Here is a 260814-nt window from a genome sequence, read left to right as displayed (position 1 = left end):
CTGTCCTTGGGGGAATTTCTTCCCATTTAAGTAGTCTTGTTGCTGGAAAAATTGACAAGTATTTCTTTTATCAGGATTATTTCATGGCCTGGCAGAGTCCCTTTAAATGCTAGCAGTATTTCTTCATTGCCCTTGCTTTCTGCCATCTCCAAAATACTCATCAGCAAGTGCAGCCACCTATCAGCTGTTAAACAGCCATCTGTGCAGCCTTTGATTATGTGGTGGTTTTTTTGTTTTTTTGTTTTTTTTTTTTTTCCTTTTTTTTTTCCTTCCAGATTGCTACCATCCTTCTGGAAAGAGAGAAAGAGACAAAATGTTACAGTGATGCTACACAACAGGGTGATACATTGTGAGTAGATACAGAATACATGAGGTAGTTTAGGGTAATGGCTGCTGACACCTCAGGCAGTCCACAGCTCCCAAGTCTGCAAAATTAGAGTGATAACAATTATTGTGGTATGTGACAAATAAATGCTTAAATCCATGGAGAACTGCTCTTTCTGAATGAGAATTCTGATTTCTGTGGTACTTCATTCAGTTTTGAAGGGGCTGAAGCTCAGAATCTGAGACTATTTTGCTTCCATCTTGGTGATTTCAGTATCATCTTGAATTTACCTTGAAGCCTGGAAATGTGTAATAAAAATTCAGATTGGAATGAATTTTATGGATCACACTGATCTGTAATTTCTCTCTCTTTTTCTATTTAAAAACAGAAAGAAAACATTACTTGTATTGTTGGGTAAAACTCATTTCAAACACCCTGATTACTTCTCTCTATCTTTCTGTTAGAAGCTTATCTCATCAATAAAAAGGATGAAGAGGCATAAAAAGCTCTGGGAATCAAAATTCAAGAGCAGTCACTCGGATTACTGATGAATTAAAGCAGAAGAAATAGGGGAATTTTGTAGAAAATAGATGCAGAGTTTCAGTGAGACAAAGATGCAACCCTGATCAAGGTTTGCAGTGTCAGCTAAAAATAACATAACATTTTTGTTGTCAAATGCATGTTTAGCTAATTAGATCATTTGATTCACAGAATATTAGTTTGAATAAATAAAGGGCTCCAGAGCTCTCTGGAGCTCATCCCCTTTTGTCCTCAGGGAAGTACCCACATGGTACCACATGGTGAAATCCTAGTGAAGACAGCAGCTTTGCCTGGGACCCTGGAGCATGGTGCTCATCCCTCAGCACACGAGTGCATGAAGCCCCTTACTGGCTGCCATCCTGAGAATCTGCTAATTCAATTTCTAAGCAACTTCCAGCATTCCCTCTGATCTGTAAGTCCTGAGAGTTCAGGGAGTTAATGTGTTCTCTGCAAGAGGTGATTATTGTATTAATTAGTCACGCTCCAGAGCTTTATATGGATAAGACTGAAGCATTTAAAAGTCAAAAGTTACAACGCCACCTCCTAGAATTATGTCAAAGTGACCCAACAAATCAAACCTTCACTGGGATTGCTGAGGAAAAGCAATTCTCCCTCTGGCCACAGGGAGCCACACGGCCACCGCTGTGAGCCCAGAGAATAAAGCAAGGGAGAAGGAAAATCTGTCGAGTCTGTAAAGTCCCTGCCAGAGGAGTTTGCAGCAGGGGTTGTTCTCTCCTTGAGATTGCCCCCCCGCCAGTTACACCTGCTTTCTCACCAGCACCTGCTGGGACCTTGCACTGTTGTTAGCCTGGCACACAGAATGCATGGGTAGCAAAATACTTGTACACAAACAGAGTAATTAGTGCAGACTGTATTTGTAATTTCTAAGTTTCTTTTTGACTGCAATTTTAAGGTCACTTTGCAAGATGGAGAATGACCACTAATCTGTGAAGCCCTAAGCAACAACAGCAGTTGCTTGGCCCTAGAGAATAATACAGATTTTGTGTGATTTAAGTATACGACTCTTAAACATTTAATTCTCCCTGTACCAGTAGCATTCTCATCAGTAACATCACAGATCAGAAGGCCTGGTCAGTATTTCACACTCCACATATCTAGGACAGTTCTGGAATTAAGGTACAGGTCTGGTAGCACTCAGCTTCATTGTGTTTCCTAGACAAGAGGGTCACATTCAGCTCCCTCAGCACCCTCAGCTTCTTTCTCAAGATCTCTGGCTCACAGAGACAGACTTGCACTGCACCTTCCCAGTGTCTTCCTCAATGTGTTTCCACAAAATTTCAATTTGGTAAGCCTGGAGATTCAAAAAAAGCTCCTGTAGATCTTTTCTTTTGAAGGAAGGAATGAGGCATCAGTTTCCCTTGTTTTCAGCCTGTCCTTATCTTTTCCTTTCTCTAGACACAGTACATGCACTACAAAGGTAGAAACAAACTTCTTTGGGGATTTAAATTCTAACTAGGCATCTAAATAGATAATTTTTAATTTATTCAGGTCCTTAACACTCATTGCCATGCAATCTCAGTTACCAGAGTGTGCAAACATATGGAGATATTGCCAAAGAGTTCAAATATTGAGATAGTTGGATTAGACTGGAAGGTTTGCTGCACTGATTCTCACTGTGCCAGGTTAGAGGAGGAGTACTGATAATGGACCTGCAGAGTGTCACATGCCAAGTTAATTGTTGATCCAGAAACTGAGCCTGCTAATGCTGACCATCTCTCTGGTTTTACATCTACTGTTCTTTGCTGCTCTCAAGTCAGAGGTTTAGCTGCTTGGAGGTGCAGATTTGACCTGTAAAATCAAATTACATTGTCTCAGTCCAAATGTAGCCTCAACTCCAAACATCCCCAGCTTTGTCTGAAAGCTGATACTTCCTAAGTAAAGAGCTCCCTCTGTTTGATACATCTAGTGGAGATAAAGTGTATAGAACAAGAACTCTTCCTTGGAGGACTTTAAAAATGCTCTCTGACCAAATGATGTTTGACATTTCCTTTGCCACTTTGCAAGGTTCCTCGGAGGGCTGAGCTACTCTTATTTCTGCCATGGAGGCAAAGCCACCATTTCACTGCCTTCAAGCTAAACAGTGTATGATGGGCAACAATTCAGAATTAATTTGACAGTAATGGAGTTGACAACTATTACTGTGAGGTATTTCTGCTATGAACATTGTCATCCTGTCCTCATTTCACACAATACCCCACATCCCCCCTCCCCCAAGTTTTGGAAACTCTGAGCAGCAGACAGACCTAATGTATACACATATACCCTGCTGTCCAGGAACAGCAGCAACTTTGGACTTGGCTTCTTTGGATACAGCAGCTGTAGCTTGGAGGTATAAAAAGCCCCATCAGCAAGGAGCTTTAAAGTACATAACTCACACAGGTCCATGGGAAGGGGCAATTCCTTCTAAACGGGACTCAGGCCTAGAATCATAAACTAATTTTGGTTGGAATGAATTTTTGGAGCTTGTGTGGTCCAACACCTTGCTGAAATCATAGAATATCTTAGGCAAAATGCTTATTATTTTCTTTCTGGTTCTCTTTCTAATTAAAATGCCCAAAAGAAACTGGTGGTGGAAGAATGCATGCTGGATACATGACTAGAAAAAACAGTGCAGGTTTAATTTACAATATGTGCAGATTCTTTCTTTCTAACACAGGTATCAGTGCAGAATGAATAGCACTGAGGCCAATATAATTATAAAACCAGACACAACTGGCTGCAATCACCACACAATATCAGAGTGGTTCCTCTCCCTGTCTGCAATGATTTGATGTATTAACACCCACATTGTAATTTGGATCTTGCAACTCTGAGAATGAGAGCAAAATCCTGAAATAATGAATGGCATAGCATGAAAAAAACTGAGCAGCAGTCTCTTTATACTGCACTCAAAACCACTTCACTTCCCTAGGACTTCTCTTTCCATTTCTCAAATGAAATGTGATTCCAACCTGCCTTGTGGGAGCTTGGCTCCTGCCATGGCTGATATCCCTGCTCAGCAGAGGGCTGCATTGCCCCCAGGCTGCAGCACTTACCCACAGGAAGCATGGCACAGGGCTGCTCCAGGCTCACTGCCACTGACTCGGACATGGCCTCTCCTTGATCCCAACCTGCTAGACATAACGAGTTTGTGCCCTGCTTGTGGAGAGCCAGGCTAAAGACAGATGCTGGAGCTGGTCACTGAAGAAACCCAAACATGGCAAAAATGCCAAGATGTGTGAGGATAGGCATTGAAAGCAAGGACAGGTTCCTATCCAGCTGATGAAAGAAATTTCCTTAACTTTTAATGTCTCAGCAGCTAAATTTGTAAAATCAGTACTTAATGTTCTACTAAGATATTAACACAAAGTCTCAGCTCCATTCAAGTCAATAGGAGCCTCATCTCTGACTTTGAATAGCTGGTGTAGGCTCATTTCAGTAACTAGCCCTGTACCACAGCAACTATCATAAGAAGATATCATGTATAACAATCAGTTTTGTGATTTTTACCAGTATGATACTTAGAAAACTTCAGGAAATAAGATGATTCCAGGAGAGTTCTGTAAATGTAATTTCTACAAGAATAACAACACTGCCTACTTGGTCTAATCTCATAATGTTTGCCAGTTCCAGGTAGCAAATATCTCAGTAGACTCAAACAGAACACAGTCAAGTAAGTTCTTCCTTTGCTTTAAACACAGACAACAGGAACATTAGTTATACCCCATGCTGCTGATAAGAATGGGGTGGTTTGTTTTTAATGAAACCCTCCCTGCTGGTTTCCTGTGTGGCCATGGGCAAGGCCGGCACAGGGGCTCTGTGTCACTTCTGTTTCTCTGCAATGAAATGAGCTCTGCTACCAACTTCTCAGGAGACAGGTAATGATCAAGATTTTGATCTTTTGATAAGCTGCAGCATAGAAGAGCAAGATGCTTTCTTTATTAATATTCTCATACATTTATCCTGTAGTAACTTGTTGCACAAGCCAAGAATTATTCCTCAAAGAAGTGTAGAAGATAAATCCTCTCAAGCTGTTCTATGAGTGACAGAACCAGGGAATGCTGGATTCCTGCAGATTTGAGTTCTTTGTCTCCTGAACTCTGCTTCCTTCTCCCTTAATAGCAGCTCTGCTGTATGTTCCCTGCAACACCCACTGGGTATGGAGAGCACACACTGCAGTCACCACAGCCATTACAGACTGGCCAGCTGACCAGGTTAAATAAAATGCCTGTATTCTGCCCACTTTTTTCCTCACATGGGGGTTGTTAAGCTGGGGAGTCTGCCCTCTGTGTAGCTATTATTTTATTTAAGTAAAAAACCCTCTTAGGATCAAACTTGCAGGATTTAAAAGAAGCTGAGGATGGCCAGTATGCCTGAAATCTGTGAAGCAGAGTAACAACAGATTAATCAACCAGGAAAATCTTCTCCTTTTAGGAAACTGGGGATGTTTCTCCCACCCTTCATGTGTGGGATGGAAATGACTCCCAGACAACCCTCTGTTTTATGGCAATAAAGTGCAATCCAATCAGCTTAGGGCATTTTCATGTTTTAAAGATAATTTCCATATGTTGCCACAATTGGGTTAAATCCTTTTTCATGTTCTAGATAAGCATTTAACAATCTTGAATCTTGATATAGTCATTGTGATTTTCAAATCTCTTGGTTTGAGGATAATTCTTATAGCATATTTTTTTAAAAAACTGCTAGTATGATGGAATGATTAGAGACTGTAATTTTGTCTAAAATTTCATAAGGGAAAATGTCACATATGGATAGTTTATTATAGACATTTCTAATGCCTTGAAAATATAAAGTATTGAGCCTAATCCTAAAGCTGTCCTTTTTACAATGGAATTCAGCTTTTTGGCCTTAAGATCAGTATTCCATTAAGTCACAGGCTGAAGAAAGATGTGTAGGTAATAGGAGAAGCAGCAGCCTGTTCTTTGGCCTGGCTAACTTCAGACAGTCCAAATAGTTATTTTAATACATCTTACTCTGTTAGGAGTATTAAAGTATCATGCATTTGTGCTTACAGCACTAGCACTAGCAAGGTCATTGGTAAGCTCAGTTTTTTATTTGAGTGTGGTTTTACCTAAGCTAGCAGGGGCACCCAGGAAAGCTCACAGCTGTAAGGACACCAACTATATTGCAACTACATGGATATGACTCAATCAAGATTGCATGAGGAAATTTTTCTTTTTCAGTCCAGAAAATACAGTTCTTTTCCCAAAAGACCTTCCCTAATGTCTTTAATGGAAAAACATACTGCAGAATTATGTGACTCCTAAGTACCAAGAGCTGGCTCTGATTTCTTGTTTCAGATATTCTGGCCTGCACAGTTCTAAACGGGTAGCTTTAACTCAGTATCTTCAGTAAGGGTGTGACCATGTGCTCTGTGCTTCTCAGTGGTTCAGATCACTGACTTTGCACAGTCCCTGTGATACACATCAATCCTGTCTCCTGGTGGCTTACACAGACAGCTCAGTCCGCTCCATGAAAGGTTTCATTTTTTAAATGAAAAATTCAGATGAACATTGCTGCTGTCTGTGATTCAACTGCCTGTGAAAAATAGCAATGTCCTCTAATATTCATTGTTTGAATAGTGCTGGTGTACTGGAGTGATAATCAAAGTAAAATCAATTGTCATTTTGGCTGCAAATAAGGTCTTTGTAATTAGATGATCTGAGGACACGGTTTGTGGTTGCCTGGGACATCCAGAAGAAAGGAGGAAGCTTAGAAGACATACCACAAGGTGCAGGACCCCAATTTAAACTTCATTTGAAATGGAGCTGTTAGTCCTGTGTTTCTGAAGTGAAAGTCACATTGGTTATATCCAGTGGGAAATGCTGACCCATTACCTAACCTCTGTAGTTTCACTTTAGACAGAATCACAGAATCTGGTGTCTCTTTGATCCCACCACAAGCTAATTTAGCATATTGTGCTGACAGAAAATAGCTAGCTTTGGTTTGGGTGGGCCTAAAGTTTGTGTCAGTGCTATTCAGTGCAGAACACAAAAGCACAGGGAGGCAAAGTGACTTGGTAGGCCAGAGGGGAACGCCTTCCAATGCTTTTCCAAGGCCAGTCCAGTAGAGAGACCACAAGGCTTCATGTGTTGCTTAAAATAATGAAATGGTCTCCAACATTTCAGAGTCAAAATCAATAGCATTCTGATGAATTGGAACATTCATTTTCTTCCCTCTCCCCCCTTCCCATATTTTTAATCTCTTTCTCTCTGCTGGTACACTAAATTTGTTTTGAGGTTTCAGACAAATTTGGAACATTTTAGCTTTTAATTTTAATTAGTAGACACAAGAGGACCTGACCCTTTTTATAATAACTGGAAGGGTTGAATAATCAAAGCTTGAGTAGTCAAGGTCAAAATATGTTTCTTAATGTACATCTTAGAGTTCTCTAGTACCAACTCTATACACCACAGATGTTAATCTACAAAATCTTCAGAACCCAAATATTTGGGCTCTTTCTATGAACAAATTAAACAAGACACAGGTTTTAAAATGAAAATGATTAATGTCACAGTTGCCTAACATTGCATGTAGTAGCAGTGCATCTGTCTGTGTTTAGGTCTGTTCCCATCAGCAATAATACTTAGGATAAAGCTGCTTCTGCCTTTAATACAGGATCTGTAATGTCACGGGAGGTTCAATGGCTGCACCACAAGCACAATTACATAATGATGCATCACCCACAGCAACTGTTGGTGAGCATTTGTCAACAAGGACAAGAGGCATATGCTTAGAGGGATCAATGTTCCTGTTAACACACTGCATCAGAGGGATGAGCTGACACCCCCATGGAAATGGATCCCAGGAGCAGGTAGCCTGGGTTTCTTAAGACATTGTTCTCATTCTTCCTGAAAGCAAGAATGAAATCATCTCTGCTTGGTTATGCTAATCTGTTTTCAAAGCTTGACACAATTTGTCAGAACAGGCTATTTCACCATTATAAAAATTCTGAACTCAGGGTGCTACTCCTGCAGCAATGGATTTAGGAGGGAAAAGGGGTAAATTTGCCTACACAGCAGCTCCAGTTCATGGCAGTGCTTACACTACAACTGGTGCATTTGGAGACCTAGGAGGAAGCTAAATAAATGTGCTTGCACATGCCTGAGCCAATTAACTAAACCATGGAAAGCCTGTATGTAAGTACACAAGACCTTTTCCAGCCTTAATGGTTCTATGATAATTACTTCTACAAAGCTGCTTCCTATGTCTAACATTCAAAATAATTGCTTCAGCCAAGTAATTCTTCAGCTTTCTGGAAAGAACAACCTGGAAGTAAGGTTCTTATACCAGAAAAGAATAAATGGCAGGAAGAGATTGTAATTGTAATAAAAATACTGAGTCCCCTAACAAGGAACGGTTCAAAAGAGGGCAGGGTGGGGCATTTAATTGCTGCTAAATTTACCACCAACCCCCATCAGGGTGAATGCTGAGTACTTGTCCCATAAGTTCATCTTCAGTGGTGAGCTCACCAGACCCTCATCCTAAAGTCTGTTTCTTTCACTGAACTTTCCTCCCCCTCCTCTAGCTCTGTCTGGAAACCTCCCCGAGCAGTGCTGTGAGATCTAATGAGCACTGTTAGTCAGCTGCCTCTGCTGCCTTGGTTCTTGGCCTGGTGTGTTCACACAGACTGAAATCAAAGCCTGTCCAAACCAATCAGCCACACTCTGGATGGAAGATCTGGAGGCAGAACAGCCACCTACAATTTTTAATGTAGTGGTCACCACTAGCAGAGAAACTGAGAGGTGTAGGAGGCAAGCTCTGCATCTGCCACAAATAAATCAGGAAATGACCATGAATTATGACCCCCAGTGGGGTTATCCTTTGGGAAGCCTGGGAGAGCCAGTACTGCAGATCAGAGTGACACTGCAATGAGGAGGTAGCTCCAGAGGCTGCTTGTCATGGACTGCATGCAGCACTGGGAACTGACTGCAGGTTGTGTTTTGAACAGTAACCAGCAGTGTTGATGTGTGGGTTTGAGAAATGATGCTTGAGCAGTTCTCTTCCACAGGGTATCTCACCTCAGTGAGGCAATCATCTGGTCCAGCTGCAGCCTCAGGCATTTACTTTGTAATTCACTCCCCCCAATAAAAAGATTAGAATTCATGTTTTATAAAGCTGGAAGAAAAGACTTTCTAGTACAGTGCAAAAATGTAGTGCATCCCTCTCATCTTGTCTACTTATCATTATAAATGCCACTTCTCTTTTTGATTTTGACACATATGCACTTACTGCCTTTTATTTCCACTTTTGTCTAAATGTTAAAGCAAATTTCAATTTTTAAATATCTTTCTAAGTCTTTCTTGTAGGTCTGTGACTCAGCTGAATAGAACCACCTTCCAGCCTCTTTATTTTCTGTGTCTAAGCGTGCAGTCCTGAGAGATAAGTGACCTTTCTCATCATTTGAGGCTTAAGTGTGAGCCATTACTAGCTAAAAATCCAGATGGAATGTTGTCAGTAGAGTTCTTACCCAGCTCTGGGACAACAGGTGAGTGGGAAGAAAGTAAGGCTGAGAAGAGAGCAGCATCTCACTGCTATTTAGCTGAAGCATTTATTGTAAAATATCTCAGTCACTGCTTGAGCAGAAGCTTGTGCTTCCACAGATCTTGGCCTGAGAAATTCCTATTTGGGCCAGCACAGCCCAGCAAGTGGTACCAATCCTAAACCAATGCCACAGAAGCCAAGGCCTTCCTATTTAATCTCTTTGATAGTCAGTTTATCAAACACCTGATACCTACCTGGGATCAGGGGGATGCAACATGATTAGTAACCTGCTGCACCACCAGAGAAAACTGAGGACAGCAACCAGTTTGACAGATTTTATATAACAAACAAGTGGGGTCCAAAAATCTCAGCACAGATGTAATAGTCCTCTTATTTATATATCTCCTTTTGGAGGGGATGTCTCTTAACATTTCAGTTCTGGAAACTTTCACTGGTGATGCAAGTTGGAAGAAAGATAGTGTCCTGAAGGACTGAAGTAGCTGAGCCTCTGCAGAACCACAGCAGGACAGGTAACCTGTCAGGCTGCACTCCCAGACAAAAAGGCACTGAGCAATCCAGGTGCAGCTGGTGCCTTTGAGAAATGTTCTCCAGCCTTCAAGCAGAAGTTAGATAGCAACAGCATGTTTCTCTCTAGCTGAGACAGATAATTTCTGGAAGGATTTTGCATTTGAGATGTGTTCAGCAGATATTTATTATCTTAAGGAAACTGGGCTTTGCCCAAGGTCAAGACAGGATGGCCTATGCAATTGTTTGTGGCAAATCCTTAAACTGCAAAGAACAAAAAAAGTGAGCAGCCCAAAGCCTTGTACATTTTATCCTTTACATTAAACTTCAGTTTCTCCAGGTGTTCTTAAACCTGCTTTCAACCTAAAACAGGATCCTGGGCATGAAATAGCAATCCAAAAGTTAAATCACCTAGTGATTTATAGTACCATGGGAATTTACTCGACTAAGAGCAGCACAGTTTAAATCAGACACCCAAGTTAAGTTTTTCTGACATTAATGCTAAATTCTGATACAGGAAAAATCTTGTTCTATGTCCTATTTGAAAAATTCTAAATTATCAACTGTTTATACAAATTCCAACAGGATACCATGGCTCACCCTTCCTCCCCAATTAAGATGAAGAACATATTTTTTCCACAGCAATGTTTGTATTTCAAATGGTTCAAACAGCTCGTGTAGGATAGTTGGGCACACTTCATTATCTTTTCAGCTCTCTGGAAAATGAGCTGGAATACAGAGACCTACCAGAGTGTGCCAGTTTGTTGAATTACATATCCAAGGAGATGGTACACTCATGAGATCTGGTCATCATAAAAATACATGTGGTTTTGATCAGGTGGAGATAAATGCAGTGGTGAAAAGAGTGAAGAGTTTTACTATGGTTTGGAAGGACACACTTTACATTTCTGAACCCAATCCTGGACATTTTCAAGGGCAGGTGCAAAGCTGACAAAGTGCAAATGCACTTAAGTGCCTACCCACTTAACCTGAGTGGGTTGCAGGTTCCAGGCTAGGCTGCATTTAGAGAGAGCCCAGTGGGAGAAACAAGCTGGCTTTTTATCCCCATCATTTTCTGATTTAATGATCCTTTAAATGTCCTGTGTCCCCTTTCCCATTTCCCAAGATGTAGAAAGTTGTTTTGACTTTTCCCACTGATTTGGTTTTGTTTGCCTCCAGCTTTGCAGCAATGCAGATGTCTTCCTGGTAAGAAGGAGATCCCACCTTTGATGTTTAACTACCAGCAGCCAGGGCACAAGGCAGGGAAGAGTAAGCAAATCCCAGGGCAGAGACTTTGCATACAGAGAACATATATTTTACATATGCATGTAAGTCAACTCCTACTCCTTATAGAAACCCCATCCCAAGAGCTCCTTTTTGCTGTTTTTTTCTTTTCCTTTTTGACAGTTTTAGCCTTCTTAGGTTTCAATAGCAGATGATGCAGCACTTAGAAGAAATAAGTATGATTGACCACTAGCAAAATGTATTTTCTCTTCCTCCTGACTTGCAAACACCAAGGTGTTAAAAAAACAACCAACAACTTTTGTAATACTAAATTCTGAGGTGGGTGCCATGCACTTCACCTTGTCACTGTAACACATACTTTTGGTACCAAGTAAGGATTATTACCCTAACCTAGAGACTTCCAAGCAGTGTTCTGAGGAAGGAATTTTTGTTCCTGCAGTTTTGATAACTTAGCTGCAGCTCTGGCCTGTCTTACTATGCAGCTTATTCCTGATTCATCTTCTGAGCTTACAAAATACCAGATAAAAATAGATTATTGTTCTATCTAAATTCCCATAATCCTTGTGCTCATTAAAAATAAAGTCATGTAACTGTTCTTAGTCGGGATTGCACTAATTAGTACAACTGGCACTTCTGACCTTGTGATTTCTACCCTTAATACACCCAGGTTGGCTGTGCTGCCTGCATTAACATACCCAGGATATATAACACCTCCTTACACAACAAAGTGCTGCAGAGAGTAATGCAAACCAGAAAATAAAGGTCAGGAGCCTGTATGGAGTTTCTCCACATCCTTATCCTTTGGCTTCATTGAATATTTTTGAATTTATTTTCATATAACAAATTAGAAATTCACAAATAAAAATCAGGGCCCAACTTTTCATAGATCCTTTAGGAGACAGGGCAGCTCCCCAAAGTGCTCTTGATCAGTGGCTCTGGTTCAGGTTAGCAGTTTGTTGGTTTCTGTAACTCCTGGCATCTCAAAAATTTTGGGGAGGTAGCAGAACAGGCTTATTCAACTTGACCTCATTTGACTGGGTTTTTTTTATTTTTAAAAGAAAGACAGATTAATATGAAGGAAGCAACTTCCCTCTTCTCACTTCACCTTAGGGAACAGCTTTATCTTTTTAGTCTTTACTATGCAATAAAATTAAATGTGGGTATTTTTGTGTAGGGAATTAAAAACTGTTGGCAGCAAATTTTTGTTCTGTAGCTGCTGACTTACGTATTGTTTGATTTATATGTGTCACTGGAGTCAGGAAATTACTAATCCATTAATCAATCTAATCCTCTCACCATCAGGCTGTATGGATAAGTTTTTAAATAAATTATACCGATAGGACAATCAATTCTCTGAATGTTGTAATAAAAAGCAGAAGGAACTTAACTATGCAGGTGATGGATCTACCACAATGAGAACAGAAATTTAAATAGTTCAGAGAAATAGCTGTGATAGACTGACAGAGGATATAAAAGCAGGAAAGGTAGAGGGAAAAAAACTACATCAGGGTTTGGTTTTTTCTTTTAAATCTCTCATAACAAGAGGAAAGAAAGAACCAATGCAAACCAAGAAGATTTGTAAAGAATGAAACTTTTCTGAAAAAAGTGCACTTCTGACTGAGTTTCCAAGTGGCCTGCAGGACTCATTAACCTTCCCAAGCTCAAAAATCATCAGGTCAACAAAATAAAACCAAAAACTAAACCAACAAACCCTGACAGGTAGGTGGTAAACTGAAAGGAAAAAAAAAGAGGGATATGAACTTCAGTGGGCCAGGACATAAACCAACTTTAAGTGGAAGGATTAGGAAGAAAATTCCTATATATAGCAAGGTTATTTGGTGCTTGTCCACTCCAGGGATCCTTACAATTTTCTCTGAGGCACTTGTCCTGACTATTCTGGGTGTGAGGATAATGGCTCAGACATATCTGGGGCCTGATTCTCTATGCATCTGTGCTTATATAAGAAAGGAAGATATTTTAATAGTCACTCCAGAGATGCAAATGATTAATCTGAAAAATTAGCATTGTATTTATTACTACTTCTTGCAGAATTGGGATTTGTAAGCCTGGTGCAGAAAACAGAAATGTTGCATTGAGAAGGTAAAAGCATAAAAAAGAATTTGCCATCTAGCTGCTAATAAAATTCTAAGCTTCACAGACGTTTGGGCCAAAGCCCATGAATTATTTAGCCTTGTTACCTGCATAATGTAGGTCACAACCTCCCTCTGTAATTAGGCTAAACAGTACCTACTTCTATTTCAGCTCTGTAATAAAACATTTAAGGCAACAGTTCTGATTTCAGGACTTGAAGGATGGAGAACTGAAAACATGCCCAAGCTGGGGCTTTCCCTCCCTTCCTCATTCTCGCTCAGCTCATTATATTCTGCATGGAACTCCTGCGTCCTCAGCCTTTTTTTTTTTTCCAGCCTGGAGTCCATGACTGACAGCACCTGCTTTGTACATAGCAAAGTGGTATTTTACTTAACCCTTGGATAAGCTAAGCAGACAAGACTTCCTTCTTTAAGATTTTGCAGATTAACTTTGTAGCTTTAATTGTCTCTGCCTGGGGTCTTTTAGGGGTTGTGTTGGTACAGTTTCACTTCATGTGTGTGAGGCTTATTCAATGATTAATGCTAAAAATCAATCTTGACCTAGATCCTTCTCTCAGCAAAAAGTGAGACTTGGGTAAGGGCCTCACAGGAGCAGGTGCTAAGAGGCAACCTTTGGTGACTGTTCTCACCTGCAGGTGCTTCTGCCCACTTAGCAAATCCTTGGCTGCCTGTTCTGAACTTTAGGGATCAGCTGTGGTACAAACATGGAACATCAAACTGCATGAGTATTTCCCATGGGGAATGGCTGGAGTAAGAAAACCCATCAGTTGCTGCCTTAAGTGGCAGTGGAATCAACACTTAATATTGGAATAAACAGAAGTGGGAGAGAATTTTTCTGGCAGAAATTAATCCAGTGCTACCTAAGCACCATTGCTTCAGCAAATATTACTGTGGGCACATGGGCAATTAACAGAGCTTAGTTTAAAGACTCTACTAAATGTTAAATATTATTCACATCTGTTTTTGTCATCAGCTTTGGGTAAGGAATCTCCTGAAAAAGCAACCCCACCCACCTTACAGGATACAAGGTTCAGCTCTGAAGGCTCTTAAAATTGCTTGTCGGGAAGGTCCTCTAAATTATTTGGCCATGGCGTAACAGAGCAGAGCATTGCACATAAAATGTTCCACTGGTTTTGCCAGCTGCAAGAGAGTATTTAGTCAGAGCAGTGGCAAAAACCCAAAGCAAAGCAAACCAAACCCAAAACCAAAAAGCAAAGCAAAGCAATGCAAACCCAGAACCAAAAAGCAAACCAGTTCTGTTCTAACAGATTCTAAGTTTGGCATTTTCATTGCAGGAAAATTACTGTCTCATCCAGCTAAGGGAGCTTTTTCTCATCTCTTTTTGTCAGGCATCTTTCTGACATCTTGTGCACTTCAGCTATCTAATAGCTCTGGGTTTCTCCCCTTCAAACCCTTGCTGATGAGGAAGACCCAGAGTGTCTGCCTAAGAGAAATGCAGAGAGAAGGGAACACAAGAACAGTATCACAAACATTTTCAGTGTTGCAAAAAGATAGGAGTAGAAAACCCAACAGCTTCACTTTGGGGGAAAACACTGACAGGCTCTTCCTTTCTGTCTTCCCTTGGCACTTTGTATGAATATTCAATATATGGTCTCACTAATGTTGCAGAGGGAAATCCTACTACCCTCTGCTCCTACTTGGTCTATCTGCTCAAAGGTCAAATCTTCCCTTTTATTTACTTCTATGTATTTACAGCAGAAATGCAGATGCAGCCCTCAGTTACCAGAATTTCTCAACTCTTGTGTTTCCTGGGGTAATTTCCTGGAAGACATCTGTTCCTAGTGGCTACATGACCTTCCTTTTGCTCAGCATAAAACATACACTGCACTAAGTGACTCGGACCATTCAGCAACTTGTCCTCATTAATAACAAATCAGAACTAAAAAGTGGTTTATTTAATATAATTTATGAAAATATTGTACACAGTTGAACAGATCTGCAGAATTATACTAGCTACCTTCAAATGAAAAAATCTCCTCTCCAAAAGTAATTCAGTATAAATTGATCTTTTAATTTTTATCCTTCAGGTTCTCAAGTTAGATTATAAAACACCAACTCTATTGTGGCATATAATAATGAGCCACATTTGCCATCTGATTTAATCTTGTAGTTCTGTTGAGCAAGACCAATGTTGTTTTTTCCCAAAGCCACAAAGAGCTCTACTGAGGTTATCTTATTATTTACTCTTTGTATAGATCCAGAGTTTCATCTCATTGATCCCTTTCACAACATCCACTTCTTTGGAACTTCCAGTTTCCCAAGGTAAACTTAAAAATGTGCATGCCACCATCCCATGAGCTCCCTGCCACCTTTAATCCAGTACCTATCTGTTCTTAAACAGCCTTTAATACTTACACAACAATGCCATTTACAACAAACTTGATTACTCATTTTTAAGCAAAAATATTGGCAGCCTTTTTTTCTGCTGCACCAGACCCCAGCACTAGCTGCTCTGAAATTCCTGAATCACCACTTCTCCAAGCCCATGGAGAAGTCTTAGTCAAACATGGTACAAAACCAGATTGACATTAGAAAGGACAACCGACCCACAAGACTTCTTCCTTATTGCACACAGAGCCCAAGGACATGGGAAGTTTAAGTTAACAGATTCTAGCTATAGAAAGGTACTGACCAGAAAACTTCTTTTTTCTCCCTCAGGAGATTCCTTTTCTTTGCCTTTGATATCAAGTAACTGCAGCATGTAACACCTGACCACCTCAGGTGCCTGGTTTTTTACCTGTAGCCCTTAATTATTTTTCACAGGATGATTTGTTATTGTTAAATCAAGACAAAAAGGGTTTTTTTGTAAACCACAGTAGGCACTCATGACATTCACACACCTTTTTTATTTGCTGTTTCTGCTGAAATCAGTGGTCTTTAAAAATGAAGAGCATCTTTTCAGAAAAGCAGTTATGAGAACAGCAAAAATGACAATAGAGTCCTGAGAGATAAAAATTTATTATCTGATCAGCATGTCATGATATGGTCACAACTCATACAGCTGACATTCTTATAGTCAAGAGGGATGGTTTTTCTTTTTAAAAATACATTTTTCTTTCCAGCAGGAAGGATTTTTTTAAAAACAAACATTTCATACTAGGCAGGAATTAAAAACAATGGCTTTTTCAATATGACAACACAGCTGGTAAGCACTGGATACCCCACCAGTGTCTGAATATTCAGATTTCAAGTTTTCCCTCCCACTCCCCAATTCCACCCACCCCACACAGAAAAACACCACACAGAAAAACAAGACAAAACCCAGATGGGAAACAAAGAGGTAGACATCACTACAACTATGGTGCTGTTTTGGAAATTGTGCGAGATGTCTCACGATGCTCCAAGGAGTTCCTTTTCCCTTCAATAGACTTTGCAGAACTGGGCCCCAGCAGTCAACTCCAGAGGTGAGAGGAGCCAAGAGCCATTACCACCAAGAGGTGCCAGGGCTGCAGAACAGGTTGGGCTGTGACACCTGGCATTGCTCTGCCCAGCTGCAGTTACTTAAAAACAGATCCCTCCTTAAAACTATGGATCTCACAATGCCAACAGCCTTTCTCCCAACAAGGCTGCAGTCACGTCCTTCTAGGAGGCAAACCAGGCTCAAGGGGGCTCAGGTTCTGCTCTTGGCACGCCCTCAGCTCTCAGAGACTTTAAGAAGATTCATTGCTACAGTGACTTGCAGAGGAACTCTGCAGCTAAGCACGGGCACAGCTTCTGGTGGGGGCTGCAGCAAGTGAGGGCTGCAGAAGCTGCTGTCCCCTTTCTCCCCTACTTCTCCACTCCTCCTCCTCTTGCCACTTCTGGCACTGAAACATTTGTCTCTGTGTTCTTCCAAACAAACAATGTTATCTATCACAAATTAACACTGCAGTTGTACAGTGAACCAAAGAGTTATTTTACTATTTGTTGTGTTTGTGGTAAGCACAGTAAAAGTTGTGTATCCATTAGTTATAAGCACAATAAATACAACCGTCAAAGAAAATCTTCTCATCCATGAAGGATCAGAAGCATATGAAAGTCTTGAAAAAAAGAAAATCAACTCTATTTTTGCCACTGCAAAAAAAACAAAAAACAAAACAAAACAAAAAAACCCCAAAAAAACCCCACCAACAAAAAAAACCAACAACAAAAAAAAAAAAAAACCCCAGCAAAACAAAAAACCAAATCTAACAAACAAAACCAAAAAAAACAACCCAAACCAAAAAAAAAAAACCCAAAAAAAACCCCAGCCCAGGAAAAAGAAGGAGAAATGCTGCTTCTAGTATCTATCCATATTTCTGAAAGACATCTTGGCTGCTGGAAGATTTTATTAAAAAAATACCCAATGAAATAAATTCAGCAAAATAATTCCAAAAAAAACCAGCCGTTCACAAAACCACTGACAGTCACTCCAGGCTTCCACATCCATTTTATCACACGAAACAAAAATGCAGGTAACAGAGAAGGGAAGGAGAAAACTGGAGGTGAAGATAACTGCTATAAAAAAACCCTGTTCATCATACAATATGAACATCACGGTGGAGTAATTTTAAGTAACTAACTCATTTTAATAGGACAGTTGTTCAGTGAATAATTACTTCATTACCTCATGATAAAATAAAAGGTCTAACTTTAAAATGCATAGAATCCTTCCAATAATGACTTCTATCACAGCCAGGCAGTCTACAGCCCTTACAGAAAAAGCAGAGCTGCTCAGAAGCATTTCTAAAGGATGCAGACATTTTAAACCAGAGTACGGTTTCCATTTCGCTCTTCCCATTGTTGCTTTGTATTTTTTAAAAGAAGTTAAAAACTATCAAATATGCAATTTTGCAAAATAACCCTTTATTTCATATGGCTCCATTATTTCCAAAAAATACAGAACCCCAGATGTATAATTATTTTGTGTGATTGTATCAGATCACCACAAAATCTTCAGCTGACTGTCAAGAGAATGCATCCAACCCTGGGCTCATGGTTTGGAAATCCCAGTTTTAGGTACCTTTGGTCCCAAAATTTATGTCAAGGCAAAGCGGAGCAGTTGAATCCTGTCACACACAGTGATCGGTATCTGTTACTGTCGTGCACAAACAGGTGAGAAAAGTTAACAGCACTTTATGGCAGTGTCACACAAAGGAAAGTTCCATCATCTGCAAACCAAGTGAACAAGGAACAGTACCACAGTGATCGCTTTATTTGTACTGCAAGAAGATGCACCTTATTCATGACGCTGGGGGAGGAGGGAGAGGGAAGCTTTTAATCTTCCAGGAAATCAAGGTAAACTGAAATTTCACTTCTCAACATCTGGTGACAGCAACTTTACAAAAAAAAAAAAGAAAAAAAAGAAAAAAAAAAAGAAAAAGAGACACCACTGTTGCAAGATTCAACAGAACCACACATGGAACCCAAGTGAGACTGAAATGACGGCACACTCACCCCAGGGCACTGAAGAAACTGCTTGGCGTGGATGGACAGGTGCTCTTCACATCATGGGATTCACAGAGCAGCAAAGCTAAACCGTGAGGACTGACACAACTTCAACCCTAACAACTTCTTTATGAACAATTAAACGTAAAAATGTGGAGATTTTTGTGGGCAACCTTGGCAGAGAACCATCTTTATTATTTGCCATGCACTCAAATTGCTCTCATTTTTGCGTGCAACAGCTTTCATTTGGAATTTTTTCTGTGAATTTTTCATTTTTGATAATTTTACACATTTTTCCATTATTTCTCCCTTAATATAAATTCAATGTGATATTGATTTGTGATCAACGGTATGGTTCATTCACGTTTCTATCAAAACACATTTTGAACTCTCCAGAGGAGGCAACCCATGGATGGTGCAGCAAAACACCCATTACATCCAGAACTGCAGCCAACTGCCAGAAGGTAGAACCGAACTGCAGCAGACAGAAATTTGTGTTTTACAGACTCACCTGCTAAGCTCCAGACAGTCTGAACCAGCATGGTATTTTTAGCACTGAATTTCCTACATATGTATCCATTTTACATTCTTCCCTTCATAGCAAAACTTATTTTATCCTATTTATTATCTTTCATGAAGCAGGATCGAGGATCATGCTGGGAGGCTCCTTTGGAGGTGCTTTCCAACAGTTTCATTCTGGTGTCACCCACAGCAACTCGGCCGTAGGGAGCTGTGATGTCAGGTGCTCTTCACATTTCCTAGTGCAGGCAGGAGAGAAGCCTGGGAGTGACACTGTTTCCACACCCTACTGAAACAACAACCAGTGCTTGGAAACAAACTTCTTGTAAGAGTAAGAACTACAGAGGAACAAAGTGAAAATGAACAGGACCAGATCAATCCAACGCTTGCCTGAAACATTACTGCGCAGTGCTAATTTCTTGAGGCAGCATGTGAACACTTGCTATGGACTGCAACCCACTGGGAAAATAAAAATACTGCATTTGACAAAACAAGATGCTCTTACATGGAGTTCACAGGGTCTATAAGAAACAATCTCCTGATGTGAGTAACTGCTGTGCATTCTGCTTACATGAACTTCCCTTTTTGCATCAGTCCAGTCTGTCCTAGCTCAAAATAAAATGAGCTGTACTCTGGGCATCTCTGTGGGTCTAACCAAACTACATGGGGGAGGACAGCAAGTGAGTAGCTTGCCACCTGCCTTTTGGAGTTGAAAGAGTCAGTCCCACGGGCAGCAGAAATAACACTTACACAAAACAGTGCTGGGCTGCCCCAACACCGCCCTCTCAAATGGCAGATTAAATACATTCATTCCATCAGCTGAACTTTAGCAAGAACAACATGAAACAACAAATACTCGATGGACTCCATCCCTATCATGGCACACCTACCTCTTTTTAATGGTTACACCAGAATTCAGGTGCAGAGATGGTATTTATAAACAGCATCTTGCTTCAAACATGAAGCTATTAGCAACCACTGTACTTTGCCTCCAGCCTCCTGTGGAGTCACGGAGGGAACACACATTCAGGGGACCTTACTGTGGTGTCACTTTGCATCCATCCCCACTGAGCAACCACTGCTGCATGGGGAGAGGCAGGGATGGCATATTTGACAAAGTATTTTTCCACAAAGCCAGGGAAATTGGCACTGCCTTGTGTTTTGGTATGTTCTTTCCAACCCTGCCCCCCCACAGAAAGGGAACACTGGCAAGGTTTTGTATTCTGCACACCACCTCCTGTGATTCATGTAGCAGCAGAGGGAGACAGAAGGGGAATCAATATTGCTAGCTCAGAGCCAAAACTACTGAGGGCTTACTTTGTTCTCAACAAAATTACTCTGTAGAAGGCAGTATGCCAGCATCTGAAGTTCTGGCTACCCTGCCTGTATTTAGAGAGATTAGTTTTATTTTAGGAACCGTTCTCGCAAATCTGCGCATAATCACATAAACACAATGCCAACCAGACCTGCCAGAAGTAAGGCTGTACATCACTGACATCCTTTCAAAAGGATCCTGCACTACACATCTGAAAGTGTCTTCTGTTCCCAGCTGCCCTTCAGTTCAACCCATCCTTATTCCAGTAAGATTTTAGCAGTAAGATTTTAGTGGTGAGCTAATTAATACTGCCCTCCATGTAGTTATTCAGAATATTGACCAGACTTATTTTTTCAGTAGTATCTTCCTACAGATTTATGATAGCAATTATACCTATTTTTCTTTTTATGAAACTAGTTTTTCTTCTATTACTCCTTAGCAAAACATTAAGATGGTTGGCATTTACTTATTCAAACTCTCCCACAAGTATATTTAGCACTGTTGCAACTAGCAGGGAGAAAAAGGCCTCTATAAACCACTTCAAGGTCACCATGGTTGGACTGCAGTATACAAAATACAAAGGTGGCTAAAAATCACCAGCAGCACCAGCAGACCTTCAGAAACAGCTAGAATTGCTCTGCCTTCCAACGTGTGACAAACAAAGCTTCCCTCTGTTCCCTAAGTTTTACGTCCTTCCTTCACTGACTTTTCACCTTTGAAAGTGCATTTTCAAAACTGATGGTGAGGGTTTTGGCTGCATTCTGACCTAAAAAAGGGAATTTAACCAAGTGACTTTGTATTTTCCAAGTTGCCCTATAACACGAGACACTGGTAGCACATGGAACTTGGAGAGCTGATGGCAAGACCACAGCAGGGATAGGCTGATTCATCCCACGTGGACAGCTTTGAATCACACCGTGATGCTGCAATGCTTGTTTGAGGGCCAGTGCCTCAGAGGACAGACCTGACACCAGATCTTATTTGGGTGTTGGGTTCAGATCAACGTGTCTGCTACAACAACTGCTGACTGCGTAGCCACAAAGACACCTCCACCAGCTCTGCTGAGGATCTCTGACTCCAGCACAATGAGCTGCAATAAAGTACACGTTGTGCAAATGAGGAATCTCTACCACACCAATGCTGTACACACTACTGAAGAGACAAGTTGCTGAATTTTCTGAGCTCTAACTACAATGCCAAGAAATACCTGTGGTGACAAAGCTTTCTTGTCACAGACATTCTTCTACGGTGGTTGAACAATTGCACCTTTTGTCCAAATAATGAATTTGCTTAAGTGTGGGTGAGAGTATACATTTTTAAAAATACAGACAATTCTTAAAATAATACATCATCAGGTCACTATGTTACTGATCTTCACTTTTAGTGGAGTTTAAAATTCCCCCAAAGAGAGGTAAAAGTCCATCCAGTATTTTCCTTTACTCTTGAATATTCACATTTGCACATACAACATGATACTCATTTGCAAGAGCCTGGATTCCCACTGTGTCCTCAGGTCCCATTCCACTTTTAAAATAGGCAATGGTACAAATACTGAAAGAAGCAGTACCACATCCCTCCTGACAAAAATGCAAATGATTGTATGGCAACCAGCCACAGGTTACTGAGGGTCATCTCCCGAGAAATGGCTTTTGTCTGACCCTGGGGTGGTGGAAAAGCTCCTGCAAGAGAAAAGAAAACACATTTAATGCTTTGCACAGGGATGACAGCCTTAATGCACCACTTTATTGCTTCTTTACTGCTTGTCCCAGCAATGGTGCCCACACACAATTAACTCAGTACTGCTCTATGTCAAATTTATGAAAGATTCTCCAGAGGCCTTCAAGAAAATAAAAAAAAACCCAAACCAAAACACAACCCCTAAATTAATAAGAGCAATTTTCATTTCCTTATAAACTTTAAGCATAAACCTGAAAGCATTCCTTAGAAGCTGCTATCACTGTTCTCAACCTTTGCAGAGAGATCCAACTGTCAAATAAAACTTTTTGAAGTTTTATTAGTACCTCCATGATGAAATTGAATGGACACCATACTAAACTCTACAGCTGATTGGTGGTGATACTGTATACTGTGAAGGAGCAACACACATGTTCTTGAGGTTCCTCTTGGAAATGTAAATGCACACACAACACCCCTTCTTTAAAGAACAGTTTCCACATATTGTTTGAACACTCAGTCATACTGACTAAGGAAACATTATCACTTGCCACGGAGTTTTCCAGAAATTCTTTACTAAAATCTTTGCTTAGATGGGAAAGACTGGAAGAGATTAATCTGACAATAAAATTTGGTTTTTCCATACTTTGACTTTTTCTGACTTGCAACACTTAAATGTGCCTGAATACATCAGAGCTTTATGGCTGTAAGCAAACTATTTGCATATATTTACATCAGCATATTAAATCATCTGGGTTACATTGTATTGAGATGCACAAAGACTTGATGACACAAAGCACTTTTATTGCTGTTAATCCTGAACAGGGGATACAAAACTCTGAATACACCAGAGAAGATGATGCTGCAGCATTACGGAGTCTCAGCTTCTCTCAGAAGAAAATGAAATTAATGATTCTAAGAGTAAAGATGCAGCAATGTCAATTTTTAATCTTGAGAACCACATAATTTGGGCAATTAGATACCATCAGCAGCTTATCTCTGTGCTTCACATTTGCAATCACTGGAGGAACTGCAATCAAGCATCTGAGACAAAGCTTTTCTTCCTGCATGAATGCTCTTAATTAAAATAAAAAAAGTAAACAAGGAAAAAGCCTAAAAACATCCTTGATGAGCCCCATCCACCTCTCCCTGACAGGTATTTCACACTTGGGCAGATTTGCCACCTCCTAATTCCCCAGTAACTCACAGCTAAGCTTTTATCTGTCCACTGTAGGCTAGATTTGTTCTTCCACGGCCCATTTGTTTTTCTGTACCAACACTGACCCCTGCTTTAAATACCTTCTCTTTTACCCTGGTAGGTACAGAGAGCTGTCTCCTCCCCCTCTCCCTCCCAAGCCAGCTCTGACCCTTCCCTTTCCCAGCTGAGACAAGCCAAGCACTTTTAGTTGTCCTTCACAGAAATTACTCCACCTTCCCTTAATCTCAGCTCTAATTATCTGTCCCTCTTCCCAGTTCAATCTGTATTCCCTGACAAGGAGAATGGACTGCAAGCAGGATTTCCAGATGAGGTTTCCAATCTGGCACAACAAAGGGTGTTTCCACAGCATTAGGGAAGCCATTCTTTCTTTTTTCATCACCTCACATTCCTTGGCTTCTGAGCACAGGGAATGAGGAGCACAGTGACTTCAGGACACCATCACTCTTTTCCAGCTGCTCCTAGCTTATGGTTGGGGCTTTTTCCTTAACTGGTCCCCAGGTGGTTTTGTCCTGCTAAATGCAATCTCACTTGTGTTACTGAGGGCTTCACGGTTATCTTGCTGAGGAGTTCAGAGAAATCAAGAACTTGCCAATACAAGTTTTCCACTAACTGCCTAAAACAGGAGTCTGTTACCTAGAGCTCTTAACTTGAAATGGTTCTAATTTTATGAATGAAGTGTGTAAAATGCACCTGGAAAAATTATGGGATTAGCTTCATGTCAAGTTTTAAGCATACTTTTCTTTTGGTTTGTATTTCCAGAGGTCTAATATTACAGGTTTTCCCCAGATTAAGTTCTTGACACATAAGAATACAGCAAAATGGAGAAAGGTGCTCTGGGCTTTGTTTCTTTCTCTTCCCAAATAAAAATAAGCCAAGAAATATATTCCTGGCTTAGTCAATGCAACCTTTTAAAGTTTCATGGAGCATTAAATGTTACTCCAGCTTTTTGAAGTAAGCTTTTTTAAGGGAGAGAAGCTCCTAAGCAGTGTGTATTGTAAAATAATATAATAATAACAATAATTAATTATAACAGAAACAGCCCTAAGTCCTAAAACCACACCCTCTTGTGACCATGTGCCAGGTGAGTACAAAGCTGGCTCTTGAGCAGCCTCAGGGACTCCCCTCAGAGTCAAACTCAGGACCTTTCCAAGGGGTTTCCAAAAACTGCAGCAGCACTTTTTCAGTAGGCCAACTAAAGCAATGCAAGCAAGTTCTCAAAAAGTATAAATGGCAGTAACTTTAAATTATACTAATTTATGCCTAATAAGGTCCTATGTCACAGCATTTACATTTAAAACATGTCTTTATTAATTCATACTGATTGCACTGGCAAATTATTACCAATTATGCTATTTTGGAAGTGTATTTTAATGAATAAATCTGATTATATTAATTATACTCTCAGAAATTCTGGACTAGTTAGATTTTCTGGGTATGACTTATTTCAATAGCATAAAAAAATGTCACAAACCCAAGAATTCTTTACAACCTATTTGCTACACTTGTATTTTAAAAGATACTCACAAAGTTATTTGTCTAATAAAGTCCAATATATGCATTTGGATGTGATTTATATAGCAGAGTCTGAACTCTGCCATCAATGGTGGCTGAGTGACAGCAACATTTCATAAAATGAAATACAACTCTGGGTTGTTAAAGAATTCTATTAATCTCTTTAAGCACTTGGATTGATAAATTAAGTACTCAAAACTAAATTAAAGCAGGCTTTGCAATAAATCATCTCACAGAAGAAGCATCTTCATTTAACACAGTCACCCAGGAATACTAAACTCAGCTGATTTGAGATACTGAACACTTCCCAGCAACAACTGTGATGCACAGGGCTGCAGATCACAGCTCCAGAGAATGTGTGCCATGTAATTCTCACAGGTCCTTCCAATCATACCTCAGTCATGGATCTTTGCCATGCAATCCCACAGCAGCACGTTTCACAGCTGAACTGTGGTTACTTTTTTGACAGCTCCCAAATGCTACCCTACTTCTAGTGTTGGCCAGGTAATTTACCTATCCTAGATAATTCTTTAATCATACTTTTTGCCACATAAAAAGCAGTAATAATAGCAATAATTGTATCTCCTGTACGCATGTGAAGGATGCTTACAGATTCCTAAACCATTTTGAGATCCTTGTTCTCTTTGTTAGGGATCATCCTACCTGTTTCATAGAAATGTGTCAAGAGGTCTTCCTTTTCAATGAATCGTTGATACAGCCAGTTTGTGAGAGCTTCAGGCTCTGCAGGGACATCTTTCACTGGAAAAATCCTATCAAAGAAACAAACACAAATTAAACCTAGCAAATGTATTCTGCTACATGTGGAGAACAAAACTTTTCTGCCCCAGCCCACCAGAAAGCAGAGAGAGCAAGACTTATGTATAAATCTAATTGCATGATCTGCACTCTCTCCAAGTCACAGATCACAGAGGCATTAAGGATACAAGAGTGGGAAACTCCAGGCTGCCATCCAGAACCACACAGAAGACACTGGCATCAGTCTCCACCAAATGCTGTACTACAGCTTCTGATCAAAACTACCAAAGCACTGGTTTGTTCTTTTTTTTAATAGAATATCACCACACTATATTACTATTCCCTAAGAAGAATACAAACAAAGTGGAATGAAAGAAGTAAAAAAATGAGAAATTCACAGCTTTGAAGAAACAATTCAGCAGGCAGAAGGCACCTAATGACATCACTAAGCACCAACAGATCTTCCACATCCCAGAAAACAAGCCCTCTGTGCTTTTCAAAGGATGCTGGCAGCTTTCTCTGAAATTTACAAGGCACATTTTACAATGCAAACTGACCCCGTACTCAAATATTGCTGCTCTCTTTTAAAAACACCAGTGGGAAAATTGCTAGCATTTTGGTACTTCCATACTGAATATGAGGTGGCTTAGAAAAACAGACACCCAGAGCAGAATTCACTGTGGTACACACACCCTGAAACTCCCAAATAACCCACCATACCTCACTGGATTATTTCAAAATAGAATTTCCAATCTTACAGTAACTGTGAAACCCCCTCAGCAGACCCTCAGTGCCTTTTGATATATATAAGAACTTCCACATCCACTGTGCTGTCCTGGCAGGCCAGTACAGCAGGAGAGATTTGTGTATCAGGCTAACCTGAAAAATTCACACTCTGAAATGCAAGGCCTTTACTGGAGGTTTCTCTTTCCAGGTGAGCTCCCACTTGGCTTCTCATTTACACCACACTTCTATTTTAATTCGTGAATTTTCATTTCATTTTCAACAGTCTTTCTCAACTGATCATACTGCAAAGAACTGGAGGTACCACAATCATCTGGGAACATCAGAGTAAGAAAATGAGGCACTTCTGAAGGATGCTTTTGTTGCTGTTACAGTTTTCAATATCTCTGTCAGCTTTGTTCATTGGTCCTTTCTCCTTTCAGTCTGATGCATGGAAAAATAAGCTGGAAGTGGGGGAGTCAAGCAGCAAGCACTGCTGTAAGGAATGAATTACGAATCACAGTGCTTTGGCATACAGAGACAACTTCAATATGAGGAGATGAATGACTTTATTTACACCCTATGGTATCAACATGAACTCATCTATCTCTGGAGCCATTGGAATAACTCTACCTACACCCTCCTGGCATTGTGGAGTTCTCTATGCTCCAGTAAAGCCAGTCTTGGTAACCAGAAATTAGCAACTGTTATCTCAGATGAAACAGAGTTTGAAGAAAAGTCTTTGCCCAAAGACAAATGTTATGAAATGATGCTTCAGTAATCAGCTCAAGTTTTCAGTCTGCATATTAGGAACAAACACAAACAATAAAGAACTATTTTATCTCGAAGCCCAGATGCTGTACAGCAGGTTAAAATTAAACCACCTAGCAGCAAGTAAAAACACACCCACAGAGCAAGGACCATTTTGTTGAGGGCAGAACACTAAAAAAGACTTACTCTGTGTCCCCAAGCACAACTGGGCTGCCAAACACTATTTTTACTCTCTTCTGCCCATCTGCTGTGAAGAGATAAAAGGCTCAGCAACTGAATATTGTGTTTCACAGAGTATTTCTGAAGAACAGATGCTTGCTTACACAGGTTTTAAAGAGGACTCACAACTAAGAGAATGTGTGTTGCCTCAGGACAGAAGTGTAGGGTAACCTGGTTTCACATGCAGTCTCCATTGAAGACTGTAAGGTATTCCTCACCTCTGCCTTCACTTCTCCCTGACCTAATGGGTAACAACTCTGCTTTGTCAATAACATTCCTCCTAATCTGGAAACATCACAGGATCTTGCAAGATTCCTGTTAAGAACAATTTCTGAGCTGGCACGTGAATGGAGCAGAGAAGTAGCACAGGTGATAGCAGCACTGTGAGAGACTGATGGAACCACTGCACACCACTTCCCTGCTTGAATCCATCCAGGTTCTTGTGCAGATCAATAATGCTGCCAGAATGCTTGACTCTCTGGAGATAAACTCTGCTGCTTTGAAGTCTGAGAAGCAGCCACTGCTACACCCAGACTGAATAAATATTAACAGACTGAAAAACAACTGGTTTTCCAGTAATGCTACACTGACTGCCACAACTCAGCAAAGGTAAGTGCTGGTATATTTAGAAGCATTTTCAAATGTATTTTTAGATTATCCAGAGTTATTTTTACCAGCAGAACATTCTTACTAATGACTGATCTAAATTAGAGATTAAATATTAAAAAAAAAAATCCTCAAACTCTGGAAAGAAGCCTTTCCTGTACTCGATAAGGCAATGCTAACCCCCCCCTATATTTAACTAAACATACTGCTAATGCCAGAGTTCTCTGCCCATCAGATGGCCCAGCTGACATCTGTGTTTTACAAGAACACTCTCTTGAAGGAGACTGGGTTCAGGAAATTGAGTGAGCAAGTCTACTGTTACAAACTCCCCATACAGGCAATCCAAAACAACAGCAGAGAGCCACTGCTCTGGCAGGAGCAGGGTTATCCCCAACCACTGGATGCTGGCATCTGCCAGGTCCAGTGTTAAAAGATGCAGAAAAAAGTTCCTTATTTTCAGTGAGATAAGTAAACAGGTGTCCATGTGGTCAGACATGAGCATCACCTTGGCTCTATCCCACCTTTGGGTATGCAGGATCAGGAATGATATTAGAAGGAAGCTTATCTCCTCAGGGGAATAAAATATCATTGCACAGAACTGCCAAGGCAAGGAATAAGGTCAACATGTAACACCTGAAGCTCCTGGAGTCTCTGGGGCACTTGGATCTTTCTAGCTTTTGGGCAAAACTACCTTCACATTCATTAAAATAAGAGCATCTTTATTCCTGGTGTGGCAAACAAGGAATTTAATAGGACTGGATAAGAACTTGACCAGAAAATTCAAGAAGAATGGAAATACCTTTTTTTGCTTCCCATCACAGGAACAGCTGATTTTCTGTCCCCAGGAAAAGTGGGGAAGGGGCTAAAAGCAGTGGCTGCACCCTGGGAAGTGAAAAGTGGTGGTGGAAATAAAGACACATTTCAATGGGAATCTGCAAAGAATCCTTTCCAGTAATGAAGCATTACCCTGCAGCTGGAGGTGCCTACTGGCAGCTGTGAGGTGGCAGCAGCTGCAGGGACAGTCTGGGTACCTGACCGAGGGATGGCCACTTCTTAAACTGTTACACAAATTTGTGTCTATGTCCCAAAACAGATTATATTAGAATAAATGACAGTCCAAGGAAAAAAAAAAGGATTTTAAAAACCAGGAGATCTAACTGCCAAAGACATGCTGGTACATGTGAGAATTGTGGAGAATTAGCTACTGATAGACTATTTCTCAGAAGACACCAAAAGATTTTCAGAAACATTGCATATTTAGAAACAGTTACCTCTTTTAAGCTGTCCTTACTGGAGAAACAACCACTGATTCTGTATTTAAACTCTGAAATTCATGGCTACCACTTCAAGCACTAACTGCCTTTTATCACCTGTTCTACCCTGAACTGAAGCCCTGTATTACTTGCTACTCCATATAAGTCACAATATTATTTGCTGCTTCAATGGCTCTAAATAAATCCAGGACAGTGGAGGCTGTTGGTAGATGTCAGGCACGACCAAAAATAAGTTACTTGTGTAAAAAAGTGCATTAAAATACACTGCCAAACGGGATGCCCTTCTGCAGCATTCATTCAGCAAGCACAATGCATTTCATCTTATTTATAGCTCGGAGCTTGGCTCATTTCAATAAATCTGTATCAATGCAGACACAAAAATAGAACTTCCTCAGCAGCTGAAAGCTTGTTTCAGCAGTGGCACAGCACAGAAGCTGGTATGGGGAAGAAAGGGAACAGAGCTGGAGCCGCCTGGGTGACACTGCCATGCACGGCCAGCCCTGCGTCAGAGCTGACTCAGGCTGGCTCTGACGTCAGGGCTGCTGCGCACAGCCACTGTCACACTGCCCAAAAGAGGGATGTGAGCATCCAAGGGCATCACCCTGCAAGGAAACCAAGGCAATTACCCAGCCTCACATCATCCCTGACTGAGGAGACGCTAAGCACTGAGCCAGCTTCACAGTCAGGGTGTTTTATATTTGCAGGTCTCAGGTTCTGCCAACAGAACTGCAGCACACAAAAAATTACTGCTGGAGAAACTTGGTGTTCAGCTAAGGAACACCAAGCCAATCAAACTAAACAAGTGCCTGGTGTGAAAAGAAAAGAAATAAACCCCAAACTCGACTCATGGCACAGAAATGGTGGGAGCTGAGAACGGCAGCCAGTCTGTGGCCTTGCTACATGGACACCAAACCACTCAGCTCATTTCTGCTGAGTGGAATTGGAGCGAGTCTGGGTTTACAGGCAACACACACCGCACAGTGAGCCAAGCATAAACCTAAACTATCTGAGAAGAGCAAACAAACCTTTCCAACAGACTCATTACAAGGCAGGTCTTACAGTGATGTCTCTAGTTTGACCTGCTTTGGCACCAGATGGATTGACATCTCCCACAAAAATCCCAGTGCCATTTAGCCTGGAGGAAGTTCATTCATTAGGTATTTTCCTTGAGTATTATATTTTAGATAGCAAACTGAGTTTTGCAGCACTTTCCAGTAAGTTATGAGAAAAGTCAGGCAGGGTCAAAAAGCTATTGGGTCAACAGATGGATAAAGTTCTCACACCTTTTGTTTTTAGATCCAAATGTGGTAATTGTTCTTTTTTCTAGGGAGGTTTCTTTTGACATTCTGAGGAAAATCAGGCCACAGCTTAACCTAATTATGAACTTCTGAAAATTGTGTCATTTGTACTGAAAATTGAAGTCTGAAAAGCAAGGTTCAACTCATTATCAAAATGAAGCTTTCAAAAAACAAAAAGATTACTGGATTAAACCAAGCCTTCTCTGCCATTTCCACCAGGTAGAAAAGCACCTAAAAATTCTAACATAAGGCTCCTTACTGTGTTCTCTTCTGTTGCTCCCTGAGCAGGATGAAAAAGAAATAATCCTGCAGCAAAGGCCCAGGCTATGAGAAAAGGCAACCACCAGATTTTAACGTCTGTAAGGCAGAAAGAGACAGGTGGTGATCCAGGGGCACAGCAGAGGGGACTGACTGAGCCACCAGAACAAAAGCAGCTCTGCAGTCTCTTCTGCTCTACTTTGAGTGGCACAGAAAATGTTCCTTTTTCCCCCACTGCTGTCATACATCAATACCTCTCTCTGCACTACTCTAAAAGGGCATAAGCATGTGTAAATCCTGATTCTTCTTTCATACAACACAGATGGCATTTGGACAAAACTATTCTTCACTTTTTCCAAAGGGGTGCTTTTTTCCCTCCTATAACTCAGTTAAAAGAAACTACATGAGAAACTACTGGGCTCTCTTTCCAGTTATTTCAAAATTACCCTTAAAATTTATTTCAAATGTTATCTCCCAAGACATTCCAAATTACAAAAAATGAGCAAGATTTTATTGCACTAAATGCAGCAAAGTAATGCAGACAGACTTGACGTACATTTAAAGAAAATTTCAGAGGACATCCATGTGCCCACCTGCACCCACCTCAGAGTGCAAGAGCCATGTGCCTCAAGAGCTACCAGAACTACAGAACGAGATCCAGGCAAACCCAAGACACTCTGGGCTCATTTCAGAGCCATCACACCCTGTGCTTGGCCAGGGAGAGACAATGCATGTCTTTCCATTTGGGACACACTTCAACTGTTTTTACAAGGTCAGCCATGACAAACAGAGGTTATTTAACTCCCCCCCCCCAGTATATATTTTTCTTAGAATTTCAGTACTACAAGAACTAGAACATTCAAGTTCAATGCAAAAATGGTTGTATCATATTTATGCTTGTGATCAAAAATAGGTCTCAATATCCATTTAAAAGCAGGAAATGAATTCAACTTATGTAAACTTACTGTTGTTTTCAAAGAATGTATTTTTGAAAATACTTTTCAGAAGAATTCCAAATACATTCAACTTGCAATTATCCCAGAGATCTGAGAGAGTACTAAGGTGACCTGAATAAAGGACAATAGATATAATGCTATCTTATATAAATTAGGGTTGTATATGAACATACTATAAATTAGTATGTTCACCTTCAGGGAAACTTGGAAGGCAGCTTTCTATAAAAAGTAAGGACAGATTTAAACAAGGCTCCTTGGAAAGGAGTTCCTGTACTCTGCATCACACAACACTGACACAGCAGCGATGATGGAGAAGGTCATTGCCACTTAAACTGCCACCCAGGGGATCCACACAAGAATACTTGAAAGGTTTCTGTAAAAAAAGCACTCCAAATCATCCAGAAGGAGTAAGACAAAATATTGTGATTTTGGGATAAAATGCAACAACTTACTTAGTATAGGAAAAGTGTTAACATACTCTTGGAGTGACTTGCAATTCATTGTAAACTAAAAGAAAAATTCAACTTCTCTCCATCAGTTTAGGTCTTCTTGAGACAAAGAACTGCTGAGGAGAAAAGTTTTAATAGCCTCCCATCCCAGCTGTCAATGAGAGTTGCAACTTTTTCAAGCTGCTTTTTCCAGTTGCTTTGCTCAACTACTTAAAGTATTCTTTGAGTGAGAAAGCTGGCATTTCTTTGTCAGAAAGTTAAACAGAATATTTTATTAGGAAATCTGCTTACTTAACAACATTGATTTTTAACTGTTTTTAGTTGTCATTACTAAAAAACAAAATTTAAAAAATTCAAGTTGGGTTTACCAACGCCTTAACACTGAAATGAAAAAGATGACCTAGCCTTCAGATATATTCCTCAAAACTCTATTCAACCACAGGACACTAGTCTAAAACTTAAATGTCTGTCCTAAGATACAGAATAGTCACTAAACTTTAAAAAAAAAGATATATTGTGTTTAAATAATATGAGTTGCCCACCTGTGTGAGACACAAAAACCCACTCCCACTGCTCCTGATTTCCCCTCTCCTGAAATGCCACCAGTGATTTGTGAACACTTGAGCTCAGTGTAGGAGGAGCAGCTCCATTTCCTACCTGTAATGTACGTGTGTCACTGCTGGTTGTCGGTAGCCAAGAATCCAGGTTTGGATGTCTATAGGTTCAGCTTTGGGATATGCAATGGTTGTATCTATCACCCATTGGAGGCCTTTGGATCTGCTCCCTAGAACAAAAAGATAATTCCATATCACTTATTTGAGAGTTATGCAATTTTTATATCCCTTCATGATGTATGAGGCACAAATAAGACCATCCAAAATCCCATCCAGATTTCATTACAGGCACAGAAACACCTTTAGAAACTTCAGCTGGACCTAGATTTTATTTCATGTTTTTTTCTGCTCTTCTTAGATACCGTGGTACACAGAACAAGTTCACTCAGCAGGTCTGAGTACAGTCACAGGACATCTTGGCCCCAAGGTCAGATGCTTCCCCTATTCACCAAAAGGAAAAATCCCAAAATAAACATCCAAGCTTCTTGGTCTGCACTTCAAGCACATGTGCACCTGTGCCTTTCTAAAAGACCACTGATGGAGCAGCAGCCATTCAGATCCCTCAAAGGTTCTTAAAGATGTGAGTTGTGGGATGAAGAGGAAAAGCATAACTTTCAGGGTGTCCTCAAGGTAGGAAAGAAAGGAACAGAAGCTGCTCAGTTTTCACAGTGGGGAAAATACTGCACCCACAAGGTTCCAGGAGAGGCTGACACCAGTACATGCTCATATGCTGCTCAGCTCACTTAGAAACTGAAAAAAGCATCAAAGGAGGTGAAAATATTTGCTATTAAGATGAGTAAAGAGAATCAAATCTGTGGGTCCCTTCCAACTAAGAATATTCCATGACTCTGTTAAAATCTGAATATAAGTCACAACCAGCAACAGTCCAGGTCATAGATCAATGACTCCTCTCTGGCATGTCTTCAGTTCACCGGTTTGCTGAGAGGGAGAGCAGCAGATCTGCAGAGCAAACCAAGAAGGAAGGCCACACTGCCAAGATGGCACTTTGAGCTTAGCCTGTGAATTTCCTCTCTGTTCTGGAGCTGTCTTGTGTTTGAGGTCACAGGCCAGCAGAGTAATGCTCACTTACTGCTTGACACACCAGTACAACATGCTCACACCACATCAGGCAGTGTCACTAAGGATTTAAACAGCTGACTACCAGAAACAGCCACCCATGGGTAAGAGCATGTAAGAAGTGTTAGCTCTTAGTACAAAGTACAATACTCTCCAAGCCTGCAGCTGAGAAAGCTACACAAGAAATGTAACAGAGGTTGACAAGAACACTGTCAGCACCAACAACACGTATAGGGTTTGACTGTTCACCATCCTTCCCAATACAAGAACAGACACTCAAAATTCAGCCAAGAGGAAAAGTTTTCATAGCAAACAGAAAAATGATTCTCTGTGCAGAGAGGGGAAAAAATATTTTAGGAATTTCTTGCTAAAGGGTGTAAGGATGCCAGGAGCTGGGATCAAGAGGAAACTGAATAACCATGGAGGGTTAACTAACCAGGCAGAAATCTCCACCTGGCTTGAGAAACCCACCACTCAGGAAACTGTTAGAAGCTTGGAGAATATGTGGGAGAAGTATGATGCTTGTCTGCTGTGTTCTCACTCTGAAATCCACCTGGAGTCACAGACAAGATGCTGGGCTAGACGTGTGGCCTTGCCCAGAGCAGTCACTGCAATTTTACAGACCTACCACACACCTGAAGAAATCTGCAGCACTGAGTCTGAGCAGCACCCTGAAAGCCACAGTTACTGACTCCAGCTGGAATGTGCATGCAAGGACTGGCTTGCAAGTTTCTACCTGCATTTCATTTCATTTGCATTTAATTTAATTAAGTGTGAAAATTACAGCAATGCTATCACATGTATCTATCAATTATTTTAACAAGCAGACAGTGTTTTCTTGGTGTCTGCTCATCAGTGGAGTTGTACTGCTTCATTATAAATGCACTACTCCAACAGAGCTAGACAGCATTTCCTACAATTTAGATTATGAGTTCTTAGCAGCATGCAACATACTATTCCAAAACTTGACCCTGGGCAAACTGCATAGGTCATGCTGAAACATTCAGGGTTACCTCCTGGAAATACAGTATTTCAGAGCCCTGACTGACACATGAAATGAGAACTGGAGGCTGCAGGCTTGCCAGCATCATGACAGAGTGCTTGTCAAGTCTCTCTTAAGAAAAGCACTAACTACAGAGTGCTTCATTTTAAAAGTAGCAATGAATCAGAGAAGAGCCAATATGAAATTAATATTAAATCAACAGAAGTATTAATTTAGAAATAGATTTTGAAACAAAGTCATTCAAGTTATTATTTTCTCAGATGTAAAGCAAGAATGGATAAAGACAAGTAAATTGCCAAAGTTAAATTGCCTAAGTGAGTAAGCAACAAAGATCATTAATTGCAGTGAAAAAGTGCCAGATGAATATGGGCACATTTTCTAATTATTTACTGTAAAGTGTTTCAAAATAATTTATTCAATATTTAGCTATATTTAAAGCTGTTCTTTCAGTGGATAATGGTTTGCACTTCATTAGGGAAGACTCCTGCAGTTCTCCGCTGCACTGATTTCCTACCTTCTGCTTTTGTGGAGAGAGCTGCTGCAGCACTGGATTCTTCAGTCCAGCTCCAAACTCACCTCCAACCCTTTTCAGGGCAGGATGAGGGGGAAAAAACAGACAGCCCACCAGAAACCCCAGGCCAGGAAAAAACGTTCTGACAGCAACATCAGCCTCTACAGACCACCTTTTAGGGCAAGCAGGTGTTAGTGCAGCTACCTCCACGTGCTCTCAAATCACAGTATTTGTGCATGCTCTGGTTTAAAATAAGCCTTACATAATCATCCAAGATATATGACTGCCAAAAAACCCTACATCACCAAGGATTTAGGAAAATTAATTTTGAAATACATCTTGTAATTTGGGGGGGGGTGAGGGGTGTATACTGTGTTGCAACCTGCTCATAAGCAAATTTATTCTAAAGGCCAGGAGCTCTGACAGATCCTGAAACTGAAGAAGAAACTGACAACTGCACAAAACACAAAGGAGTGGTACCTAAATATCTCCAAGGATGCTGCTTGCTGTGAGCAGACCTCTGACCAAGAATAAACCCTATTATTTCTTAAATGGAGGACATTATCAGGAGCTCAAACCAAAGCCTGCTGCATTAGTTATAACATGGTGTGCATCTCAGGTCTGGCATCTGTACCTGAGAAATGAGGGAGCTGCCTATACCTGTGCTAAAGAACTCCTCTCACCCAGCTTGGCTTGGCCAACTCAGCCACACCTTTCTGACAGCCAAACTCTTCCAACTTTCTGCCTACCATTAAAGGAGACTCATCTTTCATTTCTAGTATTTGCTGAAAGACTGAGCAGCCTCCCTGTCAGAGGCTCCAGCAGAAGCTGCTGCAGAGACCATACTTAGGCTGATCTCTCCAAACACTGGTTTTTCTGCTGTGGTGTCAGTCTGCTTTGCCACTTCCAGCACAAAATACAGATTTTTCAAACTGCTTGAAAATGTTAACAGTCTGATTCTTCTGAAATTGCACATAAACCTTCTGAACATGCCCACAGGCACCTGCCCTCCACAACAGCACCCAAACCATGCAGCAGTGAGGCACCTTAGTGTGAATGGTACAGACTTGCCTTATGAGTGCTAAGGCAAAACTGAACAATCACATGGAACAGCAGCTTTCTGGCCTAGACAAAAAAAAAAAAACAAAAAAAAAAACCAAAAGTAAAATTTAAACAGCTTCGTAACTTGTTTGTTGTTTGGGGTTTTGGGCTTTTTTCCAAATCATTAGCAGAGGCAAATCTTCACAACTATTTTCTTCACTCTGGATTCAAGGGTTTTATGCTGCTCCCTATCTACTTAGAAGCAATTCATCATCAGAGTCCTCATGGCACTCAAGCTCTCATTCTCTGAAGGCCTTTCACAACTTGACTGTCTACAATCACAAATTTATGGGGGTTCAGAGGTTCTCTTCATTCCCCCTCTTTGTCCTCCCTGGGGTTGCTATTTCCTGGGGTCAACTCATGCTGAACAAACAATCAGATGATGTACAGAGCCCCTCAAACCCACCAGCAGATGGGACAGATGGGCCAGCACTGCTGCCAGCACTCACACTCCAGAAGATGGTTTTAGTGCCACTGAGAAAAAGAATAAATCACAGACAGACTTCAGGAGGAAATCTGAGCTTGCCTCCAGCTGAGCTCTGGATGGTGTCACACTGCCAGACTGGATTCAGAGTGGAAAGAATGCAGCAGCCAGGTGTGGACCTGAAGACTGCAGCTTGCACTTGGAAAGAAAGTATTTGTTAGCATTCACCAGTATGCAGGTGTGGTTTCCCTAACACCTGCACTACTGTGAATGCAGCCATAGAGGCTGTTGGCTCTCCACGCACAGCAATCCATTCTTGTAACTTGTCCCTTATTCTCTACTTGTCCTTGTGTGATCAACTGGATCACTGACCCCAGAATCAACTTTTTTCACCAAAACTGAACTCTCAGACTGAACATATTACTCATCATTCCATGATTTTGATGCAACAAACCACCTGGAACAAAACAAGAAACCTTTTTTCCAGGGGAAAGAAAAAACAACAATCAAATGCTTTCTCACATCTTATTCAAGTCACATTCCTCAGGCAACAGTGAATGAAAAAGTGTGACTTTTAAAAAAATCAATTATGAAGTTCAATTTACAACCCTGCAGAAGTGAAAATTTAATTTCTCCAAGAGAAACAGCATCAGAACAGAATGGACTCTGCTGCATTTGAAAGCAGTAAGGAAAGACTTCAGTATGGCTCTAACTAAGCTCATAGCAACCTTTTATCAGAAAAAAAATTGCTGCATGATAAAATAAAACAGACTTTAAAAAACACACTAGAGCAAGTTTGATCAAAAATAAGCTCTGGAATGTTCATCTTTGAAGAACAATAGCTCCAAACTCCTTTGAATTGTCAGCTTTTGGCATTTAGAACATTCTGATAGTTCTGAAACTCACAAAATCAATTCTTATCAACTGAAGAAACAGTAAGTGTTGTGCTAAAAAAAATTCAAAACATTGTAAAATACCCCTGTGAACACACACCTGGGTCACTGCTGGGTTAGGGTGATGATGGCTGCTCATCAAGTGTTTTTATAATACTGCCCATTTTTTATTCTGCACTAAAACCTTCTTCTGGAGTGCAGGTGCTGGCAGCAGTGCTGGCCCATCTGTCCCATCTGGAGGCTTTCATCAGACATTAGAAGTACCTTAAACTCTCTTTTAGGGACAGACATCACTTACCTACATTCTTTGCATTATTCAGCTTCAACAGTGGTCATGCTATCAAATGACTGCACTACCTTTCCTATGTTTTTCCATCCTTCTATTAATTTAGGAACACAGTTACATAATTTTGTTACACTACACAACAGTTTCAAAAGGCAGCAAAAGCAATAAGCATTTCAGTAACTTAATTTAGTATTTATCAGCAATAAGTTAACATTCACTCTGATGAAGGTTGGTACTTGGGTTTTTAAATATGAAAGAAAAGTGTTAAGAAGAAAATTTAAGACAACAGAGGCTTCTTGTCCTGAAAAAGCCCCTGATAAAGAACTGATCACTCTAAGTACAAGAATTATCAAACAGTATGAATTATCTAGCTCAGGAATATTTGCTCTTCCTGTCACTTTACAGAGAAAGAATCAGCTCCTAAACTGTGTGAAGTTCATTACTAGCATAAAAATAAACTGAAAAGGGGATTGGATATTAAGATCATAATTAAGACTAATGAATTTTTGGGGAGGTTACTGAACCTTGCACTTCTCAACATAAACCCACCTCTACCAAAGGGATGCCATAAATCAGATTAGAGACCTTAGAGCAGGACAGATGATGTAGCATTGAGCTACAATTAGCCCATTTCTTGAACTACAACTTGAAGGCCACAGCTTTGGTGACATGTGACATACAAAAGCCAGCTGGGCTGAGGAGCTGGGCTGTGGCACAATGAAACAACTGTATCTGACTTGGTTTGTGCCAAACTGTGATAGCAGTACATTAAGGACAAACCACCTTTTATTACAGTTTCCTTTGTCATATTTTCTTTTACCCAGTTTTACACATCTCTCCAGCTGAGAAAGTAGAATGGTATTAAATTTACAACAGTATAAAAGCTGCAAAGATCATTTAAAATGAATTAATACTAATAAAATGACAGCAGTCAAGAACAGAATTGTTAATATTAAAATAGCTACCAAGGAAACTCAACAGCAAGGGGACATAATTTTTGATGAGGAAAACTCTTAATCTACAAACCAACTGAACTAAAATCATGTGGGAGAGGAAGGTGAATTACCATGAGTATCAATAAAGCTTGGTGGAAACAAAAGGACAGGGAGAATGATAAATGATGGAGTAGAAAGCTTATTGTAATAGGCTGAATAACTTGGCAACCCAGGACTCCAGGAACATTGTTAAGATAGTATAGAGCACAAGAAGTGCTGCAGATGAAAAATGTGTCCAGCCAACCATGAAGTTCAAGTGTGATGCTTCTGATAAAGAAACCACTTCCCAAGCAAAGGAGAAGAGTTAAAATGTACAAAAGGTTTGCAGGCAGTCTCTATGCCAGCCACTGGCAAAACCTTGACTCTATGCACTGCACCTGGCTCTAGCACCCACAGCTCAGCAATGGCCACCTGAACAGGAGGGAAGCTTGATTTCACTGACATAGGTTTTTCACATGATAAAAAAAAGGGAAAAGACAGAAAAGATTAAAAATAAAGATATCCACTAACTTTGTCAGACTTCTAACTTTATAATATAACCATAGCAATTTATAGAACTGAATAGAACTCATTCAATTGAGCAAACATTTTCTGACACAGCAAGAGACCAATAAATGCATTCAGAAAGCAACAGATGAGAGGAAGAATCTTTTATACAAGATACAATCAAGAACTAGTATTTTATACATCTCTGAAAGGGAAGTTTTACAATGCTGGAAATATTTTTGTGAGCTTAAAAGAAGAGAGGACATAAAACATCTCAGTGTCACTATGTATCAAATACTACTTTTTCCTAGCATATAAAATTTACTTTCACTTTTCTTTTTCATCCCTTTTAGTATGTTATCAAGTCTGTTACTATGAAAGAGTGACAGCTAAACCCACGCATTTCATTCCTATTTCTGTCCAATTATCTTTTCTTGAGTAGGATGGACGATATAGTTCCATTTTATTTCTGAGAGAATTCCTTGATTTTAGTACCCAGTTAGGTCCACTACTATCAAATGCTCATTTCTCTAGAGTCTGAATGATGCCACTCAAAGAGGGGAAAAAAAGGAAGCCAAGTTTGATGTTCAGCTAAGTTGATAGCAACCTAAGAATAGGACAATATAAAATTGGTATTTGACAAGCACTTCTGGCCTCCTGCCAGAACCAGACAACTTATAATTAATTTGGGCAACTTCTTACTCTCCATACCTTTTTAAGACATCAAGAAACAGAACAGGAACAAGCCAAACTTTTCTCCTCAGAAAAACCCCAACTTTTTAACAAGGACCAGGGTATTCAGTTTCTCTCTTTTAAACCTAAGAAATTTTATGACAAGAGCTTTCTTCAGCCTTTCTTTTCTGAATGTAACCTGACAGGAAACACTCTAGTGCATTCCACAGCTTGAGTTTTCAGCTCATTTTAAATCCTACCTTCACCTCTCCAAGAACATAATCTCAATTTATTTCCTATGTTGACAAGAATAACTTCAAAACTGACAATGTGGAAGCAATTTCTGTACAAGGGTTCTTGCTAACCTCAAGAGTTGAACTTCAGACAGAAAATAATCCAAAGTCTTTTGCCTATGTGGCTTCATTTGTAACGATCTTTGTTTCAAATTGCTAAATGATTATCAAAATTTGGCTGTGAAACACCAGCCCCACCCATCAATAAGAAACTACCACAACCCCCCAACCATTGTTTCTATAATAAGTAACAGAAATCCACAAGGGAGTTAAGAAAGATCTAACCCTGCTCTTGAACATGCCAAGAAGTTAATTTTAAAAGCCAAGAGACTAAAGCACCACATCCCATAACTACAGGCATTATTTAGATTCCAGCTATACCCTTCCCTATAGCCCAGGCACCCAGAACAATAATGCTGCAGGAATATTCTTATTCCCTCATAACTCTTCTGACATGACAGCCAAAACAATCCTTCCCATCTAGTGACCAGTGACAGTTAATTCCAGCAACAGTGGGGACAGGCAACACAAAGATCTGTACACAACAGAAGAACCTGAACTCCAGGGAAAATAGTTCAAGAAGAAGAATAAAGTAAACAGCAGTGGATGCAGAGAAACTTCCAAAGCCTGGAATAAAAATATAAACACAGCTAGCATATTCCAGAAATACTTTTACTGTAGCTCCATGCTGTCACAAACCATCAATCTTACCCAAAGGAGTAGATCACCTTCTTGCTCACTCTGGGTGCCTATTCCAGTATCTGCTTCACCCATGATGTGAGCCAAGCCAAGCACTCATGCAGCCATACCACAAACTAAATCAAATTAAAACTAAGGTGGTTCTTTTTTTTGTCTCAACATCAAAAATAAAGTTAGCAGAACTAAAACTCATTATGAAAACATTTATACAAAGTATTTGATATTTGAAGACACCAATTCTACACAACGTCTTTTTTAACTCAAGTCTTTGACATTTAATTTGCTTTATACCCAGACAGTGACCTTTACCTTTTCTCACAGCATCTCCACCTGGTGGAGTTCCATTTTCTTGTGGTGCTACAAGCGTCTTCAGAATTACTTGTGTTGCCCCAACTCTTGGCAGAGTGACATGCTTAAGAAATGGCAAATTGTTTTTCTTGGCAAATGCCTGGCTTGTTTCTCTTCTTTTCCTAAGAAAGCCACCCTCTGGAAATAAAACAATCCATTTCCTATTGCGGCTCCTGTAATATTTTTCTAGATGATCTTTGAGTAACACAAGCTGCTGGTCACGGTGTGCTCTCCCCTGTAAGGATAAAACATTATCTAATAAAATGATTGCTTGAAAGAGACCAACATCAGACATAATTATTAAACTTCTAAGGTTTCTCTCTTTTCAGAGATAGAAATAAGCCCCTGAGACCATAAAAAGCCATGTTCTCCTTGGAGTAGCTGCTGGAGGCCTATAGACCCTGCCTCAGCTGGGTTAGCACAGCAGAACCACAGACCTCACTCAGATCTGCACTGCTCCAATGACCCACTCATTTCTCCTTCTTGGTGCATTAGGACATCTTCATTTAAGAACAGTAAGATACAGCTTTAATTACTGCACAAATATCTTCAGGAACAATCTTTCCTCTTCCCACTCTGCATGCACCAAGCTATCCAAATTTTCAGAGGAATCTCTTTACATTAATTAGCATTTTTGAGTGTTTCTAAGTGACCTTGTCAAATCACTCAAAAGACACAGGAGGGCAAAATTAAAGCTCTCCTCAGCAGAGGTGATTTAAATTCTCTGAAACGTCAACAAAGCTGCCACAAACATTCCACTGCTTGGTGGTTAGTTGGGTTTTTTTGGTCAGAGGAAGGAAGAGGGAATGTGTGGGGTTGAATGAAAGTATTTTACTAAAAAAAAAGTGAGTTTTGTTAAAGTGCTTCTCCTACATTTAAGTCTGCCCATTGCAATTACTTCCAACTTAGCTTGAGAGGGAAGGAAAAGGCTCTACCTGCTCATATTAATGCAATTATAAAGCAATATAAAAGTCCTCAGTTAAGCCAGCCCTTCCTTATCAGACCACAGGACACCAGGACAGCACAGTAGTTAAGAAAAGAGCAGTGAACAACAACCATCCAAATATTACTAGAGTTAGGCAAAGGACCATTACTCACTCAGATGAAGTATTTTGCCACACCCAAAGGCTAACAGCCTAGAAACATTAATTGGCTTATCTTTAGACCCACAACGACATCATTGTATCCGTGATGTTGTCTGTGTCAGCCACTTTACAAAAATGAGGAAAAGCCTTAGGTTTTGCAGCTCAGTGATGGTTTGGTTTTGGGACTGGAATTGCAACCCCACACTCAGAAATTGTAACTAACAAGGTGACAGCCTTGCATACCTCCAAATGTGCATATTGTAAATTCTACCTATTGGAACAGTTCTATATTTTACAAAGCATCCAACCCTGTTCCTTCCATCCATCCTCTCACAATACACAGCTGTGTGCCTCCAGAGACCTTTGTTTTCTAGCTATGCCTCCAGTGTCAGTGAATCTCACTTCAGCAGTGTACTGCTGTGATTAGGCATTTCTTTACTTCATTCTGAGTAAATTAACTTCTTCTCTGCAATGTGAAAATTCATTAATTCTCTCTGGCTCTCTACACATTTTATGTCCAGACAAAGGAATAAGGAGAGGATGATGGATATGGCAGCTCATGTAACTGGAAACAGGTTCATGCTTTTCATTGGCCTCCTGAGTTTCTACCTGGAGAGTGCAGTTTGATCAACAGCCACCAAAAAACAAAAAACCTTGCCCAAGCTGTATGAAATAATCTGAAGGTCTCATTCATTAGTATTTCAGATGTTGAGCTCAACAGACATTCTTTCCTAATTCTTGAATAATAATTAACCTTCAAGAACCAATTAATTAGTATTTACACAGGTCCATTACCACTTTAAATTGATCCACTACTATGTCACCATCAAAAGGGACAATCCTGCCTTTCCTAATTTGAAGCTTCTGACTGCAAAGAGTGACCTAACCAGACAGACTCTCTGCATGGCTTCAAGGTCACTAAGGAAAGATGAGAGGTTTGCTCAGAAACAGAGATAAAAAGGACTGCCCATGTATTTTGCTTGTACACCTTTCTCATAATAGGTTCCCTTCACAACTGAAGGGATTCCATTATCATTTGTGTCTATGGAAATAATAAAAATAGCCTGGAAAATAAAGTAGCTTCAGAATCAAAGACCTCCTCAAACACACACTTTACAGCAAAGCTATTTCATCGTGCAAACCAACCACGAGGTAAACCACTTGTTATGGCAAGTCCCATAACACCATGATGTTCCAAATCTAAGGATAAATCAAAGCAGTATTATGTGTTTCCATTTACCTGTCTTATAAAGAAGTCTCCGTGGATTAGAGACACAATGCCAAAGTTTGTATACTTAAAAATATGGTCCATCAGCCACATCATCTGACGGACAACCTGAAAAGTAAAAATAAATTTTAAAAATGAGTGAATTATCAAGTGCAGAGAATGATGAGTTATGTATATACTGGTCACATTCTTGTCACTCTTACAACAGCAATAAAACTAGCAAGTAAATAGAATAAGGTCCTTTATGCCCAAAATATAAAGCAGCACAGGTGCTATGCTTCTCCCTTGAGAGTAGGAATAAATAGCTGCCTTTTTGTTATGTAACATACAGCTCTACAGTATTAGCCACGGCAGAGCAGCCACTTGTATCCCTGAGAATTTAATCAAAGCCTGCTGCTTGTCCCAGTCAAGCAGCACAGTGGGAAGGCAAAACCAGCAAGGTAGAGCAGATCGATTCACTTGACCATCGCTTCTTACAGGACAGTGAAGGCAGCTACTTTACCTGTTCAGTCCTTTGAGACTTAAAACAGGAGAATTACTCCCAACAAAGTAAACAACAGAAGGGAAAAGCTTCTTTTCTCACAAGGTCTTTTTCCTCTGTCTCTCCTGCACATAGTTTTTCAGAGGGGTAGGAAGTGGTCCCCCCAAAACTGGAAAACCCCTTAAATGTTCCCAGTCATAGGCTAGGCTGCCCTTTCTCTTCCCTGGGTTACGAGGCCACATCATGAGTGACACAAGTTCAGTGAACCTGAAGTCACGTAACACTGTACTCTTCCATTAACCACTATCAATAAAGAACATGAAGGACTGTGACATTTCTCTGGTGGTCAGATGATCATGCAAGCACCTTCTGCTTTGCATCTTTCTCATGCACTTTGAGGCAAACACAGCAGAAAGCAGCCTAAGAAATAAAGGTAACATTCTACTATCCCTTCCTGTCTGCCAGTAGTATTCCTTACTAGATGCTACACATCCAAAGGACCAAAGGCACACTATGTATTTGTGAGTGAGAAAAATTAGCTCCTAGATTCAATGTATTACTTGAGACTAATATTGGTGAAATTGTTTATCCTACTGTGATCTCCAGGCCTGTGTTAAATTAAAAAATGAGGATCTCAAAGCCAGGATCTTCTCTGCAGACATTAACATTCTTTCCATTTCAGTAAAGCAATAATCTTTATGCAAAAAAAACAAGAAAGAAGGGTGTGCCCTAAGGACAAGAGTCAAAAAAGCATCACTCAGAGGGGTGTTACTGCTCATCGAGGCACTACAATAAGCTCCTGCCCATGCATCACCCAAAGGGGACAGGCTGGTGTAGGGAACCACATCCTTTGATGAAAACACCACCAAAATTTCACTAATGATGATTTAGCCTGCAGCAGAACTCAGGCCTGCCAGTGTTCATCTACTACTTTGGCATTCTGACAACTACCTTCTATTGTATCAAGCAGAAGTTAAACCAACATAATCTATTTTACTGGAGGAGATAAGCAAGCTTAATCCTCTGCTTTGCTGGAAAGAAAAAGTGTCTTTTGGAGGAGTCAACACTGGTCCCAGATGTTCCATGGCAACCCTGGATGAGGAACTCTAGCCCAGCAGAGCTACTGCTTCTCCCCCTACCATACCACTTGATGCTGTCTTTTTCTTTAGATAATGGCAGATTTATCCTGCAAGTTGATCACTGCTCTTCAAAGTCTGAAGTCCATCTCACTTTGTTTTAGGTGCCACAGAGCTTCTAACTAGCATCCCTGAGCTTCCCCTGTCTTTCAGAGGAGTGATGAGATTTGTCAAAGATAAGTGTGACACGCAAATGACAACTGAGACACACACAGTCTGCAGTGTGAGGGCTACAAAGAGACAAACCAGAGCCCAGTGATCATAACCTGCCTGTAAGCCTAGGCAATGGTGAGAAGTACAAAGAGAAAGTAATTTTATGCATGAAATAATATATACACATACTAACATACCAAATTAAAAAGCAGTTCAAAGAACAGGACACAGCTCTCTTGTCTGCAGTCAAAAGGCAAATGAGATTAATAGATATTCATTTTATTCTGCTAGCCAGGGCAGAATAGAGGATACTGCAAAATTTTGTTGGTAACTCTTCTATGTAGTGACTCCTCTACTTAGTATCCTCAGGAATAAAGCAACACTTATGAGATGAGCCTCTTATCACCTGCATTTCAAGGAGGTTTAAACAAAGACATTTAGAAGTATTCTGAAGACAAATTAATAGTTATTGATGGCTTTAGAGAACTTTTGGATACCACTTCAGGTCCTTTTTCCTTCATGCTTCCTGGTTAAGTAAGTTCAGAAGCTAGAAAAAGCTTTTTCCAGCTATATAAAAAAAAAATAATCTAGGTGCCTTCTATTCACAGGCCCACTTCAGTCTACACAGATTTCGTAACAAAGCAACCTGGACAGAATGACTTTCATCTTTCAAGCATCTGTAACTTAACAATGAAACCTGAGAAAGCACAATTTGAAATCTGCATGCAAACCACTGCAAGCTGCGCTTCTGTCCCCACTACATCCTTCCTGGCCCTGCTTTCTGTTCCAAAACAGAAAAACCCACATTTATCAGTCAGAAAGCAGTAACAGAGCATTTTAACCTACTTTTTTGTGTTAAACACATAACCTTCAGTATTTATGAGATCACAACTTACTGAATTTTGTTAACTCTTACTTTCACAAAGAAATTGGAACAATTTCTCAAACTTTTATTAAAGTGTAATTAGGTCACTTCTGTTTCACCTGAAATTTTGCTGTTTGGCTTATATTATGGTATAATGTATTAATCAAACATTAAATCAAATCAAATGTATTAATCCCAATCCAGTCCTTCCACTAAAATTCTAATTTTTAGCTAAAGATCTACTTCTTTAATGAGAGATCATATTTTTCTTATTCATGTAAGTGAATCTAAAAAACCAGAAATATCTCAGCACATGTATTTTATCTTACTGCTTTGTGAAATTAAATTTACTTAAAACAGATAGGCTACACTGTCATTGATATATAAGGATTTATAAAATACTGGAAAAAATTACCATCATGGATCCTGACACCACCCTTGGGAAACACTGTCAAGTTACAAGACTGTCTCATGAGTTTGCCTCACCACATAGAAAAATCCAGAACTTTAAATTAAACACTTCTGATGTCTTGCATGCATGAACATTTTTTTAAAAGCAGCATTAAACTCTCAGTGCTTGCAGATTACATCTGGTTTTGGTCTGTACTGGCTGGCAAAAGTAAGCAAAAGAAGTTCTGGACTAGCACAAGCTTAACACTCCTAAACAAAAAAAAAAAAGTTGAAAATTACAATCTTGCTGATAGATTAGTATCAAGCTTGAGAAGGACTTCATGTTATGTTTAAACTGGCTTTAAGGAAAGCTGACTAATTTAAGCATTTGCACACTGTACAATGATTATTTCTGGACAGGTAGGTTTATTTTTTTCCCTCCAGTTCTTTCACAGTCACACTAAGTAAAGACAATTCTCTTTAGAAATATGAAGCATGCTATTGAAAAGCACCTGATCCAGCAAGTTCTAGCAAACATAAACTATCCCGATCTTTCTCATTATTTTCAGCCACTTGTATTACTCATGCTGTATTTTAAGCATGTATTGAAGCTCATATTGGTTTTTTTATTAGCTAAAAACATCAAAGCCATACTAAGCTGTGGACATGCACATTCCAAGAGCAATGACTGCAACTACTTAGGGGAAAGAAGAGTGATTTTAGGGATTTTCTCCTTTTCTGAAAACACAAACCTAAAATTTCCATGGTGAAGATTATTTGTGATCTCAATGCCTTCCTTTAGCATCTCCTACATTCACTGAAACTTACTCTGTCTTGACTGAAATGTTTAAGCCATGGGATCAAATGGGACAAGCATGACTTAGATTTAGATCTATAAACCAGTGCTTAAGATCATATGCCATACATTGTCCACAGGACTACACCCTCACAGTCCTATCTTTACCATAAGATTGTCCTATGTACAGTTTTGGTGAGGGAAATGAAAGAGCTTATTCTGTCATTCTACTCAGAATAGCACAGAATACCATATTTACCAAATTTTCTCAATTCCAAAAGAACTGAAAGCGATCAAAAGTACTTTTACAACAGCTCTAGACTAGAGTAGAAAGAAAGAAAGGTCTCTGCTCCATCTTGACTACCATTGTCATACTTTGTGAGATTGGGTTGTTTAAAAGGTTTTTAATTGTTTTGTTTGTGGTTTTTTAATCAGCTTTGCTGTCATAAGCAAGATCTGAAAAACTTTAAAAAATGGTAAATCATTGATAAAGATAAGTGTACCCTTAACTATACTAATTTGCACTAAGAAAAACAGTGCCAGGTACAAATTGTGCAGATGCAACAAAACCAGTTCTTGTTTCCTTGTTTCTTCAGGGTATGATGAAGGAAGCAACACTAAGACACTTCAAGAAAGAAGACAACACTAAGACAGATATAGCTGATGCATTTTTTCAGCTTGACAGGTATGCCTCCTACCCTCTGTAGCCTAATCACACACACATGCTCTTCTTCCTGATCTGTACATAAATCTGAACGCCTGTTTAGATCCTATACTCTGGTTTCCACTCCTTAGACATGAATTTTCTGAACAGCAATGCATGGAACAATTAACATCAGTTAAACTTCTCACCAATTCCTTAAGGGCTTGTAAGAGCTCAAGCAATTCTGACCTGAGCTAGGTAGCTTAACTTTGGCATGCCCTCATCCTACCACAATCCCATACATGGCTTGCTCTAGCTTTGAGAAAAATTCCATGCTGGAATAAAGACAGAACCAAGAAGCTAGACCTGGGCTGGTCTGAGCAAATTTGGCTTGAGTTGCACAAAGGCACGAGGTGAGAGGAAAAAGTCAACTACATGATTGCTTGTGATGAGATCTGCTTCCCTCTGCGTTAACCTTGCCTGGATGCACAGTGACTCAGCTCACAGCTCACCTTCTCCAAAGACAATCTTCAGGGTCTAAACTCCAAGCTACTGGCTGTCACACTGGACCAAATCCAAACAAAAAGCTCCCTGCTGAGATGAGCTGGTGGGTTAACAGCCCAAAGGGAGCCATCAGGGCTGCAGAGGGATGTGAGCAGGGCACCCAGCACACCCAGCAGCCCCCCTGCCCCGGCTGTAGCCTACCGTGCCTTTATCCTGAAGGCACATCATCAGAGTGCAGACGTCACCCGTCGCTTGGTGGTTCACCAGCACCATGGCTTCATCTTCTGACACTGCTTTAACATCATCACCCCATTCCACTACTATTAAAGAAAAAAAAAAAAAAAAGGTAAATTTAACAATGAGAACATGGAAATTTTTCTATCAACAAAACGACCCCCACACCCAGACTACAATCATAAAGAAACCTACATGCTACATGTCAATTTATACTGGCACATAGCATAGGGCAGGGATATCAGCAAGAGTGTTTATCCAAGCAGGGGGTATCCAGCTTAGTTTGAAACTGCATGCGCAGAAAAAGAACAATATAAAAATACTCTACCAGAACATGTGCACAGAGATTGATCTTTTTGTGTCATTACACCATTCTATTTTTAGGGTCTGAAAATTATATAAGCTTTTTGACCCAGCTTTCGTACTCATCTATCTCACCTCATTAGATTAAAAAGAAAATTATATTGTCAGCTGTGGGTTGTGCTGGCTAGGGTTTGGTTTTTTTTAAACTTAGCAAGTTTTTTTCCTTTCTACACTCACTATTATTATTCTACTCCAGTAAAAGCAAAACAAAAAAATGTGTATTTGGATCATTAGGTTTAAAATGCCACGTTAAACAAACTCACTCATTCAAATCTAAGCAAGTTAGCTAAAGGCAAGGAAGTGGGTTCAGAAATGCTGCTCAGATGACAGAATCTATTAATTAATACTTCATAGACCAAATGCTCCAGTGGCAAGAACGATGTCAGAAGGAAGATCCAGTTGATTATCACCCAACACTTACACTGACTATCAAAACCATGCTGAGATAAGGAAGAGGGGGTTAAAACTGATTGTTCCATCATCATGAAGTAAGTAAGTGGAGAAAGAGAACACTGCCTCCCAAAGAACACAGGGTGGCAAACTAGGAAACATGTGCTGTAAACTCAAGACCAGAATAATGCTGCTATTGGGGCAAAGAGATAAGTGAGTAGTCTGTCTTTCTTCAGTGAGAGGGATGAGCACTGCAGTGCAGGGGTAAGGGAAAGGATGGAGACAGGCAGAGGAGCTCTATGAAGTTCCAAAAGAAAAATAAGATGCATTGCCCATGCACGTAGGACATAACTTTTTCTGTGTTTGTTCCGTACCTTCAGTGGTTCCTACTGGCTATTATTTTCAGTTCTGACAACAAACAGAATATTTCACCTGCACTACTAACTCTTTTGAACTGTTAAAAATTCTTCAGGCAGTGAAAAACTCTCAGCACAGTCTAATTACTTGACTGTCTTTTAATAGATGGTTTAACTGATGCAAAGCTAACAGGCAATGCACTGAAGACAAGAAGAAATAATCCACAATAACTTCCCTGTCCTTGAAGAAATCAATTAGTATCACACTTTCGAAAATTGCCACTTTACTGCTTTCTAACAGCTCTAAAATTAGTACTGAATTGAGACTTGAACACCAAATAAAAAAAATAAAATGCTGTATTTGGTCACAAGTAGATAAAATCAGGCTAGAGACGTGAGGGTGAAGAGGACTATTCATTCCATCATGTTCAATCTCCTTTCCTTTCCCTGGGAAAGCTAAGCACAGATCTTTCCTTATTTTTCTCACCATGAACTCGAAGAGCCCCTTTATCCCTCCTCCCCACTATGTGCACATTCCCTGTGATGTCCTCTCTCACTCCATGAACGCTGGAAAATGCTTGGCCACGGCAGCCGTAGCTGACGTGCACCTTCCTTATCAATGTTCCACATATCTCACCATGGCAGTATCCCACAGAGCAAGAAATCAAGATGAAATGGGAATTGTTTTAAAGGGAAATGAATCAACAACATACCGACTTTCAAATTATTTCTTCAGTGTTTCTATTAAGCAGCCAATATACAACAGTCTTACTGAACTGTGGCTTTCTACAAGTAATAAAAACTAAGTACTAAATATATCAAGTATCTACAAAATCACATTTCTCACAAGTAGCTAATTGTTTCCAAATAAAACTATTTCATTTCTAGATCACTCAGAGAAAATAAATGCATTTCTTTACTATAAATATTTCCCTGGAACATAGCAACCTAATACTAATAATTTAAATTGTAGACCAGTTTAAAATGATTCAGAAATCTAACTTCACAATGGATTAATATGAAGGTCATGACTGAAAAATACAAGCCATGAGAAGCAGCATACAGTTGAAAACAACTTAAGAGGAGAACTTATGAAGCTCAATTTGCTATGAAAAGGTACACTTTTAACACAGTAGGTGAAGACAAATGTCTGACTTTGGAACATTCAGACAGGCACAGTCAAAGAAATACAGGGGAAAAAAAACCTCTCATTACCTATTTTACCTACTGTTGTTAAATACAAGAGGGTATAAAACAAACAAGCAGCTCACAAGGCACTAAGGGGTTTCAGCTATGAAGTAAGAAAAAGGTGAGCTCTGTGATCCCACTCCAAACACAAGGTGAAGAAAAATGAAGTTTGATTTAGTTGTTCAAACTGATTTACTCCACTCGTTACACCTATCAAGCAGCCAAGCCAAGAGCTCAGCTGACAGGTAGTGGGTTATTAAATCCCAGGGTACCAGCTGGCCTTCCTCTAGCTTCTTCCCCCTCTGTCACTCCTCCTCAGGCAACCAGGCTGTCTCTTGAGCTTAATAACGCTTTATGGTCAATTGATTGACCTGATTATCAAGGAGAACAGAATCATTTTGTCCAAGGCTTTTAGAGAGAGTTTCTGGATTGAAAAGAGAGCAGCAAACCACAGGAGTGTGCAGAAAAACCACTGCCACTGCTACAGCTTTATAAAGAAGAAAAAACCAAACCCTTAAATCTCTAGAATTTTAAGTTCACTGTGTCCCCTTAAATTCAGTGGGGGGAATAAATGCTTGTCTTCATTTTTCTCCCCACACAAAGGAGAACCTTTTGCTTTAAGAAATACTTGCACTATGACATTCCTCCACTGCAGTTGGAAACACTGAAATCAAAACCTCAGCTGCATGGCAGCAGAATCAACAACACTGCTTTGCTCCACTGTAAGAAGGCAAAAAACATCTCAAAGACAAATATTTGTTACTTGGGTTCCAGAGATCCAGCAAACTTTCCCTCACAGCTTCTTTCTATTGCCAGAGCACATTTTTTAATGACAGCAGTTCTGTGTCTTAAGCCTGACAAGAGCTAGATTTCTGCAAATGCAGTTTAACGTAGCAAAAAAACATGAAGGGAGTAAAGAGCAGGAAATCATTTTAATGTGGCAAGACAGAAGTGATTTAGCTTAAAGAGAGACTTCACTTATGACTTCAGATTGTGAGCAAAAGGCTTCACTAGAAAAGTATGAAGACAAATCTACTTGCAATTACATGAGCCCCAGGACAGAAATATTTATCCTTCTCTCATAAAAAGAAGTGCAAGATGTAAAACATCAAAAAAATATTTCATTTAATGAGCTGCAGACTTAGCTTTTTATGAGCTAATCCTTATAGAGCTCCAAGAAGAGAACAAAAGTAATACGGTTTTTTTCCATATTTTTACTGAACTATTACTAGTTATTGCAAGTTCTCAGAACACTTGGCTACTTTGTAATCATGTCCTTAATGTAACTGCCTGCATTCAAGTGATGCTATGAATAAATATTCAAGCACTTCATTTACAGTATGTCACAAGGCTGAGCAAAGGACTACTAACCTAACTAACCATTTACTAGATTTATTTTATAGTTTTGAAGAACTATATATAGTTCTATACCTGGAAGAACTATATAGAACTATACCTGGAAGAATGGCACTCTACTGATTTGTGCAACTGCCCAGACATTAATATGAACAACTTCATTCTGCATACTGTATTTTAAAACATTAAAAATGCTCTGAAACTTTCAGCATCTCTTCTTTGTTATAGTCAGTAGTTTCACTGACTTAGTGTCCCCTAAGAACTGGCATAGATCTCCTTGGCCTCATAACAACTTAAGTCCTAATTTATTATTTCAAAAAGCACTGAGTTTTAAAGACTGACATTTTATGGCAAGGTCAGGGAAGTCACCTTAAGCATTCTAATCACAACTACTGAAACACAAATCACCTAGAAGTTCCAATATATGCACACATGTAATTGACTTGGATATCCACTTTATCTGCTATTTAGACTTTAGTCCACACAATATTCACAACTTTCTCTAGAAACTGGGAGAAGAACTTCCACTCAAGAACTTTCCACAGTGTCACAGAACAGGTAAGGCTGGAAGGAACCACAGTGACTCATGAAGCCCAACCTCCCTGCTCAAGCAGGTGACCCCAGAGCACATGGCACAGGATTGCATCCACACAGTTCTTGAATATCTCCAGTGTGGGAGATTCTCCACAACCTCTCTGGACAACCTGTCCCAGTGCTTGGTCACCGCACAGTAAGGAAGACCTTCCTCATATTCAAGTGGAAATTCCTATGCATCAGTTTCTGCACATTGTCCTCGTCCTATCGCCCGGCACCACTGAGCAGAGCCTGGTCCATCCTGACATCTCCCTTTAGACACCTAAGAATCTGATTGATGAGGTCCCTCCTCAGTCACCTCTCTCATCTTTTCCTCCTAAGAGAGATGCTCCAGTCCCTGCATCATCTTTGTAGACCTCCACTGGACCAGCTCCAGCAGCTCCATGTCTCTCTTGTACTGAGGAGCCCAGAACTGTACACAGCACTCCAGATGTGGCCCCACTAGAGCAGAACTGAGGGGCAGGATCCCCTCCCTCAGCCTGCTGGCGATGCTCTCCCCAGTGCACCCCAGGACACCGCTGCCCTTCTTGGCACAAGGTGCTGCAGGCTCACAGAAAGCTTGCTGTCCACCAGGACTGCCAGGTCATCCTCACAGAGCTGCTTTCCAGCAGGTCAGCTCCCAGACTGTGCTGCTGGTGCACAGGGTGATTCCTCCCCAGGTACTGGACTCTGCCTTTTTAGACCCACCCATAGTATATTTCCCCTTCTGATTGCTTGCACCCAATGTCACAAGACTTCATGCAAACTTGTGCCAAGAAGCTGCACACTGGCAACTGTCAGAACTGAACAGAACCACCTTTAGTGGATCGCTTGGAAACCTTCAGCAAGAAATAAACAGCATCACTGAGCAACCGTCTTCCTCAAAAGCCACCCTGCTACCTAGCAGAAAGAATTAGGTATTGAGCAGTGACTAATACCTGACAACCAGGTTTCTATGTTTGAAACATTTCCCCTCTTAGTCAAGCATTTATGTCCGGCAAGTTGCAATCCTGCTTTACTGCTACTCACAAACAACTCCTCAAAGCATGTTTCAACTGCAGGAACCATGTACAGTTGTTCAACTCATTTGTCTCTCCTTAACAGATGGGATTCTTTGATAGCTGGCATTACGAAATCTCAGAAATGATGCCAAAGGTTAAATACTACTTAGATGTTTTTTACCCTTCACAAAAAGGTTATTTATCTCTGAGAACTGGTTGTCTACAGTGAAAAAAAGGCAAACAAAAAATGGACTAAGCTAATTATCGTACAGTTAGTCTTTTACACTTATTAAGCACATATTTTAGGGTCAGAATATATTTAAAAACACCTATATAAAATCAGACATATACTACCTGAAGGAGAAAAATAGCTTTTCTTACCCCACCTACTCCTTCCAAAATTCCTACTGCCAAGGAATACTTCACATCTTGTTTTTAATAACACACAAGAGGTACAGGTGATGAATAAAAATACAGCACAGAAAAGGAAGAAAAGAACATACATACAATATCCTGCCTCATTAAACATGGCTTCAAATACTGTCCTTCTTCTATTAAAGAATGTACCCTTCCTAACAGAAGTTTTGTTGATTTCAAGGCTACCATATCCATATCTTTAGGTTGTAAACACGCAATCTCAAACCAGGTTTTGCTAATAAAAAGAGTATCCTTTACAGATAACTTGATTCAGATTTTTATGATGATCAACTGACTGCACTGACAAATTTTCCCTTTATTTCAATGAAGAAAAACACTTGAAATAGAAAACTCAGAGTAGAAACAGGAGCTGGAGAAGAGAAGGCTGCAAATAAAGGGAGGCTATTCCCAAAATATATGTTAATAAGCCAAGGGCCAAGGCTGGTTTTAAAATGTCCTAGTCACCATCTTTGGTTTTTTTGTGACCAACCATTTTGCACACCTCTACGTTTCATTGTATGAAACAACACAAATTTCTTTTTGCTCTCAGTTCTTCTTAGCTTCCATTTCCCCCTCCTGCAGTTCAAAGTCAGATGTGCTTTGTGGACAAGAACACTTCAGTAGTCACAGTATTTATCCCTTAAGTCAACCCACCCTCTTACTTCAATTAACCAACAGTCAGAAGTGTTAAAAACAGGAGGCAATTACAAAAGAGATGTCCTGGCTCGGTCACCTTTCTAACCAACCCAAGAACCAGGTTTTTCCTAAAGCACAGCAGTTCCTTTTGGAAATAAGCTCTAGCAATGACTGCTTTTGAAGACTGACTTAATTTTCCTGGAGTGCACGTTCAAGACCTCAAGGGTACAGTTTACTTGAGTTCTATAATTCACTGGCACAAGAGATGACGCTTGTGGCTGAAGAGAGGGCTCCTTTTACCCATATGTGAATGAGAATCAATAATCAGCAAAACCTTAGCTCACCTTCAAGGAAGCAAACTTCTTCCACTGACTTTAAGTACTGGCAATACCATTTCAAGAGCTTCAGCATTTCGCAGCTGTATTAGGCAAGCAGTTTATATGATGAGAAAACTTTTAAAATTAAAAGATCCTGTCAGAATACACAAGCTATGACCACAGCAGATATTTAAGGAAGAGTTCCAATATATCTTAGGTATTACAAGAACATGTCTTGCACTGGACATACCCTCCACATTTTCTGGAGGTCTCAGTTATTTCGTGCTGCTCCCACAACACTGCCTAACACGTAGAGGCACGCAAGTCCCACATCTCATAGTTTTGATCATCCAAACTGGAAGCCCAGCTGTAGATGGTGGTGCCTGCTTCCAAGGAGCAGTACAAGTCACAGTGTTTGTAGCCCCACAGGTAAACAGGAACTGTGAGATGTGAAGATTGATGTCAGCTTTCATGACTACAGGAGTAATGAACTGTAGCAGCTGAGAAGGAACTCCGCTGTCTGTTTTGCTGCTTCTATTCTTAGAAAAGCAACTGCAAGACTGAAGAAGGAGATGGAGTGCTGAAATCCTTTTGAAGCACCTCGCGCTCATGAGTCACAGCACTCGCAGAAGCAGCGAGCTGAACAGCACATTCCTCCCCAGTGACAGATAAAATACATTAACCACCCAGAAGAACATCAATGCATTCATGAACTAATATCCTAAAGCTTTAATACCTTACATACTGCAGATGGCATAATGGCCAGGAGAAAAAAAATTGTTTGTTTGAAGTCTAGAAGAAGAGGCGAAACAGTGGGGTAGTCTGGCAAGTTTCCTCACCATTAAAGAATGCTTCAAAATAAAAAAACCAGCACTAGTAAAGGTTATTAAGGGATACTGCAATAAAATGATCAGGCCTAGAAGTTAAATAATAATTAATTAAAATTATCCTGACAAGTTTTAAAGTACGCACACAAAAAATTACCTAGTTAGAAGCACACTGTCACCAAGGCCCTAAAAAAGCAGATGAACCTGAGCCAAGAGTAAACACAGTTCAGATTAACTGCCACCACTTCAGCTTGTGTGCAAAGCTGACATCCTGTACCATTTTTGTCATTCCCAGTTACAGTGTGGAAAGAAATAAAGCCAACCTATGTTCAGAAAAGTCTATTTCCAACACAAAATAGACTAAATTTACAGGACTGTCTTTAAGATTACCATAAACAAAAAAAAAAAAAAAAAAGGATGTAAGCTAAAGATGAACTTTTGCCTTTTCCTGGTCAAAAGGCTCTAAACACTGGGGATGACCAAAAAGTTGCAATGCCATAAGTGATGGAAGCAAAGAATCATATTTTCGTAAAACAAATATCAAAGAGTGCAATGACATAGTGCAAAGACAAAATCTGCAGCTTACTAAGACTGCACAATGGAAGTAAACTCATTTGACAATCACTGAACACAAGACCTACGGTATGAAAAAAAAGTCCCATGGAATTTTGGTCCAGAGATGTTTTAGTCCTCCTTAAACAGAGAGTATGGATTTGAAAATTTTAAGAGACAGCCAAGACATACAATTTTTTTTTACCACCACACTTTGTGATTCAGTCCAAGGTCAGAGAAGATGATGGAAACACCACAGACTACCTCCCATCACAGAGGTAGCACTTACTTAGCTAGACCTGTTGTCAGACAAGGCTGTGGGTCCTGTATTTTGGTCTCTTTATCCACAGGAATAATTTTTACAAGTGAAAAAGGATTCTCACCAATTAAGCACATGACTTTAAATACTGAATCCACATAATACTTTTCCATTGTTTTAAAATTCAAGAGTCAAAATTTCAGGGTTTCACCTGTAACACTGATGTCTGCTTTTAACAAGAGGCAAATTTGATGTTGGACTACCCTAAGCTGACATCTTAGAAGTCCTTTTCAGTATACTGTATATTGAAATGACAGTAATTTAACTATGGTTACAATGCAAACCATATCCTAATCACAAAGAAATCTCTATCTATAAGGCTGCTCTAGGAAAAACAGCCTGGCTTTTCTAGAATTAAAAAGAAAAGTTACTTTGAAAGCAGCAATTCTGGAATACAACACCACTACAACATTCCCAGCATGCCTTTTTGCAAAAGGTTAAGTACTACAGAGGGGCAAGAGAGAAGGGAAGAGTGTTGGTTTTCTCTGGTAAAAAAACATACCAGTGCTGCTGGGTAAGGAAAATATGCCACAAATACAGTTTCCTATTATTGTTACCCTTATCACCCTTTCAAGCAAATAGCAGTTGGCTGAGGCTCTGTATTTTTAATAACTTGAACCCAGCAGGTTGCTATAGTACTTTACCCAATCTCATCTGCCCCATCACCACTGCTGTGCCACTAAGCAAGCAGGAACAGAAGTGTCAAACAGGGTCTGACTCAGCAAACACTGACAGGAATATAAATGCTATGGCACTTTTCTCTTTATTTTCCCTTTAAAAACTACTGTTATCTTATAAAAATTACCCATCTGCTGCATGAGTGGAGAACTTGTTCCCTCCTGGGTTCAGGTCAGAAAATACCATATGACTTCATGCTCAGTATATGAAGTGGGGGGAAGAGGGAAGAAGCAGGATGTTTGGAGTGATGGTGCTTGTCTTCCCCAGCAAACACTTGTGTGATGGAGCCCTGCTTGCCCAGGGATGGCTGAACACCTGCCTGCCATGGGGAACTGCAGAAAGACTTCCTTGCTTTGCTCTGCTTGTGTGCCCAGTTTTTGCTTTCCCCATTAAACTGCCTTTGCTTCAACCCATGGGTTTTCTCACTTTGACTTTCAATTCTCTGCAGATCCTGCTAGTGGGGGAGTGACCCAGCAGCTGTGTGGGGCTTGGGGGTGGCCAGGGCTAAACCACAACAAAGAGCCACTGAGATGAAGGGACCAGAGCATCTTTCATAGGAGGAGAGGCTGAGGGAGCTGGGACTGTTCAGCCTGAAGAACAAAAGGCTTCAGAGGGAAAATCCCACCCATGAGTCAGTACCTGATAGAGGCCCAGAGAGAAGTATAAAGATGACTTCTCCAGACTCTTCCCTGCAGTGTTCAGTGACAGGTTGAGAGGTAATACGGACAAATAAAAAAATATAGGATACCCCACTTGAACACAAGGCAAAAAAAAAAACAAACCCAAACCCACAACAACCACACCACCAAAGCATCTTTACTATAGCATGTTTCCAGGTTGCACAATGAGATTGTGAAATGTCCATCCTTGGAGCTGTTCAAACCCTGACAAGACAAACTTGTGCAAGCTGTGCAACTAATCTGGCTTTGAGCTATATGATCCTTAGAAGTCCTTTCCAACCCAAACACTTCTAACAGCCTGATACCAGGAAGAAAAACACAGTGTTAACAGAACTCTCTCCTAGTAGATATGTGCAGCTACAACAAAACCTACAACTTCATCCTGCAGCATGAGAAGGAACAGCCTCTACAATCACAAAGCACATACTGCAAATAAAAACTGGCAACGTTTTTCTGTCTTACTGCTGCAGAACTGCAGCAAAGACATAAATCTGAAAGACAGTTCAAATCTTAATATGAAAGAAGCAGAGTATGATTCATCTAGGATCATCAAACTCAGGAAAAAAAGTGGGACCAACCCCAGCAGCTTGAGGCAACAATGCATTTTAGCCATTCAGAATAAGCCATTGTGTTCACTGCTAGGAAGTCTTGATATCTTCATCTGAAGATCTTCGTTTAGATATTTTTCTCTTTAGCTATATTATGGAAAAGTGAACTCCTCTATGGAGACTGTTTTGTCTGCATGACAAACATGAAAGCAGTGAGACTGAAACTGAACTACCTTAAGTTACTCAAACACCAAGATATTCAAATTACTAGTTAATATTCAGATACAGCTACTGACACCTACTCAAACACAAAATTTAAGAGTAAACAAAAAACCACAACAACAAAGTGGGAAGTAAACACAAACACAAAACAAGTAAAAAAAAAAGCCCAACATGTAAAGTGGGAAGGCCCCAATTATTTCCTGCATTATCTTTATCCAAGATATTTATCTAAAATAGCTACCTAAGTTGCTCTTATACTTGAGAAGCAGAAGCGAGTCACAGCAACATCATTTGCACAATCTGTGCTGGTGGAAAAAAAAACAAAACTAGAAGGGGCAAGCCAGCACAATCAGGACTATCAGAAGATGGTATGATGGGGCAGCAAGCACCAGTTGAACCAGGATGAATCCTTACAGAACTGTGGTTTGCCAGGCTGAAGACCTGCTGGGCAAGTCTGGTTGGCCCAACAAGAAAAGCACAATCAGGAAGAGTCACCCAGGTTAACTTCAAAATTGCTGTGAATTTTTTTCTGAAACAAACTTGTTAGGCATGTTGTGGTCTCTAAAGCATAACAAGTGTAGAGTTTTGTTCTTTTAAAGAACATGTTTGAAACATGCTAAAAACCTGCATCCTCCCCACTCTTTTTTGTAGGCTGACGTACAAAATAAAGTTAAACATCCTTGGTACAAAATTTTTGTAGCCACGTGTCACAGAGATATAGAGCCACTACTTAGGCAGGGACAGCTGCTTAATTTTTAGTGGGCTTTGGATTTGTTTGGGGAAAGCAAATCAAAGAAAAAATTTTCTCCCCAAGAGAGCAGTCTGAAAGCACACCCTCTGTCACAGTTCAAGTACTGCATCTCAGCAATAACCTGAGCTGTCTCTGCAGAAGAAGCTGACTAGACAGCAGAAACCACCCAGAGGCAGTACCAAAAACTACAGTACCATTACTTGGGTTTCCTTTTGAGTCACTAGCAATGGTATGCATTGCTAATGTGATCCTGCTGCTTGTCTTTCCAGATGTGAAACTCCCCTGATGCCAAAGACTCATTCATAAAGTACTGCACTTGCCTCAACTGCTAAGGTGGCTCAGAAAGTACAGCTAACACATCAGACAGCCTTAAAAAGCTAATAGATACAGGGCTAAAGCAGTCTGACAAAACCCAGTCAGGGTCTGGGGGAGACTATGCCCAGAAAAGAGAGCCAAGCTTTTTGGCCCTAGAGCAAAGGGATACATCTCAGATTGGGTCATCAACACTAAAAAACAGTATATCCAACCCAAATGTGTGAAAAATCCCATGAGGATAATGGTCTATGCAGAACAAACAACTTGTGAAATTGCAGGCCTGTCTCCTCCAGACAGAGAACTCTCTCTTTCAAAGTGGGGGAAAGGCTGAAACCTTCTTGGCAACCTCAGCTGTTCACTCTGAAAATCCTGATGTAAACTGGCCTGCCCAGAACAAGCTGGCCAAAACTAAAAATTGACAAGTCACTGCACAGCACTCCCACAGCTCCCATTCAACTATTTCAGCTGCTTCTGCAGAGGTGCACACTGTTTAGGATCAAATCTTCTTCTTTATATGACAGAAACAGGGTCTGCACTGTGTAGTCCAGAATAATGTAAATAATAGGGAAACTGGATGAAGACTCACTGAAAAAAAATGCTCTTGAAAGGCAAAAACAAGGCTTTAAATAAATAACTGGAGAAAAAATCTGTAATGCTGTTCCAAGAAAACAGAAAACATGAGCAGAATCTGATGGCTATAAAGAAATAAAGATAAGAATCATCTATTATCATAGATAGGTAAAAAGGTGGATGCAATCCACACTAGATTTTTCTCCTTTTGAAGTGGACAGATTCAAGTCCTGGTTGCTTCTGAGAGCAATACATAAGACTTGAAAGAATTTACTACAGAAACTTTAAGTATATTCACTGATAACTGCTGAGGTGCTCAAAATCAAATCCCGATAAAGACTGCACAAAATTTTCATTGTTGCTTAAGAAGGAGCAAGCTCTACCACTACAAAGTTCTGCAAAATTGCTGTTTTACTCTTTATGGGAAGGGAAAAAAAAAGTGTTGAGGAATTTCAAAAGCCATAGTTCCAGCCATACAGAAAATTCTGGTCTCACTTAGTCCAGATCCTCCAGTAAGCCCAGTTAAAAGTAGGGCTTTAAAGAGCAAGTAACTGGTGGCAGATAGCAATGAACCTGCCCAGGAAGAGAGGGTCAGTTCCACTCCTTTTAAGATTTGCAGATTGCAAACTTCCAATATAATAACAAGGAAACCAGGGCATCTTTTCAGCTGTTTTTCAGCTTTTCAGATGTTTTTCCCAAAAAACACAGCTGCAGAAATGACATGACATATGCAGCAATTTTCCAACAATATCCCAAAGCCATGCCATACCAAGTCTTTCTGGGGACAGCAGAAGAACTCAGCCAAATTTAGTTATTATATCCTGCATGGAGGACTGCAGAGGGTGGCCAGCAATGAAAAGACACTTGTTGTAAGCCTCATTCACATTTTTCACTGGAAGTTTTGAGTTACTGTATGATTTGGGACTACAAACTTTTCAGAGCACTACCCAAGAGGCTCTCTGAGGTAAAAGGAGTGCAGAATGCAGGAAACTGTCACTGCTTTCTCCTTTCTTGCAACCCAATTTCCCATAGGAAACCAATAAAACACAGCTATTCTAGAGCACTTACATAATGGCTAGAGAGGGAACTCATCGAGGGTTTTCTGGTGCCCATGAAAATCTCTGAAGTGCCCTGAGGTTTATGAAACACAGGAACCAGAAAACTGCAATCAGACTGGAAATGAGCAAACACTGCTTTTTCTTTATACAAGATGTGGAACTTGCCTGAACCCCAAGTGAGAGTTTGCATTCATCTCTCCCTACACAAAACCCCTAATTAATAGCATGGTGAAAAGACCTGATCAGCCCCAAGCATTCACCTGCTTAGCTCTGAACTGCACCACTGGGACCAGGTGCAGGCAAGGGTTACAGCAAGAGGGTACACAGCAAGAAAAGCTGCCAGAGTGAAAACAGCTAAGGACTAAGCCCATGCTTTTCAAAATATAAGCTACATTAAAAGAAAATCTAATTACACTACTAAGAAAGGAAACCATTTTCTCAGTGTTCAATTCAACTGGGGTCAGAAAAACATGGTATTTCATATATCCATCAAATAAGTCGTATTGATTAAATACAAACAAACAAAACCTGGTCTTAATCTGCTTTTCCTCCTCAGGGAAACAAACTGCATGACTTTAATCACTGGCTTAAAGTTCAAGTCAAGAAAACAATACTATTAGGGGAAGTCAAGATTCTACCTCTGGTAAGACCACCCCTATATCCCAGCTCTGATCATTACCTTCTGTTTACCTAAACCAAGCTGGCACCTTGCAGTCACCTCTTCACATTCTTCAGTTCTTGCCTATGTTACCCCAAGAAGACATGATGATGTCTTGCTATACAGCCAATGTTTTTCAGCCCAGCTCACTGTCCAGTACAAATAACCACCACACAAAAGCAGTGCCAGGAAAACCCTTTACTTTTACATTACCTTGGTTAAACAGCCTACATGGGAAAGGCAAAAGGCCTTCTCTGCATTTATTTGTTGTTTCCTTACAGACTTCAGAAGTGAGGAGCTTGTCTCCACTTGAAGGACACTGACCATTTAAATCTTTTCAACTTAGTCAAGTCTGGACAGTAAAAATGGCTACTGAGCACCTGAATGACCACAAGAACACTGAGAATGCAGATGCAGCATAATCTGAAAATCAATATCCTGAAGCCATAAAGCTGGCTGCTAATCAACAGCTGCAGCATTACTCTCCTCTCCACCCACACACCTCTGTGCCATCCTCCAGCTCCAGCAGCATAGTGTGGCCATACACCACAGAACACACCCAGCACTGGACATGCTCAACCTGAAGCGTGGAGGGGCACACTTCAAAATGAAAGGCCTTCAAAGAATCAGAAAATAACTAGATTCAAATGCAAGAAAAAAATTATAAACCTTTTAAGAGAGGTGTTAAATGTTTCCATCATTATGTTTCAAGGACTTAAAAAAACTTCTCATCTAAAAATAACAGTCTCTACAACAAGGAGGTTGTAACATGAACTGTCCCTTGGACTTGTTAGATACCAGGGTAATTTTTTTCAGATAATGGATTTTATAAAGGCTGGGGGAAATGATGTTCAGTTACCAAAAATTTAATGAAATAATTTAATCACAAACTAATTAGAAGCTAATGATGCAAATAAATACAATAGCAAATTCCTATATTTAGTTTTATGTTTCTGTCTACGCAAATTTCATTATTAAAACAAGAGGCCACAGTAAGTTTGAAAAGTATGCTGCAATGTGTATGATACCAATTCTAGCTGGAAACTTAAGTATTACTTTTGTTGATATGACACAACAAATGATTTAAGAGAACAAAACCTCTCATTAAATTTGCCCCAGGTTATCCTATACCAGTTCAGCAACTTTTAAGAATGAAGTGTGTGGCCAGGTTTCAGGTTGACAGTAAGGAGAAGTCCATCATAATATCAGAAGTAATACCCTTGAAGGCATAGTCAGGCTATCACAAATTAAGCAATGAGCAGGAAAAAACAGCCTCTCTCGTTATGTTATTCTAGCTGATGTACCTCAAAGCAGCAGCAGAAAGTTTACTGTTCATAATTTTACAAAAAGTTTAGCTCTCTGGCATATGTTACTATTACAAAACAAATAATCCTCTTACACCTGCTGACAACTGCAAGAAGTACCTTGGATTTGTGGCCAACAGACACTACTTGGAAGTACTTCAGCAGTACTTTTTACTAACATAAAATGGTCGATCCCTAGGAACCAATTTCTTCACACATTCTGAGTGGATGACTCCAACACCTATCCTTCATGCTCAGGGCACAGACCAGGACTGAATGCACTTCTCAATGAAATACTCAGGCTCAATTTGTGAAATGTGCTACTACAGTAACGGTAATTGGGGCTTCTCTTTCTCTTTTCACTCCTTACATTAAAGAAGAACTCCACAGCTCAAATTAAAAAAAAAGTTACAATAGATTTAGAACAAATGGTGCAAATGACAGCAGAAAAGTGATGGGGAACAAAAAAAAAAAAAAACAAAAAAACCAGACTTTAGAGTAGTTCATTTAAAAACTACTTTAGTGCAGAGCAGTTTCTCTGGAGAGAACCCATAAAGGGGTTGAACAACAGAGCTGTGAAAGAGACTGTGGAAATAAGCTTTTCCATTTCAAATATAGAAGGGTGCCACAAATGAAAGAAAATATGACGATTCTCAAACTTCTGCTTTACAATTAAATGATTAATGTGAATATTTTTAAGTCTGTGGGTAGGAATGGACACTGAAAGCATTTTAAATGCACCTTCTTATGACATGTGGCTACTAGTGCCTTGGCTTATTCTACTCCTGAAACTCTTGCCAGAAGTCTTACAAACGACTTTTTCTTCAAACAAAAAGAAAACTAGGCAAAAAAAGATTTAAAAAAAAATTAGGCTACAGAAGTCTAGCACTCCTACAGAGTAAGAACTTTGGTCAGTACCATTCAAACATAGAATTCTACCTACCCAACCAAATCCTCCATACTTTGCTCAAAGAAAATGCCTCAGCTCAAACCCAGTGTGTGACCAGACAGCCAGATTTATCACAGTTCTTGCAAAGTATCAGGAAAGGGTGGTAATGGGACTGGAAAAGAAGGGAGGAGGCTGCCTGCTAGGGTTCCTTCCCACAGCAGCCACCCAGAATAACCCTTTGCCTTCCAACAGTGACACCACTTGTGGTTACATGAACTCAGCTCTGCATTTTAGCTCTTCAAGTTCAGTAGGAGGTTAAAACAAATCAGAGAAGGCGAGCAACAAAGGGGAAAAAAAGGTATGTTTCAGTATTTTTGAAAGACAGGAGGAACAGAAGTGCTCCTGCAGCCTGCAGAAATCTCATCAAGAGATTCAAGAGAAGCCCAAGACAGGCATCAAATGATCTTGAGTGTTTTGAGATGTGTTCACCAAGACAACAGAATTACCTGGGCAAAGACCGGGCTGTTGTCCCACTCCATTCCTCTGTTACTCCATTAGAAGACCAAAGTATTAGGTTTGATAATACAAACAGAAGAGTTCCAAACACAAAAAATATTCATCTGTTCATTTTCACGTCATCCACTCCATGCAAGAGGTTTAACAGACATTTATATTAACCACGCCTGCATCTGGAAACATTTTTATAAATGTAAACTGAACCTCACAGGTCCTTCATTTTCTATTAATGTATACACAGGCTATGGTTCTATTTATTTCCAAGTAATGCTGTTGACAGGAGCAACAACAACTGAATTTCATGCCAGAGACAACCACAGGAAATAAAAATGGGTGAGAAAGAAGAATGCATTTGGAAAGCAAACTGGCAGCTATTGGAGTTGGAGATTTGCCAGGCCATCTCTCTATATATATGCATATCCAAATAGGACAGGTTCAGGTACAAAACTCAAGAGGCCACACTTCAAATGTGATGCCTTCAAAAGTGGTTCAACAGTGGTACAGAGCCCTTCCTGACAGACTCTCATGCTGCTTACAAACCACACCACTGCTTTCTTCCTAGTTTCCCCAAATATATTCAAATATGCCTTGACCTTCACGTTTCTACATGTCCCTGGGTCAGATTCACAACTGACTTTTTCTTTGACTCTGACCTGCCTACAGGAATCTGAGCATCACTGCTCTTTTTTGTGATCTTGATGTGGTTTTAAGAGGAAAATTAACACTGTTCTAGCCAAAATCAGGATGGAGTTTCAGTCGGGTTGATGTCCTCTTTTTAGGAGGCTACATGAACTTCTGTTTAATACAGAGTAGAAGGTATTAAAAGCTCAATATATTAAGTTCTTTTACCAGTTAGCCTTTTTCCTAATATTGAGAGTAAGGAGTTTTCTGCATTTGCCTTTTGGATCTAAAATACTATGATAGGCAAGGTGTACTAAACCTACTAAACCCCACAGGAAAGGATGCTGCTTCCAGCACCATCTGCCACTGCCAGGTTAATGTGCTGATTTCCCAAAAATCCACTGTTTAACCTCCTTCTCCCCAACGGGATGGACAAGATATGCTGGCACTATGGCAAACCCTGACTCATTGATGCACTGTTTGAACAAGCAGCAGATGTCAAACAAGACATGCAATGGCTGAGTCTGCCTGCAACACCCTCAGCTGAGGCACCAACTTGGGTCTCTCTCCTCTGTTCAGCTGTCAATTTCCACAAAACTCATGAGAATACAATTATGCCTGAAATCCAAACCATCTGGTCAACTGCAGACAGATCTGCAAGGAAGCAAATCAGAAGTGTGGGAGAGCTGAGAGAAAGAATAGCTGTTAAACAAGTAGCTTAATCTCATCAGGAAACTATACTTACACATGGTCATGTTTATCTACATTGGTAATAAATACCGAAGTCATAAAACTACATTAAAATGGTGTTCGATGGCCCACCTAAAACACCACACTCAAACATAACTGACGCTTAAATTAACCAAAAGTATGTGTTCTTAATATTGATGGGGCTTTTTTCCCCATTTCTGGCAAGCAAACACAGACACTATGGACTTTCACAGAAACTCCACACGCTTCTAACTACAGGATGCTAGAAAACAAATTAAATTTTAAGAGAAGTTATAAAAAGTCCTCCCTTTTGCCACCAAAAAAGCCCCAATTCCACAAGCACTAATGCCACTGTCCTAAAGAGTCAACTTTCCTGATCCCACGTCCTCCCAAACAGCAGCAGCTCTGCTCTTTGCTCTTAGAACACCACTTCTATTTTTAGTTCCACACAAGTGAGAAGCAGTAATAAAGCTATTAATCTTTCCTCTCCTCCTTTACTTAAATTACAAAACTGAGGTGAGTCTCTAAGCTATGAACTATTAAACTCCTTAAAAAAGGACAATTCCTTACCCTTTAGAAGTGTAACATTTAAACAAGAAGTTTTATGGCTATGTTGTATGAATCAAAAGAAGTAACACCACTGGCATTATCTGGCAAAGCATTTGTGAAAAGGTATAATGGAAGTATTTAAGGAAAAAATTAAACATAACCTCCAGCTACTACTGTCTTATTAAATCTCACAGACTTTAATGGGGACACTAAAAATTACCTTCTCCTTTACACAGAGTCAAGGAGATTGAATCTTTTCCATTCTGCCCAGGAAGCAAAATCACTGAGTTGTCCAATTTGGTTCTGCTTTGAGTTCAGTTGTGAGTGAAATAGTTCTGGTTTGATTTCAGCCTGCACTAACGAGGCTGGTGACCCTCTTAGAGAGGTCTTAATTCTTCAATTGCTTTAGAACAACTGAGATGAAACTACTGAACTGTGAAGGTGAACCACTGATATTTTTTCAGTATTATTCTCCATTCTATTCTTTACAAAATTTTTAACAGAAGGTATAGTTGTTCACTGGGACAAAACTTTCCCTAAGCTCTCCACCATGACACTCATCTATTTCCTAAACTGCTACTTTACTTAAATGTTTATTACTTTATATTGTTCAACACCAAACAACTTCTGCATTGTGTTGGCTATTCATGCAGCTTAAGTACTTTTGAAGTTTTCTACAACTGTCTCTGTAGCTGACAAATTCAAATAGTACACATATAAAACTTGAGAGAAACCCCATTGCTGAGCTTGCACCAGAACCACTACCAGAACTTATTTCTTTATGAACTAGTTTTCAGTTTATCCTAGCCCTTTGCTCTCACCCTAGGCTTAGTTTTCTTCTCTAAAAGAATTTGGCAGAAGGCACTGTTCCCGTCTAAACATCAACCAGTTAAGAAAATAGTAAGAAAAGATGAAGAAATCTACTTCAATGACATTCACATACTAAAGCCCTATCCTGCATGGAACTGCTCTCTTGAATTGAGGCCATAAGCAGTAGTTTAAAAAATACACTAAAGCTGGTGCTGCCACCAAAAGATGCATTTTCCTTCCTCTTTCTCTCTGCTGTTTGTACCTACCTTCTCTCAAAGACACCCACAAAAGGAACTGGGTTAGGGACTCTGTCTTCTGTGTCACCCAGCAAAAAAAGGGGTGGATGGGCAGTTTTAGCACAGGCCAGAGCTGGCTGTGATCCAGACCACCACAAATCATTAAATATTTGGCCAATAAAGCTGAAGCAGTGGTAGGATGAGTCTGAAAGGCTTGGACTCACTTTCTTCTCTGGCGCTGCCTGCTCTAAATGCTTCGTGGGGGGAGAGGAAAAACCCAGCACAGCCTCATACACAGAATCCCTCCCAGGTGTCATGGACCATTTTGGGGAATGCAAACATACTAGCCTTGTTTATTCCAGTAAGTGCACAGACAAGGGGCTGAACTATAATGTGAGTGGTGTGGCTGCAGGAGCAGGGCAATTCCGTGCCTACGCCGTCACACACCCCACGTGTCATCCCAGCAGCAGGGCTGACATCCCACTCCAACACACACCAGCTGATTACATATCTTGGAGCTGTACTTTGGCTCAGTTCACCCTGCAGAGTTACAGCACTACGATTATATCCCATAAAGGATTTACTAACTACCCTGTCTAATTAGAGTTGCACAACTCTTCCATTTTTCAGCACCTTCAAACCTTGCCAAACTAACCTTTGGCAAGACTTTTCTGTCCCTCTCACACACACGACAGGAAAAGGGAAAGTGATGTATTCTGTTCATCTGTTTGAGTCTCGTTCTAAAAAAGTAATTTCCCAGAACAAAACTTCAGAGAAAAAGACTTTTCTTCTCCACATTAAAAATTCAATTTTTTTTCCTCCAGCTTTCTTGAAAATCTCCAAAACTTCCATGCTTTAGTTACGTTAAATGAGAGTGAGAAATTGCATCTTTGACATAAAGGCATCATTTCTCACATGTTTCATTACACACTATGACACTGTTCACATGCAAAAAAAATTCACTGCAAAGAATTTGTGAACAAAGTATTTAACTCTCTAAGATTATGCTTGTCCAAATCAGAGCTGGACAAAAGCTTTGCTGTAATTATTTCACACGGTTCCTAAAAGCCTACCATCAAGAAAAAGAAGAGGAAAAGGTAAAGAGAACAGAGACACATCTCTCAGATATTCTTAGTCATATCCCTTCAGTAATGAAGGGAGAAGTAAGAAGACTAATGTGAATAGATATGCTAAAAACAAAGGCCCAGATGAACTAGGGGGGATAAAAACACATGCTAAAAATATCAAATTCAGCTATAAGGAGGAATGGAACCCAGAACTGCTAAAACTTCACTTTCCTTTGGCTGTGAGCATATGAGCTAATTTAGAAGCATTCCACAGCCATTGCTGGACTTCAAATTATAGAATCCCACCTTTCTGTGTATGTATTCATCAATAATTTCATCTTTAGTATGCTTGCAATAGTTCTTGTATTATCCAGAGTAGGTGAAACAGGAACAGAGACTAACCTGCTGTAAAAAAAGGGTGGGGAAAAAGGAAAAAAAACCCAAACAAACAAGAAATTTAAAAAAGGACTTAAATAGCAACAAACAACAAAAACAATAGTGTGAGCTTTTACTCTAACCTTTGTGCCAGGAGGCAGCAGCTTTCCGAAAAAAAAAAAAAAAATCAACTCAAGAGAATATTTCATTATCTAATCTTTTGGAATGACCCTTTACAGTGAAATGATACAATTGAAAAATGAATTACAAGCTTTACTGCTTCTGACACATTAGATTACATTTGCTGGCATTAGATGAACTACAAAGAAGTATGGTAACTGTAACCTATGTCCCCAAAAGGAGATATGGGGATTTTCTGACCTGATTTCTCATGCCATTAGAAAAGGACAAGGGTCTCTGTACAGACACATCACATTCACAAGGAAGATGACACCAAGTTCACTGCACACCTTCCCTCCTCTTACGCAAAGCTGCCTTCGAGATGGGCCTTTGCTCTGAGGCCACAGTGGAAACAGCTCCAATGTCCCCAACTCATCCAACTCTGACCTTCTCTTATTTAGACAGCTCCAAAGGTAAACACAAACTTCCTCTTACAAACAGCAAAATGAATTCAAAAATTCCTACCTGAGCTCAGCATAACCTACACAAGGAAAGCTTAAATTAAGTCAGAGATTGCCTAAAACTCCACGCATGCCCCCAGCATAAGTCAGAAGTTTATGTGCAGTACACTGCTACCCAAATCCACTGAGTCAAATCAGGCACTTCTGCACATTTTAAAAAAACATTATCAAGAACCATTTTCCTTCTCCATTTCACACACTGCCTGACCTCAAAAAGAGAAGTTGTTTCCCTGTGCCTCTCCCTGCCCAGTCCTCAGAGTAGTGATCAGATCCAAAAGCAAAATACTGCCAGTGAAAAATCACACCGTAGGAACTGAGGAGAGCAGAACCAATGGCAGGGTTAGAGGCACAGACAGGTCTCCTGAAATAACACTGCCTGCCTTGTATGGGACAAAAAATTTACTTGATCTCATCTGCTGTCCTTCAGCTTCTGCTGCACTTCCTGCCTGACGAGAGGGGTCAACCTGTCACGAGAAGCAGCACAGACAGCACATGTTGTCTGCACCAAGGAAGTGTTGTCACAGCAACTCCACCTGTATCTTTTACAGCTCTGAGGGAAGACAAAAGTATTTGTATTCTTAGATGATTAGAGGAATTGAGGCTGTTGACTGATAAAATGGAAACAAGATTTTGCATTAGAAAGAAAAAAAGGTATGACTGCTGAAAAAATTATAGAGTGGGCTCATTCTAATCCCATGTATAAATCAGCCAATAAAAGCTAAATCACTTGGGAGGAGAAGAGCTGGGGACAACTAAAAATCAAAATCTCAATCTCAGCTGTTCTTTACTTGGCTGAAGAGAGAAGAGAAGAGAAATTCTCCTCACTTGACAAAACCTGACAATTCTTACAGACACTCTTTAAAATTAGTCACCATCCTGGCTGACACAGAACAGTAACACCATAGGATTGGTCCACTTTTAATTAAGCACTGCATCATTATACCAGCAAGCACAGTCACAGCACTAATAGTTTTTAGTGTGTGGCAGCAGGTGTATTACTCCCTTCCACCTGCCCCCAGCCCACTGACCTATCCAATACTGCTCTGTGTGTCACTGAGAGGCTGAAACGCAAGGTTTTGTCAAGGTGTGGAAGGTTTTGTCTTTGCTGCTGGAGTATGAAATACTCCAGGCACAGCTCTGAAGAAACCTCCTCCCCAGGTGCACACAAGCCTGCAGAGCCCCTGGCTTCTCTCCCCTGGTGCTGAGAGAAGAGCTGAGTGCTGCAGCCAGAGGACACTCACCTGCCAGCCCCTCCCCAGCCGCAGCCAGAGGTGCAGGCTGGCAGCGGCACCGCTCCCCACGGCAGGATGAGCTGCATGGAGCACCATGGAGCAGAACTCCAGCATCCCCAGTGTCAGGGCTGCACTGCCAGCTGATTGCTCTGAGCCCCAGAGACTCCTCATTGCAATTCTGCAACAACACCATCACAGGCTCCTACCAACTCCTGCATTCTGACTGCAGGAGAGGCAACAAAACAGCTCATCTGTGTGTCATTAATTAAGCAAGCTTCTCTAGCAGTCCTATTTTTGGTGATTTATTACATGGATATTACACTGAGTCTGCAATACTTGACCAAAGAAGATGAAATCTCTTAGATGACTGCTTTAAAACTAGTTTTGTAAGTGAGCAAAAGACGGTCAGAAACTCAGCACCTCAGATATGCTCCATCTCCCTCCCATCTACCACACTATTTAGTGCTATCTGGTGTACTCATATATTAAATGACAAATTATAGTACAGGGGAAAAAGGTACTTGACAACAAAGGATCAAGCACTCTTGAGTTTGCTTTTTTTAGAATGCATCTTCCAACAAATGCAGGAAAATATTTAGAAGTATTATTCAAAGGTGCCTTTCAAATCACACTAATATGCAGACTCCAAGTGCCCTGGCTGAATAGCTCCTACAAGAGCAATGCTTGTATTTAAAAATGCCTTTAAAAAAGCAGATTTAGAAGAGTTATAAGAAGGCCTTTCTGAAATCATATAAAAATCAAATAACTGCTAGACTGTCTGTACTCTCTTCATAAAAAGATATCCAGCTTTCATTTTTGTAAGAAACCCTATGGAGCCCAAGAGAACAACAGAGATATTTATCATACTCTGCCCTTTAAAAATCAAAGTAAACCAATTATGCACAAGTTCTCTCTCATACTTGCATCTTAAGAAGAAAAAGATTAGGGAGAGGACAGTGACCTTTACAATTTCTTTTCCAGTCCCTTCTCTAATTTGCTTGTCCAGTCATATGCTATTTCTTTACATAAAATCAAGTGCATCTGCAAACAGAAACGCATACATTTATCAAAAAGCACAGATTAGAGCTACTGATACAGACACAGATCAGGTAATTTCTGTGATCACAAATCCTCTATGTCCTTAACAAAAACCCCCAGGTTTAGACAGGGGTGAGGAAGAGAAGGGCAGACATAATTCGGGAGTTCTTCCTCAGCTCTTCCAGCTATATCCAATAAAATATACCAACAATTATGCAACAGCAGCAAAGCCCAGAAGGATAAGCTGGCACTCACCAGATTCTCTTCATTTGGTGTCGAGCTTTCTCCTACACATTACACACAAATTACGGGAGCAAAAAAAGTCCGCCCTGAATCTATTTTGCAGGCTGAGTTTAAGTCATTAATTACAAATTATTTATGTCGCTTCTTACCCAATAACCCAAGCTTGGAAAGGGAAAAAATAAATAAACTAAAGAATTAAAATATACTTGCAACATAACTGAAGCAGACCATTCCCTCCAATTAAAAGACAAGTACACTTATTTATCTGGTGACCCTCTTAAAGACAAACAAACCAACAAAAAAACCTTCACCAACTACTCTGCTACTCAAAAGACAAAAACTTAAATCTTTTCAACCAACCCATGCATATCCACTGTCTTGTATTTACTTTTGCAAAGATAGGACATACTGAAGCCTACCTTTGACTTAGTTTTTTAGAATTTAGAACAGAAGAATTCTGGAGCACTGTCTCTTTCAGATGTATGACTGCAACTCTAATAAAGCAGTATTTCAGTTCTTAGTTAGTTATGTCGTACTGTACAAATAACAGGGAACCTAGTGTCAAGTTTATATAAATCTATTAATCTGAAAAAAGACACACAGATTACCCTGTCTGCATATGTTGAAGCCATAATAATACACTTTCCAGGTTTGTTCTGCAAGTGGAAGAGAGCACTAATGAGGTTAAAGAAAGGACAAAGAAATAAGCTGTTCTTGCTAATTCATATAATTTCAGTATAAAACAGATTAACGCCTTTGTATCAAATAAAATGCATTTAAACTAAACTTTCATACAAGCATTTGCCCAAAATCCTCCCCAAAAGCCATGCTTTATAGTGAAAAGCAAAAAGAAGGGCCTCCTTACCCATACACCATTCTATAAAACACTACTGCATAGCAGTCTGTAAATACTTCGAACAAATACACTAAGACATTTCAAGACTGTAAAACAAGTGATTTCAAATTGTCAAGATACATTAGCAATACCAACCAACAGATGCTTCAGGAAGATTCTAGGATATGCAGGTCATGCTAAGACCACCTTCCAAGCAATAGGCAAAAGAAACCACACAGTTCTGCAGTCAGCAGTAAAACTACCCTGAGGAAACGGCTTTCAAAAATTGTCATGGGACAATGAATTTTAACCAGCACATTCAGTACACACAGTGAATCCTCGGGGTCACGAGCTGTATGACTTTAACATCACCATTATGGCTATAAACTTTCCCATTTCCAATTAAGAATACAGAAGACACCTTGAAAGTCAGTCCTTCCTTCTGGAAGGCCTGTTTGCTTTACAACATAAAGCAGACTTTTACGAGTGCACCTGCCACTGCAAACACTATGTGGACTTCTTTTAATGAGCAAACATATAAAAAGGTCTTTACACAGCATCTCTGGATAAGCTTGAGCTGCACCAGGCAAGGCAGTTTTGAAGCAGTGCAACGCTGCGACAGTTCTAGCCCGACAGATCAGAGTCTAGCTTGCTGCTGCTGCTGCTGCCACCGTGTCCTTAGAAAGAAGGGGAAGCTCACCTAGAGTATCCACAGAACCTTTGTGCATCCTGGAAAGGCACAGGACAGGGCACCAAAAGCCACACTGGCACTGAGGCGTCAGCTCTCGTTGCCTAACAAGACTCCGTCTGGGCCAACACTGACTTTCTGACTAATCAGGAGTCTGACCAGACTCCAGAGCTGTCTGCTGCCATTCCTTGTTTTTCTTGTTTACACAAGACCTGCAGATGCAGCCTGGGCAGAAGAGAAGGAAAGAATTTTAGGAGGGCTGCTCATACTTTACACTCAATAGCTTCATTCCTTTCCTTTCCAAAGCTCATACAAAGAACTAATGGCCCTTTTTTTGCATGAAGCACAGTAGCCAGGATGAAAATCAGTGCATTCGAGGACAAGACCAGAGCCTTCCTTAATATTTCAGTTCAGTCCATCACCTTGATGAGCTTATGAATACTAAACAAGCAAAAACAAGTTCAGTAATAACCACAAAGCAAGCATGCAGAGGGAAATACCCTACAGATACTGTAATTAGCTCTGCTAACAGTAAATGAAGAGTCATAGGGTTGAGAAATATTCCGTATCACCACTTGAATGAAAGAGGTTCCCTCTGCTTCCCTCCCTTCTGAGACAGCAGAAAAGACAGTCGCTGTTGCAAGGAACAGAAGACCTACTCTTCTGACACGAGCTTCGTGTCAAACTTCTTAGCCTTGTCTCCTGATGTTTCTAAGGGGAGATGATTTAGAGAGGCACACACTTAATACAAGAAAAGTTTAGTTCTACTAGCTACATGCACACTACGAATCAACTCTCTTCTGAGGAGACATATCTTCTTTGTGATAAAAATAATGTGATCGAGATGCTAAGGAAGAAGTCATACTTCCCATTTCACTAGCACAAAATACTGACTGAAAGCTCTTAAAACATAGAAAGTTTCTAGCTATAACTTAAAAAATGTTTCAGTACACAGCATCTCAACCCAAAAACACATCTGTGTAAGACAACTGAAAGAAGCACATCCTGTGTATCTACTAGATTTAGATATTCCCCTATACATCCCCTTAAGAAAACAGTCTTTTAACACATTATTATGTTTTAAATTAATAAGATATTCTTACCTGTGTATCCTGCCCACCAGCCCCAGGAAGCCACCATAGCTAAAAGCCATTTAAATAACACTCCTTCGATATACCAGAAGCTTTTGCTGTCCAATATTCGGAGAGGCTGCAGCACAATTAAATACAAGACGTAGGACGGAATAGCAACCAGGTTATTGGCGACCATAAAAGCGAACCTGAGGAGTGCTTTCAGGCAGGTGCAGCCCACCTTCTGGGCCTGCTCTAGAGTCACGGCCATGCTCTTCACAGCGGAGGGCGCGGGACCGTCCTGCGGGCAGAGGGAGAACAAGGTGGCACAGGGAGCGCTCCCCGAGGGGGGACAGCAAAAACAAGGCGGCACAGGGAGCGCTCCCCGAGGGGGCGAGAATGTCCGCCGGCCCCGGCCCCGGGCAGGCAGCGACCCCCACCTCGGGGGCACGAAGGCTCCGGCGCGACCCTCCGGCCGGCGCCGCCTCCGTCCCGGGGCTCCGGGGGACGACAGCCCGCACTCCCGGCGGGGCACACACGCGGTCTCCCGGCCGCCCTCCAGCTCCCCCTCCCCGGAAAGGCGGCGGGCGCTACGGCGGCTGCCGGCGGCCTCTCCCCCGCCCCGGCGCGGCTGACAGGAGCCCGGGCCCGCGGGGCTCGGAGGCAGCGGGCGGCGGCGGCCCGGCCGCGGGACTCACCTCCGGCGGGGCGGCGGAGCGGCGGCGGAAGCGGCGGGGCTGGGGGAGCTGGGCCCGGCGGCGACGGCGGTCTGGGCTGGCGGCGGCGGCTGGCGGCGGCTCATGGACCCGGAGGTGGCTGGCCCGGTCACGGCAGCGCTGCTCGCCCTGCGGCTCCCTGCGGAGGGAGAGAGGGGGGCGGGCGGCGTGAGCGCGGGGGAGGCGGGAGCGCCGGGCCGGGCGGGCAGGCGCAGACCGCGGGTTCACCTCGGTTCTCCCGCGCCCGTGGCCGGGCCTGGCACGCTTGGCTTTGCTTTGCGTTCCCCTCTCCTCCCCTCGCTTACCCTTCCCCTCCCTGCCGGCTCGGCTCAGCGCTCCGCGGGCGGCACCGCGCCGAGCCCCGGCCCCGCAAGGGCAGGCGGTGCCGCGGGCGGGGGGAGGACCCTGCACCTGCCGGGGGCGGGGGTTCGTACCTCGGCACCGCCGCCGCCTCCGAGCCCCCGCCGCGGGTTCATGCCGGGCGCAGGGGCCGCGCTCCCCGCCCCCGCCGCGTCCGCCGTGACCGCCCGGGAGCGGGGCTGGCGCTGCAGCGAGCGCCGCCCCCGCCGGGCAGCGCACAGCCCCCGCACCCTCCCGCTCTCACTCGCACACACAGACAGACAGACAGACAGACACACAGACAGACACCGGGACGGATGCCGCAGCGCATCCCGGGCCGGCCCGCGGACACCCGCGCTCCGCGGAGGGGGCAGCGGCAGGGGCAGCCCCCTGCGCCCGTCCCGGAGCCGGGCGGGCCGACACCGGGACGAGCCGGGGAATGGCCTGAAGTTGTGTCAGGGGAGCTTTTAGATGGGTATCAGGACAAGGTTCTCCACCCAGAGGGTGTTTGGGCACTGGAGCCGGCTCCCCGGGGAAGTGGTCACAGCACCAAGCCTGGCAGAGCTCAAGAAGAGTTTGGACAATACTGTCAGGCACATGGTGTGACTCCTGGGAGTGTCCTGTGCAGGGCAGGGAGCTGGGTTTGGATAACCAGTCCTGTGCATTCCATATATCCAGGGAGCAGCATGGCTCGGCCCCACGACTCCCCCTTGGCTTTTGGTAAAGTTGGGCGATGGGGGAAGGTAGCAGAGGATGCTCCACAGGTTCCCTCAGCACCACCAGAAAGACCCTTTGGGCCCAGACAGCAACAGTGCACTTTGTCTTGTCCTTGTAGTCCTCAGTCCCTTGTGTGTGCTTTTTATAGATCAACTTCTCCAGTCTTCTTCCTTCTCTCTCATCCCTCCCCAGCAGCCACAAACATCATCTACCTCCAAAGCAACTCTGTGATGGTCTCCAACCTACAGAGACACCTGATGCCAGCACAGGGCAGAGACTTGGCAGCCCCATCCAGAGAACCTGCACCTTAACAAAACCATTCCAGGATGAGGATATTTTGCCTTCTGTGTAACTGCATCTTCCCTTGTGGTGATACAGGACTGTTGCCTCTTGTCTGTTCGCTGTGCCTGTGAGACACAGGTCTGCCCCTGTCCTCTCTGTAACCCCTGAAGAGGCCATGCAAGAGCGCTGCCAGACTTCCATCAACTCCCTCTGGCCTGACCAGGCTGTTCCCTCTGCTTACTTGAACTGTTAAAACACTTACAATGAGCTGAATGGCTTTGCAAGTGATTTTAACTCTGCTTGTGTTCTTAAGGAAGAGCAGCAGCTGAAACCACCTTAACAAGGAGATCTGCTAGAAAGTCTTTTGTGCTGAAAAATGAAAAAAAAAAAAATGTTCCAATTGTAATATGTGGACTGAAAAACATATCGGTTTCACATCCTAACCATGCCATGTGTAAAACCAGTCTACTGTTTCCTAGACAATGAGGCTTCAGAGATGACTGTACCATCAACAAAATTAAATCCCAACCTCTATTCCAGGAAGCAAACAAAGTTGTTATTGCAGATAAATTTAATTTGAGAACTTAAAAATGCAAACAACCAAATAATGCCATCATATTCTATTTGAGCCAAACAAAACAACACTAAACTTCTGACCTTTTTGACAAAAAGGACACATCTTGCATAAGTGTTTGCAAGTTTGGGCGGTTTTTTTCCTGTTATTTTTATTCCTAGGTTAAACCTGACAGTTGTGCTCAGTAATCATTATGCAGTCAGCTTGAGCTGTTCTGAAGTGCTACCAGCATCAGTAGAACTTGAGTTTTATGTTGCTTTGGGGTTTTTTTTCCATATATCTCATACAAACAACTCTGGGCATACACTTCAGGTTAGTCTCAGCAAAATTTTGCTCCAAAAATCTTAGGTAGAAAAAGGACAATTTTTAGGCCATTATTAAGGATACATTTTAGGGCTTTTATACCAAACAGCAAAATGAGGCTTAGTTTATGTATCATTCCGAGATTAAAAATATTTCTTATAACAAATTTTTAGAAAGTTTAAAGTATCTTAATTTTATTCCCACTGCACAGTTTGGAACACTGTTCTGAAGCCTGGTGCATCCAATGAGGGACTGCAGAAATGATGTTAGACAAGTAATGAATTAGGCAATTTATCCTGCAGAAAGGAATTGCACATGGGGAAGCAGCTGTACAAAGCATTCATTCTTTGTCAGTGACTGCCTTAGAGCTTAGGAAGCTGTGGTTTAGCATTCTGCTGAATGAGCTCCTAGCAAAGACCCACCCCTATTTCTCATTTCCCGGCCTTCCCATGGACAACTCACTCCTAGGAAGTGTGCACAATGAAATAACCTCACGGCTCTGGAGAAGCCAGCTGTGCCACCCAGTCTGAGCCTCTAAGAATTCTTTCTAGTACCAAGTTACATGTGTGCCATTACTGCAAACAAAAAGAAGAAGACAACTAAAAGCAGCAATTTTTTATTAGGTCAAGAACTCTGAAGCCCAGAAGAATCACAAGTAATTTTTGGTTTCGATTTTAAGAAAATAAATTCCATTTTCTGGAAGCTATTCCTCAATCTCTGAGCTTCATGAGCTTTCATTATATATAGTTTGTCTTTTTCATTATATATAGTTTGTCTTTTTAGTACTATAAATGCAAAAAAGGGGCAAAGTATTAATATAAGCAGCTCTCATTTTATGGCCTTTTTAGTAATTTCTCTAAAGTTTACATGTTTTTTGACTTAATACCCCCCCATAACTCTGTCTTTTCAGCCTCACAGAAATACTGACAGGGTGTCACTATTGATCATTGTAAAAATACATTTTAATGTGGTTATTAACTGGTAGCTACGGATATGAACATTGGTTAAATTAGGTCATTAACCAATGTCAATGATTGCTGCAGCAGATAAATAAATATTGGAGTTGTCTCCCACTTACCTTCATAAAAACCCACAGGCCAAAAACACAGAAGAAGGCTGGGCTTGTTTCTGTCAGTAAGAAGGGAGCACATATGAGAGGTGTGAATGTGACATAGTAATAAACAAACATCTGTTCTATTACACAGTAATAAACAAACATCTGGTGTATTTGGCTGCCTTAACAATTGTCCTGAGGAGTACCCAGCTTACTGCACAGGCTGGACCTGAGCTCTGGCTCTGGCTGCACGATTCCAGTCAGGTGCCAGCCACAGACTCCTCAAAAGCCTTTTGAAGAAGGTACCGTGTCCCATGTCTGGGTGCACTTCCAGAAGGGATTGAGCTGCTGTCATTGTCACACTCTGCCCTTCAGTGGCACATCTTTGCATCCCAGCTTGGCTGTGAGCGGAGCTGGAGTTGGAAATGGCAGCACAGCCATCCAAGCAGTCCAGGAGTCACAGCCATGATGGAATCCAGGCTTGGAGCTGCAAACACCAGCCAGCTGAAGGATTGGTTTCTGGAGTCAGGAAACAGCAAGTTTTGGAATGCTTTTGAACCTCAGTCTGGGTCAAAGATTGGCAAATCAAAAGCTGCTCATTTGTCACAACCAGATTCAATCAGCTCTCCCTGCTTGCTTTCCTTGCAGCAAACTGAAATCTTTTCCATGCAGATGCCATATGGTTGGAGCAGAAGGGGTTAGGAGGATGCACTCCTGTGCTGACAACAGTAAAAACAAAATGGCCTTTTACAAATCATGATCTCTGTCATACAGAGAGCAAGGACAAAAAAAAAAAAAAAAAAAAAAAAAAAAAAAAAAAAAAAAAAAAAAAATTGAGAAATCTTGGAAATTCTACAGAGCAGAAAACAGCTACTGCTTCCAGCCTCTCAGAAAAAAAAAAAAAAAAAACTGGCTACCTGGGGAATTATCTAAAATTTTATTTTAAAAAGAGAGCATGATAGAAAACATGGAAGAAGACTAAACTGCCAAGAGGAACTACAGAGAGGGGAACATGCAGAGCACAGGGTGCTGAAGATGCATATTATGAAATAGGGAATATACTCAGGGGAACAAAAATACAGAAAGCATCTCAAGTGAATTAAGTAGTTAGCATTAGATTTGGAAAAGTCACAGTTTAAAGAAGCATCAATTACCTATGTTTTCTATAATCTGCAATGAACAAAGGGAAAAAAAAGATAAACCCACACCAAAACACAAAAGGGAGGAATTTTTAGGATATGGAAAAAAATAAATTACTATTAACCTTCAATTCTGAACTGCTTTGCAGTGTTAAATATCCCAACGTGAAGGATTTTTGCATAACTGTCTTCAGAACATTTAACATTTTCATTACAACAGTTAAACCTTCCAAAATACTCTGTAACAGTAGTCCCTACTGCAACCTCTGTAAGAAAGGCAAAATCACTTCCATTCTCCAAGTAGATTCTTAAATTTAAAGGGCAGTATCAGTTACTCCATCTCCACCAAGCTGCACCTCAGGAGGAACTGTGCTTGTCCAAGTCCCTTGAACTTCAGTGGCAAGCTGATCCCATGTTCTTTCCTGTAGTCATCCAACATCAGCCCTGCTTTTTTAAAGATCTATTTTCAGTCATCTTTCAGACACATGAGTTCCTTTTGAAGGCTCACCTTCATTTATCACACACAAAACATAAAACCCAGGCCACTTGCCTTTTGTCATTTCTCTCCAGGAAGTAAATGTTATCAGCCTATTTGACCTTTTAGTCAAAGATGCTTTTGTTTGCACTTTAATTATTTTAAGGACACTTCAGGGTAACATGAAGCAGCAGTTAAAAAGGAAGTAAATTGTGGCATTGACTTTACCACTTGTCACATTCCTGAATTTATGTAAAAAGGCTTTAAGTGAATCTCAGCCCCCTGACAAGTTTCCTTCCCTTGCTTGCACCTCCAGATCCCTTCACCAAGATGAGCCAGCTACAGCTTTGCCAGTTCCCTTGGCTCTAGCATACAGAGTTGTCCTTTTTGCTCGTTTTCTCTAATATTTAAACTCTTGGATAAAAGTTTAAGATTTTTCACGTTAAAAAAATTATAGGCCTCAGAGGAAATGTCACAAGCATGACCAAAACTTTCAGGCTCGTGATAAATGCACACTTTTCTTCTCCCTTCTACTAGCTTGAGTTGACATCAGATCTTACAGTGCTCATTTAACAAGACTGCAGGATGCCAAGTTAAGGTCTTGAGTTGTTTTAGAGCCAATTTTTTATCACTAGTGTAAGACAGATTAACAAAATGTATTTTTTCCTGAGTGAATAAAAAGTAGCATTGAAATAGCAGCATTTGACCTGAAGTAGGTTTTGGTTGTTGTTTGTTTGGCTGTTTGCCTTTTTTTAACCAGGAATCATTAAATATGATGCAAGCTGGATTGTTACACAGCTCTTTAAGTTAATATTTCATTCCAAAATTTTTCTAAGCCTAAATGAGACCAAGTAAACATTTTATAACCAGGCATTAGTGCATTTGTAATTTTGCCCAAGGGAATTTTATACAGTTAGACACAGACAGAAGAAGAAACTCTGGCTCCAGTGAAGCAACTCCAGTGCAATACTTGAAGTTCTGTCCCACATAAAGTAAAAAATAAAGTTTGACACGCAGCTTCTGTGGTGTTCTCAGAGCAAACCAAGCCAAGGAGGCCATGCCACATGGAAGACACAGCTACACAGAATCAGGATACAAAAATACCAGTGCACAAAAATACTGGGGAAGAGAGGAGACTGCTTATGTCTAATGCTGGGGCTGGCTGTGGTCCCATCACTCCATCTACTGAGTCCTGCATCAGACTGGGTCTTTCTATAGTGAGATTGTCAAGAACATGTACTGCGTCCTCCCTGCTCTGCATTTCAGATGGAGCTCATCTGGTGAATTGCTGCTGCTCAATTTAATTGGCCAACATAGTTGGGCTTTCTCTGTGGGAAGGTATTTTTGTCCCATTTAATACCTAACTTTTATTTATCAGCTGCTTTCCAATTGTTTGCTGAGTCCGAGGCAGTGTCAAAATAGATTTACTGGGTATGGACACATAAAAAGTGATAGTTCATAAACTTTTTCAGGTGGTGATTATGTTCTAATATTTAGAAGTACTCTGTTATTTAGGATTTGTCAAGGGTTTGTTTTTAACTGGTTTTGGATGTGTTTATTTCCTTTGTGTGTGATAACCAGCATCTGTACTACTTCCCCCACAGGGAATCTAAAGAGACTCTCAGGATGAGCTACAGAGGGGGACAAAGCCAGATGATGCTTCAGTGCAGGCTATCTTGATCTCCCAAAAGAATTTGGGTACATTAATATCTGATTGTACTTATTCTTTCTACAGCATAAGTGACATTGCTTTCTACAGGAGCAAATCAAGGAATTTTGGAGCTGGCTAAGAGCAGTGCAGTCATCTCGTTTGTGACCTTCACCATTTGTGAGACAGGCAAAACCCAGCATATATCCCATTTGAGCAACGTGCCAGCTAGTCAGACATGGCCATAGCTCCCTTTCTTCTACCAGCTCTATGCAAATGTCATCATGTTCCACTTAGGCAGAGCTTGTTAACCTTCACACAATGCCACTCTTGGATTTGCCATTGCAATCTGTTTGACGTAAGACGTACACATCATATTTATAACTTTTGGGTTACTCTTGGTCCAGCATATGATTATATAAGGCCTCTTATTGCAGCTACATATTCTGTAACCCCTATGCAGACCTGTAAGGTTACTCAATGTATTTCACAGCTGGCCAAATCAATATAATCTTAAAACCCAGAGAGGTTGTTCCTGCTATTGCAGTGCCCTTTCATACTGTAATAAAGTCTCTCTGTAATTGTGAGCTGAATAATTCAGGTGTTTTGAGGTGTCTGATTTCACATTAAAGCAAAACTGAGACTTTGACAGAGGCATCTTATTAAAGATGGGTAACAGACACAGCACAATGCAACCAGGTGGTCAGTGAGCAGCACTTCCCTTTGGAAGTGCTTCTGCCTTACACTGTGTGTCAGTCAATGGGCAGCTTTGACAACAAAGCTGGGTCCTCATCTCAGTTCCATGGGTGTTTCCTTCACCCCATGGACACTACTGTCACCAAGGTAAGTCTGAGCTGAGGGTTTGCTTTTGATTTTTGTGGCATCTTGTTTTGTGTTGGTTTGTTGGCATTTTTGAAAGAACAGAGCTCTAGAGTTACTCCAGCTAATTAATCTTTAACCTCTTTGTTTGCTTGGTGATGCAATCTTTTATCCATAACATTGATTTAATTCAATCCCATCTAAAGAATCTTACTACTTCAGGCAAAGATAACATGCTGATTATATATAAGCTTGCACTTTACAAGATCTTTTTGTAAGCCCATTAAGTTTGCATAAGGAAGCCTGGTACAAACACAGAGATGAAACCAACCCGTATTTAGGCAGATGGGACTCCTAACATTTTCTAGTTATCACACTGTTTTGTGATTAGCCATTTTTAAAAAATATATATAGAAAAACCAGGAATTTGACAGCTCTGAATTAATCTCTAATATTTTTCTCCATCTGTACTGGCAAACGAAGCACTCTGCTGTATGGTCCTGATCATAAAGTTCATATGTTGCATAAAGATCAAATGAAGCTCTTATTTTCACTCAAGTTCACTTCAAGTCACCATTTACCAGACTGACCTACTTGGGTTTTGGTAAACTCTTAATATCAAGTCAGTGTTTGTAGATCAAACCATAAATACAAGAGAACTAAATAAATATTATCACTCTTCTTGAATGTGATTTTCACTCTTAAATCCCCAGTGAACAGCTTGTTACAAAATATAAGAGTTACTCACACTACTTTATCTTTCTTATGTTTGTTGAATTCTATATTGGTACAATCTAAAATTAATATTGATGTTTCAGGAAAGTGGTGATTTTTGAGTTGAAAAAGAAAGTAGAGAGTCCAATGTAACAACAACACCTGCCTTTGTGGGGAAGTCTGTTTGTCCATGTGCTGAATTCCAGTGATTTCAAACAGCACTGGTCAAAGTGCAAAGATCCATCCTATCTGAGCTGACTGAAGACCTGGGGACAAACTAATCAGGGCTGATCCAAGGTCCACTGTACATTTCCAGGAAGCCAGTATTGTAAAATAAATACCATGACTGAAACCTGATTAGGACAGAGATCTATTGAAATACTCCTCATCTTCCCTCCCCCAGTTTAGCACAGCATGCAGCCTCCTTGTCTTATGATGCCATATGCAGCTTTGCAGCCGTTCTGCTGAGCTTCCTCGAGACTATGTTTAACTTGGTTACCCAGAGAAGGTCATGAACACATCCATGGTGCAAGCTGCTTATACAGTTTTTGCATGAGCTCAAGGAAATCCAAAAAGAGAAGTCCCACCATGATTTGCATTCAAGCTACCCACATCCTCTGCAGCCTTGCTACCTGCCTGAAAAACATGGTTGTGGTCTCTCTGCTGAATGCAGAATACTGATGTCCACTGCTAACAGCAATTAATCATTTCTCTTGGAAAATTTCAGTTAAAGATACTCTTGGCACTGGTTAATGAGTAATCATTAATTAAGGTAGACAACACTATCAGTTAGGCATTAAAAGGTATCCTGTTTTGGGGATTTTTTTTTCCTACAGGGAAGGATCATAGAATCACAGAATGGCTTTGGTTGGAAGGGACCTTAGAGACCATTTAGTCCAACCCCTCTGCTCTGTGCAGACAGCTTCCACCAGACCACGTTGCTCAAAGCCCCCTCCAACCTGGCCTTGAACACTTCCAGGGATGGGGCATCCCCAGCTTCTCTGGGCAGCTGTGCCAGTGCCTCAGCACCCTCACAGTCAAGAATTTTCTCCTAATATCCAATCTAAACCTACTCTCTTTAGTTTGAATCCATTCTTTCTTGTTCTGTCAACACATGCCCTTGTAAAAAGTTCCTCTCCATCTTTCTCATGGGCTCCCTTCAGGTACTGCAAGGCCACAATTAGGTCCTAACTGAAGCCTTCTTTTTTCCATGGATGCAGGAGAAGGTTGAATTCCAGAAAACCCTTATACATCTTAGCTGTAGTTTCATATTAAGTTTATCATCCTAGGCCAGGGGCAGGCCCAATATGCTCAGAAGGAGAGGAAGGGAGGAGGCACCACGCCCTGTCCTATGATTGGCATCAACAATAAAGCCCATTCCTGTCCTCCCTACAGCCAATCCAAACCACTTTATCCTGATTTACACCAGCCAACAGCAGACTTGGGCAACAGTCATCAGCCAAAGAGGAGTTTTCATCCAGATGACAGTAATGCTGTTATGTATTTTTTACCACAGACATCCAAGACCAGTTTCCTTAAGTCTGTGCCACAGCACTAACATGTTTGTAAGGGACAATTGCTTCCTATTTTCATGCCACACAGTCACGTGCTGCCCAAAAGCTCCATAGGTTGGCATGTGCAGTAAGAGCTGGAAATTGTTCTTCCTGAAATACCACAATTGTTTATCATTAGTGCTATTGATGCATTTCAACTTAATAAAATGTTGTAAAGCCCATTACACCCTTGTTAACTGTGGCTAAGAAAAGCAATCCTAATGGCATGGATGAATCCACGAGGGATTACATGGCTTGATTTGTTCAGCCTGAGTCAACAAAAAGGAACAAAGAAACGAAAGTAAGGTTTCAAAATCATCCAGTTTCCTAATGATAGATATAGCTGTAAAAGTATTTTTGTAATAGTATGTATTTAGAAAAAAAATATTGAGGAAAGTCAAACAGAAGTGATGCAAGTGGAAGATAAAACCCCTTTTAACCATCTGCTCAACTCTTACCCTTTTTTTCTCCACATAGAAATATCAGTAGTCCCAGTTTCACTGAGCTCCTCTGGAGCCCTACACCCCCTTGTCAATCCCATGTGAACCAGGCTGAGGCTGACCAACCTACCAGTGTTTTGTGCCTCATCTCACACTGTCTCAAATGTAAGTTTCTCTAAGGTCCCAGCTGTCACCTCCCTGCTCGACAGCCCCAAGGTTTCCAGTGGAAGCTGGAGGCTCTGAGCAGGACACTCACCACGTTGTTCAGGTGGGGATCCATCCCCAGCTTTGGGGGTTGAAAAATGGCATTAAATGCAGTTGTGAGATTGATAAATGAAGTCTCATTATTGGTAGAACTCAGATCTTTCCACTTGCTTTCACTTTAAGTTGTCAAGACTGAGACATCAGTGGAAGCCACTACAAGTTTTGGAAGGGGGGAGGAAGGAGAAGACAGAACAGGCTGATGTGCTGAGGCTCTGAAAAATTATCAAACAAGATGTGCCTTGTGTTAGTGCTGAATGATACATCACAGCAAATTCAGTATCATAGAACCATAACTGCTTATCACACTCAGCTCTGAGAATGGTGAACTGAGTTAATTGAGGTCAAGAATTAATTGCATGTCTTTCAGATAACACTTCTAAATGGCAGCATCTGTCTAAAGAGAAGACATTAATTCAAACCTTTTAGGCCAAACATTTACAGAGAGGCAGAAAGTCCCAGTCGGAGCAAGAATGTGAAAAAGTAAGTGAAATGTTATCTTGTCATAAAATGTCTCTTGATTGGCAAACTGTAAGGATGGATCAAAGCAGTAAAATGCTGGAGAAAGAGCTCAATACAGCAGAGTGTAGGCTTGAGTATTTAACCTACTATTTCATGTTCTCTTCTCTGTACTTGTGCATTCCAAGGAATTTGCCTCCCAAACCCAGCCTTGCATCCTCTTTTCCACTGTTAATACTCAGTGATGATTGAGTTAGATTCTTTCTTTCAAGGCAAAGCTACCAAAGATGAACACAAAAATAAACAACAGTTGAAGAACAAATTATGTTGCATTTGTGACAGCTTGTTAGTAAGGGTTCTGAGGCTCGACTGGTTAAGAAACAGGACGTACCATGGGGTGGTACTTGACTTCCAGACTGTCTTGGTGCCTGAGATTACCAGCTGCCAACCTAGCAGGGAGCAGCCCTGGCCAGGGCAATGTCTCAGACATATCCATCAGTATCTACCATGCCCAGTGATAAGCTCTTTCTTTTCCTGAAGGCAGGGAGGAATGGAAGCAGAGGCTTGACACCTTCTTGTTCCACACCAGCTATTGCTGTCTCAGGTTGGGGTGGAGGCCAGTAATTTGGACTATGTAAATTATATTGCACATTCCACTCCCTACAACACACACTCTTATTGTGGTAACTTCTGTCTCCAAGTGGAGGTAATATAGGAGTTGTTACATTCCTTAAATATTGATCATCTCTCCCCTAAGGATGTGGTACACATTAAAAAACAAACAAACAACACCCCCAGCCAACCAACCCAGACCTAGACCAACATCAGTCGTTAGATGAGTGCACAAAAACATTCCCTGGGCTCCCTCTTCTAGATGGCAGCAGCAGCATCTAGGGCTGTGAGCAAACATTAATTACATGTGTCCAATCTACAGCAGAAAGCTCACATCCCAGGTGAGGAATCTCTGCCATTCATTATGCTACCTTCACACTGCTCCTGGCCACGAAGTTTTCCATGTGAAAGGTGAGGATGGAAGGGAGCAGCTCTGACAGGTGGTCAGGCAGAGGCTGCCACTGACTGTAAAGAAGCCAGGGTGATCTGTGCTGTACACATGAACAGCACTGCCCAGCTCATTCTGCTCCTCCTCCTCTGACAGAAACACAAAGCATCAAAATTCTGCAAGGGTAACTTCAGGGAGTTACAGAAAGAATCCAAGGGTGCATTTGGAAGGATTTGGTGCAAGCACTGCTGTGCAGGATGACCTATTAGAAGCTGTGGATTATGTCTTGAGGAGATGGATGAAAAAGTGCAAGCTAGCAGCTGAGTGAAGATACAACTGAGTAGAATCCACTTGTGAATTTGCAGAACCAAGGCAATAGATTGCAGGGAAAAAAGTTGATCAAGCTTGCTCAAATACACTGTGTGATACACTCTGCAGAAGTCTTAATCATTGCAGAACCTCAGGAAGATTTGCAAACCACTGCTATAACCAACACACCCAGGAGCAGTCATTCCTCAGCAGTATTTGCCAGAGGCCTTAGAAAACACTACTTGACTTGATGTTCAAAACAAAAGGATAAAAACATTGACTTGCAATTTTAGTCTTGCAATGCTGCAGCTCAGAGATCAGCAGCTGCCAAAACCCTACAGTCTCTGGTCACCATCTTTAAAAACAGATGAAAAATGAAATATCCTTACAAAAGAAATGGATTAACATTCTGTTCCAGGAGAAAAGCAATGGGTATCACAGAGAAAACTCTCTGTACCCTTGTTCACAGAAGCTCTTCACCCTGTGAGCTGTGTTGCTGCTGAGATCCTACCCAGCCTGGAACAGCTGATTGAATTCACACTGAATTTTAGCTGAACTGTTATAAAAATCCTGCAGGGTTTCCACAAAAGGTCATCACAATGTATGCAAATGCAGGATGCAAGGATATAAAAGAACATACAAGATAAACAATTGAATTCCTGATTAAAAATAGTTCAGCCGAACCTAGGTATTATATAAACACCAAAGATGACTTTTTATAATCTGATATAGTCAGTGACTTCATTATGCAGGGAAACATGAGCTGGAATACTCAGATTTTTCAGTGCATTCTACAGTTTCACATATAGAGCCATTTGCATGCATTCATTTCCAGGCAAAGTCCACTGCTAAGTACATCTGTTGTCTGTACACAGAGCTCAACAGGGCTGCCTACATAAACACAAAAAAAAAAAAAGAATTTTGAACCTGTGATACAATGGATGTGAAATCCAGCTCTTGCTACCATCTAGACTAAAAGGAAAGCTCATGGACCAGGTTCTCATTTTAGCAGTTTGGAAGCACTAATTCTGTTACATTAGACCTAATCATCAAGAACATTTACATTTGTCTTTCATCAGGAGAGCTTCATTACTTAACATGTGCTATTTGAGTGCATTTATTAAATGCACTGTTAGTATTTCCCCCTCCTCAACACTCAATGCCTCAAGATCTTTTTCAGATTCTCTTTTAGAATTCATCTTTAATCTTTGCTCAGAAGTTTAAGTTTGTCCAGTTTCTTTTAACTTCCACCCTCCTTCAGACTAACACTTGCTTACACATGCACAAATACTTTAAAGGCTTATATTCCTGAAGATGCAAAGCTTTTGTGCATCTCCAAAATACTTTAGTAAGTGAAATGTCCATGCAACTGCAGCTCTTTCTACTCCTAGGCAGCCAAAATGATCAAAGAAAATAATTAAATAATTAATCACCAGTAGCATTCTTTGTAATGACTGGATTCTTTTGCCATTACCTGGGTAACACAAATAAATATTTTACTGTATCAGGTTGTATGTCTTGCCAGGCTTGTAATTGAAGTGGCCTGGAAGTTTAATATTTTAGAGAGGCACAAATGAGTCATGGTCTCAACTGCCTGTGCTGAGCATGAATTATGCACTTCATTTTAACAGCAGCCCAACACAGAGCTATGGCAGAGATTCTGTGCCCTGTGTCAACCCCACTACAGCATTACAGGGATTTGTCCTACGTAAAGGAAACTTTTGTCTACGTTATGTTTAGAAATTCAAGCCTTGTGAATGGCTTGTGAATCCATGTAGACTGTTGAGTAATCAAATCACTGGTGAACAAATGATATCTCAGGCAGCCCAGCTGCAGATTGCTGCTGCCTTGCTGGACAAAGTCCTTTCCACCTCTGCCCTTCAGCTGTCAGCTTTTCATTATCAGCACCACAGCTGGAACGAAGAAAGGGCACAAATAAATCACTGCTCCAAGAGCTGAACTGCTGGGACTGAGCCAGGCTCCACAGCTTCTTTACAACTTACAGGTCAAAGTCTTCCTGAAGGAAAGGTGAAGGACAAAACGAGTTATGTTCTTGCTCACATGTGATCTCACTATTTCCATACTCCAGTGTACTAAGTAAATAATGTTATTACTTGGAATCGTTTCTGTGAGCACAACAAGAATGCTGGGGGTTTTTATCTCTTCTAAAGGGAGGAGATGAGGAAATAAAACAGGTGATAATTGCAGTGATAAATCTTTAAATTGGTAATTTGCCATCAACTTTTGTCAACTGCAAGTCACACAAGCGCTGCCCAAGTCCCACCCACAGGATGGAGTGGCAGGCACTTGGCTTGTAAAACGACTGCTAAATTCCTGTGCTGATAATCCTTTACTCCTTGAATGGCAAAATGTCAGGCACAGCCCAGCAAGACTGGGCATTTGAAGGTCAAACCAAAACTAATTGAATTGCCTAACAATACTGTTGGAAGGATAGATTTATATATATATATATATATAAATTTTTTTTCAGAAGGACAGATTTTACTGAGCATTTGGCTCTTTTTAAAATGATTTTTTTAAGCCACTTCCTGGAGTCATATACTAAAAATAAAAATGAGGAATGAGATTAGGCTAAACATGATTTATGGCTATCATGATTGCAGAGAAGCAGCTGAAAGTAAAAGCTCAAGAGATTAAAAGTGGCATTTTTCAAATTTATTCAGATTGCATAGCAAAGTATTTGAGGTGGTCAATGCCAGCTTCTCCCTGGGCTGCTTTGGAGCTGCTGGAAGTGGTCAGAGATTTACAGCAGGAAGAGGATGTCAAGCTCCCAGCAGTTTTCCATAGCAGAGAACATTTTCATCTCTGCCAGGAGGAAATAAGTGGCCCCACACAAGTGAAAACTCCCAAGTCAGACAAACCACATCACAGGTGAGCAGGGGCTGACTTGGCAGTGGATGTCTGAAACCAGCACAGCCTGTAGGTGCTGCTTTAGCCATGACTGCAAGGGCAGAGAGCACAGAGAGCACAAAGAGCAGCAGAAAGGCACCTCTCAGGTGATCACACAGGCATCACAGAGGGCTCTCCCATCTGTCTTCTCACAGCAAGAGCTCACTGTACTACAGAGCAGGCTTCACTGAAAACAAATTTTAAAGTTCCATATCCCTCTGGGTAAGCTGTTTTCTGGTGAGGTAGTGTTGACACATAAATATATTGAGTGAATCATCAACATTCCCATCTGCCACTGAGTACACTCACATCACTAAAGGGCAGACCTGAACATGAGTACCTGATCTGCAACACTGGGTTTTGTTGAAAAAAGGCTCAATTACAACAACATAAAAAATCATCAGCATGGCATTTAAAAATATTTTTTCTCAGAAGTATTAATTACCTTTTAAATTCTGCACTGGTTTTGTTATCTTGCCAAATTTAACTACTGGAGGCATTGTAACAGTTAAGAGTCATGGGGGGGTGTGTCCTCTTTTTTCCTATACAAAAATAAAAAAATATCCCTACACAAAACAGAACAATATTTTCTATGACCTTAGTCAATTCCTAAAACTCTGAACAGCAAAACAAAGCTGGGGCTTTGAGGGCTGTTATTATTGTCATTATATGGGGGGTTTTCGTTTTTAAAAAGGAAAACCAACACAATTGGGTGCTTTTTTTAGGGTCAGGCTGAAATACAACTAAACATACAGCCTTCAAGCTATTCTTCTGGTTCATCTTTATTGCCCCACTCCCCCAAAAATGAAAATCAGTGTATATTTTTGTTCTTGACCTAATTTACACACACTAACAGAAATGCACATCTCTCCAGTGGATCTATGATGTGGCTGGTACTACCCAGATGCAGTCAGGATTAATACTCTCAGAAATTCCTACCCAACTCACAAAGACTTGGTCCACGCTAAAACTTAAATCTTTATAACAAGGAGAATCAAGGAAATCTCCTGCATCTCTCTCACATGGCACAGACTGCTGTCAGGAGAACCTTTTCCTCTGCCAGCGTGAAAATGCACATCAATTCACTACAGGTGACAGAGAGATAAAGGAAATAAACTACTGGAGTTTGTACTTTGGAGGGAGGATCAGCTCACTGCTTACATATATCAGCTTCACTGATGAGTAGCAATAATTAGCCAAATCAGTTACAATTGCTTTTGCTCCTCCCTTGTGGAATGAGTGAGAGACCTTCTGAAGAGGTCAGACATTTGTCAGTGATCACAACTCCTGAAATTTCCCCTGTGCCTGCAGTGGGTGAGCAGCTCTGAGAGGTCTGCATCCACTTCACTCCACGATCTGGTTTGGACACTGTCACTTGCACAGACCAATTTCTGCAAACATGTACCCATGGAACTAGTACCAGTGCATTTCAGGCTAAGGGATAAAAGCCCAGCTTTAGCCAGAATTTGTAAGTGCTCCTGTAGGAATATCACTGGTATAAACTGCAGTCAGACCTCTGCACACCTTGGGACTCTGTGAAACAAGGAGAGTCAGAAGCTCATGGCTCACCACTGTGAGCTGCTGCCCACATGCACTGCTGGGAAATCAGGACACACTCCAGCATGCCTCACCTGCTGCAGAGCAGAGACTGACACTAAGAGAGCTTGGCCCCAGTCACTGCTCCAAAGGGCATTCCTTCCTTCCTGTCCCTGTGTCACCTCCCTCTCTCTGGGCGGTGACTCAGAGCAGCAGCAAGGCCGGGCAGCTGGCTGGGAACTCTGCAGTGCTCCCTGCCCTCTCCAGCTGCCCATGCACAAAAGCCACAGTGCAGGTGACATGAATTCACAGCCCCCTCCAGACTCCTGCTAAGCACAGAAACACACAGCAGGTGCAGAGTCAGCCAGTCCAGCAGTTCACCAGCACTTCCAGGATACACCACTCTCTTCCCCAGCACCTGACTGCACTGACCAAGCCACTCTACAGTCAGACAAGACAAACCAGCAGAAAAAACCACTCAAGCCAACTGGAACTGTTTTAAGGGGATAAACTCATGATCTGATCCAAAGAGCAAAGCTGAAGTCAGGAATGAGCACAAGAGAGAGTCCCTTTTCAGCACTGCACACACCTAGGAGGTGTCAAGTGAAGCATGAAACTGTACCCTGAAGATTCACCCACCATGTTTGGCAGAGTCCATCCACCCACATCACACTCAGTTTATATTTATCCCAGTCTCTTCCAGCTCAACTGCTCCTCCTTGGGTTTTCTCCATAGTTAGCTGTGTGTTAAGCATGGACAGCTCTTAATTTCACATTAACTGCATTCCTAAATTTAGAGCTTCTGGGAAGCAAGGACAGGCTCTATAAAATGGATTGCCAGCAAGCCACATACTTAAAATGCTGAGCAAAGGTATTTTAAATCAGCCAACCTACACAAGTCCCTTATTTTATCCTACCCTCCTTGGAGCTTTGTAGTCACCAATGATACCCCTAAAAAAAAACCTTATAAACAATTGCTTTTAGTAATCAAAGTTTTAAAAGACTTCTGGAAAACTCCACAATCATAATCTGAGGGAATGTGAATATAAAACTCCTTATCAATAGGGAAAAAGAGCAAGAATGATTTTTAAGACTGTGAAGTAGCTATGGCTTAAGTTTTTTATCATCTATAAAATAAAACAGTTTCAGTATCTCCTTGACTGCTCTACTGGGTCACTGGTAAAACAAAAAATCAACTTTTTACTACAGTTAGGTGTCCAGTGACTAGAAAGTGTTCAAGGCATTGTTATAGGCTCTTTCATACCTCAGAAAGACTTTCCTCTCAAAATTCACTGAACGCTGCTCTTACCTTATCTAAGATCCTTGGGTCAGGAGGCTGAGGCTAAGTGCAAACTTCATTAACATACAACCAAGCTGTCCTTAATTTTGACAGCATCACTTGGAGGTGCACAAGCAAGTGATAAATACCATATCCTGAAAGCAAACAAGAACACCAAAGAAATGCTTCCTATTTCTCAGCTAACAATCAGCAGAGCAGAGCAACTTTCTGAAGCACAGACCTGGGATGACTGCTCACTGAAATGCAGCAATCTGTGACTTCAGGAGTGAGTTTGAGCAGCTGCCCTTTGGCAGAGAGATGTTCCTTGGAGTACAAACAACTCAGGAACTCTCAGGGGTCACTAAGAGACTTGGGCTTGTTTCCTGGTGACACAAAACAGCACCTGGCTTAAGATTCACAGGGGGAGGAGAGGGTAACTGCAACACTGCATAACATGCCTTGCTAGAAAAGCATGCAACTCTGGGTTTTCCTTTGATTCCAGGAAGTGTTTTTGTCTCAGTCACTCTCTCTGCTCTGGAGGTGAAAATGGCAAGGTTCTGGGTAAGTAAGTCTGCTTTTGCTTAGCATCTCAGGTTGTGTCCTTGGAGGCACCTATGTGTGCTAGGCAAGAGCAGCTCCCATAGTGCTGGACACAGAACTGCAGCAGTCAAGCAGAGACAAATACCAGTTCTTGGGCTTTACTCAGCTCAGAACTGCTTTGAGAGCTGGCAGGGCTCCCATGTTCCCATCCCCACCCTCTATTTTTCCCCCCTGCTGTCTTGGTTTGCAGACACCTGAGTACACCTGCATTGCTACAAAAGAACAGATTATTCAGAGAAGATGCTGTCAGGAACTAAAAGGACACATGTGTGTAAATATGCTGATCAAGGACACAGCAAAGACAACAAACAAAAAGACAACAAACCAGAAAAGAAATGAAGCTAATCTGGAGGCAAGATGCCTCCATACTGTGTTGTATGAAATCTCTCTTTCTCTATATGCATACACACACACTGAATATCACTCAAAAGATATTTTAGGATTACAAGATATGGCCTTCAAATCCTATGAATTCTTTCAGTAGGTTAGTGGGATTTTTAACTTAAGTTGTTATATCAATAATAAAATAATTCTTAAAAGTGTATGCATATGTTTAAAGAACCATTGAACTTGCTTCCAGACCTGTGCAATTCCCATACAGTTTCATAGGATTTAAGTCAAAATATATCCCCTATCAAATAGAAAAACTTCAGCTATATTAAGGCATATCAGTCCTTGGGTAATATGAGGGCATATCCAAGGAAACAAAAACAGGAAAGGAAGTCTGAGATTCCATGAATACCCACGATGAGTGCAACTTCTGAAATACACTTGAATGACCTTAGCAGGAGATTACACTCCAAATTCCAGGGGAAGGTAGAATCTGACATAGGACATTCCTCCCCTGCCCTGCATTCAGTTCCACATTGCCTGGAGTGAGGGATCAGCCAGGAATCCAGAAATGACACTTCTGGACACATGCCTGAGCACATGTTCACAGGAATGAGAGTGGCAAGAACTTCCCAGAGTAACTGGCGACACCATTCGCAGAGAAGTCAGGTCAAATTATAGAGCTAAGCCCCAAAAACTATTGTCTAAATGCTGCACTGCACATACTGTCAGCACCTCCAGGCATCTTCGTTCCATCATCTCCTCCTGCTCAGCCCAACAATTTATCCAAGCTAGATGAAGGCATATCTCAGTGATTAGGAACAGATCATGACGTAGCTGTCTGCACAAGCCCTTCTGTTGTTTGAATTCTTAGCAGCTGTCTCAGGACCAATGTCTAGCCACTGAGTATTTTCTTTCTTCTGCCAGTAAGTGAAACAGATCTGAATTGTCTTCCATTATCAGTGTGCAGCTATGCATAGTAATCAAGTTACTGCTTTGTTTACTGAGAAACACTGAGGAGATTTAAGTTGGGTCCATATCTCAGAAGTGCCTTCCAAATTCTTTGTTGCACATCTTCAAGTACAGGCACCAGAAACAATGCAGGACTCAAACAAGAATAACCTCCCTGCTTCCACTAATAGTCAAGGATCACATTCACTGCTGAGAGCTCCAACAGCAGCTTTCTGTATATTGCTGTAACTTTAACACTCTTCCTCACTTCTCTTTAGGTATTTTGAGACATTGTGTGCCATAAAATCCATGGTTTCTGTTTGACAGGTTTGTTAGGAATAAAAAATACACCATGTTAGAAAACAAAACAAAACAAAAAAAAAAAAAAAAAAAAAAAAACAAAAAAAAACAACACACAAAAAATAACCTCACTACAAATCCAACAAAACATAAAACACTGTGCTTACATAGAAGGAGAATTTACTAATAGGTCCAGGGCCTTTCCTGATCAGCACACACATATAACTAACCTGCAAATGAATCAGCATGAGAAACTCTTCAGAGTTTGTTAGAAACACAGGTATTTGAACAGCAAGCCACCCTCCTATACAAGGTCATTTCCAATAAAGCAGCAATTGCACTTTTCCTCCCTCTGCAGTCTCCTATTCGACATCCAGATTCTCAGGCTTCAAGTATTATTTGCTGGGCTTTAAAACTGGTACAAGTTCTTGGAGTTCTAGAGGCCTCTCAGATCAGGTGAGCAGACATGTTTATAGAAGGAACACTTTTTTCAGCTGTAGTAGGGTTAATCTCACCAGCTCACAGACAGCTAAGCCTCAGACCAGAGCAGGGCTTTCCCACTCTCAACATCACATGACTTACAAGAAAAGTTTGTTCCCCAGCATGGAAATGTCTTGTAATTTCTGAGTTGTTTTGGAAAGGCACCATCAAAGGTTTCCACCAACAGATTGGTCAATAAGAGCAAGAAACACATTCATTATGTGGGGTAAAAAACCTCTTTGACCTCTAAGTCTTTTTTTTTTTTTTTTTTTTTAACATTAAAATACAGAGGTTTTTGTGGTAAAGAACTGATCCATGGTTTAATGAAAAAACCCAACTGACCACAAAGAGTTCAGCTCTTCAATCTGACAGAAACCACACAGAGCAGCAGGCCAGTCCCCTCTTTCTGGACCATTCAGCTAGCTGTAGCTATAGGTCCATACATGCATGTGTGCACACACAGCTGAATATACACACACACACACTCCCCAAACTATGGGCATGGAACCACAAGAGTGGGACAGAAACCAGCACTTTCCTCAGTCAGCTTGAAAGGCAGTGGCACTTTGTGTCTCCTGCTCAAAGGGAAAATCATTTACAGAGGATGCTGCTCAACTTTTCACCAATTTTGTGTCTTCTGTTTCAACCTTGCCTCCCAGTTACCATTTCTAGTTAGGATTACAGCCTGACCAAGGTATGATATCTAGCAATGTCACGTCCAGTTTGTTTGGGGTTTTTTGGATAGTCTCCAGCCAAGAGGAACTACTATGGGAAAACGCAGCAAAAAATTCTTCATCCTGCCATGCAAAAGAAGCCTCAGTTTACAGCAATTCATTATCATATTCTCTGCACTTGAAGCAAGCAAAACCTGTAAACTCCAGTCAGCTTTAGAAAGAAATCAGATTGAGGAAATAACAGTATAATGGGACTTTGCTGAGAAAATAACAATAAAAATTTCTGCTCCAAGAGAGGGATTAACAAGCTGTAAGAAGTATGTAAGAAGTGCCAACCCTCCTCCTCACTCAAGTGGGTCCTGCTTTGTTACAGAGTGATAAGCAGAGACTATTTATGAAGATCAGGTGAAGGTCATGCTATGTGATCTACTGCCAGTGAGTCTGGATACATTTCAGCCTTGCATATCACAAAGGAAGTGTGAAAATGATGTATGAAGCAGTGTATTTCCAAAATTATTCTGGATCAATATCTGGAATTGGCAAAATTCTATTTCAGGTTCTTGTAAAATTAACAATTAAGCTTTGCAAGTTGGTCAAAGAACACGTAAGATTACAAAGTTTTGGTATAAAAGACTCCTTTTAAAAAACAGAGCTGTTTACTTGCAAGCTGTCATTCATTTTAATTTCTCTCTTAAAAGAGCAAATTAAAAAAACTCTACAAAAGAAAAGGTTTCAGAAATACAAATGCATGAAAATTTAAAAACAACATGGTAATATCTTCAATATCATCTGAGAGACAGTGATTATTCCCACCTGTAAAATTCTGCCTCTTGCAAGACTCCTTAGACAGCAACCCCTCAAGCAGTCTCCTCCCTCTGCAGTGACTGGGTATCACAAGTGAACTGCAATTGTTTTTCTTCCAGCTGCACGCATTAAATAGTGCTGAAGAATTTTAATAACATACATACACCAGCCAAATACTGGAACTTGCTATTAAAATGTCAGAAAAAGAATCTCTGGATATTCCTGCCACTTGCTTCACATTAAAAGAGACACACTTGATATTACACTAATTTCTGTATAATCAGCCAAAGTGAAGTGTTTCCCAATGTCCTGTAAGCCTGACATTAGAACCTATGTGCTTCAAAAAACATCATAGCAAGTACCAGTCAACAAGCTTAGTGTCCCCTGCTGCTGCAGTTTGTGGAGCCTGCTGGAGCAGGTTTGTAAACAGAAGTTAGAGATCAGGTAGCAGTTCTTATAGTCAGAGCACAACTCCAAATGTGAACAGCTGCCTCTGCTGAATCAAGTTCGAATTTGCTCCAGATAATTTAAGAAGCAACAAACTGGCATCTGAGACTTTCTAGGAGAAGGCTGTAATAAAAAAAATCTTCAAGAAAACCCTTTAAAACAGAAGTGTCCAGAGGAGCAGGCGGGGCTGACGGTGGCGCTCAGAAGCGCGAGTACGCGCTTCTCTGCTGCTGCTGCTGCGCTGGCGCCTGGCCCTGCTGCTGCTGCAGGCGAACCTGCTGTGAGTATGGATCCTCAAGAGACTTCACAAAAATGGTTGTTTTAGGCCCAGTTTTCCAGACAATACCATTCGAGTCTATCACAGAGGACTCCACGGTGATGTTGTGGGTGCCAAGGATGACAAAGTTGAGCAGGAACTGAGTGCTGAAGTAGTCGTTGTGCGGTTCCACCCTCTGCTCCATTTCATTGGTCATGTTGTCAAGAGGAATCTGAGAACAAAGAGGGAAGGTTAAAGCACCCTAAACCTGCCAAAAATAAGTTTTCAGGTCTCCCCTTGAAGGAGAGAGGAGAAAAAAGGAAAAATCTGTTCGCAATTCTCCTAAACCAATACATGTGCAAACTTGAGAGAGCTTGACACGCTAACAAGTCATCTTACACCTGAGGTTCTACTTTTCCACAAAGTAATGGGAGTCAAACATCACACACTTCCTAGTTCTTTTACAAGCCATTGACTTTCTCCCATCCTCCCTCAAAAAACCCCAAACAACAAAACAAACAAAAACCTGACCCCAAAACCCACCAAAACGGGCCTGTCACTAAGTATCACATGCTAGCAGAACCTAAACCTCAGCCATGCAGCCTTTGATAAAACTGTTGACTTCAGTTTAATATGCATCTCCTCAGATGCTATTTGATTTGGAAAGTCTGTCCTCAGATTTCCACAAACAAAATAAAAGAACCATAAATTTACTATAAAAAATTCTAGAGACTATGTGGTAGAGAATAATCTACTCCTGGTTTGGTTCTTTCCCCTGTGGAATTTTATATGACATATAACAAGGCTGAGTTTTCCTCATCTCAGGCAGATTCCTAATGACTTGTTCCAAACATCACAAAGCCTCTTTGTTTGGAAGAAGAGCTGTTACAAAAAGGTATTGACATCTTGCAGACTTAAAAATCCCAGATCCCCTCTACAAGTTATGCTTGGCTCTGGCCAGTGCTTGAATGTCAACTGGCAGGAGTGAAAGAATTACAGAACCACCCCCATTCATCTCATCCTGGGAATTCTGCTACCCAGAGACAAACAAAAGAACAGCCAAACAGCAAAAAAGCTCAAGGCTCCTCCTGGCTCTGTTCTAGCCACACCTTATAGTCCTGTCCAGATTTGCTCTGCAGCACTGAAGAGACATTGAGACAGACAGACTGGATTTTACGGAAAAGGCCTGGTTTGGATCCGTGCTGAACCACTCCTTCCACCTTGAGAGCCAACTGCTGGTTGTTCTGCACTGCTATAGGCTCTGCTGGGTTCCTTGGAGATGGGGATAGAGCAAGCTGGAACACAAGTAAACAGAGCAAAATGTAATTATAAGCCTCCAGAAAAGCAAGCAAAATTCAAGGATGAAACAGGACACCTTCTTATAGAAACATTTCCCAGGAGAGGCTGGGTAGGAAAATCAGCAAATGGAAACACAGCCATTATCAGAGACTTATTACTATATTATTTAATAAACATCAGCAATACCAGATATTATCTTTGTATCAGTTTTATTGACTTCCCTTCTTCAAAAGATGTGGGAAAAAATCTTCCACAGAACATAGGTATATGAAGCTGAACAAAGAAGCAAAATGCAGTAAGAATAAATATTAAAAACTTAAGCTTTCACTTTTCCCAGAAAAAAGGAACACTTGAGTAAAACAAAAAAAAACCCAGGACCTTAGTCATATATAGTCATTCTTAGTCAGTGAGCTGATATATAGGACAATTTTCTTCCAAGATAGTGAATACTGCTTCTTAAAGGGAAAGGGAAAAAACCAAACACAAATCTATAAAAGCTGCCCTCTCAGGACTAGAATTATTTGGCTTTGGAGACTCAGAATCAACAAAAATTCCAGGTACATTTTACCTTTAAGGCTTTGCAATCAAAGAACTGAATCCTACTCGTCTAAGTGACTGTCTAGTGGTTCTGAACAACCATGAACAACCACACATACATGTTATTCAAGTTACTCCTAACACATTAACCCAAATGCCATTTGCAGTTTTGTATCTTCACTAAAACTCCTTAAGCTCTGTGCCTTCAGTAGGGCTTTTGTCATGAAGACTTTCTAAAGAAACTTGAGGTCATGTTTGAGCAGTACTTACCTTAATACTTGTAGACTGCAGCTTTTGGAAAAAGTACCTTTGAAATGAAAGGGGCACCTTCAACAAGGCAATGACAGCATTGCACAGACAAGCTGTATGCTGCAAGAAACAAGAGCCAAAACAACTGAGAAAAAGTATCATTCATGACACAGGAAAAACATGTACCTGAACTACTGAAACAGCAGGAATTTCCATTTTAAGTCCAAAAATATATTAACACAGTCACAGAATTATAACCACTAAGATTACAATGACTATATTCAGCCTCTCTGTTTATGTTCTGCCCCTTATTGAAGGAGGTATTCTGCTCTGGAAAAAAAACAAGGAGGTCAAGCAAAAGAAAAATACAAATCTTTCCAGTCCTAGTGTTAGAGTTGACAGAGCAGGATCTGCTTGAAACACTCCTGCACACAAACTCTCAAAAAATAACTCCCCTCCAAGCAAAAAGCCTGACATCTATCACAACTTAATGCAATAATTAAGTTTTAAGCCTCTTGTCTACTCTTTCTTTCCCTGCTGCATCATGCCTCTGGCTCAGATGAACACAAGCACTGCCCCTGGAGTCACCAAGCTGCCTTGGTGTGCAGCCAGCTACAACCAAGTGGACAGGGTTTACCTTTGCTGTGGATTTCATGGTTTACTCCTCTATTCTACTTGAAATCGGTAAGGACTGTTGGATTAAGAAACCAGGCAAAGAGATGCCAAACCACCCTGCTCCCACCAACAAGCACTTCAGCTTCAGGATGCTCCTGAGCAGCAAGAGCCAAAGGCACCAGCCCTGTAAAGGAGTGTGTTATCAGCTCACTGTTGGCACCAGCACACTGTGCTCCTGATGCCCTGCACTGACAAGAGAAATGCTTCACTCACAAAGCACCAGAGCCCAGGGACCAAAGCTAGGCTGCTCTGTGGGAGGGGGAGAATTCCTTCACAGCAAGAACATGAACAAAGAGAATGTGCTCCAGTGTTGCAGTGTGAGTGTGGTGAGGTGTCTGACAGCTCTTGCAGTGACCTTATCAGCATCTGCTGAGCTCTCAGGATGGGAATTTTAAAAGTATTAATTTTCATCAGACCAGTAAGGCTACAGATGTTTTAGCAAAATGGTTCTTGAAGTATTTTTAAACAAGTGTGTCTCTGTAGAGACCATTTGAGTCAGAAATGTTAATTAACAGAATGCTTCCCAGTTTCTTGCCTGCCACAGATATATGGAGTTCTGGGGTTTTGGCCCCTTTCTCTAGACAATATACATTTAAAACTGTTACTTACCAAGTAAGACACAGGAGCATACTTCCTGTTGAGGGACTCCACTTCCTCTAGAACATGATTAAATACAGACATCATTCTTCTTTCATATTCACTTTCAACATGAGCTGTTCCATTTGAGCTATATTCCTGGAAACTAAAAAAAAAAAAAAAAAAAAAAAAGGAACTTTTCATTATGTCTAACTTACTTTCCTCATCATAACCTGGAAGGCAGACTACCAAACAGACTGGACAAGAAAGACATTACAAAAGACATTACAACATGAAATCCATTAAGAAATGTCTTTCAAACTGTTTACTCTGTTCTTTAGATTATTTCTCTACTATAACACTTGCCCTTTACATTTAAAACTTTCTTACCTACCATTTATTCACCATTTCTTGCTCCCACCCTCTCAGTTGAAGCAGTGACAGGTCTAAGAGACTCAGCATACTTACTTCCCCTGGCTTTTTTAACCCTGCAGTGTTTGTACAGTCATGAAAATTTCACAACACAAATCAAGAATGCCAGTCAGAATTAAAACTAAATCTCCAAGTTTATAATCTCCTCCTTTGAATAGAATTCCATCTCATTGACTAATACACCTTCTAAGCAATGCTTAATTCATAATGAGCACTACAGTCACTTAGGATGTTCACTTTTATTACCAGCTATAAAATCACTGAGAGATTTAGAGATTTTATCCACAGTATTTTCCATTTAATCTCAGCCTGGAAGTTTTAAACAGTGATTAAATTCATCAGCACTTCAACGGTGTTTTCTAGTGGATTTAAGTTCACTGTTAGAAAAAGAGCCAGAGGTGATGGCTTTACATTAAAAATTTGAACTAATTTAGCGCATGTGTTTTCACAACTTTGAAGGAAGCTAAGGTGCACTTACAAGTGCAAGCAAGGGGTATGGGATCTAACACACAACAACACAAACTAAAATAAGTGGCTAAAGGAGAGATTAGAAATTCAAGTCTATATTTAAGATAACTCCAGTATAGTGCTGTCAAGAGCAAAATCATTATGAAATGCAGAACCCAGAAGAGAGTCCCCAGTCTGCCAGGTTCAGCACAGCAGCAACAGATCCTCAAGCCTGCTCAGATTACAATTAGAAATGTCTACTGAGAAACTTTCTGAACATTCCTTGAATTCCTAGGCTTAAAGCTCCAAGGATTTATTAATAAGCAGAAAAGGAGTATGCAGTTAAGTATCAAACCTACCTTGCAGATTCTGGATCCAAAATCAGAGCTTCTATTGCATGTGAAATCAACAGGCAGCTCTGCTGTTGTCTGATATTAATACTAAGGAGCTAAAAGACTTTCAAAGCTGGCACCTAAAACAAGAAATGCAGTGCATTTGGTGGCACTTTTCCTTGCTTCTGTGAAGTAAACCTACAGTCATTACCCATTTAGTGAACAGAGAGCAGGAACTGTGAAAATACCAAGTTATAAGCTGCTCCAATTTTTGTGCCATAACTTGTTTACCAAGTAATTCCAAACAGTAATATGGCAATGTTTATTTTCAAATAGGTTTTAAGCAATTGGCAGCTAATTTTTATGTTATTAACTTTCAAAATTACTTCTTGGCAGTCTTCAAAGAAAAGAGGATTCTTGTGCTTCATGCTGTGCACATGAGAAGGAAAGTGGACAAACCCTAGGATTTTTAAAGGATACAGTTCTACATTCCTTAGAGTTGCTGAGTCTGCATCAAAAGATGACTGATAGAGATCTCCATACCGTGTAGCCAAGTTCCTGAATTCCTCCATTGAGTGTTTCATCTGCAGAGACAATGTTACTAGGTAAAACCACAAAACATACAAAACAAAACCCCACACATCCAGAAAACCACTACACTGTAACACACAACACTAAGGGAATAAGGTGGCACTTTAGAGAAAAATGTATAAAGTTCTTGCTTCTTCACTCAGATAATGATTTCCAAAGTGACAGGCTGTTATCCACGCATTAAACAGGTGTATTTCCTGCACCAGTAAAATCTCCTTGGGTTAAAAACAAAGCAAAAGAAAAAAACTCCATCAATAACCTCCTCCATCCCTTACTGGTAAATCAAACTGCTCTGTCTTTCAGTGACCACCTACTGGTTGGATTTAGAAGCAAACCTCCTTGGTGTTCCAAGGTGGTACCAAGGCAGTTGCCAACTCTCAGCAAAAGGAGCTGCAGAAGCATCCTCAGGTATATTTATTCTTCCTCAGTGTACTCAGAGTGTCTTGAGATGTTTCAAAGCAAGGTGTGAAAAGCCTTGCTGCAAGCTTGAGTGTACCAAGTGACTTGCTAGGTGCATATCCTTGGAAGCTGTGTGTGTGACTGGAGGAGAACACACACGTGAACATTCAGCTTCAAAACACGGCCTGCTACAGGCAGGTGTCTTTAGAGCTACAGGTGAAAACCAAAAAACTTCACAGCTACTTTTAATTTCTTTGGTCAAATATGTTTGCTGAGAAGCAGAATTCATACCAGAGTCACAAACACAACTGCATAAGAGTGGAACGGGAGCACGTGCCTGATTGGAGATGCGGCCACACCTCTGGAGATCATTTCCCGATGTCATAGCGATGGTTGTGGCAATAGCTGGGGGTGGACTTGTTTTTAGGCTGTTGCAGGTACAAATAAGTTGAGAAAAAGCTTGCAGAAGGTCAATCCTGAGTTTCACAAATCCACACTGAAAGCTCAGAGGATTAAGTGGCGTACTAGCAGCCTGAAACACAGTAATAGGAATGTTAGCAAACTAGGCCAAAAGCAAAAATGATAAAATTACACTGCAGTGTCACTGAACAGTCTCAGAAATCTGAATCCTCAAGTTCAATTCTAAAAGCTCTTTTTTAAAAAATTACATTTAACAGGCTGCTCAATTTCAATCATACTAAATATAAACGACTAAATAGAAGTTACATAATTACTAAGTCATATCCCAAGCATGTCACCCTTGTAACAAATGTGACTTAAGCAGTGAAAAATACTCTTAGGGCACCTATTTCCTCTTTTCCAAGGCCAAGCCATTAAGCTTCAAATGACATTAGGCCAGATAGTCTTTACCATAAGAAAAAGTACACTGAATTGGATGGCAAACAAGAAGAACAAGGACTGAAAAAGTGATTCTCTGAATCAGCCAGAAGAGAAGGAATTGGCTCAAGTTACCCACAGCATGAGGAAGAGGTGAATTTTTTTGCAACTGTGAAATGGATGGGAACATTATGAAGGCACTGAACCTTGCATTTGATGAAGGCAAGAGACACAGTCTACTGGTAACTAAGAACAGTAAATAACAGAATTCCAGGAGGGCAGACAAGCTGCTGTTGTTCAGAAAATACAGTTCTATGAAACTTTGCTCCCAAAAAGCTTATCTGACTTGTAGAAGCATCTGTGACAACTCAGGACACCCAGCAGGGGGTAAACTGCAGTACTGGAGGTGTGATACTAGTTAAGCCAAAAATTCACTACTTATTTTTCTTAAACTGATGAATTTTGAGAAGAACAAGCCCTCCCCAAAAACAAAGCACTGGGACTTCCTCTTGGACTCATGCCTGTCTTTGCCAGTGCTTCTTATTCCTCACCAGGTCACTTCTGAAAGCAAAAAGTTGTAATCTACCCCAAAACTTTACTAAGAATCATTTCTTTGCTGGCAGAAAACCAGCTAACTGGTTTCTCATGAAGCATGACATCATCTGAGAACTGGCCCACTACTGACTAAAGTGAGAAAACATCAGCCCACTGCAACCACTTTAAACTACTGAACTAGATTTCAACTGAAAAAAATAAGACTATTTCATATTTAAACCATTAAGCCTCTCTTATCTATCACTTTGCTTTTCCTTCTCCAAGGGCAGTTCCCTTTTGAACTGGAATTGTTCAGTTTATTTTGCAAGGATGGTTTCAGAAAACTCTCTGTGGAAGAGGGCTACACTGCACTGTAATAGCTCTACAGAGACTACATGCTTTTAAAGAGTAAAGTACTCATATCAGAAAAGCCAGACATTTTTAGTAGCACAAATTGGACTTGAATCTTGTAAATGGAAATATAAGCTTGTCTCATTAATACTGCAATTCACCTTATCTACCATGGGCAATAAGTGAGTTACAATTCTTTCTGAAAGTGACAGAAGTATTTCTTTGGTTCAGCTAAGTTCTTCAAACACCACCACTCCACATATTTGGAATTGGTGCTATTTAACCAATGGCTGTATAAGTGCTTTGTTCAAGTTTTGTATCTTCTGTAGATTACCAGCAGTGGAAAAATAAACCCAATGCTTCCAAATGAGACACAGATCTGTGCCAGAAAGAGCAGGACCCATTCAAAGCCTTTGCTAACTCTCCAACCAAGCACACATCAAGACAGATGTGGACTGTGGTCAATGTGCTCCCTGACAAGTCCCTGTTCTCCCAAAGGGAAAACCTCTTATCCATAAAGCAGAGGGACTTCTTTCCCTCAACTGCACTAACTCCAATGAAAGACCACTTTGCAGTGCAAGCCGAGTTTTATGTTTATCAAGGAGGAATTGAGAAATTTCCCAACAAGGCGCTGTCTGAACATTTCATCGTTGCTAAACTGGGCTGGCTGAACATCTACAAGAGATTTACTGACACTGTGTTCTCCAGCTACAGAGTGGAGCAGCTACACGAGGCTCATCATATGCACCACTGGTCTGTGGTACCAGCAGAGCTGAGTCATGCTCTGCACTGAAACAGCAGCAACAGCAGAGCTCAAGTCAGAGGAAAGAGAGCAAAAGCCTTCAGCAGCAAGGCTGTCACGTGCATTTTGTGGCACTTTGCTCCCCTTGGAGAGGCTGAGTTATATAGACAAGCAGTGAGTGCCTCCTTTTACAGCTGATACACTCAAGCACAGCTGGGAAATTGTCCAGAGTGATGCAACAAGTCAGCAACAACCATCAGTAAAACCCAGTTTCCTCCCCTCTGACCTGCAAATCCTATGCTCACTCCTCTGGACCACAACCATCCACAAGGAGGGCACTGGGCCCAGAAAAGCACTATGTGCAACAGGAACTGAAGTCAGCAGAAGAGATGAAGACAGGAATCCTTCAACAGAAAAAAAGCCCCAAACTCCAGGGAAGGGGTAATTAAATTACTGGATCACAGTATGACCTATTTAAGTGTGTTATTTTCCTGCCTGTATTAAATATTAACATCTAATTAGATGAGATCCTCCTCTCAATGTCTTCTTGATGTTAGAGAAATCTTGAAGTGTTGAATTAAAAGCCTGCTTCATTCAGCCAACACTTAAAGACAAACACTTCAGGAATGATGGATCTTTCAGAGGACAAAAGTAGAAATTTATGTCATTGCAGCTTATTCAGGGACATTTCATTAATAAATAGCAATATCTGAACTTTATTAAACAGTAAAGTCTGAATTGTCATGACCCTAACTGTCCAGTAACTAAAAGAACACAGCAGCTTCACTGAAAAGGCATACAGAAACTGTATGTAAAGATTTCGTCATGGAAACTAAAATATGGAAAAGTACTGTGTGAAGCTGGATCATCTTTGCCAAAGAAGCACCTTTACAGTAGGAACTGAAGGTGCCTAATCATTAATGCTTTTTTTTGTTTATGTTCACAGACATCATACAGCTTTTGGTATTTTTACCACTTCAGAGAAGCAGAAAGTATTTGCAAAGTATAAAAGCAGGTAGCAGTTGGATTTGATGAGACTGAATTGTCTTTCCTCTTATTAGATTGCTATTAGGATTCCATGAGATCACATTGTCAAATAGAAGGCAACATGAACTCAGCAGGAGGGAGGAAGACAATTGAATCCTTCTATTTCAAGAAGACAGCAGCCAGTTTAGGCCAATTCCCAGGCTTGACTATTACAATAGCTTTTATTCACCCAAAGCAAGGAGTGGAAAGTTGTAAGTATTGTAACTTTAATTAAGCAAGATCTGTCCCATTTCATTTGATCTGATCAAGACAGGAAATGAGGGGTGGAGGGAGAAGAAAAAGCAAAAAGAAATCTAGCTAATCACACTTGGCTGAGTGACAAGATCTTTTCTCTCAAGATGCAGTGTGTTACTACCGAGATGCCTGCAGAGGAGAACCAGAGTTTGGCAGATGCCAGAGATATTGAAGAACTTTTCAGAGAGTGAAGCACAGAACCCCAAGAGCCACGCTGCAGCACCAGAAACATCAGCAGCAGAGGTGTGTGCTGACCGTCAGCGAGGCGATTCCTTTGTGGTAGGACTTGAGGGCTTCGGCGATGCAGGAGAGCGCGGAGCTGTAGCTGTCCTCCTGCAGGCCTGTCAGGCACTGCTCAGCGTGGGAGAACTCCTTCAGGCTGTTCAGCCAGAAGTAGAAGTGCTCTGAAGCCACTTGGGTCAGCAGGCTCTGGTACAGCTCTCTGGCCATGTCGTGGTTGCCCTGTAATGACAAGAATGCTTCTGAAAGGGGACGTGAAAGAAGGCTGGGGATTTCTACAAAACTTAGGCAAATAAGAAAACAGGAACATCTCCAGAACTACTCCCAGCTTTGAAACAGAAATACTGAAACCAATAATTTCGCAATTATTTGATTGTGGCAATGCTAATAATAAATAAAAGCACAAGTGCTTACTTTATAGAAATAGCAGCCTGTAAAAAAGCACAGTATTTATTTACACAAGATAATTCAATAACATGAGAAAAAACCATGGAAATTTACCTCAGCATCTCATACTAGGGCTTCTGTGTAATTCTAACCCCAACTGTGAGTTTACTTAAGGGAAAAGGGAAACAGTATATTTTTCTTCCTTTCTTCACACTGAAGAAAGAGAACCATACATCAGGATGACCTTCACATTCTGAAGAGCAGTCAGACAATACAGATTAGGTATGAGCTCAAGAAAGTGCCAGGACATCACTTACTTTCTTCTCAAATACTTCAAAAGAATAAGTGAAAAAACCATTTTGATGGGATGAATTCCCAATTTATATATATATATATATCTGAATCTGCATTCCAGAGAATTAGTAGGGAAAGTGATTTTTATTTTTTTTCCCCCCATTCACTTCCTCCTCCCAAGTCCTATGATTTTCCTTATTCCCTTATCCAATTCAAAGAACTCCTTGGCATTCCTTCAATCACAGCAAGCCATTTTTCTCCAGGTATTTTCACTTACCATCCTGGAAGCCTGCCTGGCTATCCTGTAGGCTGTCCATCCATTGGAGGCATTCTCAAGCTGCTGTTTTATCACAGTTTTGATTTCTGTGGACAAAGCTTTCTGACTGGAAACAAATATCACTGTGGCAAGAGAAACCTAGTAGAGAGTGGAGGAGTGAGAAGGAAAGTTATATTTCAGTAACTAAAGAAAAGTAGAAAAAAAGCCATTTCTGTTTTATTTTGGGCTCAAAACAACACAGAAGATTACATATATATTTTTTAACTGCAAAACTTCTCAGTCATATATATTTTAAATAGTTACAGCAATCCAAGTATTTCTTGTAGATAAAAGTAACTTTCATTTAAAGAATCTCAACTCTGCCTTTTAGCTGAAATATTTCAAATGCTCCAAGTAAATTAACAGAAAGCTTGTAATTTCTTTTTTTAAATCCAAATTCCTTTCCAAGTATATGTGATGAAAGCATTTTTATCTCTGGCAATATATTAAGTAATTTGCCTCAGAGCACCCTATGTATATGGAGCTAGCTGCCATTTGGCCTTTAAACACTACTGTAGAGATACTCCAATAATTTCAATAGCCAGGTTTGCCTAAGCAGTGCCATCTGCTGGAAAATCTAATGGAATACACTGCATAGGACAGCTCCATCTAGGAGATATTTCTATACTGAACACTGACATAAAGAGTCAGAAGTTAAAAGAAAATTGAAACCAGTGGCTACAGACTGGCACATCAACCTGGACACATAACAAATGCCTTAGCTGCCTTTTAAAATACAGTCCCCACCCAATTGTTTATACAGACTTTATCCATCAAGGGAGGTCTTACCAAGAGTTCCTGCTTTTTATCTGTGGCAGATTGTCCAATTAATTTATAGAGGTCCATTAGGTCTCCTAGCATCCCATCTGCCAAGACAGGCAGCTGCATGGCAATGGCTGCCAGGCAGTGGCACATGAGGATCCTGGCATTGTCCTGGGCACTGTGCAGCTGTGCCAGCAGGGATTCCACCACGGACTGGCTCAGGTGGGGGCGGCACTTCACCAGCTTCACCATGCAGGTCAGCGTGATCTGCAACTCACACAGCCCACAGCTACCATCAACACAAGGGCCTCAGAACCAACAAAGCCAGGCACACTTACTTAGCTGCAAGCAGGACTGCACAAACACAGATCTGGTATTTTCACAACTATGTACTCTACAAAAGATGAGATTTTTCCAAGAGCCCAAGTCTTTGTTCCTGAGCAAACAGCACTAAAACATCACAAATTCAAGAAACATTAGTAGTCTCTTATAACACCAACCTTTAAGGCAAATAACTAGAAAAATTACTGATAGTTTCTGAAGCGGGAAAATAAGAATAATCATTCATAAAAATGTGACAATGTACATTGCATCTCCATCTCCAAAAAGCAAGTTGTCTCCAAGATTCTCTTTGTCCTCTGGGGACATCTCCAGCCAACCTTCATGTTTTATTACAGCTTTCCTCTGAGAGGAATGCCCCCTACCACCTGCAACAATCCTCTTATCCTAGAGCTGAGAGGAGCTGTTCTATGGCTATGCTCAGTTTCTCTACTGCTCTGAACTCTGATTATGGACAAACCAGAAAAATAATCTTTTCCCTCTGGTCTGTTATGCTTCCACCAGAAAGGATCTGGTGCACACCAGATCTCTGTTACACAAGCTGTTATTATAACTAACAGCTGTGAAGGGGAAGACAACAGTAATGTCACCTTTAGGGTTGCCTGAGCTCCTGGGCTGTCGTCTTGGCTACAGAGAACAAGAAGAGCTTCTAAGCCAAAAACTGCATCTTGCTCCAAAGGTAGGAGATCTACAAAAAGAAAAAAAGTTAGTTTGTTCTCTGTTCTGTTCTCTGACCATAGTTGGTGTAATGCTTGCACTGCTGCTGCAGTCATGACAATTAAGAATCTTCCTAACACTTCTGCTTTGCCTTACTTTGATGGGAAACAATTCTGCCATTCCATGTCTTGGGTAACTATTCAGCAGCCCCACTGACACTTGCAAAGCATTCATAAATCTTGGGACTAGGATTTCTCAATGCCCTGCTATTATTTTGCAATAGGCTCTGTGCAAAGGGCTTTCAAAAGTTGACCAACAATTTACTAATCTTACAGCAAAGGTAAAACAAGCATTCATTTAGCATGAGTTCTGCTGTGGGCAGTAATTTTCTCTAATTGAGACAAAGATGGAACCTTCCCAACCATTCATAAGGCCATACAGAGTATTCCCTACTAGATTAGAGTCCCCATTCTCCCTAACCAGCATGAGGGATCAGACAGATTTACAGCCAGGCTCACAGACAGGACGAGTTAATCCATGCTAAGTGCATAAGCCTGGCTGCACACAGAGCCACTGCACAGCTCCTGCTTTCCCTTACCTTTTTCCTGGCAAGAAGCTGAAATATTGGTCAGAATTCTCACTCCATGAGCTGCAATGCCACGGTTATTATGGTAACAGCACTCCTGTGCTAGTTTTACCAAATCAAATGACCTGGCAGTTGTAGCTGCTGCTCCTAAATAAAAGCAAGGCAAATGGAACATGAAACTGCACAGTCCATAAATATACCACAGATCTTTAAGCACATTTCTGCAAAACCATTATATTGATTTAGGGTTTTTTCCTATGTTTAAACAATAGGATGAAAATATTTTTCTCTCTTCAAACCCAGAGACTCTCTCATTCTTGAACACTCCACAAGTTAGACACATGAGACAGAACATTTGGAGCTTAAGGGTGATGTTTCAGGACTCAGAGAAATATTGCCTTAAGAAATATTATGTCTGATTAAAAAAAGCTGGTGGGCCTATTAATTATTAAGCCATGCCAGAATGACTGAAGAGGATGTACCATTTTTTTTTCCATTTCTGCAGCCCAGATTTGAGCTCATAACACTCATTTGGGCAGTCTGGCTTTCAAGAAGAAAAAAGAGTGTGATCATAATTTTGAGAACAAGATACCTTGAATCACTTTTAAATGTCTACTTTTTCTACAATTTCTCCAGAATATTGTCACAATAATTTGGTGACACCTGGTACTGCTGTAGGTCAAGCCCACAAAGGTGGAACAGTAACATGCCAGTCTACTCTTACACCATGAAGCCTCCCTACTACTCAAAAATTATGCAAATCCCTGATTTCAAAGCATCTTAAACAGAATGCAGGTCAGCCACCTGAGAGGCAATATGCTCCTTCACAAAATGAAGAAAACTTGAGGACCCAAAGGCAAAAACCCTTTTAACATACCACAGTACCCACAAAACACAACAAAACCATCATTATTCCTGACTATACAGTGTCCCATTTTAAGTTTACATATGATGAACACAGTCTGACTTTCAGGGCTGTGAATTTCAAAAATAGTTTTAGAAGATGCTACAAAGTGTTTAGATGAAACAGCAGAAAACCAAGCTATTAGAATGCCAAAGGTAATCATCTAACCCAGTTTTCTTACCTGGAGCACTGCTGAAATACTGTTTAATGGCAATGGTCCCTGATAATGTGGAAAGAACAGATAACATGCCCATTTTCAAGCTGTCATAAGGAGTGTTAAGAGCAGATTCACAGAGTGCCTAAAAATCAGCAGGAAAAAAAAATACAGAGGTAAGAAGTAGAATGAGCTATCTGTATGAAACATTTAGTTGCACTTCTCCGGGAAGTTTTAGGAATCAACATTTTTCCCACAGAAAATACAGTTCTAAAATCAAAAGCCAAGTCCTGAAGTATTTGGTTTAGAGGACTGAGGATGTGGCTTGCAGAAAACTGACAGTGGGTCCTATATGCTAAGAAACAACAATTATAAGTCATTAATTAATTAAAAATCAGTGGCAAAAATATTATCTGGTCTCATTGATCCAATATTATAAATGATTTTAAGACAGTTTCAGGTGTGCTGATTATCTTGCATTGTAACAATCTGCAAGATTCTACATAAATATGTCTCTGAAGAGCAAGGTTTCAAGCATTGGTGTCCAACAGGAGTTTAAGGTTCTTGATAAATAAATTAAGGTGCATTTTATGTTTTAACTCATTTGCAGTAGAACTCATGTCTTACTTTTGTACCTTTTGCCAGATTTTATCCCAGGTCTTATCACATTTAGGTTTGAATAACTCTGCAAATGCACATTGTTCTCAATTCCTTATGCAAACATTGCTCACAATTTAGTCATTCACTGGTTTTGGATGTTTTTTTAGTCAACAGAAGGGACAGTAATATGAGACACAGATAGAAAATATAAGTATGTTCTGCTTTAGAGTGTGCCAAAACTGAATGCCAAAGAGCCAGTAATGGAATAAAGAAAAACAACAAAATTAGTTCCATTCAGCCTAAAAAAACCCCTCAGTGTTCTTATCAGGTGTATGTATTGTGTAAGGGTTAAATTTTAAACACAGCTGTGATTTGTACCAATTAGTATTTTGCTAATCCACTGAATAGAATGGCATCAACAGACAGAGGAACATCTAATGATTGGGGTCGAAAATGGGTCTTGATGTCTCCCAAGACACTGATGCTTTACTCTAGTGCTATCAGATCAGCTCTCAGGGCATTTCTGAAACAGTGACTGTGAAGACTGCCAGGAGCACAGAGGAGTTAGCACCATGGACTGCTCCAGGCAGCAACAGCCTCTGAGGCTGATGTCTAAAAATCAGTGAAGCCTCCACAGTGCAAAGACCAAACTTCCCAACTGACCTACACAGGTAAGACTTAAAATGCTGAAGAAACTAACCAATGTTTGTTGGTAAAAAGGTACAAGAGGCAGGCCTTGCCATGAGAAAAGGAGGGTCTGTTCCCATCCTTGCTGTATAAGCATAGTATTTTTTTTATATTATCTCCACTTGCTGGGAGAACAACTTCCCAACTCAAAATGTCAACTTATTATTTCAGAAGTCAGAAAAACTCTATTTCTGCCATTCAGCAAGCACTAGCAAGCTTCAGACAATTAGTTTTGTTTTCACACAGTCACTGGTTTGGTTCTGACATCAGTGGAACTTCTCCCTATGCATTTCAGCCATCAGGACACCCACTTTACTTCAAAACACTACATGACAATGAAAACCACGTCATCAATGCTTCTCTCTTGTACTGACATGATTACAATTGAAATATGGGATAGAGTAGCATTTTCTTCACAAAAAATCCATAATTCCTTAAAATTCCTAAAAGGAAATAAATTTCTGGAGTTAACCCATTATGAAGAATAAAGCAGTTCACTAAAGCAAAAAGCTTTGCACACTCCAAAGAACTGGGGACAAAGGAGAACCTGCTTTATTTCTCACATGATTGTTAACAAAAACCTGCATAGTTTTTCCTTCCAGCTGCCTAATGCTCCAACAGGACAGGATCCAAGTAGCTTCCAAGAGTAACAAAAGCAAAAAAAACATGACCCAGGAAAAACTAGAGCTGTAACCCTCTGCCATTAAGTTCTTGAAATATTTACTTTCCCATTAATATAAACTGAAGTTATTTTCCATAGTTGTTTCTACCAGAAAAGGGGGAAGGAGAAAAAATTCATATGCAATTGTGATTGAAAGAAGGCAGCAGTAATATCTACAACACAACACAAGTTTCCCCAAATAGCACAGGTGCACTGTCAACACTTTCTCACTGATCCAACAGGAGTCACAAGGCTACTATTGCAAAAACCCCATTAATTCTAAGAAATGAAATCAAAATTCCATTTGTCCTTTCAAGCACCCCTCTCTGGATGACATGTTTTGACAAATCCCAGAGGCTGTTTTGCACCACTGGTGTGTACTCATTGTGGTAAGATCAGTGTAAACCTTCAGCTCTCACATCTGTTACCTGAAATGGGTTTGTCAGATGGAAAAGCCACTTCCTTATGGTACAAAGGCCTCCTACATGGCACATGCCTTCCCTTGGTAATAATGCTTCAATCCTTCAAGTGTCAACTTCAAGGATCTTTAATCCTTGAGTCAACTTATCCAACTGAAGACATTCTATGAGCTGCTCATTAATGCTTGGCTAGTCTGCTTGGCAGAGTAACCTAACCTAAGGGTATGGAGATGCATGTTACTCCTACCTTTACCTCCCAAATCATTCCTCTGAGAAGAATTCTACAACTCCTTGGGAAGTTTCATAATAAACTTTAGCTTAAAAAATGTACAGACCTGTATGTTTTCTCTGCTCCATGTATGTGGTGTTTTGTTGGCCAACAACCTCAAATCCTGGATTGCAAGCCTCTTCACAGCCTTCCTGGGGTCATTTTTCAAGTACTGCAACAAAAGTTGAATCTGCAAGAAAATAAATTCATTGTTTAAGAGTGATGCTGCTAGAAGTATTTTCTAAAGTATTTTCTAAGGAAGTATTTTCAAAAGCACTCAGGAAGAAATGTTGAGTACACAGAGCCAAAACTAACTTCAGAAAGTATGAACACGCCAGCCATGGTTTTTAGTCTCCATCCCCACCCTGGCTACATCAGTTTTATGCAGTATTGGCTGTTGTGCTGCAGAAATACAACCTAAATCTCCATGTTTACTGCCATTAAAAAAAAATAAAAGCAGCACATTAAGTGTTCTCATGTTGTTTCAGTAGACTTAGGTTCAGCAGCATCAGAAGCATCATCTGAAATACAGAAGTGAGCCACAGCAGAGAGTTTCAGACAGATCAATGCCATTATCTAACAGACACCAGCCTTGCATGGCTGTACAGGGCTGAAAGAAAGCAAATAGATTTTTGTGACTCCTTCACAAAGATTAGCTGGATTAGTCTCAAGTGACACTGTGTTCAGACCTGCTCTAGAAATCACATCCACAAAGCTCATTATCAGAACATAAAAAGCATTGTATTTTTCCATCACTGCTTTCCCACTACTTGGTTTAGAGTCCTGAATTTAAGGAACTGATTGAAATTCCTCAAAATTCTCCAAGAAATACACTTTAAATGCATTAAATATTCATGTGCTTGCATGAAAGAAAGGCAAAAGGCACACCCACAACCCAAGACAATATACAGAAGTGCAAAGTGAAGCCTGGCTTTCATAGGCAAGTTGAAGTCTTTTCAGAAAAAGTCAGGGTGTTTATTTTCCTGTATGCTAATCTATCCTTGCTGATTTGAATCCCTGATTTAGAAAAAGACATGTTAAGAACTGTAAAAAAGGAATAATGTGTTTGATACAGTCACCTGGAAATGGAACCAGAAAAGGCAAAAAATATGAAAGCAGCAGCAATTTTCAGGGTATTCTTCCTTGACAGCACAGGAGCAACCAACCCAGCACAGGCATCACCTTTTGTTTTGATCAGCAGGCAGAACCTGAGTGCTTTTAAAATGCACTTTGTACTTCAACAGAAGGCATGCCTTAGGAAGAGTTACCTGCTTGGGAATGTCAACCAAAGAAGAAGCAGCAAGCAGAGTAAAGGTGTGCAGGGTGACAATGACCATCTTGGTGGAGGGGTAGGAAGTCACCAGCTGCTGCAGCAGCTGCCGGGAGCTGGAGGCCAGGCTGGCATCATGGTGCATGTGCTGCAGAATAGGGATCAACTTCAGCTTCAAGTCCACAGGTGTGGCCAAACCTGCAATAAGGAAAGAAACAGCCAGAGTTAGTCCTTGGGCTGGCTTCTTTTGGCAGTTCTGAGGGCACAGAGTATGTCTGGATTGCTACAAGTGCTGAAAGGAGATTGTGCAACCACCTGCAGTGGCTTTAAACAACTCATGTTCTAGCTAGGTGTGAAATGACAGCACTATCAAGCACTTTCATGGCTGTTTGAGAAAGCTGCTCCTTGCTTCTCTGCAGGTAACACACAAATCAACTGATCTGAAGCAAACTATGAGAGTTTATGCAAGTTTATTCATCATACTATAGATGGGCTTTTATTCTGTACCAAACAGGTGCTTCAAAAACTTAAATTTCAGGAGGATTTAAGATAACCAGACAGATTATTGGTCAGCTAATTTAAAAACTGGAATCATCTTAGGGCAACAGCATTCTGATATCTGATATGTAAATATGAATCAAAGAATTTTCAGAGAAATTAAAGCTTTTCCTCTTTATCATTCAACATACACATGTACCTTGAATCATCTCACTGATTTTGTTACATATTCCGACAGCAAAATCCCTGTGGAGAAAAGAAAGTACCAGGTGAAATGAAAAATAAAAAGTTATGTCATTAAAAATCAAAAAAAAAAAAATTTGACTGAACTACCAAACACTGGGTTTTAACAATTAAAAGTTACACAAAAGAGTGCCTGCCAAAACCTGAGTCTTTTCAGAAGCCCTGCACACAGGGCATGACCAAATGAGAAAATGAAAGCTTTCAAAAACTGACAAGCAGCACTAGAGTTTGCTAATATAATTTCTGTAAAACAATTCATGATAAATCTGCTATTCCAGTTCTCAATCTCTTAGCTATGAGCTTTCCATTTTAGAAAAAAAAAAAATCTGCTGAACTTGTATTTAGATTTCCTTACATCATTATTGCACATGATTGTTTTGCTATAAAGGACAGCACAACAGAAAACAGTAAGGTTTGTGAATGTCAGTGTTAATGGAGTTTCCATTCTTTGTAATATGAAAAAGTGAAAAAAATAATTCTTACTTAGATTGTGCAGAAAAGTTGGCAGCAGCAAATATGGCAGCTTCAACTTCCACATTATCGTGGGAATCCAAACTCTGGCGAATACTGTGATGCGCATTCTTCCTTTCTGGAATGATAGATGCCATGCTGCCCAACATCCTGCAGAAATAAATCACAGCAAAATCAGGACAAACTGTGATCATGAAGAAATGATGAAACCAAAAAAAAAAAATGTAAAAAGACTGGTTAAAAGGCTATGCTTATATAAATATGTGCTCTTTCATGACTATTACAGATACAAGCAAATGCTAAAAGTAAACGTGTAATTAAATGTAACAGATTTTGTTGTGTGGGTTGCATCAGTGGTTTGATAAAAATTCCATTCCATTTTGATAACTTTTAGCTTGAAATTGGCACAGTGAGAAACTTACCAAAAATTCTTTAAAAATTAAGAGTTTGCTATGGCATGATTTATTTCCAACATCTTCACAGCGTAATTCCAAAATTCTTTAAAATAGAGTCGCTTCACAGATTTCTCTTCATCTTCAGATCTAGATAGGTTATTAGTGAAAACAGTAGCAACACTTCTTGTGTAACTGCTAAAAAAGTAGCCTATACTTTACCAAAAATACCTCAAAGATACCTTCCAGGCATATTTAGCATAATCCAGTTAAAAGAAGAATAAATGTTGGATTTATACTGATGGTAATTTTAGCTACAGTTCTGTGCAAATATTTACAGTTATCTAGCAATAAAATTCCACAGACAGTTTTGTTTAAGCAACTCTCTTTCAACATGTTCTTCTTTATTGACATTATTCAAGAAGAGCAAAAAAAATTAACAGAAGATTTTAAACTGAAACTGTTGAACCAACAGCTATTTTAACATTTTATTTGATGTATCCTGTGGATTTAGTAATTAAAGTACTTATGCAAACTGAGAGGATTCCTGGGACTTATAGCAGCCTGTGAAGATAACCTTCAATGCCAGTCAACAACTGCAATCTTATATTAGAGCACTGAACAGGAACTAGAAAAACCATGCAGACATATTGTATTTACAGATTTCTGAGACACCAGGGCATGGAAACAATCTCAAACAAAACGTTGAAAGGAAAAAGAAATGGACATATGACCTAATCAAAGCCCTATTAATGCCTCCCATCTCCCAGTAGTGAAATGAATAACAGTTCCAGATGGGGGTACAAAAAGAATATAAAAAGAGAAAGACAAGTGCTCTCTTCACATTTGAATTCACCTGCACAGGGGCTGGAAGATGCAGTTAAGAGGATCATGTTGGATAACATTAGACACAGACACCAAACCAGCAGTAACATGGAAGACATTGATTTGTTTTCCCACTTGATTTCCAGAAGTTCAAAGCAATCAGTAATATAACAGCATTTCCTCAGAATTTATTGATCAGAGATCAACTTACAGTTCCAGCTAGGACAAGGCTAACTGAAAAGCATAGTGCAAGCCTAACAAGGTTCATGTAAGTTGCAAGTTAACAAAAACTATTTTGACACAAAAGGAAGCACTCTCACTTAGTCTAAAAGTATCCTAGCCAAGATGTGATAAATTGCATATAGCTACTGTCTGGGTTATGCATACAACAGATTCAGTTTTCTTCTCTGGTGTACACAAAATTTCAACACTGCAAATTCTGTTTTGCCTGGGACTATTCACAAAATTCTTGCCATCATATGTGGTTAATAACCTTGTTCTTCTTATCCACAAAATTCTCACCATCATAAGTGCTTAGTTACCTTGTTCTTGCTATCACCAATCCTTATCATTCATGCCTTTCAAAGACAGATGTCTCTGCTTTTAACTCTACAAGCAATGTATAAAAAGCCTCCTTTATTTCACTCACAGAATGGCCTGGGTTGGAAGGGACTTTAAAGATCATCCAGTTCCAAACCTCTGGCCATGGGCAGGTAGGTACCCCTTCTGCTTCACCAGGTTGCTCAAAGCCCCATCCAACCTGGCCTTGAACACTTTCATGGATGAGGCATCCATAACTTCTCTGGGCAACCTGTCCCAGTGCTTCACCACACTCATAATAAGTATTTTTCCCCACTATCTTATCTAAGCCTACATTCTTTCAGTTTGAATCCATTCCCCCTTGTCTTGTCACTACAAACTCTTTTAAAAAGTCCCTCACCATCATTCTTGTAGTCTCCCTTCAGGTACTGGAAGGCCACAATTAGAGCACCCTGAAGCCTTCTGTTCTCCAGGCTGAACAATCCCAATTCTCTCAGCATTTCCTCATAGGAGAGGTGCTATATCCCTCTAACCATCTCAGCTGCCTCCTCTAGACTCCCTCCAACAGGTCCATGTCCTTCCTGTGCTGGGGACTCCAAAGCTGGACACAGCACTGCAGGAGGGCTCTCACCAGAGGGGAGCAGAGAGGCAGAATCCCCTTCCTTGGCCTGCTGCCCAAGCTCCTTTTGATGTAGCCCAAAACACATTTGGCTTTCTGGGCTGCCAGTGAACATTGCTGGGTCATGTCCAGCTTTTCATCCACCAGCACCCCCAAGTCTCTCACTGCAGAGCTGCTCTTGGTCTGTCCATCCCCAGCCTGGAGTGATAGCAGGGGTTGCCCTGGGCCAGATGCAATGCCTTGCACTTGGTCTTGTTATTCCAGACAAGCACATTGATAGTGACTTACAGGTTTGAAGTGAATCAGAAGCATTCACCAGATTTGCAGTAAATGAGGATCCCTCCTGCCATACCTACCGGAGTGTAATAGCCCGAGCCACTGGATCATTGCTGTGGATCACCGAGAAAACTCTCTTGACAAATTCATCCACATTCAGGATCTTCTCTAAGTGCTTCTCACTCTGCTGAGTAACTTTCAGCACACACAGCCTCAGGAAGTTGTTCCTGTTAGAAATTACAAGCATTTCTTTGTCAGGCTATTTTGTAACAAAAATTCAAGCACTTTAAATACTAAATTACTTAACTACAACTTTCTGAAGCAAATTAAAGCAAGGAGATAACTACAATTTAGAAACATCTGAGTAGACTGATATAGTAAAATAGAGACTATTAACACACTATTGCTTTATTTTCCAGCTCAGATAGTGTCAAACTAAAGCCCAATTCCAGGGAAATGAACCTCTGACACCAGTGAGGAGGGGTGTAAGAAAATGCCTGTTTTATGCACACACAGGGGTCCAAATCTGCTGGAAAAACACATTCAAGACTAAGACAGTGAAGTCTTAATTACCACTGTCAAGTGCTGAGCAAATTTATTTTCCTTCCTGAAGACAAGAGTGAAGATCCCACAACATCAGCATACACCTTTGTCAGCTGCAGCTTTGATTCCATTTATACATCACTTAGACAGCAGGCACTCTGAAAAGGTGCACTTCGAGCTTTGTTAGAGATTAGGTTTGCACGTGTGATTATCCATCCATTTATGAGTTATGGTTTGAGTGTGCTTATAGAGCAAAACATACACCAGTGAACTTAAACCAGTCAAAGAGAGAAACCTCAAACCAGGACAGATGCAAAGGAACTGTGTCGTTACCACTCACAGCCACTCAAGCCCCTTAAAGAAGTGGAAAACAAGTTCCAATCAAGCACAACCACTACAGACTGGGTACTACAAGGGTGCTGACAGGCGAGCACGACACGCCAGACTCCACTGCAGGACACTCCAAGGCACGGCGCGTTCCCATGGATCAGACGGGAATGGACAGGAGCAGACGGGCAGTACTCACCCCACTCTGAAAACATCGGCCAGCTTTAGGAACGCCGAGTTAATGAGAATGGGGAACGGGTATTTCTGGAAGAGCCTGGGAAAACGAACGACGGCTTCGCACTGCTCCCCGAGCTTGCCAGACCTGAGGCCTAACGGAGACAGCAGGAATTACCGCAGGAACCTCCAGCCCGGGTCCTTCCTCCGCCCCCCGCCCTGGGTAAACCGGTACCGAGCGAAGCCCCCACCCCGGCCCCGCTGCCCAGGTCGGCAGCAGCGCCGATCCCGCGCGGGCTCACCTTTGTCCAGCTCCATGAGGGCGGAGTTGGCGTCCAGCTCCTGCTCGCCATAGCCCGCGTCGGCCAGGAAGGACTTGCCGCTGGCCGCCATTGCTGCCGCTCGCCGCCGGCTCCGCGCACGCGCGCCCGTCAGCCTGACCCCGCCCTCCCGGCGCGGCCGCGGGAACCGGCGGCGGGTGCGGCCTGGAGGCCCCGCCCCCGCAAGCCGCCCAATCAGAGGAGGCGGGCGCGGCTCCGCACGCTCGCCGCTGGCCAATGAGGGCGCGCGGCGCGCTTGGCGGGCCGGTGGTTTGGCGGGAGCTGGCGCGGTGCGCGCGGGCCGTCCCGTTGCCATGCTGTGCCGCGCGCTGCTCCGCCGCGCCGCCGCCGCGCCCGCCCGTGAGTACCGCGCCTGCCGCCGCCACCACCGCGCCTTTCCGCACGCCCTCCCGTCCCCATCCAACCCCGGCCGCCTGCACAGCCGCGGCGGCCGCCTGGCGGCTGGTGGCGCCCGAGCCTGTGGTGTCTGAGGCGCTTACAGTCCCTCTGTCCCGTTGTAGGTCGGTCTTCAGCGCTTCCCCTGCAGCATCTCTTGGAGAGCTACCAGTGCAGCCGAGAAGATGACCACCTGTCTTACGGGGAAACGGGAATGCCGGTCCCTCCTTTCGGCTGCACCTTTTCTACAGGTAAAGTAACCTCCTGAAAGAACTTTTGTGGGGCCAGGGTATGGGCTCTATTGTCAGCAGTTTGTTGTTTTAAAGTGAGCTTACTTCTACAGTCTCCTTGCTCCAACACATGATGAACTTTGGATCGTGGTGCAGCTAGATACTGATGGGAAGTATTCCCTCAAAGGAGCAACTGTAAAGCATTTATTTTAGTGTCTCTTTGTTTCATCTCTGTGTGTTTCAAGGTATGTCCTCTTGGTGACAGTGTGAGGCTACATAGATGGAAAACTGGGCTTTGTTCAAAATACATGAAAGCTATAATAAGGTGGAGAACATTAGGTAGAAATCAGATGTCGATGAATGTCGCCAGGCAGTTACACGCGGCATTTCCCCATAATGGGGGAAAGGAGTAAGCAGTGAAGCTCCTGGATCTTAAGGGCAAAACATCTTCATTCGTTGTGCTCTAGTTTTGGCATGAGAATTTACCTTTCTCTAAGGTGGCTTCCTACTTTTCCAAGTCAGATCATAGAAAATGCTGGAGGCTGTAGATGATAGGTATTCTAGATACAGAAAAGTGTAACTGGAAAACTATTATAGCTGGTGAAAGAGATATTACCTCCAAGGTTGCTTCTGAAGCCATTTGATTGCCCATGTATAGTCATTCCTGAAGAGAGCATCTAGAAAAAATGCTTGCCGGTGTTTCTGTATTTTAACACTTAGGTTGCCATGTAAATGCTGTTTATTTCACAGCCTTATGTTTGCTGCATTCCCTATGTGAAGCAACTATGGCTTTCACAAAGAGCATGGGCATGATTTTGTATTAGCTACATCATATAATATGTTTCAATTTCTTTTCAGCCCCAAATTTGGAGCACATCCTGGCAGTTGCAAATGAAGAAGGGTTTGTTAGATTGTATGATACTGAAGCACAGACCACCAGCAAGCTCATCTTTAAAGGTAGGTGTTGTACAGAAGGTGATCTTCATTTGATGTGACTAGTGTGGGATTTGCTGGAATCAAAGAGAGTTTTTTGCAAGTCCTTAAAACATAAATTGTAGGCAGTACTTTATTCCTTCCACATAGTTGGCTGAGTCTTTACAAAGCAGCAGCATGAATGTGCTCTTAAGTCAGCAGTAGTAGATGAATTGTTCTGTGTTGTCTTTCATGCCTAAGGCAAACTGTTGACAAGATTTCTGATTTCAGTGTCTGATGTCATTTAGTCTTCTGCAAAATACCATGCTACAATGCACTGAACTAATCTTGGCTTTTGTTCTCTTGTTAGAATGGCGGGCTCACTCAAATGCTGTATTTGACCTTGCCTGGGTGCCAGGGGAGCACAGGATTGTAAGCAATCTTTTGCCATCTGACTTTTTTTTCAATGCTTTGGCAACTGTGTACAGAAAATGACTTAAGCTTTTTATTTTTCCCTCTGAAGGTCACTGCTTCAGGAGATCAGACAGCCAAGGTGTGGGATGTGAGAGCTGGAGAGCTTCTTGGCATATGCAAAGGTCACCAGTGTAGCCTCAAGTCAGTTGCTTTTTCTAGATTTGAGAAAGGTAAATGTTGATATTGCCTGTTGTCTGTTTTTCCCTTCTTTACCTCTGGCAAAGTACTTTAAGAGCTTAAAAAGGGCTTTGGAAACTGACAGGTACCAATAGCACAGGCCTGAGCAGTGACCCAGCCAGGAAAGTAAAACTGTCTAGTTGGAGCTTGCTGGTGTCCTGATGCTAAAATCTGCACATTTCTGATCTCAGCAAAGATGAGCTAGGATATCTGCTTCCATACCCAAGTGTGTGAATATGCTTTGCATAGGCTGGTTTCTGTAGTGGGAGTAAGAAAAGGGTAGCAAAAGTGAGGGAACAAGTCAAAAAGCATGGGAAAACATTGGCCTGAGTTTTATATTTCCAGGACTGGCATCCCAAGTGTCGGGATAGGAGAGCCAGAGGTACAGAGATGGCATTGTACTGCATTCAGTTAATTAAATAAATGCTTTTTGGAAGCTAATAAGACTTTTTTTCTCTCAGCTGTTTTCTGTACTGGAGGGAGAGATGGAAACATCATGGTTTGGGATACCAGGTGCAACAAGAAAGGTAAATAAACTTTCAGATATGTATCAGAAAAGCTTGGTATCTCATGTAAAAGGACTGCTCAGATGGGCTTGTTGGACTGATACTTTTGATTACAATGTAGGCAGCAAAGGATTCTCAGACAACCGTACTGCTTTAGGTACTGTTAGGGGATGGAATAGGTATCTCTGCTATCTATGTGTAATACATTTCTCCACTTTGCAGCAGTCCCAGATGTGCAGCATCAAGCCACAGGCTGGTTTGATAATTCCCTTTGTGTAGGTAAGGAGGTGAGACTGTACAGAATGCACCCCTGCTAGAGCAGTGCAAGAGCAGGTGAGATAAGAGAGATTGCTTAGGTCAGAGCCATCCAGAGGGGTGAGGAAAAGCTGGAAAGGCTCCTGCCAGAGTAGGAAGGAAGGCAGAAAGTGTAGAAACAAAGAGCTTGTGAGTGCTGGTGGCAACTGAATATATTGTGGGAACACCTACTATGAATATGATGTGAGCTCATTCTGCTCCTTTGTCTGTTTCCTGAAGTTTTTCCTTCTGCAGCCCCTTCCCCTGATGCTATTTCCCAGTTCCCTGCTCTGCCACAGCAGTTTCTTTACCTGAACATGTCTTGCTCTTCCATCTGTCTCAGGTCCCCTGGCTTTTCAAACATGCAAGTGAAGGAAAAGTTCACCGACTCCACATGATTGAAGTGGAAGGTGTGGGGGGAAAAAAAAGTAGGAAAGTTGCCTTACTCTAGTGAGGCGGTACATTTCATAAGGTAACAACAGAAGGCTGAACATGAAATTATAAAATAGAGTGGAAAAGCACTGGACATCTTCCAGTGAGGCGTTTCTGCTTGGAATGAGGTGGGTTGAACACTCCAGACCAGGATGCATGTGAAAAAAAGACCAAGGGGTAGCAATTTCCAAAGGCAGCCTGCCTAGATCAGTTTTAGTTTCATTGTCCATGCTACACTGACCTCTAGTTTTTTGCAGTATGTTCTTCTCACTGGTTTTGTATGTAATTAGTTTTTGTTTTCAGAATACAGTAATGATTTTAAAGGTTAACCTAAGCCACCTTTTAGGTCTAATCCCAAGCTGATGCCTGTTTTATTAAAGTGATAACAAAATTGCATGTAAACTACTAACTGAGATGTCTTTGATTTCTTTCAGATGGCTTTTACAGGCAGGTAAATCAAATCAGTGGAGCACACAATGTGGCTGACAAGCAGACTCCTTCCAAACCAAAGAAGAAGAGGCAGAACCTGAGAGGACTTGCTCCCTTGGTGGTGGGTGTCTGGGCAACAAACAAAATGTGTCTTCTGGGGACAGTGTTATTCACAGAATTCTTCCTAAGTAAATATAGTGAGAAATATGTGGCTTGTATGTGGTAAATGCTTCCATTTATCTTTGCAGAGATAGGGTTTTTTGTTGTCATTTTCAGTGGCTAATTTTAGACATTGTTTAGTTGCCTAACAACCCACGTGCCATGAAAGCCAACTTTGGGCAAATGCTATGTGAAAATACATGCTTTTTTTTTTTTTTTTCCTCCATCCCCATGGAGGAAAGGAGTGGCCAGCAGTCCGTTTTTGAGGGGAGAGATAGGGAGAGTTGTAAATTTTTTTTCTTTTTTTTTTACTCACTTAATTTGACCAGGCAAATTACTGCCTTACTGGAGTAAGACCTGATCATTTTTAATCTATTAAACTTTGGGATGAAGACAGCCCTCTTATCTGTGAGCTGAAAGATGTAATCTCAAACTGCTGCCCAAATACTTCTCTCAGTGGCAATTTCACTGGTGGGAGTGTTCAAAGCGTTGCTGTGTCCTAAATGACATCTGCTGTTTCTATGTTCTGCTGCCTGGCTAGGAGGAGGTTTTCCCTGCATTCACATGGCCTTGAACTAAGCAGCAAGATCTTGCTGACCTTAAAAGAAAATAAAGTTCTTTTTTCTTCTCTTTTTAAGGATTTCCAGCAGAGTGTAACAGTGGTGCTGCTTCAGGACGAGCATACTCTTATCTCTACAGGAGCTGTTGATGGGTAAGGAGGGAGGATGCCTGCTTTCCTATCTATTCTGTGTGCTCAATGGCATAAAATGTTTGGGAGATTTTTCTCTCTAAGATCACTCAGTGGCCAACAAGACCTAGAGTTACTGCTAGGTGGAATCAACAGCTACGCAGCCAGCTTGCATTGGCTTTACTTCCTTACTGGAGATTGCAGTACTGGACCAACTGTGATATGTGGTAAATGCTCATTTTAGTCTTAGCTGTGGGGCAGAATGAGAGCAATTCTTCCCTCTCTCTATTCTCACAGACCTATGATACCACACATAGACAGACTATTGTTAGACAGCCTTTATGGATGTGAGTGGGTGGTCAGGGCCTGGATATGTGTAGGCATGCTTGAGAAAATGTTGCTTTGAGTTACAAAAGATGCATTCTCTTAGGTGCCAGATCCCTTGCAGCATCTTGGAGCTTGAGCAAACTGTCTTATTGATCAGCATGGAAATGATCCTCTTGGACTTGATTCTTTAGCAGGTTCCATGTGGTCAGAGCCTTTCTGAGGCAAATAGGATTGACTGTCCTGCCTATGGTTCACGACAGAGACTTGCTCCCAAAGAGCAAGTAAAAAAATTGGAAGACTTAATTTTTAAAACGACAAACTAAAACTACTTGTTGGAAGTATAAATGCATCCATGTATTTCCTTTTACTAGTTGAAGGAAGTTGGCTTCTAGGCTCTTGTTCAGTCTTGTGTTAGTTACAGAAGGCAGTGCTGCCTCCTCACCTATGGCCAGCAGAGCGATGTCTGGCTTTCAGCACGGCTCTGCTCTGCTCCTGCTCAGCTGTAGTCCCCTTAGCACTGGATACTCCTCAGTCATGAGCAGCCTGATTTCTGTGCTCTTGAAAGGCTTTATCAGCATGGAAGGGGAAATGAGGGAAGCTGAAGACCCTGGTGCTTTTCTATTGCAGCGTGATCAAGGTGTGGGACTTGCGCAGGAACTACGCCGCCTTCCGCCAGGACCCGCTGCCCGTCCGCTCCTTCTGCTACCCTGGGACCAGCACTCGCAGGCTTGGTGAGCACTGCACATGGGTTTGGTACAGTGTAGAGAGAATTTAAGAAGTACTGTCTGTGACATTTCTTATCTCTATAGCCAATTGTTGATCAGACTGGCAAACTCTGCAGGGTATCTTGATTGCCAATATCAAATTTTCAAGCTGAAGAGTGAACATGCCTGACTTTATATGATAAAAACATGCAGAAGCTTCAGCGGTGCATTTTCATAAACAGTGAGAGGAACAGTAGAGATCTTGATGAGGAATTTAGCTAGTCATTTTGATACATGAGTAAAATTCAGATTGAACTTTCTTTGCATTGTCTCTTGCAAAGACAATAGACAGGACTGGGTTTTTATATTATCACCTCTTGACACTTATCAAAAACTATAGCACACTTGTTCATGTTTCTCTCTCTTCTTTTTATCTTTAATGCCTTACAATGCTGTGATGCAGCACAGTAATTCCTGATGATTTGTCTGATCAATGTGGTAATGGTCAGTGTCACTCCCAAGGAGGTAGTTGTGAAATAATTTGCCTGCAGGGAAAGATTTTTCTTGAACCTGAATCACTAGCAAATCAGAGAATGGCTTGTACTATCAAAGCATGAGCATCTTTATTTTTGGTCTTTGTTTCTACAATTGGTTGTTCCTGTTATCTGTTTGAAACTACCAAATAAATCACTTTCCTGTTCTGAAGGGGCAATTCCTTTCTAAATCCTTTCTCTGAATCCTCATGGGAAAATGTAGATGTTATTCTAGAAACATTTCTTCTTCAGCAAATGCTCTGTCAAACATAAAAACTTTACCATGACAATCTCATACATGTTCCAGATCCTTTCCAAATTTCTTTCTCTGGGCATTTCTTTGAGAATATCTCTTTTCCAAATTTTTTTCTTCTGAAGAACTTCTCTCTTTCTCTGTAGGATATTCTAGCCTGGTTTTGGATTCCACTGGTGCTAATCTGTTTGCTAACTGCACTGATGACAGTATCTACATGTTCAATATGACAAGTTTAAGGACCACTCCAGGTAAGCTTGATATCTGTGGAAATAGCTGCCAAAATGATAGATGTTACAGAGCCTAGAGAGGCAAGTGTGTCCCTCTGACAGAGAGACAGGGACCAATTTCAAAGCTTAAAGGAAACCTATTCCATGCTCTTATCTCTAAAGCTATGCAGAACAGATCCACATTTTATGCTAAGTCATCCACATGAAATTAATAGCAGATACAGGTTCACCCAGACAGAGACTGATGGTAGTTTGCATGTTAGCTCCAGTTATCCAGTGAGGAATGGCTGCTATCCAGCCTAAAGCAAGTTTGAATCCTCTGCTTACTGGAAGTCACTGGTTTGTCAGACTTATAGATATGAATCCACTGAAAGTGATCACCTGAGAACTTCAGTTATTTCAAGGTGTCTTTTCAGTTTAACTTATCCCACCGTTTCTGGAAGAAAGGATCCCCAGCATATTGAGGTGCTTCATCCTTTTGGATTCCTTCAGCTCTGCAGCCATGACCTTTACATGCACAAGACGGCCCTGAGCCTTTGGTGCACGAAGCTGCTTTGCCATAGGCCGGTGGCAAAACTTGTTAGATGCATTCCAGCCAGACACATAATTTATTTTCCATCGCCTTTTCTCAGTCTCTCAGTTAACTGAAATGAAATGAACCATGTGTCCTTCTGTCTGCTCTTCAGGAAGGCAGTCTGGTGGCTGGGAATGCTTCCAGAGTGGATAAGTGCTGCTAGGCGTAAATATTAATAGCTTGGTTGTTGAGGTTAACCCCGGGTGCCGCCGCTGGCCGCTCTGTGGGGATGGGCTGTCTGTCCTGTCCCTCAGGGGAGCAGGCTCTGGCCAGTGCAGCCCTCGGCCTCCTCATGGAGCTCTTGCCTTGTGTGTGCAGCCATGTGCAGCTGGATGGAGCTCCTGTGCAGCCAAGGCGAGCAGCCCTGTGCTGCAGCTGGATGGAGCTCCCGTGCTGCCCCGTGCTGCAGCTGGATGGAGCTCCCGTGCTGCTTGCTCCTCGGAGCAGCTCCCACAGAGGGCAGCGCCCTCCCGCCCTCGGGCCGCCCTCAGCTGAGGGCAGCGCCCGCCCACCCTTGGGGCTGCAGCTGCTGCCGTGCAGCACTAAGGCAGCTCCAGTTCACCAGGAAATCCTCCTGTAACAGCACTTGCTGCCTGCTTCAGGAAGGGATTCGCTGTCTGATGGCCACTGCACTGCGAGAGCTGCGGGCAAAAAAAATCAAAGGGGTCTTGCAACTCTTCAAAGGCCACTGAAGGCGGCCTCGTGTCCTCTTGGTCTGTGGGTTGTTTCCTCTGTGAGAGCCACTGCTGAAACAGGGCTGGAGGAGAGGGAGCCAGCCCAGCCTGGGCTACCCAGGGAAAGCTGTGCTTTGTGCCCCATGAGAGGACAGGACGTGGTGCAGCCAAGCGCTCCAGATCACGCTTGACTCTCCTGCCAGTGGAGGCCATTGCGGTAGGGCCCTGTCAGCCATTTGGGGTGATGGTCTCAGGCCTTTAGCAAACACTACTGAGGCTTTAAATACAGGAGAGTATGACTGATGAAATATGGGTTTTATAGATGAAATAAAGCTGCTGGCAGCAGGAGGAAGGAGCATCCAGTGCTTTTGTTGCCACCTGTGTGGAAGAAGGCTCCTGCTGCGAGACTGCTCATGTTGGTGGAGCGGCACTGGTGATGGCGGCTGAGGGAGGAGGAGACGGGGAGCCTGAACCAGAGGAGTGGGGCAGCCCAGGTGAGGGCTGAGCCTGCTTGTCATACAGGTCAAGGTAGAGCTTTAATGAAACTGCCATTGGTTTGTTTGGGAAGCCTGAAGGGCTCCAGTTGAATAATAAAAACTTCCTGCTGCCAGAGCCCCAGAGCAAGGGAGCAGTGCAACCACTTTCTCCAAAGGATATGTGGCTAGGCAGGAAAAGCCTGTAAGATCAGCCTTCCTTGCACAACTGACTCCAGGGCTGTGCATTGAGTAGGACTTTTACTGATTATTGTATTTTATTTTCTCTTCACAGTGGCAGTTTTCAGTGGACACCAGAATTCAACCTTTTACATCAAATCCAGCACCAGCCCAGATGACCAGTTCCTGGTCAGTGGCTCGAGTGACTGCAATGCCTACATCTGGAAGGTGAGGCAATGAGGACAGCTGCTTTTGCTTTTCATGTTCACATAGAATGCTCCTGCTTCCCAGTCCTACCCAAAGCAGCATGGGGCTAGCTCCTGGCATGTTGTGCCTGGAGTGTGTATGTTGCTGTCAAGGCTTTGTGTAATTGTTTAATGTAAAACAGAGCTAACTTCCTGCCATCAGTACATCTCTCATCACTGCTGCTTATTGCAAATTGCTGTTCTTAATCTGGTTTTAATGGGCATTAAAATCCTCTTTCAGTCCTGTTGATTCAGGCAGCTATGACAAGTAGACAGACAGTTCTCGGTTCATAGTTAGCAGTGGAGCACATTAGCAGAAACCTAAAAGTTTAATTGTTTTAAAGCGCACACTTTCCCTCCACCTCTCCCTTTTCCAGCTCCTGCTTCAGACATAGCTTTTTCTCATGCTTAATTTACAGTAGTTAAAGCCTTTGTGTTACAGCAAGGGCTCACCAGAGCCTTCAGCAAAATTCCAAAGCACTGTCTGACAGCTGAGGGCCTTCATCACCTAACATCTTGCAGTGACGTGTAGGAAATGCAAATGTCACCAAGATAGTAGCAGGCACCTCAGAATAAGGCATGCTTCAAGTTCTGTTCTTCATGTTCCTCATATGGGAGCAGAGTGGACTTACTGAAGTAGAATAGACAGAAACCACAGGTGACTGCCTATTACAGTTTTGGGATCGTTTTTAGGGAGTGTTGACTTGTGCACCCATTTCACAACAAGTCTGAAAGTAAAATACAAGCCTCTCAGAGGAGAGGGTCAGCCTGCTGAGCTTGTGGTTTGAGCACGTCACCTCTTTATTTTGGAGAACACTTGGAAGCAGCTGGGTTGCTCACTCAGTGGAGGCAGGAGTGTGGTAGCAGGATTACTGTGCCAAGTGGTGTAATTTTAACCTTCCTCGTGTTCTGTGCAAATTCAGCAAAAATGCCTGTGTGAACTTGAGTTGCACATTCTGCATTCATGTGTTTTGATACTCTCTTGGGACACAGGCTGGGACTCAGTTGAGAGTATTCAAGAATGTCATTATATCTCAAAATGTAAGCATTTGCGCACGTTTAAAATGCATTCATGTATGGAAGGCTTCAGTTGCTATCACATATGAGTGACAGATCATATTGCATATTTATAAAATAAATCATCAGATGATTACTTTTTATTTTAATACCACAGTCATATTAGAAAGTGGGACTTCAGTGCATTTGTCTCTTTCAAGATCTGTTGTATTCAGAGGCTTCTTCATTTAAATGTTGACAGATCTGACTCTGAAACATGTATCTTTTCATGGCATGAGGACTTACTATGCTGTGAAGTAGTTGATGCATGAGTAGTTAACAGGTAATGTTATAAGGACCTTAATGAAGAGCTCTTTCTGTATCTAGAGAGGAATGAAATGCAGAGGAAGACCTTTTCCACTTAGATGATTTCTTTGAGAAACTTTTGACACAGTGCTCAGTTTGTGTTTGAATGAGAAGCACTGTGGATAGAAGTTATTGCTGACAAGGATGAGGTTTCAGTCTATTTTCATATACAAGTCACTTCCAGGCAATAAACACTTCATTTGTTGTGTTTGGTTGGGTTTTTTTTAAACTAGAAGTTCATCAATTGATGAACTCTCACTCCTGAACGACCATAAGATTATACAGGCTGAAGAGTAGTGAGGTTTTTCTTCACAAAGATGTTACCTATCTGAGGTACCTTCCTGGTAATAAAACAGTACCATTTGTAGATTTGTGCTTCCATTGTTCTCTCAATCCTTTGATGTGTATCACTCCCAGGAAACCATATCAGGTTACACTTTGGTGTGTCCCAGCCCTGGAATGGAGATGCTTCTGTATCATGGTGCACAAAGCCATAGACACCATTGTAGGCTGCATCTTGGAAATGGATCTAACAGCTGTTTCCAGTGAGGAGAGTAACTAAAAAAAGTCTCATTTCCTAGGTTTCTCTTTTTAACCTTACCACAATAGGCCTCACTTCCCCAACAATATCCTGTCAATTCAGGCACAAAAAGCAGTCTGTGCTGGGGCTAATTCTGACTTAACATGCAGACTGCCTGACAGTCTTCTGCCAAACACATGGACACAGCCATAACTCTGCACTCTTCTTCACTTCACAGGAATAGTATAGTTCCTTTAATTTACTCTGCTGTAGTGTAAAACCACCAGGTCCTAGAAAGAGTAATTCCCTTCCTCTGCTTTCCTTCCAGCCATCAGTGGCTACTGGACCACTGTTTTGGCTGCTATGAATGTAAAATAGCAAGACTGTTATTAACTGTAAGTGAAGGTGTTCTCTCCACCAAGATCTCCTGTTTATTCCCTAAAACAGGGATTTTATTTCCATTGCATGTTTTGGCAATGAAGGGAATGCTCTGACCAAGGCATTTAGTGGATATTTAGTCAAGTGATTGCCTCTGTCATGCCAGGGAAAAAGGGGTCCTGTTAATATGAACCCGTTTGTATCAAAACAACTTAAGTTCTGAAGCTGCAGTTTTGCAGGCTGTTGTAGATGATCTGCAAGAGAAAAATGTTGGTAAATCAAAAGCCTCCCCCAAAGTCTTGCATCTTCCTTTGAAACCTATATGTAACATCCACTCCTTTTCCCAGACAGTGCAGGATCTGTTCATTCCCTTAGTCATTTATGCAAATCCCCTTGATAAATCTCCCTTATAATGTCACATCAATGATGGTGACTCACAGCTCCAGAAAGGATTGCCTGCTGAAAGCAAGGGAGCTGGAGTCAAAGATAAGTAGCAGTACTGTAGACCAGGAGAAAGATTTTTATGAAGAGTGTGAGAGAAATGGAGGTCAGTTGAATGGATGTGAGTGATTGAGAGAGCTTTCCTATGAACTCTTAAGAGGGTCTCTGGTCCAGCTGAAGGAGAAGGAACAGGCACTTGGCAGTTGCACAAATGCCAGTTCTGAAGCCAGTGGAGGTTCATCTATGGGATTTTGTTGGTAGTGGTTTCACTTTTTTAGTAAACCATTGACCTGTGACTGGGACATTGGTAAAATAGCAGCAAAATACATTTGCCTAACCTGATTTAAAATATGAGCCTCCCAACATCTTACCTGGAACAAGTAGAGATATTTAAAATGCTTGTGTCATGTTTTGGGCTGTCAACACTGGAGGACAGAATTCCTGTGTGTAGCAGGAATTGAACAAGTGTTTCCATGAATTGCTGCTTAGGAGTTCCTCAGCTGCTGCCTCATGATGACAGGCTGAGAGCATTTCGTACGGGACAGATGGGAAGTATCCATATGCTTCACAGGTGGGATATGAGATTTTTCTTGGAGATGTATATTAGGCTGTGTGCCTTCTGACTGTTTGCCTGTTTTTCTGTGGAATTTTTAAGGTTTCTGAGCCCAGCCTTCCTCCACGGGTACTCCTTGGTCACTCTCAGGAAGTTACCTCCATTGCTTGGTGTCCTTCAGACTTCACTAAGGTTTGTCTTCTGCAAAATGGTTTTTACTGGGAAACAATAGATGTGATGTGACAACATTTGCTTTTCAAAATGACAGCAGCATTTGTTGTTTTGGAGGAAGTTTCCAGTCAATCGGTTCTAAAATGTTCATTTAGGAGACAGTAATCCAACCTTGTCATATTAGCACAATGTATCAGAACCTTTTTATTATTTTCAGATAATTTAGGCTAATTGAGAAATCCTAAGAAATTGCAGATCAGTAAAGACCTGTCCTGATGAGAGCTTGATACTACCTATAAGAGACAAGACAGTGAAATAATTTAATCAGGGCTTTAATAAGACAAAGGCTTGTTTTCTTCCTTTCTCTCTGACCATTAATACATCTGCTAGTCTTGTATAGAGTGGCAAGAAGTTTTGAATGCCCTTTAAAAACATATGGACTCTTTTCACTGTGACCTCTTTTCAAAATCTGAGCTGATCTCTTTTTATGACAAAAAGAGCCTCCAGTGAAATTGGGTCAGTAGTTATGCACCAGGTGTCACTAAAAGAAAAACAACTGCAGTAGGAAGTTGGTTCAAATGTTTGGCCTAGCTCAAAACTAGAAATAACCCTGAAAAATCTTGAGCAGTGTCCTAACAATAGCCAGTGTTTTCTTCCGCCCCGCAATGTTAAAGAAGTCAGCTTCTTTCCCTAGCTTCCATTGCAGCACCAGGGCTTCACAAAAGCATTACAGTGTAGGAGGGTGGGAGTCTTGCAGGGAAACATCAAGAGTTGTTCTCGTTGTGCAAGATGCACAATATGACAAGTGACATTTCAGATTAAATCTGTGATCTAGAGGTAGCCCAGCATCCTGATCATGATGTGTTGGAAATGCAGACCAGTTCAGCCTTGCTATTTCTTCCCTGTGTTACTGACACAGGGAAGAAATAGCAGCCATTGTTCAGATGCCAAAGCATGAGGAAAAGTGGAAAATACGGAGCTAAGACAGGTCAGGAAGCTGCTTGATGTGATTTGAGAAGCAAGGTTGCTTTTGGTAGGGACAACATTGGTGTGACAAAAGTCAGAATAGAGACACTTGCCCCATTCTGATTGCTATGAACTTTCACCACAGCATTTCATTTTTCTTTCTACTGATTGACTCCCTGCTTAGTCACCAGCTAATCTGCCTAAGATAGCCATAAAGTGGGGGTTAGATGGGTGCTGCTCCTTTGGTCAGGATTCCAGAGATCTTTTTGGAGCACGTGGTGCTGCAGCAGGGCTCTAGAGCTGTGTTCCTGGCAGAGTTGGGTTCTCTGCCAGGTACTGCTGACATCTGACTCTGAAGAGATAGCACAGCTCATGCAGCAGCCATCCAATGTCACCTTCTCAATGTGCTGCAAATGTTTGTCCCCAAGCAGAAGATGTCCTCAGCAAAAGAGGCAGATTAAGATGCAGGTGCACAAAGGATTGTGGCTGCTTTTGTCTACTGAGGGTTTGAAATCCCAAAGTGTGCCATGCCCTGAGCAGAGCAGTGTCTCTCACATAGCCATGTGAAGCAAATGATTGGTGGTGACTGAGATTTCTAGAGCAGAAAGACATGGATGCAGCAGCCTTGCCTGCTGTAAAACAAATACTGCTGCCTGGTGCCGTAATGAAACAGAGTTGGGTTATTTTCACTCTTTAATGGTCAATCTTGTGCCCCTTCAGCCAAGCTTCTCCATCATTCATACTGGTGTGGTGTGTTGGATGAAACTGTTCCAGTTCACTCAGCCAGTGATCCATAGGATGTGCCCTGGTCACTCTAACACACCAATTTATACTTAGATTGCCACATGCTCTGATGACAACACTGTGAGGATTTGGCGATTACAACGTTGTCCTGAGGAAGAGAAATCAGTATCCAGGAAAGCCAGCCTGGTGGGCTGGGTGACTCAGAAGAAACCAGAAGAACAACAGGGAGCAGGTAAGGCCCCTGAGCTGACATATCTTGCTCTGCAACACAGCTGCTGAATTTTGTCTCTTCTCTCTACCAACAAAAGCCTTTGGCTTGTTGGTACAGAGGTTTTTCTCATATTAGGCAGTTACTCATATAGCCAGACAAGCACTTCTACTTGTAAATACTTCTGCCATCAACAGGACAAGCTGGCTGAAGTACTTTACAAGTATGGCAAAGTCTGTATGGCCAGACTGCAAAGCAGATATTTATTGACACAGCTTGTTGGGTCAGATCTTGTCTTATTGACACAGATCTTCAGTGGGTTTTGGCACTGTTTGATAATTGAACAGCCTAAGGAGTTGTCACTGTAGCAAGAACTCACCTTTTTTTTTTTTCATTTTCCTATCAAATACTAACCAAGAGCTGTAGAATCATATGCTTTTTCTAGTTTGGTAGTTTACCCAGCAAAGGGCTGATAGCACATGTAGAGCCTTGGAACTCCGACCTGTTTGCTTCTGCCCATAGTTGAACTGTGCACAGAGTTATTTCTCAGGTGCAGTTATCAGTATTGTCTCTCTTTCTTCATCTTCAGTCAGTGGTACTGACCATATACAGCCAAATGAAATGCTGTGTAGTGAAAGTACTTCAAAAAACCATGTAGACAATTGTGATGATTGTAATGTCCCAGAATTAATCATCTATTCATGTGTTAAGTCTAGCAAACAAATGCAGTACCTTTCTACAAAGCCTGGGCACTCAGACAAGTTGTGCAGCATGCTCTGAGCTAGCAAGCAGATCTGGGCTCTGTAGAGAAGGGAGTCACTAAGCAGGTGGGAGCCTAGAGCAGAAAAAAGGAACCCTGATCATAATTTTAACTTTGATTTGTCTGTAACCTGCATTTTGTTGCAGTAAAGTAGGTGAAAGGAGAAGTGCCTTCCCCCCAGAGTAAAGTAAGATGAGCTTCTCTGTAGAGTAGCTCTGAAACTAAGAATACAATAGCTTCCCAGCAGCTGCTGCTGTGACTTCCTGCATTCCACCTATCTTTTTGAGCCACCCTCCAAATGAATTTCATCTTGGCTAGCACAAATAAAGGCTGAAGGTCTCCAAATCCCACTAATGGGATAACATTACCTCTAACCTTTTGCCAGCGAGTAACAAGTCTAGCAGGAAGTTTGCAGGACAATAGGAGGGAGAGTGCCAGGATCACTACATAGCTGATAATTGTTTTGTGTGTGCAAAATTGTTTTGTGTGTGCAAATTGTTTTGTTTTTTGAGCCTCCTCAGAGAGGGCTCAAAAATATCTTCGTGTCCTAGTGCCAGAGAAACAGAAGTAAGCATAGGTTTCGACCAAAAACATGAGATCTAAAGTATCTTGTACACTAAGACTTTACAAGTCAGGTTTGGCAATAATACCAGAAAAAATTACTTATTTCTCCCTGCTCTTGCTGCATTAAAGTAACACAGGAGGGAAAAGGAAGTACACAGACACTGCAAACACAAGAGCAGGCTTCCTGCTGACCTTGGCTCTTGAACACAAAACATGTGCTGGTAGAATATAGGAGTTATCTGCAGAGACTAATTCAGGGCTGGCAAGCAGAGGACTATTTCAGACCTGCTGGGATGAATCTAGGTAGCTCCCCACCCATTTCTGACAAACAAACTAGGAGATTGAGGTTGTGTATTGATTGTTGACCTATTTCATCAAGTGCAGCAACCAGAGTTTCCTCTTTGGCAATTACTTTTGTGGTTTCTTTAAGTTGTACTACTTTCTGTGTGGTTTTGTGTAGCCAAATTTCTGGAGCAGGCCTGTGCATGGACAATTTGTGAGTCTTAAATCTGGAGATTGATAATATCAATCTAGAAGATTTGTGGCAGAGAAGCTAGGAAACATCCAAAATAACTTGCTTTAGTGTGATGCAGGTTGACTGCAGGTATTTGCAGTATTTGTACCATGTGCAGTGGCAGCATAAATGGAAACAGCTTCAAACTGGCTTGGTAGAAACCTGAATAATGTGTGGAGTCTTAGTAAAAAAAAAGCCTGATCTTCATATTCTTTATCTCAAATTTTGTTTGCTTCTTGCCATGACACTCATCCTACTCCCAGGATAACTCTTTTTCCATTATTCAGTGTGTCCACAGCATAACTTTCAGGCCAGTTTGGGATTCAAAGTGCTCATACCCAACTAGTCTATTTCTGCTGAATGAATTTGTAGGAATCATTATGGATCAAGAGTTGCTGAGCTTGCTGTTTTCTTCCCCTCTAGGAGCTTAGATTTTTGAGTGCAACTAATTTCCCAGCTGAGTTATTATTGTCTTGTAAGTGCTCATTAAACCAAAGATTAGGAGAAGAAATCTTGGCAGTTATTTGCATAGCCCAGATTGAAGCAAGTTGTTATGAAGTAGCATTCTTTATCAGGAAAGGAGCCTTTAACTCTGTTCTTTGTGTTGAAGTTATTTGTAGTGGGATTCTTTAATATGGGATCTTATTCAATTTTGCTCTGATGCAGCAGTACTTGTATTTTGGATACTAGTTAGATAATACAGTGAAAGGATAAGAAGAGTTTTAGTATGATATATAACCAAGCCTGTAGGTGCTCACTCAACATATTGTTTGTGAGAGAGCCCAGCACTGTAAAGAAACTGGCAGGTTGTTCACACTAGACTTCTCATTGTTCTAATGAAGTGCTTTATAGGGCAGTGCTAGTGCTCAGAGTGGAGAGTTTGGATTAAACCCCTGGTATGCACAAAAATTTTAGTGCTTTTGTGCCCAGCAGTGGAAGTGCACAGAGGACCTTAAGGCACTACCCCATTTAATTGCATCACCACGAGTTAGGTGAATAAGAAAGTCTTGGATTTGCTGGGAATGTCCCAATGAAGGCAGGAATGATGAATCTGACTCCATGTTCTCAGAAGGCTAATTTATTACTTTATAAGACTATATTATATTAAAGAATACTATACTTAACTGTACTAAAGAATACAGAAAGGATATTTACTAAATGCTAAAAGGATAATAATGAAAACTTATGACTCTCTCCAGAGTCCCGACAAGCTTGGCCCTGATTGGCCAAAGAATCAAAACAACTCACGCCGGAACCCACTGAAACAAATCACCTGTGGGTAAACAATCTCCAAACACATTCCACATGAGCAAAACAGAGGAGAAGCAAATGAGAAAATAATTGTTTTCCTTTTCTCTGAGGCTTCTCAGCTTCCCAGGAGAAAAATCCTGGAGGAAGGAATTTTTTCAGAGAATGTGAATGGCATAAGAAAGCAGGCATCTTACAAACCTACTAATGTGCTCCCTGTGGGAGGGGGCTGGAGATAAAAACATTTGAAAAAATAACAATAACACTCTCTAATATTGCTGCAGACTGAGATCCTTGCTGTGTATGATTCCCACTGTTAGTTAGTGAGGTCCTTATGTCCCTGCCTATGACTGATGTTTTCTGAGTGTTCAAAATTTCTCATTTTCAAGCAGGGGCATTTATATCTTGGCTAGTGAGCTCAGAAGCCAGTGTGAAATACCTGATTGGGAATCATTTGTTGAGAGATTTTATTTCCTTTAGAATTAAGTCCTTGTTCAGCAGGTGAAGAATTTCTCAAGCTTCCCTGGGTGTGGTAAATAACTACTGTCTCCATTCTGATACAACATTGCAGAAAGTCTGCCAGCAAAAAGACAAGAGAATGAAAGCATGTTCTTCACTAAACAAAATCTTTAAAATGTGCAGCCAGTAACACCTGACCAGGAGCAATATTCACATGCTAGGGCACCACAGTGTAAGGCTTCCTTGGTACTGTAATTAGCCGTGGGACCTGCTTGCAGTACCTTTGTCCATCAGCTCCGCTATGGAGCTGTTAAAGAGGCAGGGCAGGTGGGGACCAGCCTTTTTGCCAGGCAGTTGTCTGGAAATGCAAAATCCAAAGCTCCAGCAAGGCTAGATACACTTTGAAGATCCAAGATTTGTTTTTGTCTGGTTTTTTTGGCTGTAGCTCATGTAAGAGCACTCACTACCAAAGGGATAGATGTCAGACATTACACAAATGTACTGCATTATGCTTATCAGAGGGTTTTATACAACTTCTTAGTTCAAAAGGGTATATCTGACCCACAGGGTCAGCACTGATTCATCTGGTTGGAAGGAAGGAGTTTTTTTTAAAAAGACTGTCCTTGATTTGTTGTTCTGTGTTCCTCATCAGACTACTTATTTCTCCCCTCCCAGGGCCAGCAGCCAGCCCACAAAGCACTCCTGCCAAGGCCCTGAGAGCAGGCAGTGTGTGCATTTCCTCACCACGGCCTGCTGCCTGTGCTCCCACCCACTGTGGAGACCTCCCGCTGCCCAGCAGCACTCCCACCGCTGCTCTCAAAACCCCGACTGCCACAGCCTCCACCCCAGCCAAGCCACCTGCAGCCAGCCCCTGTGTGTCCCCCAAACTCATCCCTTCCTCCAGAATGTCCATCAAACACTGGGTTACAAGGACTCCCTGCTCTTCTCCTCCAGAAGTGGAGAAAAAGGCTCCTTCTCCTAGAAAAGCCCTGGCAGAAGTCACCCAAGTCACCCAGGGCCTCCTGGAATCTGCTTGTCCTCCTCAAGTCCCACACTCCCAGTTTGAAAAGCGTGCCAAGAGAAGGCTTGACTGCAGCGAGGAGGCTGATGTGGGGCAGAAGTGTCTGCAGGGCTGTAGCTGTGTGACTGAGCTGGACCATGCAGCTAAGAAATCCAAGCTGAATTTATGTCACTTGGTTCCAGACCAAAAAGCTTCTGATGAAGATTCTCTCAGCCTGGTTGACTTGTGTAGCGACCATGAAGGCTCCAGCCACAGCCCAAAAGAGCCTTCCCTTTCTGGAAGCCATATTAATCCATCAGGCATTCAAACTTCCCCCCATCTTTTCAGATCTCCACGTGGGAAAGACACAGAGGTAGTAGATAAAGAGAACAGTTCTCCTGAAAGAAAAAATTGGTTGTCTGCTCTGGGAGAGAAGTTACGGACTGGCAGAGCTGGCAGCCAGAGCACATCAAACAGTCCCCTGTCATCCTGCAGCCCTGGTGCCAAGAGACAGGAGTCTGTGGCAGTGGCCACTTCACCAAAAACTGTAAGTAGGGCAGCCAACAACATCCTCATGAAATAAATTCTCCCTAGCTGCCATTCTCCCTTTGTTTGTTCCCTCCTGCTCAGGCACAAAGAATTATCTGATCCCTTTGACTATGGACAAAAGGGTGATTTCTGGCCTAATAAGCTGGATACATTAATGCTGTTATCTGCTAATCCTCCCATGCAGGATCAGAATTTTTATGATGGGCCTTTCATTTTCAAGGGACTTAAGGCACACAGGAGCTCAGAGATCCTTGCAGCTCCCAGGTGGATGTTAGAAGGATGTAGCCATCTTAAATGCAGCTCTACTCTGAGAGGCACAATAATGCCAACAGCTTTCCTGGCAGATCTCCTGTTTATGTGTTCACCATCATATCTGCCTGTTTATGTTACTGGAAAGCCACTTAAACATTGGAAGAAAGGGCTAAATTCTCTTCCAGCTCAGGTAGCAAAAGAATTTGTTACCCATGTTAAAACTGTGGGTCATTAAATAATGCCTTAAGTTCCTTCACTGGAAAACTAGAAGAAAACAAGAAGTGTGCAAGAGTGAGACGGCAGGATTTGACCTACATCATCCTACTTTTGGTGTACAGGAGAGCTGGGACAGAGCTCATCCTACAATCTGAAATTAAAGTTAAGCTTATAAAGCAGCTAAAAATGTTGGCATGAGGGCTTAACTAGGAAATTACAATTACATTTTTTAAAACAAACCAAACTTGACTTGTCCCTGAAATTGGATTCCCAAGTCCTCCAGTGTCTTTGAGTCTCATTTCGGTAAGTGTTAGGTAAATTTCCAGTCATCAAATTTTAGTTGTACTCTTGAATATCTGATGCTAAAAGTTGTTGCCATCATTGAGGCTTATCTCATTTCTTACCTGATTTCATCCCTTCCAACACTTCTATCAGATATGACCTGGCAAACCACCATTCCTGAAGTTATTCATAGCAGCTGGACTCTTCATGTTGTGGTGGTACCAAGAAACCTTGGTTATAGGAAACCTACAACTACTTGTGACTACTTGTGCTTTATGCTGTACATGTTTAAACACAAGACAGAGAGATTTGCCCTGGAGAGAGATTACTATAGAACAATTACCTTTCCTGCCCAGTATGCCCTGATTCAGATTTTGGGATGCTCCTGTGTTCTCATAGCCTTAGGAGATGCCAGGAATAGCCAAGAGCATTCAGTGAATTTGCTGTATCTTGGAAATCTGCAGTCTCTTACCTGCTGTAGGGAAGCTGAAACTGCAGCTGGAGTGCATCTCTCATGGCAGTGGGACAACCCTAGGTTTTAGACAGTATTTCCTGTAGATAGGAAGCCTCTTACCTTTGAGACAGATTGCAGTAAGGAACCTTTCATTTACTCTCTTAGTTGAGGAGCTGAGCAAACTGGAGCAATGATGGAGGGGAGACTTAGGAGATTCCTGCAGCATATGAGCTGTTCACCTAAAAGTGTTTCATGCTAATTTTGGTTTTATTTCTTGCTAGGTTGCAGCGACTTCAGTTTCCATGAGGAAGATCTGCACATACTTCCACAGAAAGCCACAGAACGACTGAAACAGCGTGTGGCACTTGCACCTGAGGGATGTTGACACCAGGGTATCAAGACCAGATTTAACAATGCCAACAACAATGCACCAGGATTACACAATTTGTTGTCAGACCTTCAGAGACTTGAGGTTTTAGTCTTCCCATTTTTAAAGTTGTTATCAGTTGAAGTGAGCTGAGTGTGTAAAATCTACACAATACTCACTCATGGTCTCTTTCTGACTTAGGGTATGTATTTTTTTATAGACAAAGTATTTTTTACGTGGCAACTGTTCTAGTCCAAAGACAGACACAGCTCTGCTGTGGATTGTTGACAGGCACATATACCTTGTCAGTTTATGTTACTAATCTGCTGTTCAAACTGCTACTGCTTAAGAGTAGTGTGTAAATCATTACACTTTCCTGAAAAGTAAGTGTTGGAATGTATGTACAGAAATTTACTGAGCCTCTTCATGCTGACTGGCATTTCTACAGTATTCCTCTAGTACTGCAATGACTTCCTGCTTCCAGCAGGGAAGTTAGCAATGTGTTAAATCTAAAAACCTTTTAAGTAGCCCACATCCATCTGATGGTGGCTATGGTGTAAGAAGAGACAAAGTTTTAATCAAGTACATAATGCCTGTACTCCCCTTGCTATCCCCCTTCTTCTCCCACCATGAAAACTGCTGTATTTACCTACTTAGCTGCCTCTTGAACCAGCAGCACTACAGCTCTTAAGACCAAAAATTTATCTCTTTACTGAAATAAAATACTGGCAAGGTGTGTTCAAAGAATTAGTTTGATCTATCCTAAACAGACATCCCTTAACAGCCCATTGCCAGTCAGCTCTTACAGGTTCAGCTTGTAGCAAAGCATAAGTAACTGCTTATAACATAACCTTCATAACAGTTTTATAATACAGTAGTTACAAAATAATACCTTGTAAATTGTGGAAGAGGCAACTGACATTTTAGAAAGCACTTGAGAGCATTTAAATATTAATATTAGAGGCTTTGCCATTGTAAGTTGTCCCCATTGGTGATAGAACAAGGTCACTGAAGTGAGATCACTGGCTAATGACACTAATTCCTCAGTCATGCTTTCCCCAGAATCTTTTAGTAGAAGACCCCTATCTTATGTTGGAGCATTTACTCTGTTTTCTAGTGTAACCATTCCCATGAATTTCAAAACCAATCAAGTCCTTTGAATCCTTATTATGTTTTTCCACTGCAGAAGAATTGAGGTATATGAAGGGGATATGATCCCACTAACTTATGTTTTCTATCTTAAATTTTTACCTCTACTTTACAGTAACATTGGAAAGCATGGTAGCTGAAAGGGATTAGAAGGAAACAAGCTGGTTTGTATTTTATGTGGTAGATTGTATTTTGCAAGGAAATAAATTACTTGAGAGAAAATTGCTTTTGTAAAAGGTCTGTTACAGCTACGAAGCAAAAGGAAATGTGTAATGTGCTTTTTTTAAAAAAAGAAAAGTAGTTACTATCATGTTGCATCTTTTAGCATGAGCTCTTGGCCAGGACCAGGCCAGGACAGATTTCTCTTGTTTCCTGAATTACAGGCCATCATCCTATGAATGCTTCAGGCATTTTTTTTTTAATAGTCCTTCTTTTAAAAAATGGATTTTTAAAAAGTGACTACCTGAATAGATCTAGTATCTTAGGCAAAACAGGAATATAAAAAAGTCTGCTAGTTTAATTTTAACCTACTTCTGGATATTGAAGTAGATGGAAGTAGTAGAAACATAACCTAAAATAAGTAGGTTTGGGATTTAATTCTGTCTTAATTTTAATTATTATAGCAACTTTGTGGAGTACAACCTGCCTTGCTTCAACTAGATTTTCAAGCAGGATTCCTCCATGCAGTTTGTAAAAAACATTGCAGAGTAAAGAGATCTGAACCCTATTGAAGTACATGAGAGTCGTCAGAGACTTCAGCTACAGGATTTTGTGTTTCTCCACTCTTCCATAGTATTTTCCTCCTCCAGAAATGTTCTGCACCCAAACCACCATGTCCTGTATCTTATAAATGTCTACCTAGAGAGGATATACAGTAATGGCTTACCTCTTGGATGAATAATATTCCATGGGCATGTGAGACTTTCTTCTTTTAGAAGATACTTGTTTAGTGGAATGACTTGTTTTATGGACCACCAGGCATTTATTTCTTCATCTGAACGTGGTGTCAACGTGGTTCAGAGTCTAGGAGAATGAACTGGTATGTCCAACTGCCTTGACCTTATTGTGATGAAAACAAAATTGCAAAACCACGGAAAAATTGCTGATACAAATCATATGTGAGCAAGCTATACCTCCAAGTTTTCTTTCCTTCTAAAGGATTTACAGAAACTCTGACCATCATGTTTTATAATCAAATTAAGCCTTTTAAGATATTATTCCCAAATCCTATATATGTATGTAGGTCCCAGCTTATGTATCCTACAGGTTTTTCCAGGCAGATGATAGTGATTCCTGATGTCCTGTCTCTGTCCTCAGTGTTTACCCTCTGACTGCCAAGTGGGATTTGGGAGTGACCACAGCAGTTTCTGATGGTGCTATATCCAACAGTTTTTGCTGCTGTTCTGTTGGAAGCTGTGCCTCTCCTGCTCAGCTCTGAGCACCCAACCAGTTTGGATTTAGGGCAGCTTGACAGTGACTGGGGCTTACCAACCCTGCTGGGCAAAACTGAGCAGGCACTCCCAGGATCTGTGCAGATGCATGGTCAGCAAGCCTGGGCAAGCATTTCTGCTGGGAACAGCACTCACTTAAGAGTCCCCTGGGGAAGCTAACTGCCAAGAAAACCTAAAATTTAATTGCCTTAGTTCCCTGCCTCAGCAGATAGTTACGGACCAAAACCGTGGAGGGGACAGACATGAGCCTGTGGGGACTACATTGCCACCAAGGGGACTGTGCTGTCCAACTACCTCTTGATGTGTAGTGTTGGCTTCTAGTAGAGTTCAGCTTCTTGTTGGTCAGGGGGTGCTTGAGTCTTCCTCTGGCATGGTTGTTTCTGCAGCCACTGAACATGGCTGAAATCTCCAGTATGGTCCATCTTACCTTTGAGTGTCCATCTTGTAACCTGCCTACTCAGGTGGGAGAAAAACGCACCATCATGGCATTGAAAAATGTTCTAGTTGCTCTCTGCATGTGGTATATAATTTCTTAAGATGTTTTGCTCAGAAATAGATGTTTTTCAGCCAGGGATTTGGCAAAAGCATTTGGTAGCTGGGTATTCTAGGGTTTATGTGTAATTCTTCTGAAGAGGGTCCTCAAGGTCAAATATTAAACATTTTCCATCACCAATATTTATTTTCCAGTAAATGGGAAATGGTGTTCATCTTCAGGTCCCCTACAATCAAATTGCATTCTTTCCCTCCTGAAGCTGACCTAAACAGTTTTCCAAGTGGAAATTATCACTCTGTTTCTCTTCACAGAACTCAGAACCCAGTGGTTCACATTTTTCCCTCTCTGATTTATGTATGGCTCAGACTACAAGAAATAAAATACATTGTGCTACTATGCAGCATCCATGTGTTGTCCTTCAAAGAGTAGCTTTACCCATAATGAACTGCTCTTCATCTGCACTGCACAAAATGTCAACTACAATGCAAAGCATGGGTGAGGAGAAAGCAAACATGAAAGAGTCCATATGTAATTTCTTCTAAAATTACTCATACATTTTGTGTCAGTTGTTTTATAGAATAATGCATTGTTGCTATGAGGACAGTGCAAACCCAGAAGAGAAAAAGCAAAATTGCAGGCGAAGATAACCTTTAAATTTTAAGCCTCAGTCTGAATTACATATTTTTCTAATCAGAATGGCTAACTTTCCATCTTAATTGGTGCATTATGGAAAAATTCCAGGGACTAAAAGTACAGCAGGAAGACACATTACTCTAGTCTTGTGCAGCTAGACAAAGACTCAAAAATCAGAAAGCATTATGTACAATGAAGTCTGAATACCCCACCCTAATTTTTCAATGTAGTATTTTTAACTGCTGTATCTACAACAATTCTTATTTTTGAAGTTGTTCAGTCTTGATTTAAATGCTTTGCATTATTGCAGGTCTGTTACAGTTGTACATAAATTGTTCTAGAGTTGAGATATTGTGAAAAGACTGACTTACTGAATTTGTTCAGCTTTGTCTTTTGCCTGTTAGCTCTGGTTAGTCACTTTTTAGTCTGGGTTACAGATATTTATACTACATTAGATCTTTAATTTGTAGAAAGCCCAAACATAAGACAACCACCACTGGTTCTCCTCTTTCATGAGCTAAAGAGATTCTACATACAAAACCCAAAACAGCCAAGGAAGTTCTTCATTCCTCCCATTAAAGAGCCACAGTAGTCGCTCCACTTACATTAACACCAAAGCCACTCTCTGTCTTGTCTTCACTCAGATTTATGGTTTACTTCTTGCCTGAAGAATGACTGAATCCTTTGGCAAAGCATCTTCAACCACCCACTTCTGTGCCATCCTTGGATTTTTCGTTTGGGTCATAAATTATGTAACTCCCTGGTTGCCTCATAAGTGCTCTCACGTTGTATTGTGAGTGTGGCAGAGGAGGAGATGGGCACAAACCCAAGCAGCAAAGACAAGGCTGACCTCGGAGAGCTGATCATTCTTACATCCACGTGCCTCTAACTGTGACGAACCTGTTTTGGTTAGGGTTTTATCCCTCTACTTGTAACATCATTATGATAAAAATACCAGCTTATTCTCCTATTCCTGTTCTTGCCAAAGGTGTTAAGTATCCAAAAACCAGACTACTGATTGTGTGACTGTAAAGCCAGCTCCAGCAACTGCAAGGTAGGCTGTGTTGACAGGAATTTAGCAGATATTGTCAGAGTGTATTACTGAATTATTCAGTGTCGCCATTATTTTTGTTCTGCTGCTTTTCATGGATTCACTGACAGAGAAGTGATAGTTTGTATACTGAGATCAAGAGATCCCTTGGATTCTTGAAAACAACCTGTGACTGACATAACTGCAATGAGTTCTTGTTTGCTTGAATGGAATTATTTGCTGCAGGTAGCTGACAGCGGGGTGGGGGGGGTGCTGTCAATGTGAAAATTGAAAGTGTTACATCATGAGGAATTGGCTGTTTGTACACATCCAGCTGTTTGAAGAAGCAGGACTGGAAGAGTGATAAAGACAAAGCTGATGGTTGCACAATAGTAGGGGGGGAAAACAAGCATCATTTTCACACCATTAAGTGTGAAAGAGTGAAGTTCATTGCATAAGACAGGCAAGTGGCTGGAGAAACTAATACTCATCCAGTTGTTATGTGCTTAGAAGAAAGAGTAGGGCTTTGGAGGGCGGTGCTGCACCTTTGCATCAGACTCACGTCTCTACATTCATATTTTTCCCTCTGTGCAATGGGACAGTTGTCCATGCTTGCCAGTTCATTCTGAATAAGAGGGTGTGAATTTGCAGGCTGTTCCTGATCCCTCTCTTTGTGAACACTCTTCTTCCACCTGCTCTGATTTAACCCAGTCAACTTCTGAAAAAAAGTTAGTTTTGACACAGTATTGTCATTAATCAGAATAAGGTTTTCTTCTTTCCAAATAAGCCTGGTTTTGCACTGGGTTGTTCAGAAACAGCTATTCAAACAGCCCTACAGTAACTCCACTATGGAGGTGAATCTTCAAGTAAGTCATGTGAGACTGCTGGGGGAGCGGTATAACATAAAAGCAAAGATATCCTCAAGCATAAAGGCAGCAGGGAAAAAAAAATTCTCCATGAAAATTAATTTCTTAACTTCCTTAGCTCAGCACCCCCAGCCATGCCAGTTAGAAAGCATGACACAGAGAAGGGCTCTGGTTTTGAGTCACAGAGCCTGTGGTTTGGCTGTCGATGTGCTTCTGCCCATCCAGGGCTGAAGGGACCCCTGCTGCTGCCCCTGCTTCCTGGGGCAGAGCCCTGCTCACCCCTCTGCCCAGGGAGAAGGAATTCCACTCTCCTGTGCATTTGTACAATGCCCTGCTGCTCTGTTTTCCTGCAGCCCCATGGAATCGGGGATGTTCCTGTAGGAACCACGCTCCTGGCCCCAGAGGGTCTGGGAAGCTGTGCCTGCATCCCTGCACCTCCAGCACTGCCAGCACAGCCCTGCCTCGCAGCCCCCTCCAACTTCTGTCTCTGCTGCTGCCCCAGAGGGCCCACGCTGCTCCCCTACTGTGCTCACACAGCTGAAATGTGTTCTGGCCGTGCTTCTGCGGGCTTGCTGTGCCCCCAGCAGGGACACCACCTTGCGCCACCCTGAGCACAGGGCCTGTGTGCAGCCTGCCTTTTCATTTTCTCCCCGGGAGGCGGAGAAGAGTGAGTTTTAAATACAATGCTGCTAAGCAGAGCCTGCCTGATTGCAGATGCAGCTGGAGCTCCTGGCTGAGTCCTGGCACCAGCAAGTTAAGGACAAAAGGTCTTCACTCCTCTTATGCAAAGAGACAATTTCTGTGGCAGCTGAGGGCAGCATTAGTATTCATGCCTTGGCTGGTCTGGCAGCAAGGCAGCTAACTTGATATTAACTGTGGCACAATGACTGGGGTTTATGGGCTGCTTCTTAATGTATACCACAGGTAGCCAACCAAATGTTTCTTTATCCTATTTTCCTTGGGGTTCCTGCTGCTCCAACAACGGCCTTGGGTTTTTCTGGCAATGGTGGTGGTTTTTAAGAGTCACAGGCAGGTTCCCCACTTGGCACATTCATTGTTGTGTTGTAATTTTGTGTTGGTTTATTTTCCAGATGACCAAAGTTCCTCTCAAACTCAAGTCATCTGTGTTTACAAATATTTTATTGTGTAATATACTAAAGCTTTTTCCCAGCATTTGAACTGGATCATAGATTTGCTGCTGAGACATTTCCAAATTGTATGCATTAGAAACGTGTTACCCTGAATGACTAATGGAAATTATTTCTGCTCCAGGAAGCAAAATGATGCTGAGTGAAAGAGAGAAGAGGGTTTATATGGAAACAAAAGTATATTCCCCTTTTCTCTGGCCTGCTGAAATGCTCTCTCCCCTGCCCCCTCGTCGTGTATCTCACCACAGCACAAGGGTGTGCCAGAACATGTTCCCACAACCTTTCAACCCATTCAGCACAGCCTGCAACTTTCCTGGCTATTTTTGTGTACTCCACTCAATGATTAAGTGCCCAGGACTGTGATAATACATCCTTTCAGCACTGGCAACCAACAAAATGCAGTCTCAGCTGCTCACAAACAGCTTTTCCAGTTCTTCTTCCTTAAAAAAAAGTATTATTGATAGATTATCCTTCTGATCATAAGGGTGTAAACTTGGAGATGTGTTCTTCCTGGCAAGGACTTCAGCTCTTAGTAATCAAGGATTATTCTTGTTGACAATAGGGGTTCTGCATCTAACTGAAGCCCCTTGCAGGCTGCCTTTGCCTGCTATAAACAAAAAGTGTCTCATCTGCAGCTGAAGATTAACCACGTCTGGGTCGAAACAGGGCAGCTGTTCAATTTTACAAAGCTGTAGCACTCAGTGGTTTCCTGAACACCTCTAGTTGTTTAGTGGTATCTTAGCTTTGCTTCAACTTCTCAGCCTATTTACCAAACAGGCTATAACCCTGCTGATGATTTCTCCTCGGCAGAAAAGCCCCTTCCCTCTCTGACATCTGAATTTTTGCATTGCTCAGCCACACTCGGGTGCTGTGAGCCCCCACTCCCAAACAAGATTAATTCAATCTCATTTTGACCAGGTGAAAGGGTTTACCATCAATTCCCTGTGGTTCATTGTTCTTGTCAACATCAGAACAGAGTCTTGTGGTCTGGGTCAGGGTGCAGTGATACCACCCCAATAAACTATTTCAATTGCTCCTTCAGGATCAGCTGACAGAGACCAAGGCACAGCACATCCATTGCAGCTGACTGACAGCTCACAACCCAAATCATGCCTGCTTCACATTACACCCTGGTGAACTAATAAAAATAAAACAACAAAATGGGAGCTCTACCACTGAGCAGAGTAGGGGAGCATCAGCCACTGCAATGTGGGCAGGACGTGACAAAATCAGAACTTTTGGTTCCCACCTTCCCACTCACCTTCAGGAGTGCCTGAAGCCTTGAAGAGCCTTCATTGCCTGAGCTTCCAGGCAGGCTCTGCAGCAATGTTTGAAGGTCTTCCAAGGACCTCTGGCACAGTGAACATTTCAACATTAAAGCTTGACTCACTAAACAGAGCAGGGGTTAAATGTAGGGAACCACACTGAGGGTCTGGCCCATCACATGCCTGCAGGGACAGGTTGTTTTTTGATGCCAAGGTCACCTGCAGGTGATTTTTAATGCCAAGATCACCTTCTAGGATCAGGGTCAGGCACCAGAAGAAAGCATTCCCCTGATGGGCTATCTCTGATTCTAGAAGACATATCCTCTGAGCCCCACATGGCAGCCAGAGGAAAGTCTCCATCCAGAAGCAGAAAAGGAGGCTGTTTTGGGACCTGCCAGCCATGGCCAATAGGAGTTATGCAGGCAAAGGGCCAGACTCCCTCAGATATAAATCAATCAGGCTCCACTGACATCACAGCTCTGCTCGTTCACACTCAGGGAAGGTGTTGCTCACTGTATTTCAGGTGTCAGATTCTAATTTATACTCACTATCCCACTACAAGGTAAATCACATTCATAGGCAGGCTCTTGGCTGAAGAGGGTGCTGCATTATACCTCTGGTTTCATTCTAAAAAGTAAAAGCAAAACCTTAGCTTAGCCCTCCCAAACTACAGTATGAAAACACATGCCAAAACTCTGCTGTAAAAATATTTGGAATGTTAAAAATAGATTGGCATTTGAAAAGCTGTTGAAAGGGGAAGCAGTCCCAACTAAACCTGGCATGACCAAAGCTGTTTATTTTCCCTACACTTACTTCCAAGCAGGTTCCAGCCCACAGGGAGATCATTTCCTCATAGGGTCTTTGTGTCCCAGGTACCACTGGTGGCAGCTCCCAGTGTGACTGTAGCTGGTTTCCCACTGCTGTCACCTGCCTTCCTGGCCTGGCATCCACTCTGGCCATTGTCATCATCAAACTGGAAACTTTTTCACCACGGGAAACTATGAAGCTCGAGTTAATGAGAACAAAAAATCTCACTTAGGAAAAAACTAGCATCTTCAAATTTTAGCCTCTGAAACTCTTCTCTGCTATTTTAAAGGCAGAACCTACTGATTTATCAAATCATCAGACAGATCAATGCATGCAAACATTGCTTTCTCAGTGCCCTGTGCTGATGTGCTTCCACACTGCTCATTTTCCACACTGAAGTCATGCTGTGCTAAATCAAACATTCATATGTAAGTCTCTGCAGCATCCTATTCATGGCAAAATAATGATACCTTAGAAGAATATTTTCCCAGCTCAACTCTCAAGTACCAATGTATTTTTATACAATCAATATTCATCTTTAAATATGAGAGACCTACAGAACTTCTTATGAATCTTTTGAAGGGCCAGAACATGGGGCAAGTGGAAGTGCCACACTATGGAGAGGGGAGCTGCTACCAAGAAGAGTGATGAAGTCAATGTTTTATGAAGCCAGTGGATAAAGAGAAAAGCAGTAGATAAATAATCACATGTTTTTCTTGTCCAATTTGAGCTTCAAACCATCATTAGCAAGAAAGTGCTGCCAGTAGAATCATGAATGTCTTCCGTGATATTTTACATGACCATATTTGAGTGTGTTTCTAAACAAAATCTCTGCATCACACTGCAACGGTCAGCTTCACACTTTTTCAGGGCAAAAAGCTTCACCTTTGTTCTTTCTTGCCAGTATGCCTCACTTGAATTGTGCCTGGGTTTTTGATGACTGCCTGAGGTGGTTTCTCTGTGTGCTGGAAGAACCATTTCAAAAGGCTTATTTGTTCTAAAGTGCACCAGAGGAATGCAGGGAAGTGCACTGGTGAGGGAAGAGATAAACAGGGCAAACAGAAAGAGCAGTTTAATCTTGCTCAGCTGTATCTCAGCTGCAATTCTACTTTCTCTGGGCAGCTTTGACACAATCAGATGCAAGCAGATGGCAAGGAAGTGAAATTTGCAGTAGCCCCACCTTGAAACAAGACTGAAACACCCACAGAAAGGAAAGCCTCGCTCACCAAGCCATAACACACAACAGAAATTTGCTCTACCACGGCTGCAATTTGTTGGTAGTCTCTTACATTTCTGTACCTAGAGTGTATAGCAGGAAGCTATCAACTGCGTTATCACAGATAATGGTTTCTGCTTAGCAAGGCTGCAGATGAGTCATTAGATCCACCAGCACAAGTTCTGTGTGCTGCTGCATGCCAGGCACACCCTGACCAGCCAGGGCAGCATGGCTGTACCCTGGGGGTGCCCACAAGACAGGAGGCTGGAGCTGAACCCTCGTCTTGCCAGCAGCAAGTTCTCTGCAGGTTGCTTGACATTTTTCTCTTTGTTTCTCCTCCTTTGCAAAGCTATTCCTCTCTATTTCATCTGATGCTGTTGGTGTCTCCCACTGGAAAGCACTTTAAAATCATTGCATGGAAGGACATCTATGGAGATGCACTTACAGCTCCAGGGGAACTGGTGGAATGAGGAGAGAGCACATTGTCCCCCCTCAGATCCAGAGAGCTAATGTAATTACAGCCTTTCTGGCTCACAGCTGGGGAAGCAAAAAAAATGCTTCATGGTGAACTCTCCTTCTTTCTGGCATCTCAGTGTGGATGAGGGTGGGGAAAGCCAGGAAAGGATCACTACAGTAGGGCTGTGAACTAATATTTAAATCAACATCCTAAAGCAATAAAAGGATTATGCTTCACAGGATGATTTCTTTATGGTGGAAATTTTATTATACTGGTTCAGGTTTGCTGAAGCCTCCAGAAAATGTCATATGGTCCAAATGAATAAGTACTTAATCAGTAAAAAACCCTCCCCACTCTTTTCATGTTGTTGCAGTGCTGCCACAAGCCACCCAAAAAGGCAGAAAGGCAGGCTTGGGCCAGGGAATCCCTCTCCACAGCCCTTGTCCACAGCAAGACCTGTCTCCTGTTCCCAGGAGGCTCCAGCAGGGTCCCGGGGGCTGCACTGCTGTGCCTGCACCTTGGGCTTGGCTTTTAGTCTCACTGCTATTTACCAGAACCTACCCTTGGGACAAAGCAGGTTTCCCTCCTCCACTGTGACAGCTGGAAAAACACAGACTTATTCCAGATAAAGCCCCAGAGGTGAATGGTTTGAGGGGTGTCACAGCTGATTAACAAAAATCCTCAGTAAGAATAAGCCTCCCCTTTGAGCTACTTTCAAATAACCTTTAGCACAAATGTCTCTCCAGGCTCAGGACAGCTGAATGCAAAGCAGACAGGTCCCAAGAGCTCAAAGAGTTTTCCCCCACTCTCTTGTACTTCTCTCTATCTTTTTGCCATGGTGCATTTGTATTTAAAAGTAACAAATGGGCAAAAATTACACCTTGTGGGAAGTTTATCTCTGTTCACATGATCTGCTTTCTCTTTTTAGCAGGATGCTTCCTGTATGCTCAGGGAGGTCAGTCACTGTTTCTGGTAAACTGCATTCCCAGAAGAGAAGGGAGTGCAGCATGGGCAGGTTCTGTGTAAGTAGCTAAGTAGTCCCTGACAGCACAGGGGATTCAAAGGGAAGAATTTATTTGTCTTGCAGGAATCCCCCTCCCCTCAGGCCTCCTGAGACGCTGGCAGGGTGAGCACAGCATCTCTTGTTGCAAACCCCTGCCTCAGAGATGCAGAGTTCAAATGTGAGAGTGAAAGGAAGATCACAACCACTGTGCACTGTGCAGTGCTGCCTTCGAGTGCAGAGAGAGGCCCTGGGGCCAGCTCTCCTCCCCCTTTTTGGAGGCAAAGCTCGGGGCACTGCCCTCCTGCCCCCAGAGACACCCAGGGAGAGGGGAGGGAAACCCTGCACAGCCCCTGTGCCATTTGGGTTCAGCATCCCCAGATTCAGGTGGGAGAGCAGAGGACGTCCCTCTGTCCTCCATCTCCCAGCACCACCCTGGGTCATTTGGCTCCTCAGTGTCCAGGACCTGGCTGGAGACCTCCTGCCCACAGTGCTGGCAGAGGCTCTGGTCATTCTTTCCATGTGATAAATATGGTAACAGAGTTTGCACAAGGTCAGAGCTGGGAATAAATTCCATTGCTCAAATAGGAGAGAGCTAAGTTTCATTCACTTGCCCCTGTTCCAGCTCGGTGTCAACGCTGTTTGTTAAGGGTGACCTATTACAGGTGACCTAGAGGCTGCCCAGGAAACCAAATTCACTTTTTATCTCTCCTCCAAGCTGGCAAAAGCCCCTGGGTAGAGGCAGTGGCCGAGCACAGCGGGTGTGTTTGCTCCAGCCAGGCTGGGGGTGCTGCACAGGCTGCTCCTCTGGGCACCACCGAGGACACAGCACAGGGCCAGGCACAGCACGCTTGGGAGCCACAGGATCTCTGCCTGTGACTCTGCCATGGGCCCAGATGAGGTGGCAGAGTGCTGATCTTGGCTGCCTTTACTGCATGCAGAGGTCACCCGCTTGCCACTGGCACTGCTGTCCCTGGCCATGCCAGGCTGCCAGCCCCGCATCCCCACCGGGCAGCCCCAGAGGCACATGCAGAGGCACATGCCCTGCTCCCAAAAGGCTCATCCTGGCTCAAGTGGGAAAATCCCTTCCGTGCAGCTGGATGTTGAAATTATGCCCAATCACCTGCCAAAAGCTAGCAGTTGGAGGCTGTGCTTAGAGATGCACAAAGAGACAGAATGATGCATTACAGATGGAAGGAAGGAAGGAAGGAGGCAAGGAAGGAGGAAGGAAGGAAGGAAGTGGAAGGAAGGAAAGGAGAAGGAGGGAAGACGGAAGGAAGGAGGAAGAAGGAATGAAGGAAGGAAGGAAGGAAGGAAGGACGGAGGAGGAGAGAGGAAGAAGGAAGGAAGAGGAATGAAGAGGAAGAAGAAGGAATGAGGAAGAAGGCAGGAAGGAATGAAGGAAGGAAGGAAGAAGGAAGGAAGGACGGCGGAAGAATTTGCGTAATTAAGTGTCGAAGGAAGGTTGCGGAAGGAAGTGGCGGAGGACTAGTGGCGATGACGTGGCGGAAGGCAGTGGCGGAAGAAGTGGCGGAAGAAGTGGCGAAGTAAGGAAGTGAAGGCAGGAGGAAAGAGGAGAAGCATGGAGGATGAAGGAAGGAGGACGGAAGGACAGAAGGAAGGAAGGAAGGAAGGAAGGAAGGAAGTAAGGAGGAAGGTAGTAAGACGGAATTGCTAAGTAATGGCGGAGGAAGTGCGGACGATTGCGTAAGGAAGGCAGGAGTGGCGGAAGGAAGGAATTGAGTTGGCGTAACAAAAAAAAAAAAAAAACAAGGAAGGAAGTGGCCGAATGAAGGAGTTGGCGTAAGTAAGTGGCGGAGGAGGAAGGAGTGCGAGAAGGAGTTGGCGTAAGAAGAAGTGCGGAATGAAGTGCGGAGGAAGTGGCGGAAGTGTGCGGAAGTGGCGAATGCGAAGTGTCGGAAGGAAGGAAGGAGGAAGGAAGGAAGGAAGGAAGGTAAGGAAGAAGGAGGAAAGTGAAGGAATGAGTAAGGGAAGGACGGTAAGGACCGGTACGTCATGACTGACGTAGGAAGTGGAGGAAGGAAGGAAGATGATGAGGAATGAAGGAAGGAATGAAGGAAGGCGTAATGACGTCCAGGAATGAAGGAAGTACGAATTAAGGAAGGAATGAGTACGTTAACTTAAGAAGGATGAAGGAAGTAAGGAAGAGGATAAGGAAGGATGGAAGGAAGGAGAAGGAAGAATCTACACTTTCACCAGTCCCCCCCCCCCCCCCTGAGCACTCGCCCTTGCAACTTACAAGAGGGAGTAAAAGGACACTAAATGTTCCATGTGTGGTGCATAATACATATGGCAATTGTGGATTGAAGACCATTAATCTCTGCTACCTGTTTTTCCCAGGTCACATAGAAAAGACTTATTTTGGAATGCCTGAAATATGCAAGTGTTGTCTGGGTTAATAAATTATGGGCAAATCAACTGTCCATATGCATAACAACTGTTTGGTGAATATGAGTGAGGAAGAAATTCTCATCTGAACACAGCTGATGGCTTTTACAAGGCCCTGAGTAGGAGGTTACCTCACAAACACACATTTTATTTGAATGATGGATCTGCCCCACATCTGTGCACCAGTGTTCGAGATCTGCTCAGATTCACCCTGCAGTTGAGGTTAAATTAGTATTTATACACATTTATCACTGGTTGAACAGGCAAGAGTGTCATTTCAGGTAATGATGTTTGGAATAGGGGGAATACACTGTGGAATAATAAAGGAGCATTCTGAGCAATCAGACAATAGATCATGTTGGATGGTGTGAATTCAAAATATTAAAACTGCACCAAGTGAAGGTGCTTCATCCTTGTGCTGGTTTGGATGCTCAAGAAAACCATTCTCTGTTTTTGCTATCAAGAAACTGGACTAAATGAAACTTAGGTCACTCCTTCCTAAACCATTCCTGTTCATTACTTCGATTTTGAGAATTTAGAGGAAAATGTCTCTTTTTTACGCGTTGATGTATGGATGGAGAGGGAAAATGTGTTTATAGGATGGCAGGTGATGTAATTTACATGAGGAAACTCTAACACTGAAAACTGATCTCTCAAATCCAATAGCTCACCACTGTACATAGAGCTACTGTAGTCTCAGTTTACAGAAGTTTTAAGACTTCAGAAAAACAAAGGAAATTACAGTCATTTCTAGATCTCCTGCCACACATTGTTAAATTTTAAATTGTCATCCATATGTGTACCACAACCAAAGACAATTCCTGCCCCAAGGAATGATCAAATCTAGTTGACTGATGAAAGCATAATCTATTACAGGTAAGCCGCTTCCATATTTTTTCCATATTTTAGAAGTATCTAATTAGACTTGAAAACATGCCTGCAGAATCTGCTGGTACCTTGCATTTACACAGACACAACCTCTGTAACAGATTTAGGGGAGAATGTGCATGCCCAGTGCACATCAGCAATGCTTGCTGATAGGTTTGCACTGTGCTCCTCCCATCTTCCTCTAGGGGCCCTCGGGCCAATCTGAAGTCTGTACACTGCTTATTTTCATTTTCGGCTTCCTCAGTGGCCACATCACTTGTTCACTGACAGCACACTTGAGAGCCTCTGTCGCTGGAGTTGGTTCCACTTAGAAGCTGTTTGAGATCCTTGGGGTGCCAAGGATCACACAGGTCCCTAAAGCAGGCTAGCAGGGCTCACATCTGATGAAGGTGGGATGAGGGGAGAGGCTAAGGCTATCTTGGGAGAGCATAAACAAAGTTATGTCCACAAGGAGTAAACAGATCCAGCTCTTGGCAGGGAAGAAGGGTGGGAATTACGTCTGAATTAACATTCTCTGCTTGCATTGCAAAAGATTTAATGTGTTAGTTGAATGAATTTAAAGAGACATCCGGATGTTTACAAAGATCTTCCTTCTGTTTTCTATTCTAAATACATTCTCCTTTGAAATGCTGAGCCTTAAGCCAAGTGCTTAAGTCTTTAATAAGAATTTTGACTAAGTAATAAAATTAATAATGACTTCAGGTTTTGGCCATGGGCAAAAACAAATCTTCCTCCTGTGACAGAGAAGAATAATCCATTGATATGAAGTATCTAAATGGTCTCTGACACAATAAATCATTTCATAAATCCCTGACCACTGATCTTTCAAATGCTTTGTAGTTTGAAACAGATAACACTGCATGCTTTAGAAAGTCCTGAATTATGCACTTTTTCCAACCCAAGCATGCAGACCTCTCATGTGGTGAATACTTGTTTTTAAGACAAAGCCTTGAGAAGGAGTGAGATTAGCTGGCCTGTAGCATGATGGTTCTCTCCTGGGCAGATGTGCTGGGAAAGCAAAGGGCACTTCTGACACATCTGTCCAGAGGCAGCAGCAGTCTGGCTCTCCTCTCTGGTTGGTGGCACCAAAATATTCCTGTTGCATCACTGCCATCAATAAATCACCCTCTCCCTCCTGACAGATGAGGTGATATTATTGTGTTTACATAAAGCATAATCAATGCTGCTGACTCAAACAATTCCCACTTGGTGCAGCAGAGGGTGTCCCTGCAGTCACCAGGGCCTGGCCCACACACATTACAGGAAGTTAAATACCAGTAAAACAGAGTACTGCATTGTAACTTCTGTCCATGACTGCTCTCAGTGAATTGTCTTCTCTCCTGTTATATTTCAGAGATCTCTTCAGTGGAGAGTTTTTTCTCCTCCTGGATACTCTAGAGTATCTAAGTGACAAGCAGAGGACACTTCAGTCAGAAAAAATTAAATCCCAGGTGATCTGCTGAATTTGATTACCTTACTGAAGGTGCTATTTTCAAGCACCTTCAGTAAGGTGCTTGAAAATAGCACCTTCAGTAAGGTAATCAAGTTGCTTTAGCAACTTTCCTTTCCCAAGTTGCTTTAGCATTTCTGAACTGTGCCAAAATTGCTTCTCCTGGGTGGCTGAGGTAAAACACTTAATATTTCCTAAAGGATATGGAGTGAAATGCATCCTCAAGATGCACAGTAAGAGATGAGTCTATGAATCTTCTGGATAGCTTTGTGTTTGTCACCCCAGGCAAGTGTGAGTGCTCTTTTAGGAACATCTATGAACTGATGGGAGATACAAACAGGACAACAAACTGGGATTGGCCAAGTCAAGCAATATACTTAGCTATATATATATATCCATAGATATAGATCTGTGGATATATACATATCCACTGATAGCTGGATAAGTGTGACCTAGGAAAGCAATAGAACATTTCAAGTCTAAAATCTACAAGAGTAAAAATCTTTTGACAGTATTGAAATGCAACATATTGATATTCAACAAATCTAAAATCTTTCAACAGCATTGAAAGAAAAGACAGATTAGAGCATATTTCCTTAAGCTAGGCTTGGACCAGTAAACTTGATATATTCTGAAGGATGAATTTTTACAGATCAGTACCTCTCCTCTGTAAATTAGCCCATTATCTCAATGCAAGATATCTGTATCTAGCAAGTGATAGAATTCTAGTAACAAGGCATTTTTCTGACCAGCACAGGAAACCCGATTTTTAAACAAAACTAAAAGAATTATATTTTTCAAATGCACTGGAGGAAAAAAAAAAAGGTGGGTAGCTGCATTTGTGTAAAATCCCCTCCCTGCTTCCCCTCCCTGTATTTTGTAGAGGAACAAAGCCCTTATCTTGGATGTTTAAATTCCACAAACCCAACAACAATGGAGTGCTCATCCTTGTGACGTCTGAATTTCCTGTGTGGCTGAAACCCCTCCTAAGTGAGATATCCTTTATCACAGACCAGCCACTTTTGAAGTTGCAAGAAATCCCTGTAAGATGGTGGGACAGTTTTTTATATCACTGCTGAAATCTGTTCTAGCTTCCATGCCAAGGCAAGCTGACAGAGGTGCAGTGGGCTGGCTACACCTCCCTTGTGAGGTGCAGCCTCTTGCACCATCTTCTGCAACCCTGATGGTCCCTGCAGTGAACTGAAGCCTAATTCTGTTGCATCAGGCAAAAAGCCTGATAAAGCCTCTAAAAAGAAGGACCCAAAAAAAAGTGTGCATTATTTTTATTCCTGTGCTGGTTACCACAGCTTTACGCAAGAGTGGAAGGAAGGAAGTGAAGAAAGTGGGTTGTTGTGCTCTCTCATTCACATCAACAACTCTCTGGAGCTCCTCAAGCTGCTGAGAAGGGCATCTCAAATGTACTATGAGAGGTAAACAAAGCTCTGGGTGTATCAAGGATATGGAGGGCAGTATTAATCACATCTCAGGGTACCTCTTTGTCTTTCCAGTTCAGACCCTAGGTGCAAACATCAGACATACCAACAAATAAAATATGTCTCAGTGCCATGACTGCTTCCAAAGGGGATGGAGCTACTTTACCAAGTATGTGCCCAGAGTTATGTTTGTTTTATGAGCCAGCTTTAGCTGCACACAACTTCCACTGGTGTGAGACTTACCTACTGCACACCTCGGCTAAATTAATTGCTTGTCCTCATCAGCTACACAGTTTGCAGTTCTGTTTCTCCTGACCTCAGACACATTCATTGTAAGAGGGGAGTTGATGCACAAATGGCATGTTTTTCAGCAGTGTGTCTGTTCCTTGAAAGGAAGGTAGTTGGCTGATTTTTCTACAAAAAAATTCTAATGATACCTGTTTTTCCACAGTCAGAGAATACCTCTCTTTTCATCCTTTACACACACTCCTATGGCTCTGAAATAGGTGCCTCTTCAACAGACCCTGCACAGCTGGACCCCAGTTGTGGGCAAGTGCCTCCCTTTCCACAAAAAGATTTAATTTCATCCTAAAATTAATTAGGCACTGGCCTACAATTAAACATCCAAGCCTCTATCTTCAAAAGTTTTCACCTTGTGCTGCAATCTCCACTCTTTCTCACTGCCAACAGTGCTAGTCCCAGGATGATGCCTGCCACCTTCCTGGTGGTCCCAATGAGGAAGAAAGAAATGGAACAAGGATTATAAGGGTCCACCCAGCTCTGGGTGCATTTTGGCTGTTTTCATTTTAAGTTCAAAGACTTCTACATGGCAGCTGATTGGGAGACTTTCCAAAATCTACAGGAGGCTGGGAAGGAATCCAGCATCACAAAGAGTATCCTGTCAGAAACAGAAGAACTGGCAAATAAGCATATGTGAAACGTACCCCTTTTTGTCACAACCAGAGGCACTGTTTTCCCAACAAACACCCAATCCATCTGGTAAAGAACAGCCACTACCTGTCTCTGTGGAGATGATCCTTGCTGCCCAGACAAAGGGGGTTTTAGGCAAGCAATCCTTCCACCCTGTACATTGCCCTCTTCCTACCCCGTTACTTTTCCAGTGTTGCTACCCTTTTGTAACACATGATATTTTTCTGACATCCTAGACCTACAAAATGATAGCAGAGTTGTGCAAATAGGTTCATTTGCAGAGATAAGAATTCATCATGAGCACTGCTTTACAGGACTGGGCCTTATATTTTTCCTTCAACTCTCTGCAACAATTTCTCTCCTGCCAAATCCCTTTCTGTCTAGATCCTGCTCTCACATTCAGACTCCATTTCCTGTGGCTTTGGTTTGGCTGGAGTTTATACTCTCTTTTTCTTCTTAATCCCTCAACTTTCTTTTGCAGTATTTTATTTTTGCTTCTCAAGCTCCTAATAGTGTTTCTGTAATCAGATTTCTTCTGCACAGCTTCTGAAAAGGCAGCACTGCAGGTCTGTCTCAGAGCATTAGTTTGCAAGCCTTAGAAGAGGCAGAGAAAAACCCTCTGTGTCTAAATCCTGCCGTTTAAACTACCATAATGAACGATGTTCACAGAGAGTCCTTTAAATATTTTTTTAAGGGTATCTCAAGTGTCACACACGCTGCAGGCACAGACTTTTTAAGTCAAGGATTTGCACTGACATCGGCGTCTCCTCGATTTTCTTCATAAAGCAGCGTGCCCAGCTCTTCCCTGCTATGTCCTTGCCTCTCTCCAGCGGCTGCAGTAACACCAGAAGGAATTCAGAGGAGCGAGCAAGGGGCTCCTGCTTTGTGTATAGCAGTGAAAAGCCCAAGGACAGAGCAAGGCAGTGCTTCTGGCAGCAGAGCACGGGATAATTAGACAGCCCTGGTTACACATCCGTTGGTGCAGGAATGGCATACTTTCCTGGTGAGCTGGCAGGTAATAAACCTTGCATGCTTACACGTCCATTATGAAGAGGCTTATTAAGAGCAGCCTCTCCTCCCCCAGAAATGCTGTAGTATACATGGAAATGAGTCTGTGGGCACCCAGCACTTTGCAGGTATCCAGCTGCGCACTCAGCACGCACGGAGCACGCAAAGCCGTGCCAGCCTCCCAGGCAGAATCCAAATATTCCTGCTTAGAGAAGCAAGATCCTTTTAGCCAGAGCACAGACAAGGCCCATTTGCTTTTAGCACTGTTTGAACCGCAGGGAAAAAAAAGCTGTTTCTCATTCTCTTCAAAGAAAGATGGTTGTACATATTTCTCCAGGCCCCCAAGGAATATTTTGTCTCCATCTAAAATCCTCCAGATTACTTCACGAGTTTCTTAGCCAGTATCTCATTGATTACTGTTGCTATAACTCCTCCTAAACAGATAAAATATTTCAACTGCTTCAGAGAAACATCCTCTCTCTGCACTGACGTGTGTAGAAATGCCTCTCATAACTTCTGAATCTGGCTTATCTTTCCCAAGGGCTGAGGCATGACAATCCTCTGCTATTCTCTCCCTGGTGCTTAGAATCATGCTTCTACCTTTGGCAAAGGATGAGGGAGGTCAAAATCTTCCCCCAATGCATTTTGTTGAAGCTACAGTATTTGAGACAGGTTATTACTGTTAATATTACTAATTGTTTTAGAACGTAATTTTACTGTCTTATAATACTTATGGACTTTATTGTGAATGCTACTACTCCCTTCTAGCTACTAACTACTCCCTTCAGGCATACTTCCTTTGAAGCAGCAGGGACAGGGTAAATGCTTCAAAACTCAGGAGCTGCTAGGGTTTAGAATGCATGTGGTGCTGATTAGTATTTCCTTCAGGAACTTCATGTTTCTGAGATATTCTTAACATTGGACTCTTGCATCTGTCAGACACTCAAAACTCCCATGGGATCTAGGGAAGTTGCAGTCCAGCCAAGTCCACTTATTCCCACAGTTCACTTTCCACACCTCATTAAAAAAGTGATTCAGCATTTCTCTTCAAAGCTTCAGAAGCCCTGCACATTAAAAAAGAAACCCTTCAGAAACAAACCCGCATATGCTGTTAAGCACATATAGTACTCTCAGTGGGATTATATGGCAATAAGGAAATATTTTTTGGGTAAAACACCAAAACAGAAAAACATTTTTAAAAAGCAATGCAATTCAAATGAGGCCAGCAGCTCCACATGACTCCAAACAACATTCCAAGGTCTTCAAGGATTCATCTGTGCTTACCAGTTCTGCTACTTTAATTATGCTAACACAGAGCAGCATAATGCCTTTCTGGCACAGTAGCAAGTATACTGGTACTGTTGAGTCCAGTTACACACATTGAGAGTGCAAACTTATTTATACCTTTGTATGCAGAGTGCAGGTTTTACTGGCTATATGTATATCTATCTATCTATCTATCTATCTATCTATCTATCTATCTATCTATCTATCTATCATCTATCTATCTATCTATCTATCTATCTATCTATCTATCTATCTATCTATCTATCTATCTGTCTATTTCAAAAGAAAAATCATATGCTTGTTAATAAAACCTCTGTGTCAATTAGGTATAAGTCCTAACTGAATTCACCTTTGCTTGAACTTGCTAATTTCTCTATCAGTTCTTCTGGGGTTTTCTTTGGAGATCTCTTTATCATGACCCCCCTTTGCCTTCCCTGCTGCACTTCTCTGTGTGCTGCTGCAGCTGCCAAACCTCTTCCCAGGTTTGATTCCAGGCTTAACTCCTCCCAGTCCTCTTGCAACATTTTTGGATCAAACCTGTGTGCATGTTCATCGAAATTCCATTTTTTCCTGATAACATTCACTTCCTCTTTGTTCCTGTAGCTGGGTTAACAAACCAGCTGGAGCAGAAGGCCAGCATGAGCCTGGTTATTCCAGCAGGACAGGTGGATGTTAAGCAATACTGTTACCTGCTTATTCCTGCATTTTCATATAGAAAGGTAGGGAATGAATACAATCTGAGAGAGGTAGTTTTCTTCTTACCATGAGACTGCCTCACCAGCCTATTTTCCATTGCAAAGAGGTATCCTTAAGTGCAGATCTTGTTTTTCCCCATGTGGGCTCCCTCTGAGGCTCTTGCACATTCAGATTTATCAGACATTTGAATCATAAATTAAAGCCACCCCATAAATCTGGGTAAGGTACCTAATGTGTACATCTATCTTCACAGTGACACAATTACTCCTGACAGCAGGAGATCACTGCTGGAGTAACTCCTCCATGCCTCCTGAAGGGAGTCAGCATCCCCTCGAGCCCCTGGGCACACATCAGCCTGTCCTCTGAGGCAGTCACAAGCTGGAGGCAAAAAGGGAGAGAGTCTCCATCTGAAGCAAAGACAGTCACCACCTCTGAACACATCTTCATGCCACATCTGGCACTGGCCATTTGATGAGGAGTCAGGCTGATCTATTACAAATTAGTATGGAGAACTGTCTGTTTTTGTTAACCACAGCCTGATGGTCCAGGGAGAAGTTCTACAACTCTTTGGACGTGCAAACTTGCAGATGATGTCTCTGCTGGTTGTGTCAGCTGCAGAAACAGTTGTATTTTCAAAAGGGAAACGTGAGAAGGACATTGGAGAGCTGCCTGCATTTCACTGCTGTCCTCCTTGCAGATGGGGTAGGTACCAGGCTGCTGTAAAACATCACTCAGGGAACTAATCTGCAACCCCAGACAGGAAAACTCACTTTGCCTGAAACACTTTCAAGATTTTTTCTCTGGGAGCTGGGGAAGCAAAGGGCTGCACAGTGCTCTGTATGGTGCTGCTTGATGCCTGATTCCTTCCTGTCAGTCATTTAAACAACCTAGGGAAAAAACAAGGCAAGGACCTCACTGATGTGACTATTAAAGAAAAAAAAAAAAGCCAATGTTCAGAATCTGATTTCCTTCATATTGACTCCAGCTGAGTGAGAACACCCTCACTGCAAACCAGGGTGTCAGGAGCAGGGAACTGAAGCCCTGTATTGACTGAAGCATCAGCCTGAATCCTGCAGTGACCCAGATCAAGAAGATTAAAAGCAACACAATCCCTGAACTAATGAAGTGGGTAAGTGGATAGGACTTAATGACAGTGTGATACTTGGGTTATGGCTTGTGTGCAGTTAAGAGGAACTCTGTGGATAACTGATGAATTTATTTGTTCCTCTTTTTCTCAGCCTCTCCGGAACCAGCACTCGCAGTCTCACAGAGTCTTGAGCCTGCCAGCAATTCAGACAGGGATGCTAAATGTCAGAAATGCAGTACTGACATGGCTTAACTTTGTCCAATCACTGGCTTTTTTAAAATTATATTTTATTTATTTACACTGTAAGCTGTTTAACTGGGGCAGGGACAACTTATTTTTATGGACTTGCATAGGGATTCAAACCACAACTCTTATATTTCAATGGAACACTCATAGGTGCTTCCATAAAAGAAGTAAAGTGAAAAATCCTACAGGCATGTGCATAGAGAAAGTCTAATGATTACTGAGAAGAGCAGTAATCCAAGGATAAGTGACATCTAGTACAGCTCTGTGGCAGCCACAGAGACAGCAAATAAGGCACTAACAGCACTTGTTAGCAAAGGAGCAATTACAGCCCCAGAAGCTGTGGGTGAATGTGAAATCTCTGTAGAAAGGCCTGTGCCTCTACCACATGGCTCTGACAGTAAAACCCAACAGGACACTGAGCTCCCCAACTGCTGCAGACAGAAGGAAGAGGACACAAGCAAGTCAGACATGGTTGTGGGTCACTTCAAAGTGCAGACAGCCCCAGCACACCCCACACTTGTTAAACTCATGTCTAGGCAAGCAGCAGCAGTGTCAGCTCCATGTGGCAATGGTGCTCGAGGTACTCAGACACCACAACAGTGCCTGCCACAGGTGCACTCAGGCTCGGAAAATGCTTCACAGAGAGCTGCCACTGCAAAACTCCTGTTCCTCTTTCACGTGAGTGGGACTAGGCTGCAAGGGATGTCACGCAGTGAGAGAGACTCCACGTCAAAATTAGGACACCATAAAGGACTGGGAAAGTGGAATCCTTTTCCCTCCCACTTCTGTTTAGGAAGAAACAAATCACAGAAGACAGTGTATCACACTAGGGTCACCTAACCCTTGGGAGACAGGATGGCAGTCTTGGAGCACTTCTGAGCCCCACAAGGGTAGGTGGCAGGGCTTGGGGTCCACCCAGACACAGGGGCACTGGGAAGCCTTGGGCTATGGCTTTGTACTTGGATACCCCTGCATTACTGCCTGCATCTCCTCTAAATCTCCTTACAGACTAATTACTTGGGAGATCCCTCTAAACACTGCAGGAAAGTGCCTCATCCTAGGCATTCATATAGCTGCCAGCCCTGTACATGCAGCTGTTCTGTAACCAAAGGAGTGAAGACTGCAATTAGCTGCTCATCTTTCAAGCCTTTATTTTGATGAAGGTAACACTCCCAGTTACAACCAAAATGATTAAGACACCAGAAACTGCAGAGCTGATGAGTAAATAATAACCATATGACTCATTTCCTAACTCAGAGATGCCTGGAAACTGAAATTAACAAGTCACAGAGCAAAAGGCTTCATCTCTGAGGGGTTTCATCTTGTCTTCTTACTGTCCATAAAAACCAAAAGTTTGCAGTGCCTGGGCCTTGTGACAGGGTCTTGCCAAGACAGTTTATGCAGGAACCTGCACTTTGTTCCATTAAAGGTGGTGCCTTATGGTGCTTAAAGCACACCTCAGAGCAGAGGGGATGGCCAGGGGTCTGCAATGCACCTTCCTGAGCTGTTGGCACCGTGGGGCTCTCTGTTCCTGGGCTCTTCTTACTGTCCCAGCTGCAGGTCACCAGTGGTTTGGGCTGTAATTTATGGAAACAGCCAGATGGATCAGGATGGACCTTAAACCCAAGTTTCCTTGCTGCAAGAAGGCTGAGCTTTAAGGGGTAATTAGAATCTGAATTAGAAGGAACCAACAAGTCAGAGAACCCTGCTCATGTTCATGAGTGAAGGTGCCTGGTCTCTACCAGCTGCTGACACCAGCCTGCATTTCTTTGCAAATATGTCAGTTCACAAATGGGCCTTGAGGATTTAGGAACTCAATTCAATACACTTTGCAAATCTTGTGTATCCTTTAAGAAGAAAAAAACCCCAGGTTTTTGAGGGTGAGTGGTACATAAGTGCTATACAGTTCACGTTCATCTCTGAGCAGGAAAAAATGTGTTAGAATATTTAAGCTAATCTGGCATTCTAGAGGGAAGCCTTACCTTGGCTGTACCCACAGAAATTTGTTACAAGAGTAAATACATGGAATAGAAATTATTCATCTCACCTTGAAAACTTGCAGTCTGGATTTGGGAGGTTTAGGGGTAAAATGTTGAAGCAGGTAAGAAAACTACTTCATCTGAATGTAATTTGAATGTCCAACAGAATGTCATTGTAGTCCCAAGTCACCCAAATAAATGACTGCTCAGAAATGAGACTCAGAGAACATTATTCAGAGTTTCAAATTAAGGAATATAAAAAATGGAGAAAGCCTACATTATTCATAAAGGCTGGCCCAGTGAAAGACCCAAAGAACCTGAGCTTCCAGAAACTTCAGCCAGTGATGATGCTCTGTGCAAAGCCATTGGACCCCATAAATCACTCAGCTGCAGTGGACTTCACCACACACAGCAGAGAAGCCCAGATAAAAACAGTAAATATTGTAAGAAAACAAAAAAAAAAAAAATCAATAACAGACCTGAGCAGCAGAAGATGACTTCCAAATCTCTGAATCATTTCCTTCCTTCTTATGTTCACATAGTGCTCACTTGTTCTCAAGAGTTTATGAAAAAATAACATCCTTTCAAATTTGAGGAGAACAAACTGTACCAGAACCATAACCAAAACATATGGTTTACCTACACTTTCAGCAATTATCAAGTGTGTTATTTTTGAGTTAATACAATTATTAACAAGGGCTTTTCAAACATTTTAGATACTCTGGCAATTCAAAGCAGGCACAAAATTTACTTGTCTGTATTTGCAGCAGAAACTAAGACATGTCAGGGTCCTGTTGGCCTCTCTGTGCTCTGGAGCTGCTCACCTGCCCCTCCAGCCTCACAAATGGGCTGAGGTTGCCCCAGGAGTCCCAGCCCAAGCAGAAATGGGAGGCCTCCCATCCTTATGCCCTCACCCAGCTTCTGAACTGAGACCTGCTTTTCATCTTTCAGCATTTTCCCAAACTGGCCATCCCCCAGTGGTCCTTCCACAGACTGTATTCCCAATCCATTACCTAGCTGTCCTTCAGCTAACCATTTTCCAGTTATCACCTCTCAAATCTAGGAAGGAGGTTAGCAGCAAGAAAACCACAATTTTTACCTCAAACATGACATTGGCCAAGCAACCCAGACCACATCCCTCTCTGACATATTTTCTTTTTCTTTGCTTTCATCTGACATGACTCTAGCTGGCCTGACATACAGTTGTGTGTCCATCTGTCCTACCTGTACTGCTTCTTTCCTAGATTTCTGGTGAAATTCCTGCTTTGCACTGGCATGACTGTGCATCCATAGCCTGCACAATGCAAGCAAATCAGCCTTTCATCCAAGGTGACACAGTTACCTCCCTCCCTCTCTTTTTGCTGCATCTTTCAGAGGTGGAAACTTCAGCTCAGTTTCACTCCAAAAGTTAGTTGTATGTCAAACATCAGTGCCTCATCATCCCCATACTGAGAGTTTGCAAGAATGCAACTGCAGCACATCTGTCAACTGCATCTCCACTGAGCATAGATCCCTAATTCAGGCACCTTTGGTGCCCAAGATTAATTTATACGAATCCATCTGAAATATGCAAGTTATTTAATAATGATTGTATTTCTGTGGGCTTATGCAGCACACAGGAGAATGGGTTTGCAGCCATTGTGGAATACAGATAAAAATAACAGTGTGCAGAACTTGCATGGCTCGTGAAGAAGTGCAGAGTCTCAAGCCCTTGTAGGAAAACTGCCCTGGGCAAGGGGCTCTTGGCAGGCTCAGGTGGGGTCTCCCAGAGCCCCACCATCAGATGCAGGCTTCATGAAAAACAAATATCCCAGGTCTTTGAAAGGAGTGGCTTTGGATGCTAAATTTTCCTACCTGAGCAAACAATGAGCACTTGATAAGAGCACTTGTTCTCTACACCCCATCACCAATAGTGAGAGGATGTCAATATTCAACATGATGGAGTCTTTTCACCACTATGGATAGGAGCACTACCTTTGTCTATGTTTCTGGGCCCTGGAGTCACATCTGCTTTTTTTTCTGAACAGTTATTGTATAGTGAGACATCCAGCACAGCCCAAGGATTTTGTTTTGTTTGTTTAAAACCTGCTTGCAGCCATGAGGTGTTGAAATTCACACTTCTTTTCAGCTGCTGAAGCAACACTCTTGGATGACATATCACAGAAGTGAGGCCAGCTCATTATCAGAGAGAAATATCATAAAAGAAAATAAATGACAAAGAAAAATGGGCCACTGTAAAAGCAAATAAAAACAGTGCAAGGCGGTAGCACAAGCAAACAAAAAGCAAGAAAAAAACGTACAAGAGCTCACACTGCTCTTTCAAGCCACAGAAATACTCAAATAAGTGCAGCAATATTCAGTGGAAAGTACACAACAGAACTATAGTCCAGCTGCTTTATTCTTCTCTTATAAAAATGGATCTAATATTAAACATTGCAGCTCCTTGTTAGAACATGAGGAACTAATGCTGGCTGCACACCACGAATCACAGTGAGTATCCATCTGCAATTAAATTAACTGGACTTTGAACAAACTGACCTAATAGCTAAAAATACAGTCTAGTTCCTATTTCTAAAATCCCATTTCTGCCCATCCTAACAGTTCAGAGCCAGTGATGGTTTGCTGTGAAGGTACCAGCCCCTTCTCTTTCCAAAAAAGATGTGATGCAAGCTCTGACTCATTGGTGTGGACAGATATTCAAGCAGACAGTTCTCTGAGCTATCAGCTATCATACTTCTGCATTGCCTGGAAATGATGACAGGAATCTAGAAGTTAATTACCTTGCAATTTTCCTTCCTTAAAATGATTTTGTAAGACTGGCTTCTGTCTCCTGCTGTAAGACTGTGGGAACACCACCACTGCCTGTGTTTGGTCCTGAATGGCAGTGGCAGTAGCAAGCACTGAAAGATGTTATCTTCTTGCTGCCCAGAGAGATAAAGCAAGAGAAAATAAAAAAGGGTGGATTTTAACATCAGAATTACCACATATATCGTGGCTTCTCTAAAAGACACAAAGGTTCCCACACTGGAAGTCTGATTTAACAGGAATATCATCCAAAGATAAACTGTATCTAGTCTTGCATAGGCAGCTGTCTAATACCATGCAGGCAAAGCTTATTAGATTGAAGGATTTCCTACAACACATGTAGATGAACCCCTTACAATATGAAATTGAGGGTTTTGTCATGCATAAAACAAATTCAAGCATCCGCGTCCACAAGTCAAGCATGGAAAATTAAAATGATTCTCACATAGTCATGTCACTGCATCATTCAGAAACTTCACCAAATACTGCTAATCTTACAACACATCTGGCAATTCAGATAGTGGAAATGAATCAACTCCATAAAGTAGGGATATCCCCAGTATCCAGCAAATGTATCTTCCTGAATCAGTTGCATTTGTTTAAAATAACCAGCAGGTCTGACTTAAGAGCACACACTCCTTGAAAGTGAAACAAGATTTCTCAGAGGAGTGCTGCCTCAGAGCTTGTGCAAAAGCTGTAATTCCATTTAGCTGGCAACTTCATCTTGACAAGAAATAAGTACAATTATATTTTCAACATTTTTGGTCCATGAAAATAAAAATCCCTATGAGCTCATTAAAAACAAATCATGCCAGACAAGACTTCTGCAAAACAAGTGGTTGGTGGCAGAATTATCTTCTTTGTAAGTTTACAATGAAGATAATTCTGACTTTACCTGAAAAAGTGTTGTAGGAGTTTGTAACAAGTGAAAGAGCTGTAGAGGCAAATTTGAAAAATCAATTTGCTCAGTGATAGACTAAATTAACTATGAAAACAGACTAGCAAGTTTTGTAAGCTTATTTCCAAACAATACTACATTTTTTCCCCCTACATCACGCATTGGTTTTGTCTCATTTTCTCTGTTCTCAGACCAGGAGCAGCACTAAAGCCAAACAGCTAAATTGTGGCCACCATTGGTAAAGCCTTTCATTTTGAATATCATGTCCCTGTCCTGTCTTGGAGTCGGGGGTCACTGTGCTCCACAGAGGGGGTGACCCAATCTGGGATAAATCTGAGAGTCAGGATGTTTTCAGTGCTGATGGTCATTATCTCTTGGGAGCACAGTAAGGATTAACCACAGACTAATGACCATTCCTAACCCCCAGGGAGGAGTTTGGGGAGTAGACAAGGAGGTTTTCAGGAGCAGCAGAGCTAGATCTGCCTCCTGTGTGACCCTGGAGCTGCCAGGGACCCCTGGGGACAGACCCTGTGCAAGCTGAGGGACAGCCCCAGGGCACAAGGACAGCCGTGGTGGCCAGGGCTGGGGCACAGCTCCTGCCAGGGGCTGAACGGGGCAGCGGTGCCCAGCCATGGCACTGCCCGAGGTCTTCCTGGCTGCCAGCTCCAGTCCCACCCAGACTGATGTGCTGATGTGCAAAATGCAGGTCATGGCACTGCTCACACCAAAACCTGCTGGCAGCTCCATCTTTTCCTGCATTCTCAAGGAAGTGGGACTGACACAATCGCCCTGCCCCTTAAGTGAACCCCCACGACAAATCCTGAGTCTGTTGGCCAAGTTGAACCACACAAGGGTAGGATTGTATCTTTCAGGGGTCTGAAAGATAAAAGCAGCTTCTGAATGCCACACAAATCTGCCCATGGGCCCTGGTGGGGACACCACAGCAGCTGCTCCAGCACGAGAGGATCTCTGTGAGAGCTCTCCAGCCCTGGGCTTTGTGTCTGGTCAATGTGCAGCAGACCCCAGAGCCAGCCCTGGCATTGCCTGTGTCCTGCCCTCAGGAGCACTGGGGCACCAGGGGGGTCCTGGGGAGTCCCCCCACTCCCCACAGTAATCTGTGGTCACTGAGGTGCTGCAGGACCTCAGGCACCTACCAGAGGAAATCAGGCCCCTTTCCTTCTGCTGCACAGCTTGTTGTTCCCTCCTTTTTATTCATCTGCAGAAGAAAAATCCCAGTTAAAGGTCACAGCAACACAGATAATTTTGCAAAAAAGTGTTGTCAAGAAGCCAATATTTTATTGTCTGATAGTTCCAAGATAATTTTGCAAAAAAGTGTTGTCAAGAAGCCAATATTTTATTGTCTGATAGTTCCAAGTGCATCACACTGACATAGCATGGAAACACGACACTATTCTAATATAATTTCTGATTCTCACATAATCTGGACATTACCATTCCAAGACACATTTTAAAAAAAAGAATTCTACTGCCTTATTATTACTTGGAATTTCATGTTGAACTAGACCTTTAGGCCTGTAACTCACATGAAGCAATGGTGAAAACTAAAGAACTTAAACAGCTTTCCAGTGTTTTCTCATGTGGAGATGAACATGCATCTTTGGAAGCCATTAAACCCTAACACTGAAGGAAAGGCAGTAAGGGAAATCTGATAAGCACACTAGCATCAGTTTGCAGTCAGTTGGCAACATTTTCTAACTTCGAAAGCATCATAAAAATGTGTATTTCCTTGCCTTCTCTATGCCCACCAGTATTTTCTGGAGAGAGCTACCCTAATCTCCTGGAAAGCATCACACCCTATGGTACCAGCCACAGCAGGATGTGCTCTGTGCCCTTGGGAAAGCCCAGGGTCACCAACTGGACTGGCCAAGGAGGAAGGGAAATTGAAAACTTCCATTATTTTAGACAGCAACTATGAGCACAGCATGTTGCTTCTTTTAACCATTTCCTAACTAGAATTGGCAATGTATGATTTACTTTCTGTAGAAGAAGAAATTGGAACCAGTATTACTTTGTTCAGTTCTGTTTACTTATGAGGGAAGAAAAACATCTTGTGTCCTTGAAAGCAAAAGGAATCAAGCAGCAGAAGAGGCAGGCTTTGCTTGCAAATCAAATCCCCTTTTTAGTTAGCAAACTGGCCAAAGGTTCTCTTTTTAATTATTTTTAACACTGCCAGTTCCAATCTGTCTCACAGATTGTTGGTGCTTCTGTGGCTGCAGTGATCCATTTCTTACTGTGCTGTCTCAGTTTGTTTTTTCTGCCACCCCCCCCCCCCAGAACAATAAACATTTGTCTTGCTTTGAAAAGACAGGTGTCTGCTAAGGAAGGCAGGATCCTCCCCTGAAATGGAAAATGTAAACCCCCTCCAAATTGTTATAATTTTGAAATTAAAGGGGGTTCTCAGGCAAAGATATGGGAGCAGGAATAACAGTTCTTTATTAGGGAAGAAAATAAAAAGATTAAATAAACAATGCAGTATTTACAAAACAGCACTGACAGAGTCAGAACAAAACCTGACACCCTGTTGGTCAGGGTGTTGGTAGCAGTCCAGTTGGAAATGTGGCTGCAGTCCTCCTGGAGTGTCAGGTGTGGTTCTGCTGGAGCAGGGATCCTGTAGAAAAGGGTGTGGTCTTCATCTGCAGGTCCAGAGGAGAAGACAGCTGCTCCTCTGGGAATCCAGAGGAAAAGGCTGACTGTAGTCTTCCATATCTGTGATTATATCCAGGAAGGAATGCTTGGCTCCTCCCCCTGGGCAGAGCATCTCACCATGGGATGATGTCATTTTTATCAGTCATGCAGTGACACTCAATGGCCCATTAACAGCAGATATCTCCCCGAGGGAGGATGGGTTGTGGAAGAGATAAAGAAAATTGCCCAGTTAACAGAAGATAACTGCCCCATCAGAAGGAATAGAATGCACCTCCCATTTCCAACCAAAGGCAACATTTAACAAATTGAACTCAGTGAAACTTCTTTACCTGTATATGCTTGCACATTGGAAAGTAGCTCCTCCAGTTTTGGTTACCTGGTCCATAAAAGATCCCTTTTCTTACCTGTTTATTAATATTTACCTAAATATATTAAAACTATTTACTCCTCAAAATGCCTAGTTAATTTTCAGATGTAGCCAAATGATAGCAGCATGCAATCTTGATTAAAGACACCCAGCATGACTTGGCCTATGAAAGTATTACACAGAATTTCAACACAGTGTGCAGAGCTAAAAGCAACAGTAAATCACACAGCACCACAGTTCCTACAGCTACAGAGTGTTTGCAGTTAAAAGAGTTCAGTCATCAGTGAAAGCAGCAAATGTAAAAAACTAAATATAGCTTGGGGGCAGAAAAAAAAAGAAACTTAAGAAAAGACTGAAAAAATGGCCAGATCCTCAACTAAAGTCAATCAGTATTATCTTTGGGGAAGGTGGTGAACTTCCTTAATGTAATGGAGCTAAAAAGGCTGTGCAAAGCAAGTACTAGAAATTAGGAGGGTCACAAAAGTACCAGGCAGGGGGGAAAACATCAATTAATGAAAACGATTTTCACTTTGCATTATCTAACAAAAGAAATAAAAGCTTTAAATAATGTGCTTATTATTAATCAGATGAACAGAACATTCCAATATTCTGCTTATAAAGGAAATAACCCCACTCTCACAAGTAGTGCTGACAGTCTCTTCTCATGATCTTCTTCCAAGCTTCTTCAGACCTGTAATCATAATCCTGAAAAGCATAAAGTGGCTGGGCTGTGGCAACCACTTCTAAAGTGTGAGAAACAAAGAGGGAAGCATCCCTTCCCAAAGGGAGAGCAGCTGGACAAAGAGAAGCAAAGCACATACAGGTTTTGTGGTGGGATAGGGATTTTTTATTAATCCTTTGGTACACCTCCAGCTTTGTAGGTGTTTTTTTTTCCATGGTATGGTTTAGCAATAGGTCAGATCCACAAGCTTCCCTCATCTCACCTTGTCTCCTCAAAATCAGAGTGCCTTTCCTTGTCATTGTAGTGTCTCATGGTTAAATGTCCTCTTCTCCTGCTACAAAAAATTGTCTTTCTTTGAAACTCAAAAGTTTTGAAGCACTCCTAAGTCTTCCCCCATTCTCCCCTCTGTGAGACCCTCTGGAACTGGTATTCTTGTAATTCCTGTTGCTTCTTCCTATTGAAAGACTTCCCACTTTATCTGGTATGGCCATTAAAGTTAATGGCTCTGCTTTACTCTGACAAATAAGTGGTACAGCCCCAGCAGCAACCGGCCTGTTCCACATTAAAAACACCACACTAACAAGAACATTGTCCAAAACTCTTCAGATGTGTAGAACATGCAGGCCACCCCATATGTCTAAATAGATAAATAGAGTTTTAATGTAATTTAAAAGAGATATTTTATGGGTTTTTGATAAGACGGGGAGCAGGACTGAGCCTACTTTCACCTCACCAACAGCAACTGACCAGCCAAGACAATTAACACAGATATTTAAGTAAGACTTGGGTGACAATAATTTTGATTTTTTCCTTTTTTTTCTCCCTACAAAAAAATAATCAAGCTGCAGAAACAAAAGCTTTTGAAATCTCCACTGCCCTGTTGGAGAGGGAAAACAAATACTAAAGACATTTCAGTCACAATAGTTTTGTAGTGTTTAGTAATTATGTGTGTAGACAGCAATACATTCATCATTGGACTACAGCAAAGACATTTCTATCTCAAGAAGCCAAGAACTCATATATACTCTGAAATCTCTGTGGTAAAAATTGTGGAAGACAGAAAATAGTTTTCTATCTAGGACATATATTCAGAGATATGAGCCACAGAAATCAAATATGTACGTTTAGTGTACCAATTTGTCCACATTACTTTGGATATGTGGTGAATATTAATAAAAGTTATCAAGAAAAAAGCCCATCTTCTCTCCATTAGGGTGATGGAGAAAAAAGATAAATAATAAAACTGAAAGGCCTATTTAACTATAGAAACAAAAGAAATCAGTTTAGAACTGATCCTCTTAAAAGAGCATTGAGCTTTACTTACACATCAGCTCATACTTCTGCTGCCTACCATGGCTTTACTTTCCAGAAACCCAATGCAATATAATTTTTTAAGGAAAACGTAATGGTTTTTTTAAAATTAATTTCAGAAAACAGAAATTTAAGTTTTTAGTTATAAAATCTGAACTTTGGGCTCATTTGAGGAGTTTTTCCTTAATGATGTGAACCAATACATTTTATGTCAATGTAAATTTGATGACTTTGGTGGTTCTGTGGTCTCCAAAAACTAGAGTGGAGAATTATCAGGCCACCAGTTTTTAAAGGAAAGGAAAAGTATAAGGGGAATCTGATATATCCCTGTAGGAGAACATGCATACAATTTAACTGAATAATCTAGAAAGGAACTAGCAGGTGCTCAGTTATACTATAATTATTCTGCTTCACCACAGAAAGTCCTGAGGTCTACTAAGACAGAAAATAGTTTGAATTTTTTTCTTTTCTTATAAGCTGCCAACTTTTTAACAAAGAGGCAGATCGAGTAGCATATGCAGTCATTGTGATCTGTTCTGACCAGTGTTGGCTAATTAAGGTTGCAGCTAATTTATTTTAAAAGATGGCTTGAGTTAGAACCTGAAAATTCTAGTTAGGTAATACAAACAAGAACTGAAGACATGTTCCAACTGAGAAAGAAACAGCACTTGTACTTCTCATCTTAGTGGAGGCTGTGGGTGTCACTGACTGCAGCCCATTTCACAGTAACAATTCTTACTCAAGGAAGACAACATTAATTTCAAGTGTGAAATAACCTGCTGGTAAACTCCAGTGTTTGAAAAGGGCCACTAATAATTAGAAGGCTGAAGTAATGAGTGGTGAGCTTAAGTGGAAAACCTTAAAGAAAGGCTTCTTTGTCTGTAAATAATCTTTTCCAATAAATCAGTTTTGTTTCATTTAAAGAAATATCAAATTGATGTGTGGAATATTTTCCCCAACACCTTGAACTAAATGTCTCTCCTAAGACAAGATCAGGGCAAGAAGATTTGCCATTCCTGCTTTGCATTTTCCCAAAGGATTAGGCAGGACTGGTAGAACTCGTATATGTAAATGTATATATAAATATACAAATGTGTGCATACAGATGGGGCAGCTCGTGCAGCATGGTGACTCCCTGGTGTGGTGTGGTTCAAGCCAGAATAATACTGAAGATGTGCTCATTGTTTACACCATCAAAACACTGAATTATATGTTGTCCTGTGTGAAAAACACCAGCCACTTGTTTTTTAAAATTCTAAAAGTTTAAAAGTAATAAAATGGTCATAAAAATAGTAATACAATTAGAGTAATAATAATTTGGGCAATTTGGATTAGGACAATATGAGACAATAGAAACAAAGAGTTACAGATGTCCCGGTACCTTTTTCTGGGCAGCACAAGCCCAAAAAAGGACACCCGTTAACAGAGGGTTAACCCTTAAAAGCAAGAGCCTGTTGCATATTCATACACTTCACACCTGATGCATAAATTCCATTCAAACACAGGATTCAGTCTGGTCAGTGTCAACTTCTTCCTCTGAATCCTGATGGTGTCTTCAGGGCTGAGCAAGGCAGGAAGAAGTTCATTTCTCCTGATAATTGAGCAATAAATTCTCTTTCTCTGAAAGATTTAGGTGTCCTGTGGCTGCTATCTCACTGCGAGTCCTTTTTTTAAAAAAAGTATCCTACATAGCATAGTTTCTATTTTAACATTTTGTTATAACCTAAAACTATATTTAACACACCACTTAAGAGAATTAATACAGCGTTACTTTCTAACACAACACATATAATATTCATTTTAAGATTTGCGAAAAGCCAATCATAAAATACGCATTTTTCACATCCTGTATGCTGCATTCCCAGGAAAGGTAAAATTTTGAAGAAATGAGATCAGGTCTGATGGTAGTGAGACCAGCCTGAAGGAATCCCATGCCTGTCCACCTGCTCCGCCTCTCCATGGGAAAAGTGGGTTGTGACTTCTGAAGCCAGCTTTGCACTGAAGCCAAGGTGCCTTTTAATGACATGGTAAACACCACAGACTTAAGAACATATATTAAATGGCATTCAGTACAAAAATTCTATCTTTTCATACTTTTACACAACTGGGTCAAGATAAGTATGTCTACAGCAAAATTTCAAGTTGAAGCCCATTATACTACTCATTGTATACTGTTAAGAAAACATATATATGTCCTGGATTGCCAAGCAAATTGCATTCTATTTGCCATCTGTATGGCCGTTGCCTTCTGTTCAGTGGGCCATTTTCCTTATCTCTTCCACAGCCACTCCTCCCTCTGGAGAGCCATCTGCTGATAAATGTCACTGCAGGACTGATAAGAACTATAACATCCCATGGTGAGATGCTCTGCCCAGAGGGAAGAGCCAAGCATTCCTACCCAGACACAATCTTGAGATTCTGGAACACCAGCAGGGCTTCTCCACTGGATTTTCCCAGAGGAACAGCTAGCTGCCTCTTCCACTGGACCTTCAGAGGAAGACTACACCCTTTTCTACAGGATCACTGCTCCAGCAGAACCACACCTGACACTCCAGGAGGACTGCAGCCGCCATTCCAATTGGACTGCTACCAACACCCTGACCAACAGGGTGTCAGGTTGTGTTCTGACTCTGTCAGTGTTGTTTTGTAATACTGCATGGTTTGGAGGGGGTTTACATTTTTCATTTCAGGAGAGGATCCTGCCTTCCTTAGCAGACACCTTCTTTCCAAACCAAGACAATATGATATGGTTGGCTCAACTTCTAAGAATACTCAAGTCTATTTAATATTCCAGATATTTAGCTACCTGTTTGCATTCACAAAGCTCTTTCTTTAAAGTAAAAATTTAGCACTATTTCCCCTGCAATGTTCAACTTTCTCTTTCTTAAATAACAAAGGGATAGTGCTATTTAGATTGCAGGAACAGCAAGAAAATTTGTCTGTTTAAATCTTCCTTTTGTGAAAACATGGCTTGTTTATTTATTTACTTATAATTTGTGAAAACACACTTGATAATTGGTTTTGTAAAAACAACAATAAAAGGAACAAACCAGAGTTATGAACTCAAATTACTACAACAGTACGAAAAGGCTTTAAAATATGCCATGTTGTTAACTGGTAAATCAGGATGGAATTCAGCTCTTCCAAAAATGGCAAGGTCACGTACTGTCTGATCACATTCATACTACAAGCAGTTTTATTTCACTCAAAATCTTTTTCTATTCAGTTGGTGTTGATCTAAGACATTAGAAATTATTGCAGTCTACAGAAACAAGGTGGGGAGGGGGGCGGAAATCAGTTGTTAAACATGTCTGACTCTTGGAGATAATTCAAATGGAAAAAAATCCAGGTCATTGGCCTTTTTAAATAGACCCCCGGCAATATTTACTCCTCCATAAATAGCACAGTCACATGAAATAAAACTGTGTTCAGTAAAGCCTGCAAAACAAAAGAACAATTTACAGACTGAAAGGCAAACTGTGGCTCATGTGTTCGCTGGGGAGGATTAAGTGAGCTTGCTGCTCGGTCTGTGCTTAGTGATTGTGGTGTCAGTTCCGCTGCAGGCAGAGCAAGCCAGGTCACCAAGGTGCTCCATCCTTCAGCAGAAGCTGGGAAAAGCCAGGATCCTGCTCCAGACAGTGACTTGGGAGGGAAAGCTTCTGCTGGGCTGTCACGTTTCAGCGGGGCAGAAACAGCTCCGCTGCCTTTCCCCTCGTGACTCGGAGCACATCTCCATAAGGAAAGATCCCGGGCATTACTGCGCTGCTTTCACTCAGCCACCGCCGCTCTGGGGCTGGAGGAAGGGCAGCACATTTCCCCGAGGTACACAAGTCCTAACATGGAGGCACAGCCTTCTGAAATACCAGCAAGACCATTTAGTACATCTGCTCGCAAAAATAGATATTTTTGGACGTTACAGACAAAAGGACAAATGAGTAAATTACTATAAACATTATTTACATTTCTCTAAAGCTCATGTCAGTCTCTTCTGTTTGCTTACCCACGCTTATAACTCTATTTCAAGTCTTACTTTTAATTTTTTCCCCAAAAATCTAGCTCTGCAAATAATGTTATTACAGAAAAACCACACACTTGAAAACTGAAACAACTGCACACAGAAGCCCATACAACAAATCAGTAGTATCCACAAGGGCATGTGACTTCATTTCATTCATTAACCAGGGAGTGGAAGGATTGATTTTAATTAAATCAATATTTAGGACTCTTCCTGACTAGTATCACTCATTCTGGTTTTGCAAAATGAGGTTAAAGCGTGCTGCTGAAAAGGTATTTTTGGGAGCTGAGCCTGGTTGGAGGGCAGATTTGCAGGCTGTGGGTGCCAGCCCAGTCACCAGTGGGCCATGCAGAGCTGCCTGCCCGGAGAACTTGGCTCTGTTTCCAGTTGCTGAATTGCAGCAGAGACACACGAAAATATAAAAATACTTTTATGCTATTATTCTCCTCTGAGAATAGAACTACAAGGGAATAGAGTTACAATTCTAGAGGCAGACACAATACTTTACAGAAAGTCTTTTACACAGTAAAAGTGCTTGGAATCCCTAGTACAGCAAAACCTTTCCACCTTGGATTTAGGGAGAGATTTTCCCTATCCTCTTCATTTGTCTGCACAACAGCCTATATATATATCTGGTTTGCAACTCTTGGCCATGTTTTGTACTTTCCTGGCTGCCACATTCATTAAGTTTCCAAGCAGCTGATTCCTAGCATGCAGTAATTCTTGTTAGCCTGCTAAGAAGCTGACAGAATAAACCTTGCTGTTTGTTTAATTCCCTCCACTGAGCATTAGGAATTACTTCTGAAAGAACTCGTGCTTCCAGGTGCTCTTTTTTACATGCAAGTATTTTGTACCAGAAGAAGTTGCCTCTTATTTCCTGTGCTGAACAATCTCTAAAGCTGAAGATAGTGCTCATGGGCATTTATGAGGGTCTGATTTTCCTCATAGGACATGGTATTGGAAAGGCTACAGTGTTTCTTGTTGCTGGCAGTGGCAGCTGGTGTCCTTTTTGCATTTCAGTGAATACAGGTGCCATTTGTTATATTTAAAAATACTATGAATCCACTCCTCTTGCTGAAGATCCTTACCCATTTTATATATATATAAAATGCAAATAAGTCTTCAGCACAGAGAACAGATTAATTAATACACATGTGCTCATGTTCTGTAGATTCTTGCAAAGGAAACATCATTATGGCAAAGATGCTAACTGACTTTGAAAGCTTAGTTGTAAACCTATGTCCCTAAGGGATGCTTTGCATCTTACTGAGCCAGAAAGATTGCTGATGAATTCTCAGACAGCACTGTTTACACTTGAAATGACAGTTCAAGACAGAGGCAGAATTAAGGAGTTAATTTGGGATACATTTTCATTGGACTATCAGTTAAAATAAGCAGTGCATTTTTGCTTGTGCATACAAAATCCTTAAAATACATTTTTTATTTGCAATCCAATCACACTGGGTTATCTGACAGAAGACTCGATTCAAAGGTTTTTAAAATCCCAACAAAAATCAGGGCTAGTTTTAACAATCCATTGCCTGCATATACCCATAGATATAGTTTTGCCTGGAAAGACTGTGTCTTAGGTTACAAGATGTAGCTGTATTCTGTTCCCATCTGTTACAGGTGGGGCAGTTGTCTTGTGTTAATTGGGCAGTTTTCTTTATCTCTTCCACAACCCATCCTCCCTCTGGGGAAGATGCCTGCTGTTAATGGGCCATTGAGTGTCACTGATAAACCACATCATGCCAGTGTGAGAAGCTCCACCCAGAGGGAGGAGCCAAGCACTCCTAACTGGATATAATCTGCGACTTGGAACACCACAGTCAGCCTTTCCCACAGGATTTCCAGAGGAGCAGCTTTTTTTCCCCACAGGATTCCCAGAGGAAGACCAGATCTACACCACCACTGGACCTTCAGAGGAAACCTATGCCCTTCAAGAGGATCCCTGCTCCAACAGAACCACACCTGCCACTGCAGGAGGACTGCAGCCACCATTGAATAGGGCTGCTACCAACACTCTGACCCACAGTGTGCCAGGCTGGATTCTGACTCTGGAAGGAATTGAGGATGGAGACCAGGGGGGACAAATCCCTGCGGCAGAACCTTGTGGAAGAGGCCATTTTGAGAGGCTCCACGGTGCAAGAATCTAACAGAGAGGAAAAGCCCCAGAGATCCCGCACAAGGAATGGCTGCAGATCACGGGGATCTGAGGAGGAACAACCCATTCCAGGCTGGGGAGGTGGCCGGAGATGCGGTCAGAGCTTGGAGCTGGGGGTCCATGGGCAGCTTTACAATGAGAAGTCCCACAACTGCTCGAAATGTGGGAAGAGCTTCAGCAAGAGATCCGCCCTGATCTGCCACTGGAGAATCCACACTGGGGAACGGCCCTATGCGTGTGAGGAGTGTGGGAAGAGCTTCAGCCAGATGTCCCACCTAAGTGTCCACGTGAGGACCCACACCGGGGAGCGGCCCTACGAGTGCGCCGAGTGTCAGAAGGGATTCAGGAGGCTGTCCCACCTGATTGTGCACCTGAGGAGCCATACCAGGGAGAGGCCCTACGAGTGTGACAAATGCAGGAAGAGGTTTCAGAGTTTGACCAATCTCCTCCTGCACCAGCGCATTCACACAGAGGAGAGGCCCTTCTGCTGCCCCGACTGCGGGCAGGGCTTCAGGCAGAACTCCCACCTCATCACCCACCAGCGCATCCACACTGGGGAGAAGCCCTACGAGTGTCCCGAGTGTGGGAAGAGGTTCAGGCACAACTCAGCCTTGACCAGGCACCACAAAGGGAAGCACTGAGAGTGCCCTTGTTATTAAAAGGTTGCAGAGTTCACAGGTTGGGCCAGTTGCTGCCAGGGTGGGGTTCTAACTGTTTGTTGTTGATAGTTTCTTGTTGTAATCACCTGTTAATAGTTTTCTGCTAACTACCTGTTGTTGATGGTTGGGAATTCCCCTTTTTGTCTGCTGCTTCCTGGAGGATGGCACCCGGGATGGTGAGGAGGAGGGGACAACGGGGTTGGCATGCAAATGAGGAAATCCCTCACCAAACCTAGCAAAACCCCCTAAAAACAATGAGCCAACATGGAATTAAGAGATCAAAGAGATGTCTAGATGTGAGGAACAGAATCCAGTGTCTGCTGAGACCCTTTTTACCTTTCACCCTAACCTAAAAAGACTAGAAAGGCTAGAAAGAGGACCCTGAATGTCTAGAAAGACTAGAAAGAGGACCCTGAATGTCAAAGCGAAAAAGAGGGAATCTCCTGGTGCTCTCGTGAGGACGGAAGCCCCAGCTCTGCCTGCAGACCAGCGGACAAAGCTGCACTTTTCCTCCTTCTCTGTGGCACTCCTGGAAGCAGCAGTGGTGAGAGCGCGACCCATTGGTTCTTCCCACCCCAGCTGATTTTTAATGAAGGCATTAAAAAGGAGGAAGATCTCCTGCCCTATTTATTTCACCCTGAGTGTGGGAAGATCTTTGTGGCTCCAGTGGGAGCAGCACATTCACAGAAGTGACTTTCTAAGAGAAGCTGCTACTAGTTTCCCCCATGTCTGACAAAAAAAAACTAATCAGTAATTAGCTTTGAGAATTGACAATCTGTTAAACCACTGAGAAAGCTGGACATGCCTCCATGAAGAGCTGCCAAGGGGCTGTCCTGGCAGCGCAGGGGACTCCAGGCCCCCTGAGATTCTAACACAGCCCCCAGCATGGCCTGAAATCCATCACTGAGACTGCACTGCTGCCCGGCAGGGATCACATAACCATCTGCAGGCCCCGGGGGAGATACTAACTCAGTGCACAGATGAGACCCACAGATATCAATGCTCTCTTGAGCGAGAGAAAGGGAGAGAGTGAGACATGCAGAGGAACAACCAAGGTCAGTGAAGAAAGAGTCAAGTCCCAGATGGGAGATATCCTAGGTTCACTATATGATGCTTTTATCCCCAATCATCTTGTTCTGTTTGTGCTGAATAATAAATTTTGCACCTTTAATACTTATTGCAGAGAGTGAAGGGGGGAGAGAAGAAGAGTGCAGTTTGTTTTCAGACACTGCACTCATCCCTCCACAGTCCTGCTCTAGGACTGTGTTGTCTGTGGATGGACAGACAGCGGGAACAAGCTCTCCTTTGCTTTTTAGTTAGCTTCAGCTAGCTGAGGCAAAGAAGTTCCCTGGGCTGTGGTTTTTTTCTTTGTTCTCTTTTCTTTGGACCTATTCAAACCTGCTCTGGACTGAACACCCAGAAGAGCACTGGCAGCAAGCAGCTGTGGCCCACTGCGACATTTCCAGCACGGGAGGGACTGATAAGGGACTGAGTGAGCTGAACTGCAACCCGGGGAAGGGACTTTCTCAGTTTGTCATCTCTTGTGGAGCAGCAAGGGGTTTTATTGTTTAATATTGTTTCGGTTTTATTGTTTAATAAACAGTTTTTTCCACTTTTCTCCAAAGAAGTATTTTCTCCCAGAGCAGTTAAAGAGAGAAGCCAATTGAATCTGCTTTCCTAGAGGAGCCCCTTTAGGAGTTCTTTCCAAAACTTGCCCTAAACCAAAACAAATACAGGAGGGATGAAGAGATTCCTTGATCTTGGGGCTGAAATCCTCATATAAAACTATGGAGAAGAACGTGATTGATACATCAGATTCTTTATCCCTGTAACCCATTGAAAAGTGTGGGGGATGAGGGGTTCAAATTGTAGATATGAGCAAAGGCTTTTATGCTAAAGGAAGCAGATGTTGAAGTAGCTGTGATTGCATGAGAAGTTTGAACAGAGAGAGAAGAGTGATGAAAACCCTTTGCCCACAGAGAAAGAAGAAGACCTCTGTTCCCAGACATCATCTCAGAGATAGAAAAGAGAACCTTTGCTCTTAAACAGCTCATCCTTAAAACAGTACCCCATAAGCTGACATGGCCCATAAACACAGCTGTGGGAAAAGCTGTGAAAAAAGGGAGAGACTTCACAATTGCAAATTTCCAGGTGGCTGCTGTTTGTGGAAATTAAAGACCACAAGAGAACTGTTTTCTTGTGGAGAAGTCTCCATAAATTGACAAGAGGGACTCCTCTCCCCAAGTAAACTGAAGAAAGACTGTTCTAGAAGTGATAAACTGACTGAATTGTTTCTGTGCATATTTAGTGGGAAAGAAAAGGTTGTAAGGGAAGAAATGTTCTAAAGGTTTTATTCTGATTATTCTTCTTCTTCTTTCTTTTAATTACTGTTAATAAAATTTTCTTTATACTCTTTTAAAATTTTGAGCCTGATTTACCTTCCTCCTAATCCTATCTCACATCAGAGAATGAGTAAATCTAGAGGTTACATGGGCATTTGACCAACACTAAACCCACCACAGACTGTAATGATGTATTCATAGGTATACTGAAGGAAGTCAAACTCAGGACTCTTACAAAGAAGATCTTGCCAACTAACCTCTGAATTCCAACCCCTGAATTTCAAATTCTGCTCTGGGACAAAGGGGACAGATGGCCCTGAGATAACTAATGCTGTATTATTCAAGGATTTATCAAGCAGAAGAGTTGGGAACACTGATGCTAGACATCTAGTACCCAACATAGACTACAGAACATGTAAACATGCAATTTATCTTGAACTAGGTGAATCTCTCTCTTGGTTTTACTGAGGCGTTAGTCCAGGAAGTGTTTTAATCCAGGACTAAGCCCCTCTCATTTGCAGATAGGCTGAGTGAGTTGGAGTTGTTCAGCCTGGAAAAGAGAAGGTTCCAGGGAGTCATTAGAGCACTTCCTATAGCTAAAGGGGGGTCTACCAGAGAGCTGGAGAGGGACTTACTAGAAGGGACAGGACAAGGGGGACTTACTAGTGACAGGACAAGGGACAATGGCTTTAAACTGAAAAAGGGTAGATTTAGATCACATATTAGGAGGAAGTTCATGATTGTAAGGGTGGTGAGGTACTTGAACAGGTTGCCCAGAGAAGCTGTAGATGCCTCATCCCTGGAAGAGCTCAAAGCCAGGTTGGATGGGGCTTTGGGCAACTTGGTCTAGTGGAAGGTGTCCTTTCCCATGGGGTTTGGAACAAGATGGTCTTTAAGGTCCCTTCCAAGCCAGGATATTCTATGATTCTATGAAATACCCTGAAAAACTCCTGGGGTTGTGCAGTAGTAAACATAAGCACAGTTGCAGTCAACAGGGCTTTTCATTTTCATTTTGAGAGGGAAATGAAATTTTCTCCACAACCTTTCTTGGCTGAGAGTTCACCCACTTAGGGCATCCTCTTTACAAAAATATTCCTCCCACAGTCTCTGAGAAGAGCTAGATTTCTGGCAGCTTGGCCTCCAAGCATTCCTATAGATGAATGGGAAAGCAGAGCTGTAGTTAACTCCTCATCTGCTGGCAGCCAGGCAACTCCCTGCAGCAAAAATTTGGTAGCAACCTGGAACTTGGCCAGGATTCTGCAAGTTGATGATGCATCATGTTTTTGTTCACTTTTCCAAAGGTTTCTCTTCTGGGTAAAAAGATGATAAGAAAGTGCAGGAAATAATTGTCTGTGCCTAAACGAAAAGAAGTGTAAATGTGACTTTCAGTAAAATCTTCTCCAGAATGTTGCTTCTCCATTGTGAATAATGGTTATGAATGATACTGAGCTTTCTTCCAAGCTAGAGACACGTGAGAGGTTTTGCAGAATGAAGGCCTCAGTGCATATTGAGGGCCCTGATTTAGGAGTGGGAATAACTTGGCATAAAATTACTATTCACAACATTCTCTGTGGACACCACAGACTTCGATGAATTGAATCTGGAGCCAGCAGCTTGTAACCTGGCATGGTCCCTGTGTGCCTTTAAATACACTCTGGAAAGCAGGGCCTTCAGAAGCTGACTCAGAGCAGCTCCGACAGCTGTGTAGGAAGCAGAAGGCAGGGAAGGGCAATCTCCAGCCCTCTCAAACACAATTATTTCAGACTGCCACTCACAGCTCTTGCTTTCATTTTTTTATCTCCAAATACCCCAGTCCAGCAGGCCTGTGTGTTCCAATGATTTTGTACATTGATGTAATTCCACTGACTTCAAGTGTAACTTAAAGCAAACATTACCATTTCAGTTTGGGAAACCATAGCTGGTCACCAGACATGCTGCTCGTTCTTTTCTGAAACAGAAGAGTTACATTAAAAAGGCAAAAGAAAACTCAATGGCTAAAAGTACTGCTCATTTATTTGAGTGAAAAAATGTTTTGTTTTGTGTAGCTGACTCATATTTCACCAATGTTTCTTTTACAAATGATACACGAAGATGCAGTGTATCTGAAAATATCTTTCAGTGCAGTCAATATGAAAATCCCATCATTGCAAGGAGGTCTTGGTGTCATGAATTTCAACTGCCAACAGATTTTTTACATTTTCAAACAGCACTTCTAAGCCTAAGCACCTTGGGGAAAACATTTTAAACCTCAGAAAAGCTCCCATTTTTACCTTAACTAGAACTTGCATAAAGCTTCCTTAACAAACTCTGAAATACTGATGAACTTCCAAGGCAGACTCTTTTACCCTGGGAACTGGCAGCAAGGCTTGAGTTGCCAATAAACAGTACCCAGGACATGCTGGGCAGTGTCAGTTTCTAAAAATGGGTGCAGAAGAAAATGACAGCTGTTGGAGGGCAGGCAGGAACAGAGGAACACAGTGATACAGGGGCTTGGCCCCAGTGATCTCTCAGTAAGAGCTGTGGGCCTTGAAGTGAAGGGAGAATTAACCAGGTAGGGAATGCAAGGATTTCCTTTACTGCAATCAATGCAGGAGCTGACAGTTTAAAGGACAAGTGCCAAAAGACTGCTATGTTGTCTATAAAATGGATTTTGTAATATAAATAAATTAAATGTATATTCTACAACATCTACAAGAATGATAAAAGTATATTACACTAGTACCCTATAATTTCTAGATATGTTCTACCCAGGATTGAATCTAAAGTGTATAGAAAAGGATTCTCAGAAGTCAGCTCAGCAGGTAGGGGTCATAGAATATTCTGAGCCAGAAAAGACCCACAAGGATCATTGAGTCCTGTGGGAACTCAGAACATCACTCCTGATGTCCAGAGCTACCGAGAGAACCCTTGGGGGTCTCGGGGGTCTTGGAATGTTGCCAAAAGCACTTGGTGGCTTGATTTTGATCCATCTAGGGATGTGCCACCGATGTATGAGAAGATGGAACCTGTGGGAATTACCCAGGTGTGAATGGTGAAGGGAAAATGTAGTTATAGGGTAAATTACAGATTTTGGGGTTTCTGTACAGGGGGGTTAAGGAGACAAGATGGAGGAAACAAGGCAGGTCACAAGACTCTTCCTCCTTCTTCTTGTCATCCATCTTCTGCTGTGGTGTTGGCACTTGGGAATTGGTCTGGGGTAAGAATGTATCCGGTGACGAGAGTGATAGGTATTGGGGATAAAAAGTAAATATGACATACTAGTTTTTGTTATAAAAGATGTGCCCGCCTTGGGGGTGGCGAGAGTGCCTTTGGCTGCCGTGCTGGTCAGATCCCAGTCGGGCAGAGAAGGGACTTTACAGATAAGATATAATAAACAATTCTGAAGACCGAAAAATCCTGGAGTCCAGACTCATCTTTTGAGACACAGCCTGCCAGAACCACCCTAAGCGTGTGTGGGGACAGAGACAAACAGCCGAACTCCACAGAGTCAAACTCTTAAGTGAATGGCCCATACCCTCTCTCTCTCTGCTAAAGATTATTTTACCAAAAGCAAAGAAGATGAGAAGTGCGCAAGTTAGAGACTGTGTTGACAGAGGAAAGGAAAATGAAAAGAGACAGAAGGAAACAGAGAGAACAGTTTCTACTGAACAGGCTTCCACACTCTTAGTCTTTTATACTCACACAAAGCTATAATCATTTGGCTTTTGATTTATGGTTTATACATACAAAGATTTAAGTCCAACTCCATGACATGAAGGCATTTTACAAACATTTATTGTGATCTTACTATATTTATGCTCTACCACAGCTACTGAAACTTGAGTGTGTGCTTAAAATACTACAAATACTTATTTGCTGAATTGGTATCCCAACCTATATAGTAAAAAGAAATGTGCTGACGTGCTTAAAACTTAGCTCTACGTGAATGGCTACAAGGTAAGGCATCCCACGTGTTTGCAGCTCCGAACGGGGGAGGGTGGAACTGGATATGGACCGGGACAGCGCAAATCAAGACTTTAGCGCAGCCCGCAGCGTACACACAGCCGTGCCTTTGCGTGCAGCGACTGTCACAGATCTCCTTTCTCCCGGCCAGGCTGCAGCCCGAGACCCAAACGCGCTCAGAGCTCGGGATCGGTTCCTCCGTGCGCACCCATCCCGGGAAGCGCCGCGCCTCCCGCCCGGGACACGGCACCTGCGGCAAGGACAAGCACCGCGGCCGCGCCGGCCGGCCAATAACCGAGCACAGCGGGACGGAAAGGAGACGTAAAGCGCTGAGGCGTCGGGAGAGTGGGCGAAAATAAAAAAAAAAAAAGTCGGGAGCACTGGGGAGATGGCACACGGAGATGCGCGACTCCTGGCGCTCCCCGTCAAGCACCCTTTCGCGGCGTCCCTGGGAGCAGCACGGCCGGACGCGCTGCGGAGAGCGCGGGACCAGCCGCGCCCGCCGCCCCGCTTCCCTCCCCGCCGCGGGATTGGCCGGTGCGCGCCCCGCCCGCGATCCCGCCCCTTCCCCTTCCCGTTCCCCTTCCCTTTCCCCCCGCCGGGAAACACCGCCCGCCCCGCCTCCCCCGCGTCTGGTTGGAGAAGCCGGCTGTCAATCATCCCGTCCCCGGCGCGCGGCCCAACTCCCGCGTTCTCCCCAGGCCGCCGCGAGCGGAGCGGGGGGCGTTCTGCGCTCCTCTCTCTCCATTGGTTGTTCTGAGCCATCAATCACCTGTCACCGCCAACCGCTGCCGCTGCCCCGCCTCTGCCCCGCCCCTCCCCCCTCCCTCCGCTCAACTCCGCTCGCTCCGCCAAGTTGCGCGGCCGCTGCCCGGTGGCTCCGCAGTTCTGGCGGCGCCACGCGCGGCGGCCCCCGGTGGAGCGCGACCAGGAGGGATGACGGCGGAGGCGCGGGGAGCGCCCGGCGGCGGCTGAAGGCGCACAAGGGGCGCGTGGAGGCAGGCGGCTGAATCTCAGGGGCGAGTCCGGCCGATGACAGCGGGCTCGATTGAAGGGGACGCGGAGCGAACGAAGCGGGAGCGGGGCAGCAGCGGCGCCGCCGAGCCCGTCCCGCGGCGGGTCACGCCGCGCCTGCCCTGAGGGCAGCGGGACCCCGGGAGGGAAAGTTTGGCGCTCACCCGCCCCCGTCCCGCCGGGCAAAGTTGTCTTTGGGTTTGTTTGTTTGTTTTCCCTTTCCTCCTCCTCCTCACCCCTTCCGCTCCCCCGCCGGCTCCGCGCGGGGAGGAAACGGCGAGGGAAGCAGGAACTGAGGAGCGACCCGGGAGCCTCCCCAGCGCCCGGCAGAGCCCGCTCCGCTCCTCTCCTCGTCGCTGCGGTGTGTGAGGGCAGCCAGGACTTCGTTTTTGGTGGTGTTTTTCGTTGCTGTTTTTTTTGCTGTTTTGGTTTTTTTTTTTTTAAGCCCCATTGTTTTTTGCCCGCCCGCTTCTCCCTCCGGTACAATATATGCTCGTGGAGAGCCGCCCCGCCGCCCAGCCATGTCGGCGGCCATCTCTGCCGCGGAGAAGGTGGATGGCTTCACACGGAAATCGGTGCGCAAGGCGCAGAGGCAGAAGCGCTCGCAGGGCTCCTCGCAGTTCCGCAGCCAGGGCAGCCCGGTGGAGCTCTCGCCGCTGCCCCAGCTCAAAGGTACGAGCCTGCCCTCCCGACCTCCCCTCCGGCTACAGGTGCCGCTGCCCACAGCGCCTGCCCTGGCTTGGCCCCTGCCCCGCGCCCTCTGCCCTTTAGCCGTGTCCTCCCCTGCCCCCGGTGCTTTCCAGGTAGGGACCCGCGGCAGGAATTCCTCCTCTGCTCGCACAAACCAGCGCCGCTGTCCCGGGCTCTGCTGACTCCACTAACTCGCCGCCCCCCTTTTCTGGCTGGTTCGCGTGTGGTATAAGGTCTTATTGAGGAAAATGCAGACCATAAGTTGAGTTGAGGAGTGCAGGCTAAAACCTGGGAGCGAGCGGTGGCTCCTCCCACGGGGGGTTTGCGGAGAGGAGCTGTGCCCGTGGCGTGACATCCCGAGTTAGCGGGGAGAGTTCGCGTTCGGCTGCTCCGTGCTTAGCACCGCTCTCGGACAGCGTGCAGCGACGTTTGCTGCTCTCCAGGAGTGGCCTGGGAGACTCCCTCCAGCACGGTGCGGTGTGGAGACACTCACGAGTGAATGAAAACTCTGGATGCTGGCATTGCTGAAACAGAAAATAGACAGTGAAGGTTTTATCCCCTTTTCCTTGAGAAGGCTCAGTTCATTAGGTCACAGAAATGAAGCGTAGTTTGTTGCAACCTTCTTTATTTTTAAAATTACGAGAAGGATATGTTGGGGAGGGAATACAAAACTTGTTATTAAAGCATTTGTCAGGGACTTGGAAAATAAGGGAGAGCGATTACCTTAACGTGACCTAGCATGTTAATTTTACTTCCACTGGCTTTAAAGTCTTAAGGCTTTTGAAGCTGCATCATATGATGGTGGGAAAAAAAAATCAGATTTGCAGCAAATATCCAAAATCTGAATAAGACATAGCAAACTTTAAAATATTCCTAGGTACCAAGTTGGGGTTTTTTTTCAGTTTGATTTTTATGCCGTTTACAATCATGTCTCTAGTATTTCAAGGCTGTCACGTTTTCCTGCTCTTTGAGTGACAGATGTACGTGAAGCATAAATCTGGCTCTTAGCTGAAATGTTATTGACTAGAAATAAGCTTAGGCAGGGGAGTAACAAGGGCAGGGTTGTGTGTTTGGTGTTAACGTGTTTGTTGCAGTGGTTTTGGTTGTTAGTTTTAACAACAGCAGGGGTGTTCTCGCTGCTTCTTTTGGGCTTTCCTTCCTCTGTGAAGTTGTGTCCTGGCTTGGTCCACTGCTTTGATTTGAGGGATTGACAACCTGGATAATTTGTTTGAAATCAAGATTCAGTTTCTGCTGTTCCCATGCTGTTCAGACAATACATTTTCCTCAGGGCTGAATTTGAGAAACCACACTTGAGAGTTTGTAAAGGCCCTTGGTAAATACTGCACATAGGTGGCAGACTTCAGAAAGTTTGAGTCCTGGTCCAGCAAACAGTTAAACATACGTGTGTTATGCAGGGAGCAATTCCAGCTTAAATCAGCAAAATGTCCAAGTTTACATTCTTTGCTGAGCTGGGACTTTAATATTAAATTTTTAACTCTGCATTATTAAGTCTTGTAGTTTTGTGAGTGTGGTTTTACAGATTTTTACTTGTAACACAGAGAAATTTTGCATGGCATCAGCAGCTCAGATGTTTGGAAACGTGAAGCCATAAACCAGCAGAGGAATTTCTTCAGTTATGCAGGGTTTTATAGTAGTTTGAATCACCTTATTGCCTGAAGTTCTTAAAGGAAAATCCCTTCAGTCTTTATGCTTATGATTCAAATGTGAAGTCTTGCCTTGGAGACCTGCTTCAGAACAGAAATTGTGGGCTGAATACACTTTTATGAGCTGTAGTGTCCCAAGTAGCCAGTTTGCAGAAAGTCAAGCAGCACTCCTTTTGCTTGTTTTTCTCCCTTAGGTTTGTGGTGTTAGAATTTGTCCTGAATGTAGCTGTGGGCATTGGGATGGTTTCTTTTCATAATGCTCCCTCTCTCCCTTTTCCTCTTAAACCTTCCTTGCCCCTGAAACCAAAAAAGGTTCTAGAAAGAGCTTGCTCTCTCTACAAAATGGATTGTTTAATACAACTATTTGATCTAATCACATGTGTCTTGGGAAGATAAATCTTTGCTTTATTCTTGAAAGTTGATATGCAATTCAGCAATAGTTTTGATGCTGCCAGTGTGGTATTATCTATAGAATCATGAGCAGGAATTCCCAGGGATGGGCTGGAAAAGGAAAGTACAGTCATTTTAATGATACCTACAGATGCTCAGCATACACTTAGTAATTAGAATAAGTTTTTACTTTTACAGACATTCTTCAAATAAATGTTAAACCTGAGGTATTTCAAACGTGTATTGGGAGAAAATGGAATATTTTTAGATTAAAAAGCAGTTTGGCGTTATGCTGCTGTAAAATATTTCATCTTCTTTATAGGTATTGTCTTGTTTCATCACTTTTAAGAGATAATATTCTAAAATAAGTATAAACAGTATTTTAAAACTCCCCAGTAGGTTTGCCAGACTGGCCTAAAGCACTTACATCTATTTTACTGGAGGGAGAGATGTTCCAGAAGAAAAACAGAAGTTACCCATCACTTTAGAAAGTACCTTCTTGGGTAGAGAGTGTTGTGGGATTTTTCCTTTTCTGTAGGTGCTGATTTTTTGCCACTGGCATGGCCAGCTCACATGGTGAGACACACTTTCAGAGTTGCATTGTTTCAAAGCCTTTAGACAGATAATCTAAAAATTACATATTTCTGCAGTTAATTGTACTGCTGCTCTGAATTACCAAAATTCTATGCTTTGGCTGTGTATTTCTTCTCCTACAGCACATCTCTAGTGGTGGATAACAGTCCCCAGCAGCAGGAACTCTTCCCTTCGGAGGTGTTTTTGGGGGAGTGAGATGGAGAGGAGGGATGGTAAAACTGTGTTGTGGTTAGCATTCAGCTTATCTTTGGCTATGATGATACCTGTCCTGTGTAGGTGAAAGCTCAGCAAAAAGTGGCTGATGGCAGGATACTCAAAATAATTTAGTAATTTGTTGTTCAGTTAATTTAGGAGATTTCCTAAAGCATTGTTATTCAGGACAGTGTCCATCTTACTGTATAATTTAACAACTGAATAAGAAATAGTGAAGACACAGTGATTATATTTAAAAGAAAAAAAGGTTGTTTAATCACCCCCCCACCTTCTTTTCATTTTGTTACCTAAAGTTTGTGTAATAAAAAGAATTTTGAAGAATCTTCAGCCAGACTAATGTGCTGGAACACAGCAGGATTTTGTAATTCATGGACAATTCTGTGAGTGTTGCTTTTAAAGAAATCTAGCAAAGGAAGTGTTATTTTTGTTGTCTTAAGAAGTGATAATTTTGTCCCAATAGGAGGTCGTTTTAAGAGACTGCAATAGAACATGGCAGTTAGCTTCATTTTTGAAAAAGAGATGCAGCTTGACCTTGGAGCCTGATCTGACTCTATCCAGTAGGTGTATGCATGCTTGTCTCTGTCACTTTTGGTTGCAGCAGCCTGTAGAAATACAGGTGGAAAGTGGTGAACAGAAAACAGAACTTGTTGCTTTTATTTAGTACAGTTAATATGGCCTGTCAGGTTGTAAAGCAAATAGATTTCTTTTCTTCTGTGTACCAAACTTGTCAGCTGCAGCTGGAAAGAATAAACATTTCCTGATGCCTCTTACCCTCACAAGAGAAGAATTGGAACGTGGTCCAGAAATCTTTCAGCCATGGACTAGCAATTGTTGGAGGGATCTCTGTGGGGCTCAGAGTTACAGAGGTGGAGGGTACTGGAATAGAAGACACTTTTAAGAAGACTTCCCAGTATGTAGTGTCAGCATTCAAATACAAGGTGTAAAATAGGTGTTAACTCTGGTTACTTTCTTTACTTAAACCCTTGAGAGAGAGCTTGGCTTTGGCTGAAAACTGGTTGCTTTGTTCAAGCCAAGCTTTTGTAGGAATGTTGCAGAGAGGCCTGGTAACCTTGCTGATAGGTAAAATTTTAATGTTATTAAATCTGAGGATCAGTTCAAGCCTCACACTTTGAGTGGTTTTGACTCACAGAGTGTGTGCTTCAGAGTGACATAAATAAGTGGAATTAAAAAGAGCTGAGAGGAATTTTCTTGTCCTATTAAGTTGCCTTTGCTCCCCAAGGGAAAATATGCTTCAAAGTTTTAGAATGGTTTACTTTTACTACAGCCCTAATAAATATTTATAAGTGAAAGGACAGCTTTCTCTCTCAGATTTGCACTTGTTTTTTTGTGTCCCTCATGATTCATTGTTATTTCCTCTTCTGTAGTCCTCCATCCTTCACCTTTTGTATTCAACATCCCTTGCAACTGTGATCATCTTGGATGAGTTTTTCGTTAAAGTGAGAATCTTTAATTCAGATGAAGAATGAGGATGTTCTATGAGGAATTTATGTTTACCTCTTACTATAATCTCAGCAGGACGTACTATGAAGTAGTCAAAACTTCCTTTTTAGTGAAGTTACAGTCTTGAGAAATAAACAACCTAGAACAGATGAAAAAGCTGTGGTAGTTCCATGAAAAACGAGCTGTTTGAATTTTTTTCTATATTAAGGAACTGTTCCTAGTTTATGGAGTGGAACATTTTGATTTTTATTCTTAACAAATTGACCTTTTTATCTGTAGACTTGAATTTTTGGTCTTAGAATATACTTCCATCAAAAGCAGCTCCTAAATATAGAGCCTATTGACTGTCTTCACATGAACTTTTCTATTTCAATCTTTCACATCTTCCATGTGCCAGCTTAGTATCAGATTTCTTTTTCCATATTCATTGCTTTCTGGTTTAGTCAGATAGTAGTTTTGCAGGTGCTGAATTTAATGTTAGCTGCTGTAGGAAATACAAATGGAATTAGTTATTGCTGCAGGCTATCTGATCAAAAGATGATTACTTCAATCTATAGATTTGACTTTTTTTTAACATCTATCTTAAAATTATTCAGTGCTTTTGAAAAGGTGTCATGCCAACAGTTCTGGACAGATTAATATTCTTTTAAAGCACAGAGGGGACAGGTGTTGTGTTCTCATGAAAAAAAGACTCCTCCAGTGAGAAGGCTATAAAATTTAGCTTCTATACCCTCGTTGTCCTGACTCTTGTTTTAATCTAGCAGGTTAAAATTATGGTTTTAGCAGCATGTGGATTTGGAGGGTTGCAGCTGCAGCCCAATTGGATTAATAGGTAGTAAATTTCACCTGTTTTAGAAGACTCCCTTGGTAAAATGCTCTACTAGAAACTGGATGGTGACAGCTTCTTTTTAAAGTCTGAATCATTGATTCCATCAGAGAATTACTGAACTAGTTTCTCTCAAGTTTTGCTGAATTTGTGGCCAGTGAATGATGTTGTCTACAAGATGCTATTTCATGGTATGTTTCTGACTTGAAAGCAGAATTAATCATTAAGGTTAAGGTTGCCTTCAGTTTTCCTCCACAAGACCTTATTCTGAGCTGCTCACAACATTGCTGAACTGTTTGGACTGAAGTTTTCCATGCCAAGTATGGACAGTTTTATTTGCAACTCTTCCTCCGGCTAATTTTCTTATTTTCAGCAAAACCAATTAAAACTACTTTGAACACTAGAGGAAAGATAAATTCTATAATGTCAATATTAAAAAAAACCCCAAACCATGAATTGTGTTGATGTTTAATACTTGCTGTACTTTGGAGCTTAGCACGTGGTTCTTAATGCAGATGAATCTCATGTGGTCCAAATTTTTGTTTGGTCCAGTTGTAGCTGCTGTAGCTCAGCAGCAGGACTGATGAGTTGGTGCTGGTCCATAGAGCTCCTTCAGGATCTGCTGTGCTGCTCCCATCTGCCACGCTCTGGGAGGCTGCTCTGTGTGCCTTTGTTTGGGCTTCTTGTCTGCAGTCCTGCTAGGACAGCAGTAGGCAAAGTCAGACAGCAAGTGTAGGCAAAACCTGTCATTTTCTACAAGCAAGAGCCCGGGGGTACATTTCAGGTGGAGACAGGGTATGGAACTGCTGAGATGATGGAAAAGCCAAAGTGGGAAAAGAGGGCAGAAGCCAGCTCTTCTCTAGTGGCTGCAGGAAGCTCAGTGTTTGGAGTCCCAACACTCCTGTTGTCTGTGAAACTTTCTGGAAATATTTCTTAACATGTTCTCTTCTAATTTCTCCGTAACTTTTCGTTGCAGCCGTGGACTTTGAACTTCCCATGATCTTCCTGAAACTTCATAGGCTTAGGGTTTTTGTTCTGTACATCAGGAGCTGTTTGCAGATTAGCTGGTTCATCAAATGAGAGGTTTTTTCCTTGAGAATTTAAAGTCGAGGAGAGCATAACTGTCCATTTGGGGGTGGGAAGTGAAGCTAGGAAAGGCTGCTGAAATGTAAATGCAGGATACCAAGTCTCAGTATCTTAAGGGCATGGAGGCTACAGGAACAAGCAGTTGTCTGATCAGAATTCAGTAGACCTGTATCCTGCTGAAGGAGTAGCATGTACTGCTGCAATGGACATGGTGAAAAAAGAGGCTATAGATTAAAAAATAGAAATGGTGCTGTTGCATTGCCTTTTACTATTGGAAAAGATTTCTGTCTCATTCTCATATTAAGTTTCTTCTCTTTTCCATTGTTTATCTTGATCTTACCAAGCAAAGCTTTGGTGAAATAGATGGGTTTTGTCAGCTTTGTTGATATGATAGGATTCAGAAGAGAAATACAAATTTTGCTGAGGAGTTGGGAGGTTGAGGTGAGAGTAACAGCAAAAATTATATATGTGCATGTCTATTCAAGAAGAATGCTGCAAAAGGAAGATGTTCTATTTCTAGTAAATCATTTTTTAAAACACTATGAATTTAAAAGATGATAAAGTTACTCCTTACAATAGGAGAAAAGCTTTCCACATTTTATGCAAGTATCAAATGATTGTTTAGAAGTTTATATCTGAGACCATCACACGCTTGGAGAGTTGGCAAGCTGTGGGTGACAGACAATGAGAGTGGCACAGTTGATTTTCTCAGAACTGAAAGAGGAGGTAGGTTGAGCAAGTTTAGAGGAGGACAGTATAGCATGGGGCAGGAAGGCTGATCTGAAAATGATCAGGAATAAAAAGTCACAGCAATGTCTCTAAATATGAAGGGGGAAACAGCTTCATTTCTACTATAGCTGCATTAAAGGATTAGCAGAGTGCACCACTGCATGAACAAGTGAGCTTTTAGAAGTGATTTAATAGGTTTATTTCTGTAGATGCTTGGTCCTTCAAAATACATGGGCACAGATTTTATTTTATTAATTTCATCCCAAGTAAAATTGTATGGGAGAGTATAGGAGAAGAAAAAGTGGGCTTTTTGAAAAAGGTTCTAATTTAGTGTAATTGTGTAAAACTTTTGAAAAACCTACTGTATTTTCCATTACAAATTCTAGGCTTGAAATATGACATACATGTAAGATTGAACTCCTGTTAAGCAACAAAATTTTGATTCCCTGTCTATGTAAAAGCAACAAATAGTGAGAACTGAGCTTAGGTCTTGATTTATGTATGGGAAACAAACTTGTGCATTTTAGCATAGTTGGATTCTGTAGGAAAGCAGTTGTTGTTGTTTTGAGGAGAAAAATAAAGATGTGAGTATCAGCACCCTCTTGGGAGACTTGGGCTTGGTCCCACAGTGAAGTCAGGAAGGACAGGGTTTAGTAATACATATTTCTTCATTTTCCCTTAAGAATAGGAAGTGGGATCAAAATAAACCAAATACATCAAAATGATGTAAATTGAGTTTAAAAATAGCCAAGAGATTTTGCCAAATGGGAGAGGACTTAAATTGCAGGTTCCCTCATCACTGAACACTTCATATTTAGAGTTCTTGGTAGAGTGTAACTGTTTGAGTATGCTTGAAATTGATGAAAAAATTACCTCAACCTCTTATTTATGAGGCTAAATGTCTACTTCACTTAAATTAAGCAAAGAGATCTCAGAAATGTTTGCTATTTGTCTGCTCAGGATGATCTGTTCTCGTTCAGGTTGGGAGTTGGGCCACTAAATGCAGCACAACCAGGATTTCACCTGTGTTCCCTGTCTAATTTAATCATAATTCTTTCCAATGCAACATAATTATAAAGTGTCTCAGTATTGATCCAAGAAGATTTTGAAAACTAAGAAATACTTGTTTAGCTAATTTGTAAACTATGTGTTTATCCAAGGAGTTCATCCAGTACTTGTAACTTCCACACAGATTTTCACAGGAATTCAAAGGAAGAGATGGGTTTTCCTTGTGTTTTGGAAAGTTAGATTTGCTGTTTCCTCTGGCACATGTTTCATATTAAATTACTTCTCTATACATCTCCTTCACGTTTAAAAGCTAAGTGCTAAATTAATTACAAAATAAGTTTCTGTACTCTTGTTAAATTGTGTTTAACAGCTACCCTTGATTTCAATAAAGGGTATTTTTGTATTTCACTTAGCACTAATATTGCCATGTGAAAATTACATGCGTGTTTCTTCAGTTTCTGGCAAATAAACTGGTTTTGTGTTGACTTGCATGTTCTAGTGTGATGTCAAACTGGAGCAACTTCATCGTACTCAAAATTAATTTTATACTTAGATATGGTGAGGAAATGATAGGGAAGTTAATAGATTTTTAATCTGTTAATAATATGCAACACAGATCCACTTATGGCACGCTTCATAATTACCGCTCATTAATTATAAACTACCATAATGTCAGACAGGAGTTTTGCAGTTGATGTAAAGGGAACTTAAATTGTAAATACATTTGCTGTCCCTTCAGACTTACAAGGTACAAATCAATTTGTTTCGTTCAAGCAAAGTGTTTTAGGTCCCCGTGAATTGAAAATGTTATTTATGCAGTCCAAGATAACAAGTATTAAGCTGAAGTTTTTACTGAGCCTGTGTGGCATACAACTTTGTCACCTGCTTCTTGGCTGTGTGCCCTGGTAAAATTTGTGCAGGGCAGTACAGCTATTGGGGGGCAAAACAGGGAGCAGAGCTGCTCAGATTATTCTTTTAATTCTTTGCAGGGTAGATGTGACACCCTCATCCTTGTCACACCCTCAAGGGCTTTATTGGATATTCAAAATTACATGTGAAAATCCAGTATTTTGTTGAACCATTACACTTTGATAAATGGCATTTCTGTAAGGGCAAGTGCTTCAATTTGTGGAAAAGTGTAAATAATGTCATGTTTTGAGAACATGGAGCATCATACCCATTGTCCCTTCTGATCTTTTCGATTTGACACTTTCAGAAGCTTGATTTCCAGTGTCCTTCCATTTCTGTAGTCCCTTGGGTTTTGCTGGTGGTTCATTTTCCTGGCACAAGAGTGAATTACCTGGAGTAACAAGTTGCTTGTGCATCATCTTTGGGTACTTTCACCTTGTGGCTTGTTCAGTGTAACCTGACTTAGATTTTAAAGAAATGACCTGTTTACATACACAGGGCTTTACCTTGGTCTTTATTTGCTCTCTTGTTAGGAGGACTTCTTGAAAGCATCTCTTGTTTTACCATAACAAAAGCCTTTGTTACATTTCATTATTTAAAAAGCTGTTTAGGAGCTGTCATTGCTGTTTGGGAAAGCAGTTTTGGTTCTTGGGCCTGTGTATCAATTTCTGTAATTTTAAGCTAAAGGTGCTGTCTATTCGATATTTGCATCTTCTGAGAAACAATTTCCCTTTCGAAAAGTCAATTGCTCTCTTTTCCTGACTGAATGACCTGGCTATGCATATGAATTCCACTGTAGGATTTAGCACCCTTAATTTCAGAAGTCTCTTCATTAAAGAGGCAAGTTCCTGTTTTAAATTAATTTTTTAGAGGCTCTGGGTATATTCAAAAAAGGCTTACCCTGCCATATGATCAGTCAGTAAAACTGCTTTATGGGTTTTAAATGATGACAGCAAATACAGTAGCAGTGTGTGCCAAAGTCATAAATGAATGCCTTGGAGAGCATTATAGTGGCTTATAGGTGGGAGCAAGCTTGTTTCAAGTACAAGAGCAGTGGGGGAGTAATTGTTTTTTGAAAATATAACACTTGAGCTGTGTGAGAAGTGAAACTTCTTTGCCTTTTCTAATAAATAGTTTCACTCTAACAAAACTGCGTATGGTTAGCCATGTGCAAATTCCTCAACTCCTCAGTACTGTCAAAAGCAGCACTGATTCAACTGTGTCAGTCCACTGGACAATTTTTCCCCTGCTTTTCCTTGTTGTTGCATGGAACTGAATTTCACCAAGATTCTGAACTGCTGGTGTGCTCTTGAGGTAACCTTTGCATTGTTAAACTTGTACCTTTTGTTAGGGGTGACTTTAGGCTGTTTTTTTGTTCCTGTTCCAGTGATTGGTATGCTGGGTGAGTTTTTATTTGTTTAAAGAATCCATGGTGCTTTAATTCTTCTTATTTTTAGAAAGTGTGGTAGAAATAAGGTGAATTGTGGCAGGCCCAGTTACTAGAGTCTAACTTCAAGGACCAAGAGGATCATTTGTATTTTTGCATCTTAACTGTTTGTTGTCTTCTGTAATTAAACACTAAGAAATAGGGCTATTAATATGAAAGCATTTCAGTACTTTCTTACTCTCTGAAGTGTCTTGGTTGACTCAAATCTTAATTAAAATCAAGGGATTTAACATGGTAGTAGCTGGAGACTCTTAACTTTATGAGGTTATAAGAAAGCCTGGAAGATAGAAGGTAGAAACAATCTAGATAAGACACTTGCAGTTCATTATCATTGCAAGAAGCCTGTCACAGAATTTGTGACAGATGTTGTTAGATCAGCATGGGCTTTTCAGATTTTCTGGACTGATTTGTTGAGGTCAACTGCTGGCCACGTGGAGCAGCAGATGAGACTGAACAAGCAATATCTTACTGGGTGGGAGAAAAGTTTCCAGGAGTACTTTTTACTACATGACTTAAAAATTATCTGTAGCCTAGACTTGTAACTAACCCTCTAAATCACAGTGCTGCATATGAATAAAAGGAATTGTTGATTGCTATTCTCATCTAGTTTTACTTCTGTGATTTCCTTTTTTTTTTCCTTCCCTGGTATGTATCACAGAATTAATCTTTAATTGAGAATATTCCAGTGAGCAAAATTTCTGATTTTCTTACTATTTCAAAAGAGAGTGGAGACTTACCATGTGGAAGGTGCCACTGTGTGCAAGTCTTGCCTGATGACCATCTGCAGAATAGTTTACTTAAAAATGGAAGTACAGGAGAAGCTCATCTTGTTCTCTTGATTGCCTTTGCAGTCCTGATTTCTGAAATTAAGAGGTTAAATGTTTGTGTGAGTACCTAGGTCCTAGATAAGATTGACCAACTTGGTAATTCTGTGCCAAGTCCTTTTTGTGTTTGTTTTGTGTGAGTTTTTTGTTTTATTTTGGTTTTTGTTTATCTCCTATGGGTAGTATAAATTTCCTTTCAATAATGATTGAAAATGCATTTTTATTTCATTGTCTTATAAATCTCCTTCTCTTGTGAACAAACTTACTATTGAATAGGGAGCTGGTTAACTTTTAGGATGCATAATGTTGTTCTGACTCCCTCATCTGTCCTGGAAAATCAGAGTTCTGTTTACTGACAACATGGAGAAAAATTCACTCAGCCCCTTCTGGAGTCCTAGCAACAGCTGTAGGTTTTGGGGTAACAGGTAATTTGAAAATACATTATTTGAACTCTTGGAGGGGGCAGAGGGAAAACCTACAACCCTGGTCTGCTAAAAGATAGTGCTTATTCTTTAGGGTGACAAAGATTTTTTTTAATGTGGAAAACTTGAAAATATTGATTAAAAGTTCCTTGGATGCCTGTGGTGCTGCCCAGAGCTCATCTGAGTAGCCCCATCAGTTTCAGTGGGGCTGTTGAGCTGCCAAGAGCTGGAATTGTGGGAACTTCTCCTGTGGGTGGATATGGGGGTACATTTTTTCTTTAAAAAGGAGCTTAAAGTGATTTAAAAGAAAACAAAACCAGCCAGGTATATGGGGGTACATTTTTTCTTTAAAAAGGAGCTTAAAGTGATTTAAAACAAAACAAAACCCCCAAAATAACCAAACCTCTCAACAAACACAAAATCCAAAATGTGTTATTCTCAAAAGTCTCTAACTTCAGTGAAAAGTCTTACCTACACATTATCTCATGCCTCAAGTACTTGGATGATAGGGTTCCAGAGGAGATGGTAAACTGACTTAGCAGCTCACTGCAGAGAGCTTCTGCTCCTGTCTGTAATCCTGTGCCAGAGCTGATGCACATCAGGCCCCTCCAGAAGCCATTTAACCTCACTAATATGACCATGTTATTGAGTTAAGGCAGCTTAGGAGGAGCCTGACGAGTTCCAGAGCCAGTGCTGATGGATGGATGTGACTGGAACGGAGAAGGGCAAGGGAGGAGTAAATGGAAAAGGGAGTAGCAGGAGAGAGACCTCTCTCAGTCTCTGTCAGCCAGCAGCTTTGCTGCCTGTCAGGCTGCAGATGGAGACTTCTGAGAACCTGGAAACACTCTGTGCCCTGTTGTAACATCAACTGCACCAAAACTGTATCTCCTAACAATGTTTTGCCATGCCTGTGACATCAGCACTGACACTCACTAGGAGAGACCACAACAATCACATACACAAGAGCTCCCTGGGACAAAACCAAACATTACATTGAGGTCAAATGGGACTCCCATGCTTGGTTTATGTAAGTGGGGCAGAGTTTATCACACTGCCTCCTTTTCAGACTAATGGTGTCTCTGAAAGGAGCAAGCTGTACAAAAACATTGCTTCCTACAAATGAAAAGCCCCAAAAACAAACCCAGAGGTTTGGTGTCTCACAATCCTCTCATGCTCCTCTCTCGATGTCAGTGTTAAGGCTTTGTCCTGCTCCAGCAGATCCCTCCACCACTGAGCTAAAAACAGTGCAGTAAGTGTAACCAGGCAGCAGAGCCTAAGTCCTAAACTTTGCACTGTGGAATGCAGCACAACTGTGACATGATCCTCTTCATGTGTTCAGTTTGTCAAGGTATTAGGTAGAATTGTCACCAATTTCAAAGGAGATAGGTGTTACTTTATTCTGTAATATCATTGTCCTCTAAATGCTTGAAAGGGCTGTGTGTGAACTGTTTTAAGAGGCTGTCAAACAAAAGCTCCTTGGTTGTTTCTCTGGCTTCTTCATCTTCCTGGAGTAGCTGCTTCAGGAAAAAATAGAAATATTTAATTAGTGAGAGTTAAAAAAAATAAATGGAAAACGTTTGCAAATTTTTGAGGGGGTTTATTTTGTATTGGCAGGAAAACTATGAATTTTGAACTTGCCGTTTGTGTAGTTGAGAGAGTTTTTGTGGATTTAAAGTCTGGTTTCTGCTGATGAATCAAGGATTATGTTAGGTTCTCTGGCTTTGTACCAAAGGTCTTGGGTAAACAATTGTGTTGAGAAAGGAGAATTGTCTTTCTTTTCCTTCCAGGAGGAAGGCCTGTAAATGTAAGAGATAAATATTTTGTAGGAAGACATGGTTGTAGTGTGGTTTTGTCTCCATTTATGCACCATTGAGGTAGCTCTTGTGAATTCTTTTTCTTTCCATATTTTACTTGGGCCTGCCCTAGAAAGATTAGTCTCTTAACTCAATATTCTGTGCTTAAATTTGCATTGATGACCTTATAAGTCTGAAAGCATTCGATTTAGAGATAAATCTGTACGGTCATGCAGTTTCAACGTTTTAAAACTTCTGCTCAGGAAGAACTTCCAAGTCAAATTGCTTGTTACTTTTTGTCCTTTATTATCGTGCCTACTGTCTGTAATGAGTGGGGGTTTGTAAACAGTACAAATAGTCTGTGGAGAATTTAAGTATTATGAAGTGCAACAATTAAATTAAGTATTTTAATCAGGTACAAACTGTCTACTATCTATCATGGAAATGACCAGAGGCAAGTCATGATTAAAGTGGATCATAATTTGCAATTATTCTTTTGGTGCTGGATGTTAAGTTTTTGTCTTCAGGATTTCCCATCATTATGCTTGATTCAGGGTTGTTTCATTGAGGCATCCACTGTCTATTTTGAACCTAATTTATCTTCTGTGGTCTTTATGGTATTTAGGGTATTTGAAGAATAGCAATTATCTTAAACTCCACATGTACGATGTAAATCTTCACAGAATATTAGATTAAAGCTGGGTTAAAAATCATGGCTGTGGGTTGTTCAACTACTAAAGCTAAAAGCTCCAGTATTTATGCAGTTATGGTGGCACAGTTTATTTTATTCCTAGAACTAGAATAAACTATTGTGATATGATTTTGTTGTGGTATAAAATTATCTGGCTTTCACTGTGCTGGGATAAAGGCAAGGCTTTGAAAAGTTGAGAGCCCTATATGACAAACAAATTTTCCTCAATCACTTGGTTGTTCCCATGGTACCTTTCATAACATTCCTGGGACAAATGTGCAATGTGTCAAGCAGGGATTGAGCACATGAAGACAGATTGCGCTGATAGAACAGAGCTGGCTTTCTTGTTACCTTATTTTTGCCATGGTTGCACATAATTTTCATCTCTTGCAGATGATTAGAGATGATGAGTTGATGAAATAATTGTTTCCCCTTGCAAGTCCAAAAAAAGGATGTTTGCTTAAAAGAAGATACTTTGGTTTTACTTTAAGTGTTTTAATGGTAACAAAACAGATTAATGGTTGGGTTTTTAATTTGAGGAAACGTGTCCAATTGAAAGAGATCAGATTGCTAATGAAATGGACTGCTCTGATGCATGGCAGGGGAGAGATTCTCTTCTACTCTGGTGTCTAACCAGAAGTGGCCAAAGCAGGAATTTATTTGGTATCCTAGGGAAGGTAATAAGTGATTTAAATACTTTGTACGAATTCCAGTTACTGGCTTTCACCCTGAGGTCTTTAGTCTGTTTGAACCATGGTTAGAAATATTCAGGTGCTGTCTGCTGGTTTTTGAAACTTCTAAGTAAATTTTGCTTAGTGACACTTCATTTTTAATTTTTAAGAAAAATTTTTATCACCAGCTAACTGTGTTGTATTAGCTGTGCCTCACTTGTGGACCTTTAACTCAGACTATAGTTGAGTTTGTAGTGAGGGAAAATAAGAGTAGGCTTGGTTCCTGTGTTAATCTGGCTATCAGCTTGGGGCTAGCAACAAAAAAAGCTGCCCTCCCTGTGTTGGTTCCTTAAATTAGGCTTTTTTGGATTTTATCCTAAGCATGCCACTGTTATTGCTTTGTTGCTATGATACAATACTTACTCATGCAATCCGCTGTAGAATATTCGAAGATCTGAGCTGAAATGTTACGTAACTTACAAATGTTTTTACAGCTGATGTTCATTATTTTGCAGAGTGTAACAATTCGTGTCTTTGTAGTTATCTGAGTGAAATAAGCATCTTGCAAGGTTTTTTCTTCAAAAGAAAAACGGTTCAAATGGCAGAATTGACATTCAAAAGTGTGAATCGTTCTTCGTGAGGGAGTAGTAATTGCTGGCTGGTTCAAAAGCTCCCTGAAGTTGTTATGCTCAGCTAATAGGATCATAACTGTCAGGTGGGGAAAGGGAGCACAATGCAGTATTCTGGTGCCTGGGTTTCCAGGGCACAGCAGGCACTATGGCTTACAGTGGAGGTGTGTCAGTCCATTTCAGCAATTACTTTTTGCTATTGGAAATGAAGCTCTTCTATCAGGTAACTGCTGAATATTACACCTGCTGTTGACTGTTGTCATTCCAGCCATTAAGTGAAAGGTGCTTTGGTAGGAAACTTGAGAAACAGGCATTATCAGAGTGAACTGAAAATCATATTTACACTTTATTTATACTGTTAAAGGTATAAACTTAATGAAGTTTGTTGAATTAGAATAATTCTAAAACATTAAAGAGAAGCGTGAGATTTTTCGTGATTTGTTCAGGTTTTAAAGTGAGGCTTAAGATCTTCAGTACTCAGTTGCATTTTCTTGTCTTAATAATTGCTTTTGGTGCTGAAACAGCAGTGCTCATAGCCATACTGCAGTGAATGAGTGAGGCTAAGGGATGTAGTCAGGCCATAGACCAGCCTTGAAAATTCTTCAGGGGAGAGCATTCTTTATTTGGAGATAAAATTGGGAATACGATTTTTTTCACCAGAGTGAGTGAAATGCCAACTGGCTAATAGCTGAGGTGATGATGTATTGGTCCAGTGGCTTTGAACCCCTATGAACAGTTGAAAACTAGAACAAAAGACACAAACCAAATTTTCAGTTAAAACAGTGACTTTTTTTATGATTGTTATGATCATTCAGCTTTCGAACAGTTACAACATATTAAGGATATATTAAATTTTTGAAGAGTGTAGTGCTTGATAATCTGTCTCTTTTAGAATAAATGTGAAATGCTAATGGAGGAATTCTGCTTATCAGATTACAGAGGTACTGAATGCTAAAATGAAAACGCTAAGTCACAGTCAAACACATTGTCTTAATAGGCCAAAAAATTTGGAAAACCCTTATATGACTGAGATTGTCATAAATTATTTAGACCAAGGCATTGAAATTCAGGATTAATGCTTTTGAAATATTGGAATTCTTACTTCAGAGAAACGTTGATCACATGATGTCGAAAGTATGTGAAGCATTTTGCATTGGGGTAAAAAGACAAGGTTCCTTCAAAGCAGATTTTACAGCTTTTAAGCAGGTTACATAATAAAGGATTAGGGAACAGAATGAGACAAATCGGATGAATGAAAGGTCAGTTTGATGCACTGCTTCTGGATATGACTTTTGGTGATGGAGAACTGAGACTTGTTAATATTTATGTATTTGAAATAAAGTTAATTCGATAACTCATTGCTGGTAAATAAATTTACTGCCATGTCTTTGTCCGTTATTTCTTTCATGTACCAAAAGTTGGGGATGGTGGGTTTTCCATTCTGACATACAGATATTTTCAGTTTGGGCAAAATTGCTTAATGATTTGCTATTAGTTTGCTGGCTGAAGCAGAACTCTTCCCCACTAAAAAAACAAGTCATAGCTATGCAAATTCTTGTCAACAAAATAGATTTAGAAATCCTGTTTGCTTCTACAGACTTAAGTGTTTGGGGTTTTTTTTCTTTTCTTTTATAGATGCCACCTTCAATGAGCAGCAAGATCTTTTTTGTCAGAAGTTGCAACAGTGTTGTGTGCTCTTTGACTTCATGGACTCTGTTTCAGACCTGAAAAGCAAAGAAATCAAGAGAGCAACACTGAATGAACTGGTTGAATATGTTTCAACAAATCGTGGAGTGATTGTTGAATCAGCTTATGCTGACATAGTGAAAATGGTAAGTAGAATGCTCTTGTTATAGTTTTTATTTTAATAAAATGAGTTTATGACTCTAATGGCAATTTACTCAGAATTGTGGTTGGTTATTCTGCTTATACAATATAATATAATTTGGTAATGATAACTTGGCTCAGAAAGGCTTGTAAAAACAAACAACTTGCAAGTTTTAATTATTAGCTGAAACATGATGCATTCAGGTTAATTAAAGTGAAAGAACTGGTATACTGCAGCTACTTGCAGTCTGGGTAAGTTTTAATTTATTCTCTTTCAGAAAATGGCAATATTTCAGTGCTGCCTATCTTTATTTACTAGTAGCAATGGAGAATTAGGCTAAAGTTTTCTGGTAGTGATTGCTGCAGGTGCTGGCAAAAGCAGAAAGTTTTGTCAGAAAGTGTAAGAAAGCAACTCTACTTTGTAAATACTTTTTATGGCTGTTTGTTATTATTTTGGCCTTGGAGAGCTGTACTAGTGTAGCCCAAGTGGTTTGCTGAAGTTACAAACCACAGGATGACTTGTCCCATGCAATTACTGCTAATGGCTTGTTGAATAATAAACAAAATATTTGTGGTTATCTGCTGACTTTCCCAGGTGTTTATGTACAGTCTCAAATGCTACTTAAGTAATGTTTTTGATCTGCCTATACCCCATGTACAGGGAATGCAACTGAAAGACACTTGAGAATAATCTGAAATTTGAGAATAATCTGAATTTTTTTCCCCCTAGATGTGTGAAATCTAAAAACAATGGCTTTAGTGCCCATGCATTTACATTAATGGTTCTCTAAACTTTGGTGAAGTTTACATAGATAAAATACTGACTTTAAAAGAGTTCTCAGGAACATAAGCAGAGCAGTTCAAATATACAGCCTGCAACTTGTGTAGTTCTCTATACAGTACAAATTAGTTTTTTCCTAGGGTTCATTTTGTTTGTTGTTTGGTGGTTTGTTTGTTGCTTGGTTGGGGGTTTTTTTCTGGGCAGTTGATAGGGAAGATCAGATCTTTAATGTAAATAAGTGTGGAAGTTTTGCCATTATACTGAAGGGCTAGATTATTGGAACCCTTTTAATCGTTTTGGCTGTTTCAGCAGATGCTTATTACGTTTTCCAGAAAAATCTAGGACACTGGGGGTTTTGTATAGTTTTGTTTTTTAAAGGACCTGGTTTTCTGTCCTAAATGTTTTTTGCATAAGAAAATAAAGGACAAAGTATGTTCACCTCTTCTTTTTTTTCTTGCTGCTGGTGGCAGCAAGCCTGAATCCTTGCAGTATTTTCTCATTCTCTGTGCCCTCTGTAGCCCCTTGTTAGAAGAAAGAATATACTAACTAGCCCATAGTGCTTGTTGAAGGGAGGTTTTCTTTTATATTGGAGTTGTTTTCTTTTCTTGGAGATAAGGTGGTGTTGAGCTGTTCTTTTGAGGTTTTTTTGTTGTGCAAATGATTGGATTCTGTGGATGCTTGTTTTTCCTTCCATAACAAATTTCCATCTCCTTTCCTCCTCTAAAATGACAGAAAGTGAAGAAGCTCAGTGAGAGCTTTAAATGCTCAGTGAGAGCTTTTTGAGAGCTTGAGACAAAAGATCCCTCCAAGCTTGAATAGTATTTCTAATCTCCCTGGCAACTGGCAGCAGCAAAGGCCTTTGCTGTGAATTAGGATGAAGCACCAGCTTTCAGAAAAAAATCTGCATGGGTTTGTCTCTCCCTCCACAGAACACCTGTGTCAGGCTCCAGGCCTTTCTTGGTAGCAAAACTTGAATGAGATTGAAGAGTTACTGTTTCACTTTTGTTTTCTTGGGTTTTAAGTTAGGCTGTTCAGTGTTCCTATGTTAAAAGAAAAAGAAAACTGAGTTTTGCTGCAGAGTTTGAAGTGTGGTTTTGGGATGAAAAAGTAGAAACGGCCTTAATAAAATCCAGCTATAATCTGGCTGGTAGTAAAGGACAAGCAGTCTAAAAAAATTCTCTGAGAAAAGCCAGAGTAGCAGCAGTGGCAGAAGCAGAAACAATTTCTTTCCAAGCCCTTGTCTTTCCCAAGGCCTGGGACAACTCTCCAGCTCACAGAGGAAACAGCCTCAGGTTTCAAACAGGTTTCCTTGGAGTCGCCTGAGCTGTGGGGAGGCAAAGTCAACAATGCCTTAAAGATAGCAGGAAGGGAAATAAAATGTTCTTTCTGACCAGTGCATGGGCAAGGTCTGTGCAGGTGAGGTGGAGGTGTCTGGCATTCTTTCCTTCACTGGTCTCTGTTGCCAGGATAGCTGCTGAGCCAAGGCTCCTGTGCTTGTCTCTGCTCTGCTTGGATCCTCAGGCAGGGAGCTTGAAATGATACCAGTATCATTTCAAGCCACTGAGGATGGAACAGCATCATTTAAAAAAGTCTGTGTATAAACAGATGTGCAGGACACACTGTAGGTGTCCTGCACCACTCTATCTTTTTGGTGCCCTGGGCAACGTGATTTTCCTTCAGCTGAGGAGGAGTTTTGCTAACAAATAGCTTTGAAGGTGTAGCACAGCAGTCAGTGCACCTCTGTTCTGGGTCATCCAAAACTGGTATCTTCTCTGTTTGGAAATTCTCAGTTAAAAGCACTCTGAAGATAAAAGGAAATTAGGGTTTGGCATTGTGAATATTTTAAGTTTTAAAACTTCCTGGGAAATTAGAAAGTTCTAGCTTGTATCAGTTTTGGGAACATGACAGAAGTGCCTGTTCAGTGAATGTAACTCTCCATCTCCTGGTGCCCATCAACCTCATCTTGTTCCCCAGCAGCATATAAAAATCTAATGTAATGAGAATGTCCTCACAGGCTGTATGAGTTGTGAATTCAGAATTGAAAAGAAATCAGCTATCCTCAATCTGCACATTCAGAAACTAGAATTGAACCTAGTACTTTCAAATGTTTAGATTAAATGTACAGACAATAAGGGACTTTTTTTCTTTTTTGTTTTAATAAAATATTATTGCTGTATCTCAGTACACTAACTGGCACATTTTCTGATGTCATTTTTGGAAAACTTGGGGCTTTTATTTAGAAAGCTGATGCTGGATTTATCTGGAAATCTATCCAGCTTTAAAAACCTTTTATGATTTGTGTTTCTGAAATCACAGTTTTGGGATAAGATACCACTTAGGAAAGAAAAATAATGTTTTAAATAATATGAGAGGATATAGAGAAGAATTTGCAAAAGTATTGCAAATATAATAAGGTAAATTAACTGTTTTGGTTTTTTATGGAAGACAGGCTAGTAGGTAAAAAGGGTGCAAGGTTTATTTTAAATTTCAAATATCGTTGAGAGATGAATAATGATAGTGGAAGTCTGAGTACTCTGAAAATCTTACAATTGGTTTTCCAAAGGCCTGGCTCAGAGGCTTGCTATTTGTTTCTCCTACTGAAGTGTATTTAGTAGCTTTGTTTTGGAGATGAAACTTACAACTTCTGTGCTCAAGGCTGACCAGCTCAGTTCAGCAAGGTGCATCTAGAAAGAAAAAGAAGTGTTTTCAGGAGATGTTACCAGAACACTTGAGAGCAGTGGTAGAACATTCTCTGTAGGAGCCTGATTCATAAGCTGGAGGGTTTTATTGAATACCTGGTAAGAGTAAACAAAGCAAATAAGACAACCAGGATTGTACTGCTGGTTTTTGAACTTGATTAAAATGAATGTTCTCTGACTCCTATTTCCCCTTCCTCTCCCCCCCCTCCCCCACCGGTCTTTTGTTCTTGAGCTTTGGAATCCCAGGTCCCTTCTGTTTACAACATTACAGGACAACTGTTTTTGTGGGGTTGTTTGTTTCTTTGGGTGGTTTTATTTGGTTTGGGTTTTTGTTTTGTTTTTTTTGTTGTTTTTCCTGTGCATTAAGCTCAGAGACAGCTGAGCCCATCCACACAGAACTTCACTGCCCTTCGAATCCAGAAGAGCTTTGCCATGTCCCAACAGGAGACAGTGACACAGAACAAAGGGCATAGGAAGAAATGAAAAGTCAGTTTATGCAATAGCTGTGTATCTTGTTTAATGAAGCAGCTGATTCTTGTGTGCAGAGCCAGCTGGGTGACTTCAGGATCTTTGTAAAGTCCTTTTGCTAGATTCTTCAAACACCCTGGAAGACTCCTTGGAGTATGTGCAGGAGGATTTTCTGCAAACTGTCCAATAGTTTCTTTTGTGCTTGGGTGATAAGCAACTGCTTGAAACAGATTTGATCAAAAAGTCTAAAAGAGTTAAAAAGGTGATTGGGAAAATGGTGTTAAACTTGTTCCTGAAAGAATGGTACAAAATGCAGAAATCAACTGAACTGCATGTTCTCTTTTGTTTGTGTTAGAGATTTAAATCCAGGATATGCTAGAGATGACATTTTTCCTTTGACATCTGAATGGTCTTCTATCCATACTTCAATATAGTTCAAAAATCCTTGAAGAAACCTTTTTAAACTTGTCCTTTTGAAATTGATTTGATGTGACTTTATCATACTAAAAGTAACCTAGAGTAACTTTAAGAAAAAATAGCTACTATGTGAAATGGAAATCTAGAATGGTTATGTGCTTCTAACTTTCCAAACCCCTGAAACATCTTGAAATAGTCAAAGGTGAAAAATGTAAACAGAAGTACCTTGAAATCAAGTAAAGAACTGTAGAAATAAGATACATTTTTGGAATTGTCTGCCTTACGTGACAGACATGGTCTCTTCTATGTGGAGAGAGCTCTCATTAAATCATAATTGATTAGTTATGTTTTACTTGTGGTCTTATATTAAAACAGCTCTTGATGTCACGTAGTTAAAAAATGGTTTTGATAGGGAAGCTGATGTTTTTTTAAAACTTCCATAATTTCAGGGAAGTGTCTGGAATATGACCATGTCTAGCTCCAAGCTTGTAAAGCAGTTAAGACACAAGTTACTAATTCATATTTTCACTGACATCTTACAGACTTTTGGCTGTTTCTATTTTGCAGTTTTGAAAAAATGAGGTAGTGAATTCTTATGTTATTTTTTTTACATGGTTTTGTTTAATTTGATTTCAGGATAAATGCAGTACCTTAATGAGTGTGATCTGTGAAAGCATAAACAGTGATAAAAGTAATTTTATTTTTTTTTGCTTGCAGATTAGTTCTAATATTTTCAGAACACTTCCACCTAGTGATAACCCAGATTTTGATCCAGAAGAAGATGAACCAACTCTTGAAGCCTCATGGCCCCACATACAGGTGTGTGATTCTTTACTTTCAAGCCTTCTTGTAAGGCAAGAAATGTGGATACTTCAGTCATTTTGTGTCTTTGTTAAGAACAAGAAAATTGCTTTTATAATACAATTGAGTTTTTATATTCTAGAGGGAAAAAAAGTGGTGCTTTTTTTAGCATGTATAAATATGGCTGAATGTAACTCTTCTAAGTGGCTTAAATACTGTTTTTAAAACAGAGGGGTTGCACTGTTAAATTGTGGTGTATGTATGTCTTAAAACTGTGGATACTTCAGGTAATTATGTTCTTCACCCATGAGGTGTGTTTTCTGCAGCTGAGCAACTTTTTAGTGTTGCTTCAATAAAATATAAGTTAATATTAACAGTTCTGTTTCTTGTGGCAATAACAAAAAATGGAGTAATAGCCTTTATTTGTCCTTTGAGCAAAGAGAAATCCCCTCCTTCTTCCCCACCCTTTTCCCTTCCTCCATGCCAAAACTTGACAGTCTCATCATTGTTTGGTAACAGTTGCATGGTTATTCCATTGTTGCACTTCCCTGGCCATCTCCTGATTATTATAGCTCTGCTGTATCAATCATGTGATTGACTTGAAATGCTGCTGAATTTTGTTTTATTTTCAATTAACTCTTAGAAGCTGTAAATGTCCAAGCACATATCTCGGGTAGTTTATTGCTGAATTTATGTGAGTAGTATCTGTGAAAGAAAAGTGAAGTAGCAGCTCCTAGCAGTGGTAGATTAAGCTGCTGCACATGTGCATACCATTTGCTCTCTCAAGAGCTAAAATCCTACTCTGCCCCTATAACATTACAGTTCTAATGCATCCACAAATGCTCTTCTTTAAAAACTCTTACTTAAAAACTGGGCTTCTAGTATTGACTCTAAAAGGTATGTATTCAGCAGAGTATTTCAGACTTAAACCAAACAAGAATTAAGTTATCACAGAAAATAAATCTGCAGGTTAAAAGCTGTGATAATTATTTTCGTATGTAAGGCCAGTTCTAATTCATAGGAGAAATGGCTATAACTGAACTGGGTAAGAGGCTTGTCTTTGTTGGGTGGGAGGGTGCAAGAGCTAAGCAAATGTCTCTTGTAGTCAGCAGCAGCACCATCTGACTTCTAAATACCTGTGTCTCAGAGGTAAAATTTGTAAATGCTACCTCAGTTCACTTTAGGTCATAATTAAACTCTGGTCCTGCTCATAGAAAAGGGCCTGTGCATTTTGTGATCAGTTCATTGTGCTTTAGGTTTGCCTGAGAGGAATTGAAAGAGGTTTGTAGCCTGTGGTATTATTTGAAATTTTCAGGTTTCCTCCTTGCTGTTTTCCAAGGGAGTTTTTGCCAGGCTGTCTGGTCACTGGCTGTGGATTTCCCTCTCCCATGTGTGTTGTTTATCCTGCCTTGGAATAGATCGCTCCTTGCAGCACAGTGGAAACATTTTGTGTTTCCCACTCTGTCCTTTTACAGTTGATGTGCTACTGGACCGTAGAAGACTGAGTTGGATAATTTGCTCATTGCCCTTCAGGAGCACAAAGCTGCTGGAAATGTCAGATTTTTTGTGTGGAATAAAATCTGTACACAACCATTCTCCCCAGCAAAATACACTATTATTTTTGGCATAGTCTAAAGGACTGCTTAAGGAGGGAAGGTGTGGATGTTTTGGTGCCTGTGATTTGTGACAGATCAATTACAGATTCCAAATTTTATCCTGATCTGGCAGTCAGGTAGCCAGTTTTCTGGGAGAGGAAAGAAAAAGAATCTGAACCTCTACTCTTCTCTGCTTGAATCTGTTGACATAATTGCTTAGTAAGTTACCAGTGTGTGTAGCCACAACAAAAGACTCCAGACCTCCAGTAAAACGAGTGGCACTTGAAAGATGTTGCTTTAAAGCAGTGCTCAAGATGGTTTGTAACAGCCAAAGTAGGTTGAACAGGTTGGCATTTAAAACCAACCATTTAAAGCATTTTGAAGCTCAGGGAGTTGCAGAGTTGGTGGAATTGGTGGCTTAAAGCAATAATATTCTAGTTGTCCCTGCAAGACTGAATCACTAAAGCATTAGGAGTTGTATTTCATAGCTCTTTGACCCAACCAGACCAGTTTTGAGAACAAAAAATACTAAATCCAATAACTTTCCCCTGATTTATTTCCAAAAGTAATGTTTGTGTTAAGAAAGCTGTGTCCAGAATCTGTTCTGGTGTCCCTAGTTTGATTGCTGCTGTTTTGCTTTTAAGTTTACAAACATTAGCACACAAGAGAAGGAGGAGTTTGACTTATCCAGAAATGGCCACTGCAACTTGATTTCTGAAATGCCCTGGATAAAGAGGCTTTCATGTATCTCACAAGGATTTCCAAAGTTATTTGCTACCATAGCCAGTTGATATCCTGAATTTAATCTTGGACAGCTTGTTAGAAGATGTTGCAGCATTGTGCTTTTCACTTAGTTCATCAGCTTGATGTCTATTGCAGTCAGTATATCTATTTATGGAAAGAAGCTGTAATTATCCTTCCTCCCCTGTCTTTTAGGGAAAACAAAATATGCCAATATAGTGTTCACTCTCAGAAAGTGTTCTATCCCATGACAGTTCTGGTGGCTCTTTCTCTGTATCCTTCCAGGTTTTAATAAATTTCTTCAAGCACATGTAGGTCTCTGCATCTCTGTCTGTGCTGTCAGTATCTTCCTGGAACATCCTAGGATTTCATCTGTCACTTCCATAGCTTCATTGTGAGGATGGGTCTGAATCATCCTATGGTTAACCCTTTCTCAGCTTAAGGGCTTGCAAATGCTCAGCAGAGCTTTTTTTTAGAACGCCAACTGGGACTTTGCAATCTTTGAGTTTCATCCTGTATTTATTCTTCTAGAGTTTCAGGGCCAACTTGTCCTTTCTTGTGGGTAACATGACATACTTTTATTTTCTATTTTTCCCCCTGGTGGTAGCTTCTAATATTGTGGCAGTTATCACACATGGCTGTTCTTTATTGTTGTCATTCATAGAAATATTTCATATAGGAATTTATTACAGAAATCTTGAATTAAATTAACTTCCAAAATTAATCCCTATGAAGCTGTGGTATATAACCCCCCTCTGGCCATATGTTGCCCATTTTTATACAAATTTATCTGGTTGCTAGTTTGAAAAAGATCAGTAGAATGGGCATGTTTTGGGTTGGAAGGGACCTTTGAACATCACCTTAGTCCCAGCCCCCTGCCATGAGAAGAGACGCCTTAGATGAGATCAGGTTGCTCAAGGCACCTGCTGAGTTTGGGTTTGGTGTCACCTGCAAACGTGCTGAGGGTGCTCTCAGTTCCACTCTCTGTGGAGGTGTTAAACAGCTGTGGTTGAGCTCTTTCTAAGGCAGAGGCTGGAGTATGGTAACATTTAGAATTCTGCTCTTGGGTTGTCTATTCTGGTGCCAAGAGGATGGTGCCAGGACAGGGAGGAGTGGCCATACACTGGAACAGATGAGGAACTTGACACTGAGGATGGCAGAGCACTGGTTCAGGCTGCCCAGGGAGGTCATGGAGTCTCTTTCTCTGGAGACATTCACCCCATAGGTGACCCTGCCTTGGCAAGGAGTTGGACTAAATGATTTCCAGAGATGCCTCCCAACCCTAACAATCCTGTTTTCCTATGTAAACTGCTGGTATGAAAAGCTCTTCTTGCAGTCTGTCCGAGGGGAACAAAATGAAGGGTAGCTTGAGTTTGTGAGCCTCTGCTTTGCAGATACAGCACACCCTCCTAGAGGCTGTGCATAAGTAACTGTCAGCTCAGATGTTTTACATAAAAGTACCTACTGTCATGCATTTTTCTGAAGTGAGGTTCCTAATTATAATTATGAATTACTCAGGTGTTGGCTGTCAGTTTAGTTAAGTACTCAAGAGTGGTAATAGTTGAAATTCATGCCTTTGAGTATGAGCACAGCTCTGCATGGGTTTTATTTAGAAGCCCAGTCACTGATGGCATTATGTACCTAAATTGCATTGTAGTGTTATTACTAATCAGCTGTTTAATTATATGGAGTTATGAAATAGGCATTGAGAACATGAGCAACTCTGAATGTAATCTAAATATCAGGCATCTTTCCTCAGTTCTGTCTTAGTGAAGAGGTGCCTTCTGTGTACTTTATTAATCTGCTGTTGTTATGCAAGTGCAGTGTTTTGTCTTGGACTTCTGATGAACCCCAAAATGTGGGACTTGTGCTCTGCCTCTTCATGCCACTCTCTGCTAGCCCAGGCCTTTGGTAGCTCTATCTCTTGTCAGGATTTTTATCTCTGGGCATTGTGGGATTGTAGCAAATAGGAACTTGAACTAAGTAGAAATAATACGCTACAAATGAGTTTCCAGGATATAGAAGCCTAATTTTAATCTGAATTCTTTCAGTTTATGTGAATTTATTCAGCTGTTTTAATACAACTTTTTGTTTTCAGAGTTTGTGGTCAAAACTTCATTTCAGGAACACTTAGTAGATGTTTCTTCATCTCTTTAAGGAGTTATGTAATATTAGAGCACTTAATTTAACTCTTAGTGCTGCTCAATGTTTGGTAACCAATTTCTGCATAATAAGCTCTTAACATGGCAGGAATGTAACATTTAGAACTTGTTTTTTGTCCACTAGTGGTATTTTCACTAGATTATTTATTAAGCTTTGACTCTTCTGGGAATTAAAATGTTCTGGGTACTTACTGTGATTATTTCAGTAAATTCCAGTTGGATCTGTGGTTAAGCAGTGATGTGTTAGGCTTTGATTCCTTTTGTTCTTTTGAAGCATGTGAATAGTCCCACTGCCTTTGGTGGTGGTGACCAGGCTGAGATCTGTGTTATGGTGTACTTCCTAACTGCAGAATTTTCATTTCCATGTGTGTAGCTGGTGTATGAGTTTTTCCTGAGGTTTTTGGAGAGCCCGGATTTTCAGCCCAGCATTGCGAAGCGATACATTGACCAGAGATTTGTACAGCAGGTAAGGGGGCAGTGGTAAAGTTGAAAGAGGCATTCAAAGATCACCTCTCAAGCTGAATTTATCAGCTTTCCTGCTGACACAGGGTAAACTTCAGTTGCTGCAGCAGTGGTTTGGTGTCAAACACTAAATAAACAGCACATCATATCACAGAGGCTATATGTATTTAGTAAATTCAGGAACACTTTGTTTTCAGATATCAACCTCAGTGCTCTACAAATCCCAAATATCTTGCATTTCAAATTTCTGTTTTTCATGATTTCTAAATTAATGCCAGCCAAATCAACAATGTGGTAATTATATTTTTGTAGTCATTCTATGATTGTTTTAATTTTTTTTTACCATGGGGAAACTTACAGCAAGCTTTTTTCTCATGAAAAGTTCATGTACATATTGTACTTGAAATGTTTCAATACCTTACTTGTGCCTAGATAGTGTAATTCTCTTTGCTATTGTGTATTAACCACAGAAGGAAAATCAAGTAAGAAATTACTTAGGAAAGTCATGCTTTACCATGCAAAGCAACTATGAGCAAGGAAATGAAGTGAGATTTCATATTAAATGACTTCTTAGGGAATTACAGTGTAAAATGCAATAACAATTTTTGGTTCAAGGTGAATTCAATGGGGAATTTTTCACTCTGTTGAAATGTTTGTTTGCCATATTTTGTCAAAATACTTGTTTGCTCAGTATCTGAGGAGTGGGTGCTGGCAGGCCATCACAATACAGCAGGGAAGAGTATAACCACAAGATGCGTGCTTTCCCTCCCTACCTTAATTTAATTTCCTCTTAATTGCTTCTGCTGTTCTTGTACATGTGTTTTCTTCTCAGTTTTATTCAACTTACACACAAAATTTAAGCCTGAGGCTGCTGGTGAGCTATTTGCTATGGGTGTCCACTTTACAAATTGACCTGTGGTCCTTGAGAGCAGCATTGCAGAGTTTGTTCCTGACATTTCACTTGATCTTTCTCTAGAGTACAAGATAGAGACAATGCAACCAACAGCCAGCTATATATGGGAAAAAACGTGGAGTGGTGACCCTGAGAAATTCCTGCTAAATATAAAATTGAAATGAGCCTGAACCAAGTTCCTGAGCAGCTGTTTCCAGTCCCTTGTGCTGCTTGGTACAGACATACCTAAGCTCAGACCTGAGCAGGAGACTCTGGGGACTGCTTGAGCTGTCACTGACTTGCTCAAGGCAGCTAACGTGGCCCTGCAGGGCTAAAAAAGCCAACAAAAATTATGGTCTGTAACATGATTGGAGTATTTTTTTAATGTCTTTGAGTGAGCACGGGCTTTTCTGTATCTTGGAAGACTTTGTACAAGGAAGAAGTTTGTGGAAAGTTTTGTTAGCTTCTTGCAGCATTTAGTCTGTATTAGTGGGGAATTGGTTAGTGATTACATACCTTGTGCTTATTCTATGGCCCCCTCCTTAATTGTAAAATTTCTTGTATAGGAATGCTTTTGCTTGGCCATCAATACACAAGTTTTGAGATAAGCAGTAAAGGATTTTAATTACAAAATTGTGAATAGAGGATGTGGATTTGATTAATTCAGGTTTCTTAAATAACAAGTGTAAACCACCTACCTACAGCTTGATAATCTCATGTTTGCAGTTGCATTTTTATTTTGATAGTATAATAGTTACTGGAATGACTTTGGTGTCTGTTGAACACAGGAAAGAATTGAAGTTGATGACTTTATTAGAAAAAATCACCTTTGTTAAAAATATAATTTTGAAAATCTACTATTGACATCTAAACAAAATGTCCAGTTAAACTGATTCTATTTTTTTTTCCTAATATAAACCCGTAAATTAAAGATAAAATTCAAATCAGGTAGTAACAAAACAAAGCTTTAAATCTTTCAAAAATAATACATTTCAATTTTATTTTTAAAGTTGTTGGAGCTCTTTGACAGTGAAGACCCACGAGAACGTGATTTCCTAAAGACAGTTCTTCACAGAATTTATGGAAAATTCCTCGGTTTAAGAGCATTCATCAGGAAACAGATAAACAACATTTTCCTCAGGTATGCTGTGTTTGTGTGTGGCTAGGTTGAGGAATATTTTATCTTGCCTTCACAGTCTGGGTCTGCAGTGATTTGTTCTTGAAATGAAAGACCTGTGTTTGGTCTGTGATCTTGCTTTCAAATATTTGAAGCTTAGTAAAAGTTATTTCTTTGGAATCTCTGAGCCTCTGTGGCAAATTTTGATGGTTGTCTTTTTTGGTAACAGGTTTATATATGAAACAGAGCACTTCAATGGTGTTGCTGAACTTCTTGAGATATTAGGAAGGTAAGTTTGATTTCACACAGAAAAATATAAAACATTATTGTGAATGTTTGCTTCAGCTTTTCTGCTTTGGGAATGGAGGGGGGGAAGAGAATTATTACAGTAATGAGTGATGAAGTGCAGTCAGTGATAATCTGATACTGTCTGGGTTACCACATGAATATCAAATTAGGACATAGAATAAATTACTCTTTTTTTTCTGTGCAAGTTTTAAAGGTGACAGGCAAAAAATGTTTCTCAAGGGTCCTTGTTTGTCAGACCTATCTACTCTTGCTTATCTTCTGCCTGATAGATGACTTGTTCTTTGATTCAGAAAATGAATGTTAACTTTTGCCCTTGTGCTGAATAAGATGTTTTAATCTTCAGCAGGCTGGTTTTCCTTCAGTTCTATTCAGGAAAGCCTTGGAAGTGCTAGGGTTTTTTAGTTACCTTTTTTTTTTTGAATGTTATTTCACTAACTTCAATTTAACTCTGAAGTTTTTCTCTGGTAGTTTTTTTACTGTCTTTTCAAAACTGTCACACATTTCACAGTAAAAAATTATATTATTGGTCTAACTAAAAATACAAATATGGTGAAGCTATTGTGAAACAAATTTTCATGAAAAATCAAGTGATGGGGATCCCATTATTTTCTCAGATTTGCCTAAAATGTAAGGGGCAAGAGAAACTAACCTTTTCCTGAAGGACTTTTGTCTTGTCTGTAGCTCATCAATTAAATAGAAGAGGACTGAATCAGTGAGACAACTTTTAAACTTTGTTTTTGAAGGGAAAGGTTGTTCAACAATCTCAAAACAAGTGCTTAAAGAGCACTGTTAAAATTGTATAGTATTTTTTTCTCTGCACCTTGCTAGTGATGGGTGAAATGGATCAGCTTCCTGATTCATCTGTCTAAGCTTTGCAATTAGACAGCAGGACTTACTGCAGATGATTTTATTTAATGGATGATAAAAATACTTCAGCTCATCTAATGGGTAATATTTAGCTTCTAGTGTGGTTCTCTGGTATTCCTTACCAAGAGTCTAAACTCTCATTACACTGACATTTCAAAGATTGTGCACATGTTGAGCTATTGTATGGCTTCAAAATAATCAGGTTTAAAAACTGAATCAGAAATGGAGTTTCAGTTGAACTTAAATAAATTCTTGACTTGCTAGGAAAAAATTTATTTTTTTAATAAAAATAAATCCTGCTTATTCATGTTTTCAGTATTATCAATGGTTTTGCACTGCCACTGAAAGCAGAACACAAACAGTTCCTTATGAAAGTTCTGATTCCCATGCATACTGCAAAGGGATTAGCTTTGTTTCATGCACAGGTAAGCTTTTGCTTATTTTTAAGAATGGTGGGGTTTTTGTATTTGCATTTGAAACTAATGAAATTTAAAGCACTATGTGTTATAATATCAATATTCCAAAATATTTGCAAATTCAGTCACTTTTAGAAAATGTCTTCCCGATCTTCTATCTAAATGTTAATTTTGAGATGATATTTGGCATATATTACAAGTGAAAGAATGTACCAGTGAGTCAAAGATGTATCAACTGAAGTTGGAAGCTTTTTTGCTTGTAGTCTTGTCACACTTCAAGCTTCATTTAATCCCAGGGCCTTGTGCTGTTGTCATTTCCTTTATGTAATTTAAATGCTGTGTGTAAAAGGAACCTTGGGTGTGGCCAGGTATTTATTTCAGAAGTGTTTTTTTCTTTCTAAAGCTGCACCAGTGATGAGGTGGGAGGGAGAATGTTGTTGCCATTTATAGATAGCAGAAATGCACAGTAGCTCTGTGGATGAGGCAGGAATTATGTAGATCCATGACACGGTGTCAGAATGCTGCAGTTCTTCAGCTGACTTTGATTCTTATACTTGCCACAGACATTCAGCATTTCATTTGAGGAATAATCTGTATCCTCTCCAGACATATGGCACTACAAGTATTGAATATGATTGATGCAAACTTGGAAGTAATTCTGCCGTGGCTAATTAAAACTTGCTTTTTAACTTAGCTCGCTAATACAGCTCCATACAGACTGAAGATACAAGAAAATGGGTTTCTAATTTAAGTGGAATCATTGTGACTGTGGAGTCTACCAACAGGATCAAGTGAAGAGCTCACTCAATTCCTAATTCTCCTGTGAAGTTTTAAATTAAGCAAATCACTCTCGTCTTTGTGGTTTATTGCCTTGCTGCTCCATGAAATGAGTCAGTGAAATGAAACCTCCAAAGGTGTTCTCACTGACAGATCAGTGCAGCAAGCTGCCCCTTTTTTTCTGGGATACATCTAATCCAGTTCATGGCTACTGAAAGTGCCCTATCAATTCAGCTGTACCTGAAAGTCACATTTTTCCTGCTGACCAGGCCACTCTTCTGTCCCTTCATAAAGCACTGGTGCCAGGTGCACACACAGCACTGTGTGTTTCACTTTATCCCAAAGGGCTAAGCCAGTGCTAAATCTGCTTTGCAATCCCAAGTGGCCTGGCTGCTTTGTTGCTGAGTAAAGTAGAGCCTACCCTTAAAAGTTAAAGCCTTAAAGATGAACGAAGCTTGGGTCTTTGTGTCTTTGAACAGAAAAGCATTACTGTACTGAATATACACATATAATTCTGAGATTAATGTGTGACATTTATTATTTTTTGAGTCTATACAAATGCATCAGTAGCCTAAGGGCAAAAGAAATGAATTAGACCTGTTGCAATTACAGCATTGTAATTACCTGCTTTGGCATAATAAAAAAAAAAAAAAGAAAGGTGATGCTTAAGTTCAAGCATCCTGACTATTGAAATGTAATGCCTATTACATAATATTTGTCTTTGCTTTATATTGTGAAATACTGTGACTTTTTAAAATCAGTCTTAATGGAATCTAAGAAAGATTGTAACTAGTTCAGTAGTAGCATTATTGTGTGGTTTCTGCATGGTTAATTACTCAACTGTGTGCTCAGTAACTAAACTCTAAGTAATTATATAACATTAAATATCCTTGGCCTGAGCAGGCCCCACACAAAAGCCAGGAGAGGCTGGGAGAGCAGTGCTGGTGCCTTAGTTCCATTGTGCTTCCCCACTCCTTCCACCTTTCCCCAGGCACTTGCTGGCCATGCTGCACTGGGACAGGACACTCAGCTGGGCAGCAGCTGCCTCATCTCCTGTGGCCTTGGAATATGTTCAAATTCTTTCACTTGTAATCTTACCCCTGAATGTTGTGTGCTCTAGGTGTCACCTGAGCAATGTGCAATGTGTGCTCAGTCAAACCTGTGTCACAGCTTGGTTTTTACTGGAAGTGTGGCCTTTTTTACCCCAGTATAGATGTTTGAAAGTGACAGCTTTGCATTGTTAATACAGGGGTTGATGTTAAGAAAAATCTGTTTGGATGTGGGATCTGAGTTAAGGAAATATCTGCCAAGCTTAAAAATAATTTTCTGGGTTGAAAAGATTATTTTTAGTATGCAGGAAGTTTTTTTAAGATGGAGCAGGCCTGTATATCTTGCTGCTTTAATTGCTGTTTTGTTTAGTTTGGACTAATGAGAAATGGCTGTGTAGGGGTGTCTTGGGTTGGGTTCCCCTCCCAATGATCTGAAGTGCTTCCATTAGAAGTTGTGATATTTAGTAGTGCTGCAATGTCCAAACAGTGTCTGCTTGAACTAAATAACCATATGACTTACATTCCAGCTGGCCTATTGTGTTGTGCAGTTCCTGGAAAAAGATACAACTTTAACAGAGCCTGTAAGTGTTCTTCAGTTGGATATCCTTCTATTTCTAATATCAATTAAATATTGCAGTGTAACCTGTTGAATTGTGCAGCAGTGCTGCGTTATCCTGATGAAAGATGGAGAGGTAGGAAGTTTTTGGGGAGTAGAAATGAAATCTAGAATAGTTAAGAAAATTCCAAGTTTGAAAGGACACTTATCTCTTAACCTGTGGCCAAGATAGAGCACAGATTTAACCATAAATTTGAACTTCTGGTATCAACCAAACTACCCCAAATTAGAAAGCATGTCATGAATGCATTCTCTCCTCATAAAAAACTAGAATTTCAATGGTTTTGGTACAGATTGCTTGTGCTTAGCCAGTGTGTGAAATTGAGATGTTTTAGGGAATAAACAATCCCGAAATAAAAGTTGAAAAGAATAACAACACTTCATTTAGACAGAAAGAACTCTGAGATTACAAATGTGGTGTTTGTGTCTGCCCTCTTCAGTTCCTGGGGTGCCTCTTGGCAGCCAAAACTCGGGTGCTTCAGGCATCTGTGGCTTTTGCCAGGCTGAGTCTGCCCTGATACATATTGACAGCTCAGCTAAGAAAGGGTTTGTGCACAGGCTTTGGCATGAAGAGCAGAGGCTCAGGGCACTGCAGCAGCTCATGAGGACACAGAGTGATGGCAGGCCAGCTAGAAAAGAACTGGGTTTTGTTGGACAATCAGGAATATCTCCATTAGGGCTGTGTTGGTATTTAAAGACTTTACCCCTTTTGTGACAGAAAAATGAAGAGCTTATGCAAGACCTAAATTTTCTTCTTAAAAAAAAAAAAAAGATAAACAGCTTTGGGAAAATAACATTGATCTTCACTGAGTGCCCTTTCAGGAAGCTTGTTTTCTGCACAGCCATTTCAGCTGAGCATACTGGTCATGTTCTGTAGCTGGTGGAGGGTGCCTATGGATTTGCCTTGTGTGCTTGAAGCATCTTTTTCCCCCTGTGCTTCAATGTTCTCAGCCACACTGGTCAATAAGCTTACTCTGTGGGACAGGGAGAGGAGAAGGGAATTGTGTAACCTGTATTCCTTAAGCCAAGTGAGGAAACAACCCAGGCATTTTTGTCAGTTAAAGCTGGCATGTGAGCAGAAAATGTCTTGTGTTACATAAAAACCTGCAAGAGTGAATGAAGTGACAACGTGACAAGGTCAGAACTTCCTGACACAAGTTTACAGAAGTGTGGTGCAGGATCCCAGCCCAAACTGCTGTGAAGAAGGCAGGGCTTTGGAGCACTGCCACAGAGCAGTTCTGAGGCTCATCTGGACTGTGCTCTATACACCTGTGGTTGCTTCTTAATCACTTAAAGGTGAATTCAGGCTGAAGAAGACACAAGAACTCACTGCAGAGTCACTGCCTTGGGTGTTACTCTGGTGTGTAGTAAAAGTTGTTTCATAAAGGAATTAAAGTTAGTAAGATAAGAAGTGAAGCTCTAAGAAACTTCCTGAAATGCTTGAAAAGTAAATGTTAAAATTTGAGTCAACTGATGAGATAGCATTGGAAATTTTTCTTGGCTTTAGGTCAAGTAATATTTTGAGAACTCCATCAGAAGGCTGTCTTCACACATACCTTACTGTTATTTTTCTGGCAGGGGTTGTCACTCAGGGTCAATTTGGAGGACATTGAATCCAAGCTCTTGTAGCTATGGTAGTCTGCCTCAGGTCAGTCCTGATGTTTGCAGAGCTGACAAGAGGAGTTTGTTACCTAACCCTGCTGAGTGCAATGGCCTTTCCATGGAAGAAATCAGGCTAAATGTGCAGTCCTTGTACCTCAGTTAAGTTTTCCAGCAGGTGCCTACAGTTGTAACCCACTTCACGGGAATCCTGTAGCTGAGGGAGGAATATTGATCTTGTGTAGTAAAAGCAGCAATCCATGAACATAAATGTGCAGGCATCAGCTTTTTAATACAAAGGCACAGTCAAGCTGGAAACTGATACTCCAGGGAGGAGCAAGGAATAGGTATCTTTTTGAGGTGTGCACTGTTATACTCAGAACATGTTATTTCTTTATCTAAAGTTGGGAATATGGGTCTCTTCTCTAGCAAAATATATTTAAAAATTCTTGCAGTAATTTGTGCTGGGAAGTGCACTTTAGTCTTACTAAGTTTTTTCTCTGGAAAGCCACTTTTGATAGTCCATGTAGTTGTTAATAAGCAGCCAGCTAGAAAGCTGAAGGAAGAAAAAATCAACATGGCAAAAAGCAAATATGGAAAGTATTTAAATAATTGAGTAAGTTTTCCCTTTGGATATGATCGGTTAGGTGCTGTTGTATCATAAAAAGTAGAAGTCCTTTCTTCAGAATGAAAGTTTATAAAGCTCTGAGAATGTTTCTTCTTCTGGAATATAGTCACAGCTTTTTTTTCCCTTTTTAAAGCCAGAATTCATTTTGTAATTTAGATGCCATGCGAGATGTTTATTTCTAGGAAAAATGCCTCCAGCCTTTCTTTGCTGTATTCCCTCCATTCCTCTTGGGGGCTGTACTTTCCAATTAATTTTCCCAAAGGTTTTGTTTTTCCAGTCTTGTGTAAGGTAGTTTCAAATGCAGATACTAGAATACATTTTCTCTGTAAGTTCACATCTTTCTTACTTTAGTTTCCAGTCTAACCTGTCAAACTGTAGCAGAGAAAAGGAAGAGTTGGGGGCCATGGCTCCTCTCTAGAACCCTGTCAGCATTTATTGTTTCATCTCAGGCTTCAAACCTTTGATGCCAAGGCAGGTGCTCCCCAAAGTATGGATGAGTAGAAGACAAAAAAATATTCTGTGAGATTTAGCTACAGGGAGTTTAACTTCACTTTGTGATGCTTTGATGTGATCAGCATTGTGTCAGTTCATCTGAGTACTGGGATGGGGGCAGAGTGTGGATGGATAATCACAGGCACACAAAGCAATAGGGGCCTGAGTTATTCTGATAACCTAAACAAGACAGACATTTAAATTACATTCATTCAGTTTTCATTGAACCTCTGGATAAGGAAAAGCAAACCAGTACTTTTTTTTCTTATCTAGTATGTAGTAGAAACTTGTCCTGCTTTAACATGTTTGTATTTTTCATACAGGTAATCAGAGGATTGCTCAAATTTTGGCCAAAAACGTGCAGTCAGAAAGAGGTTGGTTTTGTCTCATTTCTGGTGTCTGCTGGGGTGTAAAATCTCGTGGGGCACATTGACAAACCTCTCTGCTGTGCTCTTCAAGAGATCTTGCAGAAAACTTGCAGTTCTTGAAGCTCCTTGAGGCACTCACCTTTGTCATGTGGCACACTCTGGTTTCTTCTATGTAGTTAAAAATGAGTTTGAAAACGAGGAGTTTGATTTATCCCACCAGATTCCATCCCCAACAACTCTTTAAGTGGGTCTCTTAACAATGTCTTTTTTTCTGCAAGTGGTGATAAGTTTTTCTGTGCCAGCTACACAAAATTGTGCTGGTTGCAATTTTATATGGGAATTAACTGCTTATCACTTCAAAAGCTACTTTGGTGATCTCTGATAATCTCTGCAACCATTCTTGAAATAAGATGCCCTAATTTTTTTTATTTTGTAACTGTAAAATCCCATTTTCTGCAGAAGCAGTTTGGTGAAGTATTCAGTATTTACACAACAGAAGTCCAAGAGGAGAGCTGTAACATGTTAGCTGAGAGTGATGATTGACTTCTTTTAGGCTGCAAAAAACCCCTGTGAATGTCTAAATGCCTTGTAATGACAAACAGTGTTCTCTGCAGGATTCATGGCTAGTGTATAAGCTGTATTTTGTGTGCTTCTGTTTACAATGATGACATTCTCATCCTTTTTTCCTTTCTAAACAAACAGGTAATGTTTTTAGGTGAAATTGAAGAAATCTTAGATGTTATAGAACCAACACAATTCAAAAAAATAGAAGAGCCTTTATTTAAGCAAATATCCAAGAGTGTGTCAAGTTCACATTTTCAGGTAAATAAAATAAGTATTAAAAAAACCCCAATCAAACCTCTTGGTAACTTATTTTATGGTTGTTATGAACTTTTAACTTTGTGTTTCAGGTTGCAGAAAGAGCTTTGTACTTCTGGAATAATGAATATATTCTTAGCCTGATTGAGGAGAACATTGATAAAATTCTCCCAATTATGTTTGGCAGTTTGTACAAGATCTCCAAAGAACACTGGAATCCGTATGTAACATTTCACTTTATCTGTAGCACCATAAATAAATTGTCCCCTGTTTCAGGTTTGCATTGGGAGCTTGTAAATGTGACTTCATTTTTACTTAAATCTGTGTTGTTCTTTCACTGTTCTGCACTGTTATGATGGAGACCTGAAATTTATTGGAAGTGTGTGAGGAAATTGGATGATGATCTTTATATTGTAATCACATCTGATCCTTCATGTTAGTTCAAAATGCAAATTAATGCTGCTTAGGCCAAAACCATTTCCAAGGGTTGCTTCTGTTTGTGCTTTGCTGTCCTTGAATACTTCAGATGAATACAGCTGTCTGTGTCTTCATAAGTATTTATTGTTAATCAGTGAGATAGGAAGAGGAAAAGATCCTATCAGAGAATAGCAACCCTTGTAAAGGATGGTAGGGCTGAGAAATAAGTGACCTCTTCACTTTATATTTATAGAGTTAAATATTGGTATTCCTGTGTTTGAAAGAAGCAGTAATGGTATTGAAATACTGAAAAGCAAAGCTTGCTGGTGCCAGCACCCTGAACTAAGTTGCAAGTTAGTATGGAGAATATAAAGCTTGTACAGGCAAAAGCCAGGGTGAGCAGGAGCCTCCCACAGCCCTGCAGTAAAACACAAGTCCTGTTTTAAGCCTTGGAGGCTGTGCAATTATTCTGGGTTTATCTAGATGTTGTGTCTAGCTGCAAACATAGCAGCTGAGACTGAATATAAACTTTGGGGAATAGTCCTTGGACCATCAGTGTATTTGGGACCTCAGCAAATTTGGAGGATGTCCTTCTTTCCCTGTCTGCAGGCAGAAGTTGCCCTGTATGAAGGAAATAGAAGACACAAGATAATTGCCTACTTGAGGACAAGGAAGTTTGGGGAAGAAAGTCTAATCCTTTGATTCTGATCTGTTTTGAAGGGTAGCAAAATGCTTTTATCCATCTGGTTGTCTGATAGGGACTCAACTTCTTGCTCAAAATCCAACTTTTCCTCTCAAAAAACCAAAACCTTAAATAAACTTTTGACCTCAAACCACATGAAAGCCAGGGTACAAAAAAAAAAAAAAAAAATTAAAAAAATAAGTGTATAAAGAGGCCAAGGATGCTGTGCATTTTGAATGGAATGAGCACAAGGCTCTCATGAACGGCTGGGAGATTTCCTAGTCCATGATGGACAGAGTGCACTGAAAAGGCAACCCTGGTTCTTTGGTTATTTCCTTAGGGTTTTTTTTTTTTTTTACTCCTTTTTCAAGGTCACAGGGCTGCAGCTTTGCAGTCAGTGCTAGTGAAGGAGAAGACAGAAAAGACAGTTTACCTGCTTTTTGCTTAGTGATTAAACTTAATGACAGGCATTTTAATACTTGATTTTATTGGTTTTTTATTTCTTTGTATAACGATGAGTAGGCTTAAAGGAGATAAGACAATGTTTAAGATGGTTTATTGAAATGTGAATTCTTTGACAAAAAGAAAGGTAGTGCAGGAATACAGGCAGCCATGTAACACACAGACAGTCTTCCTCAAGCTGGTGAGTTTCTTAAGAAAACTGAGGTACTCAAATCCATTTTCTGATGTTCTTGATTCTAGTTCTCTAGCAAGACTCCTGCTGCCCAAAAACACTGCTAGGAGAGCTTTGCTGTGCTAAACCACACTAAGCTGTGGTTTGTCTGCTGCCTTCTTGAGGCTGCAAGCCAGAAGTTTTATTTTTCTAGACTCTCATATTTCATTGCTCAAATGTTACAGAGTTGTTGTTAAAACTTGGTTTATTAAAGGTTCACATAATTGAATGGCTTTAAAGTACAGCCACAGCATGAATAATTATATCCTGTGCAATTACAGAAGTCAGGAATTTAAGATTAAATAGCCATTTCAAAAAATGTTTAACTATACTATAATTTCCTCTGTAAATTAACTAAATTGAGAGGATTTTGTTTCAGAAACTCCCTGACCTTACAGTCGTATCTTAAATAAGAAGCTTGAAATCCCAAAAAGAAATCAAATGCTTGTTTTCTGAAGTTACTTTTGTCACTTGGTGAATCTTATGGCTGTGCTCCTTCTGTTTCAGAACCATTGTGGCACTGGTGTACAACGTGCTGAAAACCCTGATGGAGATGAATGGCAAGCTCTTTGATGAACTCACAAGCTCATACAAAGCAGAAAGGCAAAGGTGCTGAGCCTTTTCCCAAGCTCCCACTGAGGAATATGTCCAGGCTGTAATTGTGGCTGTTGCTTTGCTCTTGTTGGGGCTCTGTGGTGGAGCTGCTTGGTGCTGGGTGTTCTGTGAGTGAGGCAGTGCCCTGGGGGAGCTGAGCCCAGGGAGGGGACAGGAGGGCCCCAGCTCCCCTCCTGCCTGGGCAGGGGATGTGCTCGCTCCTGGGTGGTGAAATGGGTCTCAGCTGCTGCTGGCTGTGCTGCCTCAGGTGTCTGAAGGGAATGGAGCTGGAGAACTCTTCATAGCTCAGCAGAACCAGTGCTTACCCTACTAACCTACTAAGCAGCACTGTTGGATTCAGGGAAGCAGGGCACAGGGGACCCTTGGCCAGCTGAGACCACTGCCAAGCCTCCTTGTGGTAGCTGTGTTCCTCCCCCACAAAGATTCTCAGTCCCTTAATTTGTGTGCATGTGATAAAAAACCTCCTTAAAACAGCAGCCAGCTGTGCAAAGCCACCCTGCAGCAACTGTCTGCATTTGCTGGAGCAAAGGTACAGTTTCACCACTCACCATTACTTATTTGTTATGCTCTCTTTTTAACTGAGGAAACTGTAATTGCCTCTAAAAATAGCTTTGCAGAAAAACTTTAAAGTGGACTTAGTAGATGCAAGTCACAGTTAAGTCACTGTGTCTCCAGACTGTGCTTAAAACACATCTGAACTTGATCTTTCACTCTTTCCTTCAGAGAGAAAAAGAAAGAATTGGAACGTGAAGAGTTGTGGAGAAGGTTGGAGGAGTTAAAGCTTAAGAAGGCGATGGCAGAAAAGCAGAACAGCACTCACAATGTGCTCAATGCACACAATACAAGTGCCAAATAAAAGAAATGACCACCTCTACTCGGCAGACATTCTTTTTTTGTACCCTTTTGAAATATATAAGGATTTGCAAAAGAAACCTCATCAGTATAATAGAAACAGCCAATTTTTTTCTCTGGCAAATGTAAAGATTTGAATTTAAATACAGCAGTTAAGTGATGTCATTACCACACCATATTGTAAATTTGTCTAATTATTGATATACTGTCACTTCCACTGTTTCATAGAACTGAATTTTCATCCTTAACGAGTGAAATAATTACGGGAGTGGTGAGAATTATGACTTGAATTTTTGATTGTGTTGCACATAGGTGGTATAGTTTGCTACGTACACATTTTTCCTTGTTTTATATGTGCTTTTCACATTGCTGCATACTTTGGTTAAGATGATAGAAAAGGCTTCTAGTTGTGCTGTATTTTCTCAACTAAAACCAAGGTACGTTCCCAGTAACTTGAGCTATTCAGTACATGCCCCTGACAGCTCTGAAAGGAACTCAGATACAGAGCTGTCCTTGAATTCCTGATTGGATTCAGAGTTACATTTACACAATGCTCCCATCAGAAAGGAGGCAGGGTAGGGAGAGAATCAGCTGCAACAGGTGGGGTGGCCAGGGCCTCTACCCCATTCCTGCTGCCTCTTGGGTCCTGGGCTATTAGGGATTTCCTCCTGCTACAGCTGAGGATGGAGCTTCCTCTGGAGAGCCCATCAATGATGCTCCTCATCAGCCCAAGGAACCTCCAGAGTGGTGCAGTCTCCAAGAGAGATTCATCTTGGATGTTTCTGCATTAGCATCTCATGGACTGAAGAATGAGACCAAAATTGGCAATACTATATATTTTTTTTTTAAGTAAGGAGGGAAGAATGTCAAGAAATTACTCCTTGTTTTCTTAAAAGAAAATGCAGTCTGTTTTTTTAAAGGTGGAAAGTTGACAATAGAAGTCTTGTCTGTTTACTTGATCAAGTATTTTTTCACATCTTTTATCAGAGTACCATTCCAATCTCTTAAATTGCAGTTGTGTGGAAAAATTTTGTAATGAAAGATCTTTGGGGAATTGAGCAGCATTCAATAAAGTCTTTATGTTTGTATTTAGTGCTGTACCTCATATCTTTGTGTTTCTGAAGACCAGGAGAATCAGAATGGCTGCTACAAACAACTTTTTAACTGTCCAGTGTGGCTTGTGGCTTTTCACTGAGTGGCAAAAGTGGGGAAGTCCCTGCTCCACTGTTGGAGTCTCCTGTATTACACTTACTTGTTGCTTCATTTTTGTCTCTAAGTAGTTGTTTCACAGAGGGCATGGGACTAGCAGTGCCTGAAGGGAAAGGACAGTCACACATGCACAGCTCACCTTGGTTTAGTGCTTCAGTGCCTTTTTGCCTTTAGAAAAATAAAGTTCCCAGTGTGTGACAATCTCTGTTCAGCTGTCCCAGAGCCTAAATCAAAATAGCTTACACAAATGTTGGGGAACCAAACGCCTTGCCAGGGGTTCAAGGAACAAATCACTGCCATTTGTAATTGTGACAAGTTTTTCCCAAAGTTACAAATAGGGACATCAGGCTTAAGTAATAGGAAAAAAAACAACAGAGGAGCTGTAAGACAGCCTTCCAAATTGTGCAACACTTGCTGTCCTATAAATAGGTATGTAAAAGAAAGGTTTCTTGGCTGGCATCACTGGTCTGCTCTTGTGACATTTCCTTATAAAACAAAACATCTTGACAGCTGAGATGTAGTGACTGAAGTGGACTGCTGTGGGAGTTTATTGAGGGGAAAAAATAGTGCACACTGCAAAAAGGAGTTTATCCTTTATTTAAATATGCCTTCTACTCACCCCACAGCTGCAGCTACATTGTCTTCCAACTTATCCTCTTTGACCTCATTAGCAAAAAAAGAAAAAATGCAGTAGGATCCACCAGAACTGGTTCCAATTGTTTCTAATTTGTTGTCGTTGTTGTTTTTTGTTTGTTATTTGTAAAATCTAAGAACAGGAAATTATATTTTTTTTTAAATCCAAGAAATATCATTTGTTCAAGGAACAGTTGTGTTCCTTTGGCAGTGAGGTGTCAAGAAAGCTCAGTTGTCATAGCATAGGCTGTAAGTTAGTGAAGTCCGGGGGTTTTCTTGATGTGGAAGGGTTAAGGGTGGGGGATTCTGGTTTCTGTCCTGTTCCCCATCACCCAGGGATGGAGTAGCTCATTTTGCTTCAGCCATGGAGTGTTTGACCTTTGCTGGTCTTGTCCAGTTTAATCTCATTCCCTTGCTGTGCACTAGTGCACAGGAGGCATCCTTGTGAGATGCTGAAGATAGGGGGTGTCCAGTCCCTACCTTTTCTCCCACACAAACACCTTTGTCCCCATATTAAACATTTTCCCCCAGACAGCCAGTGCTGCTATTTTGTTTATCTTATTGCCATGAGTTGCTGCTCCCCTGTTTAAGGCTGTCTGGTCAATGCAGTGCCTTAACTTGCTCTGGAAGCCAGCTGAAAGTAGGAAATTTTGTCCCAGAAGGCTTCCTCAGATGCCAAAAACAAGGAAGGAAGGTGAGGGGGTACTTTGGATACTCTTACTCCTCTGAGTACTCTGCTGGGAGAGGAAGGAAGAAGCAAACTGAGTTGGCATCCTTGCAGCAAAGCCTTCAGAGCAAACACACAGTGGTGCCCTGCTCCCTGCAGACTCCACACATCCCAGTCAGGCATCTCAACTAACAAGGGACTTATAAGGAAGAAAAAGACACCAGCACCCCAGCACAGTTGGTGAGCAGGCATTCCCCACAGAACAGAGAATCACAGTTCCATGCCCTGCTGATGAAAGACTTTTTCACTAACTTAGGAAAGACTGCCAGAAAGAGGGATAAACAAGAGCCAGAGACTGATTTTGAGATCAGCCGCAAGCTCAGCCCCCCACATTGTCCTGTTGCTTGAGTTTCCTTTGAGCTGGACTGATCAGTGGTTTTCACCTTATCCTCATGCCACAGCACTCCTGCCTCCTGTAAAGCTCCTTCCCAGCCTGAGAGCAGGTAGTTTCAAAGAAGGCACACAATAGATTACTTGAAGTATTTTTTAATATTAAAGTCATTGTACTTTGATTTAAAGATGACATGTAATGGAATTCCAGTGTATTTTGTTTTAAAATATGCTTTGGAGAAGAGAGGCCAGGATGTTTTCAGAGCACTTTACCTTCCACTGAGCACCATCAAGGCAAGTGACTGTGCTAGGGAGCAGCTCACAGCTGATGCAGAAACTAAAGGGTCTGTTGGAGAAACATTCAAACACTGTCCACTTTTCCACAATTTACTACAGTGATGACTTTCTGAACATTACTGAGTTCCCTCCTTTGCCTCCACAGAGGTAAACTTGTTAAACTTGGACTAGAAAAGCGTGAGTTTGTTAGACCTGTCCTAGAGTTAGTGCCTTCTGCAGTTCCAAGGCCGGTTCACTAGGCTGTTCCTCCAGCCAGCATCTCTCTGGAAGGAAACATACCTGGTTTTCAGCTTTAATTGCTGATTGCAGTTTATTCCAGTTATTTTCTATCCCTCCTGCTATGGACAGTTAAAAGGCAGTCTTAGTCTCAGCTTATGTGGTTCGTTACTTGACGAGTCCTCTTCAGGTGCCGCCTTCGGATTTTGATCATCCACTTAACACTTAACTTAGCAAAGTCTGCTGCCTTAAACAGGGCCAGAAAGATCCCACAGAGAAGAGCAATCATGTTCCAGGGATTTGCTGTGATAATCTGAAAGAGATGACAAATATTAGTCCCCTCATCTGATTCCACACAGGTAGAGAGGAGTGAGAGCTGTGGGAAGAGGACTGGGCTCTGAAGGCCAAGGAGGTGCCTGGGTCCTGCTGGGACAGCAGGAGTGCAAAGGACCAGCTCCTGTCCCACACAGTCTGCATTCACACTGATTTTGGGCAAGAAAACACCAACACTCTTGATTTTCCTGCTGCCAGACCTATGTGGTTAATACAGTACCACATTTTATTACAATGAATTTATTCTAAAAATGGATAAAAAAATACACTAGGCTATTTTTATTATTCTTATTTCAGCCTAGGTTTCTTGTCAATTAAAATAAAAAAAAGTCATTAAATCAAATTATCCAGCAGACTTACTAAAGCAAAAATTTCAGCCCTGTCTGAAGCTACTCTTTGCTAGAACAAGAGACAGGTGCTTTTCTTAGCTACAAGGTACCTGTAGCTGCAAGCAGAATGCTGAGTGTCACCCACCCAAGGAGCAGCATCACACGGTCCTGACCTCCACACAGAATGCATTACTGGACATAAGGAAGAGCCTACACTGAAATTTCAGAAGCACCTCACTCTTCTCTGCATTTCTTCCTGGGGTGAGGTAAGAGAGGCAAGTGCATGCACACACAGTGCATGAGCATGCAGAGTCAGAGAGTGATTCAGGAGGGGACTGCTGGGTTACTCACATCCTGAACAGTCTGTATGAAAGGGTCTTTCCATTCAAACACCACAAAGAACAGCTGGTCACTCCCTGGTTTAGTTCTCTGGTCAATGTAGTTAACCACACTGGTCTGGGGAGAGGGAAAGAAAAGTGCAGGTTACTTTCTTCAGCAGTGCAATGAGTCTTTTGTGCAACAGAATAGGCCTGTAAGAAGGTGAAAATACCAGACTGTTTAGAGCCTTCCACTGCAGCCTTTCTCTACCTAGAACAATGGGCTGCCAAAATATGGCAAGGGCAGATTCCTCCCTCTGTCTCACGTTCCTATTATTTTCCCATTTCTCACTCAGTATCACACTACAATACCATTTCTACATTGCCTCTCAAGAGGGGACAATTTACTTCCAAAACTCATTTACTTGTAGTAATACAACATTTGGAAAGTTCTCATGAATGAAGGTTAAATTTGCTTTATTTGCCACAGAACCACATAATGGTGGCAGGAAGTTTCCTTCTATTTGGAAAACAGCTTGTAGAATAAACTAGAACATTCCAGCAAGTGCAGAATGAACATGGAAGGAAAGAAGCCCAGGTACTGACAACCAAACCCATCCTTCCCAGTACTGCCCATTAACTAGGTCACCACTTGAAACTGATGCTGCCCAGCAGAGAGCTGTAACACAATTCCAACAGGGAACTGGGTTAGGATACCAGACTACGTTACAGCCACATGAAGCCAGAGTCTCAAGAACCACAACCAGGAAAATATTAAGACATCAGCCCCCAGGAAAACAATTGTATTGTACCACCTGCCCCCAGCCCAGGGGGGAACTACACAGGGTTTGTACACAGGCAGTAACCAACACAACCAGTTTGAAGTGCCCCCTGCTCCTAGGACATAACACAAACTGCCCAAGAGCCACACAGGGAGCTCAGGAAAGCACAGTGCTGGAAGGACTTCTCCCTTCTCCAAGCCTCAAAGGAGTGTTTACATCTTGGGGTGTGCAGAGGGACACTGCTGCTCATCCTGTTTAATTCTGTCCTGGAAGCAATGAGTCCAGCAGCACTGTGACTTTGCATCAGGGTTGTGACATAAAGATGAGAGAGATGATGGAAGAGCCTTTTCTGTGTTTTGTGAGCCCAGTTTTCCAGGCAGCATTGGAAGTCTCTAAGGAGACCACTCTTCATCTCCTTACAAGCCTTCCCATGGCATGAGGGATGACCTGCCACAAAAGCCTGTGATCCACCATGGTGCAGTCTCTTTACAAATACCTCAGGGTATCTTTCAGTCTTCTCCACAGCCCCAGCCCTGAACAGATTTTAGGCTGCAGGCAAGAAGAAGCAGGAGCTAGAACACTGTTCCTGGCCACTCAGAGCATATGGAGCTTCCCCAGCTTGTGCTTTCTGGTCAAACACCTTTGCTGCAGACTTGCTTGTGAGGATTTGTGAGGAGTTTTGAATGAGTCAGAGACAAGACCTCTGAGCTGCTTTAGATGGTGCAATTTATTTTCCTTATCTTCCACACAGGCAGGAAGGGTGAGTTCAGCTCACATCTTTACCCCATGGTTCATCAGAAGGTCACAAGACCTCCAGTTGCAAGACCTTTTGTTAACCAATAAAACAATGCCAACATGGATATTTATGCTTTTCACCCAATCCTTAAATATTTTGTCTTTTGGACTCATACTACAGTGTAAGCTTTCTTAGCCAGTCTTGTTATGACACAAACCTACATTACTGTACCCTAAAACACTGAACTTTCCTCTACTTAACCTAATGTGTCTCTGCTCTAAACTATAAACCCACATTCTTGCTTCCAAACCTAAGTTTGGAAGCCTTTTCCAAGGCCTGAGATCAAATTTAGTGTTTAATTCTAAGTTTTGGCTTACAGGCCCAAAGTTTTGAGAATTCCCTGCATTTTGGATTCCAACACTTGCCCCACATTTCTACAGCTGATTCCTCATTACAGGGTACCAGTGCCCCAACCACACTCATCCAAGAAAACTGCACACCAGGAAACAAACAGCACACAAGGCAAAACAAAGGCAATGGGAAAGGAAGAAAATACAAATGAATGCCTGCTGGGCTAGTTAGCAGAGTGAGTGACTGCTCTGTTTGACCTGGTATTTGTATCCATCTTTCCAGTGTGCCAGCTCCCAGGTTTGGATTTGAAAGGCTAATGGATTTCCTGGTGCAATTTGAGCAGATGTTGCACTGTCAAACAAAGCAAGTGCAAATTATGCCCGAGCTGTTTCAATTTCTGTTGTATTATTAATAGGGATCTGATTCCTGGTTCCTAGGTTTTATTAAAAACCAACAAACAAACGCACAAAACAAACAGAAAACCCAAACCAGCAACAGTGTTCACTTGTTCAGAGGATCAGTCCATAACTGCTGAACTAAATAGATGTTTATGGTCACAAAATGCTCTTTTTTTTCCTGAATTTGAGCCAGCCTTTTGTTTCCACTTTGTGTCACATTAGACTTGGGCACACAAAGGAAGACTTTCAAAAATCCTGTACTTGGTAAGCACCAAATGGCAAATGATGCAGAGCTGTAGGTGAAGAAGGACAGACAGACAGCTGCTGTCAGTGCTTACATGGCAGCAGCAGACTAATGCATTCTTTCCTCTCCTCCACACCAAGGTATTGACCTGGGACTTGCATGACTCTGGGATTTGCCTCCTGTCCTTCTCTAGTGCAGTAGGAGTGTACTCCCCTCATAGCCACAGCTCTGGGCTTCCCCTGAGGCTGTGCCATGTAACACCTTGGGAGAACTAGGGATGGAACTGGAGATTCTGCTTCGTTCTGCTCTCCCCAGAACACTCTTCCCAAGAGTACCAAGGACCAAGAGAAAGTATAGTCTCTGAAAGAGACACCCTCTGGAAAGGACAGCTCTCAAAATTTTCATTTCTTACCACTTGGGAGACACTTCCTTTCCAACCAACACTGGAAGCAAAACAAACTCAAAACATAATTATTTTCCCATGCATTAATGTGAACAGAACAGGAATGAAAGTCAGGCTCATTTCCTCTTTAGATAAGCTTGCATCTTCCACCTGAATATTTTCTAGTTTTAAATGATGCAAGAAGAGAAGTTACTCCATGTTTCTAAGGACACTCAATAGCTAAAAATTCCAAAGCCAAACAAAAAGCAGACACAAGAATGCTACAAAGGATACAAGGCTTACATTTCCTTCTTCATCCTAACATCAGTGGCAGCCTAAACAATACTCTTTCCAACAGCAGCTGTTATTTAGACAATTCCTTTGGCAATTGTTCTCCACCTTGGACTGTAGGTAGCTGTGTTAATATTTCTGTGTCAATCTCTTGGCACCACAGGGGCCATATCCCAGGTGAGGCCTGGATTTCTGGCCTCCCTGTAAGGAGATGTTTTCCTGAGCTCTGCCACGAGGCCACACCAACAGCTGAGCACATCAAGACATTTTCATTCCTACAGAATCCCTCCTTCTTGAGAAACAGTGTGATCAATGAGAGCCAAAACTGCTCAGAGCAAAGTGGCATCATGGGTGCAATGAAACAAAACCAAACTCCCAAACCATTATGAGTACTGGTTTTTTTTTTTAATTATTTTTTACCTCTTGTTTGAATTCAACAGTCTCACTGCCATCTTCTTCTTTTGTTTTGACCAAGGACATCTTGACCCAAGTTCGGAAACCTCCAGAAAACTTCCAGCTGGAGTAGGAGCTTTCACAGTCCTTCATGAATTTTGCTTTTTCTGGACTAAAGGAAAAAAAAAAAAAGCAGCATTACTTTACTGACCAAACTGAGCACTGCAGGCAGAAGGTCAGACCTAGGCACTTCAAACTATGTTCACAACTCCCTTTATTCTCCACCTGCTAAATTCAACACACCTAAAACATTGTGTGCAGTGATGTTTTCATTAATGGCAGCCCTTCACTGGTGCATCCTTAACTGCAGAGGACTTACCTGGTGCCCTACAACCCTGGAGCTCTGCCTGCCTGCAGAGATTGTCCTGCCCCACAGGGAGTTTAGCTCTGCTCATCAGCCACCCCTGGGACAGGAAGGAGCAGAGCCAGGACCTCAGGAAACAACTCATCACCACGTCAGGAAGCAAGAGACAGCAGGAAGAGCCTAGAGGAAGGACAGGGTGCTTCACCTAATTTCTGGTTGCCAAATAAACCAGTTGAAATGGATACATGCTTAAAGTGCCTCAAAATTGACCTTCAGTATAATCCTATTCTTCTGGAAGCACTGTAGCTTTGGTGTCAGGCTCCCACCTGCAGTAACTGTTATCCCAATATGCAATCCCAGCTGTTTGCAGCCCCCAGAAGAACAGGACTGCTTCGTGTGTTTTGGCTGGGGTTTTGTTTTTTAATACTGTGCCTGTAAATCTTTAAGGCTTGCAACACCCCTCATGCTGCAAGCAGTAAAGAGGGAGCTTTAAGGCATATCTGCTCTCCATCTCTTCTCTATCAGCTGCACAGGACATAGTGAATTAACCATGCTATTTGCTTGGAGCTCTTCAGTACTGTGATTTTAGCCATTTTCATGTCATCCCTGTGAAATCAGCCCAGCCCTGCCGCTGCTTTTCCAATAAGGCTTCATTTGAGAAGAAAGGGTAAACCACTGAGAGAAGTCAGGAACCACTAAGGGCTATTTTTCCAAAGACAGATTTCAGGTTGTCAAGATATGCCAGGGTACGCTGGTCCTTAAAAGAAGGGAGAGGGTTTTGATCCAGACTAAATCCATCTACCTAGGAGAAGGGAAAGAGTGTTCTTTGCTTTTGTGGAAGAAGGTGTGCATAACCAGGTCTTTTAGGAAATGAAGGTGTTTTCACCCTTCAGGAGAAAAATGCAAAAAAGTAAAGGAGAAAAGCAGAGGTGAAGAAGCAAACTCTTGTTCCAGAACAGGCCAATCAGGAAGATTTGTCCAGAGCTGACCAGGTTTGCACTTTTCCTGTCTTTTTTTCTTAGTTTTCAAACTCAGGGCTTCTTTTCTTTCTACAAACCAAGGTGCCTTGTCTACAAGGACCAAAGGGAGTGCACTGATATAAATATCAAACTGATGGCTCCTCTGTACCACAGCACCTGCTCAGGCTTAACAGATGAATACACACGTGTCCATGGCAGGGCAAAACCCAGCAAAGCCATTCTCCCAAGTACCCAAACACAGAACTCCACTGTGCACATGCACAGAAAAGAGAAGGGTTTCTGCAAAGAAAAACTAACTTTGCCACCTACCAAGGCAGATGCTGTTGCCAGGGTGTCCTAGGAAGTTAGGAATACCTTTATTTTGACATGAGGTGCTTGTTTAGTGACCCCAGCAGGATGGCACCTCTCTGCCTCCCACAGGAAAGATGTGGGCAGAGCCTAAGGACAAAGCCCATGGCCTGCCTGCTCCTCACCAGAGCAAACCAGCAGCACAGGAACACCTAATCCAACAGCTGCTTCCCCTCCTGGGATGTGGGCAGAGCAGCAGCTGAGGGGACAGCACAGGGGAGCACTGGAGTGCTTTGCCACTCAAGAGGAACACACAGAATTAGCACTCTGCCAGGCAGTCATATGCCTAATGGCTGGCTAAATACAGCACCCTGGAAAAGCTTTCCAAGCTTTCCAACGTGGAAAAATGAGGCAGGAAGTTATGACACAGAGCTGAACGTTACAGCCACAGCTTCCATGGCAGGCAGACAGCAGCAGTGTGCTCTGCCTTGGACAGTAATTGCAGGCTGGAACAAGAAGGATTAATAATATCTTAGGAGAAGCTGTGGAGAAGTGATCTGAGAGGCATCTCTGTAATCCAGACCACTGCCACAGAGTGAGGGGGGAAAAAGGGGGGTGGACAGGAGAAGCACAGCACAGAGGAACAAGCTTTGCACAAATTATAGCAGAGGGCAAATAGCAGAGCTTTAAAACCACACACACAAGTGAACACAAGACAGGAGAGGGATTTAAAGCTGAAAAACAGTCCTCCAGGCAGTTTCTTCACACCAAAGACAGACAACCCACACAGGCTACACCTCTTTTGTTGTTGCTGTTTGGGATTTTGTTTCTTTCTCTCTCTCTTTTTTTTTTTTTTTTTAATCTGTGGGAGTCACTAACTTATTTCTGGACTGGGCTGTAGTGCTGCAGTGGATCCTTTACCACCAGTGTCTAGGGACCACCCCAGGAGAGCCTGAGAAGTTCAGGACATCCCACCAGCAGATTCCAAGAGCCAAACCCACTGATGGTTCAAGTCCAATCTGTGTTTATTGCTCTTGTGTTTCCCCGGACCAGGAAACTCTCAAACAGCCGTGGCAGCTAATAAAGGCTGATGTGGTACCAAAAGTCTCCATCCTTCTATGCTGTATTTCTCTGCATGTAGCAATCCAGATCGGAGACATGAACACTGAGCTCAGTTTAGACCCTGAAATCATCTCTGAACTGTTCACACTGGTATCCATCATTTCACAGGAGCAGAAGTTATTTGCCATGCTACACTAACAATAGTTTTGTCAGGAATATATTCAAGATTTTCTTCTAAACCCCATGGATTATCCCAATGACAGTTCAGGAGAGGAACTTGCATTTTTAGCCACACATTTTGGGTAATTTGCAAGGATTTCATTATTTCCCTCCCCCAATTAATATGGTACAGACAGCAGCTGCTACTACCTTAAAAAAAAAGAAAAATAAACAGAGGCCAGCAGCATCTCCTTCCAGCTCAGAGGCCAACAAGAGCACACAGTGCAGCAGTGTTCTGTGGAGCCCAGAACAAAACCAGTGAGCAGTGCCAGTTCCATGGAGTCTGATCCAATTTGAACAGAAGGGCTGCAGAGAATAAAGCCCTTGACAGAAACAACTGGGCCCTGCTGAGTGCTCAGCACTTACTACACCACCAAAACTCTCTTCAAGGGACAAGTCTTTGAGGCCATTTTTTACTGCTTGAGGCACCTCTGATAACACTGCACATGAACTGCTGGGCACAGTGTTATTCTGGGCCCTCATAACCAGTGAGACACTTGGCCAGGAGAAGTAGTTAACAGGGGCCAGTAATTTCCAGAAGTTTTCAGAGGCTGTATGGAAGGACACACAACAGTTTCTACAGATATCTTCAGCCAGACTTCCCATCAGCTAAATTTAGTATCTGCTGATGAACAAGAAATCATTTCTATTTTCTCTTCTGCTGGAAGCTGGACAGAATGAGCGCTCTCCACATACACAGTGCAGTTGCACATGCACTGCTCATAGTCAGGAGAAATGTAAACTCCCAACCTGCCCTGAGCCCAGCCAGTTCATGCCGGGACAGCAAACACAGCGCTGAGCAAGACAAGCCACACCATTTGTATCAAGTTTGGGAGGATGCTGCAGAAAAGACACCACTGGCCTCTTGGCCACAGCTGGCTCTTTCCCTTTATTCCATCTAGACATGCAGATCATTCACCACTGAGGCCTTCATCCCCTTGCCAATGTTACCATTCACCTGGGTCAGTTCAAAACTAGTTTTAACTCCTATTCCTACTGTCTGCCTCAAGCAAGCACAGAGGATGCACCCCCAAACAAACATCCCCATTTCCCACGTGGCTTCCAAGGCCTGAGGATGCACAGACTGAGCTGTACATCCTGTCCCCAGCCAGCTGCAGCACCTGGGGTGGCCTCAGGCAGTGCTGGTGCCTGGCAGTACAGAAAGAGCTGAAAACTTGCTGTAAGTGGTCCCACTGTAAGCACAAGCCATAAAACCAGAAAAAAACAACACAAGGAACAAGCAGCACCTTCTACACCACTGCTCTTAACTGGAGTTCTCTCACCCTAAAATATCAATGCCTAAACCACCCAGAACATTAGCATTTTATGAGGTGCTTCAGTACAGTAACAGAAAACAGTTAATGACTTAGGATGCCTTCACTGACGCAGACATGCTGTGTAAAAGGCAATTCCACCTAACTGGTCCTTGCCCACCCAGAGGCAGCACGCCTGAACACTTCCACTCCTTGCTCCACCTGAAAAGCATCAGTATGACCATGTCCAAGCCTCTGAGAAGGCCTTGCTACAATAAAATCTGTTCTCTTCCCTCCCCCACCTAATTTTGTTCTGCACAGGTCCTCTATCCCCTGTCCCTTTTTCACTGAGCATCTATTATCAAATTAAGGTTTTCTATCAGGTGTCACTATGACCAATATTTCTTGACTAACTTTTAATCTGGATCTCAGTGAGAAGAACAGAACTTGAATTCAAATTAAAGCAAAAATTAAACTGTTAAATATGAAATTTATTCTCAAAAGGTGGAAAAAAGATTGGGTCTTTCAAGAAAGTTCAAGATTAATTCCATTCTTGTTAAAATCAGAAGGTTGATTCGATACTCCAATGATACCAATGTCAAAGCAACACAAAGCAATTTCAGAAACCCCATACATGAATTTACATCATTCTGCAGAATCTTAAATATAGCCAGTAATACAAAGAAACAGAGTTAATCTTTCAATGAAATCACAACAGAGCGATCTAGAGATCTGACCTTTACAGCAACTGCTTTAAAAACCCCCAAATGGTACAGAAATATTTGTGTTCTTGGTGCACTTCCTGACACACTACCCAGGACAGCACACTTCCTGATCACCCACAGCAGCAGACAGCAGCAAGCCAGCACAAACTCCAAGCTTTTAGAAAGTGCAGGAACAAATGGTTTAAGACAGCTGAAGAACAGTTTTTGTCACTGAAAAAGCCCTCAATACATTTTCTAAAGGTCAGGTTAGTAAACAAAGACATGAAAGAGCATCAACATAGTCAACACATTTTAAAAAAATCATAAAAGCCTGCCTGTTTTTTACTGAAAAAGCCCTGCTTTCACAAGGATTGTGACATCAAGTTCAATGCAGCCACAGGCTCATCCCCCCTTTACATACCTGCTGACAAACTCTTGGAAAGAAGAAAACAGCAGGTAGTCAATGGCACTGAAATCTTGGTCTGTTTCATTTAAATGGAACTGCAAAAACACCAGCTCCCTTTTCTTCACATCACGAGGGCCTTGAACAACCAAAGCATACTTCTGTAAGCAAACAGAGATGGTGAGAGGAGCAAAGGAATCCTCATCTCCTGTTCATTAATTTACCATCTGGCACTAATACTCTGTAGAAATCTAACACACACACACAGAGTTTCTTTTATCTTTATCTATTAAAATACCTAACAAGAATGCCACTTCATTCCCTCCTTTCAGTTTAAAAAGGAGGTCTTTACATCAAGATTCAGTGTTTAAATATTAATATTGAAGTATTGAATATGGTAATTTGTGGGGTTTGGACATTTGTTTATCAAGAAGCAAGCTTCCCTGCACTTCTAAGTGCAATTTAAGACAGACTATCATTCCTCAGTGCACCCATCCTGCTGGCTCAAAGCATTTCAGTGTAATGAAGCACTTGGTGCCCATTTAAGATTCTTCCAAGTGTGACAAACATGGCGTGTAATTCCCAGCAAGAATTCATGTATGAATTCCCAGCAAACATAAAAAAAGAGATTAGCTATCCTCCTTTAATGGATACTGCTACTGCCTTCAATCACAGCTAGGTTTACCATATCCAGGAAAATGCTTCCCAGTTCATTTAGGAGAAGAATGAAGTGAGAGCTTCACTGTGAAAAATTACTTATTTTATCCCATTAAGGGTTTTGTGCTGCACACACCCACAGGACAGCTCATCTTCCATAACACATATAAACACTGACTGGGGTCTTTTACATTTCTGAAAACAAAATGACAGATGGCTTACAAAAAATCCAAACCAGAAGCAAGGATTTTTTTACAGCATATAGTACATACTCTTACTTTCCAACAAGATTATGAGCAGAAACCCCACACTGAATAAGCTTTGCTCTATTATATTGTTATTACCATAGTTTGATTAGTAAAAGGATCTGTGTAGTTGATCCTCTGAGTGGTGCATTCAATGTCTCCTGGCTGACCTGGATTTATCAGAGGTGGAATGTGATCGTAGTAATGATGCTTGCAGCTAAGCAGCCGAGCCTTGCCTGGGTAAAAGGCAATACCTGTTTGGGGAGAAAAAACATTGGAGAGCACTCATTTCCTTCCTGAGGACATCGATTTTCATTCTGGAATTTTATCTTTAAGATGCCACAAAACAATCAAATTAAACCATGCACTTCCACATTTTTCTGGAGCAGGACAAAAACACCAACTGCATCAGGACAGAACCCCCATGATGCATTGAAAAAAATCAGGTCTCATATTCTGTTACAACAGTTCAAGGTTCATAGAAGCTACCAAGTTTCCCACAAGCCAGCAGCTAATCAATCAGTCCCTCTCAATCCCAGATAAATCTGTAAAATACGTTAGGGAGCATCAAATGAGACATGCAGTGCTTTAGTTTTCAGATACTGGCATTTAACACATCAAGTGTTAATTGGAAATAATGTACATACCATACATGACAGAACAAAGATCACTGGCTGAGCTAACAGAAGTGAAAAGATGCTCTTCAGAACACAATGTCTTCTGTTAACTGAATGTGACATCATGATAAAAATCAAAGCCATCAGACATGCACTAACTGCTACCATCTCTTATTATTTACAGCACTGGGTAGGGCAGGCAACTGCTCCACCTGGGTGGAAACCCACATTTGCCAAAAACCTCCTGTTTCAGCCCAACAGCACATTCACAACCTCAGCCACCTCAGCTTTGGAAGGCTAGCAAAATACAAGAGCCAAACCTCAAATTCCTTTTACACCACCTACACTGTATCTATTACTGGAAACAAGTTTGCTGGAAGATAATCTAGTCCAACTTAGAAAAAAAAAAAAAAAAGAAAAAAGAGTTGATTAGATATAATTAACTCACAACTGAGATGACCTGCCCACCAAAATGTGAGAGGTCAAAGCACTCAGCATGTATCAAAAGCTTTATTTCTTTCTTCAGAGCTCCAGGCTTGCAACTTGCCATCTCGTCATTTTAATAGAGCAATAAAATAAAGGACTACATTGATTTAGGTTCTCTGATCTGCAGGGATCTCCAACAATACTTTTGGATTTATTTGTATGCTGCTCTGCATATTTAAAATCTCCTTATTTTCTTCCTGTTGCTGCATGAAATGCTCACATGAGGGAGGGGAAAAAAAGGGAAAAGCTTGAATTTGCTTGCTCTTACAGTCAGATTCATATGGCCCAAACATAAAGCACTACTTCCAGAGCTAGGCTAACTGGCCATAGAGAAAAACAACTACAGTAATATGGCAACACCTCACAAAATACCTTTCAGCCACAACTACTGAAGTGGGTATTTGGAAAATGTGGTAACACTTCAAACAGAAGTGTTATTGTTAAACTGGAAACTCACTGATGACTGACTGAGCTGCATTTGCTACCATGGCTCTACTTATGAGTGGCTACTGGACAATTAAAAAAAAACTATTCACTAATCAAAAATGCCCCTGTGGAGCAACTCCTCCTGCAAACTGCAACAGTTTCTGCTGCCATGCTGCATTTCTGTGCCAACATTGTTCCCTGCAGCCACATCAGATTTTCACTGCCTACTGACGTAATGCCATGTTGTAAACAAGGCAGGGTGGAAGTAGTAGAAAGTGGCATTGTGGTTATTTTGTGGTTGGTTTGAGAAATTCACCTCCTCACTGTGAATGGCAGCTCATTGCCCAGTGCAGCACTGAGCTCCTGTGTTACTCCTATGTGCTACTCTGTTTGAATGACACAGTCTGGGGAATGTTTCCAAAAGGAAGTCACTTTCTCCCCTAAAAGAGGACTCATTTTACAGCCTTCTTATCTATGAAATGTTGCATAATTCTCCACAGCTTCTGCCATTCATGTTATTGGCATGACAGCTCCCAAAAATCTCCCATACAACATTTACATTTCTGTGCAAAGCCAATACAACTTTTTAATCTAAAGTGAGTAAATGAAAGACCTGGATCAAGTATTATATGCACTCTGGGCTCTGAAGAATGAACACCAAAAATTTAAACCAATCCAAGAAAAACAAGAACAAGAATTTAACCCATTTTACTTGTTACTGCCCTTACCAGGTGCATCATACAAGGACACTTCCTTGTAAGTGACAGACATCACTGGGTGCTTGAGCTTCTCCCTGAAGTCACTGATGGTTTGGTAGACAAGGAACACAGCTACAGCCATGAGCAGCAGATAAATAAACAGGAGTATTACTGAAAAAACATTCTTTAGGCAGGTCTTGCTGAAACGCAAAGAAGGGGTAGTGGTACCCAGCTCACCATCTGGAAACAAGCAGAATATGGATTGGGACTTGAACATACAGATATTTTTGCTGAATTTACATTTAAAGATCAATTATGTGAGAGGAAAGTAAGCCTCAAACTCAGCTTGATTTTAAAAACCACAGCTAATTCTAGTTTTGATGATCAGCCAGGCAGATACTTCCCTCTCAAGTATGAGGTGTAACCAACCTAAGATTGTGCCTCCTTTTCACATGCCAGAATTTGGCACTCTGCTAAGGCCACTGCAGGCAAGAAACAAGGTTTGTATTCAAGGACATATGAGAAACAAAGTTTAAAGTCCACAAGAAAGGCTGTTGATGGCCAATCTTTGCTTCAGGAAAAAAAAAAAAAACCTCTTTTCCTCTATTTCAAGTCGGAAGTGATTCTTACACACTCAGCACAGACATCAGTGGAGTGACTGAATGCTCGTGCCCAGATCTATGCATTGCATCTCCACCATGGTAGGAATCACTAGATACTTGTTACCCTTAGTTCATAATTCCTTGTGCACGTCAAAAACTTCCATAGAAGGATTCTTCCAATTACAGCTAGAAAGAGACTGACCCAACCCTCCCAGAGTCTCCTTTCCTTCAAATCTTGTTCTCTTTAGATCTTCTCAGTAGTCTCACTCACACAGAGACACTGCTTTACCCATACCCCTTGCATTTGCCATTTCTTTTGGCAATACTTCTAAGGAAAAGGTTCCTGTACTCCTGAGTTACACATCATGTTTTGTCATGACCGATATTCAGCTGAACACACAAAATTTTATGTTAAAACTCGGTGTAAGAAAGGAGATAGGCAGCCATGCTTCCTGCTGACTGTTCTGTGTGGTGTCATTAAATGAGTCAGGCCCTCTCCACACACTGCTCTCCAACTCTACAGTTTGGGGTTTGTGCCTTCCCACAGCAAGCAGGAGCCTTTCAGTGAACCCTACTGCACACATAACCACTTACAAATGTCCATGGGTAAGTTCCATGCCAGGAGATGGCAGCCAAGGCAATTAGGACATTAATATGTATAAAACTGCACTGCTGAAACAAATATGCCTTGAATAGCTGCCAGGCATTTAGGCCATGCTCCTTTCAGGCTGGCTAACCTCAGTGCCCACACCTGAACTGCAACAAGCCCATTTAACACTGCTCCATGCCCTCCAGAAGCAGCCTGAACAGTCTAAGAATTTATTTTAAAGCATCTATTCAATATGGCACCTTGCTCATGTAAATCTGGTACAGACTCTGCCTGCAACCCACTGCCACTCAGGTGAGACACAACATCAAGGAAGATGACATACTAAGCTATCTCAGAGTCAGATGTGCTGAATGTGTTTTGATTGAGCACAGTTCCTGACAAAGAAATATTCTCCTATCAGTCCTTGAATAACCCCTTGGCTTTCCATCAGTACTGATTCACATAAAATAAGTAAATTACATTAGTGAAGTAAGGGAAATAAGTAGTGAAATTAGTGTTTTGTTTACTTTCAGAAGTGCAATAAAATAGCAAAACCAAAACAACCAAAGCCATCCACTGCAGCAGGTAACAGGCCCTAAAAATCAGTAATTTTTGGGTCAATAGTTCTCACCTGGTAAAATAACAGAGCTGGAATCTTCGTGAACTTCCATATCTTCCTCTCTCTCCTCTGTTGGATTTTCAGATACTCGCTCCACATCTTCACTCAGCTGTGTAGTTAAAACAGTGGTTCAATTTCCAAACATGCTCTCAACTCGCAATTGTTGGAATTTCTATGGTACAAATAAAAGAGGCTCCAACTAACCGAACACACAAAAACACATCCCCAGTCCAAGAGCACCCAACATCTGTCCCACTTGTTCACAACACAAAAGCCACAGCTCTGTAGACTTAGAGCCACAAATTAAGTGACTTGCATGCTACAAATTTAACCTACTTCTATTCTGCTGCTTCAACAATAACATCACCTTTCCATTCAAGTTCAAAGTAATTATTTCCCCAGCAGCTCCAACACATTTTAACCCCACAATTAGGACCGTGTTCTCTGACAAGCAGGAACGTCATTCTGTCACTGAAGAATATATTTTTAGGCATAAAGAAACCACAGCACATAGCAGCAAACAGAGCATTAGCACCTCTTAATAAAGAGGTACAAAAAGCAGGAGATGCATTTTGACAGGTATTAAGGCAAGGCACTGAAATACAGTCTCAGCCACAGGTGGCTGGGTCATTATGAGACAACAGTCAAGTATCTCTATATTTCTGGTCTTTATTTGATCTCACTGTGTAAATTATTATATATTAGTGGTTATGCAACTAATTAGTCTTCTAGTGTTTCTGAAACACAAGAAAGACCAGATATTTTCTTGTTTTGCTATTCAGAGCTCTGGGCTCAAACAGCCAGGCCACTTCTGTCAGAGTCAGAAGCTTGTCACAGCAGATAGGCATCACACCACATTGTGGAGCACTGCAGACTTTATACATTACAAACAGAAAGTATCTCTTGTATGTTTTCCAAGCTTTCTTTTGTGATGGCAAGTGGCACAGAGATTACAGCATTGCAAACCAAGGCATGAGCTTCCAGCACAACTCATTAGCCTTGTTCCTGTTTCAAGGAAAACGGGGGCACAGTTAATGCTGCAGCTGCACTGAATGCTATTAAACACTACACCCCTAACTTACACAACAGAAACGTGAATGTATCCATAGGGGAGTGCTTTTATTTCACCCAGCTTTAATTCAGTACTGAAATCATCATTATGCCATTACCAGGTCATCATTAGCACCTGTTAGGAAAGAGTCCACTCATTTTACATCTTCAAAGTCTGACGTAAAGTCTCCTTCACTTCCTGCTGTATTTCTGTATTCACTTCCATCATGCAAGGCAAGATGAAAGCAGTTACCCAGCTGTTATTAAATGCTCAGTACATAAATAAAGCATGATTTCCCATAGCATGAGGCAAGAAGTGAAGAGGAACTTGTAGGCTAAAAACTCAGCTCACATGCAAGACACAAGGGTCCAACCAAAGATACCTTTTTCAATTATCACGATAAAATAAGGGAAAATTAAAACTGTGCTCCTTTTTGTAGGAACATGCTGGTTCTTTTTATCTGACCCAAAATAAGCTACTCTGACCCAAGAAAAGTACTCACTGAACCTCTTGTACTAGTTACACTAAATCAGCTAAGAAACAAGTTCGTGCAAATTGCTGATACCAGAGCTGACCCAACAAATGTAATATAAGTCACAAAGTCACTGCAGCTCCTCAGCTGACTTCCACACCTCTCTGACTCCCCAGCCACAGGCACCTCAGTGACTGAGATTATTGGGAGGGTAACTGAATTCTATTCCTGATGGCAAGGAGATCTCAACACAAGTTTAAAAAAGAACAAAATAAGCAACATTTCCTATCCTCTCAAGAGGACCTGGGGCAATTTTTTTCAACAAGTGGAAGAAAAAACATCTTAGAGGCAATTCCCAATCTAAATGATTCTGTGGTAAACTCAGAAATCACAACCTTTCAGCACTCCTTAGAAACAAGTCAAAAAATCCCAAACAATATGCAACTATGTTTTCTTATCTCTGTTCACAATGTTCATATATAAGCTTTTCACAGATAAAGCCAGAGAAGGACAGCCAGGTAAAAGCAGGACTACTAACAGTGCTTCAGATGCAGTAAGCAGGTTGAGCTGATGTGTGAGACAGCTAAAACCAGCTATATTTTACCGCAGATCCTGGACTGAGGTCACCAAAACCCCAGCGCTGTGCATGGCTCAGCCACTGTGTTCTGAGCAGCACACAGACCTCTAGGGCAGCACAGAGCTACAAACCCAACACCTCACACACACACACACCCTGCTACAGCCTCCCAGAGACTGGGAAGCCAGCACAGGACACTGTGGGACAGCTGATTCCAGTTCACACTTGCCACTCCCCTTGGATTCAGGGATTCTGCCAAGAGCAAACCCGGAGCATGCCGGCCAGGTTCACCCTCACAGGCTGGCCCTTCCCATGTGGTATTTTTGATAAAGGGGTGAAGCGTGGTGCCAGTGAGAAGGAGCACAGATTGCAGGGTGGTTGAGCTTGCAGCAGGATGCAGAGACAGCCCAGGATGTCAAGGGCAGGAAGGGCACAAAGAAGAACTTCGCTCAGCATTCCTCTGGGTTCAGCACACACAGCTGAGGGAGAAACAACCACAGGAACCTGCCTGTGTCCAGCAGTACTTTTTCAGCCCTGTACACTGTAAAAGCACTGGACAAAAAGAAGCTTAGAAAAGGCAATTCCAGATATTTGAGCACTCCTGCCAGGGGCAGAAGCAACAAAGCCTGTTGCAGGTGCTGTAGAAGGAATGGACACACTTACACACACATCCTATCTTGACTCCTGCCACAGTCTGGGATAAACCCAAACATATGGGGAGAGTGTCAGTGGTAGCTGGTACTTAGGGTGAACACATAACATGCACTGCCCATGTCCACGCCTCAGGCATCAATGCAGATTCATTAACCCTCACAAGTATCTTCCCTAGGTACAAGCACACAAATCAACCCCATCTTGATAGTCACGGGCTAAAACCTTCCTACTGCATAAAACTCCCTTAAATAAAAGGAGAACTTGTTCATACAGGCCTTTTGCTGATCTGCTGATTCAACACCTTCCAATGCCTTCTGGCCAGGCAAGAAAACCAGAAGCTGAAACTGAACAGACTGTACCACACTAAATTAGAATGTATTAAAACTGAGCCTCAAATTACCCGTCACGAGTAGAGGAAGGAAGATATCTACATTCCTTTTGCCTGCAAGATACAAAAGTGCTCTGCTGTAACTCTCTACCGCTGCTGAACTTGACACAAATTGTTTGTGTGTCTACTGGGAGAGATAGGAACGAGCAAGGAAGCCGGGCTGCTGAGCCTGTACATTGATATGCAGACCATGCGCTGCCTCGGGCTTTTGGCACTGCGATAAAGCGTCCTTCAGTTTCGGATGCGGGAGCTCTGCTACCCAAGTCGCTTCCCCCACCCGGCAGACCATCCCCTTGTTACCAAAGCCCGGCTCTGGAGTCCAGCCGTACCCACCTCACATAGCTGAAACAGCGGCTGCCCCCTCTTTTAGCCCCGTTCAAAGGTAAGCAGGGAACCGTGCGTACCCGAGCCACCGCTGCTTTCTGCAGGGCGCAGCTGCCGCCTGGCGCCCCAGCACCCAGCACCGCGCCGAGCTCAAGGCGGCAGCGCCGGCTGTCCCCGCTCGCCGAGCGCCGGGTCGGGCACCAGCGCCCGGCGAGCCCCCCCAGCCCTGCCCGGCCCCCCGTACCTCCTGGTAGGATGCGGACACCTCTGGCTTTGGCATAGCATCGGCGGGAGCGGCGCCGCGGGGTCGGGCAGCGCCCGCCGGCACCGCACAGGGCGGGGCAGCCACGGGCCGACTGAGCCGGGCTGAGCCGAGCCGGGCTGAGCCGAGCCGGGCTGAGCCGAGCCGGGCCGAACCGAACCGAGCTGCCCCGCCCGGGCCGGGCCACGCAGGCGCGGCCGGGACCCCCGACCGCCCGGCCCGGCCCTTCCCGTCCCCGGGCGGTGTCCGCCCCTTGCCGGGGCTGCCGGGAGGCGTAGTCCGGGCAGGGCGCTGCGCTCCGGGGAGGTCTGTGGGAACATCTCTCCCTCCTGAGACGGACTGACGGGGAAATGAGACTTTTCTGCTTCACAATGCAAACTCTGCTAACACAAGCATGAGCCAGACTTGGAAAGCCGGCTCCCCCCAAGCTGCACAAAATACTGCTTTTTTTTTTTTTTTTTAATTTTTAATTTTTATTTTCTTTTGCTCAAGGCTGTTACCAGAATACCAGGCGTGCTTGACCAGCAGACAGAAGTCCTGCAGGACTCCTGGGGTGACCCACCCACGCTGTGCCCGCAGCAATGGGGCACTGCAGGAAAATAAAAGCCAAAACCAAGTAAGGGCTGATTCATGAGCCACGTGGCCACAAATACCTACACAGCTATTTATTTTTTTCCTTCCCCAGCGTGGAAGTAATTGTTAATGTTGCATCATCAAGAAAAAGCATGTGTAACTTTTTTTTTGCGTTGAGATGCAACACTGCAAGGGAGTCCCTGCTGATCACTTCCCTCTGCCTATGGCCCACGCCTAGTGAGTTAATAACCAAGATTTGAAGTCCTTTGGCAATAACAATCCTATTATACATTTGAATTACAGCACTGTAGTCAGAAAGAGTGGATGCTGCAGGATCAAACATCCAGGCTTTAAATCCTTCAGATCTTCACTTGTCAGCACTGGGCAAGGCATGTGATATATGAATCTGAACTGTAAAAAGGTTCTAATTTTCTCAGTTCTATATGGAATGATAAACACCCAGCTTATTCTTCTGCCAGTCCTGAATGTTCCCCCCTGCCGTATTTATAGCATAGGGGAAACTGTAATCTGAAAATTTCCTGTTTATTCAGTCCATTCCTAGGCTAAAAATGTCCGGGTTTTTAAAGTCACAAAGATGAAGCCTGCACTATGTGTGCTGATTTTGTGAATAACCATTGAAAACAGTTAGCAGAGAAACTTCAAGAGGGGAAGAAGGAGGAAAATTGAGAAATCTTTTTTTATTAGGTGTCTATTATGGTGCCACCACGTCCTTAAGTGCCACATCCATGTTTCTTTTAAATACTTCCAGCGATGGTGACTCCACCACTGCCCGGGGCAGCCTGTTCCAGTGCCTGACAACCTTTTCTGTGGAGAAGCCTCCCCTAATATCCAATCCAAACCTCCCTGGCACAACCTGAGCCTATTTCCCTTTGTCCTATCCATGGTTACCCGTGAGAAGCGGCAGACCCGCTCTTGGCTGCAGCCTCCCTTCAGGCCGTCGTGGAGCGCCATAAGCTCCCCCCGAGCCGCCTTTTCCCCAGCCTAAGCCCTGCCGTGCCCCTCAGCGCTGTGCGAGCCGTTCCTGGGCCCTCTCCGCGGCGTTCCCTCAGCTCCGGTCCCACCCCGCTCCCTTCCCGGGCCGCAGGCCGGGGGCGGTGCGCGCTCCGCGCCATGGCGGGCACTGCGGCCCGGGGCCCGCTGCCGCTGCCGCCGCTGCCCGGCCTGCTGCTCCTGCCGCTGCCCGGCCTGCTGCTCCTGCTGCTGCCGGCCGCCACCGCCGAGCCCGAGCTGCGCTTCAGGCCGCCGGCCGAGGCCCCCGTGCGGCTCTTCACCGAGCCCGAGCTGGCCAGATACGACGGGCACCAGGTAGGGCCGGGCCGCCGCCGTGCCCGAGGCCGGACAGGGCCCCACAGCCCCGGCGCTGCCGCCTTCCCGGGCGCTCCGAGCGCGGGAGCCGCCGCCAGGCTCGGATTTCTCGTGCTCTGCTGCTGTGCCGCCCCGCCATCCCTTCCTGTCCTTCTGGGCACCTCTTGCTTCTCGGGCAGCGGTTTGTGAGAGGTTTGCCGGCACCCGTGCGCTCCAGCCTCTGCCCCCGGGGCGGCTGGCAGCTGCCGGGGCTGATGCTGCACACACCATCAGATAATTGGGTGCCATGTGCCATTCTGCTCGCTTGGCAAGGTGCTCCTGCCTGAGAATTTCAGATTACCCTGAGCTGGAGCCAAAGTTCATTTTCTCTCAGTAATTCATTAAACCATGTACTTAGACTTAAAAAAAAAAATAAAATCCAGAAACAAAAGCACCAACAAAAACCCACCAAGATTATCAAAATAACAAGACAGTGTTAACTTAGGACTGTTTAGCTTCCTGTGATTCAGAAGGCTCAGCAGAACTCCAGACTCAAAATAAGGTCCTGTATTGATAAACATCTGCTTTACTTTTGAAACACTTGCTGTCTGACCTTCTCAGGGTCTTCTCTAGATACTTTGAAGAGACTAACCAATGTCTGACTAAAATTACATCTTATGTATAAAACACAAAGCAGTAGCACTGGCTTATTAAGTAAAACAGATGTCAGCAGATCAGATTTACATGTGTTTATATATTTATCTTTGTTTCTTAATCAAATAATGCTGTTGGCCACACACCATTTTATTTTGGGCACTATCCATCTGCATTAGGAATAGAAAGATGCAGCTGATAATCTTCAGGCAGACTAGTGTACAGACAGGAGGTGACTTGCAGAAGGGACATGTCTTCTATGGTTGTGCTGTTTAGATTAAAAAGATTGTCATTGCTTATGGTTGAACCCTCAAAGAATATTAGGGGCAGCTTAAAGCACAAGCAAGAGATGTCAAGAGAGGGAACGTGTCTGGTGGTATAACAAGAATAAACATACAACAAAGAATTTGTGTCCTAAGAGCTTCTGGATTTCACAGCTGAAACTTAACTGCTTTTTGCCTGTGCTTAAGTGCTGAGGATGTATTGATGGCTTTCCCTCCAGGAAGGACAGCCCATCTACCTGGCAGTGAAGGGAGTAGTGTTTGATGTCACCTCTGGAAAAGGTTAGTGCTGTCTACTTTGCTTTCATGTTATTGTTCAGACACTTGGTTTTAAACATTCCCAGTGCATTGGAAGCCTGCCGTTCAATTGCAACAAAAAGATACAGTTTTTCCTCTTCTAAAAAACTTCATTTTCCTCCTCTGAGAGCTCCCCTACTAAGGTTTTGTCTAGAACTTATACTGTTCTGAGATCACAACATGTAGACAGACAAACTACTGTCCAGGTAGCTTGGCCAGATATGAGTGAAAACTAGCCTGATACTAATGGAAACTGGAAGAACTTCCCAGATCCCTGAGTCCTTGCCAGATGTGGGGTCAGGCCACATGGAAGCTCCAGCATTTTACTGCCCTGGGTACATGAGCTGAGCAGATCAAACCTAACGTGGATGTACCCACTGTACAATGTCAACGCTGCTGCAGCTGCATCTTTTCCTTCTGTGCTGGTGCTCACACCCCCTGCTGTTTGTGCCTTCCCTGAGAACTACAAATGTTTTAATTTGAGCTCCTGCTACTTGATCCAGATTTGCTATATAAGAAGTTTGAAGGAACCGTGAGGGTTTTAGACTCTTGTCTGGATGTCATCATAAGTAAACTAATGGCTTGTTATTGTGTTTGTACTAACCTTGCCTGGGCATACACATTGGGTTGGCTGATCTTCAAGTCTTAAATTACACAGAGCTTGGAAGTTCTGGGGTCTACAAACATCTCATGAGATTGTAAAGCACAGCTCCCTAAATAATAGGTAAATTTTAAGAATGCTGTATAGGAAGTTCAGCAGCTGTATAAGCCCAAAAAGTAGGAAATCCAAAATCAGTTCTGGAAAGAAGAGTCTTAAGCTTGAGTTGATGCTTTCAGTTCACTGACATTCAGTTCACAGTCTGGTGAAGGGTAGAGGCTGAACATACCCATTGTCAGATCATCACTGGATTTTTTTTTTTTTTAAATCTGACAGAATTTTATGGAAAAGGAGCACCATACAATGCTTTGGCTGGAAAAGATTCAACAAGAGGAGTTGCAAAGATGTCTCTGGATCCAGCAGATCTTACACATGACACAGTAAGAAAATGGGCCAACAGTTTAATTACACTTTGCAAATTTTTATTATTATGCAAGATGATGAGTGATGATTTTGAATTGTTTGTATTTATATTAGTTGACTCACATATTTAAAGTCCAAATGCTTTGGTTCTCTTTAGATACATAAAACATATTTACTGGTCATGAAAGGTGCTAACAGCCTTCAAGAGGAAGGTTTTTCGTTTCTGGAATCAGTACAAGTTCTGTAAGCATATAAAAAGGAATCACCTGCTATTTAAAAAGATGCTCACAAAGACAGTAAATCCCTTTCTTTTGGTTTGGTGTATCCTGACATGGCAGTGAATGCTAGCTCTGGAGATGGGTTGTTGCTTGTCTGACCTGAATACCTTAAAGTTTTGTCAAGGCTGAATTTGAATGGAAGGAATACAATTGCAGGATGTACTATCAATTTTGTTCATCATGCTCTGCCTGTAAACCCAAAAGCTGACCCTAAGGTTTACAGTAATCATTAAAAAACCCAAAACAAATATGTAAATATCTCTATTTTTATTTCTTTGAGACAGGACTTTCATTTCCCTGTTTCCTTTAGGCAGGACTCACAGAGGAGGAACTGAAGTCCCTGGATGACATCTTCAATAATGTTTATAAAGCCAAATATCCAATTGTTGGCTATACTTCTCGGCGAATTCTGAATGAGGATGGCAGCCCCAACCTGGACTTTAAACCTGAAGATCAGCCACATTTCAGCATTAAAGATGAGTTTTGAGGAACATTTTTGTACCTAGAGAATGCCTGGCCAGAGGCACAGCAGAATATTAAATTAATTCCCTGTGTTGTGGAGCTCATTACTACAATTAGCTACCATGAGTCAGTTCTCTGCTCAGAAAATAAGTGTTTGTGTACACACAGCATAGAGGAAACAAACAGATCTGTAGTAGTGTCATACACCTGGGCTGTTTGCTGGGAATTACAGGAATTATTTAACCTGCAAGTTCTTACTGTCAGGATTTTTCCATTAAGAAGTGTATAATGTAAAATTACAGTCCTTAGAAGAAAGAAGAAAGCTTTTAATAATTGAAATATGACTGGTCTTTTTGTAAATCCCAAGTTGTTTCCCACTCCTTGGAAAAGTGTAAATGAATAATCTGGACAAGCTAACCTCAATTCTCTGTGCTTCATGTGAATCACAAGTACAGACAGGTGCAATACATTATATACAGGCTTACATTTTCAAAAGCATTATGGAGTTTAATATTTGATGGGTTTGAGAATACTGGATATAAAGCCACTCAGTGTCCTCAAATGCAGTTACTGTGGAGTATTTCTGCTAAGCCTACAGCTGTAAACTGAGAAAAATAAATCTTTTATTCCCCCGTGAGGACTACTGTGACATTTTAAATAAGGCTATTATGTTAGGTTTGGTTAAGTGACACTTTACTCTTTAAAAATAATCATCAAAGATGTCATCTATATTAGATTATGATGATTTCCTTCTGTCTTTCTCTGACAAAAAGAGGAAATACCTCACTGTTTGCCACATACTCTTACAGCACAGGTTTATTATAGCAGCTTAGTGTCCTGTGAACATTGATAACATTTTTATATTAACAATTTCAGCTCTCATTTTTTATGTCTCTTTGTTTCTCTTTGTACTTACCCTGGCTTCACCACTGCTGTTTTAATGAAGTGTGCAGTGCCATGTTCCTCTTCCTCTTAACCTGATACAAAACTGCAGATCCTGCAGTGTGAAAGCAGACCCCCTTGATGGCATTTCCCTGGCAGCCTTCCAGCAGCAAGAGGACTGGAAAAGCCTGAGCTCTATGAATTGCTGCTAACCCCTGACTTTCACTAACTTACGTGGAATGTGAATTGTCCCATATGTGGATTTTTCTGTCACTGTCACCATTTTGATTGATATGGGAAAAACTAAGCAGCTGCTCCCAATTCTGTATTAATAGTACAGATAGAATAAAAATATGGTTCTGCATTGTTGTTCTATTTCTTAAGCATTTTGGTAACTTTCTATGAAGGGAAGATTTTATTAGATGATTCTCCACCTTCTAGTTTGCAGGGGACAGCTGCCTGTCAGTTGAATAACTAGAAAAGTTGTTTCTATGTATTTGCCCATTTTTTCACTATGTTACAGATTTTATTCTAGATTTGTTTCGTTTCTCACCATTAGACCACTTCATTTGCAGGAAGGACTTCATGGGCCCTCCCACTGCTGGATGGTGCTCTGAGCAGAAAAAATAAATTAGCATCTAAGAAATGACTATTGCTTCAGATAATTATTATTTTGTGTTACTATTTATTATTATTATTACTGCTGTTCTTTTGATTAGAGACCAACAGCAGCTGGGAGTTTGCTCCTTGATGATACCTGTTGTCTTTGTGGGAATGCATGTGGGTTTGGTGGTTATGGTGGTTGGTAGTTTGCCAATATTTCACAAACAATTTTCAGTGCCTGCTAGTTTTTTTGCCCTTCTCCTCCTTTCCTTGCATGCTTCCTGATGGGGCAGCTTCAATAGTTGTGCTGCTGTGATTACTGTAGAAGTCCTTGCTTCATCTGGCATCATGACATCCAGCTGCATTTCAAAAAAAACCCTTTGTAGCTCAACTGCAGCTCACCACCACTGAGTGACTCAGTGTTCCTGTTCTCTCTATGAAATCACCTTTGCTGATGTCAATGCAGGTAACTCAGAGTTTCTGCTTGTACTGAATTTCAGGTTC

At 41.6% G+C, this 260814-nt stretch overlaps 7 protein-coding genes across 9 annotated transcripts; 4 read left to right on the top strand and 3 right to left on the bottom strand.

Moving 5' to 3' along the window:
* Positions 1-18074: 18074 nt before the first annotated feature.
* On the bottom strand, positions 18075-76994 carry LPGAT1 (lysophosphatidylglycerol acyltransferase 1). 2 transcript variants are annotated; one of them, XM_030236041.2, is made up of 9 exons: positions 76895-76994; positions 76443-76599; positions 75778-76045; positions 49112-49230; positions 43955-44050; positions 41591-41864; positions 32885-33011; positions 25581-25687; positions 18075-22191 (listed from the first exon to the last, which is right to left on the bottom strand). In XM_030236041.2, the coding sequence occupies exons 3-9, from the start codon at positions 76013-76015 to the stop codon at positions 22040-22042; spliced, it is 1113 nt and encodes a 370-aa protein (XP_030091901.1). In that variant the 5' UTR covers positions 76016-76045; positions 76443-76599; positions 76895-76994; the 3' UTR covers positions 18075-22039. The 2 variants fall into 2 exon arrangements, with proteins under 2 accessions (XP_030091901.1, XP_018776832.1); XM_018921287.3 differs by lacking the exons at positions 76443-76599; positions 76895-76994 and adding an exon at positions 74687-74899 and having other exon boundaries at positions 75778-75915.
* Positions 76995-95206: 18212 nt separating this feature from the next.
* On the bottom strand, positions 95207-122279 carry INTS7 (integrator complex subunit 7). Its single transcript, XM_009096420.4, has 20 exons — positions 122149-122279; positions 121872-122001; positions 120883-121029; positions 118163-118300; positions 117636-117682; positions 116937-117136; positions 115736-115858; positions 113061-113178; positions 111988-112122; positions 111323-111420; positions 110421-110660; positions 109593-109730; positions 108650-108856; positions 104987-105181; positions 104140-104243; positions 103687-103755; positions 102482-102614; positions 101219-101317; positions 100222-100407; positions 95207-99344 (listed from the first exon to the last, which is right to left on the bottom strand). The coding sequence occupies exons 1-20, from the start codon at positions 122237-122239 to the stop codon at positions 99057-99059; spliced, it is 2886 nt and encodes a 961-aa protein (XP_009094668.1). The 5' UTR covers positions 122240-122279; the 3' UTR covers positions 95207-99056.
* A 176-nt stretch (positions 122280-122455) lies between these two features.
* On the top strand, positions 122456-146553 carry DTL (denticleless E3 ubiquitin protein ligase homolog). Its single transcript, XM_009096460.3, has 15 exons — positions 122456-122526; positions 122688-122813; positions 123651-123749; positions 124075-124136; positions 124228-124348; positions 124817-124882; positions 126022-126137; positions 126814-126887; positions 127818-127921; positions 128827-128931; positions 130927-131039; positions 134413-134502; positions 136285-136423; positions 140620-141491; positions 142979-146553. Exons 1-15 carry the CDS (start codon positions 122481-122483, stop codon positions 143045-143047), a joined length of 2202 nt encoding a protein of 733 aa, XP_009094708.2. The 5' UTR covers positions 122456-122480; the 3' UTR covers positions 143048-146553.
* A 36257-nt stretch (positions 146554-182810) lies between these two features.
* Positions 182811-183542, top strand: LOC127059476 (zinc finger protein 239-like). The gene has a single exon (XM_050973084.1). The coding sequence runs from the start codon at positions 182811-182813 to the stop codon at positions 183540-183542; it is 732 nt and encodes a 243-aa protein (XP_050829041.1).
* Positions 183543-190693: 7151 nt separating this feature from the next.
* On the top strand, positions 190694-233134 carry PPP2R5A (protein phosphatase 2 regulatory subunit B'alpha). The gene is made up of 13 exons (XM_009096418.4): positions 190694-191530; positions 208541-208737; positions 213815-213916; positions 218770-218862; positions 220761-220891; positions 221097-221156; positions 222360-222468; positions 224813-224866; positions 227944-227994; positions 228691-228810; positions 228900-229027; positions 231087-231188; positions 231918-233134. The coding sequence occupies exons 1-13, from the start codon at positions 191380-191382 to the stop codon at positions 232048-232050; spliced, it is 1431 nt and encodes a 476-aa protein (XP_009094666.1). The 5' UTR covers positions 190694-191379; the 3' UTR covers positions 232051-233134.
* A 1951-nt stretch (positions 233135-235085) lies between these two features.
* PACC1 (proton activated chloride channel 1) lies at positions 235086-254104 on the bottom strand. 2 transcript variants are annotated; one of them, XM_050973105.1, is made up of 8 exons: positions 253937-254104; positions 250239-250335; positions 248447-248656; positions 246289-246443; positions 245306-245448; positions 240042-240186; positions 236472-236576; positions 235086-235771 (listed from the first exon to the last, which is right to left on the bottom strand). In XM_050973105.1, the coding sequence occupies exons 1-8, from the start codon at positions 253970-253972 to the stop codon at positions 235610-235612; spliced, it is 1053 nt and encodes a 350-aa protein (XP_050829062.1). In that variant the 5' UTR covers positions 253973-254104; the 3' UTR covers positions 235086-235609. The 2 variants fall into 2 exon arrangements, with proteins under 2 accessions (XP_050829062.1, XP_050829061.1); XM_050973104.1 differs by having other exon boundaries at positions 250239-250398; positions 253937-254081.
* Positions 254105-255149: 1045 nt separating this feature from the next.
* On the top strand, positions 255150-260356 carry NENF (neudesin neurotrophic factor). Its single transcript, XM_050973106.1, has 4 exons — positions 255150-255853; positions 256989-257049; positions 257999-258102; positions 258674-260356. Exons 1-4 carry the CDS (start codon positions 255659-255661, stop codon positions 258848-258850), a joined length of 537 nt encoding a protein of 178 aa, XP_050829063.1. The 5' UTR covers positions 255150-255658; the 3' UTR covers positions 258851-260356.
* Positions 260357-260814: the final 458 nt, after the last annotated feature.

This window comes from Serinus canaria, chromosome 3 (genome assembly GCF_022539315.1).
Source record: "Serinus canaria isolate serCan28SL12 chromosome 3, serCan2020, whole genome shotgun sequence".
Classification (NCBI taxonomy): domain Eukaryota; kingdom Metazoa; phylum Chordata; class Aves; order Passeriformes; family Fringillidae; genus Serinus; species Serinus canaria.
This window is presented reverse-complemented; position numbering and strand designations above follow the sequence as displayed.

What these genes read in the sequence shown, in the direction of transcription:
- DTL (XM_009096460.3), top strand. Translation starts at nt 122,481, where the DNA reads ATGCTGTGCCGCGCGCTGCTCCGCCGCGCCGCCGCCGCGCCCGCCC. An exon ending in CGGCTGCACCTTTTCTACAG is followed by an intron (nt 122,814 to 123,650) that starts GTAAAGTAACCT and finishes ATTTCTTTTCAG; the next exon opens with CCCCAAATTTGGAGCACATC. An exon ending in CAGCAAGCTCATCTTTAAAG is followed by an intron (nt 123,750 to 124,074) that starts GTAGGTGTTGTA and finishes TTCTCTTGTTAG; the next exon opens with AATGGCGGGCTCACTCAAAT.
- INTS7 (XM_009096420.4), bottom strand. Translation starts at nt 122,239, where the DNA reads ATGGCGGCCAGCGGCAAGTCCTTCCTGGCCGACGCGGGCTATGGCGAG. An exon ending in GCCGATGTTTTCAGAGTGGG is followed by an intron (nt 121,030 to 121,871) that starts GTGAGTACTGCC and finishes AATTTCTAACAG; the next exon opens with GAACAACTTCCTGAGGCTGT. An exon ending in GAGCTCAGGCAACCCTAAAG is followed by an intron (nt 110,661 to 111,322) that starts GTGACATTACTG and finishes TGTGAGTTGCAG; the next exon opens with ATCACGCTGACCTGCATGGT.
- PACC1 (XM_050973105.1), bottom strand. Translation starts at nt 253,972, where the DNA reads ATGCCAAAGCCAGAGGTGTCCGCATCCTACCAGGAG. An exon ending in GTCCTTGTATGATGCACCTG is followed by an intron (nt 246,444 to 248,446) that starts GTAAGGGCAGTA and finishes CTCCCCAAACAG; the next exon opens with GTATTGCCTTTTACCCAGGC. An exon ending in TCATACAGACTGTTCAGGAT is followed by an intron (nt 235,772 to 236,471) that starts GTGAGTAACCCA and finishes CATCTCTTTCAG; the next exon opens with ATTATCACAGCAAATCCCTG.
- NENF (XM_050973106.1), top strand. Translation starts at nt 255,659, where the DNA reads ATGGCGGGCACTGCGGCCCGGGGCCCGCTGCCGCTGCCGCCGCTGCCC. An exon ending in CCAGATACGACGGGCACCAG is followed by an intron (nt 255,854 to 256,988) that starts GTAGGGCCGGGC and finishes CTTTCCCTCCAG; the next exon opens with GAAGGACAGCCCATCTACCT. An exon ending in CAGATCTTACACATGACACA is followed by an intron (nt 258,103 to 258,673) that starts GTAAGAAAATGG and finishes TGTTTCCTTTAG; the next exon opens with GCAGGACTCACAGAGGAGGA.
- PPP2R5A (XM_009096418.4), top strand. Translation starts at nt 191,380, where the DNA reads ATGTCGGCGGCCATCTCTGCCGCGGAGAAGGTGGATGGCTTCACACGG. An exon ending in TAGCTTTGTTTCATGCACAG is followed by an intron (nt 222,469 to 224,812) that starts GTAAGCTTTTGC and finishes CTTACATTCCAG; the next exon opens with CTGGCCTATTGTGTTGTGCA. An exon ending in ATACAACTTTAACAGAGCCT is followed by an intron (nt 224,867 to 227,943) that starts GTAAGTGTTCTT and finishes TTTTTCATACAG; the next exon opens with GTAATCAGAGGATTGCTCAA.
- LPGAT1 (XM_030236041.2), bottom strand. Translation starts at nt 76,015, where the DNA reads ATGGCCGTGACTCTAGAGCAGGCCCAGAAGGTGGGCTGCACCTGCCTG. An exon ending in GAGACTTCTTTATAAGACAG is followed by an intron (nt 41,865 to 43,954) that starts GTAAATGGAAAC and finishes TTATCCTTACAG; the next exon opens with GGGAGAGCACACCGTGACCA. An exon ending in GACACATTTCTATGAAACAG is followed by an intron (nt 22,192 to 25,580) that starts GTAGGATGATCC and finishes TTTCTCTTGCAG; the next exon opens with GAGCTTTTCCACCACCCCAG.
- LOC127059476 (XM_050973084.1), top strand. Translation starts at nt 182,811, where the DNA reads ATGGAGACCAGGGGGGACAAATCCCTGCGGCAGAACCTTGTGGAAGAG.